The sequence below is a fragment of the Thunnus albacares genome, chromosome 14 (assembly GCF_914725855.1).
Source record: "Thunnus albacares chromosome 14, fThuAlb1.1, whole genome shotgun sequence".
Taxonomy (NCBI): Eukaryota; Metazoa; Chordata; class Actinopteri; order Scombriformes; family Scombridae; genus Thunnus; species Thunnus albacares.
The window spans coordinates 7,203,638-7,447,430 of NC_058119.1; the positions used below are offsets into that span (position 1 = coordinate 7,203,638).

At 40.3% G+C, this 243,793-nt stretch overlaps 18 protein-coding genes and 4 long non-coding RNA genes across 36 annotated transcripts; 12 read left to right on the forward strand and 10 right to left on the reverse strand.

The window, feature by feature from the left end:
• Positions 1-19,616: 19,616 nt before the first annotated feature.
• LOC122997239 (N-acetylneuraminic acid phosphatase) lies at positions 19,617-21,469 on the forward strand. The gene is made up of 2 exons (XM_044373273.1): positions 19,617-19,792; positions 20,816-21,469. Exons 1-2 carry the CDS (start codon positions 19,703-19,705, stop codon positions 21,455-21,457), a joined length of 732 nt encoding a protein of 243 aa, XP_044229208.1. The 5' UTR covers positions 19,617-19,702; the 3' UTR covers positions 21,458-21,469.
• A 107-nt stretch (positions 21,470-21,576) lies between these two features.
• On the reverse strand, positions 21,577-28,636 carry polr1b (RNA polymerase I subunit B). Its single transcript, XM_044373272.1, has 15 exons — positions 28,131-28,636; positions 27,351-27,518; positions 27,074-27,220; positions 26,848-26,980; positions 26,593-26,729; positions 26,169-26,392; positions 25,857-26,028; positions 25,347-25,515; positions 24,975-25,256; positions 24,693-24,826; positions 24,441-24,611; positions 24,179-24,335; positions 23,883-24,079; positions 23,525-23,775; positions 21,577-23,036 (listed from the first exon to the last, which is right to left on the reverse strand). The coding sequence occupies exons 1-15, from the start codon at positions 28,305-28,307 to the stop codon at positions 22,154-22,156; spliced, it is 3,402 nt and encodes a 1,133-aa protein (XP_044229207.1). The 5' UTR covers positions 28,308-28,636; the 3' UTR covers positions 21,577-22,153.
• A 4,721-nt stretch (positions 28,637-33,357) lies between these two features.
• LOC122997109 (uncharacterized protein C22orf31-like) lies at positions 33,358-38,470 on the reverse strand. Of its 3 annotated transcripts, XM_044373096.1 has the most exons (6): positions 38,011-38,263; positions 37,111-37,233; positions 36,060-36,397; positions 34,952-35,904; positions 34,559-34,763; positions 33,358-34,277 (listed from the first exon to the last, which is right to left on the reverse strand). In XM_044373096.1, exons 1-4 carry the CDS (start codon positions 38,044-38,046, stop codon positions 35,676-35,678), a joined length of 726 nt encoding a protein of 241 aa, XP_044229031.1. In that variant the 5' UTR covers positions 38,047-38,263; the 3' UTR covers positions 33,358-34,277; positions 34,559-34,763; positions 34,952-35,675. The 3 variants fall into 3 exon arrangements, with proteins under 3 accessions (XP_044229031.1, XP_044229032.1, XP_044229030.1); XM_044373097.1 differs by lacking the exon at positions 38,011-38,263 and adding an exon at positions 38,276-38,470 and having other exon boundaries at positions 34,559-35,904; XM_044373095.1 differs by having other exon boundaries at positions 34,559-35,904.
• A 3,434-nt stretch (positions 38,471-41,904) lies between these two features.
• On the forward strand, positions 41,905-42,946 carry LOC122997110. The gene is made up of 2 exons (XR_006407145.1): positions 41,905-42,003; positions 42,041-42,946. It is a non-coding gene; the product is annotated as an uncharacterized LOC122997110 (long non-coding RNA).
• A 20,601-nt stretch (positions 42,947-63,547) lies between these two features.
• Positions 63,548-68,440, reverse strand: LOC122997107. 2 transcript variants are annotated; one of them, XM_044373094.1, is made up of 5 exons: positions 68,193-68,440; positions 67,034-67,156; positions 65,983-66,320; positions 64,482-65,827; positions 63,548-64,201 (listed from the first exon to the last, which is right to left on the reverse strand). In XM_044373094.1, exons 1-4 carry the CDS (start codon positions 68,211-68,213, stop codon positions 65,599-65,601), a joined length of 711 nt encoding a protein of 236 aa, XP_044229029.1. In that variant the 5' UTR covers positions 68,214-68,440; the 3' UTR covers positions 63,548-64,201; positions 64,482-65,598. The 2 variants fall into 2 exon arrangements, with proteins under 2 accessions (XP_044229029.1, XP_044229028.1); XM_044373093.1 differs by lacking the exon at positions 68,193-68,440 and adding an exon at positions 67,930-68,130.
• A 2,091-nt stretch (positions 68,441-70,531) lies between these two features.
• Positions 70,532-78,221, reverse strand: ttl (tubulin tyrosine ligase). The gene is made up of 7 exons (XM_044372658.1): positions 77,439-78,221; positions 77,141-77,219; positions 76,804-77,036; positions 76,470-76,605; positions 76,099-76,368; positions 74,195-74,338; positions 70,532-73,822 (listed from the first exon to the last, which is right to left on the reverse strand). The coding sequence occupies exons 1-7, from the start codon at positions 77,605-77,607 to the stop codon at positions 73,618-73,620; spliced, it is 1,236 nt and encodes a 411-aa protein (XP_044228593.1). The 5' UTR covers positions 77,608-78,221; the 3' UTR covers positions 70,532-73,617.
• Positions 78,222-78,824: 603 nt separating this feature from the next.
• On the forward strand, positions 78,825-82,433 carry fignl1 (fidgetin-like 1). 2 transcript variants are annotated; one of them, XM_044372656.1, is made up of 2 exons: positions 78,825-78,998; positions 80,195-82,433. In XM_044372656.1, exon 2 carries the CDS (start codon positions 80,212-80,214, stop codon positions 82,159-82,161), a length of 1,950 nt encoding a protein of 649 aa, XP_044228591.1. In that variant the 5' UTR covers positions 78,825-78,998; positions 80,195-80,211; the 3' UTR covers positions 82,162-82,433. The 2 variants fall into 2 exon arrangements, with proteins under 2 accessions (XP_044228591.1, XP_044228592.1); XM_044372657.1 differs by having other exon boundaries at positions 78,970-79,060.
• Positions 82,434-86,681: 4,248 nt separating this feature from the next.
• On the reverse strand, positions 86,682-104,965 carry ikzf1 (IKAROS family zinc finger 1 (Ikaros)). 6 transcript variants are annotated; one of them, XM_044373244.1, is made up of 8 exons: positions 104,632-104,965; positions 100,105-100,158; positions 99,823-99,936; positions 93,035-93,304; positions 91,293-91,460; positions 89,137-89,262; positions 88,545-88,676; positions 86,682-88,045 (listed from the first exon to the last, which is right to left on the reverse strand). In XM_044373244.1, the coding sequence occupies exons 1-8, from the start codon at positions 104,963-104,965 to the stop codon at positions 87,336-87,338; spliced, it is 1,908 nt and encodes a 635-aa protein (XP_044229179.1). In that variant the 3' UTR covers positions 86,682-87,335. The 6 variants fall into 6 exon arrangements, with proteins under 6 accessions (XP_044229179.1, XP_044229178.1, XP_044229182.1 ...); XM_044373243.1 differs by having other exon boundaries at positions 88,545-88,679; XM_044373247.1 differs by lacking the exon at positions 93,035-93,304.
• Positions 103,096-106,875, forward strand: LOC122997219. The gene is made up of 2 exons (XR_006407182.1): positions 103,096-103,284; positions 104,827-106,875. It is a non-coding gene; the product is annotated as an uncharacterized LOC122997219 (long non-coding RNA).
• A 701-nt stretch (positions 106,876-107,576) lies between these two features.
• Positions 107,577-118,453, reverse strand: LOC122997344 (spermatogenesis-associated protein 48). The gene is made up of 11 exons (XM_044373429.1): positions 117,821-118,453; positions 115,637-115,710; positions 113,705-113,787; positions 113,180-113,318; positions 111,687-111,754; positions 111,558-111,599; positions 111,309-111,416; positions 111,028-111,132; positions 108,884-109,047; positions 108,555-108,595; positions 107,577-108,038 (listed from the first exon to the last, which is right to left on the reverse strand). Exons 1-9 carry the CDS (start codon positions 118,227-118,229, stop codon positions 108,897-108,899), a joined length of 1,179 nt encoding a protein of 392 aa, XP_044229364.1. The 5' UTR covers positions 118,230-118,453; the 3' UTR covers positions 107,577-108,038; positions 108,555-108,595; positions 108,884-108,896.
• Positions 118,454-121,966: 3,513 nt separating this feature from the next.
• Positions 121,967-145,746, forward strand: LOC122997582. Its single transcript, XR_006407240.1, has 3 exons — positions 121,967-121,978; positions 138,262-138,267; positions 145,604-145,746. It is a non-coding gene; the product is annotated as an uncharacterized LOC122997582 (long non-coding RNA).
• Positions 134,921-164,109, reverse strand: vwc2 (von Willebrand factor C domain containing 2). The gene is made up of 4 exons (XM_044373828.1): positions 163,356-164,109; positions 153,800-154,529; positions 152,264-152,393; positions 134,921-135,751 (listed from the first exon to the last, which is right to left on the reverse strand). Exons 2-4 carry the CDS (start codon positions 154,448-154,450, stop codon positions 135,600-135,602), a joined length of 933 nt encoding a protein of 310 aa, XP_044229763.1. The 5' UTR covers positions 154,451-154,529; positions 163,356-164,109; the 3' UTR covers positions 134,921-135,599.
• LOC122997583 lies at positions 139,274-145,034 on the forward strand. Its single transcript, XR_006407241.1, has 3 exons — positions 139,274-139,432; positions 144,059-144,340; positions 144,948-145,034. It is a non-coding gene; the product is annotated as an uncharacterized LOC122997583 (long non-coding RNA).
• A 2,859-nt stretch (positions 164,110-166,968) lies between the features above and the next one.
• zgc:110045 (uncharacterized protein LOC664755 homolog) lies at positions 166,969-177,947 on the reverse strand. 5 transcript variants are annotated; one of them, XM_044373734.1, is made up of 14 exons: positions 177,358-177,947; positions 176,004-176,044; positions 174,587-174,697; positions 174,386-174,409; positions 174,227-174,259; positions 173,998-174,114; positions 173,635-173,766; positions 173,086-173,214; positions 171,964-172,053; positions 171,292-171,333; positions 170,797-170,872; positions 169,813-169,865; positions 168,603-168,772; positions 166,969-168,272 (listed from the first exon to the last, which is right to left on the reverse strand). In XM_044373734.1, the coding sequence occupies exons 3-14, from the start codon at positions 174,662-174,664 to the stop codon at positions 167,912-167,914; spliced, it is 1,305 nt and encodes a 434-aa protein (XP_044229669.1). In that variant the 5' UTR covers positions 174,665-174,697; positions 176,004-176,044; positions 177,358-177,947; the 3' UTR covers positions 166,969-167,911. The 5 variants fall into 5 exon arrangements, with proteins under 5 accessions (XP_044229669.1, XP_044229668.1, XP_044229671.1 ...); XM_044373733.1 differs by lacking the exon at positions 176,004-176,044 and having other exon boundaries at positions 177,358-177,946; XM_044373736.1 differs by lacking the exon at positions 176,004-176,044 and having other exon boundaries at positions 166,969-167,338; positions 177,358-177,943.
• Positions 177,948-180,124: 2,177 nt separating this feature from the next.
• On the forward strand, positions 180,125-186,185 carry mocos (molybdenum cofactor sulfurase). The gene is made up of 15 exons (XM_044373682.1): positions 180,125-180,522; positions 180,603-180,692; positions 180,822-180,888; positions 180,996-181,640; positions 181,755-181,831; positions 181,958-182,157; positions 182,275-182,391; positions 182,476-182,859; positions 182,963-183,125; positions 183,257-183,344; positions 183,727-183,851; positions 185,089-185,185; positions 185,330-185,471; positions 185,579-185,683; positions 185,783-186,185. The coding sequence occupies exons 1-15, from the start codon at positions 180,411-180,413 to the stop codon at positions 185,885-185,887; spliced, it is 2,517 nt and encodes an 838-aa protein (XP_044229617.1). The 5' UTR covers positions 180,125-180,410; the 3' UTR covers positions 185,888-186,185.
• A 1,633-nt stretch (positions 186,186-187,818) lies between these two features.
• On the forward strand, positions 187,819-193,901 carry si:ch211-117n7.7 (Monoacylglycerol lipase ABHD12-like). The gene is made up of 13 exons (XM_044373894.1): positions 187,819-188,063; positions 189,654-189,769; positions 189,855-189,960; positions 190,107-190,226; positions 190,375-190,405; positions 190,492-190,537; positions 190,856-190,985; positions 192,311-192,348; positions 192,462-192,541; positions 192,652-192,734; positions 192,869-192,947; positions 193,086-193,207; positions 193,310-193,901. Exons 1-13 carry the CDS (start codon positions 187,972-187,974, stop codon positions 193,329-193,331), a joined length of 1,065 nt encoding a protein of 354 aa, XP_044229829.1. The 5' UTR covers positions 187,819-187,971; the 3' UTR covers positions 193,332-193,901.
• A 1,336-nt stretch (positions 193,902-195,237) lies between these two features.
• Positions 195,238-208,073, forward strand: tm9sf3 (transmembrane 9 superfamily member 3). Of its 2 annotated transcripts, none has more exons than XM_044372884.1 (15): positions 195,238-195,520; positions 196,586-196,781; positions 196,934-197,056; positions 198,508-198,668; positions 198,840-198,917; positions 199,690-199,821; positions 201,131-201,297; positions 202,021-202,115; positions 202,210-202,340; positions 203,725-203,864; positions 204,264-204,332; positions 204,428-204,574; positions 204,707-204,790; positions 204,914-204,990; positions 206,401-208,073. In XM_044372884.1, the coding sequence occupies exons 1-15, from the start codon at positions 195,431-195,433 to the stop codon at positions 206,466-206,468; spliced, it is 1,758 nt and encodes a 585-aa protein (XP_044228819.1). In that variant the 5' UTR covers positions 195,238-195,430; the 3' UTR covers positions 206,469-208,073. The 2 variants fall into 2 exon arrangements, with proteins under 2 accessions (XP_044228819.1, XP_044228820.1); XM_044372885.1 differs by lacking the exon at positions 195,238-195,520 and adding an exon at positions 195,613-196,459.
• Positions 208,074-208,285: 212 nt separating this feature from the next.
• On the reverse strand, positions 208,286-212,056 carry prdx3 (peroxiredoxin 3). Its single transcript, XM_044372889.1, has 7 exons — positions 211,950-212,056; positions 210,575-210,686; positions 210,261-210,402; positions 209,904-210,039; positions 209,539-209,642; positions 208,693-208,858; positions 208,286-208,496 (listed from the first exon to the last, which is right to left on the reverse strand). The coding sequence occupies exons 1-7, from the start codon at positions 211,983-211,985 to the stop codon at positions 208,446-208,448; spliced, it is 747 nt and encodes a 248-aa protein (XP_044228824.1). The 5' UTR covers positions 211,986-212,056; the 3' UTR covers positions 208,286-208,445.
• Positions 212,057-212,465: 409 nt separating this feature from the next.
• sfxn4 (sideroflexin 4) lies at positions 212,466-216,319 on the forward strand. Its single transcript, XM_044372888.1, has 14 exons — positions 212,466-212,662; positions 212,769-212,834; positions 212,924-212,980; positions 213,069-213,095; positions 213,769-213,823; positions 214,123-214,148; positions 214,241-214,294; positions 214,388-214,450; positions 214,637-214,705; positions 214,857-214,947; positions 215,165-215,280; positions 215,364-215,449; positions 215,539-215,656; positions 215,723-216,319. The coding sequence occupies exons 1-14, from the start codon at positions 212,624-212,626 to the stop codon at positions 215,798-215,800; spliced, it is 945 nt and encodes a 314-aa protein (XP_044228823.1). The 5' UTR covers positions 212,466-212,623; the 3' UTR covers positions 215,801-216,319.
• On the reverse strand, positions 215,933-222,181 carry dennd10 (DENN domain containing 10). The gene is made up of 10 exons (XM_044372887.1): positions 221,129-222,181; positions 220,985-221,039; positions 219,913-220,109; positions 219,729-219,808; positions 219,474-219,622; positions 218,436-218,547; positions 218,258-218,358; positions 217,986-218,093; positions 217,788-217,882; positions 215,933-217,705 (listed from the first exon to the last, which is right to left on the reverse strand). Exons 2-10 carry the CDS (start codon positions 221,028-221,030, stop codon positions 217,538-217,540), a joined length of 1,056 nt encoding a protein of 351 aa, XP_044228822.1. The 5' UTR covers positions 221,031-221,039; positions 221,129-222,181; the 3' UTR covers positions 215,933-217,537.
• A 1,737-nt stretch (positions 222,182-223,918) lies between these two features.
• On the forward strand, positions 223,919-234,638 carry eif3s10 (eukaryotic translation initiation factor 3, subunit 10 (theta)). Its single transcript, XM_044372883.1, has 22 exons — positions 223,919-224,101; positions 225,960-226,150; positions 226,248-226,384; positions 226,570-226,733; positions 227,133-227,332; positions 227,588-227,796; positions 227,884-228,055; positions 228,243-228,347; positions 228,484-228,582; positions 228,688-228,804; positions 228,965-229,150; positions 229,358-229,705; positions 229,829-229,933; positions 230,035-230,148; positions 230,265-230,387; positions 230,482-230,635; positions 231,055-231,239; positions 232,090-232,172; positions 232,271-232,740; positions 232,898-233,027; positions 233,127-233,332; positions 233,789-234,638. The coding sequence occupies exons 1-22, from the start codon at positions 224,053-224,055 to the stop codon at positions 233,956-233,958; spliced, it is 3,717 nt and encodes a 1,238-aa protein (XP_044228818.1). The 5' UTR covers positions 223,919-224,052; the 3' UTR covers positions 233,959-234,638.
• A 2,188-nt stretch (positions 234,639-236,826) lies between these two features.
• On the forward strand, positions 236,827-242,622 carry emx2 (empty spiracles homeobox 2). Its single transcript, XM_044373844.1, has 3 exons — positions 236,827-238,514; positions 239,735-239,919; positions 241,386-242,622. Exons 1-3 carry the CDS (start codon positions 238,124-238,126, stop codon positions 241,551-241,553), a joined length of 744 nt encoding a protein of 247 aa, XP_044229779.1. The 5' UTR covers positions 236,827-238,123; the 3' UTR covers positions 241,554-242,622.
• The last annotated feature ends 1,171 nt before the right edge of the window (positions 242,623-243,793 follow it).

Sequence of the window (243,793 nt, forward strand, 5' to 3'; positions counted from 1 at the left end):
TTATACAAACACTCTGAGTCTTTGTATCACTTTACAAATTGTTGTCCCATGTTCGTGTTCATGGCTGGAAAAACCCAAACAAATCCAGCCTCAGTCCTCTGAAGCATTAAACTGTGACTTATTTTGCCAGTCATGTGAAAACAAAGGGTGTATAAAATGCCCAGCCACAACTTCGGGATGATCTGATTTGGGTGCCCAAGAAAGTGAATTTTGTGGGCAGTGCAATTGTTCATGTGGACATGAGTTTGTTTACTGTTGTTCTGTCTTTATTTTTTAATTTTTAATGCTGTAATATTCTTCATTACCATGAGAACAGGGATGTAATTCTGGACCATGTCTTTGGAGGGAGATCTGCACAAAGAATCTGATGGTTGACTCACAAGGTCATTTGCTGTGCCCTGTTCGGGACTGCCTTCTCCATAAACCAGTGCAATGCCTGCATCCAGGGATGTTCTCCATCTGGTCCTCGGCCAGTCTGTGGGTCCTCTTCTACTCTATCATTTCTGTGGAGAAGTTTCTGCAGAATTCGTCCAATCTGATGGCTCATCTATCAGAAATCCTGGATTACAATGTCAGAGCAACAGGCGCAGTGAATCACAGACTACTTTTGATGCATTTCTGTGGACATAATGTTTGTTTGAAGTAAGACTGGCTTTGTGAAAGACTATGTTTGACAATGTTTGCTTTATTGTATTTTTTAAAATTAGGGCTCTTATCATTAAGTTTGCTGCTTGTTCATCATGAAATAGGTCATACTCATACTTGGAAGGATGCTGCTTGAACGTGTGTTATTAATTGTACATTATAATCATTTGGGTGAGGAAGGTGATAAGAACACCATGGGTTAGATTTGCCTAATTGCAAATTATGTGTACTTAACAATTTATTTCATTATATTTCCAAATGTATGATATATAGTTTTAGTTTATCAACTTTCCAGGCAACAATTGATTTCCATTGATTTCCATTTGGCATGAAAACCTAATGGCAGACTTGAACCTTCCTTGAGTTGTCTAACTCACTGAACACTGAACATCAAATCTGCATTAATTTTGTTAAATTTGCATCATGGTTAAAGTGTGAAGCAATGTAGACTTTTCAAATCCGTCTGCTATTAAATGTATTATCAAGCACAGATGATGCAACACATATAAAATTCAAACAAACAAAGTTTAATGCTCATAATGTTCATGAATTTAATGACACAACTCAAGTTTCAAGAGTCTACTAAAAGATTTTCATATCAAACATCAATGAACAGAAACCAGTGGATGCTTGGAACGGCAGAAATGTACATCCAAAAATCTAAAACATACCATACTTGTAAAATGTTTAGCTGTGATGCCAAGTATGCAGTATGTGATTTGTATCAGATAAAACATGCAAAGCTGCTGGTGTGGTCCTTTAACAGCCAGGATCCAGCTTGTTTTACAGATGATTGTCATTTCTTTTCATCAGCTGATGTAAAATGTAATTGTGTGCAGTTCATCGAGGGCATCGTTTGTCTTGCAGGAGGAAGCCACATGAAATCCCTCCCCTATAGTCCCATATGAAAGTGTATTCAGACTCTGAACTGTATGTTCTTAGCTTATTGTTTCACAGGGGGATTGGTATTTCCTTTGGGCCCATGGTTGCTGCTGATATGGCATTCACAGTCCATCAGATAGTGTCATATGGAAGCAGATTAAGTCATGTAGTAAGATTTTATTTAAAGGCATTAGATAGAGAGAAGCTGATTTCTAATACAATTATGTTTTTTATTCTCTGCCTTATTTATGTGTTTATTGTACAGAATGATTTGATTCACTGTGGAGAAAAATGGGAGAAATTAAGACAAACATGGATTCATGTAATTACAGTATTTTATATTTTACACATACATAATTGTGCATATTTGAGTTATAGTAATTCAGTAATTAAAATGATATGTGTGGCTATGTTTTATATCTCTCTTTTATATTTTAGTTCTCTCAGTTCTCATTCATGTAGCGTTACAGAATTCATTAAATTCAACCCCAAAAAAGGGGCCAAACAGCAAATGACACCCCGTTGTGCAGGTTTATGTTATCACTGTGTTGATCAATAGGACTCCTACTGATGGTGCAGATAGTATTTGGAAAAGATGAGTAAGAGTTTGCAAAGATCAACAGTGAAAAACATTTTTACACGCTGAAACAATTAACAAAAATGTTCATAATTCAAATATTTCATTTTTATATAATACTCTAATTTATAAATACTATAAATTATGTCAAAACAATTATACATATTTTAATTATAAATAAAAAGCTACACATAAAGTTTCCCTTCAGTCTTCAGTTTAAGTGTGGTAGTGTGGAATTTTACAGTAATATCTTATATAATCTTAAATCTTAAAAAATTAATCTTTACAAATCTAAATTATTTTATAATTGATGGCTCATTACTGTGGAGATAAAGCAAGAAGAGGAGAAATGGGTGGTCTTTTGTACAAAAAAAAAAAAAATCTACCCAGAGAAATAAATACCACTGTGTAATATGATGGTATAACTTACAGTGGAAACAAACTACTTCCTCTCCACCCACATCCCTCCCCCCCCTCATGAGGACGAAAAACCCCTGACAGAAATAGAGTCCCGGTGGATCTGATTCTATTGAGAGAAGGAAGGGTGGAGGAATACAGAAAGAGCAACACAGCAAAACATACCTTATCATCTGAGCTAAAAACCAACCGCAGGGATGCACACACACATACACATGGTTTTCTGAATTTTGTGTTTGTGTTGCTTTATTTCATCAAAAAATATATGCAGTCCTAAATGATAGCTCATGCTGATTATTATATGGACTGTATGCATATATTTGAATTTTCACTGATCTTCAGGCAATTTACTATTAATTTTGGACAAAAAAATCATATTCATCATTCAATGTCTTTGAGATATTTTAAGTAAAATGTATCAAAATGTCTAGATATTTCCAAGAAAGTACTTAAAAGAAGGTACCAACTTAACATAAAAAACTGTTATGATAGTGTTAAATTTAGCTGCTTCCTTCTAGGGATCGTAAAGTATATAAAGAATATTTCAGTTCCTCGGATCTCAAAATAAGATTTATCACTATCGCTGGTAGGAGACGGTGTGTGATCAGGCTTTGGTGCAACGGGCCAGTGTGAAGTAAAACAGTATGTCTATAAAGTCCTTACTTCAGGAGAGGGACAGACATCATGGAAATAGATGCATGTTTACTTTCTGTAATGAATTAAGATATATAATCACTTTGAAATAAGATTTACAAGGTGCAGCTTTTAAACTTGTTAAACATGCACTGTCCTGGTTATGTTTAGATATGAGGTGGCACTGAAGAACACCAATCAAAGAATAAGTAGTAAGGTCTTAATTCTAAACAACAATAACTGAACTGCTTTTTATCACTTTTTTTATAGTAGTACTTTGTGGTAAAACCTGGTGACTTGTTATCTGAGACTTTAAATCTTCCATTCAAGCTTCAGTCCGTCAAAATCCAATATGATTTGGCATATTTGCATTAAAGTAGAGCTCAAACTCAGACTCCAGACCCCAGGTGGCTGTGTGAGCTAATGCAAAAAGAGAATATTGGATATGTGAACCCACACAGCAAACGGACCCCTGCTAAATGCATAACCCATAAAGCATGGCAGTCCCCTGTTGTGTTGGGAGGAAACGGTCCCAAACACAGACATACACAGACATACACACACAAAAAGGCTCCAAACTGACTACGGAAACAGTGGCGACAGATCTCTCAAGCATGACGTTCTCATCATGTTGCCACAACATTGTCAGAATGTCACAACTCCTCAACATGTTGCAGATAAAGGTGACACAGGGGGTCCGTGTACACTTGGACAATCAATCTGAAAAGCGGTGAATGGATTTGGAGGACATGGTAGAGTGAGCAGTGAACCATTTTGTCAACGGTAGTGGTATGGTGCAACAATGGTCGCCTTACAAAGTGTTTTTAAATTTTTACGGTTTCTTAAATTTGAAATGAAGAAGAGAAATGCAGTAATTTGCAATTTTTATTAATCTGTGAGGCATTAAATTTTAGATCGTAATTATGTATCTCCTGCAGTGATCTCAGTTCAACCACAGCAGCACAGAATCAGTGCTCTCACTTCTAAATTAAATATTAAAGCTGCACTATTCAATATTTTTTCCATCTACAATAGATCAAATGATTATGTGTAATGTGAAAGGACATGTTCATAGTGCTGAACCCACAGATAATTATTATCCAACTATGCATTTCGCCTCAGCTATATGGAATGTTTTAGCATCTTTCAGCTCACTATTCTGGTGCAATTTGACTGTTTTGGTTCACTCTCACCCCTCCTGTCTGTTAAAAAAATTGAAAATACAAATACAAATAGAAAAAATGTTTATTATCTATTATCTTATTGTATTTTCTTTTCTTTAGATTTTCTTTATTTCCTTTTGAAAGAAAATGTTCTTGTCTTGGGGAAACTGTAATTTGCATACAGGCTGATTTCTATATAAGATGTTTTATAAATACAATAAAAAGTACAAATCTTCACCCCAAAAGCATCCTTTCCTCTTAGAAACCATGTTTACATCTTTGGCTAAGTTTTTTAAAAAATGCATGTGTTTGAGGTTCATTACAGATTAACCTACAATACAAATGTTGACAGGTCTAATTGAGGTCAAATGTACGAAGGTGCCCATCCTCTGCCACTGTTTGGGTGTGTCTAACGGTCAAAGGCACAAAGACAGACATGCTCTAATAACTCAAATTGAACTCTAATTAGATCCTAGCATTAGTAGGTCTCCATTTGCACTGACTGGGTCCCTCCCTTTTCCCTAGATCAGGGGTCAGCAACCTATGGCATGCATGCCCACAGTGGCACGTGAGGCCATTAACACAGGCATGTGGAGCAATTCAATGTAAAATATTTTTAATATACTTTTTTTCGACAAAAGAACTTTTTTAAATATAAAATATAGCCTGTGAACTGTGAACTAAACGAACAATTTGATTTAAAATAAGGAAGTGGCTATTGGTATGGATTCCTTCGTGTCAATAGTCTATTTATCATTGGTACGGAAATATTATTATAACATTTTTGCTTGCACACAATTGACGTGTTCTGTCATAGCTCTGCAGCTATGAAGGTCAGCCGTTTGGAGGTCATATTTGATCGGTTACCAAACAAATGCTCATTATGAAAACTAACTGGCACTCATGTCTGTGATTTCTTTTTTAAACATTGTAAAGTGGCACAAGACAACCAAAAGGTTGCCGACCCTTGCCCTATATTGACCTCAAACAGCGGGCTTTCCCTGCAATGAGAGCCTCCGGTCTTATGGTCCTAGTGTATCATGATCCATCCAATAAAAAATACTCTTCTCTCTAGTCTACGATCAGTTGAGTAAAAATACACAAAGCACAGTCTATCTTTTTGGAGTCATCTGCAGCTTTCCTATGCTGCCACACTACGTATCCACTCCCAGTGTTAGCATCGGGATCTGTGGTTGCCAAGGTGTTAACAAGGTGTACAAAGCAGTGCCAGGATCGTGTGGGATTGTTTTGTTTCTCTGATTTAAGGTTGGAATAAAAAGATGTGCTGTCATGGCTTTGGTACTCTGGCAGAGAGGTGAGAGGCTGGCCTGTCACTCTGGATTACTTCTGTCTCAGCAGGGCTTTGATGTGCACTGACAGCCTCAGATAGCTTTTATAAGCTGGAGGAACATACGTTTCCTTTCTGTGTTTGAATTGGCTCCTATCGACAGGACACTGATTCAACCGGCAATTGAAATTGCAGCCCACTTGGACTGACACTTTTCCAGAGGAAGACATAGCTATTGCAACTTAATCTCACTGTCTGCCTGTGCTGTGTGCATGTTTTACCTTGAGAGTTGTCATTGAAGAAAAAATAAGTTGTTTTAATTCACAACATTGCTTCTCAGTGCAAGCAGCTCAGACTCAGTTAGTTCAGGCACACATGAAGAATGTACATTCAGCTGGATTTATGAATGGTATGTCAGAAAGGCTTTTTCCATTCATAAAAGTGTCTGTGTCCTTCCCTGTGTGTCTGAGTGTCTTTTTTTTTTCCTTCATCGACATTCTTTGTAGTTTACATTCCTGTTTGTAACCAGGTGTGTGTCGGGCTGAATGGAACAAACCAAACTGGACAGACAAGGTTGTAGCGGCAGAAGCACGCGATGCTCTGTAATCGTCTGACTCTTCCAGGCACACATATGCACACAAACACACAGGCTGGAAGCTTTACTCTGCAGCCTCAAACATACTCAAAAGAGCTCAGAAATCAGCACCATGAGTTTGTTGATTCTGTGTTGTGTTTGTAAATTAATATGCATATACAAGATGTTGCACAGATTTGCCTGTTTTCTCATAGACTGGTTTGTGAATAGCAGGACTTGGCCTTGGCTGCTCAGTAGATGGGAGCAGATGAGGGTGTTCAGAGGTAAGATGAGCTGTCGACGAGTTATTGTTACAGCGCAACCATCACGTGTGGTGGCTCTGCCCTGACAACTCTCTGTTGCACCGTCTTCTCACGAAAAGATTGCGCGAGGGAGGGGAGAATTCGCAGTGCAGTGCAATATCTAATGAAGAATCTCTCAGAAGCAGCTATTAGAGTCTGTTGCATCAGATAAATGGTGAGCTTGCGTGTATATCAAGATTTTTCTGGTAAAGCCCACCCACTTCAGTGGGACAGAGCTGGAGGGGTGTCTGTAGCAAACTGAAGAGTATGACAGCACAACAGAAAAATGAGATGAATGTACACAGGGAGCGTGATTCACTGAGTCGAGGCAACATCATATATCAAAGTGAATGTATAACAGAAAGTGAATGTAGCAGTCTTTAAAGCAATCTGCTGATGATTGTTTGCTAAATAATGAGATTTTTCCACATTATTTATTTAAAAAGACTCATGGGACACTTATGTACAGATGTACCTATGTAGGGCGGTTATGATGTTAAGATGAGTTGAGTATGAAAGTCAAATCCAGGAATTTTAAACTTGATCAAATACACCACTTACATTTGAGGTATTTAGCTGATATTCATACGCATGAGGTTAGCTGATCAAGTCCAGATGTGACCATACAGCTTTTAGTGTCAGAATATAGAACAAGGACAAAACAAAAATTGTCAAAAAAGAATTTTGAAGAAGTAATTTTTTTACCACTCTATCACTAGACAAGGTTGTCGATATTTAACGATTCTGCAAAACCACAGATTAAGCTATCTCTGACTGACAACTATGATGTTTAAGGTTCAGAAAAAGTCTTAGTTATGGCAAATTAACTATTGTTAAGCTATGGTTAATGTCAGGCAGGCATTAAGGTCAGGAATAGATAGTGGTTACAGTTAATTTAAAGTCTGGTAAAGTTCATTTATTTATACAGCCCAAAATCACAAAAAAGCCCCCACAAACCCTTTAACAGGAAAAATGAAGAAACCTCACAAGGAGCAACATAAAAAGACTCCCTGTTCCAGGATAGATAGACAATACATGTCGTGTGAGCAGACAGAAATAACAATAATACCATTACAATATGGAACAGAAACAGAATGACGATATCCGATAGATAGACAGCAAACATACATGAAGAATGTGGATCTGGAAAGACGTCAAGAAACTCTCGTGTGCCGCCAGACACTTAAACTGAGCCTCCTTTCTACCACAAAGACCTGGAAAGAAGACGGACTACACATACACGCAAGAGGCAAAACTCATACTCATACCGAGCTGACATGATAACATCTTGAGTATCATTAATCATGGTTCCAAAAAATGCTAAATTTTGCTATTTTTATTAGCTAGATTTCAAAAACAGATGGACTCTGGGAGAGAGTACCTGCTGTAACTAGTTTTCCTGAAAAAAAATATTTGTTGACTCTTGTTACTTCCCTACCAGGTTTACATCACAGTTAAACATAGCCTCATATCGTTTCCAAATGCTGAGATTTGTGCCGCTTCACTGAGAGCCGCTACTTACCTGTAATCTCTTTGATCAAGGCCTTTTCAATGACACTCCAGTTGGGCCTCCTCCTGCAGTACAACTGAAATAAGTATTAGGTCATTACTGGACTGCTGATGGTGGCACTGACAGCTTCCTATTGTGTTGTAAAAGCCCCACCAGTCCTCCTAGGTGCTGACATGTGTGTGCTGAATTTAACACTTTCCATAGAACTTAGTGACAAACCTTTGTTTTCATATGTTTACTCGTTGCTAATTGATGTCAACATCTGCTACTTTCCTTCCTCCACCGCAGGTTAAATATAACATAAGACTATAAGAACGTCAAAAGCCAGAATGAATCATTGAATAGACAGTGATGTAAGATACATGTACATTATTTTATTGCTACTAAACCATTGGGTGTGAGTGGAGATCACTTAAGTATGACGTGACTCTACCTTTATACAGCAATGTCATCACCATGGACAGTATGTTTTTACAGGCATTTAGGTGTATTAAAGAAATCTCTGTCCCACCCTGGGAAATAAAGCAATGCAAATCAACTGGAACCTTGTGTGAAAGAGCAAGAAGAAACCTCCTGGGTAATGGTGATAAAATAAAACACTATCTGTATCACGGTCTGGATAATCTCCCCCCCCCCCCCCCCCCCCCCCCCCCCCATGCAGCAGTTGACATATTTCCTAAAAAATGATTGTCTACCTGTGCAGTACGTGATATTGCCACATTCCTATTTTTAACACTGATGTATTCGCTAATAGCTGCCATTGTGTTTGCACAGTTGGCTCTGTTTTTGTTGCTTTGATGTTTGGTTGGAAAATAACCGCCAGGCCAGGTAATCAACAATGTGGTGCCATTTTGTCTGTCTCTTTTTATAAAACCATTTACAGCTTCCTGGATTTGGATTTAGGGGATGGAAAAAAAGCCCTTAACCTACTTTTCACATCATTTCCAATCCTGTTGAAGTCAAGTACAAATGTGTGTGTGTGCATCCGTGTCCATGGATGTGTCAACACTGTGGTGTTAGTGAAGGGCTATAATTGACCAGAAATAACATACATGTAAGAGACCATAGTCCTAATCTGAGGAATTTAAAGATAAGAGATATTAAATCTAATTGTTGGTGCTAGACTTGCTGCCCAGGTCATTTTGATCAAAACAAATAAAAAAAGATCATCTGTTGCCTGTTGTGGATAAGTTTTAACCTACAAATAAGGTACAAACAGGGTAGTATTAGTACCCGCAATCCCTTTGTTGGTCTTTTGAAACTTTTCATTCATAAAACTGCAGATGAAATATAAGAGAGCCCCAGTGATTCAACCCGCTACAACATATATATTTACTATGTTGAGCTGTAAACAGACGTGCAGCCTGATACATGTCATGAGAAAGATAATCCAGTGGCAGGATTAGGCAATAAGACCCAACAATTATCTGTGCTCCAAACATGCTGTTTCCCCCTGCAAGCCAGTTTGAGTCACTAACATCATTCCAGGAATGTAACCATAGTCTGGGTCATCGTTAGCTTACAGCACGCAGTAACAGCCTTTACAAACCCAAGTCCTGACACATCATCACCGGCATACTCTTTAGTCATGGAAAATGATCTAAGCTCTAAAATAATTTCAACACGTACGTTATGTACTCATAGGTTACAGCGTTCACATCAACAGAGGCAGAAATTCTCTTTTTTCATACCATTAACTCAGGCTGAATGTCAGTTTACTCCACAGTTTGATTCCTTCTTATAGTAAGCTTTAATCATAATAGGACAACACCATGTTAAATAATATCTTTATTGAATTTTCTAAATGGAAAATAAAGAACCAAGTTTCACTACAGTGCAATCTTTCATTGAGCATTTCTTTCTTTGGTCTTCTAAAAAATGAAATGATATGGGTTTACTATATAGAAGATAAATGAGAATCTATTTAGAAGTTGAAACTTCTATATCTAACAAAGTTATACGACTATTATTCTTAGCATAGAAAGAAAATTAATCCAATTTCTTAGCTCTGTGCTGCTGTTATCACAGACATGTCTAGATTAGCTGTGGCCACTCAGCAGAATCTGACATCTCACACACGATTGTCTATGGAAAAAAAAATAAATTATAAAAACAACTATATCTTCAAAAAATGTATTATCCTTTTCTGAACATAAGCAGTGAACCACACATCTACTACTATTATGTTCCAGGCCTGAAGTTTTAGTCATTCGTGTTATTACAAATGTTAAAGTGATTTTGAATCAGGTTTATACAGATGAAACAGACGTTTCTGTTTCAGGTTGGCTCCAAAGTTGTTGCAGCAAACATGAAATGACACGTCGAGCAAACACAACATTAGAATTTATTTGGTGTCATGTTTGTGTCCAATGTTCCTTGTAGCTCCTGCCTGTTGTGGCTGGAAACAGGCTCGATGAAAGCAATGAAACTCAACCAAACCGGTAATGTCTGCTTAAAACAAAAGTAGAGGTTCAGATAAGAAATTTCAAATTCGTCACTTCAAGTTTCACATTACACATTGTCATTCAATTCATTGTCAATATAAAATATTGATTAGAGCAGCTTTAATTACTATTTATTTATTTACTGTGAGATACACTTGAACTGCTTTCATTTAGGTGCTTTTTTATTTTGCCACCTTTAAAACTTTTTAATCTGTTTTTCATTTTATTTTTTTTACTGTGTTTCCTAATATATCTCCCCACTATGTTATTCCTCCTCATAACGCTTGTTGCACTCTGAGGTGAGACTGCGGCCGCTGACAGCGCCATGAATCTATCTGCTTCGTCTCAAGGTCCGATTCACAAAAGATATTGCGTTAATGATATTACAGCGCAAACATGCCCATAAAGTTTTGCGTCTGATTGCAATTATCCATGTGGAAAAGTATACATGTTGCCTTTACGCAAACAACACAGTTGGCAGGACAATGGCAGAGAGAGAAAAATTACATTTTCAGACGGTGAGTTACAACGAGGCATTCCTCAAAACTTAAGGCAAGGAATTTAAACGAGACAGAGAGATACCGTATTTGGCATTTAATAACCCAGTCTGTCAGTGATACAAAAGAAGATGGCATGATTTGAAGATGAGGACAAAAGTGACACCCTTTATATGCGCTTCAGTTCCCACCAACTCTATGAAGACACTAATTATTTCACTCTAAATGCGTTATTAGCGCTGCTCTTTGTGAACTGGACTGTTTTTGCAATGAAGCTCATTTGCATAGAAAGGAGCCAATTTTGCGCCAAATGTATGCATATTATCTCATTTAAATACCTGCAAATAGCAACGGAGCACCGAGACGCTGTTTGCTTGACAGCACAGTTAGAGGTGCATTTTAACCTTTGCTTCGCTTTGTGAATTACACGGTGTCTTTTTGTCTCATTTGTGCAGGTTTGGGGGCTGCAAAAGCAACACAATCCTTTTGTGAATTCGCCCCTCTGCTTTGAGGACTACAGTAGTTTATTATTCTTGCTATATTGCAATGTGCAAACCCAGTGGGCCGTAACAGGGCCGATCATTTGATCTCCCTCAGCCATATAACAGCAGCATAAACACTGCAGCTCTACCCACATCATAGACAGAGACATAGGTGTACCTGTCCTCACAGCAGAGCTTACTGATGAGAAAAGGAGGTCGCTTACCGACAGAAAAAGCCTCTTTGTTGTCCGTTGGTGCTGCCATGCCATGCTGGCAACAAAGGGTCCCTTGAGTGTCTGCGGGCCAGGTCAGAGGTCCCGTTCCTCTCAGCCAGGTGAGATAAAAGAAGGGTCCGGCTATCAGTCTCACTGGGGGCCGTCTGTCAGGAGCCCTTATCAGCATCTGGGATCCTGCTTCATAAGGGAGCAAAGAAAAAAGACCCCAGGATGTTCACTGTGGAATGTAATTCACCGGTACTCCTCAACCTCTTTGATTACTCCCACTGAGTAAAATTGCAATGAAATATTTATTCGTTTTCCCTAAATGTTCTGTAAAGTCATTTCTTGTTGTTTATATTATACAGTGTTTTCAGCGGTGTGTTGATGGGAACTGGTTAGTATTCCTTCATCCATCGCCTTGGAAACAAATTCTACTTGATCCAGTTATGTAATGACATAAGCCATATAGTCAGTGCTAAAAGAAGAAATCTTTGCAGACTTTTCCAACTCCCTGAGGTGAAGAATGCATGAAAACACAACACAACAAATACTCCAGATAACCACAACCTCTGTATTTTTTGCATCATACTGGTAATGTGTGCCATTATGTAGTTGATAAATAAATGTAAGAACCCAAAATATAAATGAAGAATGAATTGCAAACAAAGTAAAGGAAAATGCATAATTTAATAATGTGAGACTGGAATTTCTTGAGGCACCCTCACAGATTGCATCTGATATAAATGACTGTTAATATGACACTTTATTTCTACATTTCTGCTGGTAAGGAGGCCAGCTGCCAGGATCAGTTACTAAGTGGGTTTTTGCAGCTAAGAGGCATTCACAGTCTTCTTACAGATGTTTAGGAATTCCTGATAACCACAACTACAATTTATCCAACAAACTGAGCTTTAAATTAGCTCCAAAATTTAGAGAAATTTTTTTCAATTCCACAAATGGAAGATGGAAGATGATTCCTTACAGGTTTACATTTCCCTCCAATACAAGAGGCATTCGTCATTCATTTTTTAATTTCTCTGAATTTCATTTGCAAGAGAATATTGCTTTTTCCAGGGTTATATAGCAGAGAAATATCTAGCACTTTACACTGTGTGTGTTTGTGTGTGTATGTCTGTGTGCAAGCATGTTGTCAAATGATCGAATCAGCTTTGGCCGTCTCTCTGTATCAGTTGGATGAGTTACGTATGCTATAATGTGTATTTCACAAATATTTGGCATCATTAACAGAAACTGAGTTATTCTTTGCATGCGGGAAGTGTATCAGCATGAGAACTACAGTGTAACAAAATGTGAGTCATAACCGTAGGCGGGCAGAGTGTATTTTTACAGTTTGATACATTGATTAAAAGTCATGTGAATTTCTTTGAAAAGCAGTGTATATTCACATTAGTTTGTTAAATTTATACATAGAAAAGTTAAAATAGATATTAACAGGAAAATATCACAGATTATTCATTCAAATGTCTGTGATGAAGTAGTCTTTCCTACTATATGGAAAGAGAAATGTTTTCTTGACTCTTATGCCAAAGTCATATGTTGGAGATGACGGGTGGATGATCTCACAGTGACCTGAATACAAGGACAGACAGGAGTGACACACAGAATCCATACGGAGTCATGTCTCCTCCACGTCAACGCCAGACCCTCCATCTGGAAGCCTCTTTTCAAAGTTCTGCAATTGACACTGGACATGTCATGTCATCAACACTCCTCCCTGATGAAGGAAAAAAAACCTTCAAATGGAAAGTGTCAGCGACCGGTGCAGTCAGAGTCAAGCAGCTACACACCATCTGTTCTCTCCACTAACCGCATTTCTGCATCACACATCATGATCCAATCAGGGAGTAATATTTACTTGGATTTAAATGGAGCAGTTATTTCAAGAGACATTCTTTTTTTAAACTCATCACAACTAACTGAAGTAAGACAATAACAGTCCTGTAATTATTATTAATACCAAATGTAAGTTCTTTCCAGGAAACGCCAAATATATTATTACCACTGGTGGAAGAAGTATTCGGATCCTTTAGTTAAGTAAAAGTACCAATACAGCAATGTAAAAATATTCCATTACAAATAAAAGTCCTGCATGAAAAATCCTACTTAAGTAAAAGTATGCAAGTAAGATCAGCTTGATGTAGTTAAAGTATTGCAGTAAAAGTAGTGGTTTGGTCCTTCTGACTGATATATTATTAAATATGACATCATTAGATTATTAATACTGAAGCATCAGTGTTAGAGCAGCATGTTACTGTTGTAGCTGCTAGACGTGGAGCTAGTTTGAACTACTTTATATACAGTTAGCTAGTTTAGTCCAGTGGTTCCCAAGCTAGCGGTTGGGCCCCTCCAAAGGGTCACTATAGATAAATCTGATGGATCGTGAGATGATTAATGGGAGAGGAAAGAAGAAAAAACAAAGTTCTGATACACAAATCTGTTTTCAGTTTTTGGACTTTTTCTCTAATTATTGATTTTTGGTGAATTACTGGATCATCTGAACATTTATTGAAATGAAACCATGTGAGAAGTTTAGAGGGAAAAATCACTATTTGGTGGAGCTGTTAACAACTCATAGACATCTGAAATGTGACCCCGATTACACACTGCTTTTTGTAAGACATCAAAAGTCAAAAAGGTTGGAAAACACTGGTTTCATCTTTAACAATGTGTTGTATTTTAGTAGTATAAGTAATATAAGTTCTTATATTATCCAATGTGTCAAATCTTCATCTGAAAAGTAACTAAAGCTGTCAAATAAATGTAGTGGAATAGAAAGTACAATATTTCCCTCTGAAATGTAGTACAGTAGAAGTATATAGTAACATTACATGGAAATACTCAAGTAAAGTACCTCAAAATTGTGCTTAAACAAATTTTACACACTTGAGTAAATATACTTGGTTATTTTACATCACTGATTATTACAAATTACATCCTGTGACCCCACTGAGTTGTCTTTGTGACCCCTTTGAGGGTCCTGACCCCCAGGTTGGGAACCACAATGATTCTATAATCTGGGACATTTTGTAAGATTTTATGTTCAGACAACGCAACTTCAAAGGAGAGATATTCTCTGAGCTTGTACTGTATGAGTAATCATCTGACACTCAATGAGGCAAAGCTGTTGTCAGATGATTGAAGCATCTCAACTTTCCAAATGTCCCTTTAGGGTTTTACCAAGACAAATGTTGTGTACAAACCCATGATGATTACACAGGGAATTAGTATTACAAGAAATTTACAAAATTCAGTTAAAGGCTTGTTGGCTACAAAGTCAACTGTGTTTCTAGTATTGAGTTGAAGTTATCTTCTTTCATGATTTTCTATCTTTTCTTTCAGTCTCACTCCAACAAATGCCACAGTGACCCAGATCTTACTTTTGTAGTTTAAGCCATCATTTGTATTGGTCAAAACTATCAAAACAAGACCCAGGACCTTTCTTCTAAGTAAACTTTATGCTAATTCATATCACTGTAACCATGTTAGATCTAAAAAATCTGGCATAAAATACTTTGATAAGAGATTGCAATCTACAGTGTTACAGACTTGGTTAAAACAAGTTGTGTCAGTGTTGCGGTTCGCCTTGCGTGTGTCAGAGAAAAGCATAAAAGCCGCCGGATACACCTCGTCCAGTCCCCTGTCTCAGCCTGTCCCATCTCGTACTTGTCCAGTCAGCCTGAAAAATGCACCTTAGGGAAATGGTGACGTGATGTACATCTCCTCAGGGTCCTCCATCACACACCCAATCTCATATCGATTCACTCTGGGCTACTAAAACCTCATGATGAATCAGCTCATAAAGAAAGTCATCTTTAAACAATATACACACACGCTGATATATTAGGGTGTGTGTTGCTGATTCTTCTTGCTTCTTTATGAAATTTACAAAATTATTGACAAAAATGAATGAATCCTGCCAGTTTATCATTTCAAACTATTCCACAGTGTATCACCATGCAATGAAAACAAAAAAACATAATTTTTAAGCTGAAGAAGCAAAAGCATTGTCATTAATACAGTGCTGACATGGTAATTCATTATATCTTTAACAGACATTTCTGTCAAGTCATGCTTTACTTTGGTTGTTTATGTACCTCTCTTGTAAAAATGTGTCATTATAATTAGTGTCAGTGACTTGCCAACAGAGTAGTGCCAGATACCTGAGCTCAGGCTGTTGCAACTTGTTGGTCGCTGACAGAAATTAGAGTCATGGATTACTTAAAATCACAATTACACTGCATCTGCACATCCTGATTCCTTTGCGTGATTTATCTCCCACTCAAACAGAAACAGGAATTGGACACAACGAATGGCGTGTCAATCAACACTATCAGTTTTATTTCAAGTGAAGCAGGAGGAGCAAGATTGTTGAGAAATCTCTGATTGATTTATTGTTTGGGAGTTTTCTGTAAACAGCATTTGGTGGACGGTAAATGATACAAGAAAAAAGACCAGAAAGTTTGCATTACGAACTGACGGTTTGGAGATTGAAAGACGCTACTGAGTTGCATTACGGAAATTGTAGGATCCAGCTTCTTTAGCATTGAGTTTAGCCCATACAAGCGACTAAAAGACTAAATGACAGCCTTTCCTACTTCAATTTTGAATAAACATTTAGCCCTTTTTGATAGAGACATTAGAGCAAGACAGTAAACATGTGGTGAGAGAGTGAAGGGACATTGAAAGGAACTGGACAAGGGGCATGATATGTAGCCACTCACCCACCAGGACACCCTGACCATTCTTCTTTGAATCTGTCTCATGTGAGTCTCGAAACTTTATGGAAGTGCAATTCTAAATCACTGCAGTACCCCTTTAGATGCCCTTCTTCTGTCTGTTTGTACATATATACACTACATGCAATATGTGAGCAATACACAGAGTCAAACATAAATAAAACAATGTCTAATGCTGATTTTGACCCACACATAAACTTGTTTTTGCCACTTAGAGGATATTGTATTGACTTAACCCTGGAGACCTAACCCTAACCTTTACCAAAAATCAAGTCTTAACACAAAAATGTAATGGTTTACCTTGTGGGGCCTTGCCTTTTGTCCTCAAATATGAGTGTACTAACAGTGAGTAATAGAGTACACACACACACTTCCCTCTGGATACTAACTTCAGAGCTCCTCTGGTGTACCCACATTATGTTAAGATCGGATGATCTTCCATGGACAAGGCTCTCAGGACTATACTCCAGTGACCACACATAGTTTGTCTCCCTCCCTGCTGCTGCACTGGTTCAGTGGCCGGTCAGGAGAACTCAGGTGTATCAGCACAGAGATGGGGGCTACTGGAAGCCCTGGCAAACTGCCAGACAACTATGGGAGGTCCTGTGTTTTCATAAAGCAGGAACACTCAGCATACCCACACTTCAAATGATGCACAATATTCATCCACAAATCCCACTCAGAAAAAAATCATTTTATTTTGGTCTGTATTATTTTCAGACTCCATTGAGAGAATTGACAGAACCAGATGCAAAATACAAGTGATTTGACAATGATAGAGATGTTTATGGGGGATAGGCTGCCAGAGGCCCCTAACACACAATTTACATAAGCTTTGGGGAAAATCATATCACTCCTTCATCATGGACAGCATTGCATAACTGCCTGAAGAGGCACCATCCTGCCCCAGATCATGTTGTTTTTGTTTGTGTGTACGTGCAGGTTGCCAGACTCCCCCTGTTACCATGACAAGTGCCATTAAGCACACCAGTGTTTCTCTATTTAGACTGTAGTTCATACATTCCCCTGCCCTCGATAAAATCTCACATCTATGTGTGTGTGCGTGTGTGTGTATGAGTGTGCGTGAGTGTAGTCTCTATATCAGAGGCAAGGCTTGATGGGAGCACCTTGACAAAGAAAGGACAGCTGAGTTCCAGTTTCCTTTCTATCAACATATCGGCATATTTGATCCATATCTTTCAGAACTGAAGAATGATCAATATTTTAAAGCAGAATGGCAAAGATATCTGTGAGGTAATCCTCATATCTTGATTTGCAAGTGACGTGCACACTTTCTACTATACGTGTCTGGTGTCAGGTAGAGCTCAGACCATGCCAATAAAACGGAACGCTTCATTCTTCTCAGATTACCTGTCAATGATTAAGGCCCAGCAGCTGCCCAGTCCTCTGAATCCCAAGTAATACATTCCTTCATCTTGTAGCCTAAAGACTCACCTGTTTCTGTGGTTTACACTTGTCCCAACCAGGCCTTACTCAGTCATGAAAGAGGAGCAGACTTGCCCCCCTGAATGCTCACAAACACATACACACACCCATGGAGGCACCCAAAGATCAGAAACACCGCTGGCCCAGATGAACGCCCCAATTACAAAGAACCAAGGGAGGGACACAAGAAATATAATAGGTGATAGTAAAGTCTTTAAACTAATGTGAAAATAAGGCAGATCAAATATACTCAAGTGTAATCTTCCCGCTATGCAGAGACTGTAAGGTGTTTGGTGGAATGATACTATTAATAATTGGCCTTTGCGAGGGATTCGTGCCCAGCTGAGAGATAACGTGTGACTGTGCACACACAGCACGGCCACCCACACAGATAAAAGAGGAATGGTGTTGTACAGACAAAGACACCGGGACTCACGATTCCTTCAGATGCGTGCACTTTCATGAAAAAGTCACATACGCACACTGTTAGGGAAGTCATTTTACTTCTTTTTTTCCTCCTCACACATCAGAGGGGAAATTCCATCTTCACACTTATAAGTTCACTCTTCATGCATCCACTGTTTATGTTTCTCTTCCCTTTTTAACGTAAAGTGTAATTAAAAAAAAAAAAGGTGAAAATTTGAGTTCATTTCCTGCACGTAATGTCATTTAAACATGCATATTCTTCCTTCCCATGCCAACGGCGGGTGTTGTTTGTTCTGATAGATAATAGCAGGTTAAGACTCTTACACCATTTCTTGATTTTTAGTTTATCTTTGGAATTTTTTTGTCAGGGTAAGTGAAATAATTAGGTCAGGTTTCTGGTAAAGACACATGCATTCACAGGTAATGTGAGAAGGGCTTGTTGTGATTTCTGATTGGCTTTGGTAGAGCAACAGGCCTGCACACTGTTGCGTGTGAACCTCTGGCTCAGTGCCATATGAGAGAGTGAGTTAAAGGATGGGTTGCATAAGAATTGAGGTATGTTTTGATTTTGAAAGAGTATGAGTCACAGAATGTGTGTTTAAATTGGCAATATGCATGGTCAAGAGTCAAATAGCGCAAGACAAATGATGACACTGATGGTTTCTTCTTTATTTTGATGATCGTCATGCTATCTGAAAATAATTTCAGTCGGTAATATAAGCTGGTTCTTGTCACAGTTCATTCATCAACGCATGGAAAATGTGTCCATTACGGAAAATGGGGCATGGCGTCTGAAACATGGTGTAATAAAGGAGACAAATGTGTCAGACTGCTCTATTTTGGTCATTTCCACCAATACAAATGACCACTTTATCATCTCCTATGGTGAGTTATGTGTGTTGTGCACTTGTAGTTCTCATTATTTTATATTTCATTTTTGATTATTTTATTGCATTTATCATTTATAACAATAATAATAATAACATATACAACCACAGGAAATAAAATTTGCTCTAGTGACTGAACAGTAAGTAGGTTTTATAAATATTTAAAGTAGCTTATGATATTTTAAATCAATAACATTAGCACATCTGTAGTATTGTTAACAAATGTATTAATGTCTCTTTCTGTAAATGTCTTCATTGTGCCCATAGTTCTTTTAAATGACAGACATTTGAAAGGTTTAAATCTGATTCATTGATTTATTGCAGCAGATGAAACGGGCGTTGGGTCAGTGTGGAGGGCTGATTGGGAAGCTTTTCAACCTCTGGCGAATATTCAAATTTTATTTTGATTCACTGGCGCCCTCTCGAGGATGAAACTTACAAATACTGGACACTTATCAAAAATACAACTCCCATCATGCAATGTACGCATCCTGCAGTACTTCCGCAATTAAACGAGCTGTAGTTTTTGTGGAACAGTGTGCTCCAGTAACCTAATGGACGGTAACGCTGTAAAAGCGATATTGTTCGACTTGGACAACACGCTGATTGAAACAAGTCGTGCAGGCGGACAGGCGATACAGAAGGTGAAGTTGTCTAAAGACTGTACTGCTAATTTAGTGTTTGAAATGAACCTCCATAGCCATTTGTAACGTCAGCCTAACATAAGTGCTTAATGAACTTATGGTGTGTTGTCACTATCACTCTGACAGATAATATCATCGTGTGTATGTAATTCAGGATGATTTCATGTCAGTTTACCGACTAAATCATGGATTGTATGAACGGATATGCTGTTAGAGCCCGTGCTCAGTTCTGATTGGCTGAGGTTCGTTCAAAGACACTGGGAGGGAAATTATCCACCCTGCTGTTCAGCTAATTTAGAAATATTTAACATTTAACCTGAGGATGTCTTTTGACTTGGATATGTAAGATAATTAAAATTAATTTAACATTTAACCAGCTACAACAAAGCTTCTCACATGTTTATGCATCAGTTAAAATAATAATAAGAAAATGATATAATACCTAACTAAAGAGGGTGCATAATCATACTGTTACTTCTGATTTTAAGTACATGTTTTGCTGATATAACTTCTTTATTTGTGATGGAGCTTTTTTACATTGTTGTATTGCTACTTTTACTTAAGTAAGGGATTGAAATACCACTGCAGTGATCCACTAGGCACAGTAGCAGGACCCCGAAATTGAAGTTAAATGGACTTCAGCCATCATTTTATTATTTTCACCTTTGCTTTTTCCATTGTTACATGTATGTCTTGGCTTCTCTCTCTCACTTATTCTCTTGTGAGTTTTGTTTGCACCTGTCATGGCGCCGGGGCAGTTCACACCTTTCATATTAGTACAGTACTTAGTTATAAGGTATAGGTACACAAATTTAATGCAAGATTTTTACTTGTAATGGAGTTTTTACATTGTTGTATTGCTACTTTTACCTGAGTAAAGGGTCTAAATACTTCTTCCACTGACTGTTGTATTATACTTTACCCCCTAAATCTCTAAGTCCACTGAGTCTGCCCTCTTGTGGTTTATTGCTAAATTAGTTATACCTGTTTTAATTTTATGATCTTCTCTGTTTTGTGTTACAGACCAGTGATCTTTTGAAGACCACGTTGGCTCTTGATGACGACACTATCATCAGCATCTGTAACAAGTTCAAGCAGAAGCTTCTGCATGAAAGCTTTGACCCCGCTGCAGGAAGGTCCATTGATGAGGTCCGTGTGGTTCACTGGGAGGAGAGCATCAAGGAAACTGTGGGCAGCTGTTCCACACCTTCTCTGGCAGCTCAGTGCTACTATATGTGGAAAAACAGTCGCCTGGAGGTTCTCAGTCTGTCCCCTGAAATATGCGACCTCCTGAAACAACTCCGGGGGAGATACAAGCTGCTGCTGCTGACCAACGGGGAAACTCAGACCCAGAGGGAGAAGGTGGAGGCAGTCGGCTGTGAGGAGTTCTTCGATGCCATCGTGGTGGGGGGAGAGCATGCAGAGCAGAAACCATTCCCCTCCATCTTCAGACTGTGTTTCAACATGCTGGGGGTGGAGGCCCAGGACTGTGTTATGGTTGGAGACTCTCTGGACACAGATATTCAGGGAGGGTTCAATGCTGAAGTACGAGCTACAGTGTGGATCAACAGTGCAGAACGTGCTGTGCCAGATGGTTCAGTGAAACCAGACTACACTATCCCTACTGTACTGCAGCTGTCAGATGTTCTGGCAAAACTGAAATAAGGACAACTGGTGAATGAGGAGGATTGTCACTTCAAGTGGGGTCTTGTGGGAATATTTAATTATGGATATGTTTACAGATGAATGTCATGATCATTGTTCTTTCAACAAGGGTACTTTTTAATTGTTTTATGTCTTCTGCTGGGATTTATGTCTTCTTCTGGGGTTTCTCTGTCATTTTTGAACTACATTGGAACAAGTGGTAAAACTTGGTCAGCACAGGTTTTGCACCTGTTTTACTGTTTTTATTTTATTTTATAGGATGTTAAAGCAGGATGTCTTTTTGTACTGGTTTATTTTTAGATTGTTGTACTGGCAATCTCAAGAAGAGAACAGTGATTATTCAACACTCAGAATGACTGTACAAAAAGACCTTTGGGTTTTCTTTACACAACTTAACAGATGTCAACATTTATTCCATCATATGCTTGTATACTTGGCCATTTTCTCAAAGTCTTGGCTAATAAAAACACCTGCAACAAAGGAGATAAACTTTTCAGGCACTTGGCTATTTTGCAACACATCATTGCTTTACACTTTATTTGTCTTTCTGTAGCATGATTAATTCTATCAACTTTACTGGATGTGAAGACCCATTTTAACAAAACACATGTGAAAAGTCATAAAACGAAGACACTTTCTCCTGAGACCTCATTTGTCACTTTCAAGGCATGTTTCTTTTTCATTGTCCTGCAAAATTCACTTAACATCTAATTTGACTTTGATGTTCATGGCTGCGAGCTCAGCTACAAAGTAGCGGAAAACATAAGGAACAGACACAGAGTCAATAGAGTCACTTTTGCCACACAGGGTGCAGACAGTCTTGCGATGGCGCATGGCCGACCAGTATGGTGGTGGTTTCTCTAAAAGAGGAGAGAGCAGGCTGCCACAGTCAACACACACCTGAGCCACTGAGCGGTCCGAGCAGTTGAAGAGGCGATCGTGAAGCAGGAATGAAGAGCCGTGGGCCAGCAGGGCGTCTCGCTCCATCTCCCCGAAACGGATGCCTCCCTGGATGTTCCTCCCTCCCACTGGCTGGTTGGTCACCTTGTCTCGCGCTCCTGTGGTCCTCACCTGGAACTTGTCGGAGACCATGTGACGTAGCCGCTGGTAGTAGACGACGCCTATGAAGATATCCGCCTCAAGCTCCAGGCCACTCAGTCCACTGTAGAGCCGCTCCGTGCCGTAGTAGTTGTAGCCACCAGCCCGAAGCATTTTACCAAAGTACTCGAGCGCAGAGCTCTCCTCAGAGAAGGTGAAGGGTGTGGCGTCGTGGCTCAGGCCGTGCAGGGCACCGGACTTGCCCGCCATGCTCTCAATCAACATCCCAATGGTCATGCGGGAGGGGAAGCCGTGGGGGTTGAACAGGATGTCTGGAGTCATGCCGCTCTCTGTGAAGGGCATGTCCTCTGCTGGCCACAGGCGGCTCAGGATGCCCTTCTGGCCGTGGCGGCTGGCAAACTTGTCACCAATGGTGGGGTTACGTGGCACTCGCACAGTGATGCAGACACGTTTAAAACGGCCTGAGCCAGTGTCGTTGCTGCAGATCTTTATGTTGTCAACGACACAGGCCTCTTGGCTCCTAGGAGAAGATGGGGAAAAACAAATGTTAAGATAAGATAAGAAGTACCTTGATCCCCCGTAAGGCAAATTCAACTTGAAACAGCAGCACAAGAGAGTGTAGTTAACATCAAAGACAGAAATTTCTATGAATACCTAAACATCAAAAAAGTAGGTAAAAAATAAAATAAATAAGATAAAATAGGAATAATAGATACAATAAAATAGAGCTGTGTATATACAGTACATGTGCAATGGTCCTGTTTTTAAAACAGACATCCAGTACATACACAGTATCTGTTGTATATACATGTGTAATATATGAGTTTAAGTTCAGCTGCAAAATGAAATCATCTTAAGAATAACACCAGTATTACTACTGAGGAATTTGAATTTTTATATAATAGTGTAGATAATTCTACAAGTAAAATCTTCATTTCACTGAGCTGACAGAGAGGGAAAAAGTCCCACACAAAATAAAAAACATTGCTAAACAATGCCGACACTTACTTGTAGAAGGTGATGAAGGTCTGGCCAGTATTGAGGTTGATATAGCTGTAGAAGGGGTCTCCATACTTAAGTGTTGATCCAATGTGAGGCAGTCCGTCAGCATCCAGTTTTTCATTCACCTTAGGGTCGCCCGGCTTGGTCCCAAAGACCACGCTGTCATCTCCCCTCACCTTGTCAGCCAGGTCCACCAGCTCAGTCTTATAGATAGATCCATGAGCAAAGCCTCTCTCCCACGATGACTTGTTCACGATCTAAAGAGACCAAAGTGTGTCAGGATATCCATTTAAACAGCTGTTAGTTATTTTTCAGTATGCTGCTGGAAAGAAAAAAAAGACAATAACTATTGTGTTTTACTTACCATTGCATCTTCCATGTCGTAGCCCGTGTAGGATATGACCGCCACGATGGCGTTGGTGCCGCTGGGGTAGTTGTCCAGGTTGTAATGGTCGTACATGTAGGGTCTGACCAGTGGGCTCTGTGGCGTCTGGAGCCGGTACAGCTTGTTATCTGAGCGATCCGTGAATGAGTGCAGGGGGAAACCCATAGTCTGCTTACCTGCAAAGAGTTCAAGTTTAGAGACGATTTATGACTCTACAAGAATGTCTGAATACTTGTGTGAGTGTATGGAGCCTTTAATGATGTTTTCACACTTACCCATCTGACACTGGTACATATTCCTAGGACTCTGATTATGATCCGAGTAGGGAATGAAGTTGGCCACCACACTGAGCATACTGTGAGGGAAGAGCTCCTGGTGTGTCGTCACACCTTGCTCGATCTCATCCTCCAAGATGCCCACATTGATGTAAAGCTGCAGCGACACACAAAAAGATGATTAAATAAAAGTTTCAGTATCCGGTATGCAAAACAAATCTGTCTTTACAGTTAATGTTTTAAAATCATAGTTTACACATACCTGCTCAAAGGTGCCAATCAACTCCTGCTTTCCATGAGCTAAATTGCGTACAGGCCGCACCATGCGACAGGGTGTTGTGAAGAGGAACAGGCCTGGGTACAAGCTGGCTTTGCCCGTTTTGGGGACCAGAACAATCTCAGTCCATGGAGGGATCTTCTTCTCTCTCAGCACCTGAAGGTATATGATTTAAACATCAGTTCTCTGCACAAATAATGTGCCTGGTACAGCCAAGGTGACTTTTTACCATCATACCTTGAACCTGCGCAGAGAGTCAACCACAACGGGGGCTAATTCAGTCTCCACCCAGCCTACAACAGCCCCATCCAGGACCACAGGGTAGCAGTCTGAAAAGGCTTGGCCAGGAGATCCATCCACTGGAGTAACACCTTAACCACCAGAGACAAAAAACATTCACACAATGCTATTTAACCCACTCAGACTTACTTTAAACTGTGTGTTGGAGAAAATTTAAGGGCAGAATCCCATTTGATTGATTATATATTTGTACAACTGTTGACCGGATTGAGTGCTCACCAAGGGAACAGAGTAGAGCAGGCAGTGATGTGGTGGGCAAGGTCGGAGCCACAATCTCACAGCTGGCTGTCATGTGGTTCATGAGGCCGCAAGGCTCTCCGTCTGGAGTGTGGACAGGACACAGGAAGCCCCAGGACTCAGGTAGCAGCTTACGAACTGAAGTGGTCCTCATCTTGGCAAAAGCTGCTCCTCTGTGCACACAGCGGAAATGGGACAGGTAGCGGATGAAGTTGAGCTTGTCAGCTACCACACACAGGCCTGTGTTCTGCAGCATGCCGAGACCTGCGGACAACAGGGAGGGAGGACATTATTAGTAAATGAACCATAATATGCACTATAACATCTACTCATACTCAACTCTTCTGGCCATACCTGTCCTGGAGTTGAGGTTCCCAGTGGCCAGCAGATATTCAAAAGGCTTGGTCAGATCAGTGCCCATGTTAAAGATCTTCATCACGTTTTCAGCGCTCCACCCACTCAGTCTGCTGCCTCTCTTGTCAAAGGACAACTTCACAGACACCAGCCAGGCAGCCATTCTCTCCTGTGAACATGTTTTACAAGATACATTTAAAAAATTCAATTAACTTTTTCATTTGTGGTACTCACAGTGACTTGCATATGTTTAAACAGGAATGTGTTGTCAACAAAAATAAAGATAAAAGCACACTGCAAAAATATATTTCTGTAGGGATTTAAAGCATCACTGCCAATGATGTAATGTTTACATTGCTACATGCTAATATTTCTGGCTTTAAAATTTCACTGTCCACACTCAGTTTTGAACATGAAAGACACTGCAGTCACTGCTGTGCAGCGACAGAGGCCAATACACACATCACTCAGTGCTTGTTCAAATGACCGTTCAAATTTTAATAACCTCACCTTCAGAAACATGAGGTAGAGCTGACCAGGAGTGAGCACTTCCTGACACATAATGCTGTCGGGGTTTTCCTCCATGCACTCCTGCTTGGCATATGTGAAAAGCTTCCTGGTCATCAAACACAACAGGTAGAACTTCTCCACGCCTGACTTCAGGTGGATGCAGATACACTCACTGATCAAAACAGAACAAAACTCATTTTACTATATTGCATTTAATAATAATGTAGTAAATGTATGAGGTACTAAACTTAAAATTCTGTTTTCAGACTGTAAGTAAAAAATAACTGTCATGCATCTGTTTTAAAAACTTACTCTAGCAGGAAGTTGGCACACTGCTCGTTTGTATACCAGTCAGGAAGGCTCATCTTAACCCGGAAGCGCTCTCCAAGGTAATTGAGCACCTTGCTGCGGGTGGTGCAGTTCTCCTCCATGACAATGCGCAGCATCTCTGATACACAGCTCTTGTAGAAGGAATTGTCCTCACGGCCTTTAATGAGCTCCTGGTAGATCTGGAAGTCTGTGAAGTCCACCAGGGCCTGGAGGAAACCACAAAGAAAATGAGCCATGTTAAAATCTACAGCACCAAGGCTCTGTTTTAAAAAGAAAATCAATTACACTCAGTCAACTGTAGGACATAGTACATTCAGAACTACTAACTAATAATTGGTGCAGTCTTGGTCATTTCTTAAGTGCATTAAAAAAGTCTGATTGAGTGAAAAAACACCCTGATTACTACCTTAAGTGCAAAGCCTAGTGGGAGGAAGAAGAGCTCTTTCTGGTAGATGAAGTTGAGCATCACAGTCCCGTTTTCCAGATAATGCAGATTCATGTTGATGGCTGTGTGCTCATCCTTCACGCAGCGCATGGAAATACCTGTGAGGAGGAGAATGTGATGATGAACATTTTACAGGATAGGGAACTTTAATCTAAAAGCATAGGTTCATTATTGAACAGAAATGTTCCTGCATGTTTTCTAAAAGGTTGTGTTTACCATACTGTGTGTATCCCTGGCCCCTGCTCTTCCACTTTGGTCTTGACATGGCAATTGGATAGTTCCTCCTCGGCATAATCAGCATACGGATAACCTTCTCAATGCCATTCACAACAAAATAACCTCCCATTTCCTGTAAATGTTAAAGACGCAGTTTGTAATTTAATTATAAGGATGCGTGCTTTGAATATCTCGTCCATTTACTGGTAGAACTGTCATATCTTACCTCTGCTTCTTCATGGTGTTCCACAAGCTCTTTGGGGGACATGCCATGAAGGTTACACAGCTTGGATTTCACCATAATTGGCACCTGACCCAGCGACTGTTTAATGATGCCTTTGGGGACACCATTGATTGACCAGCTGACATCTGCCTGTCATAATACAAAGCCTTAACATGTTAAAGATTTGACGAAAGTGTTATTGTGTCTCTCATGTGTATTTTGGATCCTTTGTTGGCCAGTCTTTTAGTTCAGCACTCCCTTGTTTGCACACATGTCTTACCACAATCTTGCCTTTGTAAGAGCATCTTCTTCCTCGGCACTCTGCTGGAAACACCCTCATTTCCCTGCAGATGCTTCCTTTGGCAACCGCAGGTTTGTAGATTGTAGCCTCAACGAACGCGAGGCTAATCCTGTCATTTTTGAACGTGAACTCCAAAGGAGGGATTGCCTGAGAAAGACATGACACATCACATGAGTATCAGCCACCAATATTCACATAAAACTAAACATAAACAAATGTTAGCAAACATGGCTTCATATCATTTATTGTTTTGATATATTCCACTCTTAATAAAGCCTGAATAAGTAGCTAACTAAAACATTATTTTTCACCTAGCAGGCTATAACGCTATCACTTCAATTCACAGTAGCAGCTTAAGACAAAGTAAGGTACGGACACCCCTGAGAGTCCTTGAGGGGGTTCCAGGGGGTCCCCAGCAAAAAGGGGAATAATTTACTTTCACTATAATTCCATCCATAAGTAACACAATGACAGAATATATGACTATTTTGGTCATGGGTTTCATACACTTTCTGTAATAAAAGCAAACATCTTATCAGATGGTGTACCCTGACACAAAATGTTATCAAAGGGGGGCAGTGGTCTTATATGTGTCAATTTAGGAGACCTTGACGTGAAAAAGTTTGAAAACCACCGGCTTAAGAGACCAGCCTGTTTACTAGCGGTTTTATTCAGCTTTTTTAAGTGCGTATTTAACAACCTATTTAAGTATTTCTTCAGATAGTCATGTGTTACATGGTAAAATAAAGCTCAACTGACCTGCACGACGCGACTGAGTCCGTCAGTGACAGCCTGGTCAAACGACTCGATGTGAGCTTTTGTCAGATCCTGAATTGCAGCATGTTGATCCTCCTTCAGGACACCAAATCCTCCTTCTGTCAGATTCTTTAAACTCGGACCTTTCGGCAAATTACTCCACTTCGTTGAAAAGTCCATGCTTGCACTCCGGGGGACACATATGTATGTTTACCACATGTGCAGAGTGACACCGGACGTACATCCCTCTGGAGTAGGAAGTCTGCTTCTTCTTCACTGAGGCTATGTGGCAACTCACGTCTTGGTTGTTGGTTTACTGCCATCTTGTGGTGTTAGTTATTTCTTTCAATGTCCTGTTCTCGTGTCGCTTTTCATTTTATCATGTCTCGTCTTTGCCACATATATTCTGCATATTCTACTTCTGTTTTAATGAAAGAGCTGATACATACAGATGGTTGACAAATTAAAGGAAAGACCAGTACAGCCCTTAATGCTTCACCCCTACAGCGAGGGCTTTGTTATACTTTGTTCATCTCTCCAAAAGAGTTCCAGAGACTTGTAGAATCAGTGCCAAGGTTGAGGAACACCATTCTTCAAAACAATATTCCCTCATTTGTTGTTTTGATGGTGGTGGAGAGCGCTGTCTAACACGTCAGTCCAAAATCTCTCATAGGTGTTCAATTTGGGTTGAGATCTGATCACTGCGAGGGCCATAGTATAGACTATGACTCACATCATTTTCATACTCATCAAAAACATTCAAGAGACCACTCACATCAGGATAGAAATGTTTCATCATAGGATAACGGTGATGACTCAGAACAACTTTGTGTTGATTTGCAGTGACTCTTCCCTCTGAGTGGACAAGTGGACCCAAACCATGCCAGCAAAATGCCCCCCACAGCATAACAGAGCCACCAGATCCCCTCACTGTAGGGGTCAAGCATTCAGACCTGTACCAACCGTCTGTATGAATATAGGATGATATCAATAAATTCATGATGAGCATAGATTAAAACAGCAATTGGCCATATGTATCTTTATTCAAAACATGAGACATTATCAGTGAGTGATCTTTGGGAAACTGTTGACCTGTTTGATGAACCTTCAACACTGTAGTTGCCATTTTCGAAGCTAGATGGCGCTGGAGCGTGCTTCTTGGTGACATCACTTTTGTTAAATCCCAAAACTCCGATGAATCAGGTGTCTCTCGCCGGGTGCGGTGGCGCGCGCCTGTAATCCAAGTTACCGGGAGGCTGAGGCTGGAGGATCGCTTGAGCTCAGGAGCTCTGAACTGCAGCGGACTATGTCGATCAGGTGTCCGCACTAAGTTCGGTATCGATATGGTGCTCCTGGGGGAGCTCGGGACCACCAGGTCGTCTAAGGAGGGGTGCACCGGCCCAGGTCGGAAACGGAGCAGGTCAAAGTCCCCGTGCCGCTCAGTAGTGGGATCGCGCCTGTGAATAGACGCTGTAGTGCAGCCTGAGCGATACAGCGGGACCCAGTCTTTTTACACTCTGCACACTTTACAACAAACAGCTGTGACAGCTTCATGTTCCAGGAAGAAACCTCAGAAAGCAATGCTGCTTAGTCTAGCCCACACTGCCTCCACCTGGAGAAGAGGAGCACTTACTATCAATCGCACCAATCAATGCAACACCACAGAGACACATCACTATAAGACTAAAACTAGCCTATATTGTGTTATAACTATTTTGTTGTATATCATAACACAAGTTTTTACGGTGGTGGATACCATCACACATAGCACAGAGGGCTTTGGGGTGAGAAATGTCCATTACAATTGACATCAGAACACATAATTGCTCCTTTGCTGAGATATACATCACTCAGGAGGACATCAGTTTTCCCATAGTATGACAAGACATCCTCATGATCCAATATTAACTCTATGACAATTTTTTCCTAAGTTACACCGTTTACAGATCATACAGCCTAGTAACATTACTGACACAATTTGGGAATGATTTAAAGTTGATTACTTCTGTAAAACGAATATTTACAAGAACCTGCTGGTTTCATGTAATATTTTGTACATTATATGCTAATTGTCTGCTAACAATGTGCACACTGCACGTGGTGACAGGAATTTCAGTGTCTTCTGCAACAGAAATTCAAATCTTACCTCCAAAGCATATTTGGCATACTGTATAAATGTGGGTGCTGTCTGTTAATATTCGGTGTGCTTGGGCTGTATAGTCATATTTAGGGAAGTGTATATTTTTTTTTATCTTGAGAAGAAGAGTTTTCTCCAGAGCTCTTGGCTCATTAAACTGCCTGCTGCTTATGAGAGGAGCTGTTGTGATTGGCATCAATCAAGCTTCCCTTAAGTCCACCTGTTGTTGTGAGAAATATTCTATTTATCAATGAATTTGAGTTTCAGATGTTTATTTTACTCTTTCGTTTCATCTTATGTTCGTCGTCACGGCTATGTGACATCACAGAGGATGTCCATATTGATGTGTCATCAGTTGTCAGTTGACAGCAGTGCTTATTTGACGTCATGAATGACAGCGTCAAGGCTTGGAAGCGAGTTTATAAATAGGACCCCCTCCTGCCATCAATCTCCATTCCACACTCCCTCACAGGAGACGTGGAGGCTCTGATGCACCGCAGCAGCATGCGGCAGCCGTCGCCTCGGTCCGCAGCCGAGGGGAGTCCTCGATAGCCGCCAGGTGTCATGCATGGCTGAGCTCGAGCTCGCGGTCCACCGCTTAGCTCGAGCTCGCGGTGCACCGCTGAGCTCAAGCTCGCGATGCATGACACCTGGGGGCCCTGCCAGTGCATAGATCTGGCCTAGTCTGTCGTGCTGGTATGGGAGGCTCAGGCAGCCTGGTTGCTTCAGAGCCTGTATATATTGCTGCTTCTTTTTTTCTTTCTTTCCTTTTCTTTTCTTTTCTTTTCTTTTCTATCCTCTTGCTTTCTTTCTTCACTGCATGCATACATTTATCTACATTTATGTATATTTATGTACGTGAATGTACATTTATGTATATTTATGTACTTTTATGTATATTTATATACGTTTATGTATATTTATGTATGTTTGTGTACATTTGAGGCACTGCGCGGGGCGCACTTGACTGACATTTTCGCCACATCACTGGGTTCACATCACTGGGTTCACATCACTGGTCTGTAACGTGTCAACAACACACAGACTGGTATGAAGTACTTTTACATGTCCGCTGTTTGCCTCTTACAACGTGTTCTGGTTTTAGTCCTGTTCAGGATATGTCTGTATGAGTCTTACATTATCCAGGTTTCTGATGGTCTGTGTCGGAGTGACAACCTCTGTCATTTCTGCATTAAGGTGGCTTCTATTCTCATCTGCATATTAGTTATCGATGTACTGACCACGTTTATATTATGTTATGTCAACTTTCTTGTCAAACTCAGTCCATTCGAAAAAATATACAATACAAACAATGTACATCACATACATTCAAATGAAAAGAAAAAAATCGCAACTTTTTATTTATTTGTTTATTTTTTATAAAAGTCAGTTATACCATTCTTCAAAACGATATTCCCTCATTTGTTGTTTTAATAGTGGTGGAGAGCGCTGTCTAACACGTCAGTCCAAAATCCCTTTTATTTGTCACCCGTCTGTATATATCAATATAAAACATTTACTAATATTTTGAAGTTAGATCTTGCAGTTTGCAAGACCTGAATAATAATTGTAAAAACTTTTTTTCAATGACTTAACGTTCTCCCCCATTCAGAAATGTATTTTGCTTATTGTTGGTGTGCTCGGGCTGTATAGTCATATTTAGGGAAGTGTATGTATTTTTTTTATCTTGGGAAGAACAGTTTTCTCCTGAACTCTTGGCTCATTAAAGTGCCTGCTGCTTATGAGAGGAGCTGTTGTGATTGGCATTAATCAAGCTTCCCTTAACTCCACCTGTTGTTGTGAGAAATATTGTATTGATCAATGAATTTGAGTTTCAGATGTTTATTTCACTCGTTCATTTTATTTTATGTTGGTCTTGACATCAACTGTGATGTCACGCCTATGTTACATCACAGAGGATGTCCACACTCAGTTGACAGCACTGGTTGTTTGATGTCATCAATGATGCCATCAAGGTCTCCATCAGAGATTTGAAATAGGACCTCCTCCAGTCATTTTCTATTACACTCCCTCACAGGAGACGTGGCTCGACAAACCCCTGTGGCTGCCCACGCCTCGGCTACTGGAATGCTGCCGAGATGACTGCATGCCGAGGGGAGCCTCTAGTCGCCAGGTAGAGCCGCTCGCGGTGACACCTGGGGGCCCTGCCAGCGCACAGGCAGAACCTGGCCATGTCTTGTGCATGTTATCGGTTGGTATGGGAGGCCCTGGCACCATGGGAGCTTGTCGAGCCCGTTTCCTGTTTTTTTTTTTTTTTTTAGACAGAAACATCTACTAACATTTGTATCTTCATACAGATGAAGACAGAGCAGCTAGATGTCAAATGCCATGGATATCAGCTTTGTTCTCAAATCAACCGAAATGATTATATAGAATAATTTCATGATTCAGATAATTGTCCCCTTAATTTCATGCCATTTTTATTAACATCACATCTTATATTGATTCAGATCATTACTTTACCCTCAGTATGTTGTTAATCTGTTCTGTGCAGTGGTGGAAGAAGTATTCAGATTCAGATACAAGAGTATGAGTAAAATGAATTCAAAGGTAAACACATGCAGCAAACTGCTGTCTGTCAATGTAATGGTAATGTATTTAAGTACCATTACCAACTCATTAACATGTTTACATCATTACAATATTGCATCTGGTCAAGGCACAGCTTATTTAACCATTTTACTTACTGCTGGGTGGTTTTATATAAGACAATATGTTGTATTTTATAAGATGATGATTGTGTTTGCACATTAAATATACATTTTTAAAGTGGTAGTAATGTAGTGGAGTAAAAAGTACAACATTACCCACTAAAATGTAGTGAAGTATAAAAAAAACGGAAGTATCTCAAATTTAGTACAATACTTGAGTAAATGTCTTTAGTTACATGAATGTATAATTGATTTATTCTTTTTATTTATATTTATTATAATATATTTTATAGAAATTTTTCCACAAGTTTGAGAGAAAGTAAGAAAGTAACACCAAGTAATCTGCAGGATGGTCTGAAACTTGCTTTGATTCATTCAGTGTTGGTCAGCTAACAAACCTTGGTGGAAAATAAACATATTCATTTTGCAACATTTATTTTAATACTGTGTTGACTAAAAACTACATTGTCAAGTAAAATAATGTTTCTACTGGTTCGTGCAAATCTTATGACTTAATTATTATAAATGTAGATGGTTAGTATGAACTGCAATGCTGAGGAAAAAAGTTCTGTAAAGGAGGAAAAGTGATAAAAATCCTGATATAACTATATATCATATCAAAAGTATTTTGAGTTGGAGATTAATGTTGGACTCAAACACGCAGCCTGAAACGGTCTAATAATGAAAGAGGCAAATTCATTTCAATACAATACAAGAAATTATTGTAAGGTGCGTTTAAGTGCTGGAGGTCCATTTTTAACAATATGCAATTCCCTTAAGGTACCTTCCCTGAGATAGAATGAAAATTCTCTACACATTTAATTACAAAAAATACTGAAAGTTTGTTTTGATATTTCAAAAGAAATCAGTAAACATTCACAATGCATTTTCAAAACAATACATATGACATAAATACCCCTTTTGTTTTGTTTTTTGTTTTTCTTCCAAATGTTCAAACATTGTTTTAGTTACAACAGAGCTCAGACATGGATTAATCATATGTTTTTAGTCACTGTATTAATCAAACTATAGCCTGGTTCCTGATATTGGGGTTGCAGGTTACTGATAGAGACTGCAGGCAGTGGTTGGAGGAGCAGATGGTTACTGTGAGCTGGAGGAGGATGGTTCTGTGGATGACTGGAAGAAGCTGTTGGTGGTGTTTGGTAGTAGTTTCAGGTGGAGGGAGGCTCTTCAACTTTCTAGCAAAGGAAGTTGATGTAGTGATGTAGGTTCTGGCTGCAGCTGTCTCTCAGAATCTGCAGGAGGAGGCAGCAGTACAGGTAGCTTGCAGACGCTGGAGGCTGGAGGCTGGAGGTTTGGGCTGCAGCTGTCTGCTAGTATCTGCAAGTGGAGGATTAAGATTAAGATTAAGACCCAACAAACACAATAAAGAATGTTCAAACTAAGAAGGAAAGAGAAACAATCGGTAGTAATCCAAGAAACAGTCAACATATGGCATAAATCATTTTTAAAAATACACAAAAAACTACACAGCACCGTCTAACAGTGCTCATGATGTGCAAAGGGTCAATGTGAGAGGACACAATGCAGCCCAGAATTATATACAATACTTTCCACTGTGCATCACTAACTACAGTACTTTATGTGAAAGACATACACACCTGGTGTAGCTGTAGGTGGAGATTCAGACTGCAGCTCTCCGCCAGAACCTGCAGGTGGAGGTAGCGGCTACAGGTTCCTGGGAGATGTTTCAAAGAGGAGCTGGAAGCAGCTGGCTCAGCCAGAATCTGTAGTTGGTGGGGGTGGTGCAGGTTGCAGTCAGAGGCTGGTGGTGGAGGCTGGTGAGCTGGAGCTGTTTGTCATAATCTGCAGGTGGAGACAGATGTTTCAGAGATAAGCTGGAAGCATCTGTTGGTAGAGGTTCAGGTTGCAGCATTCTGCCACACCCTATAGGTGGAGGAGGTGGTGCAGTTTGCTGGAAGAGGCTCCTGCTGAAGGTTTGGGCAACAACCATCGCCTTCACCTGCAGATACTGGCAGATACTAAATCTCCACCTGTAATCTTTGCCAGCAACTTGCAGATGAAGGTGATGGCTGCAGGTTTCTGGCAGAGGCTGTAGGTGGAGGCCCAGGCTGCAGTTGTCTGCCACAATCTGCAGGTGGAGGAGGTGGTACAGACTGCAGCCATTGCCTCCGCTGGCAGATTCTGACAGACTGCTGCAGCTCAAATCTCCATCTGTAGCCTTTGCCAGCAACTTGCAGATGAAGGCAGCAGCTGCCTCCTGGCAGAGGCTGCAGGTGGAGGTTCGACTTGTTGCTGTTTGGAATTTGGCCGTAAGATGTTTTAGGTGGAGCACGTGTTTGCAGCTATTTGCTGTCTGCAGGTGGAGGCTAGGACAGCACATGGCTGGTGTCAGTTGGAGGCACAGTTAGATCTGATGGAGGCTGAAACAGGCTACTGGTTTAGGGCAGAACATGGCACTTCAGGTGGTTTGCAGAGGTTGTCAGTGGAGGTGTCTGTAATTTTCTTCCAGAATCTGCAGGTGGAGCTTCAGGCTGCAGGTGGATGGTAGAGCATGCAGGTGGAGGCTGCAACAGCAGAGGTTGGATGTGTAGTTGGCTGGAAAAGAGTTCAGACAGAAGCTGCATTTACTGATGAAATGAGACAATTCTACCTATTAAAAAGACTTAAAACTAAATATTATTTACAGATTTGATCTTATTGAACTATTCTAATGTCTTTAACTATTTACAAACTACTGATACTTTCAGTTCAGTTTCAGTTCTTAGCTCTTTTTCTTGGTGGCTGCTCAAGCTTTGGTTCTAATGAAATATCTACATCATGAAGGGGAGGATAGACTCCAACCCCATATGATACATCAACATTCACAAGCCCGTCCTCATTGGCTGAGGTCGTAAACGTGGGACGATTCAGTCTCTCCCACAGCTTTTGCTTGATACGACGGCCAAGCTCCAAACTGTACGGACGCGGCCGGCCATCCTTGTATCTGTGAGGAGTGAAAGAAGCAAACATTTAATAATCACAATATGTGGGATTAAAATGTTTTTATATATTGAAAAAAATGACCAATGGATTTTTAGGTGATACTAAAAATGTGACAATGATTTGTTTGAAAAAGATTTAGATTTTTCACAAACATACGTCAGCATGTCATCAACCACTTCATGGTAGATCTGCTGGTACTCTTCTACTGAGCGGTTGTGTATCTTCAGAGGGCCGTCATCTTGCAGGGGAGCAGTGGAGGGCCGGGGGCTGCCGGGGGCCATATTTGAGACCACTGGCAGGTTGGCAGGTGGGATGGCGGACCGAGGGACCAAATTCAGCAACCTTGGAATGTCGGCAGCCGAGCTGGAGGGCTCAGGAGTGGGAGCCAATACCTCTGGCGGTTCAGCAGAAGGTCTGGAATGACAGGCCATGGATGTCCGCTTCCTCTTCCTGGGAAGTTTGGCAGTAGTAGCAGATTGCTGGTGTTTCTGCTCCTGGGGAAGTTCAGCAGAGGATAATGTTTCAATCTCACAAGAGAAAAATCTGCGTTAGATGCACTGATCAAGACTTTGGAAAAGTAAAAAGAACCTTCACAATTTACAGGGCTTTAGAGGAATAACCCTTAGTTTATTCAAGTCTGGATGCAAGAAAAATTTCATTTCAAGGAAAATAATGTCACAGAGTAAAGCTGTGAATTGGCATAGTTTGATGGGAACTTAACAGGAAGGTCAAATGAAAAGTAAGTCCAGTATGCAGAGCATTAAAGCTATGCAGCAGCAGTTGTGTCCAAAATCATTTATTATTCACAATATAGTGAACATAGTGTGTTTAACATTTGTAGAATTGTCTGATTCAGTAGTTTGTGAGGATTCATATACCCTAAACAGTCCAGTGAATATTATCATGGCCTAATTAAACCCTAAATAGTGAACTCAAATTATCCCACAATGCAACTTAAAAAGTTAATGAGGCACTGACCACTAATAAAACACATGATGTTCAGTACTTCATGTGACATGAACAGTGTTTAATTTTGTTTTATTTGACAACAAGATAGTGTTCTGTAATTGGCTGCAGCTAGTTGACGACAGTCAGCAAGTTAAGCGTGTTGTTAGAGAGATACTTTTTGATTTTCTACACTTCCTATATAGTAAATTATGAAATGTTTTGTAAGGCTTTAAAAAAACAGAAAATTGAAAAGTCTAACCTGGTCATCCCTGCAGCATGGACACTTGTTCCAGGTTGCAGGCTTCCTCACAGCGTCTGCCCAGCGTGCAGAGATTCTGCGTCTTGAGTAGTTGTGGTCTTGCAGGGTGATGGGAACATCACACTGCAACAATACATACATGTTAGAACGAGGCTCCACAAGTGCAGTAAATGCAACAAATGGCACTAAATAATGTAAATTTCATTTCACCATTTCTGCAAAAAAGTGAACTTCCCCCTTCAAAATGGCGGAAACTTCTGTTCCCTAATATTTGCCCATAAACAGACCAGGAGACCCCAGAGAAAACATTATCTGCTCTCTCTGTGCAGTGTGTACCCTTTTTCTGTGCTGGAATAGGTCTTACAAGCACATTTTGACACGGGGGTCTTCTTCAGGGCAGAGACTTAAATCAATATGTTGCCTACTGTCTGAAAATATAATATCACATATCTGCTGGGTATTATATACTAACTTCAAATACTCCAGTGTTGCATTTGAATTCACAACATCGACATGTATCCCATCAGCTGGGAGCTGGGTGATATAAATAATCTAATTACATATATGAAATAATGACATTACTGTCAGTAAGGCAGTGATTTAGTTTTTTTTTATGCACATATTTGGTCATTTTTTATGAATATACAGTATAAATGGAGCTGGTACAGTCCAGTACTGACAATGTACATCACTGCAGTAAAATAACAGGCACATGTGCAGGTTCTTCATTTCCCTGTAATTCATTAGTTCATCCGAACTTCTCCTTCAACATATTGTTTTTACCATGTGACCCCGACTTGGGGGAGTGTTCATGTCAGAGCCTTTAGAGAAAACATTAGTGACCTTTAAGGGTTAAATACATTGAAAACAACACAGACTTTCAAAGTGTTCAAATCTCACATTTTCCATGATGGAAGTTTGTTTTTTCTCTCTCATCAGTTTCAGTGAGTCTTTAGTCCTTAACAGGATGTAAGAAGTACTCAACAGAAGCGTTTATTTGCAAGAAATCGTCGAATGACAGTTCTGAAAACTTTTCTTTACAGTTAGGTTTTGTTGAGGTTTAAATGATGATCATATAGAATTGATGCGCCTGGAGACAAACATAGCAACCATGGAATCTTCAGCGTCCATCTTGTGCACATCTGTTTTTACAGTCACATCTCACCTCTGTGATCCAAAGTTTCATCCAATCAACCTGCAAAAGACCTGAAATCAAATCCACATCTAACTATGAAGAATTTTTTTTAGCTCTGACTGCGTCCTCAGTCATTTTGCTAGTTTGTTTCAGTCTTTATATAAACAGCCTCTTATAGAAGAGACTATACTGCAGGCTTTTTCAAGATTTTGACTAGGCTAATAAACTACAAGCTCATTTATAAATAACTTTTCAGATGGTATTTTTTATTTTCACTATATATATATATATCTATATCTTCACTATATCTCAGATTTGCCATTCAGCAGCGAGATCGATATGTGCGTCTCCAAGTGCGCATTTTACGCACGTGGCACAGCAGCGGTAATTTAATTAATTATTGAAATCTTTCTACATGGTGACAGGTTCAGTCAGGGTCTAACTGTCATTCAGGGCTTTCAGGGCTAATTTCAGGGCTTTAGCTGTTAAACACAGATCACAGGTTTGTCCAGTAAAAACATTTGGAACATAGAAGACGTCCTCAGGATGAGTCCAGCCAAACCAGAGCTGCCGGGACGATTAAGTCTAAATTTAAATTATATACAGTATATGTATACGTTCATATTTAATATTCTCTCTCCTTTCAAGTTTGTTATTACAGTGAGATTTCGCTGCTTGAATGCAGTCTTACAATATTTTCCAATTTAGTGGTAGGCTATTATTGTGCGCATAGAAGCACACCATCCACAGCCATTCCATATCGAGCAAATCCATATACTGAACGCACCCTGTCTTATCCTTAGAGTAGATAAAAACAAAATGTGTCAACAGGTAATAATGAAAACATTTTACTGTACCATCAGTGAAGCTATACAATAACTGCATCATTTGTCTAAGTGAACAGATAAACCAAACATCACGCATGCGCAGGAATTTCAGTGTTTCCTGAAACGTACATTTAGCGAGTGTTGTATTATTGTGGTTTAAGACGTCACGATGCTTTACAGAGGTGAACTGTTTTGCTCAAATATACCTAACATTATTACCTCCCCGTCCATTTAATGGGAAGTTCACCCAAATTAGTAAAAAAGAACTCACTTCTCCCTTGAGGTGTCATGCAGATAGGTTTGGTTTTACCTTTTTACTTTGAGATTACTTCCTTTACCACAATACAACAAAGTAGAATGGATATTTGTTTGGGGTGCCCACATTGAAAAATTACATCTGAAAAATTCAACAGCATCATATTTTTCCAAAACCAGTGTCCAATACAACAGGGGTTGAGCAGATAACCCACAGAATACTGTCTACAGTTTTATAGGGACTACTTTTTACTGAAGAAACAGACCTTATGAAAACTGTCCACAGGTCGGTGCTAATTCCAGTCACCTCTTGTACTGGGGTTTAGGCAGACATCTCAGAGACCGATATCTCAAAACAAATAAAACCGAAACCTGCAGCATATCCACGAGCTGCGACTGCCTCACCTTAGACCTTCCTCCTCCTCATGTAAATCAAAATCTCACTCCAAAAAATCCAAAAATCAAAGTTAGAAATCTTAGAGATCTCAGCATTTATACCGTCCATCTCTCTTTCTCTGAATTAACTAATATATCTCCAGTTGGTTTATCTCCAGCTGCAATATGAACAAAAATAAATTATATGTATTTAGACATTTATTGTATAAATAGATTCTTGCCATTAGAACAATATTATATCGTCAACCTTTAATTTTAAAAAGTAGCTCACAAACATTATTTCAGTGAAATACATTAAATCTTATCTTTTCAAACATTCAAGTCAAAACCTCAGTCTATTTTCCACTGTGCTACCTGGCAGAAATGTTTTTTGTTGTTGTTTTTTTAGAATTGTATTGATCAGTAACCTTTTTATTCACAGTGAGGAAATATACTTGCATTTGTAACGTGTAATCCATTTTAATTCTATTTTTCTTTTGTCACCCGTCAGTACAGTATATACTTTCAATATTTCAGAGTTGTACTAATGGCTACACTTAAATTCACAGTTTCACTATCAGCCGGCTGGGAAATATATTATTTATTATTTTAAAATATGATATTACTGATTTTGATTATTTTATGCTCATTAATGGTGGGGTCAACCACCACTAATTAATTCTCCACTTGTTGGAAACACTGTAACCTGGATAACATGATGTTTTGTATAAAAATGCTTTTATGTACTGTTCAATATATCATGAGCATTGTTGATGGGTGACATGATGTGGGCACTCACCACTAAAATAATCAAGAGTACTCTTTTTTTACCTGTTTCAATTAATGACCATATTCACTAACCAAGACCACACCCTTTGAACGGTATAAAAAGTAGTTTTATTTGGATCGTCGAGAGGGTTCTAGATTGGATGAGGATAGTGTATGGTGGGCTGGATGGGGGCCAGGAGAGGGATGAAGGGGGTCGATGGCATGGGGATGACCGGGGACCAAATGGAATCACAAAGAGGCTGGAGCGTCTAGGAACCCGGGGGTGGAGACTCAGGGTGGGGGACATGTCTTGATGAGCTTTCTGCTTCGTCATCCCCCTGTGGTTCCTAGAATATGACAAGCAGAATTACTTATGCGGAAGTATTAACCCTAACAAGCATGTCTTTGATGGTGGGAGGAAACCGGAATACCTGGCGGAAACCCATGCGAACACGGGGAGAACATGCAAACTCCACACAGAGAGGACCTGGGACTGCCAGTGTTCGAACCCAGGACCTTCTTGCTGTGAGGTATAAGTGCTAACCACTGTGATGCCCACTGAGAGGGGACAGAGGAGAAAAATGGCGTTGGGGGGGAGGGCCGTGAGAACTGAGACGAACGGGAGAGAAAGGGGTCAGACATGCTTATATAGGTATGCAAGAATGATTGAATCAGTGAGGCGCAGGTGATTGAATTTAGTGAGAGAGAGGGGCACGGTCTTGTTCCTGAACCTTTGTTATAATAACCCGGGGGTCGAGACTCAGGGTGGGGGACCATTCAGGTGGCTGATCGGAGGCGAACCACCTACTGCTGCGTCTGAGCACGGCAGGATGTCGTGGTATTGGGTAGTGCGCTTGTCTCAGAAAGCATTTGGGGGCGTCGGAGGACGAGGGGGTAGGGTGAGAGCTGCGAGGTTCATAGAGGGCTGGATGAAGGGCAGATACATGAGTCCAGTAGAGGGAGCACCGTGGCTCAGTGCAACTGTGGCTGAGGTAACAGCAGGACCAGTAGTGGCTATGGGAAGAAAGAGAAGAAAAGAGCTGCGGGGGCGGGTGGAGCCGAAAGCGCTGAGGTAGCCGCAGCTGAAGGAAGGGAAGAGGAAAGGATGCCAAGTGGACACAGGGATGAGACAAAAACGAAAACAAATACAAAACAGAGGGGGTTAGAAAGGAGGGAGCTCTGTGGCTTCCTTACGTATCAACTACTGAGGAAAACCAGGCTCCCTGAAGCAATGAATCAATTGCAATGAAAATTGTTCACTGTGGCAGAGCTGTCAATGTCAATGAAAATGAGGGCATGCCCTCAATGATACCTGAAGATGTAAACAAACGTTGAAGGAATGAAAAGAAGCAGGCGAGTCAAGGGAGCTATAGTAGCTGTGGCAGGAGGAAGTGAAAAGGGGCGCTGTAAACAAATAATATCGATGGAGGAGAGCTAGGATGATTCATAAAAGACGGATCGAGGGAGGGATGAAGGGATGAGGGTTGAGGGTTGAGGGTCGAAGAGATGAGGGTCAAAGGGTGAGGGATGAAGGTCGAGGGGTGAGGGGATAAGGGGTCGAGGGATGAAGGGATGGAGGGGTGAGGGATGAGGGGATGAAGGTCGAAGGGTGAGGGATGAAGGGATGTGTCTGAAGTGGTAAGATGTGGGTCTCAGACACAGGGATGAAACAAAAACACGAGGCAATTAAGACATTGGGAGCAGGCAGGTTGGGGAAATACAACCTGGCTCTAGCTAGGACTGAAACAGTCTGTTGCTGCACCATAGTGGCGGCAGGATGGAATCATCGGTGTGCCAGTATGGGGGGCACTGGGTAGGGAACCTGCAAGTGGTCGGCTGGAGCGGTGGTGGAACTGGAGGCTGTGCAGAACTGGAACGCCTGGCTTTTTTTGTAGGCCGTGGAGGGGCGAAGTGGCGGAGGCCAGAGGAAAGTGCTCGCGGGCACAGTGTTAACGACGGCTGGAGTGAGGGGATCGGCGACGGGGGGTGCTGAAGACACAGAAAAAACATTTGGGTGTTGGGGAAGGGAGGGGAACACTGATAGAACAGTAGGAAATTGAGTGGGTCCATCAGAGGGAGTAGGCAGCAACTGTTGCTGTGGTAATGGCAGGACCGGAGGTGGCTGAGGGAAGAAACAAAAGGAGCTGCTGGAGCAGGTGGAGCCGAAAGCGTAGAGGTAGCTGCAGCGGAAGGAAGGGAAGAGGAAAGGATGAGGGGATGTATGTGCGGGGGTCGATTGTGCAGCCTGCGGACACGGGGATGAGAGAAAAGACGAAAAACACGAGACAGATCAGACAGGGAGGGAGCAGGCACAGGCGAAGATACGACCTGGCCCTGCGAGAGGGCTGAAGCAGTTGGCTGCGTCGTGACGTCATCGACGTGCGGCGTAGAGGTGGCGCTGGGCGGGAAACCCGGAAGTGAGCAGCCGTCCGGAGCGGTGGTGGAGCATGGATGTATAAAGAGAACTGGATACAGGCTTTGAAGCAAATTTGACATAGTGGCCAAACCGTGTAATTACAACGTCACGTGATGCACATTGGCCCAAAAAGACTTTTTCCCCATAGACTTACATTGTGAAAGAGACGTCTGTAAATCAGCGGATACATTTTTCTGAGAGTCACAACCCCCGCGAAATGACTCATCTCACTATAAGAATTAAATCCATTTGGTCCGATCACATTTCAAAAGCCCAGAAGAGCCGCATAATTGAATTGTTTTATCACCATTCAAGTTAGCTGGAGGTCTGAACCGGAAGTAGTCAACTCGGCCAGCGAAAGTCACAAGTGCGCAGGCTCTTTGGGCCGCACAATGCAGAAGATCCGGGTACTTTCATACCGGGAAGTCGATTTTTTTTGGCTTCATGTGCCACTGAGCAACTTTCATAGGAATGAACGGGGCCCCGCCTCCGACGCTGTATCCAGTTCTCTTTATACATCTATGTGGTGGAGGTGGAGGCAGAGAGGAGCAGGAAGAACCTGGCTTTGTAGTCGCTTCTGCGAAACGGGATTTGTATCTGGAGTTCAGCCTGGCCTTCAGCCGGGACTGAAGAAGTCTGGGCTCTGTTGTAGTAGGTGGCGTTGTGACGACATCTGTGTGCGTCGTGCGTCGGCCCGGCGACGGACAATGGACCCGGAAGAGCGGGAGGATTTGAGCTGCCGGCGAGAGGGTTGATGGAAGTAGAGTCTGCATAGAGTTGGAAAGCTTGTCTATATCATTGTTAAGCAGGAGTGGGACGACCGTCTCCTTGAGAGCTCTCCGGAGGTGAGCAAACTCCCGGTTGAAGATGTTAATCGCTTGGAAAAGAGCCGCGTCCGAGTGGGCCATTGCGTGGATGCGTGTGGAGCGTCTGGATCCCAGCTGATCAGAAGCGCGGCGTCTGGAGGAGAAGGGTTCCATGTGGATGTGGTGGTGATGGAGATATCTCGTTGGTACTGCTGGATCTAGTCGAGGGCGGTATGTTGTCGAGGAACGTGGATCACGGAGCACGAGCGGGAGCGGGAGGTAAGCGTGTGCGATGCAAGCGTGTCGTAGGTCGCGTGAGAACTGAGACAAACGGGAGAGAAAGAGGTTAGACACGCTTATATAGTTATGCACGGATGATTGAATTACTGAGGCGCAGGTGATTGAATTTAGTGAGAGAGAGGGGCGTGGTCTTGTTCCTATAATTATAACTCCATCACAAAGGCCTTTTCTGTAAGTAAAATAAGTGTCAATAAACAGACGACTTTGCCCCAGAGCCCAGAGGTATGTTGAGTTTGGTTGTGTTAGGTTGCATTTTTATCTTGACTCCTACCCCAACTACAATAAATTGACAGGAATTTCTAACTGAGCTTAATTTACACTCATGTTTATTTTCTCGCTAGCAAGGCAGCGTCGAGTCAGATCTCTCATGAGCTAAACAAACTTAATTGTTACATCTTCTGCAATGCTGTTGATTTTCAATATTCAAACCACACAGGACCAGTGTTGACAGATAAAAGAATTATGATTTAAGACTGTAGAGAAAGAGTGTAGTGAGGGATTCATGTGGTTACATATCTTCATCATGGTTTACTTTGTTTTGATAACGATCATGGAGAAATCCATGTGACTCATCTACACAGTAAAGACCCTTAACAAGCCTTCATGATGTAACTCTGTTCAGATTATAAAAATAGAAGATTTTCTGGAGAATTTTAACCAAAATACAATCATGCTGCTAAGTATGCAAAAAAAAAACCCTAAACAGCTTGATGAGTTAAGTTGGACATTTAGTCAATCTAATCTTTATGTTACTGGATTGATTTCATGGTTATAAATGTGATAACTGCCACAAAAGAAAAACAATCAGAGAAAACAAACAACCAGACAGAATCCAATGAAAAAAAATCTCTCCTACTGTTCAATGTCAATTGCATAAACAATTAAAAGTGTAGGCTACATTTTGTAACTATCAAACTCATCTTTTCATATTCTTATATCTTTCTCATATCTTGATCTCTGGCCAGTTCTGCCTCTCAGTGAAACAATCAGGTCAAATGCTGCCCTGAGAAGGTGACGCTCTTACCTGTTGACTCCGGGAAGATTCCACCATGAAGAGGATTAATCTTATTTACCACGTTCATACTTTCTGGCCTTTGTTTCCTCTTGGTAGCCTCTTACAGCCATTCAAATTGTCTCCCCAAGTCTCCCCAACCACTGTTTCTTGTCACTGTTGACACGACTGTTGGTATAGGGTGGGTGTAGATAGATGTATCAATCTCCATGACATCCTTTTCTCCTCTGCCAGAGAGGAGCTTCTCTGGGAGGGCGTAACATAGGAGGTTTGGGAGGTTCACATTTTGCGCCCTCATCCAAACACCCTGAACCAAGTCACAAGTTCAACAACATGGCCATGAATTATCTATTGATCACAAATGATCACATCACACCATGTCAAAAAACCTCATGTCACGTCAAATCAAGTTTCCACATCACACTTCTGTAAGTTGTATACTGGACCACGATTGGCTCCAAACTAGTTGTGATGTCAGAAATCATGCTTGTACTGTATAAATGTGGGTGCTGTCTGTTAATATTCGGTGTGCTCGGGCTGTATAGTCATATTTAGGGAAGTGTATATTTTTTTTTATCTTGAGAAGAACAGTTTTCTCCGGAGCTCTTGGCTCATTAAAGTGCCTGCTGCTTATGAGAGGAGCTGTTGTGATTGGCATCAATCAAGCTTCCCTTAAGTCCACCTGTTGTTGTGAGAAATATTCTATTTATCAATGAATTTGAGTTTCAGATGTTTATTTTACTCTTTCATTTCATCTTATGTTCGTCGTCACGGCTATGTGACATCACAGAGGATGTCCATATTGATGTGTCATCAGTTGTCAGTTGACAGCAGTGCTTATTTGACGTCATGAATGACAGCGTCAAGGCTTGGAAGCGAGTTTATAAATAGGACCCCCTCCTGCCATCAATCTCCATTCCACACTCCCTCACAGGAGACGTGGAGGCTCTGATGCACCGCAGCAGCATGCGGCAGCCGTCGCCTCGGTCCGCAGCCGAGGGGAGTCCTCGATAGCCGCCAGGTGTCATGCATGGCTGAGCTCGAGCTCGCGGTCCACCGCTTAGCTCGAGCTCGCGGTGCACCGCTGAGCTCAAGCTCGCGATGCATGACACCTGGGGGCCCTGCCAGTGCATAGATCTGGCCTAGTCTGTCGTGCTGGTATGGGAGGCTCAGGCAGCCTGGTTGCTTCAGAGCCTGTATATATTGCTGCTTCTTTTTTTCTTTCTTTTCTTCTCTTCTCTTTTCTTTTCTTTTCTTTTCTATCCTCTTGCTTTCTTTCTTCACTGCATGCATACATTTATCTACATTTATGTATATTTATGTACGTCCATGTATATTTACGTACTTTTATGTATATTTATATACGTGAATGTATATTTATGTAGGTTTATGTACATCTGCGCTGCGCGGGGCGCAATTGACTGAGATGACTGCCTGCAGACATGTCCCGAACAGGACTAAATCCAGGACAAGTTGTAACAGGCAAACAGTGTACGTGTTAAAGTACTTGTAACCCGGTAGAGAATTGGGTCCAATTATATCTTTATTTTTCCATAGTTTCCTCATTTATCTAATTTTCATTTGTTAATCAATCTGTCAATGACTTATTTTACACACACAGTCCTTATTTGTCATATCAACTAGAGCAAACTTATGATTGCTTAGAGGGAGTTAAGTCCGACCATCTCTTTACGCAGAAGTCAGTGAGTTGCAGTGCGGGTAAAACAGCAGCGGTCGGAGTGGATGAGAAATAGAGAGTTAGAACAGCGATTATTAACACATCCATGAGATAAAATACTCTTCTGAAGACGTCAGAGGTGTGCGAGGGTCCGTGAGCCAGGAGTAGTAGTACTTTTGGCATTATCGTCTCGGTAAGTTGCCGAGCTAATTAGCGCCAGCGCATGCTAACTGTATTAGCCACACTGTGAGTTGATGTGTGAGGTGGCAGAAAACGTGTCTGTGCTCCATAAACGCTTGAACTTGGCTTATCACTGCTGCTCACTGTTTCTGTTAACTATCTTAAGAGTTAAAAACTGAATATTATTGCTCTGATAATTTAGAAGAAGTAAGGTATGATGTTTATTTTGATACTGTGTGTGTAGTTATATTGAGATACCTTGTATGATGAAACTGATGGATAAGTTCATTTATAACTAAAAGTTAAAACATCATAATTCAAGGGTTAACAGCTAAAATTCATGTTGATTAAATTCATGTTTAAAAGGTTGATTAAAAATGTATAAAAAGGTTGAAAAAAATGTATAAAATGTGGGAAATACTGACATTGAGATAAAAAAAAACAACAACAACAACAACTGTACAGTTAAAAGAGAGAATTCATTTAATCATTATTGTGCTACAGTAATGTGTGGAGAATTATTATATTACTATGGCCATTAGAGAAAAGTAGTGACGTCATGAAAATAACAGTCCTGTCTTCATGCAGGCTGGGTTTTTTTGAGAACTAGAGAACTGGATCTGGATTCTCCCTGTGGATGGGAGATGGCGAGCCCCCAGTGAGATCTCTTCTTAACCTAAGGAGTGAGGAACCGAGACCTGAGAAGAGGACCTGGTATCTTTTTTTGCTTCCACTCAAGTATCAGTGTGGTAGGACCACCACACATCCGACTACTTGAATTTTTCCCCCTGACTTGACATAAAACATTGACTTGAGCGCGCTGACTGATATGGCAAAGACATTAAAGGGACATTACACTCTTTCAATTCAAGTTCTGCTGAAAGACTGTGAAATCTTGAGATATTGATGATAATTGCACTGCATTTTATGTTCATGTTTTATAACTTGGTACAGTAAACTTACCTGAAACGTTCCTGGTGGCTCCATTTACCTTTTTTGTCTGCCATTCCCTTTTCAACCCTCCCATTACGAAGCTAGCCCCTGGTCCATATATTCTTTATTCTTTACCCTGCAGCACCTAGTGGGTTACATACTCAATAACAGGTGGTGTGCCATTGACAAGTTAAGGAGTGATGTGGCGAAAATCTCAATCAAGTGCGCCCTGCGCAGTGCGTCGGGACGTGCCCAGCGCACTTTAGTGGATTCATGGAAATCTCGCCGGGCGCACCTGAACCACAACTTGACAACCTGTGGAGAAAAAAAGAAGCGGATGAAAGAAGGAAATAGCAAATATTCAGGCTCTGAAACTCCCATGGAGCCAGAGCCTCCCGTACCAGCAGCGATTAAACAGAGTTGGCCAGGTCTGCACGCTGGTAGGGCCCCCAGGTGTCACCCACAGATTAAACTCAGCGGCTTCACCTGGAGGTAACGAGAAGCATCGAGGAGACTCCTCGTTAGCAGCCAGATGACTGGAGGAGTTCCTGTTCACAACCTAAGGTCTGAGCCTTGATGGCGTCATGGATGACGTAAAATGACCACTGCTGTCAACTGAGAAGTGATGACACATCAATATGGACATCCTCCGTGTTTGTTTTATTGAATGTTTGTGGTGACGTCATCTATCATGCCAGGGCTATGTGACACCACAGAGGATGTCCATAATGATGTCCCATCAGTTCTCAGTTGACAACAGTGCTTATTTGACGTCATGAATGACAGCGTCAAGGCTTGGAACCGAGTTTATAAATAGGACCCCCTCCTGCCATCAATCTCCATTCCACACTCCCTCACAGGAGACGTGGAGGCTCTGATGCACTGCAGCACCATGGTAGCCCACGCCTCGGCCCACGTCTGCAGCCGAGGGGAGTCCTCGATAGCCGCCAGGTGTCATGCATGGCTGAGCTCGAGCTCGCGGTGCACCGCTGAGCTGAAGCTCGCGATGCATGACACCTGGGGGCCCTGCCAGTGCATAGATCTGGCCTAGTCTGTCGTGCTGGTATGGGAGGCTCAGGCAGCCTGGTTGCTTCAGAGCCTGTATATATTGCTGCTTCTTTTTTTCTTTCTTTTCTTTTCTTTTCTTCACTGCATGCATACATTTATGTACGTTTATGTATATTTATATACGTTAATGTATATTTATGTGTGTTTATGTATATTTACAGTACAGACCAAAAGTTTGGACACACCTTCTCATTCAAAGAGTTTTCTTTATTTTCATGACTATGAAAATTGTCGATTCACACTGAAGGCATCAAAACTATGAATTAACACATGTGGAATTATATACTTAACAAAAAAGTGTGAAGCAACTGAAAATATGTCTTATATTCTAGTTTCTTCAAAGTAGCCACCTTTTGCTTTGACTACTGCTTCGCACACTCTTGGCATTCTCTTGATGAGCTTCAAGAGGTAGTCACCTGAAATGGTCTTCCAACAGTCTTGAAGGAGTTCCCAGAGATGCTTAGCACTTGTTGGCCCTTTTGCCTTCACTCTGCGGTCCAGCTCACCCCAAACCATCTCGATTGGGTTCAGGTCCGGGGACTGTGGAGGCCAGGTCATCTGGCGCAGCACCCCATCACTCTCCTTCTTGGTCAAATAGCCCTTACACAGCCTGGAGGTGTGTTTGGGGTCATTGTCCTGTTGAAAAATAAATGATGGTCCAACTAAATGCAAACCGGATGGAATAGCATGCTGCTGCAAGATGCTGTGGTAGCCATGCTGGTTCAGTATGCCTTCAATTTGGAATAAATCCCCAACAGTGTCACCAGCAAAGCACCCCCACACCATCACACCTCCTCCTCCATGCTTCACGGTGGGAACCAGGCATGTAGAGTCCATCTGTTCACCTTTTCTGCCTCGCACAAAGACACGGTGGTTGGAACCAAAGATCTCAAATTTGGACTCATCAGACCAAAGCACAGATTTCCACTGGTTTAATGTCCATTCCTTGTGTTCTTTAGCCCAAACAATTCTCTTCTGCTTGTTGCCTGTCCTTAGCAGTGGTTTCCTAGCAGCTATTCTACCATGAAGGCCTGATTCACACAGTCTCCTCTTAACAGTTGTTCTAGAGATGTGTCTGCTGCTAGAACTCTGTGTGGCATTGACCTGGTCTCTAATCTGAGCTGCTGTTAACCTGCGATGTCTGAGGCTGGTGACTCGGATGAACTTATCCTCCGCAGCAGAGGTGACTCTTGGTCTTCCTTTCCTGGGGCGGTCCTCATGTGAGCCAGTTTCTTTGTAGCGCTTGATGGTTTTTGCGACTGCACTTGGGGACACTTTCAAAGTTTTCCCAATTTTTCGGACTGACTGACCTTCAGTTCTTAAAGTAATGATGGCCACTCGTTTTTCTTTACTTAGCTGCTTTTTTCTTGCCATAATACAAATTCTAACAGTCTATTCAGTAGGACTATCAGCTGTGTATCCACCTGACTTCTGCACAACACAACTGATGGTCCCAACCCCATTTATAAGGCAAGAAATCCCACTTATTAAACCTGACAGGGCACACCTGTGAAGTGGAAACCATTTCAGGTGACTACCTCTTGAAGCTCATCAAGAGAATGCAGAGTGCGTGCAAAGCAGTAATCAGAGCAAAAGGTGGCTACTTTGAAGAAACTAGAATATAAGGCGTATTTTCAGTTGTTTTACACTTTTTTGTTAAGTACATATTTCCACATGTGTTAATTCATAGTTTTGATGCCTTCAGTGTGAATCTACAATGTCAATAGTCATGAAAAGAAAGGAAACTCATTGAATGAGAAGGTGTGTCCAAACTTTTGGTCTGTACTGTACGTGAATGTATATATACGTTTATGTATATGTATATACGTTAATGTATATTTATGTATGTTTGTGTACATTTGAGGCACTGCGCGGGGCGCACTTGACTGACATTTTCGCCACATCACTGGGTTCACATCACTGGTCTGTAACGTGTCAACAACACACAGACTGGTATTAAGCACTTTTACATGTCCACTGTTTGCCTCTTACAACGTGTTCTGGTTTTAGTCCTGTTCAGGATATGCCTGTATGAGTCTTACATTATCCAGGTTTCTGATGGTCTGTGTCGGAGTGACAACCTCTGTCATTTCTGCATTAAGGTGGCTTCTATTCTCATCTGCATATTAGTTATCGATGTCCTGACCACGTTTATATTATGTTATGTCAACTTTGTTGTCAAACTCAGTCCATTTGAAAAAATATACAATACAAACAATGTACATCACATACATTCAAATGAAAAGAAAAAAATCACAACTTTTTATTTATTTATTTATTTTTTATAAAAGTCAGTTATACCATTCTTCAAAACGATACTCCCTCATTTGTTGTTTTGATGGTGGTGGAGAGCGCTGTCTAACACGTCAGTCCAAAAGTTCTCATAGGTGTTCAATTTGGGTTGAGATCTGGTGACTGCGAGGGCCATAGTATAGACTATGACTCACATCATTTTCATACTCATCAAAACATTCAGTGTTCCCTAGTGAACATATAAATTGGAGCATTGTCATCCTGAAAGAGACCACTCATATCAGGATAGAAATGTTTCATCATAGGACAAAGGTGATGACTCAGAACAACTTTGTGTTGATTTGCAGTGACTCTTCCCTCTGAGTGGACAAGTGGACCCAAACCATGCCAGCAAAATGCCCCCCACAGCATAACAGAGCCACCAGATCCCCTCACTGTAGGGGTCAAGCATTCAGACCTGGACCAGTTTTTCCTTTCATTTGTCAACCGTCTGTATGTATATAGGATGATATCAATTAATTCATAATGAGCATAGATTAAAACAGCAATTTGCCATAAAGATATGTTATAAAACTATGTATCTTTATTCAAAACATGAGACATTATCAGTGAGTGATCTTTGGGAAACTGTTGACCTGTTTGATGAACCTTCAACACTGTAGTTGGCATTTTGGAAGCTAGATGGCGCTGGAGCGTGCTTCTTGGCGACATGACTTTTGTTAAATCCCAAAACTCCCATGAATCAAGTGTCTCTCGCCGGGTGCGGTGGCGCGCGCCTGTAATCCAAGTTACCGGGAGGCTGAGGCTGGAGGATCGCTTGAGCTCAGGAGCTCTGAACTGCAGCGGACTATGTCGATCGGGTGTCCGCACTAAGTTCGGTATCGATATGGTGCTCCTGGGGGAGCTCGGGACCACCAGGTCGTCTAAGGAGGGGTGCACCGGCCCAGGTCGGAAACGGAGCAGGTCAAAGCCCCCGTGCCGCTCAGTAGTTGGATCGCGCCTGTGAATAGACGCTGTAGTGCAGCCTGAGCGATACAGCGGGACACAGTCCTTTTACACTCTGCTCACTTTACAACAAACAGCTGTGACAACTTCATGTTCCAGGAAGAAACCTCACAAAGCAATGCTGCTTAGTCTGGCCCACACTGCCTCCACCTGGAGAAGAGGAGCACTTACTATCAATCGCACCAATCAATGCAGCACCACAGACACACATCACTATAACACTAAAACGAGCCTATATTGTGTTATAACTATTTTGTTGTATACTATAACACAAGTTTTTACGGTGGTGGAAGAAGTAAGCAAAGTATTATCTTCCGGCCTCATGCACAGCTCCCACAATACCATCACACATAGCACAGAGGGCTTTGGGGTGAGAAATGTCCATTACAATTGACATCAGAACACATAATTGCTCCTTTGCTGAGATATACATCACTCAGGAGGACATCAGTTTTCCCATAGTATGACAAGACATCCTCATGATCCAATATTAACTCTATGAGAATTTTTTCCTAAGTTACACCGTTTACAGATCATACAGCCTAGTAACATAACTGACACAATTTGGGAATGATTTAAAGTTGATTACTTCTGTAAAACGAATATTTACAAGAACCTGCTGGTTTCATGTAATATTTTGTACATTATATGCTAATTGTCTGCTAACAATGTGCACACTGCACGTGGTGACAGGAATTTCAGTGTCTCCTGCAACAAAAATTCAAATCTTACCTCCAAAGCATATTTGGCATACTGTATAAATGTGGGTGCTGTCTGTTAATATTCGGTGTGCTCGGGCTGTATAGTCATATTTAGGGAAGTGTATATTTTTTTTTATCTTGGGAAGAACAGTTTTCTCCGGAGCTCTTGGCTCGTTAAAGTGCCTGCTGCTTATGAGAGGAGCTGTTGTGATTGGCATCAACCAAGCTTCCCTTAAGTCCACCTGTTGTTGTGAGAAATATTCTATTTATCAATGAATTTGAGTTTCAGATGTTTATTTTACTCTTTCGTTTCATCTTATGTTCGTCGTCACGGCTATGTGACATCACAGAGGATGTCCATATTGATGTGTCATCAGTTCTCAGTTGACAGCAGTGCTTATTTGACGTCATGAATGACAGCGTCAAGGCTTGGAACCGAGTTTATAAATAGGACCCCCTCCTGCCATCAATCTCCATTCCACACTCCCTCACAGGAGACGTGGAGGCTCTGATGCACCGCAGCAGCATGCGGCAGCCGTCGCCTCGGTCCGCAGCCGAGGGGAGTCCTCGATAGCCGCCAGGTGTCATGCATGGCTGAGCTCGAGCTCGCGGTCCACCGCTTAGCTCGAGCTCGCGGTGCACCGCTGAGCTCAAGCTCGCGATGCATGACACCTGGGGGCCCTGCCAGTGCATAGATCTGGCCTAGTCTGTCGTGCTGGTATGGGAGGCTCAGGCAGCCTGGTTGCTTCAGAGCCTGTATATATTGCTGCTTCTTTTTTTCTTTCTTTTCTTCTCTTTTCTTTTCTATCCTCTTGCTTTCTTTCTTCACTGCATGCATACATTTATCTACATTTATGTATATTTATGTACATGAATGTACATTTATGTATATTTATGTACGTCCATGTATATTTATGTACTTTTATGTATATTTATATACGTTCATGTATATTTATGTAGGTTTATGTACATCTGCGCTGCGCGGGGCGCAATTGACTGAGATGACTGCCTGCAGACATGTCCCGAACAGGACTAAATCCAGGACAAGTTGTAACAGGCAAACAGTGTACGTGTTAAAGTACTTGTAACCCAGTAGAGAATTGGGTCCAATTCTATCTTTATTTTTCCATAGTTTCCTCATTTATCTCATTTTCATTTGTTAATCAATCTGTCAATGACTTATTTTACACACACAGTCCTTATTTGTCATATCAACTAGAGCAAACTTATGATTGCTTAGAGGGAGTTAAGTCCGACCATCTCTTTACGCAGAAGTCAGTGAGTTGCAGTGCGGGTAAAACAGCAGCGGTCGGAGTGGATGAGAAATAGAGAGTTAGAACAGCGATTATTAACACATCCATGTGCGAGGGTCCGTGAGCCAGGAGTAGTAGTACTTTTGGCATTATCGTCTCGGTGAGTTGCCGAGCTAATCAGCGCCAGCGCATGCTAACTGTATTAGCCACACTGTGAGTTGATGTGTGAGGTGGCAGAAAACGTGTCTGTGCTCCATAAACGCGTGAACTTGGCTTATCACTGCTGCTCACTGTTTGTGTTAACTATCTTAAGAGTTAAAAACTGAATATTATTGCTCCGATCATTTAGAAGAAGTAAGGTATGATGTTTATTTTGATACTGTGTGTGTAGTTATATTGAGATACCTTGTATGATGAAACTGATGGATAAGTTCATTTATAACTAAAAGTTAAAACATCATAATTCAAGGGTTAACAGCTAAAATTCATGTTGATTAAATTCATGTTTAAAAGGTTGATTAAAAATGTATAAAAAGGTTGAAAAAAATGTATAAAATGTGGGAAATACTTACATTGAGATAAAAACAACAACATCAACTGTACAGTTAAAAGAGAGAATTCATTTCATCATTATTGTGCTACAGTAATGTGTGGAGAATTATTATATTACTATGGCCATTAGAGAAAAGTAGTGACGTCATGAAAATAACAGTCCTGTCTTCATGCAGGCTGGGTTTTTTTGAGAACTAGAGAACTGGATCTGGATTCTCCCTGTGGATGGGAGATGGCGAGCCCCCAGTGAGATCTCTTCTTAACCTAAGGAGTGAGGAACCGAGACCTGAGAAGAGGACCTGGTATCTTTTTTTGCTTCCACTCAAGTATCAGTGTGGTAGGACCACCACACATCTGACTACTTGAATTTTCCCCCCTGACTTGACATAAAACATTGACTTGAGCGCGCTGACTGATATGGCAAAGACATTAAAGGGACATTACACTCATGGACACTTTCAATTCAAGTTCTGCTGAAAGACTGTGAAATCTTGAGATATTGATGATAATTGCACTGCATTTTATGTTCATGTTTTATAACTTGGTACAGTAAACTTACCTCAAACGTTCCTGGTGGCTCCATTTACCTGTTTTGTCTGCCATTCCCTTTTCAACCCTCCCATTACGAAGCTAGCCCCTGGTCCATATATTCTTTATTCTTTACCCTGTAGCACCTAGTGGGTTACATACTCAATAACAGGTGGTGTGCCATTGACAAGTTAAAGAGTGATGTGGCGAAAATCTCAATCAAGTGCGCCCTGCGCAGTGCGTCGGGACGTGCCCAGCGCACTTTAGTGGATTCATGGAAATCTCACCGGGCGCACCTGAACCACAACTTGACAACCTGTGGAGAAAAAAAGAAGCGGATGAAAGAAGGAAATAGCAAATATTCAGGCTCTGAAACTCCCATGGAGCCAGAGCCTCCCGTACCAGCAGCGATTAAACAGAGTTGGCCAGGTCTGCACGCTGGTAGGGCCCCCAGGTGTCACCCACAGATTAAACTCAGCGGCTTCACCTGGAGGTAACGAGAAGCATCGAGGAGACTCCTCGTTAGCAGCCAGATGACTGGAGGAGTTCCTGTTCACAACCTAAGGTCTGAGCCTTGATGGCGTCATGGATGACGTAAAATGACCACTGCTGTCAACTGAGAAGTGATGACACATCAATATGGACATCCTCCGTGTTTGTTTTATTGAATGTTTGTGGTGACGTCATCTATCATGCCAGGGCTATGTGACACCACAGAGGATGTCCATAATGATGTCCCATCAGTTCTCAGTTGACAACAGTGCTTATTTGACGTCATGAATGACAGCGTCAAGGCTTGGAACCGAGTTTATAAATAGGACCCCCTCCTGCCATCAATCTCCATTCCACACTCCCTCACAGGAGACATGGAGGCTCTGATGCACTGCAGCACCATGGCAGCCCATGCCTCGGCCCACGTCTGCAGCCGAGGGGAGTCCTTGATAGCCGCCAGGTGTCATGCATGGCTGAGCTCGAGCTCGCGGTGCACCGCTGAGCTGAAGCTCGCGATGCATGACACCTGGGGGCCCTGCCAGTGCATAGATCTGGCCTAGTCTGTCGTGCTGGTATGGGAGGCTCAGGCAGCCTGGGTGCTTCAGAGCCTGTATATATTGCTGCTTCTTTTTTTCTTTCTTTTCTTTTCTTTTCTTCACTGCATGCATACATTTATGTACGTTTATGTATATTTATATACGTTAATGTATATTTATGTGTGTTTATGTATATTTACAGTACAGACCAAAAGTTTGGACACACCTTCTCATTCAAAGAGTTTTCTTTATTTTCATGACTATGAAAATTGTCGATTCACACTGAAGGCATCAAAACTATGAATTAACACATGTGGAATTATATACTTAACAAAAAAGTGTGAAGCAACTGAAAATATGTCTTATATTCTAGTTTCTTCAAAGTAGCCACCTTTTGCTTTGACTACTGCTTCGCACACTCTTGGCATTCTCTTGATGAGCTTCAAGAGGTAGTCACCTGAAATGGTCTTCCAACAGTCTTGAAGGAGTTCCCAGAGATGCTTAGCACTTGTTGGCCCTTTTGCCTTCACTCTGCGGTCCAGCTCACCCCAAACCATCTCAATTGGGTTCAGGTCCGGGGACTGTGGAGGCCAGGTCATCTGGCGCAGCACCCCATCACTCTCCTTCTTGGTCAAATAGCCCTTACACAGCCTGGAGGTGTGTTTGGGGTCATTGTCCTGTTGAAAAATAAATGATGGTCCAACTAAATGCAAACCGGATGGAATAGCATGCTGCTGCAAGATGCTGTGGTAGCCATGCTGGTTCAGTATGCCTTCAATTTGGAATAAATCCCCAACAGTGTCACCAGCAAAGCACCCCCACACCATCACACCTCCTCCTCCATGCTTCACGGTGGGAACCAGGCATGTAGAGTCCATCTGTTCACCTTTTCTGCCTCGCACAAAGACACGGTGGTTGGAACCAAAGATCTCAAATTTGGACTCATCAGACCAAAGCACAGATTTCCACTGGTTTAATGTCCATTCCTTGTGTTCTTTAGCCCAAACAATTCTCTTCTGCTTGTTGCCTGTCCTTAGCAGTGGTTTCCTAGCAGCTATTCTACCATGAAGGCCTGATTCACACAGTCTCCTCTTAACAGTTGTTCTAGAGATGTGTCTGCTGCTAGAACTCTGTGTGGCATTGACCTGGTCTCTAATCTGAGCTGCTGTTAACCTGCGATGTCTGAGGCTGGTGACTCGGATGAACTTATCCTCCGCAGCAGAGGTGACTCTTGGTCTTCCTTTCCTGGGGCGGTCCTCATGTGAGCCAGTTTCTTTGTAGCGCTTGATGGTTTTTGCGACTGCACTTGGGGACACTTTCAAAGTTTTCCCAATTTTTCGGACTGACTGACCTTCAGTTCTTAAAGTAATGATGGCCACTCGTTTTTCTTTACTTAGCTGCTTTTTTCTTGCCATAATACAAATTCTAACAGTCTATTCAGTAGGACTATCAGCTGTGTATCCACCTGACTTCTGCACAACACAACTGATGGTCCCAACCCCATTTATAAGGCAAGAAATCCCACTTATTAAACCTGACAGGGCACACCTGTGAAGTGGAAACCATTTCAGGTGACTACCTCTTGAAGCTCATCAAGAGAATGCAGAGTGCGTGCAAAGCAGTAATCAGAGCAAAAGGTGGCTACTTTGAAGAAACTAGAATATAAGGCGTATTTTCAGTTGTTTTACACTTTTTTGTTAAGTACATATTTCCACATGTGTTAATTCATAGTTTTGATGCCTTCAGTGTGAATCTACAATGTCAATAGTCATGAAAAGAAAGGAAACTCATTGAATGAGAAGGTGTGTCCAAACTTTTGGTCTGTACTGTACGTGAATGTATATATACGTTTATGTATATGTATATACGTTAATGTATATTTATGTATGTTTGTGTACATTTGAGGCACTGTGCGGGGCGCACTTGACTGAGATTTTCGCCACATCACTGGGTTCACATCACTGGTCTGTAACGTGTCAACAACACACAGACTGGTATTAAGCACTTTTACATGTCCACTGTTTGCCTCTTACAACGTGTTCTGGTTTTAGTCCTGTTCAGGATATGCCTGTATGAGTCTTACATTATCCAGGTTTCTGATGGTCTGTGTCGGAGTGACAACCTCTGTCATTTCTGCATTAAGGTGGCTTCTATTCTCATCTGCATATTAGTTATCGATGTCCTGACCACGTTTATATTATGTTATGTCAACTTTGTTGTCAAACTCAGTCCATTTGAAAAAATATACAATACAAACAATGTACATCACATACATTCAAATGAAAAGAAAAAAATCACAACTTTTTATTTATTTATTTATTTTTTATAAAAGTCAGTTATACCATTCTTCAAAACGATACTCCCTCATTTGTTGTTTTGATGGTGGTGGAGAGCGCTGTCTAACACGTCAGTCCAAAAGTTCTCATAGGTGTTCAATTTGGGTTGAGATCTGGTCACTGCGAGGGCCATAGTATAGACTATGACTCACATCATTTTCATACTCATCAAAACATTCAGTGAACCCTAGTGAACATATAAATTGGGGCATTGTCATCCTGAAAGAGACCACTCATATCAGGATAGAAATGTTTCATCATAGGACAAAGGTGATGACTCAGAACAACTTTGTGTTGATTTGCAGTGACTCTTCCCTCTGAGTGGACAAGTGGACCCAAACCATGCCAGCAAAATGCCCCCCACAGCATAACAGAGCCACCAGATCCCCTCACTGTAGGGGTCAAGCATTCAGACCTGGACCAGCTTTTCCTTTCATTTGTCAACGTCTGTATATATATATATATATATGATGACATCAATAAATTGGTAATGAGCATAGATCAAAACAGCAATTTGCCATAAAGATATGTTATAAAACTATGTATCTTTATTAAAAACATGAGACATTATCAGTGAGTGATCTTTGGGAAACTGTTGACCTGTTTGATGAACCTTCAACACTGTAGTTGGCATTTTGGAAGCTAGATGCCGCTGGAGCGTGCTTCTTGGCGACATGACTTTTGTTAAATCCCAAAACTCCCATGAATCAAGTGTCTCTCGCCGGGTGCAGTGGCGCGCGCCTGTAATCCAAGTTACCGGGAGGCTGAGGCTGGAGGATCGCTTGAGCTCAGGAGCTCTGAACTGCAGCGGACTATGTCGATCGGGTGTCCGCACTAAGTTCGGTATCGATATGGTGCTCCTGGGGGAGCTCGGGACCACCAGGTCGTCTAAGGAGGGGTGCACCGGCCCAGGTCGGAAACGGAGCAGGTCAAAGCCCCCGTGCCGCTCAGTAGTTGGATCGCGCCTGTGAATAGACGCTGTAGTGCAGCCTGAGCGATACAGCGGGACCCAGTCTTTTTACACTCTGCACACTTTACAACAAACAGCTGTGACAGCTTCATGTTCCAGGAAGAAACCTCACAAAGCAATGCTGCTTAGTCTGGCCCACACTGCCTCCATCTGGAGAAGAGGAGCACTTACTATCAATCGCACCAATCAATGCAACACCACAGACACACATCACTATAAGACTAAAACTAGCCTATATTGTGTTATAACTATTTTGTTGTATACTATAACACAAGTTTTTACGCTGGTGGAAGAAGTAAGCAAAGTATTATCTTCCGGCCTCATACACAGCTCCCACAATACCATCACACATAGCACAGAGGGCTTTGGGGTGAGAAATGTCCATTACAATTGACATCAGAACACATAATTGCTCCTTTGCTGAGATATACATCACTCAGGAGGACATCAGTTTTCCCATAGTATGACAAGACATCCTCATGATCCAATATTAACTCTATGAGAATTTTTTCCTAAGTTACACCGTTTACAGATCATACAGCCTAGTAACATAACTGACACAATTTGGGAATGATTTAAAGTTGATTACTTCTGTAAAACGAATATTTACAAGAACCTGCTGGTTTCATGTAATATTTTGTACATTATATGCTAATTGTCTGCTAACAATGTGCACACTGCACGTGGTGACAGGAATTTCAGTGTCTCCTGCAACAGAAATTCAAATCTTACCTCCAAAGCATATTTGGCATACTGTATAAATGTGGGTGCTGTCTGTTAATATTCGGTGTGCTCGGGCTGTATAGTCATATTTAGGGAAGTGTATATTTTTTTTTATCTTGGGAAGAAGAGTTTTCTCCGGAGCTCTTGGCTCATTAAACATCTTGCTGCTTATGAGAGGAGCTGTTGTGATTGGCATCAATCAAGCTTCCCTTAAGTCCACCTGTTGTTGTGAGAAATATTCTATTTATCAATGAATTTGAGTTTCAGATGTTTGTTTTACTCTTTCATTTCATCTTATGTTCGTCGTCACGGCTATGTGACATCACAGAGGATGTCCATATTGATGTGTCATCAGTTCTCAGTTGACAACAGTGCTTATTTGACGTCATGAATGACAGCGTCAAGGCTTGGAACCGAGTTTATGAATAGGACCCCCTCCTGCCATCAATCTCCATTCCACACTCCCTCACAGGAGACGTGGAGGCTCTGATGCACCGCAGCAGCATGCGGCAGCCGTCGCCTCGGTCCGCAGCCGAGGGGAGTCCTCGATAGCCGCCAGGTGTCATGCATGGCTGAGCTCGAGCTCGCGGTCCACCGCTTAGCTCGAGCTCGCGGTGCACCGCTGAGCTCAAGCTCGCGATGCATGACACCTGGGGGCCCTGCCAGTGCATAGATCTGGCCTAGTCTGTCGTGCTGGTATGGGAGGCTCAGGCAGCCTGGTTGCTTCAGAGCCTGTATATATTGCTGCTTCTTTTTTTCTTTCTTTTCTTTTCTTTTCTTTTCTATCCTCTTGCTTTCTTTCTTCACTGCATGCAGACATTTATCTACATTTATGTATATTTATGTACGTGAATGTACATTTATGTATATTTATGTACTTTTATGTATATTTATATACGTTTATGTATATTTATGTATGTTTGTGTACATTTGAGGCACTGCGCGGGGCGCACTTGACTGAGATTTTCGCCACATCACTGGGTTCACATCACTGGTCTGTAACGTGTCAACAACACACAGACTGGTATGAAGTACTTTTACATGTCCACTGTTTGCCTCTTACAACGTGTTCTGGTTTTAGTCCTGTTCAGGATATGCCTGTATGAGTCTTACATTATCCAGGTTTCTGATGGTCTGTGTCAGAGTGACAACCTCTGTCATTTCTGCATTAAGGTGGCTTCTATTCTCATCTGCATATTAGTTATCGATGTCCTGACCACGTTTATATTATGTTATGTCAACTTTCTTGTCAAACTCAGTCCATTCGAAAAAATATACAATACAAACAATGTACATCACATACATTCAAATGAAAAGAAAAAAATCGCAACTTTTTATTTATTTGTTTATTTTTTATAAAAGTCAGTTATACCATTCTTCAAAACGATACTCCCTCATTTGTTGTTTTAATAGTGGTGGAGAGCGCTGTCCAACACGTCAGTCCAAAATCCCTTTTATTTGTCACCCGTCTGTATATATCAATATAAAACATTTACTAATATTTTGAAGTTAGATCTTGCAGTTTGCAAGACCTGAATAATAATTGTAAAAACTTTTTTTCAATGACTTAACGTTCTCCCCCATTCAGAAATGTATTTTGCTTATTGTTGGTGTGCTCGGGATGTATAGTCATATTTAGGGAAGTGTATGTATTTTTTTATCTTGGGAAGAACAGTTTTCTCCTGAACTCTTGGCTCATTAAACTGCCTGCTGCTTATGAGAGGAGCTGTTGTGATTGGCATTAATCAAGCTTCCCTTAACTCCACCTGTTGTTGTGAGAAATATTGTATTGATCAATGAATTTGACTTTCAGATGTTTATTTCACTCGTTCATTTTATTTTATGTTGGTCTTGACATCAACTGTGATGTCACGCCTATGTTACATCACAGAGGATGTCATCAGTTCTCAGTTGACAGCACTGGTTGTTTGATGTCATCAATGATGCCATCAAGGTCTCCATCAGAGATTTGAAATAGGACCTCCTCCAGTCATTTTCTATTACACTCCCTCACAGGAGACGTGGCTCGACAAACCCCTGTGGCTGCCCACGCCTCGGCTACTGGAATGCTGCCGAGATGACTGCATGCCGAGGGGAGCCTCTAGTCGCCAGGTAGAGCCGCTCGCGGTGACACCTGGGGGCCCTGCCAGCGCACAGGCAGAACCTGGCCATGTCTTGTGCATGTTATCGGTTGGTATGGGAGGCCCTGGCACCATGGGAGCTTGTCGAGCCCGTTTCCTTTTTTTTTTTTTTTTTTTTTTTTAGACAGAAACACCTACTAACATCTGTATCTTCATACAGATGAAGACAGAGCAGCTAGATGTCAAATGCCATGAATATCAGCTTTGTTCTCAAATCAGCCGAAATGATTGTATAGAATAATTTCATGATTCAGATAATTGTCCCCTTAATTTCATGCCATTTTTATTAACATCACATCTTATATTGATTCAGATCATTACCTTTACCCTCAGTATGTTGTTAATCTGTTCTGTGCAGTGGTGGAAGAAGTATTCAGATTCAGATACAAGAGTATGAGTAAAATGAATTCAAAGGTAAACACATGCAGCAAAATGCTGTCTGTCAATGTAATGGTAATATATTTAAGTACCATTACCAACTCATTAACATGTTTACATCATTACAATATTGCATCTGGTCAAGGCACAGCTTATTTAACCATTTTACTTACTGCTGCTTGGTTTTATATAAGACAATATGTTGTATTTTATAAGATGATGATTGTGTTTGCACATTAAATATACATTTTTAAAGTGGTAGTAATGTAGTGGAGTAAAAAGTACAACATTACCCACTAAAATGTAGTGAAGTATAAAAAAAACTGAAGTATCTCAAATTTAGTACAATGCTTGAGTAAATGTCTTTAGTTACATGAACGTGTAATTGATTTATTCTTTTTATTTATATTTATTATAATATATTTTATAGAAATTTTTCCACAAGTTTGAGAGAAAGTAAGAAAGTAACACCAAGTAATCTGCAGGATGGTCTGAAACTTGCTTTGATTCATTCAGTGTTGGTCATCTAACAAACCTTGGTGGAAAATAAACATATTAATTTTGCAACATTTATTTTAATACTGTGTTGACTAAAAACTACATTGTCAAGTAAAATAATGTTTCTACTGGTTTGTGCAAATCTTATGACTTAATTATTATAAATGTAGATGGTTAGTATGAACTGCAATGCTGAGGAAAAAAATTCTGTAAAGGAGGAAAAGTGATAAAAATCCTGATATAACTATATATCATATCAAAAGTATTTTGAGTTGGAGATTAATGTTGGACTCAAACACGCAGCCTGAAACGGTCTAATAATGAAAGAGGCAAATTCATTTCAATACAATACAAGAAATTATTGTAAGGTGCGTTTAAGTGCTGGAGGTCCATTTTTAACAATATGCAATTCCCTTAAGGTACCTTCCCTGAGATAGAATGAAAATTCTCTACACATTTAATTACAAAAAATACTGAAAGTTTGTTTTGATATTTCAAAAGAAATCAGTAAACATTCACAATGCATTTTCAAAACAATACATATGACATAAATACCCCTTTTGTTTTGTTTTTTGTTTTTCTTCCAAATGTTCAAACATTGTTTTAGCTACAACAGAGCTCAGACATGGATAAATCATATGTTTTTAGTCACTGTATTAATCAAACTATAGCCTGGTTCCTGATATTGGGGTTGCAGGTTACTGATAGAGACTGTAGGCAGTGGTTGGAGGAGCAGATGGTTACTGTGAGCTGGAGGAGGATGGTTCTGTGGATGACTGGAAGAAGCTGTTGGTGGTGTTTGGTAGTAGTTTCAGGTGGAGGGAGGCTCTTCAACTTTCTAGCAAAGGAAGTTGATGTAGTGATGTAGGTTCTGGCTGCAGCTGTCTCTCAGAATCTGCAAGAGGAGGCAGCAGTACAGGTAGCTTGCAGACGCTGGAGGTGGAGGTTTGGGCTGCAGCTGTCTGCTAGTATCTGCAAGTGGAGGATTAAGATTAAGATTAAGACCAACAAACACAATAAAGAATGTTCAAACTAAGAAGGAAAGAGAAACAATCGGTAGTAATCCAAGAAACAGTCAACATATGGCATAAATCATTTTTAAAAATATACAAAAAACTACACAGCACCGTCTAACAGTGCTCATGATGTGCAAAGGGTCAATGTGAGAGGACACAATGCAGCCCAGAATTATATACAATACTTTCCACTGTGCATCACTAACTACAGTACTTTATGTGAAAGACATACACACCTGGTGTAGCTGTAGGAGGAGATTCAGACTGCAGCTCTCTGCCAGAACCTGCAGGTGGAGGCAGCGGCTACAGGTTCCTGGGAGATGTTTCAAAGAGGAGCTGGAAGCAGCTGGCTCAGCCAGAATCTGTAGTTGGTGGGGGTGGTGCAGGTTGCAGTCAGAGGCTGGTGGTGGAGGCTGGTGAGCTGGAGCTGTTTGTCATAATCTGCAGGTGGAGACAGATGTTTCAGAGATGAGCTGGAAGCATCTGTTGGTAGAGGTTCAGGTTGCAGCATTCTGCCACACCCTATAGGTGGAGGAGGTGGTGCAGTTTGCTGGAAGAGGCTCCTGCTGAAGGTTTGGGCAACAACCATCGCCTTCACCTGCAGATACTGGCAGATACTAAATCTCCACCTGTAATCTTTGCCAGCAACTTGCAGATGAAGGTGATGGCTGCAGGTTTCTGGCAGAGGCTGTAGGTGGAGGCCCAGGCTGCAGCTGTCTGCCACAATCTGCAGGTGGAGGAGGTGGTACAGACTGCAGCCATTGCCTCCACTGGTAGATTCTGACAGACTGCTGCAGATCAAATCTCCATCTGTAGCCTTTGCCAGCAACTTGCAGATGAATGCAGCAGCTGCCTCCTGGCAGAGGCTGCAGGTGGAGGTTCGACTTGTTGCTGTTTGGAATTTGGCCGTAAGATGTTTTAGGTGGAGCACGTGTTTGCAGCTATTTGCTGTCTGCAGGTGGAGGCTAGGACAGCACATGGCTGGTGTCAGTTGGAGGCACAGTTAGATCTGATGGAGGCTGAAACAGGCTACTGGTTTAGGGCAGAACGTGGCACTTCAGGTGGTTTGCAGAGGTTGTCGGTGGAGGTGTCCGTAATTTTCTTCCAGAATCTGCAGGTGGAGCTTCTGGCTGCAGGTGGATGGTAGAACATGCAGGTGGAGGCTGCAACAGCAGAGGTTGGATGTGTAGTTGGCTGGAAAAGAGTTCAGACAGAAGCTGCATTTACTGATGAAACGAGACAATTCTACCTGTTAAAAAGACTTAAAACTAAATATTATTTACAGATTTGATCTTATTGAACTATTCTAATGTCTTTAACTATTTACAAACTACTGATACTTTCAGTTCAGTTTCAGTTCTTAGCTCTTTTTCTTGGTGGCTGCTCAAGCTTTGGTTCTAATGAAATATCTACATCATGAAGGGGAGGATAGACTCCAACCCCATATGATACATCAACCTTCACAAGCCCGTCCTCATTGGCTGAGGTCGTAAACGTGGGACGATTCAGTCTCTCCCACAGCTTTTGCTTGATACGACGGCCAAGCTCCAAACTGTATGGACGCAACCGGCCATCCTTGTATCTGTGAGGAGTGAAAGAAGCAAACATTTAATAATCACAATATGTGGGATTAAAATGTTTTTATATATTGAAAAAAATGACTAATAGATTTTTAGGTGATACTAAAAATGTGACAATGATTTGTTTGAAAAAGATTTAGATTTTTCATAAACATACGTCAGCATGTCATCAACCACTTCATGGTAGATCTGCTGGTACTCTTCTACTGAGCGGTTGTGTATCTTCAGAGGGCCGTCATCTTGCAGGGGGGCAGTGGAGGGCCGGGGGCTGCCGGGGGCCATATTTGAGACCACTGGCAGGTCGGCAGGTGGGATGGCGGACCGAGGGACCAAATTCAGCAACCTTGGAATGTCGGCAGCCAGGCTGGAGGGTTCAGGAGTGGGAGCCAATACCTCTGGCGGTTCAGCAGAAGGTCTGGAATGACAGGCCATGGATGTCCGCTTCCTCTTCCGGGGAAGTTTGGCAGTAGTAGCAGATTGCTGGTGTTTCTGCTCCTGGGGAAGTTCAGCAGAGGATAATGTTTCAATCTCACAAGAGAAAAATTTGCGTTAGATGCACTGATCAAGAACTTGGAAAAGTAAAAAGAACCTTCACAATTTACAGGGCTTTAGAGGAATAACCCTTAGTTTATTCAAGTCTGGATGCAAGAAAAATTTAATTTCAAGGAAAATAATGTCACAGAGTAAAGCTGTGAACTGGCACAGTTTGATGGGAACTTAACAGGAAGGTCAAATGAAAAGTAAGTCCAGTATGCAGAGCATTAAAGTTGTGCAGCAGCAGTTGTGTCCAAAATCATTTATTATTCACAATATAGTGAACATAGTGTGTTTAACATTTGTAGAATTGTCTGATTCTGTAGTTTGTGAGGATTCATATACCCTAAACAGTCCAGTAAATATTATCATGGCCTAATTAAACCCTAAATAGTGAACTCAAATTATCCCACAATGCAACTTAAAAAGTTAATGAGGCACTGACCACTAATAAAACACATGATGTTCAGTACTTCATGTGACATGAACAGTGTTTAATTTTGTTTTATTTGACAACAAGATAGTGTTCTGTAATTGGCTGCAGCTAGTTGACGACAGTCAGCAAGTTAAGCGTGTTGTTAGAGAGATACTTTTTGATTTTCTACACTTCCTATATAGTAAATTATGAAATGTTTTGTAAGGCTTTAAAAAAACAGAAAATTGAAAAGTCTAACCTGGTCATCCCTGCAGCATGGACACTTGTTCCAGGTTGCAGGCTTCCTCACAGCGTCTGCCCAGCGTGCAGAGATTCTGCGTCTTGAGTAGTTGTGGTCTTGCAGGGTGATGGGAACATCACACTGCAACAATACATACATGTTAGAACGAGGCTCCACAAGTGCAGTAAATGCAACAAATGGCACTAAATAATGTAAATTTCATTTCACCATTTCTGCAAAAAAGTGAACTTCCCCCTTCAAAATGGCGGAAACTTCTGTTCCCTAATATTTGCCCATAAACAGACCAGGAGACCCCAGAGAAAACATTATCTGCTCTCTCTGTGCAGTGTGTACCCTTTTTCTGTGCTGGAATAGGTCTTACAAGCACATTTTGACACAGGGGTCTTCTTCAGGGCAGAGACTTAAATCAATATGTTGCCTACTGTCTGAAAATATAATATCACATATCTGCTGGGTATTATATACTAACTTCAAATACTCCAGTGTTGCATTTGAATTCACAACATCGACATGTATCCCATCAGCTGGGAGCTGGGTGATATAAATAATCTAATTACATATATGAAATAATGACATTACTGTCAGTAAGGCAGTGATTTAGTTATTTTATGCACATATTTGGTCATTTTTTTATGAATATACAGTATAAATGGAGCTGGTACAGTCCAGTACTGACAATGTGCATCACTGCAGTAAAATAACAGCATGTGCAGGTTCTTCATTTCCCTGTAATTCATTAGTTCATCCGAACTTCTCCTTCAACATATTGTTTTTACCATGTGACCCCGAGTTGGGGGAGTGTTCATGTCAGAGCCTTTAGAGAAAACATTAGTGACCTTTAAGGGTTAAATACATTGAAAACAACACAGACTTTCAAAGTGTTCAAATCTCACATTTTCCATGATGGAAGTTTGTTTTCTCTCTCTCATCAGTTTCAGTGAGTCTTTAGTCCTTAACAGGATGTAAGAAGTCCTCAGCAGAAGCGTTTATTTGCAAGAAATTGTCGAATGACAGTTCTGAAAACTTTTCTTTACAGTTAGGTTTTGTTGATGTTTAAATGATGATCATATAGAATTGATGCACCTGGAGACAAACATAGCAACCATGGAATCTTCAGCGTCCATCTTGTGCACGTCTGTTTTTACAGACATCTCACCTCTGTGATCCAAAGTTTCATCCAATCAACCTGCAAAAGACCTGAAATCAAATCCACATCTAACTATGAAGAATTTTTTTTTTAGCTCAGTCATTCTGCTAGTTTGTTTCAGTCTTTATATAAACAGCCTCTTATAGAAGAGACTATACTGCAGGCTTTTGAAACATTTTAACAAATAAACTACAAGTTCATTTATTACAAACTGTTCAGAGGGTATTTCTATTTTCACTCAATCTATAATCTCAGATTTGCCATACGGCAGCGAGATCGATACGAGTGCGCATTTTACGCACGTGGCACAGCAGCGGTAATTTAATTAGGCTACAGTATATGTATACGTTCATATTTAATATTTTATGTCCTTTCAAGTTTATTATTGCTGTGAGTTATCCCTGCTTGAATGCAAAGTCTTACAATATTTCCAGTAGTGGTATTATTGTGCGCATAGAAGCGCACCATCCATAGTCTTTCCATATCGAACAAATCCATATACTGAACGCACCCTATCTTATCCTTAGTGTAGATAAAAACAAAATGTATCAATAGATAAATAACATTTTACTGTAACATCAGTGAAACCATACAATAACTGCATCTCTTGTCGCAGTGAACAGATAAACCAAACATCACGCATGCGCGGGAATTTCACAGTTCCCTGAAACATACATTTAACTCAATAAAAGATGCCATCATAATTTCATCCAATCAACCTGCAAAAGGCCTGAAATCAAGTCCATATCTAACTATGAAGAAATATTTAGATCTCACTGCGCTCCTCGGTCATACTCTGCTCCGTCCTTGGCAATAAGTTTGGTTTCAGTCTTTATCTGAAAGTGCCCTTTGGAGTTACTATAACCGGCTTTTGAATCATTATGAATTAAATTTCAAGCTCGCTTTTTGCAGACTGTTCATAGTCTATTTAAACTTAATCAAGGTTGCCAGTTCTTGCAGTTTTTGTTGTCTGTTGCTGTCTCACACTCAGGCCAACCAAACAAGTCTTGTGCTGAACAAGTCACTCTTGGATGAAAGAATATGAATTTTATGGTCACACAGGACAACGTCAACTGTTTATAAGTAGTATGCTTGTCTTTGAGTTTATTGAATGCTTATAGTTAACTTCCAGCAGCAGGATCGATACATGTGTCGCCAAATAGAGAGAGGTGCTGAGCGCATTTTACGCACATGGCACAGCACCGGTAATATCATTAATTATTTAAATCTCCCAAGAGGATCAGTGAAGATCTGCCGATATTTGATCTTCAGTATTTTTTACACATCAGACAGGTCTCATATTACATACTGGTTTCAGATTTATTCAGTAAAAACGTTTGGGACACAGAAGAAGGTCCTGAGGATGAGTCCAGCTCAGATAGATAGGCCTGATAGGCATGGCATATGCAAAACTCTTGCAGAGAGCACCTCTGACTAAATTCCCAAATAAAACTGTAGTTAATCAAATGGCCACTATCACACTGATACATGGAAAACCTGCCTTCAGGTAGTTTTATTCCAGCATAGAATTTATGGTTGGTTTCTGGGTATTCGTAAATAATAAAGCTGCAATGTGTATAATCTGCTGTATGTAATCTGGAGGCGACAATCTGAGTCCAGCAGCAAACTGGAAAAAAAATGATTTCTCTAAATAAATTGTGTATCTGGGAGAAATGGAGCAGAGGGGACACTCTCATCTTTTGTTAACAGAATTTACCAGATGAAATGAGTCAAAGACCACTTTCCCCTTAACAAATAAAGTCCTCCACCACCTGAGGGCACAACAGGACAAAACTTGTCTGTGAGAGAATCAGAATTGGGGAACTGAATAAAGAAAAGCAGCATGGAAACAGCAGATTATTATGATTATATGTGTATATGTATGTGTGTGTGTGTGTGTGTGTGTATGATGCATACTTACACACACATGGACTTTCTCCATTTCACCAGTGGATTCATTTTGCACACTCGAATTCAACATTGGAGGTATATTATTGTACTGCAAAGCTCATTTTTGCAGATGTACCACATGTTGAGCTTCACAAGAGCAGATTCATACTAACTTGATGGATTGTTGTAGTGGAAAAACTCTTTATCAATGACTTACCAACATGTATAACTGCAGATCTAATGCCTTATTATAAAGTGAGAAACACTTGACTCTTTATTGATGAGTTACTGGTTATTATCAGTTTTTTTTCCATTGCTGTGGTTTGTGTTCCTATTTGTTTTCATTGCTTCTCTCTGATGCATTTATGTTGCAATGAAATCTACATGACCTTCAGAAAAGGATACATCAGTGTAATATACCACAGAATGAAGTCAACACACAAACAACTAAAACAAAGTTGAAGCAAAAACTGAACATTTATTACAGGACTGTTGTATCACATCAACCTTTACATGTTCCTGTTTTTCAGTTTCTTATCCACAAGCTCACAGTCCAGATAAACTAGACTTCCTTCATCTTGTTCAGTGTTGCTTGGTAGCCAGAAGAACTATACGGATATTAAAGAAATAGTTGAACCTTTTGGAAAAGTAGTTTTGTTTTCCTTTTTGATGAGAAGATAAGTATCAGAGTTGGTCTTTGCCGACTGAGTCAAGTAGACCACCTAGTGTAGAAATATGCATGACAGAAGCTCGATAATGGTCATAATATTTTATTCTAGTAATATTGTTTCTGATAAAGACAAATGCTCATGCAAGATTCTGGATAAAACATCACCTAACAAAAACACAACACGTACATCCCTCTGAATATGACACTTGCTTTTAGATCATGTTGGCCAATTAATGCGATAATGTCCAGATTATAGCAACTACAAAACATTATTAGACACTGAAAATACAGCAGGAGTTTTATCTTTGGTAAAAATGAGGAAATCTAGGAAACATCAAAATAGGAATATGAAACACATGAGAAGAAACATGATAAAAAATGATGTGCAAAGAAACTCTGAATAAGAGGAAACGACATCATTGAATTTAAAAGTCTAAAGGTCTAAAAATGAATGAGGCAAATTCACTTCAATACAAACAAACAAATGAAGGTGCATTTAAATGCTGGAGGTCCATTGCTTCTTTTTATCAATATGCAACTCCCTCTAAGGCACCCTTCCCTTTGATGGAAAGACATTTCCCTACAAATTTAATTAAAAAAAATACTGAAAGTTTGCTTTTGATATTTCCAAAAATCAGCAGTCACACCTGTATCCCATCTGTCAACACAATCATGACATTATCTACTTACATTATATTATATCTTTCCAAACCTTTTTTTCAGCTACAACAGGGCTCTGTAATACTGAGCACAACAGAAATTGATTCATATTTGCTTTCATAGAATAATAATGAATTCATGTCGGTGTAACCTGCCCTGTAACTATTCCATCTTCCTGACATTCAGCACATCACACAGACACAACTTATTGTTGTCAGCCACTTACACATCCTTCATTCCTCAGAGTTAACTTGTAAACACAAATACACAGTGATTAAAACATAAATAAATGCTCTTATGATGTCCCTTAACTTATGAAACTCAAGACACGAGAAACAAAGTCTCCACACATATGAAATGAGGTTAAAACAGAGGAACAGCAGGGATAGTGAAATTATGACACACCTACCTACTAAAACTGCTGTAACGACTTACTCTGAAGCTAAATGAGCACGCTAAAGTTGAACTTCAGTGGGAACAGTCGCCACTGAGGAGCAGGAAACTACCCAACTGTCACAAAAGTCAAGCTATTTGAAAGTTTCATGTCTACAGAAACAAGTTTGCATTCCTTTTTCAACAAACAGTAACATAATAAGATTGGACACAAGTCATCTAGGAGAGCTACACCTCTCAGGTCTCATCTATTCACAAAGAGACCGACAGTCAAAACAAAAGCAGAGAAGTAAAATAGTTTAGGGACCCCATGAAACTGAAAAAAAAAATCAGTCATCCATGATGTGAAACCTTGATAACAGTTTTTTAAAAAGCCGGTTGGTGACATGATCAAACACCAGCAGTAACCGAAGAAGAGGCAGTGACGACATGAAGATTAGTGTCTGTATACTGTGACTTTCTGGTTGCCACTGACTTCTCTTTGGTAAAAACACAATTTGACACAGAATGATTATAAGAGTAGTGTATGAAGTATGAATGAGGGCATGTTTTTTGTCATTATCAGATTTCCTTTGAACAAAAATGTTGTTTATGATGTGAAGTTTCATTTCATGGGGCCGTAGTAACACACTTTGTACAATCTACTCTAATTTCATTTCGACAGTTCAAAAATCCACACACATGTTGACGACACTTTACAATTACAGTCTAGCTTTTCATAGATCAGGAAAAAAAAAAAAAACAGACATTAGGGCAAACGGTGCTGTGTGGATGTGTATGAGGATGCAAACGCCTACATGCTTTCACACAAACATGCTCTCTTCCTAATGAAAAATAAAACCTCAAGATGTCTTCGGCTGGAAAGAGTTGAGAACAGAGGCTAATACTTCATTTTAGATTTTCCATCACTGCAATAGAAAGGTCAAAGGTCACGAACACTTTAGCAGAGCTTGTTGGGACGGGATTAAACCTGGGTTTCCCAGCTGAAGGACGGCCTCCCTGCTCACTAATGCCCCCCCGTTGTCCTCAATGTTAATAATATGTAGTGTCCAAACACTCCGGTTAAGAGCAATGTTGATCTTGACATCTTGAATGTTTATCTCATCAGACACGTTAGGTTAGTACGTTAGTCTTTACAAGTTTAATCATATCCATCATAGCTTCTTTACTGCTAGCACTCCTCATTGAAAACAATGTGTATAGGTCGCTGCAGGCAAGCTGAAATTAAAAAAAAAAATTAAAAAAAGAAAAAAGTGTCTGATGAGAAAATTAGCATTCAAAATTCCACAAATTCACTAAGAGCTCAAATAACAAGGTGTCTATTTTATGCTAATTCTTGTGGACTGACCTGACTGAATAGATGTATGGATGTATTCAGCAACAGTGCAAAGGCTTTTAGAACAAGTACAAGTCACAGTAATAGAGCAAGCTAACTGGCAGTCTTTTTAAGGGAGCATGGTTGGAAATGTAAGGCACTACAGTCTCAGTTGGAGCGTCTCTGCATCCTTCAGACCTCCATTCATGAATCTATTTGGGGAGAAACAGGTGGTGGTGGAACTGAGATGGAAGGGCATCTGTCCTCATTTGGAAACTCCCAGAAAGTTTGTCGCTTCCTCAGATTCATAATATGCATAATCAGGAGAGCAGAGATCATTTCTGCAGATCAGTGATTTCCATAAAAAGCGAGACTCGCTCCAGGTGTGACGGGCGAGGTACAATTAAAAGGCATGTGCTACTTCTCAGGTGGAGTTTAGGAGTGAGGACAGAGCATGGAAGAAGCTTCTAGTATAGAGGAGACGGGAGGAATATTTGAGCGTGTGCTTACAGTCGAGTGAAAGGGCCCACGTGGAGGGGACCTCTCAGTTTGGGAGAGGAGCAGTTGGTGGAGTTGGTGGTGAACGTGGAGGATGGGGAGGAGGAGTAAGGTGAAGAGGAAGCTGAGGAAGGGTCGCCGCCGTTGTTCATGGTGAATAAGCTGGAAATAGCCACGTCCACTATACCCTGACAGAGCTCTGGGTATAGTTTCCTGGGGGAGGAAGGGAGTATTAATGAGATGACACTTTTGTATCGGAAAACATTCCAGTTCATTAAAGAGGCAAAACGCAAAATAATTAAGAGAAACAAAATTCAGATGTTTGGCTTTTCAAATAATAAAAACTTTCTAAAACATTTCCTGTTTCTGACTCTGTGCCTGGATGAAGAAAAACAAGCAAACAAACAAATAACATTGGCTTAAAGAGATCAGAGAATATTCCAACAAAGACACAAGATCATTTCAGATCATTAGGGTTCGATCTTTTGAAATACATTCACAGATTGTTTCCCTCATATTGTAAAAAGATGCAAAAATAAAATCCTAAAAATACAATTTTAACGTGCATCATCAACTGGTACTGACTGTGCACAGGCTGGAGCTCCATTGATCTCAATGAGCCACACTTTGAAGCTCTCGTCCACCATGAAATCAAATCCAAAGAGCTGGAAGCTCTGATAAGACAGGTGCTTGGTGCTGATCGCCGGCTCGATGCATGACAGACAGCTCCTGTAAAACCAGACGGCAAAATCATGTCAGAGAAGAACATGTTTTACTTTCCTGTTTCATCTAGTTTTTCTTTTATTAATTGTGCATTTAAGTCTTTTTTAATGGTTTTATTATTACATTCTTATCATTTTTATTCATCATGTGCATAGTTTCAAATTGTTTTACTCTTAACCTTTATACTTCCTTTTTTTCAGCTTGTCAGTCATCTAACAAAGACTAAAATGACTTAATGCCCCGTCCAATCAGGTAGGCAGGGCTGAAACTTATCATTATTTTCATTTTTGATTGATCCACCAATTATTTTCTCAATTAAACATTTGGTCTATAAAACAACAGAAAACTGTGAAAAATGCCCGTCACCATTTCCCACAGCCCGAGGTGATGCTATCAAATGTCTTGTTTTGTCTGACCAGCAGTCTAAACCTAAATATATTCAATTTACTACAGTGTTAAAAGACGAGTTCACAGCTTTTCAAGTCAGGTGCCCACATGAACAGTGAAAGAGGTTTTCCTCACTGTAATCATTCCTCCTGATCATACTGGATATTAAAAGATCCTTCAAATGCGCTTTTGATGTAAGGTGATGAGGACCAAAATCCACAGTGCGTCCACACAGTCATTTAGTGTAAAAACGCATTTAGAAGTTGATGTGAAGCTTATTTGAGGCTTCAGCAGTCTGAGTTAGTCATATCAAGTGGTCTTTTTAGCATCAAATTCCCTCTTTGTGTTTCCCTGTTGAGCTGCGGTAGGAGTATAGTAACAAAAAGAGGGACTTTGGCACTAAAAAGACTGTAATGTTGAAAGATATCTACTTGATTTGATTCATTCAGGTTGCTGAAGCTTCATATCAGCTTTCAGATAAACTTTTAAATATATTTTTGCACAGGAGGACTGTGGATTTTGGTGTTTGTGTATTATGAAGGGATCTGCTAATGGCCAGTATGAACGGGAGGAAGAAAAACCCATTTCAATGTTCATTTGGGCATCTGACTGTTAAAATTGTGCAACCGTCCTTAAAGGCAACAATAAGCAGCAGATTGTCATTTCAGAAGTTGAGACCATCAACAATGTGGCATTTTTGCTTAAAAACTGACTTAAACAATGAACCGAATATCAAAATAGTTGTCAAGTAATTCTCTGCTGATTGAGTAATCTATGAATCGACTGATCATTGCAGCTCTACAGGTAACACAATTAATTTGAAACATTTCAAAGCAGCATTAAGTGATCGCTAACCTTTATGCTGCACTGGAGATCCAACTATAATGTCTAGTGAAGAGGTAATAATCCAATATTTAAAAAATACTATACTATACCATTATAATACTGAAATGCTTTATGACACCAGTCAAACGTTTTGTCAACTGTTTTATCTTCAGTCATGTTGCAGTTAAAAATGCCATTAAAATGCAATAGATATTGTGCTATGAAGCAGTAATGAGATCACTTATTTACAAGATGAAATCAGTAGCTCAGCACATGCTACAGCAAAAACAGCAGATTATCTAATGTTGCATCTGTAACATTGTTGTTGGTTTCCAGCTGTCTAGAAGAGTGAAATATCATCCAGTGATCATGTGACATAACTCAATCTGCATGTTTCAAAAGCATATTAAAGAGAACGTCTCTAACCACACGTCCAGTATGTGCTGGTTTCTGTGTTTTGGTTGGGATGTAAGGACAGTATATTCATTTAAAAATTGGGAAAGCAGACAGCTGCTAACCTCTGTATTAGCTGCAATCTGACAAAAAGGACCTACTTTATGATCTGCTTGATCTGAGACAATATGGTGGTCTCCAGGGTGACATTGTGAGTGTTCAGCAGGTACAGCCTGAACTCATCAAAGAACATCTCGTTCCCCTCCTCATATCGTCCGTAGTTCTGCGAGTGCTCCTTCTGGATGCAGTGGTTGGTCAGGTGGCTGGTCATGTCCTGGAGGTCGGAGCTGTTGTAGGGCTCGGAGGAAGTCCGCAGCACGCCCTCCCGGTATAAATAGATGTTGTACTGATGATCTACAAGCACCCAGCTCCTGGTAATAGCATAACATAAACCATAAGAGCACAATCAGCACGAGAGTTAAAAAGTCCAGACGCATTTTTTCTGTCAGTGCGTTAAACATGAAAGACTTGCCTGATGTCAAACTTCCTATGTCCCGGCTCCAGAAGAAGAGGTTTCTCCAGGTACTTCTGAATAACATGAACTTGTCCCTGATTGTCAATATACTCCAGCAGTTGATTAGCATCATGGGATATCAAAATACCAGCACCTGTTGCAAGAAAACAGAATATGTTAAGACGCCACTGGATGCTTTCTGCCACATCCTAAACTGAAGAACATAACTTTTCAAAATACATTAGAAGGGTTGCATTATCCTTTCAATTTAATTGAATATAATCTAAGAAAACATCATAGAGAGAATGTCTGACTACCAATGAACCAATAAAACTTGGATAATTGATTTTACCTTTAGCTCCAGCAGACGACTTGGCTATCCACACTGTCCCCTCCCCACTTTCTTTTTTAGAGTGATAGGAGGCCAAGAAAACTTCTCGCTCGTCAGTCTTGGGATTGTTTTTCAGATGGCTGATGCCGTTTGTAGCCGGAGCGACGGGGGTGTTGAGGTTAGTGGGATAGATGATGTAGGATTCTGGAAACCAGTTAGAGGAGTCGGACAGCTCTGGGCTGGTCTTTATTAGCCTGGTGGTGAAGAAAGATAATGGTCAGCTAATGTTATCCCCTTTGAATAATTTACTTACAGAAAAACACATTACATAAGATATAGATTTTGATAATATACACACTTGACCAAAGACGCCTTCCTGCAAAGCTTGTCTGCTCCTCTGTAGTAATTCACCAGCTGCACCAGTCCTGGTTCATGACCTGTAAAATCCAAGAAAAAAACATTTCAAAATGCATTCAAATACCTTCATGGGCCTAGACTGCACATTTAAATTAGGGCCATTGGCAGGACACTTCTTCCAACAGGAAGTTGGAGCAAGCAGCCCTGCATAGTCACAGCAGCTGTCTCATCCTGAGTGGGTGGACACCAATTATAGCACACTGTCAGCATCATGTGAAGTAAGAAAACCCACGGCTTACCTAGACGTCCAAAGGGTAATCTGTTCCGTTCACCAAGCATCAAGTTGAATCTGGGATTGTCTCTTTTCAGCCTCTTCCACTGTCCAGTCGAGAGGAGGATTTTGGAAACTTCTGCATAAACAGTGCTGTTGTCGTCACGGGTGACAAAGGTGTACACCGGCGTATTCATTATGCCACAGTAGAGAGTGGTGGGGATAATAATAATAAAACAGCTAATAAACAACTTTCTTGCTAGTTGTGATGCTGTCTGGTTGGCTCTGCAGCAGACAGACTGGTCAGGGTTATCTCTGTCCGTGCCATGATGATGAGTCAGTCATATCCTGTCCACACTCCCCCCGTCAACTTAATATCCAATTCAGACTTCTGAGGCTATAACTATAAGGTTACAACACATCTCAACATACGAAGGATAGCAGTTTCTTGTTGCTCGGCAGACAGGGCTCCTCCAGTGTCTCCAGACAAGGGTGTGACTGCCTGCTGCTACCGGCTCCTGCGGCTGGTCCAGTCTGCATTTACGTTACATCCCGTCTGCGGTTTAGCTAACGGACTGCGACCGTTGTTAGCAACTTTTCTGGTATCCCTCCTCAATAATATCCTTCCTAAATGATAAATAGTGGGAAACGTAAACTATTTGCTAGTTAGCTATACAATATCACAAACGCAGCCCATTTTCGTGTGTTTTCATTCTCTGAAAGCTCCGCAACCACTGCTGTCTAGTGTCGACAGCATGAACACAAAGCTCCACGGTTGTGGTTAATGTAGTTTTTGTCTCCACGGATATCTCGCGTAGTTCATATTTTGTGATTGTTTTATGTAATAAAAGTGAACAAAGATGATTTTGAATACAATTTATGGATAAGTATAATGCCTTTGTAAATGCATGTACATTGGAATTCAGTCTCCAGCTGAATTTTAAAACGGCGTACGCACTACAATTCCCAGAATGCAAAGGGATAATGCGACCATTTGATCTTTAATTGTGTTTAGCGCATTATATCCACAAGATGGCGTCGTAGACCTCACCAGTTAACGGCTTGTATCACACCAGTGTTGAATCATAGTCCCGGGAAAATCAGTTTAAAACTCAAGAGAGGGTTTCATAATATTGATGCAACTGCGTAGTATTTACCAATTAAGTATTATTAATCAAGAAGCTGCATCTAGAAGTTGATTGAGCCGTATAATAACACATTAACGGATAGTGCCCGGTCTCCTGGCTAAGCTGGAGGATAAATGGAGCACCCACAAGTGGTGACAAGTTCGAGTCCCGTTCCAATATTTTTAATACAGTTATTTGCCTCCGAAACAGCTCTTTATAGTGCCCATATTTCATCTTAATTCGATGTTTTGTTAATTCAATAACGATAAACTAAAATTTTAAAAAAGTTTGGTACCCGCTGGTGTTTTACACCCGGCGGAAGTGACGTTGAAAAGGACGAATGCGTGTTCACAGAAAGCGATATGGAACGAGACAGGAAGTTACTGTGGAGGAAGAAACCAGGTGGCGGGAACAAATGAGTCGTCCAGCGAGGTTACAATAGCTTTCTACAAGTTAGCGTTGTAAGTTTGTGTTGGTCATGTTCTTATTTTTGTCATAATATCATAAGAAGATATCACTAATAGTAAGTGACATCTGCAGTATTGTTGTATGTGTATGTGTATGTGTATGTGTGTGTGTGTGTTTGTATTTGTGTTTGAGTAAACTTGTTTTTTCTTGTCAGTGGTACTAACCTAAAGTTAAAGGAAACCGCAGTAGTTCTATAAATGAACTTCCAGTGGAGCTAAGTTTACACATCCCTCAAATTATTTAAGTGCTTGATAGTTAAAGAGGCATCCCACCAAGTTTACATGCTGAATTATACGCAGTTTAAAAGGCAGCTGGGTCTAATGTAGAGATGTCATTGATTCACATCATAGGAAATGTGGTATTTTCAGAGTATAACCCAAACTAGAGACTAATAGACAGGATATCTCAGCCTTTGCTCCCTCAGTTTTCACCATGCTTCCTTAATCTGTCCTTTGAGTCTCCTAGCTGTATGGGAAGGCAATACTAAATCACTGGTGTACCCCTCTAACAATCATAATAATATACTTTATTTATATAGCACAATTCATTCATAAAATGCAACACAAAGTGCTTAATATCAAAGCAGATAATCATAGTGTTTATGATAAAACACTAAAAACAAGGAAAATAAGAAATTAAATTAAAATGACAGGACAAGACAAGGTAGAACAACCGCCAGGTAAAAACACTTCAGGGAAAAGCAGCGGTAAAAAGATGTCTCTCACGATTTAGGCTAGAGCCCCTTAGACACTCAGGCAGACTGTTTCAGAGATTTGGGGCGTAATTAACGAAGGCTGCCTCTCTGTGCCTTTTAGTTCTGACCTCAGGAACAATCAAGAGGTTTGAGCCAGAGGATCTACGGGACCTAGCAGCCACATATAGCTTAACCATGTCAAACAGATAAGACGGGACATTCAGTGATTTAAAAACCAATAAAATAATTTTAAAATGAATTCTGTGACAGACAGGTAACCAATGGAGTAATGTGGGCTCTCTATCTGGTTTTCGTCAGAGCACGAACTGCTGTGTTCTGTCCGAGCTGTAACAAGGTCCTTGTATCATATACTCACATCCAAGAACATAATGATATGAGTTATAACTTCTGTGTTATGGGTCACAGGTAATGTGTGGCTTGGCTGTTACTGAGGTCATGTATATTTAATAACTTTGGTCCCCTCTCCTTCACCAGGCTGGAACAGGCCAGGCATGAGTGGTGCACACCTGGACGAGTGGCAGAGAAGGTCCTTTGACATTTCATCTGGCAACTGTACACCTGAACAGACGGCAGATTCCTACCGGGCCCACATCCTCTCCATTCAGTATGCATGGGCAAGCTCCCAGCTCTCTCAGGCCGGCATGGCCAGCCTGCTCAGGACCTACTCTGAGCGCTACGCCGCAGTGCTGGACTCAGATGACCCCCGCACAGGGCTTAACAACTATGCAGAGAGCGCACTGCATCTGGCCCGCAATCAGAGGAACCACAGCGAAAAATGGGAGTCGTCTCTCACCATGGAGAGTGTGCTGGAGTTGCCCTGCGTGCAGAAGATGATTCAGGCAGGGACAGGGGGAGGAGGCTCCCTGGTGGCACCAGCAGATGTTAACATATCTGTTGGACAAGAGAGCAGAGTCAGCTCCCTGTCCGCTTCCCTTACTGGAGTCAGGTCAGAGGGTGCGTTCTTCAAACCCGCAGGACCACCACAGCCTAAAACAGAGTTTAACAACACTGCCAGTAATCCTGCTCCTGCTAATATTCCTACAGAGAGGCCAAGAGGCTCTGAGGGGATCTCAGGAAATCCCAACTCATTCTCCCGACCTCCAGCTCGAGCACAGTCTGTGTTTGGTCATCCCTCCTCAGTTCCCCCACAATGCAACCCCGGCTCTGCAGGCAGCACACAAAACTATCAGTCCTCCTTCTTCCCCACCTCCCATCCATCTAAGAGGAAGAACTTTTACAACCCAGATGGAGGTGATGGTGGCAGGGGCCCACATGGAGGTCAAGCAGGCGCTGACCCGAGAGCTGGAAGTAACTTCAAATCAGCTCACGAGCAGTTTATTATTGATCAACAGAAAAAACATTCCCATCAGCCCCAGAGAGGTCAGACCCCTGGGATGGCAGCAAGTGTGAAGAAATCCCTCGGCGCCAACAGGCCTCGAGGTACGTTTTCTAAATTTGTGTCACCCGTACCACGACAAGAGGAGGAAGAGAGCGGGGCACGACACAGTTCTAATCAGGAACCCCAGATTCTAGATGAGCGTCTGAAAAACTTTGAGCCAAAGATCGTGGAGCTGATCATGAGTGAGATCATGGACCATGGGCCTCCTGTGATCTGGGACGACATAGCAGGCCTGGAGTTTGCTAAGACTACCATAAAGGAGATTGTGGTTTGGCCCATGCTGCGACCCGACATCTTTACTGGCCTCCGTGGTCCACCCAAAGGCATCCTGCTGTTTGGACCCCCAGGGACCGGGAAAACCCTGATAGGAAAATGCATAGCATGCCAGTCAGGTGCCACATTCTTTAGCATCAGCGCTTCATCACTCACATCCAAGTGGGTCGGTGAAGGAGAAAAAATGGTGCGAGCCCTGTTTGCCATCGCCCGCTGCCACCAGCCTGCTGTCATCTTCATCGATGAAATTGACTCACTGTTGTCCCAGCGGACAGACGGGGAGCACGACTCGTCACGCAGGATCAAGACAGAGTTTCTGGTTCAGCTGGATGGGGCGGCCACAGCGGCTGAGGACCGCATCCTGGTGGTGGGCGCCACTAACCGGCCTCAGGAGATAGACGAGGCCGCCCGGCGACGCCTGGCAAAGAGGTTATACATCCCCCTGCCCGGAGGAGCCGCGCGACGGCAGATAGTCACTAACCTCATGGCTCGAGAGAAGAACCTGCTGAGGGAGGAAGAACTAGAGAGAGTGATGGCGGCGACCGAGGGCTTCTCCGGAGCTGATATGACTCAGCTGTGTCGAGAGGCAGCCCTGGGGCCCATCCGCAGCATCCAGCTCAACGACATCGCCACTATCACCGCAGATCAGGTGCGCCCAATCCTCTACAGTGACTTCCAGGAGGCCTTGAAGACTGTACGACCCAGCGTCTCATCTAAAGACTTAGAGCTGTATGAAGAGTGGAATAAGACTTTTGGATGTGGACGATGATGTCAGTTCATCTTCTGTCTCTGTTGAACTGATTATATATGAAACTGAAAACATTCCTGCTGTAGAGAAAACTAAAGATGTTGAATATTTTCCTTGTTGCAACAAAGTAAAGGTGAAACAGTTAGTCGATTGACGGGAAAGTAATTGACAACTCTTTAATCAGTCGATTGTTTTAGTCATTTTTGAAGCATAAATCCTAAACATTTCTGTTTCTAGTTGCTACAATGTGAGAATTTGCTGCTGCTCTCTGTCATATATGATAGTAAGCTGAATATCTGTGAGGGGGGGGTTTGTTGGTGAGACAAAAAAAGACATCTGAGAATGGACATTATAAACTATTTTATATATATCATTTTATTGACACTTTAATCAGTAATGAAAATAGTCATCAGTACACTCACACACACAGACAACATAGCAGAAGTACTTTTCACTACACACAAGGTTTCACAAAGATGGTTTTTTAGGGGGATTTACAACCACCCTGATTTTTCACACAAGTTAATAATAGAACAATGTGTTACTATAATTTCTGAATTGCAGCCATTTATATGTAATCTTTTGTAATCTCAAGATTTTCTGTTTGACAATGTTATGGAGAAATAGTTTTGCAATTTGTTTCAATTATGCATACTTTTTCTTTCAAGAGTTTATAATATCCAGACTGTCTCACTGTTACTTTGGGATTTGGTTGTGAGCGTCTGGCACCATGTTGTGTAAATGTTACTGTATGAAGTTATTTCTAAATTGCGTTCCAGATGAAGTGATGATCTCTGTTCCCTTTTGTATTACTGTAAGTGTCAACATTAATTCCCAGAGAAACTCTCCCCTATATCATTTGTTTGTCTTTGTATTGTCCTGTATTGTGTTACTGTTTCTCTAATAAAATACATTTTGTTAAATAAGTTATATCTAAACTATTCTCTCTATGTAAAAACAAAGCCATAGCAAGTTTATCTCCAGTGTACTGTAGCAGTTTCCCACCTGATTTCCACGGTTTCCAGTCTAATCCACAGAGGGCAGTGTGATCACTTTGTTCAAACGCAGCTCATCTCTGTATCATGTCAGCAACATTTTGCCTTCAGTCTTGTCCTGAAATGTTCCTAAAGCTGGATGTGCCAATCACATCGCGGAAGTTGAGCAACACCAAGTATCCAAGAGTCTTGTGTTTAAAAAAAAAACAAAAAAAAAAAACCTAAAAGCTGCCCTTTTGCCCCTCTGCCTTCCTTCCTGTTAATGATCAAGACAGCAGTTGACTGGAAACAGGAATACACATCACTGCAATACATCACTTCCATTAGACAATATGCATACACTCAATAAGTTTAATGCTGATCCAGAAGCTGAATGACTGATGAAGACTCATTCCTGTCTGTGTTAATAGATCTAAGATGGCCACTTGTTAATGTTCCACTCAGCAGTGACAAGTGTTGGATTTTTAACATATCTTTAGAGTGTAAAGCCTCGCTGGTCATACATACGCTGTGCCATTGAAGGAGACGATTATAGATTGCGCACACATGAAATGAAATTGTCATGTAATTTTAATGAAACAATCTTTGAAAATCTGGAAGACCATGAAAAAAGACTTTCATTTATTTTTCATCTTTTTGTCAAGTCCCTAATAAATATTTCAGACTTGTGTGGTTGGCCACTGTATTGAAACTTTGTTGAATTAGCCAGCAGTGAAAGTAGTCACACAACCCCCTCGTGGGTGTCTCCGAACACGGGGACTCCTCACAGCTGGACCGGGACAGATGTACAGAATTCCTCTGGTGCTGCCGGGATCCATAGAGTACGGACTGAGAACTGTGCCATATGGTGCAAGCTTGTATCTTAATTTGACTGTGGCTGTGCAGCGGTGGTCACATTAGACGTTGTGTATTCACAAACACACACACATAACAATACATTAAAAAAAATCTAATTACTGCCTAAATGCTTCACAGGGCTTCGACCATTGATTTTTGTTTTTATTAACTAATTTTTACCTATTTATTACCTATCTTCTTGATAAATCAGTGAATCTTTTGGTCAATAAAATGTTAGGAAATGGTGAACAATGAAGATCACATTTTCCCAAAGCCCAAGGGTGATTGTTTTATCCAACCAACAGTCAAAAACCTAAAGATGTAATAATAATAATAATGTAATACAAGATACAGAAAACCAGCAAACATTCGCAATTGAGAAGTTGAAATTATTTTCAGACATTTCTGCTTTAAAAATGATTTTAACAGTTAATCCATTATCCACATTAATTGACAAATCCTTTCAGCTTGAATGTTGTTTTTTGCTGCTAAAATTTAGAATTTGAAATTGACTGTTTTTGTCAACACAGACTGTATTTGAGAACAATGTAGATGGACATTTCTGTTCTAACTGCTTTATGTTTACTTTTTCCTGCTTTTTATCTCAACTTGATATTAAGAAGTTTTGGAAGTTCAACATTCTGATTTTAGTTTATGTTTAGATTTTCTATCTATTATTTATTCTCAGTTTTTAAGCCTCTTCTCTCCTTCGTGGTGTTCAGGCTTCCTTTCCAACTTTCCTGCAGGTGTAGGAATGCAGGATGTGTCCTCATGAATTCATTAACAAAATACAACAATTTTCTAATTTCTTGAGAGGTCTTTGTTTTTAAGACAATGGACATGCATCCCTATATGGACATCCAGGTATGTGAATCCTAAGCTGAAGAGACAATCAAATGCCATTTTACTCATGCACACATCTGTGATCCTATCAGGAGAGTCAGTTCCACAAGTTATATAATGCTGGCTGAAATGATGACTGAATACACAAAGTTTGCATTAAATATTTTATTGTGATCATCAATTAATGGGACACAGTCTTGTGAAAAAACTTGAGTAGTAACACCTTGAAACTGTTGGGTCCTGTGATGAGCACAACTGGATTTGGTAAAGTCTAATTCATAAAGGAGTATTTCAGTCAGCTAGCTGAAAGGGGAAGTGAGATTTGGGATTCTGGCAGGGCCCAAGTTGGTTGGCCAGATTATCCCTCTCATGCAAATGCCCTCCCTCCCCTGTTGGGTCCCAGTGAAGCGTGGGGGCTCAGCGCTGGCCACAGCTGCTTCCCGTTTCTACTAAATCACACAGCAGCCATCTGGACGAGGCTGTCGCTGCACAACGCCGCTGAGCTCCTCCGCCGGCCCCAACTGGGCCTCTCCAGACAGGCCTGGCCCTCAGAGCCCCGGCCCCTGCCTTCTGCTCCAATGCCTGATCCTCTCTGTCCCAGCTCTCCGCTGCTCTCGCTCCTCAGAGGACCGGCCGTGCACTCTTCAGGTCCTGGACAAGGCACATGTCGACCTGCTGGTGTATGTATGCGTGTGTGTGTGTGCAGGGTCTTCACGCTCAAACACACCCTTCTGTGTATGTGCTGCTTATGCTACTGGTGCTCCCTTGATGTCACAATTATATCACAAGGGTCTCTGGGCAGGCAAATGCCACTGTGGAGTGTTGGCCTTGTCTTCCACTGTCTGTTTGGCATCCTTGGTTGATTTTAAGATGATAAAAATACATGTTTATAATTGGAAATCATGGAAATTATGGTTTGTACTTCAAGAACAGAAATAATCACAATGAGCCTCTTTTTGTAAATCTAGATTGTATTTTTTAAACACACTGTGATTTCATTTCACTCTATATTTTCTTTTAGTGTGTTCAGTGTTTTTGGTTGGGTTTTTTTTTTTTTTTGCATTTTGTATACAAATGCCAGTCATTCACAGCTTCTCAATTTTTCCTTGACAGGAAGGCGTGAGCAGTATCTTGAATGACATCTGAACATAATGATTTCAGAGGGTTCGAGAGAATGAAATGAAATTTCCATATCTCTTAAGAAAGTGAAATGATGATGTAAAACTGAAATAAACTTTCCATTAACTCCAAGAATCATTTTCCTTCCTTGAATCATTTTTAATATAGACATTTCCATATTCTTTGACAAGTGGTTTATATGCTATTAAAAATGTACACATTTTGTCATGAAACATCAACATGTATTAATGATTATAAAGATGTTCCCGTAGCCCCTTTTTCATTAAACATTTTCCTCTGGTATAAATTTCTACTGCTTTCATTTAATTACTCCACACTGACAAACAAAACACTTCAACACTCTTTGTGCATATATAAAATATCCTTTATTGATATTTTGCAAGCATAAAGCTCCCTTCGAACCTCAGATGGCTTTTTTTTTTTTGTGAATGAAACACTTCATTACCATCAGGTATAAAACAAAAGACCAGGATAACATTTTCTTCTGATACAACTAAAAAATAGCTTCCAGCAGCAGTCAGGTTTTCACTTCAAACACATTTAGTACAGTTCAACAGAAAGATAGGCAGCTTTTATTAAACTACTCTACAGACAAACACCAATCACAGTAATAAATACAAAAACAGACAGGCATGTAAATGTTATATAAATAATATGTAAGTTGGTACAAATACAAGAATACAGGTTTAAAATTGAAGTGTTGGTTTATCTACATTGATTGTAATGTTTTTTTTATTTATTGTATTTAATACTAATATTAAAATGGGTTTGCCTGCACTGAGAACAACTGCTGAAAATAATATTTTATTGACATTTCAGACACTTTGGCACAGAGATTTGAAAATCTAAAGATGGATTTTTTTTTTTAGAAAAAAAAAAAGTTGTAGCCTGGTTTACCATGAAGAAGGAGACAGCTTTATACATTCTATACAAGTAACAACTGCAAATAATGAACGCTATGTAGGATGTGGCAGTACTGAGGCACCGTAACTCTGACATCTTGTCTGCACTGAACATTATCTTCTGTCTTTAAAAATGACATGTGAGTTAATCTTCCTCTTGGTATAAACTGAAGTAATGAATGGATTTTAATTTTAATAGTTGTATACATTTATCTGTATTCAACAAACATGCATACTTTGTATAAAAAACACAACTTTCAGACATCAACAGTGTATTTTACATCATGTTTTTCTATGCATTTATTTCATGTGCATGTCTATTAATGAGTGTGAGTGTGTGTGTGAGTGTGTGTGTGTGTGTGTGTGTGTGTGTGTGTGTGTGTGTGTGTGTGTGTGTTCGTGTGTGTGTGTGTGTGTGTGTGTGTGTTCCATGTGCTGTTTGTCTGTGTGAAAGTGTGTGTTCTCTGGTGGCCGGGGCTCAGTAGTGGTGCTCCCCTCGTGTCATGTGAGAGGAGAACTCGTATCGGTCTTGACCTCGGTGACCGCAGATGTTGCACACGAAGGGGTCTCTGAAGCCGTGGCAGCCCATGTGAATGGTGTACATGACGTGGTCCAGGAAGAGGACGCGGCAGTGTTCACACCGGTACGCCCTCACCTGCTCCCCGTCTGCCGTCACCACCTTGAAGCCCTCGGAGGCCATCTCCATGCTGGCCCGGATGGCCTCATACTGCCTCTGCTGCTCCTCCTTCACCAGGGGCAGCACGCCGTTCCTCACCCCTGAAGTGATGTGGTTGGTCAGGTAGATGAGGCTGGTCGCCGCCCCGCCAGGCCGGTCCTCGTTGTTGCTCTCGGTGTCTGTGGAGTCCTGGCCGCTGTGGCTGGGCGAGCCGTCCTTCTCGCTGGAGGCAGACTTGGACTTGGAGAGCAGCAGCAGGTTCTCAGCTGCACTGTCTTTGGCCGACAGACTGTGGCCCGTCCCTGTGTGGCCCTCGGACCCCGGCTTGTGCAGCGGGTACATCGAGCTGAGGCCCACATCAGAAGAGGAGGCTGGGGAGGTCTGGACCAGTGGCCGGAGAGACTCAGCACCCAGGTAGCTGATGGCGCTGTTGATGGCCTGGTCGATGACATGGGGCTGAATCAGCTCGCCTGCTCCTCCGTCGTAGGAGAGATCCGACAGACGCTTGTCACCTGAGGACCCAGAGAGACAGAGCAGAGTTTAAACTTTCACCTACATCCTGTGATTTCAACATCTTGACACTGAGCTTGCTCATCTCTAGCTCAGCTTTTAAATGACTCACTGTTTTTGTTGTTTCTTGGTATCATGCTCTTAAATTATCCTCAGCCTCTGCATCATTTTTTTTTCTCTTTTGTTATAAAGATTGTCATCATTTTAATGTAAAATTAATATACAGGATAAAGCAACAAAAAAATCCTTTCAAACAATGATCAAAAAGATAAAATATAACAAAAGGAAAATGGCTTGACATGCATTAAACAAATTAAAGGCCCAATTCCTAGTCAAACTGAAATGCAAAAATAGACTTTTTTACACTGCATGCAAGAAATATGCAACAGTAACTGACACAAAACACATTGTAGCTTCACCAACACAGTCTTTAAAGGTGCAGCAGTCACACTCATTTACCAGCATTGTATTCACACAAAGGAAGCAGATATCAGCCCTTACCCACAAACTTCTGTGGCATAGTGCTCTTACGTTTAGCTACATTATTAGCTAGTCTGTCTAGCACCAAGGCTCTGTCAGATCCCGTCTGGCTTAAGTCTTCCCTCTGTTCATTCTGGTTGCTTTCTTCCTTTACTACTGGAAAGCAAGACAGAGAAGTAGATTTCAGAGTCAAAGTATTTGGAGTTTGTTTAAAGTGATGAGCTGGTGTAAGAGGGCTTTTTTTTTAAACACATGCCTGGTGGTGGACTTTTTCTCACAGAGCACAGAGCGGACTATTCTGACACATGTGAAGCACTTGGTCTGTAATTATAGTATTTGATCATGCGCACAGATAAAGTATAGATATGTGTCTCAGCTTCAACTCAAATATTTTATAGTGTGTTCATTTAATTCATGACTGCAGACTCCATCAGAAAACTGTATTCAAATATTAATGAGATTAATTTAACCTGACCTGTTGGAGCATTTAATATCTGCGGCATTGTCTGCATAGTACACTGCTGTTTGCGTGCATAACGAGTCCTGCGCTCGGGGTAAAGTAGGTCATCAGATTTGGGTGTAAGTGAATGCGAACGTCCCATGAGGCACCAACCTGTGTAGATGCTGTTCTGCAGCCCCATGCACTGGAGATAGTTGTGACACCTCTCCTTGTGCTCCTCGAGAGAGCTGCGCTGCTTGTAACTCCGCCCACAGTAAGCACACTTGTGGGGTTTTCCAACTGCAAAAAAAAAATACTACATCAGTCAACAGAGAAGTATAACAAAGTATAAAGTGGTTCATATTGAAGTGAACCACTGGCAGATGTAGTTTAAAAAATGTTTTAGTTGCTGACTTTTTCAAATTTATATCACACAAGACAGGAAGAGAGATTTTACATACAGTGTGACTGGAATAAATAAAAGGAAATGAATAAATAAATGGAATAAATTTAAGAAAAGAATGCTACCTATAAAAACTTAATCAACAGAAAACGCAAGGAAAAGAAGTTTGGTTTGATTGACAGGATATTTTTGGTACATCCTGTGCCAAAAAAAACTTAGAGATAGATATTTTTATATTTTTTGGGAAGTTATGAGAATGACTGTAGCTTCCAATGAGGTTTTCAGATTATTCTGGGAATATTTCTGGGGGGATTTTGAATTCTACAATTAACACATATGATGAGTATTTTATCAGATGATTCCTCTAAATTAAATTTGACTACTTGTACATCAAAAATACAAAGGAATAAGTAAAAGGATTGAGTATTTCCCAGAACTTTATTCCTGGCCGTGAAAATATAAATATACAGCTGAGTAAGTAAAATATGAGAAATCCAAATGATTAAAAGGAAATTCTCATGATGTCTGGTGAGATATTTTTGGAGTGGGAGTAGGGAGCATTGAGGAACTTGGTGTCACTATGTGCTCCTCCGTCCTCCTCTGCAGCTACACTCTCACATCCCCAGCCCTCTGTCTCCAGCCCCTGCTCACTTCTCCCACGCCATGTACTTTCCTCCAACTCCCCAGACCTGCCATCCTCAAGCTGTCCACCAGATGCCCTCGGAGTTTCCCTCCTTTCTCCATAGACACACCTGTTCCTACTTCTCATCAGTCCTGCAGTTACCTGGCCTACAGTGTCCACCTGCAACTCATTCCTTTGTCAGCCAATTACTCTGTATACCAACCTAGATCCTGTTTTTCCCCTGTCAGATTGTTGTTGTTGTCATGGTGTTTTTTTGTCAGTGCTTTCGAGCTTCTGTTTTTGGTTACCTGGACCTGTGCCATATCTGCACCTGTTTGCCTGCCTGTCTGGACTTCCCTGTATCTCATCCCTACAACTCTATGGATTTAATACTACTGCTGTTTGGACAGTTCGGACTTGCCACCCATGCCTGTGAGCTTTTGACAATAAACTCAATGAACTGTCCCTACCTGCCTCTATAGTCTGCATTTGGGTCCTTCCCGTGCTGCTGCGTAATACACACCACCTGTGACACTTGGACTCATGACTTTGGTATTTCTAAAGTTCTGGCTACAGCCCTGGACATGAGCCACTACCATATCTTATTCTTCTGTGCCATAGCTCTCCGTTGTTGTCCAAAAACTATTAAAAATATATCAGTTGTATATCAATCTGCATCAGAAAACAGTCCCCGACTACTGCACTAGTTAGTCCTGTTTGTCAGTGGGCTTGGGGCTGAGTGCTACAGACAGAGCAGTGAATTCAAAAAGTGTGAAAAACTTGGACTAACAGATTGTTGGTTTCGGTCTTTTCATGGATATAGAGTAACATCATGAGCCACATTCTTTTACTGCATTTTTATATCTTCTATGCAGCCATTAGTTTCCATTCATTTTAGTTCAGTATGTCATGAAAAACAACTTTTACAGACTTAAAAAGTGCTTGAGATGGATAATCGGAGTGATCATAATTGACTTTAGTCACTTATCGTTTAGTAATGCAGTTAAATTTACACACTGAGCTGAAAAATTGTGTGCATTAGTAATTTGACATGTTTAGTTCACAAACTATTGAGAGCAGGCTGTGCAAGTGTAGTGTTTACACCCAAAAATTTCATTAACACATACTTCTGCAAAGCATTTGCAAAAAAAAAGTGACACCATATCTACACCCTGTCAACTTCCCCTTATATAGCCCAGAGCTCTCTCTGTATAAACTGCACAACATGTCATGTCTTTTGTAAAAGCTTCCTAGAATTACTATGAGTGCAGAAGTTTTCTGTGTGGGTGACCTTTGCGTACTCACCCGAGTGGGTGCGTAAGTGGCCTGTGAGGGCATCCCTCCTGCGACAGGCGTAGTTGCACAGGTGACACTTGAAGGGTTTCTCCCCTGAATGGAGCTTGATGTGACGCAGCAGGTTACCCTTCTGGGTGAAAGAAGCACCGCACTGGCTGCACTGGAAAGGACGTTCTCCTGAGGACAAGAACACAACAGACACACATTACTGTAAAGGGGCAGATAGTGGAAAACACACAGAAAAAGAGCAGAAAATGTTAAGAATACTGGCACCCAATTTTATTTAGTTTGTATCCTATCAGGCAGTTTGATGATTCATGACTTTTTCATAGCACCACTTTCCCTAATCTCTCTATGATTGATCCCTCCACTGACAACAATAAAAGCACAAAGTCTTTGTCTTTGCTATGTGGATGAAAAAGCGGGCTGCTGCTGTGGGAATATGGGGTCACTGCACTACAAGCATCCCGAACGACAGAACAAGCCGGATGATGGAACGTCTGCGGGGCGATCCAGCAGCCTCTGGGAGGGTTTCACAGCAGAGTGACACTCCATCTCTCCATGCTCCCCCTGCCCCACCGACTTCTGGCGCTCTGATCGAACAAGAGCCTTTCAGACTCAGCCTGCCAGTTCCGTAATGCACCATTGCCTAGGTCAATTTGATCTGAAAATCTCATTTTTTCCTCTTCTTCGTCTCTAAAATAAGAGCGGCACATCACAATGCAAATTCAGCCTCATTTGAATAAAGCGAAGGAAACACTTTGTGTTGAGAGCCAGTCTTCCTGATCAGCGCTTCTGGAATAAACCAATATCCAGCCTCTCCGAGTGTTGTGGCATTCTGTGAGAACGTTTTAATATGGCTTTTTTTTTCAAAGGCCCCCCATAAAATAAGAGTCATCAGTGAAGCAGCAAAAATATATAAAAAAGGAAATTCATTAAAAATGCATTTCAGGAGCAAAGACTCACCACAGAATATTTTCTATTTAAATAGGAGGCACTTCATTATATCTTTTATTGTACTTTCTTTTGCATTTACATTAGTCAAGTGTTCCTTTCTTCCATTTTGAGTTTCATTAGTTTCTAAAGCTTGACAGTTACGTGCCTTTTTCAAAAATGTTCCCCACCACTGGTTTGGGCTCATTACAATAGAATATCAATTTTGAAATTTGAAGAACTTTTAATAGCCAGATAATTGTCACTTCATGGAGATTCCATTTAATTGCCACAGATATCCTGTTTCTCAACTCAGGGCATGTTTTTTCGGACCAAGTTCGTCTCTGCTGCTTTATCGCACAATAATATGATCAGTTACTATTGCTTGTCATGTGGTAATTCAGAGTCATTTAGATGAACAATAATGAATGCTAATGGTACGCACAAAGTCTATTTCACGCACGATAGGATGGTCTGCATGCATACAGCCAAATGCAAGGATGCCATTACAACTACAACTGAGTATAAGGGTTACTGCAAACATAAGGACAGGCTTTAAAGTGTATTTCTAAGACCTTATCAGGACTGTTTGTGTGTAGGTAAAGAAGACACAAAGCTACAGTTATATACACTGTTAATGCCAGAAAACAGTAGGGGACAACTACTTTGACACCTTCATTTTGCCATTTAAAGTCTGAAAAATGCTCTAAACATGAGGAGGAGCCACAGCAGCCACCTAACTAGCCCTCATCCATCCTGTCATACTAACAGTCAACATGGGTGCAAAGGAAGGGCAAGAAGTATTGCAGATGGCTTACCAGTGTGGCTTCGCTTGTGCACCATCAACACATTGGGGCCAATGCAAATTATCCCACAGATATCGCACTTGAGCTTCCCGTTGGGCAGCCGGATACCGCCGGCAGAGGAGAAGGCCTTGGCTTCGGGGCTCGGCTGTGAGCCGTTCACCTTGGCGCCCGAGGAATCGATCACGCGCAAGTCTTCCGCGCACTCCTCCTCCTCCACACCATTCATGTCACAGGCCAGCCCATTCTCCTCATCACTGCGAGCCTCAACTTTAATGTTACAGGCTGGAAAAGAGGGCAAGGGGGGGCCACGGTTTAGAATACGAGCATGGTTCTTTCATGATGTTATATACTAGAGATGGGCAATTTATCAGTGTGATATTGATGCTGCGACATGAGAATAGATAGAGCGGCTTATTGTAACATTGTAATGTAGCCTTACAGTTGCCTTTGCCTGGTCTGAAAGGCTTCATAATAGGAAAAGGATATGATTTTCTGAACCAATTCATCTGTCCTCATTTAATGAATGAATTTTTCTAATAAATATTAGGTCTTTATATCCACTTTACCTAATTGACCATTTCTAAGAATGCATGTGAATTTGTTTTGCCTTATAGGTGAGCCTCTGACTTTTCCTCACTCTAAGTAAAAACATATTTTTTCTGTCATTATTATTATTTGTAATTTTTTTATATTAATTGTTTTTATTTCTTACTTTTAAAAATAATTTACCTGACTGATTTCTTTGATTTATTGTTTGGGTTTTCTTTTGGTCAGATGCTTTCATATACTCATATGTTTTGTTTTTTTAATCTCTGTCTTTTTTTTCATATTGCTTTGTTACTTGTAATTAGAAATACATTACATGTTTACTTGCTCAATTTATAAAGATTATATTGATCAATTCAAACTGTGATTCGAAGCCATGAAACTGACCTTTAAAACTACATATGTTAAAATATGGCCTGGCTTTATATGTCAGTATTGTTCTGTTCATTCCCTCTTGCCTGAATATGACTAGAGCTACAACAGCTAGTATACAGTAAGACATTTTCATGTTTACCGGGATGCTGCATCAAAACTGCCAAAACTCCCCCTCACTTTTCATGCCTTTTTGTCAATTCAACCAGAGAGAAGCCAACAAACATTAGATAAGATCAACCCACAGCCTACACATCTACAGCTAGAGCTTTTCTCTTTTAAAGCTGCGTTGTACATTTCATAAGGATACACAGGTGGATAGCATGTCTAGTATGTTTGAGGATGTCAGCGATGAGATGAAGAAACGAACAGATCATCTCACACCATCACACTTTGGTGAAACAAATGACAAGATAAACAGGAAACAGAGACACAGGAAGCAGTGTGAAACTAGGGACGACAGTGTCTATGAGAGCAACCGAGTATGATGAACACATACACAGGCGCACTTGCTTTTGGCATTTTCATCATCTTGGTTTTTTTATCCTTCCAGGTATTAAGAGTTATTATAAAAATACTGTCTAACTGATGATTACCAAGTATAAGAGCTAGTAGAAAAAGTCCATAACCTCCATTTCTGGTGTTCCCGAAGTCATCAGAAAAGAGAAGTGTCCTCTGTGTTGAGCCACCATCTCCCTCTTTTCCCATCAGAGAACTTTAGAGAACTGACAGATCTTGCAAGTCCCACAGCTACCAGCATGTGGTTTGCATGTCACGGTGGCAGCCTGATTTCCCCATGCCTCTACCTCTGTTTGTACAACTGAAGAGGAAGAAGTGGAAATCATGAAATATAGGAATCTATGGAAAAGGGGAAGCTTCAGAAAGAGGGCCTGTCTAACTGAAATACCAAGAATTATGGAGAAGTGACAGAAAGGGAAGCACAGGAAAGGAATTGTATAACAGCCTGTAACTGAAACTTTTTTTTTTTTTTTTTTTTTTGCAGGAGTCTCGATTTCACCGAGAGCCACCGACGGAGCATAAGTCCCCAAATGTACAGTTCAGAATGTTTCCCATAGAGAGCAGGAGGTGGAGCAAAATTGGAGAACTAATGAGATATTTACGGTTACTTTTCCGATCAAAACCACATAATCTGATCATCCATCTCCACACAACTTTTTTTTGTTCATTTTTACTCATGTATTCGTCTGCTGAAATCTTTTGGACGGACTGTCTTGTCTTTGTGCTGAGCAGATGAGATAAGACAAACACCAGCCATGCACGCAAAGGGAAGAGAAGGCTTCACTGTTTACAAAAACAAAATGGTGCTTAAGTTCTGTGAAAGTGCAAACGCTGATGATGAGTTTTGGTAGAGAACTGTGTATGAATTACTTAGCAAACACCTTACATGTGCACCCAAAATTAAATTATGACCCTGTTTACATTTCCTTTTAAAATGCGTCTTGGGTGATCGGATCACAAGTGGACAGCACTAAATACAAGTGAAAATGATCACAAAGACTCATCGTGATGCGATCACCCAAACCTTTTGTAGTGTAAAAGGCAATGTGTCCTGGTACGTCCCCAACAAGGACGTAACAGGAAAATATGTCATCACTGCAGGATGTGGTGGTTGTTTGGTGACAGCACACCAACACCAAATAACTTTGTCCTGTCAATCTCAACAGTTGAAATAGCCCATTACATGTATATTAGTTCTTGAAACGTTTTCTTAGCTTGCCCATGCGAAACAAATCCGCCATTTGTCTGGCGACAGACTGACAAACTAACTGTGCGCGGGGCCCTTTGACCTTCTAGCAGAAGTCACATAGGCAGTAATAAAATCTGAACACAAGTAGTCAGCTAGACACCTTGGAGACGCATGATAAACATAGGTGTGAACAGCGATGAGTCTTGACTCCACTTGTGTTTGGATCAACAAAACACAAATTTTTTTTTTTGGAGTTCTGGTTTGATATGTTTTTTTTTAACCAGTGGTTGTGTCAGTTTTACCTTCACAACCCTGTCAGATGAAAGTACCCTTTAATCAACACTGCTGTTGATTTCACCCATTGATCTATTACTTTTAGCAACTATTGGCAAACAATTTCAACTGTTTATTCATTTAGTAATTTAAACTGTCTCTATTAACCATTGATCAGTTGTTTTTACTTTAACTGTTTATCCAGTTTATGTTATAAAACATATAATATTTCAGCCATTACTTGTAACTATTTCACCATTTATCCATTAGGCTACTTTAAGCTAGCTATTTCGACTGCTTATTTTGTTACTTAAAGCTAACCATTAATCCATACTTTAAGATATTTACTTTTAACTTTTTTAACCAATTATCCATTATTTTTAGCTAACTATGTGAACTGTGTGTGCATTACTTTTAGCTAATTGTTTTAGCTCCTCATCTTTCTTGCTAACTAGTTTATGCACACACTCAACTCCTGGTGTTCAAGTGTACCAGCTGACTCAATGTGAGGATTTCTTTTTAAAATTCAAATTGTAATTTCAATTTCTTTCAAATTAGTTTTGATACTCCACAATCTTTCCATGTAACCTCAAACAACTGCATAAGTACCACCAGGTGTACAAGGGCCCAAGGTTGGGAATCACTCACTCATTTACACTTTCTGTGACATTTTGTGAAGTTCACTCAAGTTATGCACGCATCCTACTTGCTATGTTTGTGGAAGTGAAAGAAAATTACAACCTGATCAGAACAGCTGGAGTCATCATTTTTTGAGACTTTACGTTAGTGAGAGGTTCATTGTGGAAATCAATAAAAAGGCTCAATCAGACTATCGTCTTGCTCAATACTGGCCTCAGAGGTGAAAGAGAAAAGGAATGGTTGTAACTCTGAAATATAAAACCCTTCATGTTCATATCTGCTGTCGGTTTCTCAATTCTAAGACATGTAATACACCTGCAGCGAGGCTCTCAGGTCATCTGCCGGCTGTATTAACGGAAGCAGACAGAAGGGAACCATGAACACTGGGCTTGGGCTACCTACTTCTCATGGATATGGGGAAGTTGTGACTAAATTGGGAGTAGGAAGAAGGCTTTTTGACTTTATATCATGTTTGTCACAGCCACACATCCTGATTTGCTCGTTTTGGGAAGCAAGTGTCAGATCACGTAGTCGACAAACAAAACAGCTTGCAATAAAAATGGTTATAACCTTGTGTGGCTCTAAATGTTAAATCCTCAGATTACTAATAAAGGCACACAGACGGTGACGGAGGATGAAACACTGATAAAATCTGAGAGAAGTGACTAACAAACATAAAAAATAATGTGCAGCATTAGTATAAAAGAGGCATTTTATCAAGCTGCATTGACAGAGGTAGATAGCAGATATAGGAAGCAAGTTAGCAAGTGTGTTAGTACATGTGTGCAACGTGGAGACACAGGGAGCTTGCTGGGGGTTCCTGTTACCGAGCTGTGCTGCTCTCACTGCCTGAAAATAACCCTGTGTGCAAGGTAGTGGAACCACATGTGTTAAACCACGCCAGCAACACGCTCAACACGACTTGCAGGAACACCAAAAACAGCCTGCTTTTCCCCTCACACTTTTTTAAAAAAAACTCGCCTCCGTGTTTTCGGGAACTAGACAGCTAAGTCTCCCTCTCAGTCTCATGTCTCTGACATAGCTGTCTGATTCACTGAAAGTGAAAGAGAAATCTTTTCACTGGGATGTTACGAAGGTCATCTTGCCGCCTTGTGACTTTAACCAGATATGTCCTCATACTTAGACATTCACGTGTATTTCCGAAAGGCATCCAACTCAATCTCACAAGATAATAAATAAATTTTGTTTGTTTTCTGTGAAAATTGACTAAACTTTAAAAAAAATTTGGGCAAAAATATTTTTCACTTTGATGTTTTCTTTATGCCTGAAGTCACATATATGTGGATTGCAGCCGTGCGAACGAGAAGCAGTAATGACGATCCTGGCTGTGAGGACTTATTTGCAACAGGAAACAACCTGGTTTTGTGGTTTTTGAGCTTTCAATACTTTGAGGTCCTGTGTCCCACATACAGTCCCTCTGCTTTTCAACCCTTTTCACTACAGAGAACTGAGCAGCACATGATCCTGGGTGATAATTATAACTCATTCGAGCTTTTATCACAGAGGCAGCGATGCATAGATGTACCAGATACTTACACTTCCCTTCTTTCTTTCTCTCTGTCCCTATATAGACACACACACTCATACACAGTGATCGTACTGTACAGGGAATGAACAGAAACTCACATGTTGTACAGAAAGTCAAAGGTCAACTCTGCCAGCTGTGCGCTCTTTACTTTTTTACTATATGTGCCACCAATAAAAGTCAAACATTTAAATCATTTGCTTTCTGACTCTCCCATCTTTCCTCGATTGAACTAAACCTCTCAGTCGACTGAGATGAGATGTACTCCGTCAGATAAAATGTGGCTAAACACACGCTCCCTAACTTTCAGTGTTTCCGTTGTTTAGATCTCCTTCACACAATGTTCAGAGATTCCTGCATGACAGCTCAACAGTTGTATAGTCAAACAGAAAGCATTTGTGTGTTTGTGTGTGTATATGTGTGTGTGTGTGTGTGTGTGTGTGTGTGTGTGTGTGCATGCAGGTGTGTGACCTATGTGGTGTAGTGATGCGCTGATCTCTTGAGCTTGGCCCTGTTCCTGGTGTTATCTCCAGGAGTGTTGAAACTGTCTGATGGCAAGTTCTTCTTAGGAAACTCTTACACATCCTATTTCAGTTTCCTCTCACATTTTATTTTTGACTGTGTGCTGCTAATCTTTGCCGTTATCTGGATACGTGGAAAAACACAGATAGGATGGTCAAATTTGAGCAGTTATGCTTGTTGTTGTTGTTTTTTTGTTTGTTTGTTTGTTTTTTGCCACTGACTAAAATAATTTGTCATGATGAAAATAAAATATATAACCAACATTTTCCAGATCCTGGGCTGCCCCTCTTTTAGCACATTTCACATCTTTAACTGTCTGAAACATTTTCTCAAACCTGTCTGATTCATTATATCTATATCTCCTATATTTGTGAATGGTAAACATACCATAAATTAATAAAATAAGTGATGAGTAACTGTTGAAAACTGTGACTAACATTTTGGACATTTTGTAAACAGTATTCAGCTTAAATTTCATAGACTAATAACAATAATAAGCAAAATTAAACCTGTGTAATTTATCCTATGAAAACTGTATGTTATATCTGATTCATCTTGCTGTCATGTAAAAACCAATTAGCCTCTAATGTCCCATAATGATTCCACCTTAAACATTTCCTGTTTTCTGACATACCACCCGTGTTAGGAGACTTGAGATAAATATACATCGCAGATGTGAATTCCCTCGCCTGTTTCATCCTTATTTTCACTACGATATTCCCTGGCTTGATGTTCACAAACTCAAATCAAGGCCACATTAGCTATTCCTTAAGATTCGGCTTATTAATGACATGCCATGGATCAAAGGGATTTTTTTTTTTTTTTTACCTTTTCTGCCAATGACCTAAATGTGCCTCTTTGCAGCTTAAAATTAATTTTCCAAGGGATTTGGAACAGCAAATATCTCCCACTGGATGTGCCTGGGATTAAGTTATAAAAACATTTTATGCTTTTATATATATGTATATGTTATGCTTTTGATACTGACATACGTTGATTTAACCATTTAACTCTGATTTGGCCGCTTTGGAAGTGAATACATTAATATTGTGGAAAGGCACTGCTGCTTCATGGGATACACTCAATTTAACACAGCAATCACACACTTATGTTAATTTACTCTTAATTTTTTTTGCAAGCATCAGTGATGTTCTGACTGGCTGTGGGTGTATTCGGAGAGATGTTGCCTCATACCTTTGTCCCCTCTGTTGTTCTGCTGGTGGGTGGAGCTGGCTGACAGGTCCTCTGGGACGGCCATGGGCTCCTCTGCCTCTTCCGATGCTTCGTTGGCAGGGGGGCTGTCCCTGCCTGGGGAGACACACACCAGCAAGCACCTATCACTCACCACGCAACCCCTTGACGTGTCTCATTCAGGAGAAGTAAAATTACCTCGGGCTGGTGTAAGAGCTGTTTGTGGGCCTATTGTATCTACTTTCTGCACTCTACAGTTCAATCATGCAGTAGGTAGTCTTTTACCTGGCATCTGGGCCATTTCCTGGGCCTCCTCTGTCTCCATGCGGTGCAAGTACTCTAATGGGAGAGAGATGGAGATGTAGAAGTATGTAAGTTTAATCAAGTGCATGCTGAGGAAACAACATTATAAAAAGCTAGAGGGGAGTAAAGGGTGTACTTTCTCGGTGTGACTCAGTCACCTCAGTGAGATCACTCTTGTCACAGTGGCAGACACACCACTGTCCCTCACATTACATTACAAAGAATTACAGACATTTTCATTACAAGTCTGACAGAGAGACTGAACTTGGAGAGTGGCTTGGTTGGTAGCGCAGGGTTGCTGGGAATGGGCTTTCAGACCACATTTGTTATTTATTGTTAATTTCCTGCCACGTAATCATCCAAAAATGCAAACTGACTGCCGCAAAATTAAGCAGAAAATTAACTGGCCCCAGGTCACCGAGGATGCGGGTGTTTGCCATGCCCAGCTGATCGGCGCTCGTGTTCTCTCTAATTTACTGAGCATGCATCGCTGAGCCCGCGGCCTGAGCACAGACGCATGCAAGCCACAATCAGAAACAAAATGATGGGAGGAAAGAGAGGGAGAACGAGAAGAAGAAGAAAAGCGAAAGAGCGGGCCACTAAGGCAGCGTGATAGATATAGAGATGTAGAGATGTAGATAGCAATGGAGGGCAAGGAGTCAGAAGAGCAAATGCAACAGGAAGGTGTAGAGAAAAGAGATTAAGAAAAGAAGAGGGACAGAAAAGCAGGCCGAAGGACAGAGAAGTTCTCTTTATTTATTAATTTTTTTAGCAAGACGAGGCAGTCGAGTCCAGAAGCGATCCTCCGGCCAGGGCTGAATATCTGAGGAGTCACCAGTGCTCGTGGCCCCATTAATAATGGATGGCCCTCAAGCCTGCAGCAGATGGGCCCGACAGCCTCAGCCCCAGCTCCGCCACTTCAAGAAGCCCTTGGTGGGGCCGCTGCCCAGTCCAAGCAGCCACACAGGGAGAAGTGAAGCTCCCGAAAATAGCGAAACAAGCCCAAGGGAGAAGGGGAACCTAGGCCTTCCTGTTTTACTGACAGATGGCTCCACACATTTGGAACAAATAGTGGGAAGCGACCGGGCCGCTCTGTCGCAACGCACAATATTCTGCGGAGTCAAGTCAGGAGCTGCAGACGCCCAGGATGCAAGTGTGAGGGGAGGAGGGGGGGGCAAAGGTCACTGGTGCAGATGATTTGTTCAGCACAACACGGGGTGTTGCGTGTTACTCTGCTGAGCTACGACTCTGCACCGTCGTCCTTCAGCATCTGGAGTTTGGAGGTCGGGGGCAGAGGGAGGTATATTCTCATGTGCCCTTTTTTCTGGGCAGATGGCGCGAGGGGAAACACGGATGTGTTGGTGGGGGGGCTTCAACAGAAATAAAAAAGAGAGTTCCTACATTCAGCCACAACCCACTTGCGTAGGCATGTGGAAAGTAAGGTGCACACTGAATATTCAGGAAGTAGCTATTTTGTTTGAGCACGCAGTGATACTATTTTCATTCTGTTTTTATTTTCTGTCTTTGACGTTTTGTCACTGCTCTAAAAACTGCTTGCAGCCCACTTTTACATACTGTTAATTCTGCTAAAGTTTAAAGTCTTACTTAATAAACACTGAAAACATATTTTCTGTGCAATTAAAATCACTTTCACACAACTACTGTCACAAGCCATACGTTTTCTCACTTAACTGAATCAAACTAAAACACTGAAAACGTCAGTTTTCCCCTTATTCTCCTCCCCTTATTGCTCATGTCCTGGTTGTACCCAGAAGATGTGTGTGTGCGTCTGTGTGTGTTGGTGAGTGTGTGTGTGTGTGTCATGAACTGGGGGCAGGTGGACTCTTTCACCAAGTGAAATGGTAGTCTCAGAAAAGACTTCACAGTGAGCGCAGGGGGGACTGGAAAAGTTTGGTCTGAGTACGTCAAGTGAGGAGAGGCAGGAAGAGGCTTGTGGGTTGACAGAATTCTCAGTCCTCCTCCTCTCTATGTGTGTGTGTGTGTGTGTGTGTGTGTGTGTGTGTTTGGTGGATGGTGGTGGGGGAGGGGGTTAGAGGCGTCTGCTCAGAGTGAGGTGCAAAAGCTACACCAGGGAGCAGGGTGGAGATGAGAAACAACGAAACCGTTAACAGATACTGAGGACCACACCAGTAAAGTTTGGATACCCAAGAGGAAGCTCATATATATTATGAGTGTACATAACAACACACATTTAAAATAAAATGTAAATATTGGAACACATGAAGCAGCACTCAAGTATCTGAATGTAAAAACAGATGTAACAAAAAATGACACACACGTCGTTTTCACGGTTTCAGTCAGAATGAGATTAAAGTTTGATGTTATTATAATTCTTATAATTGCACAAATTTCATGTAATAACCCAACAGTAAGACACAATCCAATCAAGTCTGTTAATTTTATGGAATGATAAAAACTAAAGGTCAAAAATAAAAAGGTCAAAGAGGGTCACATTAAATATTTCTATATGTGTTTCTGCTTATGGAAACTATGGTTTTTCAGTGTAATAAAACTTAGGTAATATAACAACACACATCATTGTTGACCTCACTCTAGTTACATGTAAAAATAATATCAATCATATCTTATTATTTGTTCCCACAGTCCACTAAAAGTTTCCAGTTTAGACAGTTTCTAAGCAGACTTACTGACGATTAATGAATTAATAATTTTCACTCCTGTGGGTTTATGAGAAGTAATGAAGCTGTGGGCGCTTTCTTATCAAGCATCAGAAGAGGAGATTACCCTACACTGCCAAGCAATGTGGTGCACGGTCAACTTTGTTCATATTCACACGGAGATTCTCATCAGTAATTCATGAAATGTATGAGTGTAAGTGGGTAGATAGTGTTAGCGGATGTGTTCTGGGAGCCTATCGAGGGGGTGAGGGGAGAGTAAAGGTGCGCTGAAGAGAAGTTTCCTTCATTTGCATCTGACACACTTCACTACTCTGGTATTCAGACAGTACAATCATTTTAATAACTGTCTGTCTTCCTCTGCCCTCTCCCCCTCTCTCCCCCCCTAACCCCCCTCCTACTTCTGTTTCTACTGACAAGAAAGATGATGTATCTGCAGACAGATTTGCAGCACTTTCAGCACTTCTCTTTCCAACTGAGCTGTGAAAAAGTCACATTTGTGCAGGTGTGTTTCCAAGTTTTAAGTAGATCTAACAACTAAAATGAGACGAGTTTTCTACTACTTTTAGCCAAGTTTTAGATTTTGTTCAATTGTTGCATTTCAGTGTGATTTGAGTGAAATTACAGGATCATTAACTTCCCTTAAATGTCTCAAACTGTGAGTAAAAAATATTTTAATTAAAAGTGAATTCATATATACAGGTTACATAATACGAAGCTGCTGTCTCATGAGAAAAAATACAGTTTAAGATTTGAACAAATGAATGTAACCTCATTGCTTTACGCTACGTTAAATATACAATGTATAAGTCAAACGCTAATGGCCAGTATTTTTTTTTGCAGAGACACAGCTACTACAACCAGGAACTTTAGATTTTGCAACGTGTTAAAAAGCAGAAAACACTTTATTTCCTCAACAGTTTGAGAGTGAATCTTGCTGTTTTTGGTCTGGGCGTTGATGAGCAACTTTCCACCTCACAGTCAGCCTTGTAAAAAGTTTCATCAGTCCTGCCTACTGTATGTGTCTGTGTGTTTTTCTCTTCCCTTCACGCAGTCGTTAAACAACGAACTGAGACTGTGGTTCGAACAGCTGAAAACAAAGCTTACCGGTATGGAGAATTATCAAATTAATCGATCAATTCATGTGAAACATTTTTAGATACAGGGTTAGTCTGTGCGTACTGATTTCCTGTTCAAGCAGCGCTGAAATATTTTCACATTCGGTTATGTCTTTGGCCCCCGACAATTTTACGCTCGAGACAAAAGTTACGAAAATGAAAATATGTCTTTTAGAATATTTTATCACACTTCAGATTCAGAGGTACTATCTGAAGTTCATGAGTGCGCACAACTGTTGCAACAGGTGCTATAACAGAAGTGTAAAAACGTATTAAACAAGTTAAAATTGTAACGGAAGGCGTAGATAATTAGTAGGAAATGTTAGAAATTAGAACAGTATTTTTAAAGAAATCAGAGTTATTGTGAAATATTTATCCATATGTTCCCAAAAGAAAAAGGCACATGGAAAAAAGGGGAACATCCCACAATTTCCCTTAAATTACTATTTAGTAACAAATAACACGGAAAAAAAAATCTATTTTTGTGTACTTAATCTTAAAAAGTACTGTGGTTTGTTAATCAGTTATATATCCTCTGTCAGAAAAGAAAAGCGCGCACCAAACGGGATCTGATGCTGCGCCGCACCTGCACCGAAACTCTAAGGAGTCTCTTCCAGTCAGGTGCAAGTCTCCTAAAAATCTTCAGAAAAAAACAGCGTGGGATCAATTTAGAGGTCTTGACCTAGCCTTTGAGATTAGTGTCGAGCTATAAAGCGCGGTGGAAGTCACTTTACCTGCTATTCCTTGAGTTTGCAGTATGAAGTTCTTCCAACTCTCCCCGGCTCCATGTGCAGAAGGTCGCAGCGCCGCGGCGGCCCCATGGAGCTGCGCCCTGAGTCCCTCCCCTCTCCACTGCACTTCCTCGTTCCAGCCCAACATGACTATGTCTCTGAGCTCGGCTGAAGCATTTTGCTTGCTTTTATCCACAGGCCGAGTCTGCAGCGGGGAGTCGAGCCACGGAGCCCTTGGCACTTGCTTTGTGCCGTGCCAATAAAAGCTGACACCCAGTAGACCATTACTGGCAGCCATGCATGAGATGGGATGAGGCGCGCGAGGAGAGTGGACCATTCATTGTTTATTTATTTCATTCTCACCGAGGAAGCTGATGGGGGGGACTCCTCACTTGCATATTGGACAGCTCCCCTTCTGTCACCTGTTCTGGCACGCTGAAGCAGTCCATGAAATTAACACAACTCTTTTCTTTCTCATTTAATGAGGTTTTTTTTTTCTCATTTTCTCTTTAATGTTTCATCCATTTGACTGCTCTCTCTGTTCTGTGTTTGCCCCCTCAGTGTTAAAGTCTCCTGGTCCTGCCTCATCACATCAGCAGGTGTCCAGAATCAGGATTATAATTTTTTTTTTTCAACATGTTTTTTACTTTCTGTTTTAAGATGCATGTATATTGAGCATTCTCACAGTCCTGCAGAAGATCATTTGCAGATACGCATTATATTCACTGAAATGTGGCTTTCCCTGTGGTTTACTGCGCAGGAGTGTACAAACCAGCACTATGCATAACACTGACTCTGGAAACCCATTACATATTTTTTGTAGTTTCAGCTGCAGTCATTAGTATCATCTCTGCAAGCCACTTTTTTAACTTTAACACTGGACACTTTGCGGCAGAGTCACTCATCTAAATTCACAACTACTTGGAAGTGACTTGAAACTGAAATACACAACACTGAATGTAAATTAGTCTGCAGCACATACAAGGAGATGGGGTGAAATAATTCACCTACTGCCCTTCTGTCATCATTCATGCTGTTTGTATGAACATAACGTAAGGACAGTGCACTCAGCTACAGCACAGCAGCAGCCACCCATTACTATAACGGACCCCTTTCAGATGTTTAATAACTACTTTCCAATTTTATTATACTGCCAATGCCAATTTGAAGTGTCAGTCTCCTGCACAATTGTGCAGTTAAATAGAGTGAAGGGTGCCCATATAATGTCTGAAATTAGTAAAATAAATATAAATTGTGGATTAATATTGATAGAAATTTTAAATAAATAATGAGTTACACCTCTAGTTTGGCTAAAATAACTCACCGCTCATTCTCCTGTCATTACTATCTCATATGAATCTCTTGTAGGGAAGATTTTTGCTGTAATGACTGTATTTCTAATCACTGGAAGAGTTTTTTCCCCTTTCTATGCAGTAAATTTCGCTGCTGATTAAGTTACTGGAGTTTTTCAGTTTCCCAGAAGTAGTTGTTAAATTCTTTTAATTTGCCTTCCAGTGTTTTCTCTGCTTATGACTGTTTTTCCCAGTATCCTACAGTCCCCAGGCCCCACACATCACTCTTATCTCAGGAGAGGCTGCATGTTTGCTGGATTGCTGAGTCACCTTTCGTGGGAGGCTGCCCTTATCTCCTAAGAAGCAAGACATTCAGGCAGTTGGTTGCAAAAGGAGGAACTTTGGGCAGGAGCACTGTGGCCTGCTGTGTCTTCACGGCCATTATATGGATTGCTGCAATGCTCGCTGACTTCCTCAAAGCCTGACGGCTGGCGCTGCCTCATTTGTTAGGTCAGAGGCTGCACTTTTTGGACATGTGCAGGTATGAAAAGCTGCGGTATGAAGACAGAGGGAATGCTGGGACTGAAATGTGACTAGGCGCTATCAGTGAATGCAGAGATGGATCATGACTGTGGTCCTCCATGAACTGGAGATACTGTCACGTTCAGTGACACAGCAGGTCCATTCACTGTGTAATAAGAACAATGATTCAGTCTATGTTTTCAAGAAGTTACTGCTCAATACTCATTGCCGGCTGAGTTCCTGATCATCATTCCAACTCTGACATCTATAAAACATGTAGAAATTGTTTCTGGTCATGTGGAAATACCTGCATATGAAAGCACATTTCACTGAATTCTGAATAATGTAAGATTATACTTCATGTATGGACTGTAATCCACAGCTGCACATCAAACTAAACATAAATAACCCTGTGCTCCTTCAGGTTAATCTGCAACATGCAGCAAGTTCCTGTAATTAAAATCATCACCTGGCAAGTCTCAAAACATCATCAGGCAATGTAGCCGGTCGACTACCGAACAATAGGTGCAGGCTGGTTCTTATTTCATGGATCTTTAAGCAGTATTCACTGTTTTCACATTTGGAAGCATGAGCAGCATGTAACCCTTAATTGGTTTCAACACCTTAATAAGTCAAAGACGTTCAAGACTGATAATCACATTAAATAGTCCAATTTATCTAAAAAGTCAATTGCAAACTGAAAAACTCTCTTTCTTTAGGAATGCATTATGCTCTGAGGATGTCAGAGTAAATTAAATTCCCCTCTGCACACTAAAGCATCAATTTCCTTATGGTAATTATCTACTGGAATAGACGTGTCACTAGAAGGAGTCAGGCATGCTTGACATTTAGCCTTTTTATGGAGAGGCGATGAGTAAAAATTAAGATGAGGAAAATAAATTAATCTCCAGCCCAGGCAGGCATTGAGAGATCCTGGAGGATAGTGGCTGAATCAATCATGATGTTTGTGAGCCTGTTTTGAAAAGGAGCCAGTGATGAGATTCAGACCACAGGCTGGAAAATCAGAGGAGGAGGAGGAGGAGGAGGAGGAGGAGGAAGAGAAGGAGGGCGCTTTTTAAGCAAATAGAGTTATGACTGCTATGAGACGGTTTATGCAGTTTTATTGGTCTCAAACACAACAGCAAACATAGAAACGTGGGCACAATCATAAAATAGTAGCAGTAGTAGTAGTAAATAATTCTAAAATATTTTGACGTTTTGGGAAATACACTTAATCGCATTTTTGACAAGAGTTTGACGAGAAGATCAATACCACTCTTACATATTAAACTGGTATCATTCTTCTCACTCAACTCTCAGCAAGAAAGCGAAGAAGCATATATCCCTAAATATCCTAATACTCCTTTAAGTGTCTCACACATCTTAAAAAAGACATATATCGGTGAAAATACAGTCACTTATAAATTTGAGAAGGGTGAAAATGAGTCTCATTAGATGAGATGGTTAATGAGAGATGCTGGTTTCCTACATTAAGGCTAAAAATCAAGATTTTCCTGCATATTATTGGTGGTTACCAGACGTCAATCACCATGAGCTGATAAGCCAAAAGGAACTAGACTGCTCTCACTAGATTTGCTGCAATGAAAAGGAAAGGACAAATCTAAGTTGGTATGATTAATAACTCTGAAATGTGAATGACAGAAAAAAAGTATTATAATTCAGATGTGAATTATAACTGTGATGCATTAGTGATCACACAACCATAAACTCATTGCAAAATCAACAGTATTTAAGTAGAAATCCTTGTGAAATGTAAATCTAAACAAAATATAGATGAAGAGAAACAGGAAAACCAGCTCATCCCTATTTCCTGTCTAAGCGTGAAGCTGCACAAACCACAGACATAAAGCTATAGCTGGCAGACACTTCATAATAATGTCGATTCGCATTACAGTCACATCTACAGAAAACTAACACCTCTAAATGATGCGTGCGGTGTAGACTGCATATTCTATTTAATATGTGCTTCCTGGGCAAATTAGCTCGGGTTAATAACAAAACGTTATATATAAATGGATCTAATGCATCTATTATACCTGCCATAGTTTTGTATAATGTCAAATATGTAACATAAGTGCAGAAAATCCTTACTTCCATCACAGTATTTCCTCTGTTTTGTCCCTCTCTTTGCCCTTCATGACAGAAACACAGAAAATGTAGGCTGAAATACACACACACACACACACACACACACACTGAGTGAGTGAATGAGTGAGTGAGTCAGTGGGAGAGCGAATGTTTAAGAGGACAATGCAAGAGCTCACTACCCAGAGTTAGAAAACCACTCATCTAAATCAGGGAAATTATGATAATGGGGCATCTCATTATTCTCCAACTCACTCCGAATCAGTCACTGACATCACATCATTATAGACGTATTCATATAAACAGATTGGATGGCATAAAAAGGAAGCTGACACCTTCAAAACTTTCTCATCTGCTTTGTCTAATGTCTCCTCGTGTGTTTGTGCGTGAGGCAGGAAGTGCAGGTCTCAGGAAGGGGTTGCAGGGGGTCGTCATGGTCACCATTCGGGACAGGGGGGCCGCATGGCTGAAAACAGGACTCCTTGATTCTTTGATGGTTCTGTGAAAATATCATGAATTTATATGTCAGTCATTTATAAATAATTTTGGATCAAGTAGAAATCCAAGAACAGGGCAAGAATATTCACAGTGTAACATCACATAAGACTGGTGCAGACTGACTACTTAAAAAAATACCCATAGACACTTGTGTAACGAGTGAGCTCTGGCAGGCAAAAATCCTGAGGATGTCTGACCGTTGCAGCAGACAGTTAATCAATCCAAGCGCTTGTCTTTTTTCTGTTTTGGGGAAAAAATATGGGAGGCCAGCCTAATCAGCAGAGGAAACAGATCTCAGGGGGTGTTGGGCTCCAGGAAAATGGATCTGGGTTGTGAAAACCACGATTACCACGAGCTGCTCTGGATTCAGCCATCTGGAGCTGCCTGCTCCAAAAGCCGGTAAAGTTCGCTCAACTGGGGCCCAACTAGGAAACAGGTTTATACCTCCCTAACAGACGGAGAGCACTCCCAGAAAGGAGGGATGTTTGTTGTCTGCTGCTGCTTGAGTCAAACAAGAGCGTGACGTGTTAAAGTAGGCATTTTATTTCAGCTGGTGGTGAAGTCGGAAGTCTATTTGCAAAAATGTTCTTTTAATTAACCTTCTTGTCATTTTCTCCCCAGTTTTCCAAGACTTCCAATTTCCTGCCTGTCTGTCTTCAGGAGTGACATCCATTGTTTTCTTAACACTTCCAATTACTGTAGCCTCCACCGACGTATCACTAATTTATAACTCACCAGGCCACTCATTCAAAAAAGGTACACATTTGGCTGATGCTAAAAGCCACAATGTTTTAAGGTGATGCAGGCACAAAACAGGAAGAAAGGTAAAAATAATTCCAAATAAAATATAACATTGAGAACATTAGAAACAGTTGATTTCTTATAACTCTACCATTCAACTTACTTGGCCGCTCTTCTGCAATACTAGGCATTCCTAATCTTCCTCATCTTATGTTCTGTTATTTCCCTTGAAATAAACAGATATCTTTTTTTGTCGCTCTAATCAGGCCTAGAAGTGTTACTGTGCACCCTGATTCTTCTTCTTGTCACTTGTAACACAATTATTCAGGCTATAAGATTTTTTTGTGTGTGTGTAGCAGAGATGAATTGTGAATGAAGGATCTCGTAATAAATCTCTGTGAGGGGCTGCATTTTAATTGTTTAGTCAAGATTTTAAGTAGATTCGGCTAAAGAGCCGGCTGGTTTGACATCAGTAACATTGTCTCACCTTTTGCAGTGTTTGAGAAGGTTTTTCTCTCTGTTTCAGGACTATTTAGCTTCTTTCTTCTTTAAAAGATCTTTTTAAAAAGCTCTATATAAATGAGCTGAATTTGCCTGTTAGATAAATACAGGCTCAGAAATGTGTCACACATTTTAAATTATTCATTTACTAAGTATAAGTCACTGTAGTGTTATTATTAATGATGAGTATTAATAGTTGTATTTCATTTTCAAAGGAATGGTAGTAAAATATGAGCACATCGGGGTGGTGCAGTGTGAGCATAACCTGAGGCATGTCAGAGGAGTGCATTAGATCGCCCTCCAGTGGACAGTTGTGATCATTATTGTCCTGTGTCTTTAAGAAATTTACATTACAAATTATTATGTACATTATGTATGTAAATAATGACTAGAAGTGGATGAAAACAATCTCTGTGCCATACAACAGAATATTAAACATAATATAGAATAAAATAATAAGAGAAACTTTTGAAGTTGATGATCATAAGTTAACTGATTTATAAGTTGATGACATCAAAGAATATTTATATTCTACTATATCAAAAACATGACAAAAACCTTTGAAAAAGGTAGTTTATAGTTTTATAAGATGATTGGTGGCAACCAATAAAATAAGTTGTTTGCTTTGTGTCATGGGTGACACATTCATAACTGGATCACAAATTTTAGAGATGAAGGGTGACAAACATTGGGTAATGGTAGCTCAAACGGCTCCATAAGACTCACTGTGAAGACTAACCTGGGGGAGCATGCAGGACTGCAGACAGCTGGGACAGAGACGGCAGCATCAGCAGCAGAGTGAGCGTACACAGCCTTGCCTGTATAACCAGGGATGGTGGCTCGGCTGGCACAAAAACAAACGTTTACGCATTATTTATTAAAATCTGTTACAGGAGACTGAATATCACACTGTGAGAGGTATTTCAAGAGGGAACAACTCTGTCAGTATCTGTCCTAGTTAACACAGGAGGGTAAAACATTGAATGTGTTGTATGTGTGTGTGTGTGAGGTGTGTCTCACCGTGCTGTAGGGGCGTACCGGGGAACAATGCTCCTCTTTAGGGTCAGTGGGTGGAAGTCTTCCTCCATGTTGTCTATGTTATCCATGTTTTGAGAGCCGATTGTACCACTGCAAATACATGAGAACACACAGGGACAGAGCACATACACACATACGCTCTCAGGCCAGCTTGAAGAAACGTGTGGGATTCATGAACTCATCCTAACATGTAAGGCAGTTGTGGCAACCTCTCAAACATGAAATACTCACGTGTACAGTGGAATTTGACCTGATCTCCTATATCCACTGCAGCTGAAAAGAGGAGGAATCAGGAGACCCCTCATTAACATGAATGCTAATAGAAAACAGACGCAGAGTCACTGGTTGTTGGAAACTTACAATGATATGGGTTTCCTGGCATCATTCCTCGATCGAAGCTGCTGTCTGTTCCACTCAGCTCCAACGGACTTGGAAAGAACAACAGATCTTTTAGCAGAATTTATCAGGCATCTACATTAAGAAACTCAATTTGAATGTGTCTTCTCTCATAAGCCTGCACATCTTCACTTTCCTACACACACACACACACACACACACACACACACACACACACACACACACACACACACACACACAGGTAGACATGACTCAATCCCAGTCAGTCAGAGCTATTTTTAAGTGCTGCATGCAGTGTTTAGAGAAGTCTGGCCTTATTCTATATGTTTCTCAACAAATTAGTCCTTCTCTGAATACTTACTGACTTCAGTTCTCTGTCTGTAGCACTCATTCCCAACTTTTCATGTCTAATGAAGATGTAAATCTTTAAAAATTAATATACAGTCACAAATATAGAACAGAAGTAAATTTTGCATGTGTTGGGGACTATATTCAGCGGCACATTAATACACATTTGGTCTGCTAGCAAGTGTTTATGGTGGCAGGATGGTGTTAATGGGATTGACTCCAAATAAACTACTAATGAAGGAACATGTCAGCCAGTGCAACAGTGTGACTCAGTGATGTGTTTTAATACTTTTTTGGACAACAACAACTCTATGACTCAGTGGAATAATATATATCAGGCTTTAGACACACAAATTGTGCTTGTTTGTCAATTCATTGTTTGTTTTTTTCAGTTCACTAATCAATTCATTGTTGGTTTAAGTCTTTTAATGGGACTTGTTGACAATAAGAAATGAAATATCACCAGACATATCCTTCATCTGTCTCCTCCAGCCTATATACTGCATTTTACATTTAGTGCCTACAGGACAAAATTGGTTTGAAATATGCTTGTTATTTTGTTGAAACATGTCTTAAGGCCCACAACACAGGAATAGATAAGCGGCGGAGAATGAATAAATGGATGGATGATGTTTTAAGGCCCAATAGAATATTGCTGTATAGCACATAACAGTACAAACAAAGCGCAGACATACAGATTTTCAGGAGATGCTGGATTGAGAGAAATAACTGTAGAAAACTAACATTCAACACTCTTTCAGTGAGGCCAAATATAAAACAAAAAACTTCTGTGTGGGTGGGTTATTAGGAAAGTGGTTTTAATTTTGAGAAACATCAGTTTTGTTTTTATTCTAACAGTAATTACACTCAGGTAACTCAATTACATTGATTTCGATTGATTGTTTATTTCTTGATTCTTGTCCTTCCCTGAAAGCCACCACAGGCTAATTACTTCAGCACACTTTTCTGTGAAATATTTAGTTCCAGACATGTTGTATTTGTTCCTCTGTCAAAGGTAATCCACTATTAAAAATCAAATTTCCTCAAATCATTTGTGGGAATGAGTGTAAAACTGGAGACGCCCACGACTGGAGAAAAAGAGAAGAATTGAGCTCTTGTCTTGGCACAGTTTGTTCTGCATGGCTCACCTGCCACAGCTGAGGTTGGCTATTGTAGCGCCTCGATGAGGGACGCTCACTTACTGGGTCAGCCATTTTCTCCCAGGTTGTTGCCGGTGCCTTCAAGCGCCGGGGCAACTTTGAATCCCAACCAACTTCCTCATAACTCCTGCAAATGAACAGGGAACAAAGTGCCTTAAGTGTAATTGATCAACTTGATTCCCAAAACTTATTTGCTTTAATTTGGATTCTTAAACAGCCCCCTTCATTGCACAAAATGTATTGGACAGCTTGTTAACTGGGGAACTAATTCATCCTTGAGGATTTAAGCAAAGCTACAGTTCATCTACATGATTTCATTGAGCAACAATTAACACAACAAGAGGACTAACTGTTCCCTGATGACATCACTGGAGCACAAAATAGAACCTATTCACTCTCAATAATCCTCAAGGCAAAATGTCTCTGTGTGTACTGGACATTATAAATTATGTGGGAGGTGTAAGTTTAGGTCTATCGTCCTGAGAGGAGACAGTTTAAGGTCAGTGTTCTGACCTCTGGGTGGCAGAAGTGTATCTGAAGCGTCGAACTGCCAGTGAGTTGTCTGTCCACAGTCTCTGATCAGAAGAGAAGGCATCCTTAAAAAATCAATTTACAGATTTTGTTATTATTTATATCAATTTGAAAATCAGGTAGCAAATGCCAAGAAAAATAGGATATTATTACTGGAAATAAATTAGTGTTGATATTTTTCTTTCCTCCTTACTCTCTTGAGTAAGGAGGAAAGAAATGAATATGTTCATTCATGGGTGTATACTTTTAAAATCAGCATTATATTTTCACATCAAACCTAACATGGTTAAGTAGAGTATTAGTTTTTCAGCAGCATGCCTAATGATCTTAAAATGACCTCTAGAGCCTGTAATGACTGCAAATTTGACACCAAGCACAAATTTATCTGGTTAAAATTCCTGCAGTAATTGTAAAAGAATATCAAGATCAAGACCTAAAGGAAATACAAAATTACAAATGTCTATGAAGAGTCTACAGCCATGCTAACGGCTTTGTGAGGCTTTGCAAGAGCTGTAACTTTTTTTTTTTTTTTTACATTATCGATTAATCTGTAGATTATTTTCTCAATTAATCGATTAGTCATTTGATCCAGAAAATGTCAGAAAATGGGGAAAAGTGTTGATCTCTGTTTCCCAGAGACCAAGGTGATGTCTTCAAATGTCTTGTTCTGATATTCAGTTTACTGTCATAGAAGACTAAGAAACCAGAAAATATTCACATTTGAGACGCTGGAATCAGAGAATTTGGAATTTTTTCTTTCCCGTCAAAACAGTTGGCGTGCAACAGTGTTTGAGAGAAAGGCTTAAAACATGTTCACAATGGCAATGCTAACATGCTCATTTTAGGCAGGTATAATGTTTACCGTGTTCACCATCTTAGTTTAGCTTGCTAACATGCTAACATTTGTTAATTCACACTTAACACAAAGTGAAGCTGAGGCTCTTGGGAATGTCATTAGTGTCACAGGTATGATTGTTAACTTAAAATACATTTTGTTTAAGGCCAGGGAATCACTAGCGTTATTAGGATTCATCCACCATGAACCATGGACATGTGTAGCCCACCAAATTTCATGGCATTCATGAAACAACAATGGGGACAACACTTAATGGTAATCCATCAGATATTTTTTTATTTGTTTTAGTCTACACCAAAGAAGTGGACTGAATGTCCAGCAGGCCAACATTGTCAGCCTGAGAGCCGCTGCTAGCATGTCTAAAAACACAAATGTCAAGATGTAGTCTGTGTGTATGAAAATCCACGTAGGCATTCTTGAATCTGAATAAGTCAATCAAGCAATTTAATGTTAATGTTGCATATTTCAGCACAGTATTCACCACTCTCCTCCCACGTCTCAACACACACACACACACACACACTGTTTAAATACAGGCATTAATCAAGCCTCCGCTCACTAGAGAACACTTTATACTATTCACTTCAACTGAGTGCTGTACAGCTTCCCCTAAAACAAAATAATGCATGTTAAGGTAATTATCATCACTTCAATTATCAGACTCACAAACAAAATAATAAAGCATGATTATGTTCTCAAAGTGAACGCCTGCCCACTAAATAGTACGCTGATGCGATTTTTAACAAGAGAACCAAAGAGAGGTATGTGTTTATGTGTTACTCTTTCATATTTAATATATGTTCATGTTATGATAGTGAAGTGAGGAAACTAATAACCAATTTGTCTAAAAACCAAGCCAGCATTAGTTTGACCAAATGTCTGACAGTATCTGCACTGCAGTAGATTGAATGTATAAATCAATTTAGAGTGTTTATGTGCTCAGAGAGTTAAACAGGAAAAATAAGGAAAACACAGTATATGTGGAATGTGAATACTAAGCGAGTAAACAGTGTTTTGCAATGCAGTTCAATAGAAAAGTCAATTGAGTGATCACCCACCTGAGCGTCAGTGCTTTTATCAGGAAAACTGCTGTATAATGTTGGTGTCTTCAGTGAGTGTGGTTGGGCTGAACCTTAGGAAGACACAACAATGGGATACAGGCAAGTTGTGGGTTACAATTATTACTATGCACAGAAGAAACTGCTCTCAAAGTCAGATAACCCCGCGAGGCGGGCCTGGGGCAAAAATCAGCTATGGGCCAAAATTGGCCCCTCTTTCATCCCAGTTTCTGTGTGCATGAATCCTTTTGCCTTTCACAGTATCCTCTCATAATTACTCTTTATACCAAACTTCTGAACCACAAATCTAATTTTCATTCATAAATACCCATCAGCCATAAATAAATGGGGGATTAATCCTTCATGAAGCTTTCAGAGAGCTGAGAGAGTGTATTCTTTAGGTTTTACACTATTTGTTTATGGAGAAAAAAAACTTCCACAATCACATTATATTATGATTGCATGTTACATAAACTAGGAATTGAAATTGAAATATTTGTATATTCTGGGTCATTTCAGGAAATGCCAAAAAAAAATCAGGCTAAAAGGATAGTGTTTAGGTGTTTGTACTGCTCTAAGATGCAAAAATGGTTCTAATTTGACCTGAACAGTATGTAATTATCAGACACAGAGCACACAGCAACAAGTGTTATATTAGCTAGTTGTCCTAAAACTATGCAGTTAGCCAACAGTCTGAAGTAAAGCCCTAGCTTTTCTTGGATACTACTAACAGATAACAGAATAAAACCAACATATATTATACCAACACCATGTAAGGCTCCAACTTAGAAACAGAAATTGCATATTATTAACATAATAAAGCAACTTTATTCTTCCTACAGTATCTAAACAATGATAAAAACAAAATACTTATGGACAAGTAGTGCCCAAGGAAACAAATTTAAAAAATAAATAGCAGCAGGAGAAGCCATCACACTGTGTTATAATCCACTATGGCTCATTAACACTGAGGTAAATACTACTGCTGTCTAATGACCAGGAGGGGGCACGGCAGCACAGAGCACAAACACAGAGCAGAGCTATAAAGCCAGCGAATAAAACTATATTATGGTTTGATAACACCAGAGGTCAATGTATAGGCATGTGCAGGAGCCACTTTAAGGCCCTTTTTAAGGCAGCAGCATTGTAATTGTGGCATCTTTTTGTTTGTATTGATATTGTTGAGGTTTGATATCTTAAGATTTTACATATTTACTCATAATTTTACTTTTTTTCATTGTCTCAAAAATGCTTTTAAAGAGTAGCTTAACGCCCACTGGAAATCTTGTTTGTCTTGACCTTCAGTGGTTTAACTATCACCTTGCTGCCGTTATGTACAGGTGTACTCCTGGACACAGTGACATCACTGTTGGGTGTGGTTACAGGTGCAATACAGCACATTTCTCACTTGAAACTTTCAACCAGAGAAGGTTGTGGTTTTCAGCCTGGTGTTACATTACTCTTTAATTTCTTTTTACTTGTGTATTTTGTATTTATATGATGTGTTCATGACTTGCTGTGTGTTTTTTTATCTTGTGTCTTGGGTGTCACTGCTGCTCTTTTCACAGCAGACATTTTGACTTGACTTGTCAAAGCAGAAAAGCACAGCTGTACATAATAACACTAACCATGGCTCCATTCAATTCATTGTTACAGTAAGCCATGTCAGTGAGCGAGCACAAGAGCGCTGCAACTGACTCATCTAAATGCATTGCAGCCATCATTAATGTTATTAAATCCACCTGTGCTTTTCCTGCTTTGACAAGTCAAAATGTCTGCTGTGAATAGCATCTGTTTCTCGTTGTGAACATTAAGTGATTGATTGAGACATTATTGATAGATTGCAGATTATTTCCTTGATTAATTAATATTTAGGTCTATAAAATTAAAAAGTTACAATTTATGAGAGGTGACATTTTCAAACTGCTTGATCTGAGCAACAGTCCAAAAATCAAAGATATTCAATTTACTATCATATAAGACAAAGCAAAGCTTCACATTTAAGAAGCTCGAACCAGAGAATGGTTGGCATTTTTACTTGAAAAATGATTTCAATGATTAATAGATTATTGATAATCGATAAATTGTATAAATAATCGATACATAATGTCCAACTTCATGACTACAGAGTATCTCATATAAATTATGATTGCAATATTATTATATTATCTCCTGTGATTTTACCAGTGAGTCTCGCTCTTATGGCTGCATCTGGGATCCTCCTGGAGTTCCAGGCCTTGTCCTCGCTCAGCTCTGTGCAGATACCAAAGGGGTTTGGTGCTGTTTGAGGCTTCTCTCTGAAACCTGGGGGTACCCTCAGAGCAGAGGCCACATGATGGAAATCTATAAATTTCTTTCGTCCTTTGACCCCCAGATCCACCTCTGCTCCTGCACTCAGCTGCCCGCAGGATGGGTCTAACAGGGGGACGTCATCTCGGAGTGGGGCCAAGGAAGCATGCTGAGCAGGAGAGTTAACGCTTCCAGGTTCCAGTCCATCTCTACCAGCAGAACGGTGTAGGCTGAAGTTCAGCCGTCTAATGACATGCAGCTCTGCAGAGAACGGCCTAAAGGGATCCAAAACAGTAGTCATCATTGCTGGTAGAGAAATCCAATGTGTGTGTGTATGTGTAGTTGACAGAGCTGGTCATAGATCTGCTGTCAGGCATAATGATGCAGTGAGCGCTAGTTGCCCAGAGACTGTCTTTGTTTGTTGCTTGGATCAAATTACTGACATGCACAGAGGTCACATGACCTGCTTGGTTGTGGAGGTGTAGAGATTCACATACCAGTGCACAACATTTATTCTGTATTTGTTATAATAATGGAGAGCAAAGATGTTATAATCGTCTCCTGGTGTTTACTTTGGACGCCACACATCAATGATTCACCCCAGGGGAGCATTCAGGACCAACAATGTTTCCTCTGAGCTGCTATATTTTGGCACCCCACAACTACTAATTTATCACACTGACTAAATAAAAATGTTTCGTAAGTCATCAAGGGCGGTTGTTGTCCTTGGAAAATTACTCCATACAAATATGTTTTGATGGCAAATAATAATGAGAAAGACTTGGCCCTGCCTCAGGGTTTAGTGAAATGACCCTCCTGAGATAATGCTACATTACGTCTTGTGACGGGCCAGGGACTGTTTATTTCCTTTGAAAAACTATTTTCTTCTCTAAAGATTCCTCCAAGTGATCACTAGATGGAGTAAAAGAGCCTGTTATGGCAGAAGGTAACATCAGGAACCAGCCTGTATATGTCATCTGTCCCTTATGAAATGACAGTACACAAATATCAACCGCAAAAAATGTACATCCCACTTGGAATATTATGATGATACAGTATGACATTTAAAAAATGCCATTATAGCACAACAAGGTGAACATAAACCCACTACTGAAGACCTCAGACCCACTATGAGTCACTGAATGAATATTAAAATTATTCTTCTTCGGGCATCTAGGCTGAACAAGGTAATTTTTCAAGCAGAAGTGCTGTTACTTGGCAGAGAAACTTCAAATGTAGGTTGTGTTTTTAAGTTGAGACTAAACTAAATGAAAATTATGTAAATCACATGGATGCAAAAAGTGTTTTTACAAAGGGTGTACTCTGGTGAATGCGCCAGCTTGAAAGAGCTGTCTGATATTCACTGAAGCAAAAAAACAGCAAATACTATGTGCCTCAGTGCCTATTAATTAGTTTGCTTGGGTTGAAACGTAATGTGCAAATGTAAATATGACACATAAATATATACGCATGTACGCTGCACAGTGTAGCTGTGCTTTATATAAATAGTGAAAGGCTAGGTGGCATTTTTCTTGGGAGGGAATTCATGTTAATGTGTCAGGGGCGATGATGCTGATGCTTGCTGATAGATGATTTTTGCTCAGGCTGTCATTAGCAAATGTAAACACCCGAGAGCTGTTGAAAAGGATGTGTTAAAAATAGCCTAATTAGAGTTATTCTGATAACTGAGTGGTGAATATGCCCGACTCCCACACAATGTTCCTCCACAAAGGAGAGCACAAATGACACTTGTGAGATCTGATGTGCGCTCCTTTTGAAATAGCTTTCCAGATTTAAAATAAAAAACAAACAGAACAAACCATTTGTTGAATTAATCTTATGTCTCATGAGAGCTGTGCCGATTGTATATTCATACATTTGTAATGAATGAGGTTATGTAGGTCCAGAGGTCCACATGATTTATTGCATTTGGAGTCCATTAATTATTCCCATATCAGAAATTCCTCCATACGCCATATTATGCTCCCCCAATGCTTTGTATCGCAATTATTTCAGGAGGGTTTTTTTAACCAACCTCAGACTGAGGTGACTATATTTTTCGCAGGGTATCGGTGAGGAGTAAGGAGTCATTACCATCGGAGCAGCCCTTGTTACTGAATCCTGTGTTATTAGTCAGCTTGTCTGCCATTCTCTAGACTCCCCCACAGTCTCAGAAATTATTTAAGTCTCACATCTCGCCCATGGTGCCAGGCCCAATGCTACAGTGTAGCAGCCACTAATTTGCGGAGGCTGCATTCATCTGAGAGAAACTGTTGCTCTGGATTAAGGCAAGAGGCATTGTTGTTGCTGCTGCTGCTGCTGCTGCTGCCGCTGCTGCTGCTGCAGCAGAGGGTCATCAAAGCAAAGTCACAGTTGTAGTGTTGTGGCTGAAGACAATATAGGCTGATGCTGCTCTGGGCATGGCATTATTTTTGTTAATCAGACAAGTGGGCTGAGGGTGACCCAGAATGACACCTCAGGATCAGACAGGCAGGGCAGGGAGGAAATATGGCTACCGAGCGCAGGGAATGGATCATCCAAGAGTGGAGAGGACGCTCCAAGTATATACGCAGACAGCATACTTTATCACTGTAGGGAATCAGAGTTTCAATTAGCCAGATAAATGGGAAGAGATGACTGACAGATATTTGTGTTGGTAATACCTCATGTTATTTCTGAACAAAGCTTTGATGCATTAGGTGCCTGCAGATATAGGGCTACATATATCTCATGAAAGTCATACCTATATCCAGCTGTCTCTTTGTACGCATGAAATACAATACAATCCATACAAAGAGCCCCATCTAAGTCTGATGCTTAATGCATCCACTGCTGGGATTATGTCCGTATGTCTTGTAAACTGATGAAAATGCATGACCTTATTTATAGCATAAGGGCCCTAAGTCATGGCTCATGGGTCGTATTCATCACACTGTAAATGCAGTGAATTGATTAGTGCCCGATGACCATGCATGCATGCAATAGATTAGAGGGCAAATTGGCTGAAGTGAACTCTGTCTCATGCTGTGTGCGGCACCCTCATCCATTTGGAAAAATCCAAACAGAGTGCAGAGATGAAGAGCTCCCATGAGCGGCGGGGGTAGCCATGTCCTCAGAGAGTGGCCGAAGGCTTTATTGTAGTGCTGCTTCCCTGCCCTCGGTTGCTGCAGCTCTCCGCTTGTCACACTCAGTTAGCTCAATGAAGTAATGAATATGCCGCTGTACATTTTTCATGAGGGAGGTGGGAGTGAAAAATCTGCTCTTTATAATGCTTTTAATATGGAAGTTTTCACACACACTCTTCCCCCGCAAAGCACCCTCCGGACTATCATGATGCTGCATGAGCATGATGTTTAATGTTAACATTCCCCAGGGGAGAGTCAGCATAATGCAATGTCACTTTCAGTGATGAATATGTTGACTACAGCAGATATACAAGCAGCTGTAAATCATGAGTAAGTTGGGATAACAGCGGCTGTCTTCTTTTGCAATGCAGACAGGGACTGCAGAGGAAATAACTGGTGGAAGAACTCTTACTGTACAGTCACCTATTCAGGTCTCACATCATTACAGTAATTAATTAGTCTACAAGGAAGCACACCCATGAGCTTCCAAAAATGGAGGACTATTAAGTGTGAAAGGGAAACATAACGTTCCAAAGACATATGCAAATGAACACAAGTGCTGTTCAAAGATAATCAACAAGCAAGTAATTAGGGAAATGACTAAGATTTGGCATATTTGTAACTCTTCTTGAATTAACTATTTAAACGACTTAACATGCTTGGAAACAGGAAAATACCGACATGACACTACTGTCTAGCTGGTGGTTTAGATCAGTGATTTCCAACTTTTGCAGTTGCCAGGGGGCACATGGAAAGATTGCGTAACTAATTCAAAAAATTAAATTATTATTATAGATTTGGTGTGGTGTGCTGATTTTTAGTAAATTAATGGTCACAATAACCAGTGAAGCTACCAGCTACAATAGGCTGACTTGCACAGTACAGACCTCCCACCAACTTGAGTCTGCTCTAACACCTTGAGGCCTCAGTCTTCAAAAGAGATTGCATGAAAACGAGCAAATGTGCAGAGTCGTTATTAGCCAAAAGTAATGGTTAGGCAGTTGAATTTGTTACCTAACATTAAATAATAAACAGGTAAAAAAGTTGAAATCATTAGCTAAAAATGAACTGTTAGTAATTATCTAAAAGTAATGGGCTACTGGTTGTAATTTCTAGCTAAATGTAATTCATAAACCATTGAAATAATTAGCTAAAAGCATTACATTGAACAGAATGGGTCAACAGAAATAAATACAAGTATATGGATAAACAGTTTAAATAATTAGCTAAAAGTAATGGATAAACACTTGAAGGGTCCTGCGTCTTGTAGGAATGCAAACTTGACTAAACCAAATTAGACATTGACAATTCAATTTTATGAAAAAATATTGTAATATCCACTTTCATGTAGTGTTACTTAACATCCACTTTAAAAATCATTTGAAATGAACACATTTGGAGCATTACTGGAGGTGTCACTTGAGCTCACCTGATGGGATGTGGGGTTATGTCAGACAAAAAAGGTTGGCAACCACTTTCTTAGATTATTCCTACTTTAGGGATATTTTTAGCGCTGTCTTCGGGTGACTAAAGTTGGCATACTAGACACCACTCCATATTTCTGCTTTTGATCTGTGCATAATAACACACCTCTGATTTTCAATTACAAATAAGACATTGCATTAGGCAAAGACACAGTGAGGGTAATGGACTTTGTCTGTTTCTCAGAAAGATAGACTTGTCCCTTGAGACCTTGGTTTCCATTATTAAACCTCCACCACATTGCCCACCTAGGCTGTTTCCATTCCCTCTGACCAAAGTGAAATTACCTGCTTTTTTAACTTCAACACAGTAAAGAAGCCACACAGTGGTTGCCCACAGTGTGAGCCTCCATTTCCTCTCTGACAGGTGGGGCTTTTTATTTACCTTGCGAGGCAGCTGGATTCGCAAGATCACAACAACTAGCGCGTAACGTTAGCTTTTTATAGGAGAGCAAAAAAGCAAATATAAAATCTGCAGCATTGTTTGCATTTATGCCTAACATTACAGCTTTCATATACAAAATAGCCCAATGGATCTTCAGCAGCATATGAGCCGGCCACTCTCGCAGTATGTATCAAGACCTGGATGATGAATTACCATACAAGGGCCATGGAAAATAAAAAAAAAGAATACCCCAGGATGAATGTTGTGGTGCAAATACAAACACTTTGTATTCCATAGGGCTGAGACAAAAGCTGCTTCCTTTATGATAACCTAACAATCCACCACGCTATCTCCAGTCTGACAGCAACTTATGTAGATGTGCGCAGCTCAGCAGTGCTCTGCTGAATTGAACCCCCTTGAAAAGTGTTCAGCAAGCAGGTCACATTGGCAAAGGCATTCTGTTGTGGATGAAATGCTGAAACGCTGTCCAAGAGGCTCTAAGCCTTATCACTCACTGGCCTATAACAGTCTGTGATGGATAGGGCCAGATTGAACCTGCAGTCGCCTATCCAACCCATGTCATTTAGAGAAAATAGGGGATTTGCTTTCTCCTGGGCTCAGATTACTTCTTAACGTTAATACAAAGGCTTCCTATATCCTGTCCTAAGAACCTGGTCGCAGTCAACTGAAACATATCTGTCCAACACATTCTCACTCCCAACTCATCAAATACGGCAGTTGGTCAATGGCCTTATGCTTCAAACTATGATGCTCTAGGTACCCCTCTAGCGTAAGTTTGCATGTGCAGAGCTATTCAATAGATATCAATGGTGTAGTGTTCCAGTCACAAAATGTAAGCCTGGACCGATGGTCTAATGCCATTTATTCTGTTTCTTTACAGTTCATAGACCAACGTAAGAGCTTGTTGTCACTCTCAACTGGAGCTAAACTCGACATTATAGACGTTATAGTCTACTCTCTCTGTTGATTCTTATCACTTGTTTCTCTCCCTGTGCTCTGTGTCACCATATCTATTTCAACCTCGCTCAGATTGTCACCATAGTCTTCACCTAAAATGATGCCATCCTTCTACCTATCCTCGAGACCTTATGTCAACAAAGTCATGTGACTGACCTTAGGAGACTTGGCTCACCATCTATAAGAGTATCCAGGGGGACATGCCTCTTCCTCTTTGCCTTACTCTGGTACTTTGGGTCTGAGACAGTGAGACTGTAAGTACCATAACTGTTTTTGGGACTCCACTGTGATCAATCCTTGCAGGTGCTTTGTGTTCCTGAGGATTGCACGTGGTTTGTCCTTTTGGTAAGTTAGCTGCATTTATTAGCGAGAGTGGTTATGTTGTTGATAACCTCACCTCCCCTTCTACTGTAAGTGGCCTAATTGATTGTGCCTGGTTAAGCAGGTAGAGAGTTATTCTACAACTTTGATAAGTGAACTACTATTTTTTCTAACCATTTTTTATCCCAGGTAAGTTGGAAGGAAATCTGAAATTGATTTGCTGTGTTTTTCCTCAGGAGCTCACTGTTCACAATGAGTGGAAGTTTTGTTTTCAACCTTCCCTCATGCATTCGCACACAGTGAGTGGGAGTCTTTACATTTTATGTATATATGTTAACTTTACATTTTCCTCAGAAGTGAGGTCTATTTATTTTTGTATATTTGATTTGTCTTGAGAAGTTTAATTGGATAATTCTCAGACATTGATTTAATTAAACAATCAAGTTTATAATTATACTGGAAACACCATTGTGGTACTATTTGTGTTGTCTTAATCCCCTGTTCGCAGTGGGCATGCTTTAATTTGATAAATTATTGGTCATATCATTTACTGATTGGCAGACTGTGGCCAGCTAGGCACAGTCTACTCTGTTTCTTCAGTTCAGCTATTCATATTGGGTTGGAAAATAGCTTCCCAAATGTGCAGCTTTTGCCATGCGGCTCTGGACCCCCGCATTGGCCATCGTGAATGCCCCACCTGCCTGGGGGTGGCACATTTGATGGATGATACTGAAAACACATGCAGTGCTGCTACTGAACTCTCTCTGGAGGACTCATTCATAGATGTGGTGACCAGACGTCTCGGTTGTTCAGGAATGTCCCAGTTTAAAGCTGGGGGTCCCAAGTCCTGACAAATATCTGCAAAACACTAAAATGTCCCAGTCAACATTCACTACCAAATTGTCCAAGTTTGAACCACAATTAAAATAACAATTATAATATTATTCTTGTTTTCAGCGCTTACATAAATGTTTATCATGTTCTGTCCCAATCATTATTACCTAACCCAATATAAAAACATAAACAATGCACCACATGTCTGAATTCAACACCATTTTGTCTGTACGTGAGTATATCAATCAATGTGCCGTTGTCAGGGTTGTTGCTAGCCCATGACGCTTGCGACTCTCTCTGACAGAACCTGTCAATACGTTAACAGTTAGTTGTCATGCCAAAGAGAGAGTCGGTCTTTTCTAAAGAGCTCCAGGAGGCTTACTTCCTTCATAAAGTACCCACCAACGAAAATGCTGCATTCTGCACACACTGCAAGAGCACATTTTCAGTCGTGCATGGTGGAAATGCTGATGTAAAAGATCATATTAAGACAGTCAAGCATAAGCAGTGGTTTCCCGAAAGCTGAGAGCTCCAGAAAAGAAACTCTAACCAAGAAGAAAGACTGCAAAGCATGAAGTACCCGCCAATCTTCTTAGAGGTAACTTTCTTTAAAGGCTTGTTTTTTGTTAACGTTTTAATCTTTGTAAACTCATGACCAGCTCATGGCATAGCTTTGTGAAGATGTAAAATAAAGTTATTTTTATGTTATAGCCTACAAAGTTATTTATAGGCCACAAAGAGATTTGTACCTCATTTTGTCTAAAAAAAAAAAAAATGTTGGCAGAGAATGTGTCACAGTTGGCCGTTTAGCCGGCAGCCTGCGCTTGTGCACACTGACAAATACTTTGGTGGATTTTGGGAGACAAAACATAATTTTTCATCTGCTGAGGCGCTGTCCATGGTGTTGAAAGGTGCACTCAGTAGGTGTGCTAAGCGCTGAAATAATTGAACATGCCAATGGTGCGTGCATGAGCACATACATGTGCATGTGCATGAACATGTGATACATTAATGGTCCCGGTTTGGGGGTTTGAAAATATGGTCACCCTATTCATAAAGCCAGGTGGGTGGAGTAATCTGCATGTGGTAAGGCAGCAGCTCATCCTCCAACTGCCCAAATAAGGGAGGGCAGACACATCTCTAAAGCGAACAAGAAACACAGATGTGAGCACACTCCTGATCGTGATCAGGGATGGAGTTTGGGAAAAACTGCTCCTAAGAAGCTGTTTAGTCCAATTGCTACTGCAGGAGAACAAGGACAGCAAAATGACACCCAGCTGAAGATACTGGCAGTTATTCAGAGTCTTTCTGACAGACTGGGTAGAATCAAGGCTAAGTGTCCTGTCTCTGGTACAGTCCCAGAGCTACATGAGCCAAGTGTGTCTTCTCATGATGAGCTGCCTTTATATCAGGGAAAGAAGTTGGATCAACCTGATGTCCTTTAATTATGTGCATGTGATTTGGAAGTGATAGGCTGTCGGTAGATGCTGACGAGAAAGAGAGACTCATGTCCTCACTGTGTGATGTAGAATCAGATCATGGTAACACTGGAGAAAATTATATTTCAGCTAATGACATTGTAGTGAGGAAATGTGGGGGAGGATTTCTATCTCCCTGTGGACACTCATACGGGAGAATTCCCACATACCTGAGAGAACTAATTACTGATGACTCTCACCTGTTTCAAGAGGGTGTGGAGGATCATGTTGGAATAAAAGTGTGCATTTGAATGGCCAGCCAGCACATGAGAGAGACTGAACTTCTTTTGTCCATGGCTGTGGCACTGTGGTGGGAGGGTGCTGTTCGCAACTTATAGTGTTGCAGACAGTGAAGACAGCTAAGCAGGGGCTCCGTTCCTGTGTTAGGAGGGGAAACTAGACGCCTCCTTTAGGTAGCGAAGGACCAGGGACTAGTAAGTGCCTTTGCCTGTGCTTCACAGGGTTGTTCTCATCTTGACTTCACACATCACCCCATGCCATCATGCCGTCGCAAGCAGGTCATCTGCTGTCACTGTCTTGGCATCCCAGCTGCAGCAAGTGTGTCTGTGGGCTCTTCCTGGTTTTATGGGAAACTCCATGTTTGCGCCCCACAGGAGGGTCTTGTCGCCGGACTGGGCGAGATAATTTTGTTACAATGTTTAATGTCTATATATTGTCTTGTTAAGAGTTTTTTGTCTTCATTTATACATGATTTATTTTAAAATAGACTTTTAATAATTCTACACCCTGCAGTGGACCCATGTAAAGGCAACACTGTGGCTAAGGGGGGCCTCTGCCCAACAATAACAATTACAATATCATGTCAAAAACTTTGAGTGCAACTAAGATTGTGGGGCTGAGCATGCCAGCTGAGGCTCTGGCTCCAGTAGAGGGGGTTTGGGCTGGTATTTCCCAGTCCTAAACATCAGTTTCTGTTCCAGTGGCTGCAGACTATTTGCAAATGCTTAGAAAGGCATGGAACAACCCTGCCACTGCACTACAAATGCTGGATATTGCAAACTGACAGGGCCCCAATATGGATCTGAGATTGGGCTAGCAGATATGAAGGGAAAAGGTAGCCCAGACGTCACTAGGCCCAGAAAGGGTGACTGGTGACCACTGTTGCCCGGTCAAGGAATGTGACAAGACAGACAGTTTTGTGTGTGGAACTTATAATGCTGCCACACAAATGGCTCGTTCAGACAATGCACTAGCTATTTTGTTGGCAGCTATTAGAAAGACTGCCAGCCCTGAGGATCATGACACCATGAAATTAATTGATTCAGCCCTTATAGCTAATGGTCAGTTTACAAGGGACATTGGTGCTGCATTGTTATCAGCCATGCTGGCACGCAGGCAGATTTGGCTGGCACAGACCCCTCTCCCAGAGAATATTAGAAAGGACGTCACCAATTTGCAGCCTCTGGCAGTGGTGTGAAAAACCCACCACAGCGTCAACAAAGGTACCAGCCACTCTCTTACCCTAGGTAGACACCCCAAAGAAAGTTCCCTACCAGAGGGTCAGGACCTCACAGGAACATCACCTAGGGCTGGAGGCTGGCTGTTTCCCTGCTACGCCTGGGCAGCTGGGGAAAATGTGCGTCAGACTCTTGGGTTCTGGCTACTGTAGCAAATGGGTACAGAGTACAGTCTCAGCACATCTCTCTCCTTTTTCCAGGGTCCATACAACTGTGGTGACGGACCCAATCCAGGCATATATTTTGGCCGAAGAGATTTTAACCTTCCTGCAGAAGGAGGCGATTGTGAGAATAAACTCCAGCGAATAGCTTTACTCCAAATACTTTCTTGTTCCAAAAAAAAAGATGATGGCCTGTGTCCCATCTTAAACATAAGACAGTAAAACACGCTCATAAAGGTGCTGCCTCTCAAGAGGTTGAGCACCAAACAAATTTTGGAGTCCATCGAGAGATGGGAGTGGTTCACTTTTCAATATTAAGAACGTATACTTTCATGTCCCCATCTGTCCAGACCACAGACTGTTTCTGTTTCTGTTTCAGTTCACTTTTCAGGGGCAGGCCTATCAGTTCATGGTCCTCCAATTTGGCCTTTCTCTCTCACCGAGAAGGTTTACCAGGGTAGTGGCAGCTGCTCTATCCCCCCTTCTAATATCCAGCTTTAAGATACTGCCTTATTTGGACAACTGGCCGATCTGCACCCCAAAACACAGTCAGGTTATACAGGACACAAGGAGAGTCATCAATCACATACAAGCCTTAGGGTTCAAAGTAATTATGAAAAAGAGTAATCTCAAACTGACACAGCACAAATTCCCTCATCTCATGAAGTCAGGTTCCCTCACCCCTCAGAGGAAACTTCTTTTATTTTGTTAGAACAGTTTCATCTAGGCAGGCGGCTGGAAATGGCTCAATTTCAGAGGTTCTTGGATATGATTTCAGCAGCAGAGGCTGTGGTCCCCTTGGGTCTTCTCAGGGCTCGGCCACTGCAGAGGTGGTTGAATGCCTTCAATCTCCATCCAAAACAAGACAGGCATGTGAAACTCCAAGTGACACAGCCATTCATTTGGGCACGGCACCCTTGGAAAAACAAGTCCCTTTTAACTCTTGGAGTTCCACTTGGAATATTCCATCATGCAGGACAGGATGCCTCACTAACAGGCTGGGGTGCAGTCTGGGAAGGCAGGATGGTGCGGGGTGTGTGGAATCCCCCTTAGAGTGACAAGCATATCAATATATTGGAGTTATATTGGAGCAGTCCACCTGGTCTCCACATCATCAAAGGCAAATATGTCCTAGTGAGAATATAGAACTCCTCCACTGTGTACCACATGAATCATCAGGGGGCACCAGATCTCTAAGCTGTCTCCAGGTGACCAAGAAGCTCTAGCTATGAGCCTTTCCCCATCTAGCGTCCCTAAGGCAGTGTATATTCCACAGGTGGAGATTCAGGTAGCAGATCTCGTGTCCAAGACGGGCCTCCTCCCAGGCGAATGGAGGCTACATCCAGAGGTTGTAGCTTTACTGTGGTTCTGATTTGGCAAAGCTCAAACTGATCTGTTTGCATCAGCGGAAACAACTTATTGCAAGAGCTGGTTTTCACTGAGGGCTCAAGGGGCTTCCTTGGGCACAGATGCTCTGTCTCAAGAATGGCCAACAGACTTGTATGCTTTTTCTCCGCTGCCTCTAATTCCACATGTATTCCACAGGATTGCCACAGGTTACACATTACAAGGTCCTGTTAATAGTTCACAGGTGGCCAGTGGTACCTCCAGCCCAGACAAAGTCCTCCCAGTACTCCAGACAAAAATGGCAAGTGGGGGTCAAGGCACATTCAAGAGTGTTTGGTGGCATGGCCTGAGATAGCATATGAAGTTTGGTGGCTTTCAGGTGAAAATTGACCAACCAATAAGGCTTTGAAAAACAAACCAGAGGAAAACCCATGCAAAACAATGGGAGAAAACCTTAACAATGGAGAGCAAGTGCATATTTCTAAAAGCTGTATACAAGCACACCTGTCAGTAAAAAAAATAACCCAAACACTGTCCCACTCATTTGGTGCCCTAGGCGGCTGCCTATGTGACCTATGCCACGAGCTGCCCCTGTCTGTTACTGTGCGACATGTGCCCCACAGATGTATGAATCAGAGAAAAATTCAACACTGCAACGGCCAGTGACACCCTCATCTGGAGGCAAGAAAAGGCAGAAAGGTGAAATTGAAAATGTGAAATGTCTGTCTAATGGCAGAGGAGGAGTGCTGGAGATATAATACCAGATCTATAAAGCACAATTTCAGGCTCCAGACTCTGGAGAGCCAGGCGCTCAATCATGAAGTGATTCACTCAGATTGATCAAGGAGCGTCGTAATCACATGGGAATGCTACATGTGGCTCCGAGGATGACTCGCAGAACTGTCAAGAGATTCAAAGCTGGATTTAATGGATTTGAGGTGATGTGTTTAGAAATCATTTCAGAAGGTGCAAATAGAATCCTCAAAGCATTTTACCAGCATTTAGCAGCTGTCCACTGAAATTAATGTTCAGAACAGTAGAATTTGAAGGAATAAAGTTGCCATCAGAGAAACAGAGGGCTGGAATCGACTCTGTATTCTCATAGCAGAGATTCAAAAGGCCCTTTGAAAGAAGAATCGGAAATCTACTAATGAACAGCGCTGTTGATAACAGTCCCGTATTAAGCAGAAAGCCTAAATGCACTTATAGATAACAAGCCTTCTTTTATTTAAAGTTATTCCGGTTAAAAGCTCAGTGCTCCTTCAGAAATTGAAATAAATGCTGCAAATGTGACATTAAATATTCATAACTTTCAGCTGTCATCTCTTCCTGTTTGAAGATAAATGTGCAACAAACAATAAAATCCTACATAATTATTCACTTCAGATGAGTAAGAAGTCCGTGAAGGTAGATCATTGCAGCATTATGGGAAAGTGAATTCTTTATGTTGCAGTGTTTCATGTGATATTCACGGCTGCTTGAGATGCTTTGTCAAGATATCAAAGTTCCCTAACAGACGCAGACAAGCAGGTAAACTGCACTTTTGAATCTTTGCTTATTTTCCCGTATTGTGGGCTCATGAAACATTTTCACTTCTGCCAAATCATTGTCTCACAAAGCTTTTAATGCATTCCATAACATTGCAGACAGATAGGGCCATTGATTTAGGCTTACGCATGTCTATGGGAAATCATGGAAGAAAACCTAAGATTCAAAACTTTTGATTGAAGTTGGCAGGGAAGTTTGATCTAAAGCTTCAATCAAATGACATTTTTGTTATAAACTTTAAAGAGGAAGCTGCAAAAACATTCATATTAAATCCTGGCATGTTCATGAAATCATTTCTGTTTGAATATTTTGTATTGCAGTGTGACATAATCACTTAATAAAACAAAAAGAGGGGACTTATTATCATTTCAAAAGACACAATAAGGCTTTACATATTTGGATTACAGACTTTATCAACCAGCTTTTGGAGAATTGGAAAACATTAATCTCTTCCTGAAGCGTGTGTAGTAAATTAATGACGTGGTTTTCAATAAATGATTGGCTAAAAAACATTTCAAAGATGTCAAAAAAGGAGGAATGTGTAAGAAATACAAAATGTTATATATTGGTTAAAAAAATACGTAAGCAGTGGGGAAAAGGGAAGTTGTTATGTCAGTTATTATTCAGTCTGAATACTTTTTCATCCAAACGTAAGACAGTCTTGCAGCTTCATAGAAAAACATACAGTGAGTCTTGGGATTTTTATGTGAACTAATCAAAAGTATATTCACAGGTGTTCAAACATACCTCGGGTCTTAAGAGGCACACAAATCACATTTTTACCATTTTTTTTCCCCCAATCATTTATAGAAAAACATATCAATATCTTTCAGCATAGCATATAATAAATAAATTATGTTTCTATGCATATTGTACTGTGTAAGACTGCAACTGTAACTGCTCAGTGATGTGGAACTAACCAAACACTGTTCTGCTCTACTCTGTTTTTCTGTCAAGCTCAAGTCATCTGAGCCTGTATAGTTATACTCACATTCATTCTATTCTATTCTAAATGAATAAATGGCAAAAATGTAATCCCCATCATCAGTTGCTTCAGACACGTCTTCATTTTCAGAGTAACTGTTATCAAACCACAATCAAATAAAGTGCTGCTCTGCAGCACACCATCATGTTAGTGTGACTGACAGGATATAAACAAACCTTTGTTGAAATATCCTTTTGACTGTGTTAATTTACAGTATCAGTGACACAAAATAAGGTCATATAGGAAAACACAACATTACCTGCTTTTACAATACCGACTACCTGCCATGAATAACAAAACACAACAGTTACATACCTCCGTCTTCAAAGTGCCTATAAATCTTTTAGAGAAAAACATTAGAAAAACGATTATTAACTAAATGCTAATGTTTAGCAGGTATAATCTTTACCATGTTCACCATTTTAATTTCAGATATTAGCATGCTAACATTTGTTACTTAACACTAAACACAAAGTACAGCAGAGGCTGACAGGAACATCATTAGTTTTGCAGGTATTTGGGAACCGTAAATGACCTGTTAGTGGTGCTATACTGTAGGAGATATCAAAAGTTTTTAAGATTCATCCTCTGTGCACCACAGATATCTGTACAAAATTTTACAGCAATACATTGATACATCCAATAGTTGTTTAGATATTTCAGTTTAGACCAAAATGGTGGACAGGCCAACCAATACACATTGCCATTCCTAGAGCAAAGCTGCTAACATGGCTAAAAATAAAACGTTTGAGGAATAGAGGGTACTTTAAGGTTTAACTGAATAAAATAAAGAAATTAGACAAGGTGTGTCTGAACATCCAAGGTTTGCATTTAAGGTTTTTAAGGTCTAATGGAATTTTAGAAAACTTTAAAATAAGAGAAACTCTGTTGACGAGTGAACGGTTTAATACAATGTAAATTTCTAGACTGGACATTTTTCCTCACAAATGCTTAAAATGATGAACTAGGATGCTCTAGCTCAGTTGTGCCATTTGTCATTCACGGTGTATTTTACTGTCCTTTATCAAAAGCCAATAACTCTGGAGGACATTTGATTTAATGCCTTTATATTTGTGACTTAATAAAAGTCTTTCATCTATCTTTTGTTGACCTGAGTTGTGGGTTTCTCAAAACTTATGAGGCTTTAATTTCAAATGACAGGCCTGGCCGATTGCTATAAATGAATAATAAATTTCATCACCTACTGTAAAATGAACACATCTCATCTCAGTGCAGCAGTATGCGTTGTCCAGAACAGGGCAGAAGCCTAATTACACAGTTACAGCATTGGGGAGACCAGCCTAATCTCTTACGGGTTTCTCCAACAGATGTGTCCAATTAATGGCCTGTCTTTGAAGGAAGACCAGTTTAGATGCGTACCACTCTGGGAATTTAATTTCAAAGTAAAAGATCCAGCCTCGTTTCTGATGAGTAGACTTTATAGCCAGTCTTAATCATGGCTTTCTTTAACAAAATCTCACACTGAGATCAGACTTTGAATAACTGCGGGAATACGAAGTGAAGAGTCTAAAGCCAATTGTGAGTGTTAATGACCTGGACAGAGCAAATATGGGTGACAGATTAACATCCTTGGTCAGAGTCATTATTTCACTAGCTGATACACAGTAGGTAAGCTGCTTGGGAAATTAGACATAAGGAAGTATTATGCAGTAAAATGAAAGAATAGAGAAATGGCACAGCAGTAATTCCTCTAGATAGAAGAAAACTGTGGGGGGAGAACAAGGCACATAAAAATGAGCTCTTAGTATTACAAGTGAGAATTGGTGGATAGAGGAGAAAAATCCCATCATCATTTACAATTCGTATGCACAAGCACAGGTCCTGGTTTCCTTGAATGAATGAGAATGGTTTGAGAGGACCCTTACAGTCATAGAGACAGGGGAGTTAAGGCCGGCCAGAAACCTTAATAGATCTGTGCCACCGCTTCCCTGCTGCTCTGAGAAAAGCCTGTCACGTAGCATGTACATGCATTTAGGCTTATTTACCTCGATCCTGCCGGCTGGCTGACAGGCACGTCTCACTGCTGGAGATGCAACATCGTTGTCTGGCAACCTCTTGATCAAAGAGTTTTACGGTGTGGCCAGCACATTGCAAAGGGTAGCAGAGAGCGCCACACTGCTAATGTAAAAGATGACAGGAAAAAGACTGAAAACACAACATCTGCATCCATTTATCTCAGCCTGCTCTTCAGTGCTCATAACCTGGACTTAAATTATTAATCATCATTTTGATCTGCTGGTCGAAGGGTCCTGTGGTCCTGCTAGAAACACAAATTCATTACTCCTCATCCTCAAATGGAAGATGAAGACAAGCAAAGATAAGGTGTGAGTCAGATGACCTTTCAATTTTTAAATCTTGAAAGCAAATCGGTACTATATAATATATTGGAGAGTTCAGTCTGGCTTTTATTAATGGCGTTAAAAATGAAGAGGCAACTACTGAGATTCTCACTTTCCACTTTCCTTGTTTGTATTGTGTTGCTTACAGCTATTGCAAATGAAACCGCTGCATTACTAAATAACTTAATATCCTCCTGACAAGTCATTAAATATTTACCTGTAGCTTTCACACAAACACTTCTCATCCTGAAACTTCAAAAGAGAAAATCAGTAGAGTGGATTTGTTCAGGTTTGTCACATTCAGGAGTTACCTGTGATATCTGAAATGCCAGATCATTTATTTCAAAGGTAAATTCTTGGTTGATCATCCCATCTCAGTATGATTTGTTGATTTAAGTGAAACTGAAAATTTGATTCATTTGGAAGCCTGTAAATGGAAAACATCATCAAGTGCTCTTTCAGTAGAAACTAAACATTAAGAACTTCTGTACAGCTAAAAAGAACCATTCCAGCATTTCCAGAGCACAGACTGGCATTTATTTGAAACATGAACACACAGTACGAAGAGAAATACAAAAAAAGCACTTTCAAATCAAAACACATTTTGAACATCCAAAAAGATAAAAGAAATCAGGAAACAGTCAGGTCCGCTTGAATTTCCTTCTGTTTTCTCTTTGTTGTTTTTAACACTGCACTTGATTATCCTACACAGCAAATCTTCTCATTACTTTGAAATGGATAGCACAAGTCTGGTCTGCACTTTGGTGGTAGAGGGACGGGTGTCAGGATTTGTTGGATGACACCACATGTCGAGACATTGAGGTTTTCACCTCCAAAGACAGCTGTGTGTGTTCTATACATTCTGTTATGTTATATTGACTTCTGGTCCAATACATTGCTTATTAAAATACAGAGCCTATAAAAAATATTTTAACTAGTTCAGCATTAATGACTCCTATATTTGTATATATTCATAAATAATTTAATACATAGATAAATAGATATTCTGTGTGTGGATTATAAATCTTCATAAAAGCCTCTTTTTTTTTCAATACAGGAGTGACTATAAATGCTGAGATGCTCGAGGGCTGCTGTCCGACCCTGATGTCCAGTAGACTGGGTGAAAGGCCGAGAGTTTACATGCGAATTGGCGCTGGTGTCGAGTGCCAATGTCCCTCTCACCGTGCCAGTCTCTAGCTGCGCTGGCACTCGTTCTTACTGCAGGTGGCCTGACGTTCAATCTGCCATGTGCCCTCCTCGTATGTGCAGTAGCAGATTGTACACTCATCAATCTTCACCTCTCGACCGGCCGGTATCACTGCTGTGTCTGCATAGCAATTTGGCCCTGTAGGAGGGAGAGAAAAGGGAAAAATAGAGTTCACTGAAAAATAGGCTTTTTGTGTTTCAAAGTGGACCTTATATATTTTTAATGTGTTTCTTTTGTTTTGTCGGCACCTTATCACATAATTGAGGTCAGGCTCAGAACACTGAAAAAAGCATGATTTGCTTTGCCACTGTGGAAAGTGTGCTCTGGTTGAACTAAAGGAAGCTTGATAATAAGAGAGTTTATGTGCAGACAATGGAGTAGAGGTGCTGCTGGGTCTTTATGATGATTCCATACAGGTGCTCTTTGGATACTTCAGATGTACTATGTTTATTCCATCTTGCGAAAGGGCTCATTGCATGGTTGAAATATAGTCTCAGTCAAAAAATGTAAAAATGCAAGTGTCATTCAAAAAGAATCCAAGGCACACTGAAGGGTTTGTACAAAATTAAAATGCCTTTATTTTACATGACAATATGTATTTACAATGACCAACACGTTGTGACTCACAGATCTTCATCAGGGTCATTGTCAGCAGTAGCTTACACACCTATATTGTGTTACACTAATGAGTTGAGTGGGAGGATGGTTCTCCCTCAATATGCAAGCCTATTGGTCAAAAACAAGGAAGTGATACATCATCAATAGAAGGGAGAGGAAAGAGAGAGGGAAGGGAAGGAAGGGAAGGAGAGAGAGGAGAGAATAGGTGAACCTAAATGTTAAAATGATGACAGATATAATGTGGCTACCAAGTCAAGGTGGACCTAATCCTTTCCATATGTAGACATGATAAATTCATCAAATTATAACCATCAATAGTTCTATATATTAAAATACAATCTTTTCATTATTCCTGAAGCAATATTTCACAGAAAAGGAGAAAAGTCTATCTCATCATTGAGACTGGTGTATTTCGTTGCTTTCAGTTGTACAATCCAAAAGGTCTTGCGTTGGAGTAGTCTCACCTCCTCTAATGTCTTTTTCAACAGCTTCTAACATCATGACTTTCAGTGTATCAGGGTTGCCATGTCCTGTTCGCACATAATGTGATGCCATAGCATAATCAGCATTCTTTGTACAGATAGCATTTTTAGTCTTCTTTTTGTTCATCCTACATAGAAACAACCACAGGGGCACTCCTGTCTATAAACGTGTGTGGTGTTGCAAATGGCAAAGTGTCTCATTTGATATGCGTGAGATGTGCTCCCGTCTTGAAAATGATTGATTTTCACGGCATTATCACAATGATTGCAACTCCCAGATTTAAAAGTTCCACAGGGCTTTTGTAGCCAGGTTGTTCGTGTGGGAAGGGGAAGAAAGCTCTGTACCACCACCGTCTGAATGAGAACACAGGTGGTTCTGTGGACAGTGTTTGGAGAGATCTGTCACTCTGAGGAATGCTCCAATTGTATTTAATGATGTTTCTTGTTTCATTGTTTTAGAAGACTGGTGTGGTTTCTTTTTGGTTTGGAGTAACTGTTCAAGGACTTTTGAAGTGATCTGTATCCTCGTTCAGTGAAGCGGTTCGCCACGTCTGTAGCCTTGTCATCAAACTCTTCCTATGTGTCACATAGAGAAACGGATCACAGAGAAATAGTATGCCTTCCTACTAGAAAAAAATTCTAGACTGTCTTGTTTCTACATGTTGCCAAAGATTCATAAAAATCTGTCAAATCCGTCTGGCAGACCTATCATCAGTGGAAATGGCTCAATTCTGGGACCAATTTCAAAATTCACTGAGCACCATATCAAACCTTTTGTTCCAAATCTACCGTCTTACATCCATGACACTACCCAAGTTTTAAACAAAACTGATGAAATAAAAAACATAGGAGATGGATACATGATTACAATGGATGTGGAATCATTGCACACAAATATTGATCATGAAGAAGGTTTACAAGCTATGTGACATTTCCTACAAATGAGAGAGGAGCCAGTTACAGATTTTATCGTTGAACTCACAAGATGGACATTGGAGAATAATGTATTCCTCTTTCAGGAACAGCTGTACAGACAGTTGCGGGGCACAAATATGGGCGTGACCTATGCACCCTCCTATGCTAACCTGTTTCTAGGAGTAGGGGAGAAGAAATTCATTTGGAGCTCATCCAACCCCTACCCCTAAAAATAAAATGGCTTGGACTCTACATAGGCGCGTCTAATGTTCTTTATGCAATGTGAAGAACAAGTAGTACTTGAATTTCATAAATATTTGAATAACACCAATAAGAGCCTAAAACTATCTTTGGAATACAGCAAAAAGGAAATCAATTTCCTAGATATGAAAATCACAGATGATGGGGATACTACTATCCATCGAAAAGCCACTGATCGAAATACAATCTTAAGGGCCGATAGTTTCCATCCAAAGACTCTTATACATAACATTCCATTCAGCCAGTTACTACGACTAAGACGTGTTTGTAGCACAGAGGAAGAGTTTGATGCTACAGACATGGCGTATCGCTTCACTGAAAGAGGATACAAAAGAAATACAGTGGAAAACTCACTTCAAAGTCCTTGAATAGAAAACAGTTACTCCAAACCAAAAAGAAACCACATCAGTCTTCAAAACATATTTTGTGATGCAATTCAGAAAACAATCAGCATCTGAAATAAGAAACATCACTAAACACAATTGGAGCATTCTTCAGAGCGACATATCTCTTCAACCACAAGTTGACGAAACCACCTGTGTTCTAATTGAGAAGCGCACCGACCCTGAGTGACAAGGTGGTACAGAGCTTTCTTCCCCTTCCCACACAAACAACCTGGCTGCAAAAGCCCTGTGGAACTTTTAAATGTGGGAGTTGCAATCGTTGTGATAATGTGGTGAAAACAAATCATTTTCAAGATGGGAGCACATCTCACACATATCAAATGAGACACTTTGCCATTTGCAACACCACACACGTTTATAGACTGGAGCGCTCCTGTGGTTGTTTCTATGTTGATAATGCTATGGCATCACATTATGTGCGACTGGGACATGGCAACCCTAATACACTGAAAGTCATGGTGTTACAAGTTGTTGAAAAACACATTAGAGGAGGCGATCACCTAAAAAGACTACTCCAACGCAAGACCTTTTGGATTGTACAACTGAAAGCAATGAAATACACCAGTCTCATTGATGGGATAGACTTTTTCTCCTTTTCTGTGAAATATTACTTTAGGAATTATGAAAAGATTGTATTTCAATATATAGAACTATTGATGGTTATAATTTGATTAATTTATCATGTCTACATATGGAAAGGATTAGGTCCACCTTGACTTGGTAGCCACATTATATCTATCTTCTTTTTAACATTTAGGTTCATCCCTACTCTCCTCTCTCTCCTTCCCTTCCTTCCCTCCCCTTTCTCTTTCCTCTCCCTTCTATTGATGATGTATCACTTCCTTGTTTTTGACCAATAGACTTGCACATTGAGGGAGAACCATCCTCCCACTCAACTCATTAGTGTAACACAATATAGGTGTGTAAGCTACTGCTGACAATGACCCTGATGAAGATCTATGTGAGTCACAACACATTGGTTGTTTTAAATACATATTGCTGTGTAAAATAAAGGTATTTCAATTTTGCACAAACCCTTCAGTGTGCCTTGGATTGTTTTTGAGGGAGACTTGTGTTTTATATTTTTTGATTGAGACCATATTCCACCCAAGCAATGAGCCCTTCACAAGATGGAATAAGTGAGTTAATGATTTGATTTCTGAGTTGTCTACAGCCAGATAAATAAGCCCTGTTGGTAATGGAGTAATTTCGAAGAATATCCGTGTTACCAAGGTTGCATTCGTCTGTTATTTTTCTGCTACTAGACCCACCAAGGTCAGTCTTCAATGTGTATAATATAGTAGAAGGACTGAGCACACAATTCAAAGTCACATTCTTTTGTGATACATGAAGGATCCGAATCAGTTTTAAATTCCATGAAATCACAGACACCCTGTAAGTCTGGAGCATATAATCTGTAGTCTGGAGGCAGTCAAATAATGAACAGAACAACCTGTGAATTCTGTATTTCTGTTGAGAAAAAAATCTTGTTCTCTTCAGTCAATAAACCTTGCAGCTGTACAGTAACATTTATAAAATAATTATGAACTTTAATAAAACAATTATGAAACTTGAACTTGACCCCTGCATTTGCAGTAACATTTTAATCCATTTATTTATTTTTTTACTTAATTCATCAAATAATACAAATTTTCACTCTCAGCAGGGTGATGTCACCTTCATGCTTTTTCCTTTCCACACATAGACACACAGGAGATGTGATCATATACAACAAAACAAAAGGTTAAATGCTAATTTAACATGCCAGAATTGAATCTCCTGAAGCTCCTTTCACTACTGTGGATAGCACCACTCAGCTAGATGTGCCAATACGGTTAATGTCATTCTTGCAAGTCACTGTTTAACTCAGCTCTATGTGCAGCATGCAGCAAACTTCAATACTGAATAGAGAATAATCACAACATGCAATAGCACAATGTGCTGTCATCATAAAAATAAAAAGATTACACAATTGCCTATTTGTCAGACTAAAAAAAGCAGTCTGTACACAGACAAGCTGTACACTGAATTGATCCATCTGTGGTGACAGCAAGCCACTCTCGACCCTCTCTACATTTAGCAAAGCGTCCCAGCTCAATGCAGCCCCCAACCATAGCCTCAGGGGGCACGACGCTAGCTTGTAAGCCTGGGTTGTTCATCAAATCGTTGTCAGCCTGGGAGTTCCCCTCCATCCTAACAACAGTAGCTCCTGTAGTCTCATTCTCAGTTGTAATATTTCTAGAATTTTTTGTGAGGGTCCTGTAAAATAGGACAATATACTACTCTAAATACTTTTCATTTTTCTTTCATTTGGCTAGCTGTAGTTTCAGTGCTAAAATCATGGCTGAAATAGGCTGTGGGTGCTTGGTGATATTCTTAAAAGCTGTGCAGGGATCAAGGCCAGTGGGACGAGGATCATCATGTCGCCCGGATGCAGTGTCATCTCTATTGTCACATGAGTGCTAACAGTGAAAGTCAATTTCTTATTTTGTTTGTTTGCGCTATAGACTATTGTCACATTGCAGCCCTTAGATATATTTTTTAAATAAGCCTATTTTTGTTTTAGATATTTCATATGGTTTATGAGTGAAGCAGCATAAATTAACTATGAGGGGGATACAATTTTGTCCCCACTGGGGATAAAAATAATTCAGCAGAGGCAGGGATATATAGACCAGAGGGGGGGAAATCCCCACCATCCCCCCTGGCAAATCGCACCCTGCTTAAGTGACTAAATATGGGGATAAGCAGCAACTGAATCAATGCGCTGACCCAGATAACAAAGTATTATTGAAAGCATTTTATTTCACACTCACCAAGTGCTGGAGAACACTTTCTCCTTTATGTATGGTGGCAGCTAGCTAGCTGAGTTTAAGTGAGACTGTGCAACCTTTGAAATAAAAAATAACACATTATTTCTTGTGCAAATGGAAAAGCTGAGTTCATAAACAATAAAATACATCCTATTGCCCAGTTCAATACACTCAAGGGTTTTGCTGCTACACTTGGTTTAGGATCAGTAGCTTATAATGGCTAATGTTAGCTAATGTTAGCATTGGATATTGCTGTTTTACGGAAATCATTGAGCCAGTTTGCAGTTTGTTGTTTTAGCATTTATCTTTCTCATATCTCATAAAAGTCAAAAGATGAAGATTAGTGCCCTTGCTGCTGATAAACTAAAATTACGATATCTTTGTTTGCTTGTTAGCTGTAATGGGCATATAGGCTAGTTAACTAGTTAGTTGCATCCACCTGCATGGTAGCCTTGGTTTTTATTTAATCAGAGTTTCTTGTTTGCAATTTAAGTCTGCCACACATGCACTTCCCAAGTGAGAAAACAATGATTTTTTTTTTTTGCTTTCATTGGTGTTTCCAAAAGTCGATACATGTCAGCAGGGATATTCCAAGATACATTATATTTATAGTACCAGCCAAAAGTTTGGACACACTTTGTCATTAAAATGAATGGGAAGGTGTGTACCTAGCTCACATGATAACAACTGAGCCATCTTCATGTCAACTGAGCTTTTCCTACTGTGACAAGTCAAAGTGTCTTCCATGAATTTGGCCTATGTTTCTATTTCTAAGCCTCAAGCTGTACTCACTTATACTCAGATTTTATTATCCAGTACAAATATTCATTTAGATATTTGAGCAGATATATATAAAATATATAAAGATAAAGAGAATATGAGCAGAATTATGCCAGCAACACATTTCAGCTTTTCACTAGACCAATGAAAGAAATCCTTCACGTAAAAATACATCGTGGAATGAAGGCCAATGGGACACAAGCTACTTTTAAAGTAGGACAGCCTTTAGATCTGTTGCAATGACCAAATTTTTATATGGAGTTAAGTGCAGTTTCATCTTATCTTCCTTTTTTAAGATAGTTTCATGACATCCCAGTGAACTTGAATACAGTTAGTCAAAGAAGAGAATGAACACAAGAGACTCAATGCGCTGCCCTTCATTTCATTTCTCTCAGTGGAAGATGGGCTCTCACATCTGGGCTGTCATTGATTGTTTCCCAAAATAGCATTCTGGTTATGGAATATAGGAGGCACAGAAAAATAATGGATACACAAGAATCATGCTTTTTGAACAGGCTTGTATTAGTGTCTGTAGACATTTCTGACAGAATTTAACTCGGACTGAAACCAAGGCAGACACATTTAACATTATGATTTAGAGTTTTCACTGGGGTCCTTTTAAAGGTGGAATTTACACTTTCTGACATTTTCCCCCAAATCTGCCATGAATCATCAATTGCCTTCGTATCTGCTAATCAAAATAGCTTTTCTATTGGCCATCATGCTCTTGAGACCACCAAGTGACCACTCATGGTTTATGTAGAGGAGCATTTTAATTTTGAAAGACTGGGCTCAAATCAAGAAAGAAATGCACCAGGGGATTACAGTGATTACACTAAATTCTTAAGGACCCAAATCACATGATTACCTTTTGCACTGTCTTGTTCTGGAATTCAGACATTTAATCTGAGCTTTTTTTATTTTGCTGTATTCGATTCAACTCCAGGTGTGCACATGAGCAATTTTATTCAACAATATTTTGTTCCACACTCCTTAGATTAGCTACACCACTAGCACACATCTTGCTAAAGGCAGCTTCTTTCCATAACTTCAAGGTTGGACTGCACAGAGTGGGAATTGTGCATAAAAACCAAATTAAGCACTGTTACGCAGTGCTTTAATAAAGCTCTGAAGTGCACCCCCAAGGGACTGTTTTTTTTCCATTATTTGGGGGAAAATTGGCTCTCACTAATGAAATTTTGATGTTGAAGGTAATAGTTGTTAAGAGCTGAGCCTTGTAAGTGGCCCAGACTCATGCAAAAAAGGACTACGACTGGAGGGTTACTTTGGTCTTACATTCATTCTGTGTGTATAGAAACTCACTTGCCAAGCTCATCACCCCAAACATAAATGTCCTCCAACCATAGCAATACCTTCTTTGATACTAGATGAAGGCTTTCGTCTATGGTAAAACTGCCTCTGCCCTCAATCAGTGTCTAGAAAAAAGTGCTCTTAAATCATCCATTATCTCTCAAGCCGCACAACAAAATATAAACATTGCGGGAATGGCTTCCACAACATCAGGTATAGCATAACAATGGATATTTCCCTTAGACTAACAAGGTCTTGAGCCACTGTGTTGTATAATTAAGATGCTGATAAATGGAGAGTCTTTCAGCTGCAGCAACCGCATTTCATTGGACGCCAGCACCCAGAAGGAGCGTGCTGGCACATCAATCAATGTGAACAGTTTGCCGAGGCCTGTCAAAATGTCAACCCTAACACATTTATAAGTCTTCAGATGAACACGCACACACCCTATCTGAATAGCAACTCATCCTGTGGCCCAGGCTGCTGTCGCTACTGATTCATCATCATTAGCGGCATTTAGAACACAGTGTCTCGAATAAAAGACGCATACGTCAAGGATATGCTAGGAGAGAAAAAAATGCAAAAAAAATAATAGTAATGCATTTTACAAAATGAATCAAACTACTCCTTCCTGGAGCTGGGATTAAACCACAGCCTGTCAGCCAGTCATTCACAGTAGCATGACACTCATTTGTGTTAATTAATGCATGGATTCAGCGCCACTGTGCTTACTCATAGCTGTCACCCTATTATTCTGCCATTCATATCACACCCACCTTTTTGTCATTGTTTCATTAATATAATATATCCTCATCTCTCCATCACTCTCTGTCTTTCTCTGCCTCTCACTGTCTGTGGCAGAAAAGATTTCTATAGGCACATCAGGCTTCACAAGAGCCTTTCAGCGACACTCGAAGAGGCAGAGACAAATGGACTGTGCATGTGCATGAACAGTTGGACCCAAACTGTCACTACAGCGTGTTAGAAGTTGGCATGGGCAGCGTGTGAAAAAGATCGCCATTAGCACCTGTGGCTTTTGGCTCTGTAGCAGTGCCAGATAGTGGAGAGGGAAACGAGGACACATCCTGATCATCTCACCCCTTTGTTCTGAAATGTTAAAAACCTGCAGAGGTCCATTATAAGGTAATGGAAAGAGAAGAATAGCAGAAATCACTCATCTTAATGCATTTCCTGAGTACATTTGCATTATAAATGCAGAATATCCACTGACTCATGCACATCACACACACACATACACACACATACTCGAACTGTGACAGTCTAGTTATCCTGTGATGTGCAATTTCACTCATTATGTGTAATATACTCATGGCTGTTTACAGTATGTTTATATAATTAACTTCTTATTTTTTACTGTTGTCAGTTTTTAGCATTTTTTATTACATTCGTGAGCCGCATGCTGTGCACTTGTCCTAGGTCTCTTCATCTTGATCTTGAGAATAAAAATGTCCTTGCTTTGTAAAGACAGGAAGTGGGGAACTTTGCAGAGAAAGAGTGATTTAAAAACAATATGATTCATTTCTTTCAAAGATGCTGCGTAAAACGAGTTTGGACTTTTAAATACGGGCCAGCTCGCCTCTAATCTGCAGAGGTTTTATGAAAGTGCCACCTCTGTGAATGTTTGTTTGCATATGTTGTCTCCAGCTACACTGTCCACTGATAATCTTTGTGGCTGAACAACCCAGCTGCACACAAGTAGCACGACTGTCATAACCGATGTCCTTCACAGAGACGTTGCCACAGACCCTTGGCAGTCATCACAGCTGTGTCCAGGTGACAGGCTTTACTGGGAGACCTTCATTTATTGAAAGCTCATAAACTGTATACATGTATTAAATGCTTTGATGAAAGAGAGCATTATTCCTCTCCATTCTGTATTGTGAAATACACAATTGGCAGTCACATTAACTTTGACTTTTATTCACAAGAAAATTTACAAAAGAACACCTAAAAAGCAGACCAAAGCCGAAAGCCACTCAGTGACCCAGCGGTACTCTAATAATGTGAATAACCATTACCTTTCATTAAAGTGACCTTTCTCTATTGTAATCATAACTCCAATGTCCAGTAATGGAAAATGGCCTTTAGATAATAAAATATTGAGCTGTGATGAAAGAACTGAACCAAAAGGTGAAAAATGAAAAAAAAAATTAACCTTTTGTGAATATATCAGACGATGCACAATGTCCTCCTTTTTCTGTCCAATTTAAGTATAAAATGAAATCAGTATACAATCTGGCTATTATTCCTGGATTGATTACAACATCATCATCACACCAACAGTCTTGTGTAACATAAAACATAAAAACAGACAGCACACGCTGAATTCATTACCGGTCATCATTGTGTTAGTAAACTGAAGAAACACAATCTTTTAAAAAGAAGTGGATGTATTATAAGAGCTGGATAGGGCGCCGACGCTCAGCCTTGCAACCAATTTTTCCAAGTGACCACTCACGGTATTGCAAAAAGCATTTTACCTATAGACCACCATTGTAAAAGAGACGTCTGTAAAACTGTTGACAGGACACCTCAAAATGCAATCGATTATGACTCTTTCTATTATGAATTTTTGATCTGCAGAAATTTTATATTTGTAAAACTTTCCTCAAGCTGAAAAAAGCTAATTAAAAATCCATGACATCATCACAATGTAAAGTCTGTTGGTGAGCAGGAACTTGCAGGCGGGGCCAGCAGGAGAAACTCTACTGCGCATATTCAGTGGACCACACAACACGGAAGTAAACCTGGAAGCTAGAAACCTTTTTGGTGTATGCGCCAGGCGAGCAATTCTAATGGGACTAAATAGGCACCATTTTGGGTCTTGTATCCAGCTCTTATAATACATCCATGGCTAAATCCAAATCCCAAACAGCAATTGTCCAAATTATAGTTTGGCAACCGTAACTGGGCACAGCAGGTCTGTCGAGCCCTGGATCTCTCCACATGCCAAAACAATGCACATAGAGTTCTAATAAGAGCAAAACTCAGTATCTAAAGAGTTTGGAGGGCCTTTTTTAAATCACCTTTCAAAGTAAAACACAAGAGCAAAGTGTGAGGAATAGATTAACAGTGTGTTTGTCTGTTCTAATGTAAGCTGCAAATGATTACGCTTACTAGTACCTACAGTGGTAACCTAGAATTATTTCCAAATAATAATAATAATATTATGGAAATTTACACTTCAACAGCTCGATCCAGACAAACTTGTTTTAGTGTTACATTTGCAAAACTCATTATTCCTCATAAAAAGAAAGCATACAGTTTGAAAATAGGCTACAAACATAAAAGAATATACTGTATCTTAGCATAAATAACATTTTTATTATATTTTATAAATACTACTGCATTATAGTAATTAGCTCTATTTTGCAGTACACCAACAACACTGTATCTTTATTTAATGTCTCCTATCATCAGCTAGAAATGCTGACTTTTTTGCCATTGACAACAGCTTTAGCTTCAGTCGTTTAGCATGATATCCAGTATGTAGCCATCATGTGCATGTTTAAGAACCTTTTACAGGCTTTACAGTTTAAGTATTAGCAACAGTCATTATTTCAGCCAACAAAATCCACAGCCATCAACTAGAAATTAAAAACCTGCTCTTGTTTGCTTATGTGTGATATTGAAGACCCATTGTTTAAAAAATAATGCAAATTCTAATGGTAAATCTGTCACTATTATTGTTGTTAGCTGTATATGTGCTGTGCAAGAACAGAAAGCTTGACAAGTGCAACTAAGGGGGCAGGGCTTATTAAGCGGTCAAGCAGCATTTATTTTTTCATTTATTGAGTGAGACTCCCTGTGGTTGCTACACCCTTCCTCATCTGTATTGTCAGGATGAGATGGAGACTGCTTCAAATGGAAAAATCAGGCCATTTCACATATAAACAACCTCCCTTTCACACATGTGTTGTTTTTTTTTTTTTGTTGTTCCTTTAAAAAATAAAAAACCTGCCACATCTTAAAAGAACCTTGATGAATCATGCCTCTCTTAATTTAAATGGGTCTCTATCCCTATTGGCAACCAGGCTACCATGTCTCTTGTTGCTCTATTTGAAGTGATTTTGGCTCCAGTTCAGACTGTTTATCACATCCCCCCAGATTAGTGTTGACCCTAATGTCTGAGTCTTGAAGAGCACCACTTGTTTCCTCATGCGTTGCCAAGGCGATACCCTGCAAGAGCAAAGGACAAGATGGAGGGAGCTACGGCCGAGGTGCTGAGAAGAGAGGCTTCTCCAGCATTGATTTTTTTCTTTTTTCCCTAAGCATTCTTTAAAAACAGATGCTACAAGAGAAAACTTGGCTTAGAATTTACAACAAACACTTTCACATATTTTACTATACATAAAAAATAAGAAAATAACACTTCAAAAATATTGACAGAGGGGAAAAAATACTGAGTATTGTAGAGAATGTGTTTTCTCTCTTTGACTTGTACTGACTAGGTGTTCATTGCATGAATCAATATTGTTTAATTAAAGTTTATGGCAGCAAGCGAATGATAGTCAAAAACTTTAGAGGGTATGAAACCATTTAATTGCAATGTGTTCCAGTGCTTTAACATAATGAGTAAAAAATGATGAGAACCTGCCTCCATTCACAGCTGTTCTTTGATATTCATGAACAACTGTCTGGGGTGGATGTTAGCGATACCTCTCACTTTCATCTTCCTCCCCTGGCTCTTCCCCAAGTGTCTCCTCGCATACAGTCTGAATAACACATCTGAGACAGGGTGCTCTGCCATAAGCATTGATTTTGCATGCCTGAAAAGGCCAAGATAATGCCTGTGCATAATTGATGAACTTATCAAACACTGAAATACTTTATTGTGATTTATATCAACGGTGAGGAAAATGGTAAAGAGGAGAAGGGCTGTTAGCTGGGAAATGAGGGTAAAACACACTGACAGGAGGGATGACTTGTTGAATAAGAAACCAAATCCCTTCTTTTCCTCTTTAGAGATCTGATGTTTCAATCTTTCACCTCATTTGTTCCATTTTCTCACCCTTTCTGTGCTTTTATATGCCCGCTCTTAAACTCACACAACACAGTTTTCTTTCCTCATGCTGGCATTACACATCTGGATGAGTATTTAATTCTTTCCCCATTAACGAGCTGAGCTTTGATGTGACACTTTCAGATGCATCAGAGATCCTGGGAGGTCTTAACATCTGTCTGCACTTCAAACAACATCTGTAGACAAGACAAACAACAGCACCGGTGCAAGAACTCTCCGACTAACTCCAATAACCTTATTTTACATCATCAGTATTTCATCCCGGAGCTACCACTGCAGCACTGTCTCGTATCGAGTGCTGCATGATTAACAGTGGCGAGATGGGAGTTGACAATCAATGATCCTCATCATTTAAATCGCGGCTCCTGTAATACCTGGCGAAGAAGTGTCATGAATAAAAGACAAAGTGAAATCCAATGTATAATCGTTTTGATATTGATATGAGCTGAAGGAAGATCAGTGGTGTCGTTTAGAGTGATGACTCATTTACTTGTGTTTACATCTGGTTAATTTATCTTCCTATTATTTAATAAAGTATCCCCAATGTAGCTCATTTTTAACCTGTTGTTCATTATATAAACTTTATGGTGTCAAGACTAGTGTGAAATGAACTACAAATAAAAAATGCATGTATGTGAAAATTGAGTCTGCAAAGTGATGTTTTCGATAGATTATTCCTTGACAGAGACCTCCATTTTCTCCAGCAGGTGGAAGGTGACCGGCAGCGTGCAGAGACATACTACGATGTTTGGTGATTGCGGGGACAGCTTGTTTACACCTTGTATTTACATGGTAACAACCCTGCTGGCCATATTCATCAAATCAGAGCCAAAAAAATTCCCCAGCCAATGAGAGATTGTTAGGCACGTACTGATACAAAGATACTCCACTCTGCTTAATTAACAGTTCGTTCCCTCATATTTACAGCTACCCTGAATATGTGCAGGTGCCAGCAGGGACCGTAGAAATGAGAGCTGATGCTTACATTTTTGGCATACTCCTAAAAAAATCAATTTATTTTAACATAAAAATCTCACCTTGCGCAGCTTTAAAAATACTGTCGCCTGAACACTGCTCAAATGAAGCGTAAAGGCTGCCGCAGGCTATTTCTGCATCTTCATAAATACCACTGTGCTCCTGTAGATTACTATAAAAGAGTGTGAGACTGAGCTGGCAGTGGTTGCATGATAATGTAGCAACAGATTCTTAATTTTAGTGCCAAAGAGGTGTATGTGTGAAAGGAAATTATACAACCTGGATAAAGAGGCACTCCAGCGATTTAATATTTCACTTCCCTACATTTGGGAGACTCATAACATCATAACATAAAAGTCAAAATCAATGCAGCAGGAGCCCAAGAGGTACTGTTTTTTGGTCTCTATTGGTCAAGTACCAAAAACACTGCATCCTACAATTCCCATAGTGCATCTGTGGAAGGATCAAGTCAAGTTTCGATAGGAAAAAGTTCCTTTTTTCATACAATATAAGATGACTGACAGTTGAAGTACTTTCATCGCTTTGATGTACCTGAAACTCTCCTGGGTGGATCATCTGTACAAAAGATGAACAACTGTGATAGAAAGATATGGTTCTTTGATAAAAAAGTATAAGGTACAAACCTGTGAACTAAAGGCCAGAAGTTAACTATGACTCCCAAGGTGCATCTGTGTAAGAAACATCCAGTCACAGAGTTTAAAATTCTGTTAGCAGAGGCTGAAGATTAGGGTGTTGAGAAAGCGGATATAATCTGGAGATTAAAGCAATTTACATTAAGCTTCTGGGTCAATTTAACTGCAACAAAGACACCTTTTGAATTTGCTTCCACTCTGATTCATGCCTCAAAAGTCTTCTTCTCCATAACAATGGTGGCCGAGGCTCATGGATATTTTAGCATTTAGTGCCATTCAGACATTCTTAACTGACAGAAGAAATATAGTCTCTCAGACACAAAGATCAAACAATTCAAACTGATGGCTAAAACTAAAAGCGTAGTATCATTACATTATCCAGAGGGCTCAAGTATTTCTATTTTGAAGGATATTGATGGTATCATTACAATATAAATTGAGAAAAACTTTCCCCACTCTCTGCCTGGTAAAAGCCCACATATTTCAAAATCCTTCACATACACCCCTTGCACCCCTCCCCAGCCCAAGCTAAATCATCAGGGTTATCTCGGCTTTTCTACAGACTTTAGAAAGCTTCTCCGGGGCCATAGAAGACATTATACAACTGTTTACACAGACTTAGTAGTTAAAATCGGTGGAGTATCCGTTTAACCACCAGAATCCCAAATCACTAAAAGCACCTACCTCAGACTTTGTCGGTATTAGTTGGAACTTGGTGTCTTAGATATATTGAGCTCTGTTTATTGAATGGTAATGTGTGGTAATCTTATGGTAATAAGGACTGATGCCATCTCAAAACTGAAAAATCCTTATCGGCTGAATGAGCCCATGGATTTGGTGGCACTTTTGAATATAGATGCAAGCCCTCCTAAGTCTGCCACATCCCTGCACATGCTGTATCCACTACTGTCTCCTCGACTGATGCAACCCAGCAAATCCACTGGACATTTCACAAGGGAAAATATGGAGCGCTGCCCAAACTCTGCACAAAGCACTCTCTGCATGATCAATATGCATATATAAAAAGTGGGTGAACAGCAAAAAAAGAAAATGGGAACAAAGGACCCACATGTATTCCCCAAGATTACAGCAGGCAAATATTAATAGAATGAGTAACGCTCCATGACTACCAATGTTTTTGACTCGTTATCTCTGGAGGTTGTGAGACACGCTTTTAATTTCATCGGAACAACCTCTGATTGATAACCAGTCATGAACATTCATTACATGCAAATGCTTATAAGTATTGTCTTTTATGAGTCTACAGTGATACATCAACTATAATTATGTGATATTCTGTGTAATTATAATGAACTATGGCCTACATGGAATAAGAAGTGTTTTGGATACCTTGTTTGTTTCATCCAGTTAAAATGTGGATCTATTTATTTTTGCATACCTCTTTTGAGAATAAAGCTTTTTTTTCAAGCCGGTTTGTTTTGTAATTTCACTTGTGCAATCTGTTACTTTTAATTCTCTTGTGTTCATCATTTAATGTGTAAATACATAAAAGCTCGCTGTCAAAAAACAGCATGAAAATCACAATATCTTTCTTGGATTTTTACTGGAAATACATACAGAAGAAGCATTTTTGTGTGGCTTTATATCTTGTCTCTATCATGAAGCTTTCTTCTTCATGCAGATTGCTTGTTCTTGTTTATAGCAGACAGCCTGCGCCACTTTAAGATTCCAAGTCAGAGATACATATCGCAAGTCATCATTCTTTTTGCTGAAGGAAGCAATGTTGCTGACATTGCCATGTTGCATTAGAGTCACACCAAGAAAACAAGGGAACATAATCTAGGACATGCTGTCTGGAATCATCGGAAACAACTTCAGATAATCGACTCTGAGACAAAGAATTCCTTCTCAGACTGGCCAAAGCTCTCAAACAAATGGGATCCTAAACTCCCTAGCAGCAGAAAACCAATGCAGGCATACCTCGACTCCTGGCAGCACACCAGACAGTAGCGAGGGATTCAGAACATATGCTACAGCCTCCATCAAATAAACTCAGTAATTGAATGAAATTAAAACTGAAAATGACACATGAGCAAATATTTTACACAAAAACAGGGCATGACTCATGACTGATTAACCATGTTTTGGGTGTGACTTCACTGAAATGGATATCACTACTTCACATATGCAATGTGAAGTGGCCAGAGACTGCAAACACTGCAGTGCAGCATGCTGCCCGCTTTGTGTCAGCGAAATGAGTGTTGTGCTACCTTGGCCTCATGACTGCTTTTGAGGTGCCCTTGAGCAAAAACATTTACACTAATCTGATGTAGTGTCACTTGCTTCCCAGCAGTGACCACATGCAGACTGTTTGCACAGGAATACAATGTTCACCGCAGTGTGTTGTTGCTAAAAGAAATCATCTCCACTCACCGCCCTTGCAGATGGGACAACATTGATCCGGCTCGTACTCCGGATCCACACACTCTGTCTGAGGGCAGGCTGCCACAGAACACAACACCTCCCCGCTTGGCTCACATCGGCACTTCTCACATGGAGACACCTGGATAGCAGAGAAAAAATAGTAATTAACGCCCTTGTAAACATCTCACACACCGACACACAAACACAGTCTTCTCTTAATTAATGTCTTGCTCTTTTTGTCTCAGTGTCTCTTTTTCCACTGTTCTGTCTCTCTACAGCTACCTGTCTCTTAAACACACACACAGACACACAGAGAAAATATACTTCTGCCTGTCTGGCTTGTTTAAGACAGGGTGCATTCACTGTCACAATGCTACATCTACAGGGAAGTCCTATCCTCCTTGACTTCATTGCCAATGAACGCCTCATTTTAGGAGAGCCGAGTCGAGAATTGAACTTCACAATCCAATCAGGGGATGTGGAGAAATCAATAGGAATGGGAAACAAAAGAAACATGCCTCCAGAGTTTAAAATGGCTCGGCTATCTAAGCGTTCCTGTACGTCTCGAAATAGAACAAATGTGGGACAAAGGCTGGGACTGATAGTATACAGTTTGAGTTACATCCAGCTCCTGCATTCTCCGTGAAAGGCTTCATTTAGCAGCCGCTTGTGTAAAGCCGCACACCTTTAGTCTTAACAAGAGAGCAAAGGTTAATTCTACCAGCCCTGTTGCAGATTGCAGAGGCTTGCGCCTCCGCATGGCACTCCACCGTGAAAAATGGAGCGAGGCAGCACTTAGCACAATGCCCCAGAACTTAGCAATCAACCATAAAAACCTGCCTGTTGCTTAGTTTCAAAGCACCCCCTCCTCCACACCCCACCGCACAGCACAAAGGCTGACGTATGAGGCTTGTGAAAGTAGAGCTTTCTCTAGCTTTCTCTCAGCAGAGACCTGACATAAAGCTGTTGCTAACTCTGTGAGTTAGAGTAAAAAAAACATACCCATATTAGCCTTAACCTCCTGCTGAGACACTCACCAACATAAAGAGAGGCATTAGGCACTGGTAAATGCAGCGTCTCATAAGAGACGTAACAGCAAGATTGTGGTGCAATCCTGAGTCGAGCCTTTCAAAGAAGTGTCAGAAGCACTTCTTTGAAAACATTAAAGCTCTCACTGGTGTATCTCTGTGTCTCTTCACAAACTCCCACACGCAGCAGAGCGCTCTGCGGAGTTGTAACATTACTATAACTGTAATAACTGTAACTCTATCATGTGTATCAACAAACTGAATATGGAAACACTGCTGAAGCTGCATTGCTAAATTCTGCCTCCGGTAATATTTTAGCGTTGTATGAGAAAAAGACAAGTGCTGACCTTTGCCATTATAAATCTGCCTGTCTGCTAGCTTGCATGCTGCAAGGCAAGGTAACTAGTTTCTGTGTAGTGCCAGTTAAAAACTCCATTGAACATCAAGGAGTGTTCTGTCAGCACTTCTTTCAAGTTGGGGCATGTCAGAAATGAGTGAATGCATTTAATGGGCTCACCTTAAATTCTTCAAGCGAGGCGTAGATTTTGCCCCGAAACTCGCAGTAGTTCTTTTTCTCCTTGCACTGCGGGCAACATTGGCTAGTGTCCACTTTAATGCAGCGAGGGTGAACCTTGGGACATTCTGGCTTGGAACACAGAGGGCCCTCGTCTGTGCAGAGGCAAGGGCATGTTGAAGGGCCTGGGGTGAACTGCTCCCCGATGGCAAACACAAAGCCGCTCTCATCCATGCAGCCTTTACCCCTGTAGTCTGGGTAGGCGTACTCATCGATGGCATCCAGGGAGAGGGTGACATCACTGGTGGGCCCCTCATCTATTTGGTTCAGGCTGTTTTGCTCACTCCACAGCTCCTGGGACTTCCCGCCTTTAGATCCTCGTGTCTGGGAGCTGAGATTCGGCCTGGCACGGCTCACAGCAGTCCTGTTGGGGCCCAAGGCATTGATTTCCTCCTGCTGCTGCTGAGCACCGTATCCTAGCGGCTCCTGTGAGGCCGGCTTGTCCTGATGTTTGTCCTCCCTGGCTTGGGTCAACACCTTTTCCAGACGTTCTCGGCTCGCTGGTAAGGTCGCTATAGGGCTACACTGGGCGCCGCTCATCAGGAACCCGAGAACAAAGAGAACTTCTGCTGTCATGGCAACGGAGTGCAGCATCTCTCCCCACCACCAGCGAGGTGGGAAAACACCTTGGCTCACATAACACACTTCACATCTCAGGTGTGAGCCAGTCCATCTGGAAAGAGAAAATTAAACTGGGGTTATGTGCTCAGTATTTTGTCACTTTTATCCCAGGTGTGGGCTTTGTCTCATTAAGCCTTGAGAACAGTGCAAGAAATCCAGGCGAGTTCAGAGCACTGCTTCATCATGTCAAGCAAACATCCCACAGAGTGTCACACAAGTCTGTAAGATCAGTGAATTGGATCGTTGGGATAGGGAGTATTCATAGGGCTATGTTAGGAAATCGATACCACTTCGTACTGTAACACTTCCCTGCATCAATCGGTACAAGCAGTGACAGAGTAAGAGGAAAATGGCCAAAGAAGGACCCGAATCTAACACTCTTAAGCTCCTGCTCCTCTTCCGGAACAAAGAATTGGGATCAATGTCTGCTTTTTAAAATTAATCACAGTCAACTGTACAAAAAGAGAAATTGATTTGAAAATAGAACATAATTCCAGTCTGGAAAGATGAATTTACTGTATCCGACAGAAGTAGTCGTATCAATTTAAAGCTGCTGCAGCTTTTGCAAAGAGCTGTAGGTGTATCAGAAACTTTCCTGTAAAAGAAGCGCACTAAATATCTTCAGTATCTTTAATAGTTCCGTTCTAATCACAAGCAATAGCACATCACTCTCTTTTCTAGTCTTCTGTGCTGTGAGGAGTGAATATACAGCAGCTCACGTCGAGTAACATCCAGGATCAACTGCAGACATTGCAGAGGCTGCACATTTTTGAAAAGCTGTAGTGAATGTTTTTGTTTTTGTCTCTTGCTTAACTTGATTTACTGCGGCGTCTTGAAATTCAAATGCCTGCTATGATGCTGTGCTGCGTTCGGTGGCCTACTTCCATTCATTTCCTTCACACCAAATGTTCGGTGTCGTCACTGAGCTCCGTTTAACAGGCTGCAGCTGTGTTGACATTCACAGCTTATTTTGAGGAAAAAGGTGAGATTTCTCTGTATTGACTGACTTGACAATTAACTGTTAAGTCCTGTCTGCACTTGTTTAAGAATAGTTCATCGTATTGATTCATTTGTCAACCTCAATGAACACAGCTTATTTCCAACTGAGCGATTAGGGACCCTAAACAGGAGGTAAAGTTAGCAGGTGAGCATTAAATAAGCAGCAAACAAATATGTTTAGGTATGTGGTGATATAGAGAAAGAGAAAAGGTAATGTTGGGACAAGCAGCCACATTTAATTCTATCCAACTCCAACTATGAAGCCAAAGTCTCTCTATATGTTTTAAGTCATGCATTTTGATATTCATGAATTCTGATCCATTCTGAGGGAAAAGAGCTGGAATTGACTGCTGGCACGCCAGTGGTATTTGAGCGGTGTTTTAGCTGAATTGCTATGTTGGAGGCAGAATCCTTGGAGCTGCTGTGAAACTGAGAGGAAGCAGAACGAGGTGCATACCGATAACGCTGCAGCTGAGAGAGAGAGAGAGAGAGAGAGAGAGAGAGAGGGAGAGAAAGAGAGTGAGAAAGAGGGAGAGAAAGAGATGAGCCCAAGCCTCATTAGTAAAAGGACCTCATTTGGCTTCTCCCAGCCTCACCTCTCCACCTTAACAGCTGTTACTAACTGTCACACTATACTGCTGCTGCTGTGCTCTCCTGCAGGACTGAGCACTGACTGGGTGGCCCTCAGGCTGGTTGTCAATTGGGCACAAACTAACCACAGCACCCCACTGTCTTAAAGGATAAGGCTGGCGATAGATCTGTACTTTTCTTATTGTCATCAAATCCCATGAAAAGACCAAAACCAATAAAGAATTGATTCTACTAACAAGTGTTGTCTGTGTAACCAAAGCCTTATTCCTCTGTGCTATAGAGCTCCATAGTTCCCCAAAAACTATGAAAATACATTAATGAGCCAAACTTTTGCACTGGCTGAACTGTTTTTTCACTACCATGATCTCAAGCACAGTTGTTTATTTTGAGTCAATCCCACATACACCGTCCTACTGTTGTCAATACTCACCAATTGTGTATTAATCCGCAGCTGTAAATAATCAAAATAATCCTGTTTGAGGAAGGTTTGCTTACTTGTGATTCGTTTTTAAAGAATAATGCAGGCATGATATTTTTATTATTGTCAACAAATCCCATGGAAGGACCAAAACCAATATGTGTTAGTCCATGTTTCAATAATTTCTGACTTCCCTACCCTGCTGCACACAGCACCAAGCTCATTTGATCCTACTAAAGATATAAATCAAATAGCTTTGGAACCTCCCTCCTCCCCCTCCTTTCCAACATCAGAATAAACCTTTTTCAAAGCAGAAATTTTAAAACATCATACCAGGAAAAGCACAAGTGCTATTAACAACACGAACCATGGCTGCATCCCATTTACAAATGCAAATTTCAAGGCCCTTTTACTGTGCATGCTGGTTTCGCTTACTGGGACACCTAAATGGAACGCAGCCATTATTAATGTTTTAAATTACACCTGTGCTTTTCCTGCTATGACAAGTCAAAATGTTCCAAATCCGACATTCATACCCACTTCACGTTGTGATCGGCCAGCTGTGCTGAGGTGAGAAAGGAGCCAGGGTTTGAACTTCTCTCTCTAGCTTCCATGCACAACTATTTCTGTTAATCTATGTGTGAACAACTGAATGCAACATTATGAATGCATCCCAGAAGAGACGGTCTGTAAATAGCAAATTTCAATTATATTGTGTCTCTTTTCTCTTCATCTTCGAGTGTGACTGTTTGGAACAATAAACACTTTTGATTTCCGACACAGTCTGACAACATCTACCAGTTCTTTTCTAGCATACATCTTTGGTAGGAACATGTGCCACAAACAGGGTCAGAAATCGGGAAAGCACATCGCTGGGTGAAATGTTTTCATGGCACTTGTTGACAAAAAGAAAAATATAGAATAACGCAAGGCTTATCCTTTAAAATGGACTCTTTCAATCCCATAAAAACTCTTTACAACCTAACGTAGGTTATCTGCATTTGCAAATTAGTTCGTTTACTATGCTCATTACGCCCTTACACCATCTTGCAATCTTTAATGCAATGACATCCTTTCTAAATGTCTGTCTATATAATTCTGAACCACACAGCATAATGTGTGCCAGATGTCATGAGTTTTACAGGCAGGAATCAAATACAAATCGATCCTTTTGTACTTTAGTGCCTTAAGTACTTTTGAGTGTTTTCAAGATGCCTTCGTGGATTCTTTTCCTCACCGCTCCTTAGGTTCAAGAGATGGCAAATTTTCTCACAGCTGTACTGTTGCATATAAGTCATTTGGTGAAAGGTCATAGATTTATCTTTGCCCTACAGCCCTGCTGAGAATTCAGTTTTTTGCTTCACTGCTATATCATGAATACTTGCAAAGACATTCTGGCTGGAAAGAAAAAAACATAACTACCAACTGACATGAAGATACAATGCAGTGTCTACGCATCTCTGCAGCATAGGCTGCTATTATACAGACAAATTATAAGAATTTAATTTTAGCGCAATTAGCATGTGTGATAAACTGCAACCATGGCTCTGAAACATCTCTTTTAGAATCAGATGAAACCCTTTGTTTTTACCAACACAGCTAAAGTCAAAGCGATGCCGCAGTCAGACTCATAAACTCTGCGCAGGTGTGACCTGAAATGGCCCATGCTCAGTAAAGCTTCACACTAACTACTGGCTGCAGCCATCAATCAGAGTTTATATAAGCCAACACCACTGAGTTCATTCACACTTCTGACACATTTGAGTACCCACTTCAGAGCAAAAAAATCAGCCCTATAAGTGGAAAAACAACTCTAATTAACACTTGTCAGCTCGAAATAATTATCTCTGGAAAACAAACACCTATTAATGCTGGAAAATTGGCTGTATATTTTTGTCTTGAAGAACTGTCACCTTTTTTTAAAAAGCACAGAGCTGAGTGGTCATGTGGTTTTACCATATGATGGTTTCCATATATGGTCCAAGTACTGAAGTGGTCCCAGTAATTACCAAGTGAAATAGTGTTGAAATGGCATGTAAACCAACCAAAATGGTCAATTAATTAATTGATTAATGGTCAATGAGTCAAAAAATGTCCATTTTAAAATGCAACAGCATTTTATTTGTATTGTTCAGTTCAAGGTTGGACCAAGACAGTTCAGGGAACCAGGCAGAAAGCCTCCTGTGGTTAAACACAATAAATATAATAACTCTGACAAAACCAAACAAAACCTCTACCTAGCTTCACTGTTGTTGCTAAATTGTTAATGTTTCTTCTTTAAATAATTACTTATTAATAAATAATGATGCAAACATACTAATGTACTAGGCCTATGTGCGTAAACTGGCAAACAAACGCAACCCCGGAGTAAAAATCAACAAGTCCTCCAAATTTAACAACCACATGGCTTGACCATGCACTCAAGAACGACACATAGGAGTGTTTTCAAATCAGGGGCCTCTATCAGCAGTAATCAGCAAACACCATTTATCAAATCACTGTTAAAAAATAATGATGTTTTATGATGTGACAACACTGTGGTTAAGGTCTGGTTAGGTTTAGGCACAAAAACCGCTTGGTTAGGGTTAGGGAACGATCATGATTTGGGTTAAAATAATCACTTGAAACCTGGTGTGGGTTAAATTTACTATGTCCTTAAAGCAATTGTAGTTATAGTCTTTAAAAAACTGTCCTGGCTCACAGTTGGAAACGGGAAGCGAACAGTGGTCTCCTGCAGCAAAGTGCACAAAATCTGCTTTTTGCAAGTTAGGATCTAGCCAGTCACCCAACCCACCACCTCTGAATATGGGAATTTGTCACCTTATATAGGCGTCATCTGAACTGCATCACTTCTCCGGATCATAATTACTACAGCTGCTAGCGTCTGTCATTCAAATGTAACTATAGGTCATTTTTGGCGACTGACATTGCAACATTTTTCTTGGGTGGACAGGCTCCTTTAAATGAACTGAGTTTCATTTTCTCATTCTTCCACCACCAACTCAGCCAGACACTGTCAGTCTGCACTCAGACCAGAGATGTAGAAGTTGTCAGTTCAAACCTCAGGCCTGACGAGTTGAACAGCAGGAAGACCTCAGCAGGACACCCAACAACAGAGAAAGCTGAAGCTTTTCATGAAATATAACACTATCAGAACTGAGACTCAATAACACTGATAGAAACAATCATTCAGTGAGTAATAAATTAACTAAGGTTAGAATTACTGATGGGTTTGGGGTCTCCAGCCCAAAAAACATGCTTCACATTGTTTTATCACCTTAATGCTTCATGACTGTTCCTTATAAAAATTGTATGAGATTTTCTTATGAACATGATTTTTACCTGATGACATGTTTCAGAAGTTTGCTACAGAAAATGACACATTGCCTCCAAGACCCCAGCCGTAAAACATTGTAGAATTCAATTTATCTTCATCTGCTCTCTATCTGTGATTGGTGTTGACAATACTTTTTACAGATACCCATCCCAAATCACAAATAAGTGTGTTTGGATTTCTGTTATTGGATTTTTATAACAATGTGCTCATAAGAGAGCTAACAGTGAGTTACTACACATCAAACATAAGTGATGTCACTGTAAAGGGTGAAATACTGTGCATTTCTTTGTGAATGACTTTTTGTCAAACAAAGTGAATACATATTCGTTCATCAACAGTCTGTATAATGTAAAATTTAAAATATTGAATTTATTTTTGTCACAATCAAATAATAATAACTTTATCTGTATAGCACATTTTATACAAAGATTGCAGCTCAAAGTGCTTTATATGCAAATGACAAAGTCACCGACACCGGGACAAAGTCAAATAAAATGAGAAAGCCCAGTTTGTGGCAGAGGGGATGGTTATTACTTTCAATACTTTTTGGTTTTAATAAGGTCAGAAGAAAAGAAAAAAAATGCAATTATTGCAATTATGATTTTTACACCCCAAACAATGATGAAATAAACCCAATGTCAACAAAAGGGTTAATACAGCAAATATCAGATTATTGTCAGGCAGTGTTAGATATAATGTGGGATATGCTCACAGTATATAAAACCTACAATTAAATTTTAGGTCTATATTTTTTTACCACTGTATACATTTACTTTGCCTTCAAAAGCAGCCATCCCCAAAATAACTTATATCCATCCGGGTTGCAATGGCGTTACCAAACAATTAGAATTTTATGGGATAAATTAGGTCAATTTACAGATGGTGAGCACTGGCACAAAATCCAGCTCCAGTGTTAAAGAGTAAGTATCACATCAGCTTTCAGACCTTAATATTAACAGGACCTTTATAAAATGTGCTGCCCTTTTAATTTTCTGCACACAGTAAACAGTGATAATTGCCTAGATGTTACCTTGGAATAGCAGCAGTGGGAAATTATAATGATCAGTCTGTTGTACATGGCTAATTTCACAATAATGAAGTTGCATTTTGTTACTCTGCTCCCCTATTAACATTGCAAATGATATTTGCTGTCTGTCCCTGTGCTATTATTTTTAAAGGCTGAAGATGTTTCCACTTTCCACTGACATTTAAATGTTACAGTGGCTTCCTGCACTAGAGAGGATGAACTCAGCATTAGACTCAGTGTTTGTCAGGGGGAGCAGGTTCACTCATTATCGTCACTGTAGATATAAATTCTTCTGTCAAAGGCCAAACTTGGTTTACATCTCAGTCTATTGAACGTAGCCGGTATGACCACTGAGGTGCAGCAACGATGATTAATCAAGCAGGGATTCAACCTGGATGTTTGTTCACGGTTCAATGATGCTCACCATCGCATTGATTTGTGACTCATAAATTATTGTTGTTTTCATTACCCAGCAGAGCAAATAAAGCCAATAAAGCCAATAAGTCTTGAGATAAGAACCTGAGCTCGAAGTAAAATTTCAACTCTACCTTGACTAATACTATGATTCACATAAATTGGATTGACAGGGCTTCAATAACGCAAAGCGTGGCGGTTAAGTTGAGTAAAGGTTGACCTGCCTCTCGCTTTCTTCTTGCATGTCACTCAGAGAGGTTTCTTCCAGGGTGGTTGATAGCTGTTTCACTCACACAATACTGCTATAAATAGGTGCCAAATGTACTGAGGCAGCGCTCTCATCTCCAGGAATTTTCCACACACAAGCTGAGATGTTTTTGTATGTTTGTTTATTTCTAATTACTGTTGGGTCTTAATAAATGTGAGCAGTATTTAAAAGGATTAACTGGCAAATTTGCAAATTTGATCTGACTGAATAACTTCATGGTGACAGAAAATGATAGCAACATGATGCAGAGAGAGTGAGGCTCAGAGCATCCTTTTTGATCTCTGTTTCAAGCCGATATTGCACACAGTGTAAGTCTTCTACATGTTTATCACACAGCTGACAATGCGCCTCCAAAACAAGCAAACATCAAATTCAAATTGTCTTGGAGAATAAAACTCCTGCAATGTCCCTGTGTAAAATCAAACTGGATGTCATTGAGAGGAAAACCATGTCCTCAGGGCTAGCATTAACTCAGACAGACAATATGCCCTCAACACTGTATTGCACATAACAGATTCTCCTATTTACACTGTTTCAACATCCCAGCATGTCTTGTGCAGCACATGCAACAATTTACTTTGAGGTCTACTTCAATTTATGACAAAGCAGATCACAGGGGACGAGATGTGAAATGTTTAGACAGTGGTGGCTAGTGGGCTTGGATCTGACAGGGCTGGGAAAGTATTGAATTAATGATGCCACATTTAAAACTCATTTTTATACAGATAAACAGTGTGAAATGATGAAATCCAATTAGAGCAATAAGGGACACCAAGGCAGAATCCAAGAGTATTAAGCCATCTGCCACTGAGTAAGGATTGCTGCGGGGCTGTCTAATTGAATTTTATCCTCTGACTGTAAATCTTACTAGTGACCTAAATCAAAAGAAAGTTTGCCTAAACATGCAATGAAAAACCAACAGCCCTTGCAAAACTGTCATATATTCTTAAGATTATGTAGACTGGAATAAGGTGAGAATTTGCTCTTACGCACAAAGCCTGCCAGGAAAAGTAGTGGAGCAGCAAATATGAACAGCAGAGTGTAACAGCTTGATTCTCATTTATGTTACTCAAGAGGAACAAGAAAAGATGACGATAATGGGATGATGAGGATGGCGAGTAAACCTTTTTGACTTGGCTACAGCCTCTATGTCACACCCAGGGATTAGACTAGTGACATTTGAATAAAAATCAGAACAAATCTCATTTTTCTGTAACTGTGAAAAACAACAATCACCAGAACATGCAGCTGTATTTTCAGGAAAAAACACACATCTGAGAGATCCTATCATCAAACAATCTACTTTGCTGGACACTGTGCATTTCTAAAATGATGAAAACATTGCTGTTAGAGGCTGTGTTGCCTGGATGTTGCATCTAGAAGTGTGTAAGCAGGCAGAGTCTTTTGTGCAGCCACTGAAATCCATTCTGATGCTTCTTAGAGCAGCATCAGTCCTATTTACATCAAAATACCAACACAGCTGATTTACACTGATACCTACTGCATGTAGCCTCCACAGGTGCGACAGCCTTGTCTGCAGGGTTTAACAATCTGCATCAGGTTTTTTCCCCCCATCAAGCTCATTTGCATTTTTGTGATAAATGCAGTGTAATTTTCAGGCAGGATTTACTGTAACCATGAGTGAGTGAAATCTTCATGAAATGCACACAAACACCAATTTCAACATGAAAAACACCAAGACAGTCCATTCTCTGTGAACTAAGTTGACGTGAAGCCTGAGCAATTAAGCAATTCAGGCTTAAAAATGCATAAAAAAAACCAAAACAAGCTGCATCTCCAAACAGCAACATGCATCAAATTCACCTGTAATCCTCGGGAGTCTGTCCGTATCCGTCAGTGCGCTGGGTTGAAACACAGCCTTCGGACTGTCGGTCAGCGGAAGCCAAGACAGCAACAAATGATGTGCGGTGAAGAGATGGAAACTGACGCTCGTTAAGCCAGTCAAATGCACAGTTTCCCCGGAGGATGCTCGCAGGTCATCAGCGTGTCGCGCTCAACTTTAATCGGCACAGAAGTGAAAGCGCTCCGCCGCTGCTCTCGCAAGTGGCGCGCTGCTGCTGCTGATGTCCCTGCTCTATCCTGGCACTTTATTTCTCACGGTGACAAAAAATAAATTATTAAATAAAAAAAAAAGGAGGGGAGGGAGGGGGTGTATGGGGGTCCACGTTCAGTCGTGCGGTCACTAGGTGGCGCAGTTACAAATGAGTGAAGTCCTGGGAAACAACAGGCAGTCAATTAACGGACCGGAGAGACGTTTCACAGGTCGGTTCACAGGGTTCACACGCTGCGGTGATTAACGACTTTGGTTAATTATCTCAAATTAAGAAGTCGTTTCCCTGACACAGTTTGGTCACTGGGTAATTTGTTGCCGAATGAGAAAGCACATTATAGCCCACAAGAAGAAGAGAGTTAAAATAAAGACACATGACACTGTAAAACATGAATGATGCACCAGGAAGCAAGCAGGATTTGGCATCAAGAATAAAGCAGACAGAGCCGTTTTGGGGGAACACTGAGGGCTGAGGTTTTTCATATTTTATTTATTTATTGCATTTCTGGGCCTGTATGTTATTTGGGTATATTGTGCTATAAAAAAACGTTGAACTTAAAGTGCCCCTCCAGTCAAAAAATATGTTTTTCTTCTTGTTCCTTCAGTTGGATGTTTGAGCTTCACTGTGCAGGATGATGTATGTGTGAAGGCTGTTTTAACATTCATATGCTGAAAGTGGAAGGTCTCTCTCATGTGCTCACACAAAATCTTAAATCACAGCTGGTTTGGAGCCAATGCACCAGTATGATGTGGAAATTTTAACCCTCCAGTTCACTAATGGACTTTACAGTGATGTAGGAGACATCTTGCGTTCAGCAGTTAAACCTTGGAAATGAACAATATTTGCATATTCACAGATTCTGTATTTCTCAATGAGGGAGAAGTAAATGTCATTTTAAGCATTTTTAATAAAGAAACTGGACATTTTTTGTGGAAAAAACATGTCAGACAATTTATTTTTCGAAGCAGAGGATTTTCTTATGTGATCTTTATGATCTTTAATCTATAATTAGTGAAATAAGCTTATAAAATAACCATCACATGTTGTAGAATGAGGTAGAAAGTAATTTTGGATTGAGGTGGGTAGTAGAAAGTAATTAAGTACATGTACTCAAATACAAGCCTATACTAAAGTAATTCTGATTTTCAATATTGTGCCACTTCATAATTGTACTCCGCAACATTTAATAGGACTTTTATCTGGCAGCTGATTACTTTATAGATTTATAATATGAACTATGATTCATTGTTATAGTAAATTAAACCACTCATTAGTAGCAAATAGCTATCAGCTCCACCTCACCTTGACCAGCTACAACATCACGTGTTAATGCACCTTTAATAATAGTCCAATATTATATTATTGTGTATATTATAACTCTGACCATTTTGTCTGTATAGTACTTTTACATTATTACTGTATACTATACTTTAGGTACATTTTGCGGATAATATTTTGTTACTTTTATGGGAGTAAAATTTTGAGTAAAATTTTCGCTTGTAATGGTGTAAATTTTACACTTATTTTGACAGACGTTAAGAGTCTGACTACTTCTTCCACCAATGTAAACTCACCTCAGGTCACTATGCAATAGATGAAAAAACACAATATGAGGTCTCCATAACTATTTATTATCACAACAACATGATAAGAAGATCATACAGAAGATTTGCAAAACCATAAACCACAATAAGTTAACCCTGAGAATCATTATTGACTACCACATGAATAAATCTGTGTAATATTATAAAATCAAAGCAGATGAAAATGCTCCATGTTTACTGTATATATTACCATATATTATGATAAGAACACTAGCCTATAGAAATACACTGCTCACTAGTCTACGCTGAGACTGCAAGAGGACACAAATTGAAAAATACAATTAAGCACCACAGACAAGCTCATCTGTCCCTAGAGAAATATTTTTACAGTATTGCAGTGATTTTTCATCAGGAATTGATTGACAGCTCTGCCTACCAATTTACCACAAAAGTTAAGGTGGTTATGCACCTTTTAAAAAATGATTTATTCACTTATTTACCTCTAAATTGCTTTTTCAAAACTGCATGATGGCAGCAAGCTCAAAAATGTGCCCGTCACTCCTGCCTGTGTCAGGTTGAAAAAGGAAATCATTAATATAGCATTAGAAGCTGGCTGTGAACTCATAACTGCCCTGGGCACACATCAGCATACATGCAGCAGTGTTCGCTGCTGCTACACCTTCCCCGAGGTTGAAATGTCATCCCTCACTGTCATTACATTTCTGCCCCCATTAACTATTGATTATCTCCACTTCAGCATTTCGAGCCCTGCTGTGGAAATGGTCCACACGGCTCTCTATCCATACTCCACGGATCAGGCATGAGCAGAAGTGGCCACCTCCCAGTTTTTACACTGAAAAGGGGGGAAGTCAGATTCAGCAGGGGTAAAGAGGGACAGGGCAGCGGGGACACAGAGCAACAAGGACTGGCTACACTTTATACTACCTGCCCATTAGCAGCATGCTTGAGCGGACAACTGGAGGTTAAGTTGTTCTTTTTCAGGACCCTTGAGAATTTTGCCACAGCATGTGTTGAATATTTACTGTGAGGTTAGTCCAAGTTTGCTTCTGTTTTTTTCGTTAGGGAAATGCAGGTGAAAAGTTTGTTTGGGCAGGGGCTTTGCACCCTATTTGCCGTCAGCAAACTGCATCCATTATACCGATGACTACTTTGTGCAGAGTTGGCTTAGTATACCTGCCAAAATCTTTATACGTCTGTGTTCCACAAACTGTTGATGGCTGCTGATACTGCTCTCTGTTGTTGTCTATATTTCAGTATCACTGCTTTTTGATGTTTTACATATGCAGGCTGTGGAGGCACATTTCCTCCTTGGAGAAATATACTAAAATGGAGAAAAGAGTCAGTTTGCTGTGAGTCTCATGCTATGTGTCTGGTCTTTGGTTTTATACAGATCTTACAAAAACACAGGAAAACATTTTACCTATTAACACTTTGAGTTCACTTATATGTCAAGGATTATCAATAAAACATCAATAAAGTCTCAACATTGGACAAATATCAGATTATATCTGATGTCTGAATAATAACTGACACACACATTTAAAAAAAACGTCTTGAAAGACTGTGGAGATTTTTTGATATTTTAAACAATATAACTTCAATGTCCTGCGAGCTAATAACAGTAATTCTGGCTGAGTGGAAATGTGTGGTCCTGATTTATATACAATTAAAGCTCACAGCCACTTAAGAGTAAACAGTGCATAAATCCACAGAGTCAGTGTTTGTATTTTAGGGATCAGCAGTAATCTGCAGAAAAGTAAAAGATTTTCTACAATAACAAAATGATAACAAAACAACCAATCCGTATTCATAAAAAGTCCCATTTATTTCAAAGTCATTTAATCAACAAAATATTACAAATCTGCATTGTTTGTGGGGGTGGGCCCACACCAAGAACACATGAATAAAACATTTATTACAATAATTGCTCGGCGTCCATTTCAGACGCTGAAAGTTGAAGCATTCCACTCGTTTGGGTTGGGGGAATAAACAAGAAACAAGTTAGAGTACAGGAACAATAAATGAGTTAGTTAGACCAGTCCCGCTCTACAGGATTACTGCGTAGAGTGAAATCCGCTAGAATCCAATGTGGCTTTAGGATAATCCCATCAGAACTGCAACAGTGCAACGCTACTACAGAACACCCAAGCCTGTTAGCACTGATGAGAGCCTAGTGAAGGAAAGGAGGAAATATGACAGAAGAGTGGAGCAATCCTTTTAAAAAAATACTCAAACACACTGACTTCTATTGTATAAGACAAACATTTTAACAGCCTGCTGCCAACAGAGCACCACGTCTCATAATACTAGTTTGCTAACAAAAATTGGTTGTAAACTAGTTACACAGATAGAAAACTAAGTCAATATTTGCATCATGGAAAATACCTGGAGTAAATATTCATATAAAGCTCTGCAACATGAATCCATTTGAAAAATATCTTTTTCTTGGATACTAATACAAGCCTGAGTTACCAACAATAATTGCTATGCATGTCCATATGATAATACTGAGTTAATACGCACCACGCTGCCTGTTTTTAATTAATGAGGACATGTTTTGATACTACCATCCTTTTAGTCTGTTTCTAATAGTCTCCTGATTTATAGAAAACAAGTGCTACACTGGCAAACACACATGCTGGTGTAAGCTGTTTTTAGGCCTAAATGCCAAATATTAATACTTTGCCATCATTTCATAATGTCTTACCAGTCAGCCACACTGACTAGACTTAAAAAGCAGACATCAATAGGGAGCAAACTTCTGCCGCTCAGATTTTTTGATGCCGGAGGTCGGCATTTTTGCGGTGTAAGGGGATAAACCATGTGTTAGGCTGGAAGCGGCTGCTGGGTGGACAGTCAGGACAGGGAGAGTTTTCATGCCAAGCAGGCTGGAAACGGGGACGGCGTAGTGTGGGTTTTGGATGGTTGGTAAGGTGGAGGGTGAGTGGACGTTAATGGTGGTGGGGGCTTGGGTGGTGGCCGCCAGGACGGCCATAGAGGTAGCAGCAGTGGAGGCAGTGGGAGCAGACTGAGAGAAGCTCATGTTGAGGTCAACTGGGGTCACAGAGGAAGCAGCCTGCATGGTGTATTTAGCCATCTCTAAGCTGCAGGTTGTGACGTTCGGAGGAGGGGGGAGATGGTGAGGGGTTAAGAGAAGACATGGGAAAATGAAAGGGGGGAGGGGTGAGACAAAGGAGAAGGGGGGTGAGAGAGAGGAGAAACATAAGAATCAAAGTAGGAATGTGTTAAAAAGCAGAGACAATAAGGATTTTAATGCAGTCAAGAGAATGGAGCAGTGAGTTGAAATAAATTCAGCATCACCCTGAGCACAATAAACCCTGAGCCCTCATACAATAGCATGGTGTTTTGCTGTCTTATCATCACATGGCGATGTGAAGCCTTGCTGGATGTGGTCGCCTTGTGTAATGTCTTACCTGGCGTTGATGAGGTACTGGGCCACGCTGATGCTGGCTGGCGAGCCTGTGATCGTGACTTGGCGCATGGCTGAGCCATCAGTGGCGCTGGCAATTTTGATGTGAGCTCCAGAGACCTGGCGAATCTCATTGATCTTGCTGCCTTGTCTTCCAATTATGCAGCCAATAAACTGGAGGAGAGAGACGAAACATGTAAATAACAAAACAGCTCATGTTTCCATGCTTCTCTGGAATTAGATTTCAAAACAGCATATGGGAGCAACATCATGGTGATAACAGCAACACAGTGTGATGGCAGTTTTATACAGAAGAAAACCACATCTCCAGCTGTTCACTGTTGTTGTTATAGCTAATAAGATCCACAAGATGCAATGTGCCCATACTACTAATAAACCACGCTGTAAATATAAGATGACATGAAATGGTATGTCAAAATACTGTGAATATCTTCACTAGAGCTCTGGCTTTGCTGCTTTATTATTTTAAAGGAATAGTATTAATTTTGAGAGACATGCTTATTCATTTTCTTGCTAAAATCCACCAACCAGCCCTCTAAAGCACACTATGTAACAAGTTATACATCATTTATTTAATCCATACAAAAACCACAGTGTAAAACCAACAGTTTGCTGTTTTAGGAGGCATTATGTGGTGCAATATTTCTTGGAAATCTCACAGAGAGTTACTGCTCCTATCCAAGAAATAGTCTGGCGCATAACACCTCACAAAACCACAACTCTTTAATTTTTATACTTTGGCTTTTGTTCAGATTGAATAACATACAAAACATTTCAATTAGTGAGTTTTAGAGGTTCTGATAGTTGATTTTTGTTAACTTCATACAGAGACAGACGACTGTTTCTTCTTTATACTAAGCTAAGCCAAACATCTGCTCACTTCACATTTACACACTGATATGCGAGTGGTATCCAACTTCTCATCTCACTCTGAGCAAAAAAGCAAATATTTACGCTACCACAAGCATATCTTAATACTGCTACAATGATGTATGCTGTGAATTTATGCAATTATTTATACAAGCCAAAAAAGACAGTGGCTAAATTACTGTCTGAGACCGAGAAGGTGAAACACTGGTGTCCAAACATTCCTTATTAAAGCTGTCCTCTTTGCCAGTGTTAACAAAATAAGCAACATGAGGATTATCAGTGAGGGTTGTAGTGTTGGGAAACACAAACAATGTGACACTTACATCATTAGGTATTGCCAGCTCTTGTGAACTTGTGGGGGCAGATGCATCCAATCCTGCAAAGTAGGACAAGGAACTCTAACAACAGTATGGCGCTAATGGCTTCCACTTTCATGGCATGACAAGTTGCCCTACTTTGACTAGTTTATCACTGTTACACTACTAAATTAAGAACATAAAAATGGTATATGGCAAGAAAATCTTTCTAGGTTCACACATACACATGTTTAGCACATATTCTATGCAAATATTTAACATTGCTACAATAAGAAAAGCTACTTTTTCACTAGCATGAGTAAAACAAAATGAGTATGTTTTATCACATTAGTCCTGCCTATATACTCATAATGTTGTAATGTTTTGGCCTCAGTTAGTTGTGGCAGAGTATATGAGTGCGTGGGGTGGTTGAGGTCAGGGATGGTCTGGCCAAGACAATGTTAGATTTGAAGGAGAAATGTTGTAGGTGGAGGATGGGGTCAAGAGATTAGGATTTGTTTTTTGGAGATGGAAATTGGGCAAATGGAGTTGAAATTTGGGAGGATATGAGAAATAGTGAGAAATGGTTAAATATTTACTAAACTGTAAATATTCCTGTCATTTTTCACATTTCCCTCTCAGAGAATGCTGCTATTTTTCTTTTATATTTCATTCTGGCCGTTTTAATCTGTTACATACACTTATGGATTATAAATAATAAACTAGTTTGGTGGCTTAGCCTTAATATTTCACTGTTCATTCAATATTTCATCTTATTTTCTGGTACAAAGAGATGTGAATACTAATGCAAAACACAACAGGTCATTGCTTGCTCTATGTAAATCTCTGTAAAGCCACCTTCTACAAAACCTGAGAGAGTCTATAAATTCCGATAGAATGGAGACATCCGTGATCCTCTCTGAAGTGACAGGGGTGTTTTGATGGTGTGATTCGAAGAGGAGTGAAGACAGAGGGATAGATGGACTTCCCCGGGGAGCCGTGGGTACGTACCAGGGAAGGTAGGGTTGCTCTGCCCAAGGGAAGGGAGGGGAATATGCTGCATAGCCAACTGGTGAAGCTTGGTCAACTGCAGGGTAGGAAGGAAGTTAGAGCTAACCAATCAAACTGGATTATTTCAGAGGAGCTGACAGCTACAATACAGAGCCAATCTGAAGTTCACAAACATCACAGATGGTGTCAGTGTGAAGAGATTCATTTCCTTCAGAAAGCATGCTGGCTTCTCATGGCAGTCATCTCAAAATACAGTCACATCTCTGGCTACAAAGCTATAACTGATCATCAAGGACTACTTTTAAGTTGTTCGCTTTCATTTCAATCAATGCATGCTGCTACTGTGTGTTAGTGTTAGTAATGTCAACAGATCAGGGTTACTGAAGTTTCATCTTTGCAGAGTAGGGTACACAGAGGGCATAGTGGTGGCTTGGAAGGAGTGGGCAGGAGTAGGTCATTAGGGCAAGTGTCAGCCACTCAAATGAATACACTTACATCTTGATGTGCAAAAGCATACTGCCCTGGAATTGCAAAGGCCTGGAAGGAAAAAGAGAAGGGAAGTGGTTATGGGATTGCAATGTGCAAAGAAGCTCTAACATCTAAAATGTGAATGTGTCACTGTGCATGAAGAGTAAACTCATGCACTGAGTGCATTTCTGAAAATCCATTCCCTTCCTCTTTTCCATATCTCTAATGTGTATAGATTTGATGGAATTTCATCTAAATGTCATCTGCTGTTTTTCCCCCTCTTTGACCATGGCCAGAAATTCAATAACATAAACAGATGTCTGATAGGTCAGAGCAGACTGTGCCAAATTCAGGACAGCAGCTAGCCAGCTCATGGAAAACATGAGCTTTAGTCACGACATCTTTCAGGTTTCACACTGCAGGGAATTATTAATGTAAAAGGCTGTCATTCATATCTCTGACACATTAAAGCTTGGCTGAATACTTTTTAATATGATGATTACCTCATCCTACTGCTTACAGCATCACAATATGAAGAGCTTATTGCTGTATAATTACACTGATGTGTCCCTCTAGTGGTGAAAATATGCTCAATGATCAGTGTGACTCTGACATCCCAAAAAAACAAGAAGTCTGTTCAATTGTTGTTTTTACAAAATAGCGAAAATTACAGCCAGATAACCCCACATGGCTACTTACTTGTGCAGAGTGCTGTTGTGCTAATACTGCATGGGCTCCTGCAGGTATGGCCTTGGGACGATAGGGAATAGTTGCTCCCTTTGGAGGAGACTAGAGACACAGTCATGCAAAAAAAGGGAGGAAAATTAATACACTGCTGCAAGTAAGGAAAGAACTCTTCCTGGCACTGGTGCATTTTATATCCCTTTTATATCACTTGCTGAATCTTTTTATACCCCCTTCATCAGTTGGGAAAGTTACATGAAACCTCCAACCAAAGATATTCATTGGTATGCTACAAATTAAATAAACTATTTTTTACAGAATTTACAGGCTGACATAAATCAGTGATTCCCAACCAGAGGTATTTGTAGCCCAGAGGGTACGTCTGTCATTGCCACTGGGTATGTAGAAATGGATGCTGAGTCAGCTGCAACACCATGTGTTGCAATTAAGAGTGAAGACCAGTTACCAAGCAAGCAGAGAAGTTGTAATACCTTGCTAAAAGTGGTGGATTAACAGTTGAAATAGTTAGCTAAAAGTAACTGATAGTAGTTTTGAAAAAGGTAGCTTTAAGTAATATATAAAAAGGTTAAATTCTCTAAAAGTAATGGTTGAACAGTTGAAATAGTAATGAATAAATGATTGAAAGGTCCAGCTCTGCCACTTGTAGTACAAATGCAAGCTTGACCAAACCAACCTAAACATTGAAAATTCCATTGTATGAAAAATATTGTAAGAATATCCTCTTATATATAATTAATAGTGTTAAGTAACAGTTTATGATCCATTCACAGGAACATGGAACATGGTGTCAATGAAGGGGTACTTGATGTGACCAGCTGTGAGGCTATGACAGACTAAAAAGACTGGGAACCACTGATATAAATCATTATCAGAAAAAGTGAGAATAAATTGAACATCGTAATAAATAGTGTCATTATTGTTGCACATCTCATGAGGATGGCCAGCCACTACGACCTGAAAACAAAGCTTTAGCCTTGAGTAATATGTCGCTGACACTGAAAATCTCCTGAATGTGCTACTGAATACCTTCTTACACATCCTAAACAAATGTGACATACTTGACGCCTAAATAGAGCTGTTCAACGTGAAGATCATCTGCTGTCTGACAGTGCTTACCTCCAGCATGACAGAGCAGATGTGTCTTACACACTGAGTGATGGCCTGTGGAGTGCCGGAGATTGTGACAGCCCTCTCTGTAGAGTCCGGCAGCATGTCTCCTGCCACCTGAACCTGGGCGCCTGTGGTCTTAACATCACCAGACAACAAAAAAACAAAGGCTATTTATTGCTGAAAAGAGCACACCATCACCCAAATTGGAATGTTGTTTCAAGCACCCGCAAATTACACGTTTTGACATGCAGGGAGCAGCTGCAAACCAAATAGCAATGTGTGTTCCAATATTTGAAGAGGCATACACAAATATTGTCCATTCAGAATGAGTACTCAGCCTCTACCAATCTTTACACGGATAATCAGTGGGATTCTTATGAGCAGAAACAAAAAACAAAAATCTTAAACATTTTAAAGCAGAGAAAAACAAGGAAGTTTGACTCATGTGTTTGATATTTGAGGTGTCAGAGCACCAGGGATGGGGTCTTCTGGCCCTGTTTGGGTGCAGAAAAACAACTTCCTGGTAGAAAATATCGGGCAAAAAAGGACTGCTACCTCTCTGATCTCTTTGATCTTTGAGCCTCCTTTGCCAATCAGTGAGCCACACTGGCTCCCTGGGAAAACAAGGCGAAGAGTCACAGGTGGTTTGCTTGTCACGTTGCTGTTTGTCATTGCTGCCGTAATATCCTGAGGGAGAATTCAAAAATATGTTGGTTTTTTTCAGTACAAACTGTGATAACGTCAGCTTTATTTGACAAGTCTTTTTTGTTTTTTGCAAGATTGACAAAAAGGTGCATTCAATGTCCTTCAAACTTCAGTTAAAATCTTTAAAAATCTTCCTTAAATCTTTATGCTAAGCAGCAGGATGTTATACAGGATATGTTAAGGGGGGATTTTGTATCATCTGTGTTTCTGTACCTCCTCAAACTTCTGTGCAATCATGGAGAAAGCTCTGAAGATGCCCTCGGTGGGTCCTGTGATGGTAACTATTCTCTCAGGAGATGATCCCTCTGATATGTTGATACGAGCACCACTCTTGAAAACACAAATTCACGTTTATTCCAGCTTTGATTTGTTGTAATTGATCTGCCAAAATTCATTTAATTATACATGTTTTCATATAACAGTTGTCCAAACTAATGCTTACCTCTTCTCTCATTTTCTTTACTGTTTCTCCTTTCTGGAATCATGCAGGAATATATAAAACAGTTGGCTTGATTAGTTTTATAAGGTGAGGAAAACAAGACAATCAGAACAACAGCAGTATGAATCAATAAATGCTGATGGATTGTAAAATAAATCTAACCTTTCCGATTATACTGCCAACTTCCTGTCAATGAAAAGAAAACAGAGCTTGAGCAAGTGGCAATGCACAAGGTTTTCTCTTAACAGCAACATTTCCCGTACAGACCAGGATGTAATCATTTCAACAGCAATGACATGCCATTACCAAACCATAAGGCTATCACTTAGTTATCAAATACAAACATGCACATCTGCCTATTACCTTTCCATGCATCAGCAGCCTGAGCGTCAGTGTAACATTCAGACTCCCATCTGAAGCCATTTCTTCCTTGTCTGACATTCTCTGTGTTCTTGGGGCTTTACAGTAAACACTCTGCAAGCAAAAAGAAATTGTTTAAGATGGTTTGGGTGTGTTATAAAAGCTCTAGTGTTTCAGGAAATCATCTGTAAAATCAAATGTGAGATCTTGGTTTATTTAATGGAATTTTGACGTCAACATGGACGTTACTCTACTTTAAGGTAATTAGAATTTCTGTATAATATACACAATATAAGTCCCCACTTCTTCTGTTTATCACAGTCAAATTGCAGCAGCTGCCTGTAGGAAACATGAAAGGCATCATTTCCTGTCTGCAACAAGGTTTTTCTGGGAAAAAGCTTCCAGACCCACAGACGATATTAAAAACACCATGAACTGGATGTCAGCTGCATCATTATTGTAAAATCAGTCTGCAGCAGAAATAAAACAGATCTCTATTTGCAGATTTTATGGATTATTAACTTAACTATGGAAAATTTAACCGGAAAATGTTCCAAAGTTAAGACGCTCATTTTTACGCTGCTAAAAAGAATTCACTTTTTCAGAATTTATCGGGGGACCGATGCTCTCTGAAGAGTTGCGGAGCATTGTTGTTTGTCTTCTGATCCTGTAGCTGTGAGTGGGGGAAGATAAGCCTATCACTAGGTGCAATCTTCACATGGGACCGTGTCTTTAGTTCCGGCTAAATACAAGTTGTGTGACTCCCTTGGATAAGATAAGATACAAAGGAAGCCACTTGTGCTTTGGAGGCCCGAGGATCAAGTGATGTGTGTGTGACTGTCTCTTAATATCGCACTGACACCACACAAAGTCGGCTCTGTTGTGGCCGCGTATCCAATTCGTCGTATTTGCAGAACAAATAAAGAATGTCTCGATTCAACTGGTATAGGAAGGCGGCTTATTGCACCATAACAGACAGAGAGAAGACTCTATAAAGGATCAAGGTCACCTTGTTTATTAGATCATCATGGTTCTGAGAAGTGCTTTTTCATGTATTTTTAACATTGGCCTTGATAAAGGTTGGTTTTGAGAGACTACATATAAACAGTAACAAAATGACATAATAATCCAAATGAAAAAATGTAATTTAACAAGAGCTGGTAGGATTTTGGACCTACAGAGTGTGCAGTCACATGTTGACTTAATGCAAACGGTAGATTTACTTGCTGAGTCCTTGGTGATGTAAAAAGGGGAGGGAACATGGCGGCACGCTATTGGTGAGTGTCTGTGAGGTGTTCCCAGTTAATCCAGAGTTTTGAGATTGAGAATTCAATCCTACTTTAGAGTTTTACAATATGCACAATAACATTTGAATTACATGATCTTTGACCCTCCCACAGACCCCTGTTTAGATACTCACACAAACCAATAAATAAAGAACTCTCTGCCGCCATTCCACACCTAAAAAAAGACCAAAAAGGAGTGTGGGTTTGACTCATGCTAATGCTGATAGCAGTACAATTGTCAGCAGTTATCGGATGAAGTGGGACAATATCAGCGTGATAATGGGCCAATAATTCATTGTTTTCTAGCAGCTGAGACAAGTTTACAATAAGATATTGTTCTGGCACATTCCAGTGTTGATAATACCAGGCTGAACTAAAAGGCTTAATCCAAACGATATCATGAATAAGTAGAGGTTGCCTCACTGCTAACAAGAGATGCAGCTATTTTTCCCCCTGTGTATCATTATAAAGTTACAGTGAATACATCAAATAAACAGCAACATCTCTGTCTAATCCTATAGGCTGGGATTTGTTTAGTTAATACTAAGACCCTTTTGACCCATTTCTGTCACCTCTAGCATGTCAGCGCCCACTCAAGACTTCCGAACAAAACACTGGTGCACAACGGCACCCACGGAGAATACATGATAAAACAGATAATCTACAGAAACTCAGCTCCCAGAGCAGCAGTGTGCTTCAAACAATAAAGAAACAGGGAATTAATCCTCGGGGGAAATGGAGAACAATGTCTTAAGTGGATTACTTGAAGGGCTTCATTTGAAAATATATTCCAATATTGACGACAAAATAAAGACATTGTAATCATTCTGAAAATTGTAATGATAAGACTATTGTATTTTACAAGATTATTTCATACAACAGTGCTCCAGCTTAGAAAAAAACCCTCTTAAATAGACAGTAATTTAAACAACCTTCCACATATTTTAAAAGAATATGTGTAAATACCGTTATCACAATGAAAGACGTTTCTACTAACCCATCAGTAATCGCTTCTTAAATATCTAAAGTAATGTTCTATAAATAACTATCTGTAAGCCACCACACATCAGACAATAAGCATGGGGCCTTACAGCATGGCATTCCTCCCTCAGCATAGAGTTTACTCTATTGGAAATTTGTCACAGGTCTGGTTTAATGTTTTGATATATTCCAGCCCACGCTATCGCTAAAGTTAAAAGTGCAACTAAAAGCATTTACTATACAGCAGACTGCAGAAAAACAAGCAGCTCAAATTAACTCACCCTAATGGAAGTCAGCAGTTGTACATGAAAACAAAGACACGCTTTCTTAAGCTCCCATTAAAAGTACAGAAGCAAAAAGAAAAGTTCAACTTTCTGTCTGGCTAAACCTCAACATCACTGCAGTCTGCAATATTGTTACCAATAGAAACCGAGCAGTGGACGGCCTGACCCTTGGCTTAGTGTGAGGCCTGTAATGCAACAAAAATAATTAGAATAAAGTACTGACCTTATATACAAAATACTCGCTCCTCTTCTTTATTTCTGGTATCTCCTAAATGAACGACCTCTTAGTTTGTAGTCCCGTGTTCAATGTTTGCCCCCTTTGTTTTCAGTTATCCACAGAGTGGACAGATGGCTCCCTGTGCCCTCAGACCGGCTGGAGCGGAGGCTGGCTTTGCTATTAGTCCCTCAGCTTAGCCCAAGATAAGCCCCTACGCAGGGCAAGTGAACCCGCATCTCTTGCCTAATTCTCCCTGTCACAGCCACCAAAGAGGCGTTCCTCCGCACGGAGATCCACAAGCTGAAGAGGCCTGTGTGCAGGGCAGAGAGGCTCTTGTGCTGGACACTGTCCAGCACAGATAGAGCAGGCTACAGTTACAGCCACCACAACACAAAAAAGGGAACTTCAAGCCTTTTGCAGTCAAAAACACACACAGAGACACCGAAGAGAAGCTTTGTTAACCAATGTTGCTCTGTGACTAACAACTCTGCATGACTGCTGTGTTCTTCATTAGATTTTCAGAGAGCTTCCTGTCTGCACAGGGCTGGATTTTCTCTAAAAATAAACCTCCCTGTATGAAATCTGTGCTTTGTAGAAGGAACCCGACTAATTGAGGGCTGGGAAGGACAATGTGGCATTTGAGGTATTTAGTGATGTTAAGCACAATGTCTTCGTGGGGTGCTTCTCCCCCCTCTCTGCCATGCCCTCCCCCCTCCAAGCCCCTCTGCCCTCATAATGAGGCCATACTGGATACAATACAGCCCTTCTGCACAGAAAAATGTATTCAGCTGAGCTTCAAAATTGTGAAGGAAATGAATCAGTGAAGCATAAGTGGCATATTTAATTATTATTCACTGCGTTGCACGGAGACAATGATGGCCGCTGTGAGCCTCATGGCTGCATATCAGACATCTGAGCAGGCCACATTACATTCACTTCTCAACTATGATTTCAATACAACTGCTAAGTTGTATTTCTGTGATTAAAAGGGTTGAATGTCCTCATGGGAAGTGAAAGATGAAGATAATGCTTTAAAGTGATAGTGTTCTTCACTATTTAAGGGACTTTTTCAGGGTTAGCACTGGTTAAATTAGGATTAGGGATTAAAGAATGAAGGTCAATCAAAGTCCACAAAAGTGTGTTGTTTTGTATCCAAACTGCAAACCAAATGTGAACCACAACAAAGTTATCGAAGTGATCAATGGCATGGCATCTGACGAAGTACGTGACAGTTATTTCTGTCCTTTTAGAGACCATGAGATGATCAAGCGTTTCATGCCAATCACTTGTGACTAATTTCCCTCCTTCATGTACCTTGTGTGTCAATGAGATTAAAGAGTCAAGGATTATATGTAGTGGGATTACCAGGAAGTGATTACTGAGACTTGTTGGTGTAATCAGTTACAGTTACTGACACAAGACTGATTTCAATCTGCTTGAAAAAAGGGGGAGAAAGGGGGCTACACACACACACACTGTCATACATCATTGTCTGTGCCTATCTACAATAACACTTTTCAGGTCTGGTGGTCTGATGAAAAAATATGAATTAATCAATATTTTTTAATAACATTTTGAATGTCAACCACTTGTGACTAATTTATTCCTTCATGTACCCCGTGTGTCAGTGAGGATAAAAGTCAGGGATTATATGTAACGGCATCACTGTTATGTGATTACTGAGACTTGTTAATATAATCAGTTATACTTATAGACATATTGTATATGTGTTAGTGAAAGCAGCACAGATTTCAAATAGCCTGAAAAAAAAATGAGAGGGAAAGGGTTATAGTTGATATCATTTGACCTTTAATAAATGGCTTTTATGGATAAATATAATATAATATAATATTCACATGGTGCTTTCGTCATTATATGTGTGGTTGACTGACATACATCACCATATATGGAAATTATATACAGTAGTGTATGTGTTAATATGTCTCCCACCAATATCCAAAGCACACATCTCATATATGTACATATATGTACATATATAAACACCTCACATATTTCAAAATATAGCAGAAACAGCTGTTTCATGTATGTCAAACACATGTTTTACAACGACCACGGCCTTCTTACTGTAAGGAGACAAAATTAATATCCAATACCTGGGATTTCCTTTTATGTGTACTTATTCAATAATACATTAGATTGTCTTTGTATTTTAGATTAAATAGAAAAGTTAATATAATGAAACATTTTCATGCTTTTTGTTTACATCCTGCTGCTTCCTTTACCTCTGTGTAATAGAAAACATATCTTAGATAATGAGAGCATTTCATCTTCAAATATTTTGCAAGACAAGCTGAGAATTGCTCACAACTCTTCATTATCCCTATTTCCATTGTACAGAGCTATGAATAACCATATTGTTATAATATTTAAAGATCCCCTTCAGGCATGTTTCAAGATTATTATTATTATTATTATTATTATTATTATTATTAGTAGTAGTAGTAGTAGTAGTAGTAGTAGTGTATAATAGTGTATAATAGTTATTAATAGTGTATAGCATATGTGAATATACAGTATGTGCAAAACATATTTAACACATGTCCATATATGATTTGTTCATTATTTAACATGTAGTTAAATGGCCATAAAGCTGATTTTTATATAGGAAAGTAAATTTCTCACTGGAATAATGTGAAATATTCATAATTTCCTAACATATTGAAACTGTCCATTGTTCATTATGTCTCCTTTCTCCATATGTTCCTGAGGGAAGCTGTAAAGTTGTAGGAGGAGAAAAACTACAGCGGCTTGTCACGTGGTTGTATAGCAGTTATTACAACCGAGTTTCTATTTCCTTTTTACGTTTTTTTTGGTCCGCTCTTACCGACAAAAACTAAACTTTGTGGTGGTGAACTTCTCATAACTCAGTCACGGATTTATGTGACAGCATTTGGTGGTAAATACACCATAAACAGCGCTGTAACGGAAGTAAAGCTCAGCTGCTGATCAGCGGACTTAGACCCTGAACATGTCAATGAGTAAAAGAGACATTAGCTGTCTTGTGTTGAAATGCTGTGTTGAACTTCCTCTGTGGACAGATGGATTTCCAAAATCTCTGCACTTTTGAAACCTTTAAGGAGTACTGGAGTCACTACGGTTATGGAGAAAACTTACAAGACGTGATTGAGCAGGAGTTCACACGCACTAAAGGTAATGACAGTGTTTAGTCGTAGTAGTGAACAGGACAGGCTAACTGACCCTCATAACGCTGCTCTTGTTATTGAAAACAGGCATAACATATCTGGATCATGCAGCAACTACGCTCTACCCGGAGTCTCTGATCCGGGACTACTGCCTGGATATTTCAAGGAATGTGTACGGTAAGAGAAGCAACACAAAAAGCCTATCTAATGTTATTTTTATTAGTTTTGTATTAATTAGTTTGTTTATTTTGTGTTGTGTTGTGTTGTGTTGTGTTGTGTTGTGTTGTGTTGTTGTTTCCTCATTAGGAAACCCTCACAGCCACAACCCCAGCAGTAGATTGACACATGACACTGTGGAGAGGGTCAGATATAGGTAAAGTCTATTCATGCCTTCAGAAAGCTTTATAACAAGCCCCTGTGACTCCTTTGCATGGCACTTTGCTGGATCAAGTGAATAAGAAACAGAACATTTTCTTTCAGGGTATTGCAGCATTTTAACGCCACCCCTGAGGAGTACTCCATGATTTTCACTTCTGGTTGTACAGCCGCTCTCAAATTAGTGGCTGAGAGCTTTCCCTGGATGCCAAAGTCTGACAGCGAAGCAGGGAGTCATTTCTGCTACCTCACTGACAGTCATACCTCTGTAGTTGGCATAAGAGCACTGACTACTGGCCTGGGGGTAGCTGCCCTGCCTGTCTCCCCGCAGGAAGTGGAAAACAGGGCAAAGGACGAGGATCAAGGTGAAGATGTTATTTGCCAGACGCCGCACCTCTTCTGCTTCCCAGCGCAGAGCAACTTCTCTGGGAGGAAGTATCCCCTTAGCTATGTGAAAGGCATCCAGGCGAGACGCCTTTACCCAGCATGTGACCACCAAGGCCGCTGGTTTGTGTTGCTCGATGCAGCCTCTCATGTCAGCTGCGCCCCTCTAAACCTACAGGACTGCCCCGCTGATTTCATTCCCATATCCTTCTACAAGATGTTTGGCTTCCCTACAGGTCTGGGGGCCCTTCTTGTCCATAACAACACTGCAGGCATACTAAAAAAGACTTATTTTGGAGGAGGCACAGCAGCAGCTTACCTTTCTGGAGAAGATTATTATGTGCAGGCGGCAAACATTTCTGACAGGTACAGTATTGTACACGCCTGCCAAATCCTAGATATTCTCTGAAAGCTCACAGTTTCTCTGAAGTTTCTACATCCTTATTCTAAAACGCAATGTTTTCTTTCTCCCTGATAAAGATTTGAAGATGGCACTGTCTCTTTCTTGGATATCATCGCGCTGAATCACAGTTTTGACACTCTTTACAAAATCACAGGTACCGTGTGGGAGCATGTTGACTCAGAGAAAAACATAGAAGCCATCATGTAATGGCGGCATCATGACAATCAGCTGCAGGTTAACATCAACAGCAGCCCTGTCTTTATCCCATTTCTGATTTCAGGGGGCATGCACAATATCCAGCAGCACACGTTTGGCTTGGCACGCTACACTTACATGCTGCTGTCAAGTCTTTGCCATGGCAACGGGCGACCGGTGGCTCAGATATACACTGAAGGCCAATTTGAGAGTCCAAGCACACAGGGTGCAATCCTGAACTTCAATCTCATGGATTCTCATGGACAGATAGTTGGGTATTCTCAGGTGCGATCAATAAATAGGATTTATTTCTATTTCATAACAGCTTCATTATGACATGTTTATGCACAGGCAGTGCTGGTGAATATTATAGCAATTCCTCTTCCCCACCTCCACTCTCAGGTGGACAGAATGGCAAGTCTGTACAATATTCACGTGCGCACAGGTTGCTTCTGCAACACTGGAGCCTGTCAGTACTTCCTCGGGATCACCAATCACCAGATGAAGAGAAACCTGCAGGTGATAGATCAAGGAAACTGAAAAATGTCAAAATCTGTTAAAGGCATATGCTGGTTGAATAAAATGTCTGTTTTTCTCTTTGAGGCCGGCCATGTATGTGGAGACAGCATCGACCTGGTGGACGGCCAGCCGACTGGATCCGTTCGAGTGTCATTTGGCTACATGTCTACATTTGAAGACTGTCAAAAGTTCCTGAAGTTTGTTGCTGAGTGCTTCGTAGAGAAACCAGTGACCGTGGACCAAATTAGACTAAAGAGGCTGAAAACAGCCGCAGCACCCCAGGGTTCAAATCAAGACCCTCCAATCAAAATCACTAATGGAGAAACATATGAAGTAGAAGAGAAGGAGAAACCCACAAAAGCATCACTGAAGGGATTTGGAAACATAGACTCAAAAAACAGCCACGGGGAGGCCTATACTCTGACCAACATCTACATATATCCAATCAAATCATGTAGTGCATATGAGGTTTGAGCACATCCCAACCCTATCTTTCTGTCACTTTTCTCTGTCTCTCCTATCTGTTTCCCTCACACTGTTTTGATTTAACTTTGTGCTGTTCCTCATGCAGGTCCACGACTGGCCGATGGGACCTCTGGGTTTACTGTATGACAGAGGCTGGATGGTGGTGAATGGAAACGGCGTGTGCCTGAGTCAGAAGAGAGAGCCGCGTTTATGCCTCGTTCGCCCACAAGTCCACCTGCCCTCAAACAAATTGCACCTGCAGGCGTCAGGTCAGACAGTCTGTCAGCAGCTCACTGAAAATGATACACTGCTTAACCAAAAGAAATTTCAATCAATTGGATTTTCTGCTATATATTCTCTTTGTTTGAGTTGTTTTGTTTTTTTCTCCATTGCCCTGCAGGGATGGATACCATTTCTGTTCCGCTTGAAAACAACACCCAAATGCACACAACCTACAGGGTGTGTCAGAGTAAAGTTTGTGGTGACAGGTGGGCTGGCAATTTTCAGACATCTGAAAGCAGTAGCTGCAGGAAATACTGTGACATATGTCATTTGTTCCATATTTTTTACTCATATAAAAGCATTCTCATTCTCTCGCTGCGTCTTTCTACAAGGAATGGCGTTGTAAGGCCTCCCTCTCGCAGTTTCATCTGAAATTCCAGTTATTTACCACTTTTTATGGAAAAACAAAGAATGAGCAAAAGCTGATATTAATCTCCTCTGACAGATACCCGCATGACGAGTCACAAGTTAAAAAAAGCTATTCTTCCAGTGATTCTTGGATTAGATGTCGCACCAAATAGTAAGCAGCATCAAACTGTGTAGATTTCCCCCGGGGCATCCTGAATATAATCCTCCTCCTTCCCCCAGGGTGGAGACTGTCGACTGTGGGGATGAAGCTGCATCATGGTTTTCAGAGTTCCTTGGACAGCCATGCCGCCTGATAAGACAAAGTCCTGATTTCACCCGAGACATGAAGAAAAGACCCAGCGGAGGTAACTGTATAAACATTTTACCTGTTCTCCCTGGCTTTTACTCCCACATCCTGGAGTTATCTCTTATACTGTGCATAAGCAATACATTTCTCACTGATACCATGTGGTTGTTGTGGCTATGACCTTTAATTCCTTTCAGCTGGATATTTTGGCAATTTAGAAATTTAAACTTTTTCTCCTTTTGCAAGTTTATTCTGTGTATATACTGAATATATCAGTCCGTAGAGATTTGTCAAACGTTCAAGATTTTGCTGTACCGTTTATAGGTTTCTCCACTAAACTACAACTCATTCCAATATAGTGCAACCTGCTAAAAATAATTCAAGGTATACAATAAATAACTGTAAAAGTTAGCAAGCAAAATTCTGCAAGGAATGTATGCTGTTTAATATACCATAAACATAGTAACATAATTGGCCTGTGAACAGTTGTATAATGTCTTCTGTTGCTCTGGAGGAGCGTTGTCAAGACTGGGAAAATTACATCAATGATGTCAACAGGGTCTGGAAGTTTAAAGAAGCAGGTATTTACCAGCAAGAGTGAGACACTATTTAGATATTATGGGAGGTGTAGGATCCAGTGTTTTTGAAGGTTGACTTATTCTAGGAACTGAAAATCCTGGCCTCTGCTGCTTTGTCTGTCACAAGTCCCCAAAGATATTCTGACATTTAGCCCCTAGAATGGGTCAAGCTCCAAAACCACCAGATCCTACATTTCCCATAGCTCAACATAACCACATCTCTCTATCACTGTGTCCCCAGTTGGTAACGCAGACTTTCTGTTGAATATTTGCAGTCCCCATACTCAAGCCCAGATAACCCTGATGACATCATCAAGGTTATTTTTTTTTCAGACATTGGGAAAGCTCCCTCCAGAGCCAGAGGACACAGTCAATTAATCACAAGGTCCTTTTAGTAGCTGATCTGGATGGATGATCAGCAGATGGAGTTTGCCCAGTTATCATAGAATTGTAGATTTTCAGATTTTTCTGAGTGCTTAAAAGATTAGATTGATATTACTGCATAAAATTACATATACAGTGATTGAAGATTCTATCCATATCACTCACCCCTAATTCATTGTGAGAGCACATTTTGATCAATATAGGTAAATGTGCTAAAGTCACACATAGTATTTGGTGATTTTCCCACCCTCTATAACAGTACAATTTCAGTATTCAGACTCATTGAGGATGCCTGAAATTGAATAAATCATAGTGCATGTTTTTCCTTCCTAGCTGCCACCTCCACGTCCCTCTCCCTGGTGAATGAAGCTCAGTATCTCATGATCAACCGTGCCAGCGTGGAGCTCATTCAGAAACTAATCAGCAGCAGGTTTGAACACATGATGTGTTATTCAAATATGCGATGCTCCAGTAAAAAACATCAGAATGCGTCAGCGCCTGTACATTTACATTACAGTGGATAATTCACATGGCGCAGCAATATAACATGCAATTTCCACATTCCCTTTCTCAGGCAGGACTATTCTGAGGGCGAGCAGCTCCTTGACACACAGAATGTCATCAGCCGCTTCCGAGCCAATTTAGTCATTGCTGGAGTTGAACCATTCGAGGAGGATAATTGGTCACACTTGATTATTGGCAGCACTCGATTCATGGTGAGCTTACACTTTGAGATAAATGTCTTTAATGTCTTCAATCTTCAAATGTGTTAAAAGCGTATTTTTCAAAAATGAATGCACTTTCCTGTGTGACTAACCCGAAGGTCGCAGGCCAGTGTCGACGGTGCCATATGGTTGGAATAGATCAGGACACTGGGACCAAAACAAAGGAGCCGCTAATGTCCCTGTCTGCCTACCGCACTGGGAAGGTCAGTCAAAAACAATTACTGCTCCATCATGTAGATGCTAAATGTGTGTTTGTGTGTGTGTGTGTGTCTCACATTGTCTGTTTTTTTCTGAACTTCTAGGTGACGTTTGGTGTGTACCTGACCCATCAGTTACCAGAGGGCTCCACCACAGCCAGTTTCCTCTCCCCTGGTTCCCTCGTACTGCCAGAGCCACATGGCTCTTGAAGTGGTCATCTGTAACATCCTGTTTTATTTATTTTAGTGAATCTTTGGTCCCAAGCAGTCATTTCTACACTGCACGTCCTGAAGATCACAAACACTGTGAAGAGTTTCTATAGATGTTGCTCTTTTCTTTGTCTGTTAAGCCTTGGTAGTGTTTGTCCTCTCAGGTGTCCTTTTCATGTCTGGGCTTTCAAATTTTATTCTATCAAAGTTTTGATGGGGAAATTAATGAGATTTTTGTATTTTTCCCCAGTGGTTATGTTCTTAAAATATGTGCAACAAAGCAAATGTGAAGTACTAATTGCACGACAGATTTATAACTTGAATGTGTTCCTGTTATTTGAGCCAAATCATGTCCGGCTTGATGCAATAATCTCTGCTCATGTTACCCTTCCAGACAGTTATTCCCCTGTTTACTCCTGTGGAGGTTCATATTGCTATTTATTCCAAACACACCACTGTTGCTGCTGCCAGAAATCTAAATCATATTGCTCCCTGTGAAGGAAAAAATCTACCAGACACAGAGTCTATGCATACATCTATAAGAATATGTTCTAATAATGATGCTGTGTTGGACATCAAATTTATTTCCAAGAAGAGTAACAATGTGATGTAAAGAGGATAGAATATTTGTATTTCCTGAGAAACAGGAATGTCAGATATGTTGACCACCATCTGGAGTCTGAGGTGCTCGGGGTGACATGCTTTTATGTAAACCACATACACACTTAACTGAGCTGGCAATGTCTGGCTGTTCAATGCCACTGTATGGGCCTACTGCTGAACGATGTGTAGGTAAACAGAGGGTGGTACAAGGTTGCTGCTATTTGTCTCAAGGTTTTGTACCACTTGTAGCATGTTGGACAGTATGCATCTGTCCACATGCCTGCTGGTACTAAGAACAACAAAAGCTGTGCTCGATATACAGATGACAAATTAAAAACACTGATAATGATTGTTGCCAAAAAAAAAAGTTTCTAATTGTTTTTTTTCAGTGATGTTTTACTTTCTATTGTGATATTCACTTTTTTTACTATGGACTTCTGAAATAAACTAAAGTAAAGAATAGGTGTAATTTGAATGTATTTTACTTACAATAGACTTATGACAATATAATAGATATATATAATATGACAAATATCATAACTGGGGCACATATACTGTATACAGTATGGCCTTAACCCATAAGAACCCATGGTGACACAGGTGTCACCAACCCTTTCACTGTTCTGGAAAATTCCTTATACAGCTTTATCCTTGATTTTAACTCATGAAGTCCCTAAGTGACATCTACTGAACATCCTGGTGCAGTCATATGACAATGTGTGAATCTGTGTACCCATGACATCACTTCCAAAATGGCAATGTGCCTGGTCAGCAAATGTGACAGAACTAGCTAATTTTAAAAAGCTTGTTTTTTGTCACTAAAAGTAGGTTTCAACCCATTTAACAATTCTGATGCTTTAATGCTTTAAAGATGTCCTGTATTACATTTAACCTGTTCTGACCGCATTTCTTGAACAAATTGATATAAAACAAGTTAGGGAAATATCGTTATGACATATATGTTACATTACAGATCTTTGACAATGAAGGTAGAATTTCAAAAAAAAATTCAGAAATGCGTTCCTTGCGGTCCATTTGGTTTGTTTTATATTCCCCATAATTTTCCTTTAAGGAGAAATGGGTCCGGGTTCTTATGGGTTAAACATATTCAGTTATATCTAATGACATTGTCCAATAGTTTTATTTTATATATTTTTGTAATAGAAATATATATTTTAATTGAAAAAGTCAATTTTTGTGTCACATAATATCCAGTCTCACGCTGTACAGGCAGGTTAACGGTGTTTAACGGTTATTGCTGCATTTAAGGTGGCATGGTTTAAGATGCGTTGTGCTTTGTAATTAAACCTATCTAAGGTGGTGCCACCTTAACACGACGGGTACCACTCCTCCTCCCGGATAAACCGGACTTTGTCCAAACTTCTATTGCTCGGTAATAAAGTGTCATATTGCTTCATCAAGCTCAACTATAGAAAATATATTAACGTGTTTTCGCTGTTAAATATTACTGACGCTACACGATGAGGAAAAGGATTGATAAACACGATGATTCATCCTCAGCAGCCAGCGACGTTCAGAGAACCGTTGGACTCCAGAGGAAGGAAGGAGCACCGTGAGTGAGCTAACTTTAGTTAACGTAACTTTCTTTACTCAACCTTTGACAAGCTGTATCATACAGCAGTGGTCCGCTCAGCTCAACATGTCAATGACCCCTGTATGCTGCAGGCAGACCCTCCATGTATATGATAAAAACGTTACCTCTGATATCCTGGTTAATGAAGTTAATGGAACAACAACTCAAAAACAAAACAAAACAAATAGTAATAGATACTTTGTCACTCCAGCATCCCATCATTATCGGTAATGAAACAGTTGAAATGGTTGACAGTTTCAAATATCTTGGACTCAATCTGGACAATAAACTCAGTTTCAACCAGCACACAAAGGACATTCAAAAAATTAGCCATCAAAGGCTATTAGCCATCTATAAACTTGCCTTGTAAATACGCATTGCAAATACAACAGCATAGCACATCACACACACATTCAATCACCACTTCACTTTACTGCCCTCTGGATGCAGGTACAGGTCCCTGAGGTGCAGACGGGCTCACTTTGGCAAAAGGCTGGTGCCTGCAGTCATATCAGCCCTAAAAAGAGTGACAGCATTCGTATTTTGGTTGTAAAGAGATAACAGTTATATGTATTATTTGCTAAAATACTGCAAAAATGAGCAGACTAAAATGCACCTTTTCTGCACAGTGGTTGTTCTTAGTGTCCTATCAAACTGCAGTAGTGCATTCACAGACATTTTCTAGAGGTGATTTGGAAGCGAAGGTGTAAAGTAGAAGTGCTAACTCTGGACAGATGAGGTGACAGTCTGATAGCTGCTGGAATAATGACTTTCTTATATGTTTCCCTCGAGCAGTGTGGAGAAATCAGTCTTTGACTAAAAGGTCTCTTTTGGCTGATTAGAGTGTTAATGGAGGGGGTGGGATGTCTTGTCCATTAACTGGCAATAGTCTGAATAGCATCCTCTTCTCTGCTGTTGCCTTGAGGAAGTCAAGACTGACTCCAATGACAGCCTGCTTCTTGATTAGATTATTCAATTCTTCTCGCCCATATTAATGTTTCTATATTAATGCTGCAGACACAGACTGGGAGAACATGTGCAGAGCAGCCACCGGTGTGTACATCCGCTGCACCAATGTCCCAGTCCCTTCAGCGGGGGAGTCAGAGTGCTCTTTTTTTTCTTCAGTTTTGCCTTCATGGAGCTTCAAGTGGTTCTTTTTGCACCTCTCAACAAAGTCAGCCATCACACCATCACATTTATCCTTTTCTCCCCTGATGCACAGCTCACAGCTGCTGAGTCATCCAAAAACGGCTGCAGCAGCGAAAGTTAGTTGTAAAGTGGGAGAAAAGTAAAGAGGAGAGGTGCAAGTAATTGGTCTGGGAGTTTGAGCTAATCTGAAGAGGGGATTTAAAATAATTAGCAATCAATCATAATTATGGTTAAATTAACAGATTGTGTTGCATTGTGCTCCCAAATAACACTACCGAGGATACTCTTTGTATTCTGTTTCTATTTTTGCCCACTAAGATAGAAATTGTAATTCAGCAGGTGTTGGAGACCACGGAAGATAATGTTCAGATGATCAGTATTTACATTTGTTTTTTTTCTTTTTCTCTCTTCTCTCCTAAGGTACCGATGGTGGCTGAAAAGAGGATTATTTGCCATATTTGTTATCTTCATTTTGGCGCCTTTCATGCTGAGAATACTCCCTGAATTAATCCAGCACCTTGTTTACACTCACAGAAGTAAGTGAATTCCCTGTCTGCCTTTTTAAAGTACTGTAAATCCTAAAAATATCTGCAAAAAAGGGCCCACTTTGCTTCTTTGCAGTCAGGCTACCATTCTTTGTTGACCTCAGCCGACCCACTGATCTCTCCCTAAATCACACCACCAACATGTACTTAACATCAGAGGAAGGAATCTCCCTTGGCGTATGGTGAGTACAAGTTCAGCAGTTATTTTTTGGGGTTTTTTTTAGCATGGATATGAAAAGGCAAGCATAGAAGAGGTCAGAACCTGGTTTTTAATGATCCAATTACCAGTTGTGTCTCCAAGCGAATGTATTGTTTTGAACTGTTCAAGGCACACTGTCCCTGAAAGTCAGTGGAAAGAGGCACAGGGGAAGGACTTGGCTTGGTACCAGAACTCTTTAAGCGATGGAAGTCCAATTTTCATATATCTTCATGGGAACACAGGCACAAGGTATGATAAATGATGCATTTGTATTATTATAATTGGCTTGTGAAAAAGTAGAGTAAAAATTCCACAGAGACGTACTTTTTTTTGTTGTTGTTGTTGTTGTAAACAGCAATTTATTGGCATATGTGTTGTTTGTGAATTATTTCAACAGGGCAGCCACTCACCGCGTGGGAGTAGCAAAGGTGAGTGATCACCAACACAAACATATTAATCTTTATCAATCAATCAATACCCATTCTGATGACAAATATGCGTTATATGTCAACAGGTATTGAGTGCACTTGGTTACCATGTGCTGGTGCCCGACTACAGAGGTTGGTACAAATGAAGATTTATGACTCTTCTTTCAAACATATTTTCCATCTCTCTTCTTCTTTGCCTCCCCATTGATTGCAATAGTCAGCTCTCTAACATTGATTTAATATCATTTGCAGCTATATGATCACTGCGGTGTAATGAAGTCGTGCTTGATGAGTTGTTTGTTATTAGTCAGTCAGTTAAAAGACAAGCAGTTCAACTCTAGGTCAGACTCTAGTGCAGGTTTTCCTCTGAGTGACTGCCACCTTGTGGCCGTGAAGAGCAGCTCTGTGATGTGTCAGTGAGCAGTGGTTGATGTGAGGAACTCTTGGCAGGGTTTGGAGATTCCACCGGGGAGCCGACTGAAGCCGGTCTGACCACTGATGCCCTCTACTTGTACAACTGGGTCAAAGAACGCAGTGGAAGCAGCCTAGTAGTCATCTGGGGACACTCTCTTGGCACTGGGTCAGTAAAGATAGTACTAATCAGCAGCATTTCAGAGCTATTCTTAAAATGACTTAGGTCACTGTTGTAATAACTGGTAAATGCATTACACACTTATTTGCAGTAATGCAATATTAAACTTTAAACTTTGATGTAACTGCCTGCGACGTTTTCCACCTAAATGTTACTTTTGCCATTCATTCATATCTAATTGATATAATACAGCAGTGATTCAGCCTATGCAACCTATAGCAGTTAGCATGAGCAGTGACGGCCACAGATTGCTGAACAGATGAAGAAAGGAGCTCCACCCATAAAATACAAAATATACATTAACAGGGAAAGCATGCAGTGCAAAAAACTTTGAACTCAGTGCAGAATGACCGTAGAAATTACCATTCAGAACCAAAGATGTCTCTAAAATAGTGATTACTCACATTGCTTTCATGCTTCATTAAAGAGAGTGTACTTTATTTAAATTGAGGCTGGTCAAGTCCACAGTTTAGAAGGTTGACATTTACAGAAATACACTGAAAATCAAGTGTGTATCAGAGAAGGATCTTGATTCAAACTGCACACAGATTTCACCGTATTCAGTACAACAATGTCTAGCATGATACAAATTACAAAATAGGAATAAAAATATTTTAAGCTATGCTAGTAGGAGAAAAAGTAGAACATCTTAACATCTAACAAATCGGCCTACTAAATCAAATCATCACCTACACAGTCATTTGAATGGCTGTAATGATCTACTTTTCATTTTTGTTCTTTTACAGTAAAATATTTAATAGACTAGAGCTTTATCAATTAGTTGATTTATAGAAAATTAATTGGCAACTATTTTATTAATCAAATAATTGTTTTAGTCTATTTTTAAGCAAAAATACCAAATATTTGCTGATTCCAGGTTCTTAAATGTGATTATGTTTTGCTTTTTTGTCATACATGACAGTAAACTGAGTATCTTTGAGTTTTGGACTGTTGGTCAGACAAAACAAGACATTTGAAGATGTCATCTTGGGCTGTGGGAAACTGAAATGGCCATTTTTCAATATTTACTGACATTTTATAGACAAAATGATCAATCAAGAAAATAATCGATGGATTAATCAAGAAGGAAAATAATCGTTAGTTGCAGTTCTGTAATATATGGTTATACCAAACAAATCTGACAGTGACATTAGCATCTTGAGTAAAATACATTGCACACTCGTGACAGAAATGATTGATTGAAACAAACCCACAACCACAACAATAAACCTGCCACCGTTACTAACAGTTGAAGATGAAATCTTTAACTTACTACTATTTGCAATGATGTTGTTCTTCATATCTCTGTGTAGAGTGGCTACTAACACTGCAGTCAAACTGCTTGAGCAAGGTAGGTTTTTCTACAAAGGCAAATATGTATAAGTAAAGTAATTCTAAGATCTCACTATGATTACATCTTCACTGTTACAGTTGTATGTAAAGACTGTTTCCTCTCCCCTTCAGATGTGGTCTTTGATGGTGTGATCCTGGAGGGTACATTCAATAGTGCTCGACAGCCTGTTACATTTCATCCCTTTTTTTGGGTAGACTCATCTAACACTTATCACCTTTGGTGTTTCATTTGCACATTTCACCTATGTGCTACCACATCACACATAAGCTGACCATGTGTTATTTTCTTTCTCTTTAAAAGTATTACTGGAAATTTCCAGGCGCTGGGTACTTATTCCCAGAGCCATGGGCAGAAAACAAGATTGTCTTTCCTACTGAGGAAAAGTAAGTTTGAAGAAATGCATACATGGAGGCAGTGCACGACGGCCGATTATTCATTGATGCACAATATCAAATATTGATCAGCTAATAATATTACCAGTAAAATGCAATGACATACAGTGTTTGTTTTTCTGCAGTTTAAAGAAAATGAAAAGTCCGATACTTTTCCTTCATGCAGAGGATGATCACTTAGTTCCCATTCAGGTTGCTCAGCAGGTATGACTGATATTACTCATCTAATACATTATAACCTGAGGTGGTATTTCATTTAAAGCTGAAATCGATTAAGTTGCTTAATGAAGGGTAATGTTTTGTTTTAGGCCTGACTGAACTTTCTTTGCTTTTCTCTCCCAGCTGTACAAGGTAGCAGCAAGAAGCCAGAATGCAGAGCGAGTGAAGCTGGTGTCATTTGATGGCTCTCTGGGGTATCTGCACAACGGCTTATACAGAGACCACCATGTGCCTGACATCATAAAGTGAGAAATCATTTCACTGATAATGTTTAAAGTGTTTATATTCTGGCTTGACAAAAGCTTGTTAAGTGGTCTGTTTTACATTGCATCATTTCTCCTCTACAGGAAGTTTGTGCTGTCGTTGTAAAGTGGGAGCGACGCCTAATGCAGAAAAACCTCGCCACACTTCAGACACAGAACACTGGTTTAATTGGTTTTTAAATGTTTTCTTTATCTTTACTGCAACATTGTTGATTGGTTCATAAGTATGTGATTGACTGTAGATATATATACATATATATATATATATATTTTATCAATTCAGAATGTTTCTGTCCAGTGTTTTAAAAATAATATAGTAAAATAGTTCAGGGAAACAGATATTAATTTGTTTGTTGATCCATTACAATTGTTTAAGATGTAATTTAATTGTTAAGTGCTGATTTCTTTCATATCTGTGTGTAATTTATTCTAAATTATCAGAACTGAAAATGTTGGAAATGTAATTGGGTTGAGACATTGTTACAATAGGTGCCCTCTACTGGGCATTGATGTGTGATGATAATGCTCATCTCTAATACTGGATAATCAGCTTGGCATGTCTATGTGTTGGTGACGTTTTGTGATAATACAAATAGATGTGTTATTATAGTGGTAGGAAAAAGCATGAATTCTGAGTTCTTTCTGTTCAACCAAAGAATGTTAATATTTGTTTCAAGAATTTCAGGTTATGTGTCATTGCAATTTAATTTAATCAACCAGCAGTCTATTACACGTCTGTACTACATTTTAGGCAATTTTTATCAGAAAACACACTTTAACATTTGAAAAACTCAAGGAGATATCGGTTCATATATTATATATATAGTTCATATAACACGACTTAACATCTCATTATTTTATTATTGTTTTACAGACCAGCAGAATTGTTTAAAGTCTACTTTAAGAATCTGCTCTACTGTCAGGATTCTTCTATGAGACCACCGTTTAAGATCTATAAGAATCAGTGACTACTAGTAGTAGTAGTTACACTCGCAACACTGCAGACTTGCTTGTGCTTCAGAAATGGTTCAAAATGTATTTAGTTGTTGATTTTGTAAAATATACATGAAGCTTTTGTTTTCTGACAAAGTGAAATAAAAAATTCACCCCTTCTGCTCACTTGTGCTGAATGCTCTCAAAGTCAGGAACACTTTTATGCATACCTCGTCTTAATTAGCTATCTTAAATACACTGTATTTTAAAACTAAGTCTCACTTCACATTTCTTATTGAACCAAGCCCTCCCCTGTAAATTGTTATACAAGTGTAGCCTTACATGCCACGTTTCTCTACAAACAAGAAGTCAGTGCAGGGGACGTAGCTTTCAACAAGTCTAACCAACTTCCTTTTAACTTGATTTTGTACATTGATATATTGTGTATAGATGTCAGAATGACTTTTGTTTTTGAGAATTACATAACTCATTGAAATTTCTACTTCAGTGAAACGTTTTGTAGCACAAAACGTGTGAAGAGTTAGGGGAGCTCTCCCACTTGAAAAACAAGGTTGACTAATGAAGATTTATTAAATAGTAAAAATAAAATAGGATTACATTTGAACTACTGTTGCAGCTGCATTTTTATTATACTTGGGTGCTGTCGCCCTGATAAGAAAGAATAACCAACTTTATTAATGACCCACAAATTCATTACTTATTAGGTTTCTGGCTATGGGAGAGAAGTATCCTATTTCTCATTAATTAGACTTTTCAGTCGTATCCGGTGGTCATAAGTTATTCTGCTTTATTCTCAGGAGAACATGCAAATGGCAATGGCATGAAAAAACGAGGCCAGCTGTATTATGCTTTAAACTGCACATTTCAATCCATGGAAAGTGAGATATTGTTCAGAGCCCATGAGGAGGCTCGATCAGACAGTGAATAGACCTGTTTGTTGTGTGCGGGGATCATGTTTCCTGCACCAGCTCTGTCAAAGGTGAAGCTCCAGTCTTGGCAGTCGGATGACGTGGCTGAAGGTTGCGGGCATAGTTTCTTCATTCATCGCTGCATCCACCGCTTTGCAGAGTGACTGGAGGCCGTGAGCCACGTGACACATCTCAGCCAACCCCAGCGAGCACTTTACGCCATATGCGTACGAGACGAGAGCATCCCTAAAAACTGCCTCTGTCATACAACCAGGAAGAAGGTGGGATAGCCCCTACAAAAGCTAACATCCCCAATCTTTCTGCATACTTTCTGCTGAAAATAATGGGATCTTCCAGGTGGAAGGTGGCGGCGGCCTTTCTCGCTATAGTGGGCTCGTTATTAAATGTGGACGCAGATGAACATGAACACACGGTAAGACAGCGTTTTTGAGAGGCCGATTGAAAAAAAAGGGGAGAGCCTTGAAAATAATGGACGTTTGTGCTCTGTGTAACCTGCTAGCTGTAGCTGCGACCGCTGGCTAGCTGCACACGCGAAAACACACAAACCTCAGATATGACAGACTGCACGGTTTGGCCCGCTGTGTTATTTATTTATCGATACATACTGAGCTACCAATCAGATAGGCATTCAATTAGCCGGCTAACTTGTCACCACTTATCGGCCTCAGGGCACAAGGCTAACGTTTGCTGGCTAGCTTGTTAGCACGTCTTCCACAAGCTTTCCTTGAGCACCGGCGGAAACTGCACTCAACTCAGGCTAGCTGACAGCAGCGTTACTTAGTTAGTTGTTAAACAAAAGCAGTAACATCGGTTTAATGAGCGTGTAAAGCTTTTAACCTCCTGACAATCCTCTACAAACACCCTGAAGTGTAGCTGCGATGGTTGTTTCAGCCAACGTTAACGTTAAACACCGGTTTAACGTCAGGGCCTTTCGCTGTTTCTTCTCTTGTCTTTTTTCCTACTTCTGCCAGACCAAGACGAGCTAATTACCACTGGTTAACAAGTTAATAAGCTGTATCACAATGTTTTCATCACATAGTTAAGCTGTTTTATGCGTGAATGCGGTAAGTTAGTTGAAGCGGATATAGCATTGACGTGAACTTCCTTGACTGTAAGCAAACTTAGCTTATAGCTTATCAGTTATTGCGGTCTTAACATTGGCGCAGCGATAAATAGATTACATTTTCATATGTTTGCATGAATTTGAATACAATGGCGATCAGTTTGAGGTAGAAAATTGACGATAACATTAATTTTGATATGTCTTCTTTCAAACCCCAGTGTCTAAATCAAACTGTGCTGTAGTTGTGTTGTTATTAACGTGGATGTGAACATGAAGTAAGAGTTCTTTGTAAGTCATTGGCCTTTTTCTTGTTGAATATCAAATACCTTGAATATGAAAGCAGTAGGACCAGCAGAACTGGTGTTGCATTCCTGAACTTCACAGTAATGAGAGTCCTTTGTTTTTCCTCTGCAGTACACAGATAAAGAGGAGGTAGTTTTATGGATGAACACAGTGGGGCCTTACCACAACCGACAGGAGACATACAAGTATTTCTCTTTGCCCTTCTGCGCGGGCTCCAAGAAGACCATCAGTCATTACCATGAAACACTCGGAGAGGCTCTGCAGGGAGTGGAGCTGGAATTCAGCGGCCTAGACATAAAGTTCAAAGGTATTCACCTGTTACTGCGGCTTTCACCTGTTGAGCACACATGAACCAATGGATTGATCATGCTTCAGTTGTGTCTGAATGTGTAGATGTATTCGTTTCCACACATCAATTTCTTATATCTCACTAAACTGATGTATTTTTCATCCCTGTAGAGGAAGTCATGCAGACAACATACTGTGAAATCGACCTGGACAAAGCCAAACGGGATGCGTTTGTTTATGCCATAAAGAATCATTACTGGTACCAAATGTACATAGACGACCTGCCCATCTGGGGTAAGTGCTAATTAATTTCTTGTAATAAACAGACAATGGCATCTGGGTTTGGTAGACCTGTAAGAAATGACTGAATACTGAATACATGTTTTTGTTGTGAGTTGTCCAATGATTTGGGGTATTACTGCAGTATTTTCTGGCTCTGTTTATCTGCTTATCTGTCTTGTCTGTCAATTTTCATCTTAGTTTTCATTCTAATTATCATTCTGCCCAACTTATGCTTATTAGCTCAGTAGTTCATCACCAGGGTTTGCAGTGATAGTGGTCTCGTGTGTATTAGGCTGTTTAGGGATGTTAAACCAGTTTTTTACTCCTGGGTTGGCCTATCCATTCATCCTACACCATTCTACTATGAGTGTAACCATACGCTATGTCATGTATCACATTGCTCAATGAAAGGCGCTCAAGTCTGTTCGTGTGCAAACAACTCAGCATCTTTTTTGTTCAGAATCTGTTGAACGATGAAGCGCTCTGCTTGATTATCGGATATTATCAGTTTCTGTTATCTCATCTGCTTGTTGTTAAGTTGCAGAGTACTATATATATTGTATTACATGCTGCTGAGAAACCACTGTAAACAAATAAACTAAAACTCTATTGTTTAATTATGAAATAACATGTATAAATTTTTTTAAACTGAAATATGGCAAATTAAATTTAGAGGCACATTGTTGGGCACTCCTTATTTCTGCTCTATTAAACAGGTACTGAATTACATCACTGTCATAACAAACCAAATTAAAACTTCAGTTTTGTGATTTACAGTATTTTCACATTCATATGTTTTGATGTCAACCTTAACTGTGAGGTGCTCCAGTGTTATCCTGTGTTAAGAAGGATATCAATGAGTCACTGCCATCACAGTGTCTTCTTAACAGTCACGCTAACAAGCAGTGAATGTAGTCACTCACATATGTGGTAGAAGTTTTTACAGCGGCCAGTGCCACTCCCACAGTTGCTCAAACACAACTGTGTAAGCTGATGGTGTATATAGGGGGTGGGGACACTGACATTTACTCAGACAATTCTCCAGCTGTGTCCTATATACATACAAATTAATAACGATAAGTAAATATAGACTTTAACCTCATGTCCGGTCTGCTGGTGTGGTTACTAGACCAGTGCACTCAATGTGTCTGAAACAATGAGATTGTTGAGTGATTGTTTTGTGTCCAACTGATTTGCTCAGAATCAGAGATTGTTTACAGTGGCCTGCAGGGACAAATTTGAGAACAGGTGAAGCTGAAAGGCTGCATATAACAGATGAATACAAACGATGTTGTTATAAAGTTAACAGGCAGTGTTACAAGTGACCTTTATTTGGCATTTTCCTCGTGTCAGTTACCGGATTATTTATGTTATTTAACTGAAAGTTCAGTGTTTACAGCTGTGCATTTGTCCACTTCTGTAAGGACCAGATCTCTAATTCAGTGCATGTAAATCTTTTTAAGGTATTGTTGGTGAGGCTGATGAAAACGGAGAGGACCACTACTTGTGGACGTACAAGAAACTGGAGATCGGCTTTAATGGCAACAGAATTGTTGATGTAAATCTGACAAGCGAAGGCAAAGTCAGACTTGTGCCCAACACAAGAATTGCAATGTCTTATTCTGTGAGTACTGAATCCACTGAGTTGTCCGTTTTTATATGTTCATACTCATATTATGTCCTAAATATGAGTCTGTAATATTGATCTCATGTAGCTTGGGTCATGTAAGCATGATATGGTTTAAAACAAAGTGTGACTATATGAGTCTAACTATGAAAATCTTCCCTATTACAGGTGAAGTGGAAGAAGTCAGATGTGAAGTTCGAAGACAGATTCGACAAGTACCTCGACCCGTCCTTCTTCCAGCACAGGGTGCGTTTAATATCACACATTTTTAACCACCACCAAGTGTGGTTTTCAGACATTTGTGCTTCATCGTGCCAGCCAAGAACGCCGGTGGCTTGTTGTAACAGCACATGTGTGTATGACCTATCAGAAGGTACAAGTTGAGCCTTGCACCAGGGTGTAATTGACCGATCCGGCTCTGCAAACTTTTATCTGACACTTTTGTTAACGCCATCCGCCATCATGGCTGGAATCCAACTGGGCTTGTCCTAAAAGGAAGTTTAGCTGATTTAAGAGTCTGAATTTTGGAATCTATCAGCTACTACAGCCGGTGGATATAAAAGTTTGTTTCCTGTCTTGGCTTGTACTGTGAAGCTGAGCCCACTGAGAGAATGGTTTTTACAATCCAGTATAGGGCTGCAATTAACAATTATTTTAATTCTCGATTAATCTGTCGGTTATTTTCTTGATTAATCGATTAGTTGTTTGGTCTATAAAATGGTAAAAAATGTCACAGTTTCCCAAAACCCAAGATGGCATCTATAAAGGTCTTGCTTGTACTGACCAACAACCCAAAGATATTCAGTTTACTGTCAAAGACTAAACAAAGTACACATGAGTACACATTCAGCATTCACTCACAAGGAATATTATACATAATAACCTGAAAATGGTTTTACACTGCATAGTCTTTGTTCTTTTTATTCATTGAGTTTAAAAGCTTTATTGTGTTTTGAAGTAAGAAGCTCTGTAAAATGGTCATCAAAACTAATCTGTGTCATTTTTCCTCATTTTTTAGATTCACTGGTTCTCCATCTTCAACTCCTTCATGATGGTCATTTTCTTGGTGGGTCTGGTGTCCATGATTCTGATGAGAACACTAAGAAAGGATTACGCCAGATACAGCAAAGAGGAGGAAATGGATGACATGGTACGTTCGTAATTTAGCACATTGTTTTCTGTTGGGAATGTAGAATTGCTGTTTTTCTGATTCAGTTTTAAGGTTTTGTTTTGGATGATGGGTTTCGTCTTCTCATCTGCACGATGTCTTTACTTTTATGCCTCTGTGGGTGGGTGGGGACTCAGCAGCCAGGCATTTCTCCACTAGGAGCGGTTGAGATTGTCACTAAAATAAGAATCGCTGGTCCACCTTAAAGGTCAGTTCACCTTAAGTGAGCCTGGTCAGGTTAGGCTAACTCATTGTCGCTAACTTTGTGGCTAACCCCCTTCACTTTAATCAGCAGGTGGCAAACAGGACATGGGAACTTGACTTTGGTCTTCAGGAGTTGTAGCATTTATTCACTGACCAATAGCCTAAACTGTACACACTTCACACTACATACTCTGCTCTGGTCACCAGCCTCGTCACTGTCACACACACACACACACTCTCTCTATCTATATCACTCTCTGTATCTGTATCTCTCTATCTATCTATATCTCTGTGTCTATCTATATCACTCTATCTATGTATGTCTCTCCCTCTCTAGTTAAAATTGTCAAAAAAACAAAACAAGCAGTGATGGACTCAGCCAGCCACCAATTGCCAATTGTCCAAGCCTAATACAGTATATTATTAATCATCAGAGGTAGACACAATCAAATCACAACATTTGTAACACCACATCTACAGGTTTATGAAGTACCATAATGCTCTCTCTCTCTCTATACCAAAATATAAACATTCATTCTAGGGTTTGAAATTCATTATGTCTTCATGCTAAAAGTGAATGTAAATCCACATCATAAAGCTGATAATTTTTTAAAATTTTTTGATACTTTTCTGTCCATTATTCAACACCATTGCTCAGGAACAGAAGGGGAGATTGTGACCATATTTCACATTTGGTCGTATACAGTATTGGTGACACCAATCTTGGTGTCCACCTTGAAACTGTGGTGATTGTTTAGATCTTCTGTGCTGCCGGGTTGAAGATGTGTGTGTGTGCAGCGAAGTTTTAGAATTTGTAGCTTCTTTGCAGCCACATCCATATCTGAAGCATCGTCTACTGTCGTGGCTATGACTTTGTCTTCTATCAGAATCAGTTTTATCGGCCAAATGTGTCAACACATACAAGGAAAATACATGTAATACCTTTTTTATTAAATTCCCTCAGAGATGAGTCACTCTGGATAGACATGGATGTAAACTGTAACTTGACTGGTTGGTGGAGGCATACAACCGCGAGACAGTATTTCTAGTTCTTCTTATTTTTCTTTCTGTCACTGCGTACCAACAGGACAGAGACCTGGGAGATGAATACGGATGGAAGCAAGTACATGGAGATGTGTTTCGGCCGTCAAGCCATCCCCTGATCTTCTCCTCGCTCATCGGCTCCGGCTGCCAGATCTTCTCTGTCTCCCTCATTGTCATTATCGTCGCTATGGTTGAGGACCTGTACACAGAGTGAGTAACAGACACTTAATGTATTGTAACTGTTTTGAATCTGGTAAGTTAAGCTCAGAGTGTAACAAATCTCTTATTGAAGCTTTTATCTTCTCACTCTTTATTTATCAGCAAAAGGCAACACGCATATCATTCAAGTAGTGATTTAAATGAAGAGCAAATATGTAATCTCTCTTGTGAAACTAAGTTTTTAGGCTTTTGAACGTCAACATTTGAGTTTTACTTGATAATATTTAAATGATCTATAGCTTCTGCTACTTAAAGTAGTTGAACATTAGATCTACATCAACTTAATAATCAGATTCAGTATTGATGAAATGCAGTTGAACCCCATCTGAATGTAACTGTCTGGATTAATCACGATGAAATGTGGTTAAGAAGTCTAATATGTGTACTAACAGGAAATACCACAGTATAGATGAGTCCTCAGAGGGGAAATAATGGAAGGAAGGTGATGTGTGTCATGAAATGACTGATGGAAAAACATCTTAAACCACCGTGTAGTGTAAAGGGACTAGTACAGTGTATAAAAAGTTGTGTATGTTTTCTTCTTTGGGTTATTATGTACAGTAAAATCCAAGCTTTCTATTGAAATGTCGCTTGAAAATATATAATTAGATCTGAGTGTAGAAAAAACACTATAAATATGACATACCAGTTTCAGAGGGAACAAGTGGAGTGGTGGACTTTACTGAGATTACCTCATTTCATTTTTCTCTGCAGGAGAGGATCCATGCTGAGCACAGCCATTTTTGTGTACGCTGCAACTTCCCCTGTCAACGGCTACTTTGGGGGAAGCTTGTACGCAAAACAAGGAGGTAATAAAATGCGTCATATTCTCTCTTGACTACTTTCCTGGATTCATCTTTTCAGAATACTAATTATGCTGTTTGGATTGTGTGAATGATACAGGCAGAAGATGGATCAAACAAATGTTCATCGGGGCCTTCATGATCCCAGCCATGGTGTGTGGGACTGCCTTCTTCATCAACTTCATCGCTATCTATTACCACGCCTCCAGAGCCATCCCATTTGGCACCATGGTGGGTTTGACACAGCGATACCGCTCTTAAAAACCAGAGAGTATGAAGAACATCCTCTGAGTCCACAGCTTACAGTTAATGTGTGTGGCTGTGCTGCACTACGGTGGAAGTGATCTGATTACACAGTCACTATTTTTACAGTTGTAGACCTGTAAACATCTGAAGTCATCAGGCTGTGATGTAGAAAGTATTCAGTCTTTTAACTGCATCTCATACTGCGGATGTAATACTTTTTTATGGTTCAGGCTATAAAATTATCTATTTCCTCATCTTGAGAACATTAGAAACAGTTGACATCACTTAAAACATATTTCACACTACATTGGCTTTTTTATGTAAATGCAATTTTTATGCCTCTGCGGCGCGGAGGAATTCATATGCTAATTATGACAAAGTTTCACCCAAATGTCTAATAGGATAAAATGATGAAATCGTGACATTTTATATCCAAAAGGTCAAAGGTCAGCTTTTCTGTGACATCAAAATGTTCTGCAAAAACACTTTTCTCACCCTTATTCAACAGCCATAACTCAGGAACAGAAGGGGAGATTGTGACCATATTTCACATTTGGTTGGATACAGTATTAGTGACACTAATCTTGGTGTCCACATTAAAACTGTGGTGGTTATTTAGATCTTCTGTGCTGCCGGATTAAAGATGTGTGTGAAGTGTCCACGTTCTAGAATTTGTAGCTTTGCAGCAACATCCATATCTGAAGCATCGTCTACTATCATGGCTACAACTTTGTCTTCTATCAGAATCAGTTTTATTGGCCAAATGTGTGAACACATACAAGGAAAATACACTTTTAAATTCCTTCAAAGTCTTCTTTACAAATATTAAATGAGTCTGGACAGACATGCATGTAAACTGCAACTTGACTGATCAGCGGAGGCATTCAAGTGCAAGACGGTATTTCTAGTTAAGTCTAAAGTCTATTCCTGCCTTTAGGTTTCCAAACAGTAGTTATTTTAAAAATATTGATGCCTTCTAAATTACAAACAGCTGTTTGTTGTTGTGTGTCTGTCAGCACAACATTTGAGCCCATCGTAAACATCCTGAAATCAAATCAAGATAAAACCACGTTCCAACTGTATCAGCCAAACTTGATATGTCAACAGACCTAGAAAAATCCTGGGAATTTTTTTCTCTTATTTTTTTCTGGCCATCTGATAATGATAACAATCAACCTTTATATATTTGTAATCTCTGGATCAGGCTGACAAAACATGGGAGACCAGCTCCTGTCCAATCTCACACAGCAGTTTAGCAAATATCATTCCTACGACACACACAAAGGACAATTGAATTACTGTAAATGACGGATGTCTGCTGTGACGCAGACTCTCAAATGAATATTAAATATTGTTTCTCCCTCTACAGGTTGCTGTGTGCTGTATCTGCTTCTTTGTCATTCTGCCACTAAACCTTGTGGGAACAATTCTGGGGAGGAATCTGTCCGGCCAGCCAAACTTTCCCTGCCGGGTGAACGCTGTGCCACGACCGATCCCTGAGAAGAAATGGTAGGTTTGACACAGGCAGGTTCACTGCAAGTGTTTAGATGGAGTTGGAGAGACAGTGACATTGTATAAGGATGACAGGGAAGTGTATGGACTGCTCAGTTGACTGTGGGGAGGTTGTATTTCATGTGAGATGTATGAAATGAAGTGTTGTAGCGCCTGCGTTCAGTACTCTGTACAGCACTGTTGAGGGGGGAAAAAAAATAGCACAGCAATAAACTTTGAGGGTATTAACATTTACAACCATCTGACAAGAACTGTGGCCAGTTGCCAAGAGGAAATGGGAACTGTGACTCCAGGCCACTGTCAGACTTTGCTTAACTTTCAAGTGTGTGTCTAGCTTTTCCTTTTTACTTCTTACAACACAATAAGTCATGTATCTTTACCTTTGCGCTCTCTCAGGTTCATGGAGCCGGCTGTCATCGTTTGCCTCGGAGGAATCCTTCCATTCGGCTCCATTTTTATCGAAATGTAAGTACATGCAGCGATACTGAAGCGTTTGTACGTTATAAGTTGTTTTGTTTTTTTTTGCAGAGGTTGATGTGTTTTCTTTCCTCCTCCTGCAGGTACTTCATCTTCACATCCTTTTGGGCTTACAAAATCTACTACGTGTACGGCTTCATGATGCTGGTCCTGGTTATCCTCTGCATCGTGACTGTGTGTGTCACCATCGTGTGCACGTACTTCCTGCTCAACGCTGAGGACTACAGATGGTGAGTACTTCATGTTTTGCCAGTCAGACATTGACTGACTTCTGAAGTAGATTTTTTTTTATTTCCCTGCACAGATCCCTAAAATATCATAACCTCATGTCCTAATTATGCTGGTTGTTTCTCTTCTTCTAGGCAATGGACAAGCTTCCTCTCTGCTGCGTCCACTGCTGTTTATGTTTACATGTACTCCTTTTACTACTATTTCTTCAAAACCAAGTGAGTTCCAGTCTCTAATCCACATGTCCCATTAACGACAAAAATGTATTTTAAATTATATATATTTAAAAAAAAAGGAAGAAATGAAATCCAGCTGATGTTTTATCTGGCTGTGTGTTTCAGGATGTACGGGCTGTTCCAGACATCCTTCTACTTTGGCTACATGGCTGTGTTCAGCACTGCTCTAGGAATCATGTGTGGTGAGTCCTGCATCTTGTTGTTTAATCTTTTAGGAGTGATTTAAACAAAGAAACTCTTAAATAATATGAACAGAATGTGGCTTTTAGATTAAATACTCCACATTCATCCAAAAACTTGTAATGACAGTCTGTTGCAGTACTCACTTCATCAGTAAATCAGATTCTTTAATAACAAAAATAATGTGAAATATGTTTTAGCAGGTGGTTAGTGATGACGCTGAATTAGAATTGATGAATTAGCTAAGAGGCAGCAGCTCTTGAATAGTTTGGTGCAGTTTCAAAACGATTAGGTCTCATGCGAATACAGTTTTGGATTCTTGTTCTAAACTCTCAAGTTTTCCAAGTCAGATTCCGCAAACCCTCTTAACCTTACAAAGTCATAAATTGCTTGTTACATTCCGGTGAAGGCCGTCTGTTCAAGAGGAGGTGCATGTTTGTGGACACGTTTGTTCGATCATTAGCATAATCAACACCCTTAAATTGCTCTATAAGGCTGCCTGTTCTGCTTCGTTTGTGGGCAAAATTCCAGTCATAAAAATGTCACCCAAAAGTGAAAAGAATTCCCACCGCAGAGCTTCAAGTCCTGCTTTTGTAAAAGCAAAACAAAATTTAATAGTTTGAAAATGTGAAAATATTTATGCAAATGCCAAAGACCTCTTTATTACTGTGACAGAAATAAAGAGGGAATAGTTTGACATGAAGTTAGATGTTAAAATAAAGTCCCTCTAATGAAAAGCAGTCGCTGACTAGGATGGGAGGTGAGTCATGGAGATAGATGTGAGAATAATATAGTTCTATGTAATGTAGGAGCAACTTCTATAAAGACCCTGACAAAAGAAGTTGTCAGTAAATTGGCAGTATTTTGATTTATTTTAGTTTATTTCTGTAGCAATTTTAAACTCATTCATTCATTCATTCAGATTTAAGGTTTATAATGAATCATTCAGGAATCATCAAGTCCTGAACAAGACCTGGACACAAATTCTAAACTTAGAAAAATTGGTTCTCTTAAATCACTGGTACCTTCCACTTCAGCAGGAATCTGTTGGTACATGTGTATTCTTGCACAAGGCCACACGTCTTTTTTTCCCCCACATCAGTTCTTCAGTTTGAAGTGCACTTTAGAAGTCTTTTCCTCACCAGCTGCGAGCCACTCATTCTTCATCTGGAAGACTAATAAGCAAAGTCTGGCACCTTAAAGCATCTTTGTGGAGCTTTGTCTAATCTGCACTGGGTACGTGGTGCCTTCAGGGTTTGTTGGATGTCTGAGTGGTTATTTTAGAGATTTAGGACGTGCTCTCCTCTGCTCAAACCTTTAGAGGATTCCTTCAGCAGTGTGATGGATGTATTAGAAAACTACAAGTGGCCAGCTCACCTAAAAGAAACTCACAGAGAATATTTGTTTTGCAGGCGCCGTTGGATACATGGGAACAAGTGCCTTTGTGAGGAAGATCTACACAAATGTGAAAATTGACTAAGAAGTGAAGCAGCATCACAGGGATATTAATGGATTTGCCTACGTGTATCCGGAAAGACGGCGGGCACAAGTCATTCTTTATTACTTTTCTTTCTTGCAAAGAGATTGTGAGAATCTCACTTTGTACAATGTAGTTTTTCCATTTTTCTGAATGAATTTGAACGCCGCGACACCAAGTGAACGAGAGCAAATCTGCGGAAGAGATATCAAAACACAAGGTTCTGTTTTTATCAGTTGCTTTCAAACAAACGTCGGGGAGAGGGGAGGGGGTGGGGGCAAATGTTTAAGGCTGACATGGCTTCTCTTTTTCCAACCCAGTCCCACCTGAGACCAGAGAACATAAATGTTTATTGATGGAATAGTGTAGCTCTCTTCAGTGAAGAGGCCTAAGTGTATTGAAAGCCTTTTGTTCTATTGTGTCAGAATATTGGAGAGTTGGGTTTGTGCCCGCGTGTTCTGACTTGATTTCTATTTTGTATTCTTGCAGTCACTCGAAATATCGTTACTACACCGTTTTGTTCAGATTTACTTCCACTGCGAAAGATTCTATATAAAACCTGTCGTCACTCGAGAATCATTCCCCCATTTCGACAATTCTTAATTCCCTGTTACAGTAGCAATCCATCCAGTTGATATTTTAGTCCTGCTGTAGTTTACTGTACAGACGAGAACAGAGGGACTGATCAGCGGCAGAGGTACAGTAAGAACAGATTTTTAAATGGATGTTTGATGTGATCCCATTTCCCCGTTTAGTCTTATGTTTTCTTAATGTTTGGGTTTGAATGAAGTCTACTTGTAAAGATAATATATGGGTGGGGGGGAAGTGTATATGACCTTAATAATGTACCTTTAGATGTAGATCCCAAATGTATTTTCGTTGTACAGATTTACTACAGGGTGTTTTTTTTAAATGAATCATTCAGTTAAAAACAAAAAAAAGGTATATTGTTTTTTTTTTTCTTTCTTTTCTTTGTTTGGTGCTTGGGGTGGGGCTGGTGGCGCTGTTACATCTTGCCTGAAATTGCATGAAGTTTTCACCGAACCATCTGCTCATCAAATTCCACTTCAGTCAGCGCTGTCAGGTTTTTTTTGTTTTTTTTTTCTTCTCTCCTCTGAGCATCTCCTCGGTTTTAAAAGGTAAAGGTACACTTGGACGACTGGTAGGCCTGCTTATGGACACGCTTATTTTGATTTCATATATTATTTAAAGCTTTAAAAAGGCTCTACATCTTCTGGTAAGCCATCTCCCTCATCTTTCTGTTGCCTAACCTGAAGCATAATTTGTGAATGTCAGAAGGAATGAGGCAATCGCTTTGTTTCCGCAAACATACTGTACAAATTGAAGTTTATGTACACTTAAACTAGATGTTTTCATAACCACACAGTGCTGCGGAGTGTTTCAAACGCTTTTTTCCATTTTGTGTAAATACAGTATGTACCCTACTTGTATGAGAAGTGGCAATGCCTTTTTTTTTTCTAATTTCCAGTTCTCCCCCACTGAAGTTGATTTTGGCACCTCATGTTGTGTACCGATGTCTGATTAGACATTTTGAACCTGCATATTAACTTGCTGTAAAAAGAGAAAATAAACAGTTTATGTACAGGGGTTATTAAGTGTGGTTTTGCCTTTGAGGGTAAGAATTTATGAACTGAGTTTTTAGATACATTCATATTTATTAATTTACTGGTAGATGTGTATTGCAAACACAGGACCATGCAGAGTCTGGAGGAAGTTCAGGGTAACTGAACTTGTACTCACAAAATGAAAACCAAAACACCAACATTCAAGCATGGAAATCAAAGCAAAGAAGTCATTTATAAAGAATATATTTAACTTTAATTAAGGTTTCATAGTATATTCAGCCGTGTATGGGTACATACAACTTTATGAACTGTAAACTAAGAGTGTACATGTATTTGTTTTTACATATGTCCCATTTACTACTTATGTCAGTGTTGAACTTTTTCAGTGTCTTTGTCAGTTGACTTTTTCGAAGTACTCCTTGGATCCTTCTGGGGTCGGTTTAATCTGAAAAACAAACAGTTACAAGATGAATTTTAAAAAGTTTGTTCCATTGTGGTTGACTGAAGCACAACAGTTGTCTTCTAATTGCATATCCTAAATGCAAACACTCCTAAGTCTGCAAGAGGAACAAGCCAGACATTTATATTTCAGTTGTGGATAAACTGGATAGATCTCGTGTCCAGAGTTTGAAGGAACTCACCGTTGGGGATTCGGGGGTCCAGCTGGCCGGACACACCTCACCGTGGGTCTCCACAAACTGGAACGCCCTCACAAGACGAAGGGTTTCCTCTACACAACGACCCACCGGCAGGTCGTTCACACTCATGTGCTTCACTACACCGTTTGGATCAATGATGAACAAGCCTCTGAAGGAAAAAAAAGTTTAACATTAAAAATGATAATAAAGCTTCTCTCAAAAACAACAGCTATGAAGTTATCTATAAAATATTGGAAAGATGACAATCAAAAGGTAAAATATCCAACATAAAAACTGTCAACACACTCAAATAATACAGGCAATAAGAAAAAAAATGACAAATTTGGTACAGAGGGTTTTTCTGCTCAGGAATAAATAAATACACAAATACTGTACTGATGCTTTAGATGTTGATTGTTACACCGACATTGTGCAAGTTTATCAAATGCATTATACTGTCTAACATCCATAAATAATATGTAGTGAGTATCTTTTAATTAGAGAACATCAGGACAGGACACACAGAGCGGGCAAAATAAAATGCAATAAAAGACAAATCAATCAAACAATATCTACAATACTATTATAATGACACCATGTGAGAAAAATCTCTAACAGTCTAATAAAAAGAAGTGAAGATTAATAGCAACAGTGATCGTAGCAGATGTTAAGTTACGAGTCCTTTACAGTTCTTGTCACTTTCCCGATAAGTTCTAATAACTTCGCATCACTGTGAAAACAAAGTATGTGGGTTAGATAATACTATACCTGCTTATATACTATACTTATGTTGTACTTGAGTTAGGAATGTGTTTTTGAAAATGGCCCTGTCATGTTTAATGACCCTACCTCAGAGCGATGCCTGGACCCTCCAGCAGCACCCCGTAGTCTCTTGAAATCTGCTTGTTGAGGTCAGAGAGCAGGGGGATGTGGATGTTGCCCAAACCTCCAGCCTGACAAACGACATGAAACGATACCTATAACCATAATACTCATATATCTACTCCTGAGGTTAATAATCATAATAATAATGATGATGCATTTTAGATTATTTCAGCTTTACAAATGTCTCTGAACACAACAGACGCATCAGCAGGTCAGTCATTTACTAAACACACCTTTATGCCCACATCAAAGGATAAATGAAAGACACACCGTGCCGAACCTTACACCATGTGTCTGCTGCTGATTAACTATTAAATGAGGGAGCGTACCTTGCGTGGAGTGTTGGTCCATGCCAGGTGGGTGAAGTGAGAGTCCACAGACACACCGACCACCTCGCAGTTGATGTCGTGGAACTCACTGGCCTTGTCGCTGAATGAGATGATCTCTGTTGGGCACACGAAGGTGCTGCAACAAAACAAACACAAGAAAAAGTTTAAAGATACTGATTGATGAGTTGAAATGATTTTCTTTCAAATTATCAGGCCACAAGGCATAATTTTTTTATTCTTTTCTTATGTCTTAAAATATGTCTGGATGGGCTCTTTCATGTAAATGTACATTAAAAAGAAGGGAATGCCAACATTTCATCTCTTCATGCATGTCAGAGAATCACTACCAGTACTCACAAATCCAGCGGGTAGAAGAAGAGGACCAGGTATTTGCCCTTGAAATCAGCGAGGCTCAACTCCTTGAACTCCCCATGGTGGACTGCTGTGGCCTTAAAAGCAGGAGCGGGCTGAGTGACAGCAGGGCTCCATCTGGAAGAGCCTGACACAATATTTTTTCATAGACATTACTTGCTTATATACAGTGTGTGAATAGAGCACTGAAGCATCGCAGTCAAGATTCTACAGATTTCTCCGTAATGTGGTGTAAACTCAAGACAATGTTAATGGTACATGCTTGTTTGTGCAGCTCATTTTTAAAACCACAGACATACTGGTTGAGAAGCAGGCTCTCTGCAGTGCAGGAGCAGTGAGGATTCTTGCAGCTCCAGAGGCTCCGTGCTGACAGGCTGCTGTGACTTTGAGTCCTCCTGCTGCAACCTTTGCCTGAGAAAAGACAGTTATCAATTCAACATTAATAACTCACAAATACTCGTCTGCTGAAAAGGAGGCGGTGGACGAGGTAATAAAAGGTCATCAATTGTTCTCCTGGCTGAACGAAACCACATCCTGTTGCACCAGTTTGATGACATACTAAACCTCATTCAGTTCCTCACTGTCATTTTACATATTGAATATTGGAATACGAAGCATGAACTGCTTTAAGTTTTCAAGCAAGTTTGCCTGTAATAAAAATCTAGACTATCCTATGTTTTCACATGTTCAGTGTGGTCTGCTCTGCCTGTGTCGGCCGTCTGCTTTGTCTGTCTGTGCGTTATGAATAATCCATTTGGCATTATTTTTGATATTGTGTACTATTAGTTAATGTCAACATGTAGTTTGGCAAAGCCCTCCAGCAGTGCAGTTACTTGGTGGTGCTAGTGCTGAGCTGCAACAGAGCACTGTCAGAGCCGCAGTTACACACGTGACCACACCAACACCTTCCATCAGGTTAAGTAATATCTTATTTAACATGATGCTGGCAGTCTTCTATAATAACCTGAATCTTACTGCCTTCAGACCAATTGCAACATTTCTTCATAAAAATGTAAAATAAGATAATCAAATCGTGACCCTTAAAGCAGTAGTAACTGTTTTTTGGCCACTTGGAAGCTGTAAACAAAACTGACACATTATAACCTTGTAAAGTTATATTTTATAAGGTTACAATATGTCTGTAATGCTGCACAGCCCGATTTTCTGCAAAATAAGTACTTTTAAATGCAGGATTTTTACTTGTAATGAAGTATTTTTTACATTGTGGCATTGATACTTTTAAGGATCTGAATACTTCTTCCAACGCTGCAGGTCACCGAATCTGATGGGTCACCAAATACGGTTTAACACCGGGTACTGACGCAAAACACTGAAATAACAAATAAAAACAAACAAAACAACACGCAGCATGCTTCTTGGTTAAACTAGTTCAACACGTTGTAAACAGAAGAAACATTGAACCGTCCTGTTATATTAAGTCTCTTTAAAACAGGAGGTAAATGAAACAGCTAAAACTATCATTTCACTGCGCATTTGTCGAGGACCATATGAGTCCCTTGCAGCGACCGCGGACCAGAGGTTTGGTACCGGAGTTGCTCCTGTGGACGGTGTGCACGCTGCGTCACCACTGATTCATAAACACTGAAGTGAAGCGACAATATGCAGACACACAGCCCCTCTGACACAGAGCTGGTTGTATGAAATTGCACTTACAGATGTCCTGAGCAGTCTCCCAATGCTCGCTGCCATTTTGGATTGTGTCACTGAAGGGCAGGTTGTTACGTCACTTAAGCACGTGCTCTACGCAAACCTGCCGTATTCAGAGCAAATTCGGCGGTGCGGCAAAAACACCGGTGCTGCCATTCATTTGAAGGGGGGTAGTGCGTTTAGACTGCGGCAACTTAATTTTTCATATATGTAATAATTGTAAGAGACTATAACTGATACAAATGACGCTGTAAAAACAAACATGCATCATGCTATAAAACGCTGCCTTCAGTTGCTCCTCGTGTGTTGGTAACGTGCTTTAGTTGTATTTAAAATGTAACTGGTCATTTTAGGTGTCCAGTGTATTATATTAAAATGTATTTGTGTGTGATATTTTATGTTATGTGTAAGTCCAACGCTCTCATTTTGGACTCTGCTCAATAACACAATTATAAATGGGAGATGTGAAAGAAAATATTATTTCGATTTTTCCCGATAGTCCCTGAACGTCTTATAAACCCGCCCACACTGAACACGTGGTTTAACACGGAAGTAGTTTCTATTTGACCTCAAAAGCCAAAAGCATGAGAAATACATGCAGTTAGGATGTTGTGTACTGTAGTATTTTTGTTGTATTGAAGCCTCTGCGTTTATGAGAAGTAAATGTACTTGTTGTTGTCATGGAGCCCAATCTGTTGTACTGGAAAAGTCAGGGACAGGTAACTGTACAGTGATACATCAGCAGAGCATCATCTTACACACTCAGTCTGTTTATACATTAGCTCCTCTGATTTTTATGATAAGTGATCTTTCTTTCTCTTTCAGTCTTTCGTCAGTCGTCTAAAGATCTGGTTTAATCTACTGGATCCAACTTCCCTGCTCTGCTCTGATGTGAGTAGCAGCCACTGCCTGCAGTGATTGACTGCTGTGAGATGAGTAGAAAATATCTGAGATCTAACTAGAGATCCTGCTTCCCTCAGGTTGAAATACAGAAAGCCCATGCTCGTGTTGGAAGAGGAGGGAAACTAAATGAAAAGGTCAGATTATTTTATTAGGGTCTAGATGCACAGAGTCAGTCCGTCACTTTCATTTATTTACACCTGTTTGTTCTGTTTCCTCTTCCAGGATGGCAATGCATTGAACCTCTCCCTCGTAAGTCTTACAAGAAACACAAAACTGCAAATAATGTAGGATTAGTCGTAAAATACATTTGAATTCACTGATATTATCCTGCATAAACATCCACATTTTATCAAAACATGGTTTAGTCGCTCTGATATATTATTATATTTGACATCACTAGATTATTAATACTGAAGCATCAATGTGAGAAGAAAACCAAGTTCTGATACACAAATCTGTTTTTAGTTTTTGGACTTTTTCTCTAATCTTTGATTTTTGGTGAAATGTTTGATCATTTGCACATTTATTGAAATGAAAGCATGTGAGAAGTTTAGAGGGAAAAATCACTGTTTGGTGGAGCTATTAACAACTCATAGACATCTGAAATGTGACCCCAATTACACACTGCTTTTTGTAAGACATCAAAAGCCAAAATGGTTGGAAACCACTGGTTTTATCTTATGTATTTTAAAAGCTTGTTATATTATCCATTGTGTCAAATCTTCATCTGAAAAGTAACTAAAGCTGTCAAATAAATGTAGTGGAGTAGAAAGTACAATATTTTCCTCTGAAATGTAGTGGAGTGGAAGAATAAAGTAGCATCAAATGGAAATACTCAAGTAAAGTATAAGTACCTCAAAATTGTGCTTAAATACAATACTTAAGTAAATATACACTTGCTGAATTCTCCTTGTGTTTACAGTCGTCTGTCCACGCTGACTCTGGTGCTGTGCTTCCTCTAGTTTTTCGTCCTCCAGGTACAGTAAAATTTAGGCTTTTACTACTCATTACTAGTTTCCACCAATCATTACAATTATGGAAGTAAATCAAAGTCTTTTAAAATGCCTTAAAAGGTAAAAAAAATCAACATAAGTTAGATGTGTGCAATCAGTCACAGGCTGCTTTTGTCAGGTTTGTTGGCTTAGATTCAGTAGCTTTCCAGTTCCAGATTCCAGTAGCGTTACATAAGCCTTCAGACATCTAAAACTAAACCTTTTGACTTGAAAATACTGTGTTGTGCATAACAGTACTATGTCTTCTCTAATTTTCTTTCCAGCATTTCTGCCAGTATCAGCTCCTGTGGTACGTCTGTTATGTAAATGCATAATGACAATTTCACCGTGATATTGTGGTGATTGTTCGGGGGAATATTGACAATATTTCTCTTTTCTCAGGTGGTTGCCAGCTTTTTGCCACATAGCAGTGTTAAAGCAGCTCTGTTTTGGCAGGTACTGTAGCATATTCATTATGTCAGTATAAAAATATATCATGTGGCTATAACACTGTATGTGTACATTAACCATATAAATGCATTCTCACAGTTTTTGCTGCAGAGTTACAGTGCTGGCTTCAATTACACAAACAGAAATTCTTCAACAGAGCAGGTAATGTATTGTTTGAATCGTCACTAAAATACAGTGTAAACTTCATGATACTGATGTCACTACTTGATCCTCTAGTTTGACAGTTGCATATGAATCCTCCATCAATGTGGAGTCCTTAATCTGAAGGCCTCCCTCTGTTTGTGCTTTACTTTATCTGCACCTTGTGTCTTTATCACTGACCACCAGGGTAAGAAGACGTCTTTGAAGCAGCTTGTGTTGATTGCAGGAACAGTGTCCTACGCAGCATGTGCAGGGGTGTGTACAGCCTGATTATGTTGGTGGCAACTGTGCTACGTTGACTGTAATGTTTCAAGTAAAATCCTTTGTGCAATATATCATATTGTATATAGTTGGTTTAAAAAAGGTTGTTATTTAAACATATTATGTCCCGTACGTATGATTTCAGGCCCTTCCTCAAATTTTCATTAACCGACTTGGTGTAAGGACCAAACCCGTCCAGAATTTCTTTAGGTTTATTTTACCAGTGCCGCTCTCAGGTGAGTTCTTTATCTATAAAACTTAAATACTGAAGCATGAATAGTTCTGTATTAGAAATAAGAGTGCTCTCTTTTGCATTGGATTTATGTTCAATAGTAAACAGAATGACCAGTTTTCCTGTTTTACTTAGCGTATGATTGAACAGTAAGTCACCTGGCATGGATGAAGTAATAACAGGTTGGACTTTTCATATTAACGTGTTGTGTAACTCTCCAGCTGCTCTGGCCTTCTTCAACGTGTTTACTGTCAGAAGTGAGGAGTCAGAAACTGGGATCCAAGTGTTTGACTCCAATGGAAATCTTGTTGGCATCTCTAAAGCAGCAGGAGAGAAGGTAGAGAGCAGATAGAAAACAAACTTTTTACTTTTTGACATTGGCAGTTTGCATTATCGGACTGTTTTTTACTCTTTTCTCAGGCTGTGAGAGAAACTGCGTTGTCAAGAGCGGCACTGTTTGGCACAACCGCTGCTGTTCCTAGTCTCCTGGTTTCGCTCTTACAGAGGTCAGTCGCTTTTCAGTTTAATTCTATTTAAACCCACTTGGACAAAACTCCACTTGTTATGAGTTGACTGAACAGGCTGTCCCTTACAGAACAAGACTTTTCCAGAGGAACTCTCTGCTGGTGGCTCCTCTCCGTCACATAAGCGTTGCTTTTGTCCTTGGCCTGATGATCCCGGTGTCATTCAGTCTCTTTCCACAACTGGGAATGGTAAGATTCATGATCATCGTCTGTGCTGTAATGTTTTATTTAGCTGACATTGACCTTGTTTTACAGATAAAGAAGGAAAACGTAGAGGAGGAGCTGCAGGCGGCAGCAGTCGATGGACAGTTATTCTACCACAGAGGACTCTGAGGAGCAGCTTCATGTAGTTGGATAATACAGTAAAAACGTCTTCTTCAATATCACTCAACTGTACGATGTAACAGACCCTCGTCCTCCTGTAGAATGTATTCTGTTTGAAAAACAGTTCAAGAAGCATGAAGATATTTTTTGATAGTAAATTTATTTAATTGGAATATTAGATGCATTTATAGATAGGAAATATTACATCAATTCATGAAAATACATTTAGTTCTCAAAAGTTACACGAGCATTTGTATGTATTGCACTCTGTGTCTTATCTGAAATACTGAGGCACAAAACCATCCTTTTGGCAATGTGTTTGAAAATGTACCCAAAAGTAAAACAACAGCGCTAATATCACATGAATTAAAAAACAAAAAAAATAGAACCTGAACAGCAAGACACACATTAACGTAATATAAATCAATGTGGAAGTGGAAGCATCAATCATTATTTGATCTGTTGCAGACTGACGTGGAACAGCTGTTTACTTCCTGTAAGCTTTTAATAAAACACTGTTTGAAAAAGTCTCATAGTGGCGCCACAGTCATTAGTAAAATACAAAATGTGACATTTCATCACAATCTCACATGTTGTGCAACGCCTATTGCAGCTACGATCTGATGACAAAGTACAATGCAGTTTCCATTTCATTAATTCATTAATAATAATAATAATAATAATAACAATAATAGTAAGTACTTGTCACAAATTAACCATTTTAGCTGCTGTTGCTGCACATTTATAGCCGTCTGACTCTTCACAATGTTTCAGACCAGGATCAAGATTTGTGACGTTTGGAACTGCAGCTTTGCTTTATGTACTGGAAGCTAACATCTGGAGTGGCCCAGCTGCAGAAGTACCAGTTTATTTGGCTTCCTATTATTCACAACTGTTAATATTCAAGGATAAAGCTTGTGATCTTGTATTTTTCTTATTGTTAACAAATCCAATAAAAAAAAACAAAACCAACAACCTGTTACTCCATCTTTAAATACTTTCCAGCTTCCCTACATTGTCTGTTACACTCAGGCCCATTAATTCCTGCTGATGACGTAAATCTTGTTAAAAAACATTTTACAGATGTGTCACAAATATATAGTTGAATTTTTTTAAAAACTGCTAATTTATTTCCTAAAACAGCTGGGCACTGTAGTTTTTAGCAAACGTTACTCAAAAAGAAGCAAATAGCACATTTGCTGGGGACTATTTTCAGCCGTGGATGAATACATGAGTACTTACAGCACAAGGACGGTGTGTGTGTGGTATTGACTCAAAGTAAACTACAGTGCCCATGTTCAAAGTAATGGAGGAACAGTTCAGCCAGTGTGGCTCACTGATGTGTTTTAGTAGTTTTTAGACAAAATATCTGAGGCATAAGATATATCAGGCTTTTGATACACAGATTATACTTGTTAGGATAAAGTCACTGGTGTTTTTTTATGACATTTGTTGACAAAAAGAAGGGAATAGAATATCACCAGACTCATTCTTTAATTCAATTACGTAAAAAAACATCCCGGAATTGGTACAAGATGTGAGTCACATCACATATTAGCACAGCAGTGCACGCTAAGATTTGACGGTTGTGAGACTTTTTCTCTTCACATGAAGATTACTGTGAGAGAGTATCTTGTGCACTCTGTCCTGATAACCGTAATTACCCGGATATAAATACAGCAGCACAGTCAGGGTCCGTGCTGCTGAGAATAACGTCATCCTGCAGTACAGCTATTGAAAACAGGCTCATATCCGTAAGAGCTGTTCGGCAGCTGCCAAATGAAAGAGGAAGTTCTCCGTCGCCGGGGGGAAATGATGTTGCTTTAAACCTTCCAGTGTGATTTTAGAGTTTTCACACTCGTTAGCCAGCGACACCAAGTTGGCAAGAATCTCTTTTGTCTTGACAGATATGTCCTGTGAATGAACATGTGGTTGTCAAGTTAGATTCAAGATGATATTTCTTACAGTGTGGATTGAATACAGACATGTGTCTCACCTTAATGACCTGACTGTCTGACCTCTCAGCATCCTCTGCAGACTGGACGATGAGGTGGCCAATGTCCTTGTGTAACTTCCCCATAGCCATGGCCTCTGTGGTGGGATACTGAACATCAGTCTGAGGGAAAAGCTGTCCTGCTCCCAGGAATCAAAGCGCTTTTAGAAACAAACGGTTTCCTCTTTGAACATACTATACCTTTGGCACTCTGGGATACTGTGATGACACTGTCTGGGAGGTTCACATACACATCAAACAAGTCTGATCTGTTGCTCACTTCCGGATCTACAAATCCTGCGATGTATCCTGCGGAGAAGGGGAACATATTGGTGCATAAATAATATATTTCCCCAACATGAGATCACAGTGATCACAGAGCAGATGGTGGATAATCACCAACCACAGGGACAAGGCTCTGCACAAAGGTTTGCTGTGAATTAGAGTCATTAAGAAGCAGGAGGCATCCTCACCAGGGCATCTCTTCAGATCCTCTACTTCAGTATCAGTCAGGTGCACATACGGGTGCAGGATGGACCAGTCTTTCCTGTGCCATGTCAGAGCCGGAAGAACTCTGAAGAGAAATAAATAAAGAAGTTAGTTGCAGCTGACTGTAAAAAGATAATTATGATTTTCTAGTTTCAAATTCACCTCGTAAACTCCAACAGTGCTTCAATCCGAGGATGATGGACGACGATCCTCTTCTTCAGCATGAGAGCGGTATACAGGATGATAGTCTCCATACCAAACTGAGACACCACGTCTGAAATAGAGCAGAAACATGGAAGTAAACTGGATGATCCACTTCAGCTCTGAAGGAATCTGGGTTGTTTTGTAAATGTTTTTTCATCAGAGTGGTAATGAAATGAATTAGTCATTTTTTGAAAGATCCACAAGATGTCAGTCAGTTTCAATTGTGTTTTTTCTGCTTGCAAGCACTCAGAGATGGAAAATGTCACTTTGTCACTGGAAATCGATTAATCTAGGGCTGCGACTAACAATTATTTTGATTAGCAATTAATCTGACGATTTTTATTTTTTCGAATTGTTTGTTTATAAAATGTCAGAAAATAGTGTAAAATTGTGTTGTAATTTCTTAGAGTCCATAATGACGTCTTCAACTGTCTTGTTTTGTCCAATCAACAGTCCGCTACTTTTGCAGAGTACTGTGGAAAAGTCTGAGGCATTTAAATTCTTATCTGTAACACAATACTATCAGGGAGTATCTGATTGGTCCCAAATTGATTCTGCAGCATGTGACCTCAAACATACAGCCTGTCATAAAGAACTATCATCATCAAAAAGAAGAAGAACAAGTCCTCCAACAGATGGTTTGGCCCCCCACAAAGCCCTGATCTCAACATCATGGAGTCAGTCTGGGATTACATGAAGAGACAGAAGCAGCTGAGACGCCGAAATCCACAGAAGAACTGTGACAACTTCTGATTGTCAGCGACATGATGATGCAAAATAATGACAACATCTTGCCATTTCTGTTTTACATTTAAAGAGCTCAGTCTGCTATTGGGTTGAATTATGGGAAATGTAGGATCCTGCTTTTTTGCAGCAGGAGCTCTACAGTATCTCAGCCTCTGCTGCATCAGTTTTTTTTAATGTCCTAGTGCTGTGTAAGTGAACATGCTGTATGGGGATCAAAGTGAAATCAGGCTGACATCATTAAAGTCTCACCTTTGACTGAACCTGCCAGGTACGCCTTCCGAACATCATAGTCCTTGATTAGAAATGAGCCGTTCTCGTCACTCTGGCAAATTCCCTTGGTGAGGACGGCGATGTAAGCCTCCATCATTTTCACTGGATTGCCATGTTTAATGTACATCCTGGATGATAAAACAAACCACTCTAGTTGAAGGAGCTCTGTCAAAGCACAATGTTGCCACTGAAATAGCCTCAAGCTTCATTTGAAGAAACAGAAGTGCACACTACCTGCAGAGTATTCTACTAAGTGCAGCATACTTCTCAGGGTTGAAGTCTTTTGCTGTAACAACTATTGAGAAATAAGTGACCTTGAGAGGAAAAAATGGAGAGAAAAATAAAATAAAATGCTGATCCAGAGCTGCATCATCGTTGTTCTTAATGAGCGAGGACTCTCTGGATAAAGAGACTGTACCTTGTTTAGTGCTGTAGGCTCCTGCACCTCCACTGTGGTGATGTAGTACCAGGTACGACAGAACTGACCAAACACAAAGGTGTGGAAATCCCGGCTGTCCTGCGTCAGGCAGCATTTGCTCAGCAGCACTTGTCTCATTTCTGAGTCCACAGAGGGATAACACCACACCCACAGAGTGTCTCCATTCACATCTTTCTCTGTGTACAGGATACGTTAAAAACACAAACATCATATATTAATCTTTACATTTAGGAAACAATGATGGAGATAAAAAGCAGTGGTGGAAAGTAACTAAGTACATTTACTTTGAGGTACTTTACTTGACTATTTCCATTTGATACTACTTTATACTTCCACTCCACTACATTTCAGAGGGAAATATTGTACTTTCTACTCCTCTACATTTATTACAGATGTCTATGAGTTGTTAACAACTCCACCAAATAGTGATTTTTCCCTCTAAACTTCTCACTTCACACACAAAGTCCAAAACCTGAAAACAGATTTGTGTATCAGAACATTGTTTTTTTCTTCTTCTTTCCTCTCCCATTAATCATCTCACGACCCCTCATATTTGGTGGTCTGGTGACCCTTTGGAGGGGCCCGACCCCTAGCTTGGGAACCACTACCCAACTGTATCTAAAGTAGTTCAAACTAGCTCCACCTCCAGCAGCTACAACAGTAACATGCTGCTTACACACTGATGCTTCAGTATTAATAATCTAATGATGTCATATATAATAATATATCAGTCAGAGGGACCAAACCACTACCCTAACTGAAATACTTTAACTACATCAAGCTGATCTTTCTTATGTACTTTTACTTAAGTAGGATTTTTCATGCAGGACTTTTACTTGTAATGGAGTATCTTGCATTGCTGTATTGATACTTTTACTTAAGTAAAGCATGAGTACACTGATATAAAGACATCAGACCTTCCAGTCAGGGACAGGGAGCCTGCTGATGGGACACTTTTGCATCATACTGGTATCATGTGATGCTCATGCAAAGCACAGTGAGTCTGAAACCGAACGAAGAGCCAAGAAATGACCCGTGAACTGAAACTTACCGATTAGTCCGACGCTTAACATAAACTGTGTGTCAGTTGCTGCCATATTCCATACCTGAAAGAGTTCAATAATGAGCACAAGTTAACTAGAGACAAACAGCCACTCTGCTCCTCTCTGCCCACACACATGCGACCGTGAAATACCTTGAGAGATCCTGCAAGGTCCAGACGCCCGACAACGATGCTGGGCAGATTTAATGAGACAGTAAATGTGTTTAAACTGCTCAGTGGACTGGGTGTGATTTCTGCTGTCAACACACTTTCCTCTCTTCCTTGTTCCGGGACAGGAGGGCTGTGCGTGAGCGTACGGAAGGAGGAGACACGCGACCACGACCAATCACGCGTGGCGATACTTCAACGGCGATGCTACGTTCACGGTTACGGAAATCATAAACATGTATTGTGAAATGCCATGAAAATGTTGCACTCACTGGTGTATGTACAGCGATGATCGTCAAATCATAGATGTGTAACTATCAGATAACTATCTACAGTTTGGTAATGTTAAGTGTTTCTCAGTGCAAACTCTCAGGGTTTAGTCACGTTTAATTATCTAATATTGAGTAGCTGCTGATACCAAGTTTGATCTAATATTTCTCCAGTCTGTAGTCTAATCATTACGTGATTATATTACATTAAGAGCAAAGACGAAACATCCTAAAAGATATATTTCTCGAGTGAAAACACAATAATAAAAAAATTAAAAAGGAAATTAGACATACTAAAAAAACCCACAAAAATCACATTCAAAATGGCCAAACTAAAGATCAGCTCTACATTTCAACCTAGCATATTATAGTTCTCATAGATTTTCTTCAATTTCAAATATCTATATAGTAGGATGGCATAGTGCCCCTCTAGTGCTGGACATGATTTATACACCTCTCTTCATCTCTAGCATGAACAAAACTATTTCAACCCACAGCAGAACTTTAAAGTTCAGGGGCACCTGAAAAACATCTGGTGTGGTTCCTGACTTCTGAATCATTGTCCACATATCTGATTTTTTGATGACTGATATATATGAATGAATTAAATAAAATGTCACGTGTGGGGGCAGTTAGGAAGGGGGCATAAGTCCATGAAGTTACTAATGTGTCTTAACAAACTGTTTGATTCAAGAACTGTGTTGCTTTGGATCAGGTAAAATAATTTTTAACATTATTACTACTATAGATAGTAATAATAATATATCATATATTGTCCTCACCCCTGCAATGCACATCCTTGTATGAATTATCAGTATGGTCAGCAATGTGTTTAACTTTGATATCAAGACCACTGAAAACAACGGAGCAATTTCAGCAACATGATTCAAATTATTCTTTCAATGGATATTGTTGTAGGAGTTGTAGGGCTTTGACCATGTAAATTATGTAAGGCCTACATAGTTTAGTTTAGTCACATCTTTCAAGTGTTACCTGAACGCACCACCGCGGGAGCACATACGGGAACTTTCGATACACCCAGAGCTGCCAGGTTTGTTGAAACCCTCGTTTGGGAAGTCTAAACTGTTATCCATTTCACAATGTTACAGCAGGAATATTTATTCAAACATTTTTAAATGAATCCTACAGGATTAAACTATTCAGATCAGTTCTCAACAGCTCAGCCTGTCACGCTTCGTTAAGTCTATATGATATATTTTATATCAACGTCCGGCTTTGGTCACATATCAGTAGGCTCATTAGAGCTGCATCTAACAATTACTCTCATTATCAATTAATCTGACGATTATTATCTCGACTAATTGATTAGATGATTGGTCTGTAAAATGTGAGAAGATGGTGAAACATGTCGATCACTATTCCCACAGCCCAAGGTGACGTCCTCAGATGTCTTCTTTTGTTTCGACCAGTCTACAACCCCAAAATACTCAGTTTACTATCATAGAAGAATAAAGAAATCAGAAAGTATTCACATTTGAGCTGGAAGCTGGAACCAGGGAATTTTTAAAAATTTTTCTTTAAAAATTACTCAAAACGATTGATCGATTCTCAAAATAGCTGTTGATTAATTTTCTGTCAGTAGACTAATCGACTAATTGACTAATTGTTGCAGCTGTGCAAGTAATACGTGGCGGCAAGGTGAATAAAAATAGCTCAAATACAGCAAGTATTAAGATAACCTACAACTGCAGGATTCCCCAAAAATATTAACATAGACAATACAGAAAATCACCAGTGACTGTTGTTGGATGAAAATGTACAAAAATGTACAACCACGTGCAGCAAAAGCAGTGACATAATCATACTGTATCAATTACAATGTGAATGATAACTCAATGAGATTCAATGTTCAGGTGTTTGCACAAACTACAGAATCAGCCACAAATTGAGTTCACAAATGTGCATAATAAACGTTTGTTATGAATATAGAATAACTACATTGAAAGCCTGAATATGAATAAATTAACCTGTGTTATTAATGATTATTTGTGGATGAGATAGATCTAAATTTCTCTTCAGATTTTCACTCATTACTTTTAAAGCACTGCATGGTCTTTACCTGCACGCAACCTCAGATCTCACAACCAAACTCTGCCAACAGTCCCTGATCCAGATTTAACCCTAAAGGAGATTTTTTTGCTGTCGGTGCCCCAAAACTCTTGACCAGTCTTCCTGTTGAAGTCTTGCGACCTCGCTGACTCCCTTAAAATCGCTATTAAAAACTAATTTTTATAAACCTGATTTTCTGCATGAAACGTTATCACTTTTTTGTCGTTGATTGTTTTTAACCTTATTGTTTATGTGTGGTTATTTTTTAGTTATATTATTTTGCTTTGTGTTTGTTTTTGTTCTTTTTGTGAAGCACTTTCTAACACTATACTATCCAAATAAAGGTAATTACATCATTATTATGATTCCCAGCGCAGTCTGTTGCTGTGATGTGATTGGAGGATGACGCCTGACGCACCTGGCAGCCCTAAGCTGGGCCACTCACGAGGTCCTTCCTTTCTCCGCCAGCACCGTTGCAGCGGGTGAATGCGTGGCGTGGATGGACTGGTGAAAATTCATCAAAATTCACTCAAGTCAGGCCGTTTTGAGTTTCACTAGAAAGCCAGCAGGATGCCGGCGTATTTTCAGCGCCCAGAGAATGCTCTGAAACGAGCGAACGGTGAGTAGAAACGTTTATCAGACCTGCATGCTAACGTTAGCTGGTTTTAGCCTCGTCACTTTAATTCAGCGGCACCGCTAGCTGCTAATGCTAGCCGCTAATGGCGGGGAAGACACGCCGTTTTCTTATCTTGTACGTTATAGCTAGCTCTTACGACAGACCATATTATACAGATTGACACTTTCAAAACGCTAGATATACGTGAGTACTCGCGATTAACAGCATCTGCGACTGTCAAATAATCCGTACTCGCTTTTCCCACGACGTTAACGTTGCTGCTAATGTCACGTCCACTAAGCACCGACATGGGCCTAACGTCAACTACGTCAGGCAGATTTAGTGCCAACTCTGGCGTTTTTTGTTATGTAGTTATACAGTTATTGTCACAGAGAAGGTGTTGCGTGAGTTCAAGCTTAAAAACCTCCTCTTTATTAAAGAATCCTTAGGTGTAGTTGCCTAAAGATTTCCTCCAGACGTTTGAAGATGTGTAACGTTATATAAATACTCTACTTCGAATAAAAATTAAGTGTGTCTGATATGGTTTTCCTTTAAAATAAGTTAAATTATCTTGTTAAAGTTCTTTAAATAGTATCTACTCCTTCTCCCTCATTCAAAATCCCCAAATCTATAAATGTCCAAATATTGTTCATTTTAAAATTGTTGGACATAAGATGTCTCTTACTCAACTGTAAAGTTCATTCTCAGTGTTTGTGCACTGGAGGCTTCATGTTTTACCATAACACTTGTATAAGTTGACTATTGGACCAGGATTGGCTTCAAATTATTAATGATGTCACAAATCATGCTTGTAGGCCCACCCCTAAAAAAAAATGGATTTTCAATCAAAACAGAAACTTTTAACTTCCAGCAGATTAATGTGAAAACAGCCTCTAGTGTCAAACTCATAGACATACATCATTCTGCACAGTGAAGCTCAAACATCCAACTGTAGGAACAGACTTCAAATGAATTCGTAGTCACCACATATAGTCTGGTAAGAACTGGAAAAATGCTGCTTTATTCACTACCACACACATATAATGCAAGTCACTCTGTAATAGACTGTGTTCATATCAATATTTGTGAACTGACAGGGTTTCTGCAACATAATAAAGAGAAGGAATTACATGCATTAATAATTATATTAATTATGCAGCTTATGCCTATTCCACCCCCATGAAACTACTATACAAGTATGCTCAACAGAGAATATTAGTTCAAATGATGTATAATTTCGACAACAGTAGCATATGAAGCAAACAGCTTACTCAATTATGAAAGCAAAGTTATGCACTAAGTCCTCTTAGCTGTAGCCGAGTTGATCCACACATACATTAAATGAAATAAATGAGAATTATACACAGTGTTTTAACTTGACCAAAGTCATGGATTTGAACAGGCAACAAAAATTAACAACAGTAATATTTCTTAAACTTCTCAACAGAGTTATTTGTTAAGACTTACAGACTCATGGGATCTCTCAGCTCACAAATGTCTCTAAATGAAAGGAATCCTACATGGAATTATTGTAAAAGAGATAAAAATACATCCTGCCAACAGAGCAACCACTTTGATGTGGTAAACTATCAGTAACACACTGACTGCTACAGAGCATGAAGCTGGAAAACTGGATACAGCAGTTATTGGTGTCCCTCCCTGATTGGCCAAGGCCTTAATTGGTACTTAACGCTACATGATCCTGAGCTGAACAGATGGTGGTGTGGAAGTGACCCTACTGAAACGGACTATATTATTTGTCCACAAAAAGGCTCTCAAGGATTATTTAAAGGACCTAATGCTGACCTTTTCAACAATTACCCACTGATGTATGTTGTCTGTGTTGCATGTGTTTACACAGAGTTTCTGGAGGTTGGCAAGAAGCAGCCAGCCTTGGACGTTTTGTACGATGTCATCAAGAGCAAGAAACATCGAACATGGCAGAAGATCCACGAGCCCATCATGCTCAAGTACCTGGAGCTCTGCGTGGATCTACGCAAGAGCCACCTGGCCAAGGAGGGTCTCTACCAGTACAAGAACATCTGCCAGCAGGTGTGTGAGGACAGAGCGGTGGTATTTGCACACATCAGGTGGTGGTTTATCCCTCAGCTTTTTGGAGTTAAGGTGTAAAATGTGTCTTTGTTTTTAGGTGAATATCAAATCTCTGGAGGATGTGGTTAGGGCTTACCTGAAGCTGGCAGAGGAGAAGACTGAGACAGCCAAGGAGGAGTCCCAGCAGATGGTCCTGGACATCGAGGATCTGGACAACATCCAGACTCCAGAGAGGTGAGGTTGCACAAGTGTACACAATATTTTTAGGAGCACTTTTTTTTTTGATGCGTGGTGTTAAACTACCTTTGACATGACAATACAATATCAGTTATGGTGCAGCTGATGATACAAGATGGTTTGCAGGTGCTTGTTTTGTATGTGTGCGGGTTACTGACGTTGATCCTGTTGTGTGACTTCAGTGTGCTTCTGAGTGCTGTGAGTGGAGAGGACACTCAGGATCGTACTGATCGTCTGCTGCTCACTCCTTGGGTGAAGTTCCTGTGGGAGTCCTACCGCCAGTGCCTGGACCTGCTGCGAAACAACTCCAAGGTGGAGCGGCTGTACCATGACATTGCCCAGCAAGGTAGTGACACACTTAATACCCATCTATCATTTAGTTTATCTTGTTGACAGATGTTACTGATCAATAACACATATTGTACATGGCAGTGGCACTATTTTAGATTTATTAGTGTTAGTGTCACAATTCATTTTAGAATATGTGTACATTAATGTTGTAGGCTAAAATTTCATCATAAATGTATCTTTTTCTTCTATTGAGTCATTAAAGAAATACAGTAAATAATATTAAAGTAATACAGTAAATAACATTAAAGTAATACAGTAAATAACAAGGCTAATTTACAGAATAATTATTCCCATTTACCATTTCCCTCGACTCAAACAACAGTTGAGCAGGAAATTAGGTGTTGAATGTCACATACAAAATGCTGCAATTAATGTTTGGTCGTCTTCTCTGCAGCATTCAAGTTCTGCCTTCAGTACACCCGCAAAGCTGAGTTTCGCAAGCTGTGTGACAACCTGCGTATGCATCTGGGTCAGATCCAGCGACACCACAATCAGAGCACCGCCATCAACCTGAACAACCCTGAAAGCCAGTCCATGCACCTGGAGACACGTCTGGTGCAACTGGACAGCGCCATAAGCATGGAGCTCTGGCAGGTCTGTTCACTGAATACTGAGTCTCTCAACTGACCATACCAGCGTGTTCGCATCTCTCAGCCTTTTTACTACAAGTATGAATATATAAAAACTGTTAGGAAATGCTTTGGAAAATAGTCAGCAGTAATACAAAATAAGTAGTGAAAGACTTGAATAAAGACTGTGCACTAGTATGGTACTTCTAATGTCTTCTGGTGTTAGAATTAATAAAATTGAAGATGCATGTAATGATACAATTATTGTTTCTCTTTCCAGGAAGCCTTTAAGGCTGTTGAGGACATCCATGGCCTGTTTGCTCTTTCGAAGAAGCCCCCCAAACCCCAGCTAATGGCCAACTACTACAACAAGGTGTCCACTGTGTTCTGGAAATCTGGAAATGCTCTTTTCCACGCCTGCACCCTCCACCGGCTCTATCATCTCTCCAGGGAGATGCGTAAGAATCTCACCCAAGAGGAGATGCAGAGGTATCGTATTCATTACCTGTACAATAGTGCACATGATTTACTCTGGCAGAGAACAGATGGTTAATAACGCTGACCTTCCGTCTTTAGGATGTCCACCAGAGTCCTCCTTGCCACTTTGTCTATTCCCATCACCCCTGAGCGCACTGATATTGCTCGGCTGCTGGATATGGATGGTATCATTGTGGAGAAACACCGCCGGCTGGCAACTCTTCTGGGCCTGCAATCTCCACCAACCCGCCAAAGTCTCATCAATGACATGGTATGTCATGAGCATGAGAAAGGAACTTAAAGTGTTTTAGGTTTCAATACTGCTACTGAATACTTTTTTAACTCATTTCCTATCAAGGTAAATCAGAACTTACACCTGACTTTGTAAAATTATCTGTTCATAAATATTTTGTCAAAGGTGTAATGAGAAATGTATGTCTATAATGTGTGCATTCCAGGTGAGGTTTAACTTGCTGCAGTATGTGGTACCTGATGTGAAGGAACTTTACAACTGGCTTGAGGTAGACTTCCATCCCCTGAAGCTGAGCGGAAGAGTGACCAAGGTAAACAATCTGGCAGCAACACGCTTGATAAGAAGGAAAATATACCATCTATCTTTGTAGTCCTAGTAGTTTTTTGTAGTAGTTGTTTGTTTGTTTGTTCTTAGATTAATTCTCCTTAACTTAACTCCCCTCCTAGGTGCTGAACTGGGTGAGAGACCAGGCTGAGAAGGAGTCTGACCTCCAGCAGTATGTCCCTCACCTGCAGAGCAACACCATCTTGCGGCTCCTGCAACAAGTAATTCTATTCAACCTTTTTTATTCAGTTAGAAATGCCTTAAATTCAAATCACATCTTCACTGTGATGGTATTAATTTTCATTTCTCTGTGTTCGTTATATTAGGTTGCACAGATCTATCAGAGCATTGAGTTCAGCCGTCTGGCCTCCCTGGTTCCATTTGTGGACGCCTTCCAGCTGGAGCGCTCCATTGTGGATGCTGCCAGGCACTGTGATCTGCAGGTAAGGTCATGATCCAGTGAGATTATGCATTGTGAATGCATAACAGCTAACACTTTTCCAACACATTCCAAGTGTTATTACAGTTATGAGGATACATGTGAATACTTAAGAGTATTTGTCATACTGTGTTGTACTATTTTTCTCACCTTTTGTGTTGTAGGTCCGAATAGACCACACCTCTCGAACTCTGAGCTTTGGGTCTGACCTGAACTACTCAACCAAAGAGGATGCTCCAGTTGGTCCCTTCCTGCAGAACATGCCTTCAGAGCAGATTAGGAACCAGCTGACTGCCATGTCTGCCTCTTTGGCCAAGGCCATCCAGGTCATCAAGCCCGCCTCCATCCTGGTGAGTTCAGCCTCGTAATGGACCAGAGCCACCTGATCAATGAGCAGAATTAACGGTCGTCTTACTGACACATAGTACTAACATGCACATATTTGTATCTTCATGCACTGTTGAAGTCTCATTCATAATTAGTTGCTTTTGGCATAATCCACACTGCTTTACTCCTCAACTCTTAATTGCAATTTGACCCCATTTGTCCCTTTTCAGCAAGAACGTGAGGAGCAGAGCCAGCAGGCCATCGCTGCCTATCTGAAAAATGCCCGCAAGGATCACCAGCGTATCCTGGCTAGGAGACAGACCATTGAGGAGCGAAAGGAGCGCCTGGAGAGTCTCAACATACAGCGGGAGAAGGAGGAGCTCGAGCAGCGGGAGGCTGAGATGCAGAAGGTCCGTAAGGCTGAGGAAGAGCGTCTGCGCCAGGAGGCCAAAGAGAGGGAGAAGGAACGCATCATGCAAGAGCATGAGCAGATTAAGAAGAAGACTGTGCGAGAACGGTTGGAGCAAATCAAGAAGACTGAACTCGGAGCTAAAGCTTTCAAGGATATTGATATTGAGGTAAAATGTAGCCAATATAGCTGACTTGATCCATAAGTTTGAACTAATTTTTGCAGCAATAAGTCATGTTCGTAAAAAGTCTAAAAGGTGAAACTTTGCCTCTTTTTTTTTTTTTTTTTACAGGACCTGGAGGAGCTGGATCCTGACTTCATCATGGCTAAGCAGGTGGAGCAGCTGGAGAAAGAGAAGAAAGAACTTCAGGAGCGTCTGAAGAACCAGGAGAAGAAGGTAAGGGAGTGATATATTAGTGTAAGCATCTGTCATCTACATGTGAATTGGATGTTAATTTTTCTCTCTCTCTCTCTCTGTCTCTCTCCCTCTCCCTCCAGATTGACTACTTTGAGAGGGCAAAACGGCTTGAGGAAATTCCTCTTATCAAAAAGGCCTATGAGGAGCAGCGCATCAAGGACATGGAACTGTGGGAGCTCCAGGAGGAGGAGAGGGTATTAAAAAAAACCCAACTGATTGAGAAATTATCTAAACTACAAACATATATATAAAGGAAGTTTTACACACTATCCAGAATGTAAGAATTTGTTGTTGGTTTGTTTTGCTGTAGATCAGTAACATGAAAGTTGAGCGGGAGAAGGCTCTGGAGCACAAGAAGCGTATGTCCAGGATGATGGAGGACAAAGAAAACTTTTTGTCTAAAATCACTGCTGCCCGTAGCTTCATCTATGAGGTAAGATAAGAAGAGAAGAGATGCTATTTAGTTCCTGCAGCAACTTATGTTAAAAGTTAGCAGTGTTTTCAAATACACTTTGCTGTCTTAAAAGGAAAAACTGAAGGCATTCCAGGAGCGTTTGGTGGAGGAGAGGAAGAAGCGTCTGGAAGAAAGGAAGAGGCAGCGCAAAGAGGACAGGCGTAACACTTTCTACCGCCAGAAAGAGGAAGAGGCACAACGTATCCATGAGGAGCAGCTCAAGAAAGGTAATTGATATCTGTTTACACATGTGTGCGATAAGCCAACCAATCAAGATAAAGTAGGGGCGGGATTTCATATGCAACAGAAAACTGACTTTTGCATCAGCAAGCAAAATGGAGGATATTGTGTGAAGTTGGCATTAGTGATTAAATTGTTCAGTTGTAAAGTTGTCACCCAGCAGTACATTTCCATTTGTCTCCATGACTTTGCATGCAAGTGAAGCTGGACATGATGGAAGCAAATGGAACATTAAATTTCATTTTTTTATTGAAGTCCTTGGTTCTATTTTCTGATTGTGGACACACCAGCTGTAGGAGCGAAGTGTGCCACTTTTTTATTATCAGAGCAAGTTGTAGTAGCTCTTATTCTGTCAGAGTTTATGTAATTTGAATGCATCAAGTTTATTTTCCTGTGTTTGTCACAGAGCGTGAGGAGCGTGAGCGCCTGGAACAAGAGCAGCGAGAGGAGGAGGAGAGGGAGTACCAGGAGCGTCTGCGCAAGCTGGAGGAGCAGGAGCGGAAGCAGCGTGCCCGTCAGCAGGAGATTGAGGAGCGCGAACGCCGCCGTGAAGAGGAGAGAAAGGGCCCCGCAGAGGAGAAAGCCAAGCCTGTAAGTTTATAGTCAGTGTGTGCAAGTGTTGAGTCTCAGTTAATGTTTCATATAAGTATGAAGTAGGCACGGGAATAAAAAGTAAACGTACAGTATTTTATCATTATGTTTCTCAGGATAATTATAATATCATGATGCATAGAATAGAAGTAACTCTATGAACAAGAGACTTTCAAAAAAGTATGTGTTCAGACTGAAAACAGCCCTTCTTTAAACAACGCTGGGGTCCACGTTGATGGGGATTTGTTGCCTCAGCTGTTGGTGAGACATGAAATACAATCTAGGAAGTCCATATTGAGTAACAAATCCATGAGTTTGAAGGCTTGTCAGACATTAAAACACTGCACTGCGGTTTATACTGTAAGACAGGATTTTACCATTTGTTGCAACAATTGTGAGGTAAACATTACAAATAATCTACCAGGAATATGTGTTTGCATTTATTTGAACCCCCACTGCATCACTGAACTGACCTCATTCAAATGAAAGAAAGGGCTGAGAACCAAAGTTTGTCTGAACACAGAGTTGAAAGGTTCGAAGCAAAAGTTGCACCTTTGTATAATCAGTTGCAAGATAATGGTGCCTATCCATCAGTTACATAACACAAGAGGATGAACATTTGATTGTCTTTTCCCTAATATGAAGCTGTGATGAAAGGGAGCCCAAATGTATTGTTGCATGTGTTCAAAGAACAAGTGCAGAATAATGGATTCAGGCTAAAACAGTTCTTGCATTTATGGTCATAATTTAATTTATATTACAGTGCCTTGTTGTGAAGAAGCAAAGTAGGCATACAGACCTTTGAATGACCCTGATTAATGGTGCAATGTCTTTTATTTTTTTTACACAGGATTGGGGTGAGAAGGAGGAGGGAGGATGGAGGAGGCGCACTGAGGGAGGTGATTCAGACTGGCGTCGTCCTGTGCCTGACAGGTGCGTGTTGATAACTCATAACTTAATCCTCCTTGCTTATTGTTAACCTGATCAAACTATGAGTGGCTGCTCTATTGGTACCTGTGCTGTCTCTGTAGGGACTGGAGACAAGAGGGTCGTGAGGGAGACGACAGGGAGGACCGAGAGATGCCCTTCAGGCGAGGAGATGGTCCACGCAGGGGCGGAGATGATAGAGGACCCCGTAGGGGCTTTGATGATGATCGAGGTCCACGTCGTGGTGGTGATGATGACCGTCCTCTACGTAGAGGAATGGATGATGACCGAGGTCCACGCAGAGGCTTTGATGATGACCGCGGTCCAAGAAGGGGTGGCGATGATGACCGTGGCCCAAGGCGTGGCTTTGATGATGATCGTGGTCCCAGGCGTGGCTTTGATGACGACCGAGGTCCACGTAGAGGCATGGATGACTCCAGGGGTCTCAGGCGTGGGGCTGATGATGACTGGGGCAGGAGAGGAGACGATGACAGAGGTGGAAGAAGAGGTATGGATGACGGACCCCGTCGTGGTGGTGATGACGCCAAACCCTGGAAGCCCCTCGGCAGACCTGGTAAACATGCAGCTATTCAGCTCCTGACAAATGATATAAATGTCTGAAAATGTAACTGAACGCTGGTTTGTTCAGTCATTCAGCTGCTCGGCAGTTTTGTGTCTAAATGTAAGAACTTTCTGATCAACGGTGTGACAAGTGTTTGCTTCTGTTGCAGGTGGTTGGCGTGAGCGGGAGAAAGCCCGGGAGGAGAGCTGGGGTCCTCCTCGTGGTGGTGCCCAGGATGACGATGATGATGATGGAGAGGGAAGATCCAGTGACCGCTTCAGGGACCGTCCTCCACCCAGGTGGGTCTGACCTGAATAAATGCATTAAATGAATAAAAGGAAATCAGTGACTTGTTTAGTGAGTTGTCGCAGTTGTTAATGGTGGGACTCTGTATTCAGAGAGGAGAACACCTGGAGGAGAGCGGGCACAGACGAAGGGAGCAATTGGAGAAGTTCTCGCCGAGAGGACACTGACCGTGATGATCGCCGCGATGATCGTCGTGACAGAGATGATCGCCGTGACCGTGAAGATCGCCGTGGTGACCGTCGTGATAGAGACCGCCGTGATGATGAACAGAGAGGCCCACCCAGAGAGCAGGATGAGGGTAAAGCAGAGCGTTAACTAAGAATGACCATAACCATTACACACTGTACACACACTGTAGTTTTTAAGATTTGTTACATTATTGATATGGTGAACAAAACCCTGAGCACCTCTGCACAACATTCAGGCTTCAGATTTGTCAGATATACTCTGATCAATGAAGCTCATTACACTATAGCAGCCATCTTAACACAATGCTCTTGACAGGATCTACATGGTAAAATAGGTGTTTCTTAACGCTTCAGCACTCTCGTAGTTCCAAACAGTTGGGTATATTAAGTGGGGTGTCGTTTTCAGCCAGCAGATGTCACTATTTACCTGTTTAATTAATGCTTGAGTGTTCCCGCCAAGATACCCAGTTCAGACAAATTTAATAAACTTTTGAACTCAGGTTGTTCTTATAAAAATGTTACATCAGTGCTTGGACATTTCCTAATGAGCAGCTTTGTTTCCTCAGGAGGCTCCTGGCGCCGTGGAGGTGATAAGCGGGAAGAACGGGACAGGGACCAGCCAAGGGAGCGTGACCGTGACGTTGAGGGAGATAGGACCTGGCGTACTGACAAAGAAAACCCTCGTCGCACTAAGAACGAGACAGATGATGATGGCTGGACTACTGTCCGCCGCTGAATCCCAACGTCTGCATCCAATTGGCTCAGTTAATGATGAATTGGTTTTGAAAAATATGACTACAAGCTTCTGATACTTCTGTGCGTTGCTCCTTTGAATGAATGAAATATTCGTAGACAGTAGTTTTCCTGGGAAATGTTTTCCTTTCATCTTTATTTTGACTTCCAGCAGTTCTGAACCAGAGACCCCACCACCACACAAAACACCATCAACCAATGAAATGTGTGCACTCAGGCCTCCATGCAAACCATTAATGTAGACTTGACTGCCCCCAGTGGTTAGGAGTGTTATCACCCAAAATGATCACGTGAAATTGACTCCTGAAAACCAGTGTACCAACAGCTTTCAATGCAACTTCACTATATCACCAACTGCCTCTTTTAAACAATTAACCATTTCATGTATGTTACATTACAGCACAGATCCACAACTCTTGTTATGGCAGTGATGATAAATCTGTCATCTGCTTCAGTGATCTCTGCTCTTCATGTAATATTTCAGATACTTCATAACCTGTTAAATGAGTGGAACTTCCATTTTGATGTGCATGCTTAGAATATTCAATTGGTCTCCTGATAAACAGTGTGTGCTTCTATCTCCCGCTGCAATCAACGGTATCAAACCAGGTTGCATGTGTACAGATAAAGCCTTTATTAATAAAGATGTTTGCTCACCGCTTACTTGTTCATTTTGTCTCAGTCAATATTATCGTTAAAGATTGTAGCACATACAGAAGTTTTTAGTGTGGTGTTGCTAAGGTTTTGTCCAGTCCAGAGGGGGCAAAATATTAGGAACACTTTTCAATATAGTGCGCTCCAATAAACCACCAGCACCCACTATCACCTCAATAATAACATATAATTATCACCTTTCTGACAATGTCAACAAAAAGTGAAAATGTATGAGCTTCATAAAAGAAGCTGTTGTATTAAATTGCACAAGTGTTATAAGAAAGTGCTTGGTGACATGTAACCAACACAACACTCAAAGCTTTTCCTGACATCAAACTGCTCCTGATGATGATTTTTAGATGAAGCTGAAAGCTCGAGACTGGAATAACGCATCAGACATTTTTTGGGAGTGACTTTACTCTTGTATGTGTTATTTGAACGAATATCAATGGATCTCCTGGTTTGTAGAAAAAGAAAATGTTGTTTAATAAGTCACTTAAGACTGTGGTTCCAAAACTGGAGGTTGAGACCCCGGTCAAGTGGTCACAGGATAAATTTCAGAAGTTAGGCCTTTTTTAAAACATACTTTCTGACTTACCAATAGTAGGAAAAGTACAGGTGTCACTACTAACATTAACAATGGTTCTGTTCATACAAGTGTGCTTTGAAAGTGTGACAGTGAACCAGCGTGAACAATATCAGGACCCTAAAACTAAAGCAGCTTAATTGAATTCATCCATCCATCATAAAGTTTATTAATTACACCTGTGCTTTTCTACAGTGACATGCAAAAAAAAAAGTCTTCTGTGGAAATACTGTTTGGGAAAGCAGAAACATATTTCAGTGACACAAAGTAAAAAATAAAATCAGACTCTACTCAGATCTGTTTCCACGTATGTGAATTACTATGAATAATAAATTAAATAAGGATGAGAAAAAAACAGTATTTGAACTGGTTCCAACCTAACGACATCAAGGAGCTACAAGTAACCATCGCTTTGGTTTAAGTGTCACAAGCGCCACAAATCTTCGGGAAACGTTGACTTAATATGTCAGAATAATTGATTTACAAACACCATGTTATTATACATAAATCCAAGTTATTAGAAATGAATCCTTTTTGTACCTCTGACAAATTGTGAAATGTGCAAACACAACTTGAGGAAGTGTGTTGGTGGTCTGTGTAAACTGAAGAACAACAACTTCTACATATTAGTGAGTTTGAACATTTCTTCATTTGTTGCCTCTCTTGGTACCTACAGATCCTCTGACTGTGTTTTGGGGAATATTTGATCATTATTTCACGCTTGTTTGTGACCACTAGAGGTCGGTAAAGCACCATGGAGAGGAGCGCCACACTGCACACAGTGAAAGCAGGCAAAGTGTGTTGCTTCATGTCTGATCAGCATTCAACTGAGCTGTGTGAAACTCAGGAAAATACAAACATGCAGGCAGGCAGTTGTGAGTATGCAGACAATTAGAAAATCCAATAACATTAGTTATAAAAAAGAAAAAAGAAAAAAGAAAACTATCCAACATGCAGAACATTTCCTTACAAAATATGTTTGACACGTATAGTAAATGTCTTTTATTCGCATGCCCCGATCTATATGATGAAGCCACAATAATACTAATAATAATAATAATAACGGTAGCAGCCTAATAATAATAATGATAATAATATGACTCATTAAAATCATGATTGATATTTATTATTTGACTATTAAAAACCAAAAGGCTATGCCAGATTAAATGAATTGACAGACCATCGCAAATAAAACATTTCAAATAAATAACCTCCCATTGATTCCTCATAGTGTTGTCGGTTTAATCATGTAACCTGGATCCACACATTTTAAAGATGTCACATCGTGCTTGTGATGTGTTGTACAGCTGTTGACGCTCTCAACCCATTTTAATCTACAGTTTGTATTTTCTTCCACACAAACACTTGACTCACCCGCACAAATAAAACCTCAACTTGTCCATAAACCTCGTATGTGCAGGTGTATAGAAACGATATAACTAATGATACAATTAATCATATTAATAATTGTGCCCACATTGAAATAAATATTTATAATAATAATAATAATAGAAATCTGTGTTCCTTTAAAAGACAAATTAAATACAACAATTCCATCAAAAGTCTAAAAACAAACAAACAAAACAGAAACAGAAATGTATGAAAATATATTATTTAAGCAGACATACAGTATTATGCATCTATTCGTTTAAGCAGCCTCAGTAACATCAGGAGAACTGCGCGCGCTGTTAGTGTGTATTATTTATTGAGGAGGGCCCTCGGTGCGGCCATGGCTGCAGCTCCTAGTCACGGATGCACACACACACACACAAACATACACACACACACACACACACACACGGGGCTGACAGGCTGCAGTCACACAGGTAGGCTCCTCCAATAAACACCTGTGCGTTTTTGCTTTGAATGACTGTGACACACAGCGACTGATCGGCGGGAAGCTGCTGCGTGAACTGTGAAGACCCTGTCAGGCTTCACGTCGTGTCCCGTACAGCTGACAGAAGCTCTGAAATCTTTACTGAAGCTCGTTTGTGTCTCCCAGACGTCCCATCCAGCAGATATTAAGAGCGACTTCAATTTTAAACGCATCCTAATAGAATCTGAGGGGAAATGAAAACGAGCAGAAACTAAACTAGAACAATTATGTACATAAAGCAGTTAGAAAACCATCGCCAGGAACAAAATTGGGAAATAAATGAAGGCCGACCAATGCAATTAATGTGCTGCTAAATATTATCTGCGCCGGATAGCCTCGAAAATAAACCTCAACACAGCTGATTTGATGTCTGCGCAACATTGTTGAGCATAATTTAAAATAATAACTTGCTAGTACTATCAGTGCACCCCCCACTTTAAAAAAAAAAATCAGTTTGAACCTGTCATAGGCCGTAAATGCAAATAAGCAGTCTACCTCGAGCTTTTCTACTGGTTCAGATGAGTGTGTTAAATGTCCTGGAGATATGTGCGCGTGAGTGTGTTTGTGTGTGTGTGTGTGTGTGTTTGTGTGCGCGCGTGCGTACGGGGGGCTCCTCTCTGGACGAATCCGTTCCGTTGCGCGTTCGAGTCCGCCTCTCCGCGCCCCTGCTTCCCATTGACGCACTTTTTAAGCGTCTTCCCCTTCTCCACCTTAAGGCGAGCAGCAGCGGCAGCGACCAATCACCATGCCATTACAGCCTTCAGAGGAAGCTGTTTATGGGACTGCAGCGCTAATTAGGCTCATGAACTAACAAATCTGCCCGCACGAAGCCGGCGAGGAAAACGATCACATCCATGGATTAGTCTGGGAGTAGCTGAGCACTTTTTATTTTGGCTTTCTCGACACTGCCGCCTTTTCTCAACTTATTTACTGCGCAGAAACTTTCCCCCTTTTCTTGGGTGTGGAGTATTTTTTAAGCGAGAGCGCCTACGACGACTTCACCTTAAACTGGGGAATCTGGACTATCAGACCATGTTTCAACCTACACCCAAGAGGTGTTTTACTATAGAGTCTTTAGTGGCGAAGGATAATCCTGTACCGGCGTCCCGCTCCGAGGAGCCCATCAGGCCAGCGGCTCTCAGCTATGCAAACTCCGGCCAGATGAACCCGTTTCTGAACGGCTTTCACTCCGGCGGCAGGGGCGTCTACTCTAACCCGGACTTGGTGTTTGCCGAGGCGGTCTCTCATCCGCCAAACTCCGCCGTCCCGGTGCATCCGGTGGCCCCGCCGCACGCTCTGGCCGCTCACCCGCTTTCATCCCCACACAGTCCGCACCCTCTTTTCGCCAGCCAGCAAAGGGACCCCTCAACTTTCTACCCCTGGTTATTACACAGATATAGGTACTTGGGTCACAGATTTCAAGGTAAGTTCTCAAAGTGCTTCATTTGGTTCACTTTTACGCACGATACGCGCTGAGCGGCTGGAGAGTGTTTTTTTTCCTCTTTCCTTCAGCAGACAGAGCTGGACGGAATAACATATCTGTAAAGCTGCAGCAGGGCAGGTTTTAAAGCCTATCACGTCCTGTCTTCAGGACAAAACATACACACTTTTTAAAAAATGATTATTTCGTTCAAATAATGAGCAGGTCTGCTTGAATTTCTTTATTTAGAAAAAAGAGAAAGCATCTCGTGCAAAGAAATAATTGTTGCCATGGCTTCTGTAGCCGTCTGCTGCTTTCACTGTCTGTCCAGCACGAAAAAAAGACCACTAGAATTTTTGACATGTTTGTTCACAGTTGGTCTGCAGCATAGCTTTAATTCTTTACGCTGTATTCATGCGTAAAAACGAAATAATGTATCACGCTGCTTCGCTGTTTTAAACTAAGAATTATTTCACATTTTAACTGAGCTTAAATAGATTTTTTGTTTGGTTGTTTTTAAAGGAAAAAAAATAAAACAATTTGGAGGATTATTTGAGTAGCTTATTGCTAATTTTCTAAAGCTGACATGAGTCATATTTGGGGTGATTTTAGTTTTATTAAGTGAACTTGGCCTGTGAGCTGTTTGGCCTCTTATCAAACTCCTTTATTATTTTTTGCTGCTGGTTGCTCATTTTATACTATTTATGCTTTTGATTATTTGTATTTTTTCTGACAAATTAAAGTAAAATGAACATATTTAAAGGAATTTATTCAAAATTAATTTCTCAAGTTGTTTTTGGCTGATGTTTATTTCAATATTCTCATGCTGCTTCCATTTTACCTGTGATTTTGTTTACCAGAGCTGTTTGTTTAGATAATTAAATTAGGCCCAGGATTATAGCTCAGTGCTCTGTGTTGTTTTCCTCTTTCTTGCATGCGGATGTTCTGACAAATGTTGGATGAAGAAAGGATATAACAGCCAATAATTTGAAATACACACGTTTAATATATTCTCTTCTTTTATTGATCGCTGTCCAGCTTCTCCTCAGACATTATCATGTATATATTTCTCAATCCTGCCCTCAGTGGACTATTGTTTCATGCGTGCGCAGGCCTGCTGTTTTGCTCTGGAAATGTTCATATTTTATTACATTTACAAAAAAAAACAAAACAAACAAAAAAAAAACATCATGACACATCCTCGTCTTCTGCTCGTTTTCCAGGTAATGAAACGAGTCCAGAGAGCTTCCTTTTGCACAACGCGCTGGCCAGAAAGCCCAAAAGAATCCGGACAGCTTTTTCACCTTCGCAACTCCTGCGGCTCGAACACGCGTTTGAGAAAAACCATTACGTGGTGGGAGCAGAAAGAAAGCAGCTCGCCCACAGCCTTAGCCTCACAGAAACTCAGGTAAGAAACACAACATTTTCATCCACATTGAAGCGCCCATCATGTCATTTTTATTTCACCTGGACGCAGCTGCTTGTATTTTGAATTTGAAGGCTGCTTCTTGGTGTGCTGTGTCTCGCTCTGGCCTTGCACTCTACAGTCAGCTTCACTATTATTATAAAAGGACTTTCCTCACACGACGGCTGATGTAGAAGACTATATGACTTCTTTCTTTTTTTTTTTTTTTTAACCTTAACATGACACCGTGGAGCTTTTTGATAGCAGGCCGCTGTGAAGCGACCGGATGATGACGTACGCAAATGTAAAATATGCAAAACAATCATTTGAAATAATCAGCCACCGAATTGTTTCTATACACCAGAGTCCATAAATGCATGTTGTCAATCGGAGACAGAGGCTTTCTGTTGGATCAAATCCACCGACATTGTATAGGCCTAACCTCATTTTAGGAGGGGTTGAATTACTTTGTTTTGGGGGGAGAATGTTGCCTTTCAAAATGGAGGGCAAATTAACCAGTTAACCATTTTATGGGATAGGGCGATACAAAGAGCGAGGCGGGTTCAGCGAATTCCCCCTGCCATATTTAAGATGGTGTTTGAGCCCATCAGCCGCTGTCTTTTGTCCGCTTGTGTCTCCTTTGGACGCGGGGCCTTTGGAGGAGCTGAAGGGAGAAATGAACCGTCACCTACTTCAATTAGCCCACTGAAGGCTTATTTAATGCACCTCAGTTGCTATTTAAGAGCTGCAGAGTGACAAAAGCAGGGGCAGACAATTTATCGATTTAGATGTTGTTAATTCCCCACGGTACCATTTATTAACAAAGCCGAGTCCATTTAGAGGAGTGTGTTAAAATATGTGTTGGATGGGTGTAATTCCTTTATTTCGTTTCCATTCAAAGACTTGGATAAAAATACTCATAGTGAGAAAAAAAAAGAAGCTCTGACCTACTTTAGATGAAGCCTCAAAAGTTTTTCCAGACATCAAACATCAAAACATGTTAGTTTATTTCAGCTGTTTGCCTCGATTTTATTTACTTTTTTTTAATTTTTAGGGCTTAATGTGGAATGCGGTGGATGATAAGTGGCACCATTTTTATTTTTTTATAAAACTGTCTGACCCTTCACAGGCTGAGCTCACTCTGTGCTGTAAATAAATATAATATATTAGAGTAACAATTGTAATTCGATCATTTGGACATGAAGAGGTATGAATCCATGCTTTCCTGAAAATATAAATAATCATTGTTTATTCTGGTGCTTGTTTCCTCTGTGATGATCACCTTTTTATTTCTTCTGTACCGCTGTCTGCTCGTATTTAGCTCTGCCATTTAAACAATGTGTCCCTTTTTACGCGTGGTTTTACGCGCTGGCCAATCGCGGTTTATCTCGTGATAACTGATACAGGCTTTTGTTTTCTTTTTCCCCCCTCTCTCTCTCTCTCTCTCTCTCTCCCTCACTCCTCTTCAGGTAAAAGTGTGGTTTCAGAACCGGAGGACGAAGTTCAAACGACAGAAGTTGGAAGAGGAGGGCTCGGAGTCTCAGCAGAAGAAGAAGGGATCGCATCACATAAACCGGTGGAGACTGGCGACTAAACAGTCGAGCCCAGAGGAAATTGATGTCACTTCGGACGATTAAAAAAAAAAAAAGGCTATATAAGCGTCTGAGTGAAGGAGGACATGGATAAAGGATGCCGTGTAGAGACAGTGAGAGGGTAAAAAAGCCAATGTCACATTCAGATCTCCGGAGATCGGCAGCTGAGGGTGAGAGAAACCCGACTGGTGGCACTGCTGTCACAGTGAGGGTCTGTCAGTCCAGATGACCCGGGAAAATGTGACTGACAGTGTCTCAGTCCACCTACCTGAACCCTTCCACGCACCAACCACCACCACTACAATCCCCCCCATCAACCATATTTCTTTTTCTCCAATTCACATTGGACGTTTGCACTTCAGAAGGTTTTTTTTTTTTTTTTTCTTAAAAAAAAAAAAAACGTTTCCACTCAAGATACCAAAACACAAAACTGCTTTTGTAAAACTTGAATTGCATGGTATAGTTTTTTCCTGGTAGTTGTTTTAATTTGACAAGTTTTCTCCAACAAGAAGAAAAAGAAAAAACAATTTTGTTTTTAACTCTATTTTCCAAACTGAGAGATGTCGTGCTTCTTCCTTTTTACAAAGTGTGCAGTCTTTAATTAATGATTCTCGTGTAAAAGTGATTGTGAAAACATATGAAGTAGCGGTGCTGCGTTATAGTGGTTATTTTTTTTTTTGTTTTTTTTTTTTAAGAAAAACTGAACAAAAAGTGATTTTTCGGAGAGGAAAGAACAAACCTTTCAAAAAAAAAGTGAATCAGACCACAGATATAAAAATACTTAAAGGGAAGGTATCAGCACATTCCTTTAACCTAAAGCTTTACCAATGTGTCGCTGTGGCCCCATGCAGCCTTCTGTCAGGACTGGTCCCTCCAGTGAAAGTTTCCACGAAGGACTAAATGCAAGAATTGAGAGAAAGAAAAAAAAAAAAACTTCAAGCACTGAGCGTATTCCATGTACAGAAATGCTAAAAGTTAATGTTTCTGTTAAACCCTCTTTTACAGAATGTAAATAATTTTTGTGTTTGTGTTAAGTTTGCTACAATTTTAACACAAAGTATACTTCCAAGAAGTATGTAATTGTCAATATTTTGTCAATAAAGTTTTATCAATATGTTGCGCGCAGTAAAAGTATAGACTTCTGATTATATAGAGCAGCTGAATGGGGGACAAAATGCTTTTAGCTCGATTATTTTTATTCTCATTTCTGCCATCAATCAGAATGATTTGGGCTCAGTGAGGTGGGACAGTACAGTTTGAGCCTGGATGTGTTGTCCTCAGCTCTGCATTTGTTTCTCAGTCTGACATAGACGGCATTAGTTTTATTTTTAAGGGGGCTGCAGCGTCTGGTCCGCTCCAGCTACAAAGAGTCCCTACAAGCTTTTGTGAAAGTGCAAATCAGTTTGGGCAATTATCATGCGAGTAATATGAGGGGGGAAAGGGGATGCATTGCCCAGTGGTCCACTTTAATCTCTTAATCCACGGATCCAAGGGGGCTTGGTTGGACATAATTTAGTACAATCTGACTACCCCTCACGACGCGATAAGGGAAGGTTGCAATGTGCCGCAAAATGGGATCTTTGTTTAAAATCTTGTCTTGCAGGCTCCATAATGCTGCTGCTCTGCTGCTCTGGACTGAACGGGAACATTAGTGACTTCTTTAGGAGCCCGCAGGCTCAACTAAAACGATGCTATTTACAGCAGGAAATTATTCCGTAGGCTATTTACACACAAACAAGCCAACAGCGAAAAACAATGAACAGCAGATTCGTTTTTTTTTTTTTTTTTTTTTTAAAAAAAAGGAAATCAGACAAATTTAAACTGGATTTCATTTTCTTGTGAAGGCATAACAGGAGAAATGTCAGTGTTTTCTGATGCGAGGTGTTTGTTTAATTGTTTCATAAAGTAAGGCTGTGTTTTTGTGGTGTGGGTTGGGGGGGTAGAGAGGGGTGGGGGTGGCATATAGGGAATTCTTAATCGGCCCATAGATTATAACAGCAATAAAAATCTTTAGAGAATACCATTAGCTTTGGAAAAAAAGACCCTAAAAGCTTTATTACAAACCCAGCTTTGAAATAGGGGGGATTAGAGGACTGAAAGGGTCCCACAATAGTTAGAAGAAAAGGTTTCATGCTAATGAGGTTAATGCCCTTTGTATCTCCGGACTCCACAACTTCATTACTCCTATCTCGGGCAACACCGAGCGGCTCAGAGCTTCACAATCCACTCGAGCTTTTCCCTACCCTGCCTATAAAGAAGGATTTGATAGCAGTCCTGTTCAAACT

What these genes read in the sequence shown, in the direction of transcription:
- LOC122997239 (XM_044373273.1), top strand. Translation starts at nt 19,703, where the DNA reads ATGGACGGTAACGCTGTAAAAGCGATATTGTTCGACTTGGACAACACG. An exon ending in GCGGACAGGCGATACAGAAG is followed by an intron (nt 19,793 to 20,815) that starts GTGAAGTTGTCT and finishes TTTGTGTTACAG; the next exon opens with ACCAGTGATCTTTTGAAGAC.
- polr1b (XM_044373272.1), bottom strand. Translation starts at nt 28,307, where the DNA reads ATGGACTTTTCAACGAAGTGGAGTAATTTGCCGAAAGGTCCGAGTTTA. An exon ending in CACTAGGCTTTGCACTTAAG is followed by an intron (nt 26,393 to 26,592) that starts GTAGTAATCAGG and finishes GGTTTCCTCCAG; the next exon opens with GCCCTGGTGGACTTCACAGA. An exon ending in TGATTGGCACCTTTGAGCAG is followed by an intron (nt 24,336 to 24,440) that starts GTATGTGTAAAC and finishes GTGTCGCTGCAG; the next exon opens with CTTTACATCAATGTGGGCAT.
- LOC122997109 (XM_044373096.1), bottom strand. Translation starts at nt 38,046, where the DNA reads ATGAGAGAGAAAAAACAAACTTCCATCATGGAAAAT. An exon ending in AAACTTCCATCATGGAAAAT is followed by an intron (nt 37,234 to 38,010) that starts GTGAGATTTGAA and finishes GTATTGTTGCAG; the next exon opens with TGTGATGTTCCCATCACCCT. An exon ending in CATGCTGCAGGGATGACCAG is followed by an intron (nt 36,398 to 37,110) that starts GTTAGACTTTTC and finishes GAACTTCCCCAG; the next exon opens with GAGCAGAAACACCAGCAATC.
- LOC122997107 (XM_044373093.1), bottom strand. Translation starts at nt 67,965, where the DNA reads ATGAGAGAGAGAAAACAAACTTCCATCATGGAAAAT. An exon ending in AAACTTCCATCATGGAAAAT is followed by an intron (nt 67,157 to 67,929) that starts GTGAGATTTGAA and finishes GTATTGTTGCAG; the next exon opens with TGTGATGTTCCCATCACCCT. An exon ending in CATGCTGCAGGGATGACCAG is followed by an intron (nt 66,321 to 67,033) that starts GTTAGACTTTTC and finishes GAACTTCCCCAG; the next exon opens with GAGCAGAAACACCAGCAATC.
- ttl (XM_044372658.1), bottom strand. Translation starts at nt 77,607, where the DNA reads ATGAATACGCCGGTGTACACCTTTGTCACCCGTGACGACAACAGCACT. An exon ending in GTCGTCTGCTGGAGCTAAAG is followed by an intron (nt 76,606 to 76,803) that starts GTAAAATCAATT and finishes TTCTTGCAACAG; the next exon opens with GTGCTGGTATTTTGATATCC. An exon ending in GGAGCTCCAGCCTGTGCACA is followed by an intron (nt 73,823 to 74,194) that starts GTCAGTACCAGT and finishes TTCCTCCCCCAG; the next exon opens with GAAACTATACCCAGAGCTCT.
- fignl1 (XM_044372656.1), top strand. Translation starts at nt 80,212, where the DNA reads ATGAGTGGTGCACACCTGGACGAGTGGCAGAGAAGGTCCTTTGACATT.
- ikzf1 (XM_044373243.1), bottom strand. Translation starts at nt 104,965, where the DNA reads ATGGTCCACTCTCCTCGCGCGCCTCATCCCATCTCATGCATGGCTGCC. An exon ending in GGAAATGGCCCAGATGCCAG is followed by an intron (nt 99,937 to 100,104) that starts GTAAAAGACTAC and finishes GTGTCTCCCCAG; the next exon opens with GCAGGGACAGCCCCCCTGCC. An exon ending in TATGCCACAGAAGTTTGTGG is followed by an intron (nt 88,046 to 88,544) that starts GTAAGGGCTGAT and finishes CTGGGTCCTCAG; the next exon opens with GTGACAAGCGTCTGTCGGAT.
- LOC122997344 (XM_044373429.1), bottom strand. Translation starts at nt 118,229, where the DNA reads ATGATGACTACTGTTTTGGATCCCTTTAGGCCGTTCTCTGCAGAGCTG. An exon ending in ATAAAAGCACTGACGCTCAG is followed by an intron (nt 113,788 to 115,636) that starts GTGGGTGATCAC and finishes TGATTTTTTAAG; the next exon opens with GATGCCTTCTCTTCTGATCA. An exon ending in TACACTTCTGCCACCCAGAG is followed by an intron (nt 113,319 to 113,704) that starts GTCAGAACACTG and finishes GTTCATTTGCAG; the next exon opens with GAGTTATGAGGAAGTTGGTT.
- vwc2 (XM_044373828.1), bottom strand. Translation starts at nt 154,450, where the DNA reads ATGCTGCACTCCGTTGCCATGACAGCAGAAGTTCTCTTTGTTCTCGGG. An exon ending in CCTCGCTTGAAGAATTTAAG is followed by an intron (nt 152,394 to 153,799) that starts GTGAGCCCATTA and finishes TCTGCTATCCAG; the next exon opens with GTGTCTCCATGTGAGAAGTG. An exon ending in TTGTCCCATCTGCAAGGGCG is followed by an intron (nt 135,752 to 152,263) that starts GTGAGTGGAGAT and finishes TCCCTCCTACAG; the next exon opens with GGCCAAATTGCTATGCAGAC.
- zgc:110045 (XM_044373734.1), bottom strand. Translation starts at nt 174,664, where the DNA reads ATGTCAGACAAGGAAGAAATGGCTTCAGATGGGAGTCTGAATGTTACA. An exon ending in CACAACAGCACTCTGCACAA is followed by an intron (nt 171,334 to 171,963) that starts GTAAGTAGCCAT and finishes TTTTCCTTCCAG; the next exon opens with GCCTTTGCAATTCCAGGGCA. An exon ending in GAGCAACCCTACCTTCCCTG is followed by an intron (nt 169,866 to 170,796) that starts GTACGTACCCAC and finishes CCTACTTTGCAG; the next exon opens with GATTGGATGCATCTGCCCCC.
- mocos (XM_044373682.1), top strand. Translation starts at nt 180,411, where the DNA reads ATGGATTTCCAAAATCTCTGCACTTTTGAAACCTTTAAGGAGTACTGG. An exon ending in GTGGAGAGGGTCAGATATAG is followed by an intron (nt 180,889 to 180,995) that starts GTAAAGTCTATT and finishes ATTTTCTTTCAG; the next exon opens with GGTATTGCAGCATTTTAACG. An exon ending in AGATAGTTGGGTATTCTCAG is followed by an intron (nt 182,158 to 182,274) that starts GTGCGATCAATA and finishes CTCCACTCTCAG; the next exon opens with GTGGACAGAATGGCAAGTCT.
- si:ch211-117n7.7 (XM_044373894.1), top strand. Translation starts at nt 187,972, where the DNA reads ATGAGGAAAAGGATTGATAAACACGATGATTCATCCTCAGCAGCCAGC. An exon ending in AGTCAAACTGCTTGAGCAAG is followed by an intron (nt 192,349 to 192,461) that starts GTAGGTTTTTCT and finishes TCTCCCCTTCAG; the next exon opens with ATGTGGTCTTTGATGGTGTG. An exon ending in CCATTCAGGTTGCTCAGCAG is followed by an intron (nt 192,948 to 193,085) that starts GTATGACTGATA and finishes TTTCTCTCCCAG; the next exon opens with CTGTACAAGGTAGCAGCAAG.
- tm9sf3 (XM_044372884.1), top strand. Translation starts at nt 195,431, where the DNA reads ATGGGATCTTCCAGGTGGAAGGTGGCGGCGGCCTTTCTCGCTATAGTG. An exon ending in GAATTGCAATGTCTTATTCT is followed by an intron (nt 198,669 to 198,839) that starts GTGAGTACTGAA and finishes TCCCTATTACAG; the next exon opens with GTGAAGTGGAAGAAGTCAGA. An exon ending in GGCTCCATTTTTATCGAAAT is followed by an intron (nt 204,333 to 204,427) that starts GTAAGTACATGC and finishes CTCCTCCTGCAG; the next exon opens with GTACTTCATCTTCACATCCT.
- prdx3 (XM_044372889.1), bottom strand. Translation starts at nt 211,985, where the DNA reads ATGGCAGCGAGCATTGGGAGACTGCTCAGGACATCT. An exon ending in GGAGACTGCTCAGGACATCT is followed by an intron (nt 210,687 to 211,949) that starts GTAAGTGCAATT and finishes GTCTTTTCTCAG; the next exon opens with GCAAAGGTTGCAGCAGGAGG. An exon ending in GGACCAACACTCCACGCAAG is followed by an intron (nt 209,643 to 209,903) that starts GTACGCTCCCTC and finishes GTCGTTTGTCAG; the next exon opens with GCTGGAGGTTTGGGCAACAT.
- sfxn4 (XM_044372888.1), top strand. Translation starts at nt 212,624, where the DNA reads ATGGAGCCCAATCTGTTGTACTGGAAAAGTCAGGGACAG. An exon ending in ACTGGAAAAGTCAGGGACAG is followed by an intron (nt 212,663 to 212,768) that starts GTAACTGTACAG and finishes TTTCTCTTTCAG; the next exon opens with TCTTTCGTCAGTCGTCTAAA. An exon ending in TTTACCAGTGCCGCTCTCAG is followed by an intron (nt 214,948 to 215,164) that starts GTGAGTTCTTTA and finishes GTAACTCTCCAG; the next exon opens with CTGCTCTGGCCTTCTTCAAC.
- dennd10 (XM_044372887.1), bottom strand. Translation starts at nt 221,030, where the DNA reads ATGGCAGCAACTGACACACAGTTTATGTTAAGCGTCGGACTAATCG. An exon ending in GTTAAGCGTCGGACTAATCG is followed by an intron (nt 220,110 to 220,984) that starts GTAAGTTTCAGT and finishes TCCTGTACACAG; the next exon opens with AGAAAGATGTGAATGGAGAC. An exon ending in CAGACAGTCAGGTCATTAAG is followed by an intron (nt 217,706 to 217,787) that starts GTGAGACACATG and finishes GTTCATTCACAG; the next exon opens with GACATATCTGTCAAGACAAA.
- eif3s10 (XM_044372883.1), top strand. Translation starts at nt 224,053, where the DNA reads ATGCCGGCGTATTTTCAGCGCCCAGAGAATGCTCTGAAACGAGCGAAC. An exon ending in TGCTCTGAAACGAGCGAACG is followed by an intron (nt 224,102 to 225,959) that starts GTGAGTAGAAAC and finishes GTGTTTACACAG; the next exon opens with AGTTTCTGGAGGTTGGCAAG. An exon ending in CCATGACATTGCCCAGCAAG is followed by an intron (nt 226,734 to 227,132) that starts GTAGTGACACAC and finishes TCTTCTCTGCAG; the next exon opens with CATTCAAGTTCTGCCTTCAG.
- emx2 (XM_044373844.1), top strand. Translation starts at nt 238,124, where the DNA reads ATGTTTCAACCTACACCCAAGAGGTGTTTTACTATAGAGTCTTTAGTG. An exon ending in CTTGGGTCACAGATTTCAAG is followed by an intron (nt 238,515 to 239,734) that starts GTAAGTTCTCAA and finishes CTCGTTTTCCAG; the next exon opens with GTAATGAAACGAGTCCAGAG. An exon ending in TTAGCCTCACAGAAACTCAG is followed by an intron (nt 239,920 to 241,385) that starts GTAAGAAACACA and finishes ACTCCTCTTCAG; the next exon opens with GTAAAAGTGTGGTTTCAGAA.